This window comes from Triturus cristatus, chromosome 2_2 (assembly GCF_964204655.1).
Source record: "Triturus cristatus chromosome 2_2, aTriCri1.1, whole genome shotgun sequence".
Classification (NCBI taxonomy): Eukaryota; Metazoa; Chordata; class Amphibia; order Caudata; family Salamandridae; genus Triturus; species Triturus cristatus.
The window spans coordinates 537,059,780-537,348,137 of NC_140582.1; the positions used below are offsets into that span (position 1 = coordinate 537,059,780).

Below are 288,358 nucleotides of genomic sequence, written 5' to 3' on the forward strand. Positions count from 1 at the left end.
TTTCCCTTGCCTGAGCCTATCATATACCTTGGTTAAGGTATATCTAAAATATGAGTGATAAAATAGAGAGAGGGAATTTTTGATGCCCCGGAGTTTATGGTACAGATTAGTAAAGCATAATTTAAGCACTTGTGTCACCAGCACTTTGAGAAAGAGGGACTCTCCTTGTTAGACACAATGTCACTTTTATGCAGTACTCTGGTCTGTCTCCAAGAGTAGGTTTGCAGTCATGCTTGTCTCACATTATTATTATTCACCATTAGTATTTATTAACTCGTTTTAGATTTAACCATTTATATCGAATTGTTACTTTTCCACGCTGTAATGACGGGTCGAGAGGGTGGGAAAATTGCCTGTGCGATAAAAGCTCTAAGCACTTTGCACTTTTTTGTGTGTGTGGCATTTAGGAAGCATAAAGAGTACTTTTTATTAAACCTCTTTTTAAAAGTAATAATTTTAGGCATTGTGTAAAATGCCACGGATTTTTCTTCAACAACTACAATCTGTCGAAGTGTCCTTTAATGTAGCAACTTACATTCTGCATGCTATACGCATTACAAAGGTTTTTGGGGATTCATTTTGAACTACAAATTTATTTTTGTTAAATTATAATTGATATCGTTCTCTGATATTTTAGAAATCGCCCTTTATTGAGTATGCTTACAAACCATGATATGTAATGATTAAGAAATTAATTTATGTGTTTTGTACTTTTAGGATTGTATTGCACAAATCGAATAAAGTTAATGAACTAAACTGACTGGCTCTCTCCCTGGCCGAAGCCATGACCCTTAGTTTGATGTTTTGCTCCTGAATGATAAGTTGTAAGGCCACCCTCATTCCAATCCCTCCCAAAAGAGATCCAAAATGTCTCCATCATTCCCCTTTGACTCGTTCCCCCATAACAAACACCCCCAAAATCCTCCCTGATCTAACCCTAGATTCCCTTACCCCCAGTCCTACAAGGAAGAATCCCAACCCAATCTTCTAAAAATTGTGTCCTCGAGTTTTTTACGGACCCTTCTTCCTCTTAGTGTGATTGGGTCCCTTGTCTGACCCTTGGGAATGACGCCAGACCTGCTGTCTACGACGTTGGGCTTCACCTGTCACCTCATTCATTTTTGACTGGAATCCTAATATCACTCAACGCAGGCTCCGCTCCTTCCAATTCTTCCATCGGCCTCAGTACATCATACTTCCTATGTCTCTTTTTCCTGGGGGGCACTCCCTCATTTTCTCCAACTCGCGGTCTGCGACTGTCACCGGATTCCTTGTCCAGTTCACATGGCCCATTTCAGTGGTGCCAGATCCTTCCATCGGAGCCACCCTCCGCTCAGGCAGACTTGGGCCTCTCGATAGGGCACTGGGGGAGATGTGCACCCATACTCATACCCGCTCCATTTCCTGGCTGGCCACGCCCCCCTCTGAGATGCCTATCTTTAAAGAACACTCCATCTTTTTAAGTTCTTTTCTTCACCAGTCTTTGTCAATAAGGGTTGTTTATCACTATATGGTTTCAGGAGTCTAAGTCATGGGTGTAATGTAGTTCAAGGAAAACCTGAAGTAACTTATGGTAGTTTTTGTAGCTACAAAAAGAAGAGATTTGTGTGTGGATCGAATCAAAGGAAGTGGACAGGAAGATGGCCTGGCAGTCAGTCCAGTTTCTTGTGTTTGTAGTCAGTTGTTCTGGAACTCTTCAGGTAATAATTGCACAAAGCATTCACACAATAGCAGTGGATGCAAGTGGAGTGTTGCACCCACACCCTTGCGACAAACAAGCAAATCATGTTTACTTTCCCCCAAAATGCACTTTTACTGTCTAGACCAGAGAGTGACACCACAAGCATGGGGGTGGGAAGTAGGGGGTTGCTTCTAATGCAATTGCATTTCCTCAATAAAGCTGTGAATGTTTCTGGAAGCAGAAATATTTTTGACTTGTAGGATGCCTATTATTTTGAGAGAGAGGAAGAGAGCGTTGGGTTTTCTGGAAGAGGACATCCTGTTTGGAGACATGGAGGAGGACGCCACGTCAAGCTTGACACTTAGGATGCCTCAACTGGGCTCACTAATAAAAACATATGCTCAGAATCTGCCTGCTTCTTGGTAAGGGGAATAGGCAGGCCAGATCCTCCCAATCTAAAAACAACCTATCCTAGACACTTATGACCTCACCAACTACTGGCCCATCTCTCACCTACTCTTCAAAGGCAAGAACATCGAAGAAGCAGTCTAACTCCAAGATCACATCAATGCTAACCATCTGCTGCATGACTACCAATCTGGCTTCAGATTACGCTGCAGGATGGGAACTGCTAACGTACTCATTATAGATGACGTGCTTCTGACCACAGATGAAGATGACCTCCACCTGCTCACATTTTTCTGGACCTCCCATCTGCCTATGACACAGTCGACACAGTTGACCATCCTACCCTCATCCATGCACTGGAGTCTCAAATGTGATTCACCTGTGCTGCCCCTCATTGGTTCTCCTACCATTCCAATCTGCACCAGTTCCCTTCACATGGGCAACTGCAGTGGCATCTCCATCCCCAGGGTTCCATACTATCCTCTGTAATCTTCAGCCTCTACATGGAGCTCCTTGGTGCCCTACTCACAGACAACAGCTTCATTACTCACCAATATGCCAATGATACACAACTCTACTTGAAAGTCCTTTTTGCTTCTGACAGCCAACTCCTCAAACACTGCCTGAACATCATCCAAACCTGGATGTCCAGTACCTACCTAAAGCTCAACCCAACCAAGACAGAAATCCTATTATTTGCCAAGAACAAGAAATAAGAAACTGTATAGACTGGGCTCAATTACATAATCCTGGAAGGCTTCGAACTCCAACTGCCAAATCGCTCGAATATAACTGGGGAAACCAACCTCATCTTCAAGGAGAACACTGCCAAAAAAGACCGCTTGGTACCAGCTCTCTCTGATAAACAAAATGAAACAGTATCTTCCAGAAAATGACTTCAGAACAGCTGTTTTACTCTCCTTTCTGGATGGTGGCAATGCCCTGCTCCATGGCTTCTCAGACTCTACATTGGTCCATCTTCTGGGCATCTTACATGCCACAACATATCCCCTATGATCACATCCCCTGCATCATGATGGAACTTGATTGGCTACCCTTGCTAACCCATGCCAGCTTCAAAACCAGCCACATCATTAAAAAAGCCATAACAACCAGAAACCTGGGTTGCAGAAAGCTCGCTACCTCTACCGGCTCTTAGCACACCTGCAGCCTGGACACCAATCAGACTAAACTGTAAAAGTCAGAAAAAACGGCAACCTGCCTTCATTTTCTATGCACACAGGATCTGAAACAACATCCTCATAACCATCAGAACCTTTCCAATGCTGCTCCAATTTAGGAAAGAGCACCTTTTTAAGGAACACTACATCTCAAGGCAGTAACGGTACACTTTTGCTCCCAGAATCCAGCTGCCGCTCCTATCACTGCATTTGCTTGCATCTGACCATGTAAGGCACTCTACTGCCTTTTGGCTAGGTTAGCACTGTACAAATATCACATATATACATACATACAGTACATGCATACATACAAAGCCAAAATGCAGATGTTAAATCTGAAAATGTGGTGTGTATGTGGAATTGTAAAGCAATAAACATTCACTCAAACACTTGGTTTAAAAATGTCCTCTCAGACTGTCTGAGGAGCTGGTCAGTTCTGACAAAGGCGGTGCCTTTTGAATATTTAGCTAGCTGCCTCAATCAGCAAAAATGTGTCATTCATTTGCAAGATACAGTACGACAAGTTCATCTCTGAGCCAGTATAGCATATTAAGACCACTGAGCTTGGTACACTGAATGCCTTGTCAATGGATCAGTGCATTGAGGCATGTCCTTTTGAACACATCCTTTTCTGGTCTAGGCAATGTGTGATGGAGAGCTGGTAGCCTTAATTTGGAGAGAATGCTTTTGGTAGTCTTGTGTGTTGAAAAGTGGGTTCCTCCCATGAAATCCGTCTCAGTTTTTTTATTGTGACTAACTGATGTTTGGACTTTTACTGTGACTGAGTCTCACTACCTGAGTCTCACTCACCGTAAATGTTTTGTAAAGAGACTGAAAGTGCTTATCACCTGTGCCTGCCTTTTAAGATAGGGCCACAGCTGAGCAGCCAGGGTTAGAGGCTCTGGACTGGTTACATCTGAATATGTAAGCACACGTGTGCACACTTGCAGGCTCCGCGTATGAGACTACTGTCTTGTGCAGCCCAGCATCGGTGCACAGGTAGCCTATCACAGAAGAGATTCTTCCAGGATTGATACTGACCTGAGGTAGGCCTTATAATGTGAGTGGGAATTCATAGTGTAGGTCTGTAGTGCTTACTGAAGTATGTGGTGATTACACTGTATTACATATTGTAGGAGCAATCTGCCCTGAAGTATGCTTTCGCCCCACTTAACCCCTTGTGTGCCCATGACGAGCTGGACTCGTCATGGAGCGAAGTCGCGCTGTGCCCATGACGAGTCCAGCTCGTCATGAGGCATTCCCTGGGGAATCCCTCGGGCACCAGAGGGATTCCCTTTTAGTGAAAATAGCCTCGGGAGATGGGGAAGAGCTTCCCCAGCTCCCGAGGCCCCCCCCCCCTTCACTGTAATGACGATCGGCGCGCACGTCGCGCCGACGTCATTACAGTGAAAGTGAAACTAAAATGAGCCAAGAGGCTCATTTCAGTTTCACTTTCTACGTGCTAAGGGGGCTATCTCAGCCCCCTGAGCACGTAGAAAGACGGGAGAGGTATCCCCAAGCAGGGATCCACCCACTAGACAACAGGGAGGGGGGAGCGGCCCCTTGGGCAAGGGCCTTTGCTCCCCCCAACTGACGTTGGCACCATTTAGTCTTTTTGCCCCCCCTGGGGGGCATATGGGGGCATTAGCCCCCAATCTGTCCCCCCGGCGGGGCATAAAGCCCATTAGACAACAGGGAATACAAAAATTAAAAAAAATAGAGGTGGGGGCTGCCCAAAACGGGCAGGCCCATGCCCCCACCCCACCCCCCAATTACTACAGCCTTTCTGCCCCCCTGGGACATTGGCCCCTATGATGGGACATTGGCCCCTAATCTGCCCCTTCGGGGGGGGGCAGAAAGCCCACTAAATACCAGGGATTCATTTTTAGTTTTTTTTTAGGGTGGAGGCTGCCCGCAATGGGCTCGCCAATGCCCCCACCCACCCGCCACCATTACAGCCTTTCTGCCCCCCCTGGGGGGCAGAGGCCCCCAATCTGCCCCCCGGGGGGGGCAAAAAGCCCACTAGACACCAGGGAATAAAAAAAAATAAAAAAATAGAGATGGGAGCTGCCCAAAACGGGCAGGCCCATTCCCCCACCCCACCCCCCAATTACTACAGCCTTTCTGCCCCCCTGGGACATTGGCCCCTATGATGGGGCATTGGCCCCTAATCTGCCCCTTCGGGGGGGGCGGAAAGCCCACTTGTCGCCAGGGATTTTTTTAGCGCAATTTTCTTTAGGGTGATGGATTGTATTTAGGGTGGAGGCTGCCCGAAACGGTCATGCCAATGCCCCCTCCCCCGCCACCATTACAGCCTTTCTGCCCCTCCCTGGGGGGCAGATGGGGCAGTAGCCCCCTATCTGCCCCCCCAGAGGCGCAGAAAGCCCACTATCCACCAGGTATTTTTTTTGCGCAATTGTTTTTAGGTTGTGGGCTGCCCGAAACGGGCACGCCAATGCCCCCACCCTCCCCCCCCCAAAAATGACAGTCTTTCTACCCCCCAGGAGGCAGATGGGAGGTGTAGCCCCCAATCTGGCCCCCCCTGGGGGGCGCAGAAAGCCCACTAGAAACCATGGTTTTTTTTGGTTTATTAGTGTAGGGGTAGGAGCTCCCCAAAATGGGCATGACAATACCCCCACCCCACCCTCAGAGAAACTCCTGTCTTTCCGCCCCACTGGGAGGGTAGTTGGTGGCAGCGGCCCCTGATCTGCCCCCTGGGGGGGCAGAAAGCCCACTAGGCGCCAGCGAGCACGCAGGCTTTTTTTATGCGTGGGGGTGGGGGCTGCCCAAAATGGTAATACCAATGCCCCCACCCCCACAAAAAATAGGGTACTTGGGCCTCCCACACGAGTGAGGCACCGTTTTTATCGGGAGACCTGGAGGAATGCTGGGTGGTAGGAAATTTGTGTCAGCCCGGTGATGCCACAACTTTCCCACACAAAAATGTGTCAAAAAGGTGATTTTTTCAGCTAAATTTGAGGTTTGCAGGGCATTCTGGGTAAGGAAACGTTGGGGGATCCACGCAAGCCATACCTCCCTGGAATCCCCCAGGTGTCTAGTTTTCAGAAATGTGCGGGTTTGGTAGGTTTCCCTAGGTGGCCGCCCAGCACCGGGCCAAAAATCCAAGTGACCCCCCTTGCAAAACCAGGTCGTTTTGAGATAGGCAATTTTAATGTCGCCTCACTACGTTGTGGGCCCTTGCCTATCGCGGGTACTTGGGCCTCCCACACGAGTGAGGCACTGTTTTTATCGGGAGACCTGGGGGAACGCTGGGTGGTAGGAAATTTGTGTCAGCCCACAACTTTCCCACACAAAAATGTGTGAAAAAGGTGATTTTTTTCACCTAAATTTGAGGTTTGCAGAGCATTCTGGGTAAGGAAACGTTGCGGGATCCACGCAAGCCCTACCTCCCTGGATTCCCCTGTGTGTCTAGTTTTCAAACATGTATAGGTTTGATAGGTTTCCCTAGGTGCCGGCAGAGCTATGGTTCAAAAACTACAGCTAGGCACTTTGCCAAAAAAGGGTCATTTTTCGCTACGAAATTGAGGTGTGTCCACGTTACGTTTTGCGCCGTTTCCTGTCGCGGGCACTAGGCTGACCCCCACAAGTGAGGTACCATTTTTCTCGGAAGACTTTGGGGAACGCGGGGTGGGTGGAAATTTGTGGATCCATGCAGATTCCAGAACTTTCCACCAGAGAAATGTAGGGAAAATGCGTTATTTTGGCAATTGTTTAGGTTTGCAAGGGATTCTGGGTAACAGAACCTGGTGGGAGGCAGTCAAGTCACCCCATCCTGGATTCCCCTGGGTGTCTAGTTTTCAAAAATGTATAGGTTTGCTAGGTTTCCCTAGGTGCCGGCAGAGCTATGGTTCAAAAACTACAGCTAGGCACTTTGCCAAAAAAGGGTCATTTTTCGCTGTGAAATTGAGGTGTGTCCACGTTACGTTTTGCGACGTTTCCTGTCGCGGGCACTAGGCCGACCCACAGAAGTGAGGTACCATTTTTCTCGGAAGACTTTGGGGAATGCGGGGTGGGTGGAAATTTGTGGATTCATGCAGATTCCAGAACTTTCCACCACAGAAATATGGGGAAAATGTGTGTTTTTTGGCAATTTTTGAGGTTTGCAAGGGATTCTGGGTAACAGAACCTGGTGGGAGGCAGTCAAGTCACTCCATCCTGGATTCCCCTGGGTGTCTAGTTTTCAAAAATGTATAGGTTTGCTAGGTTTCCCTAGGTGGCGTCTGAGCTATGGTTCAAAAACTACAGCTAGGCACTTTGCCAAAAAAGGGTCATTTTTCACAGCGAAATTGAGGTGTGTCCACGTTGCGTTTTGCGCCGTTTCCTGTCGCGGGCACTAGGCCGACCCACACAAGTGAGGTACCATTTTTCTCGGAAGACTTTGGGGAATACTGGGTGGGTGGAAATTTGTGGATCCACGCAGATTCCAGAACTTTCCACCAGATAAATGTGGGGAAAAAGTGTTTTTTTGGCAATTGTTTAGGTTTGCAAGGGATTCTGGGTAAGAGAACCTGGTGGGAGGCAGTCAAGTCATCTCATCTTAGATTCCCCTGGGTGTCTAGTTTTCAAAAAAGTATAGGTTTGCTAGGTTTCCCTAGGTGCCGGCAGAGCTAGGGTTAAAAAACTACAGCTAGGCACTTTGCTAAAAAAGGGTAATTTTGCATTGTGAAAATGTGGTGTGTTCACGTTGGGTTTTGAGCCATTTCCTGTCGTGGGCACTATGCCTACCCCTACAAGTGAGGTACCATTTTTATCGGGAGACTTAAGGTAATTCAGATTTGTAGAGGAACTGTTATTACCTATTGACTTTCGATGCATTTCTGCCTTCCAAATGAAAGACATTGTGTAAAAAAGAAGTCATTCTAAAAAATGACTGATAATTCTCATGCTAGTATGAGTATTCCCAATTTTGGAAATGTGCAAATATCTACTGTTTCTAAAATCTATATTTTGTTCCCATTTCAGAAATACATAGGTGTCTTTCATACCGATTTTTCCATGTACACATTTTTACAGAATAATTACTATATACCCGGTACATAATAAAAAACCATTGCAAGTTGCTGCTCAGTTTTTGGATCTGGGTTCGTCGGGTTCTTGGTGAACCTACAAGTCCTATATATGCCCACAACCAGTAATGTCCAGCGGATGTAACGGTATATTGCTTTCAAAGAGCTGTCATATTTAGAAGAAGTTAGAGGTGAAAACGTTGACACAAAAGTCTTTTTTATTCAACAAATTTTCAATTTATCCTATATTTAACTCTTTAGTTTCTATAAAATAACCTTGATGGATCTACACAAATGACCCCTTGCTGAATTCAGAATTTTGTCTACTTCTCTAAAATGTATAGCTTTCCAGGATCCATTATTGCTTTTGTACCCATTTCTACCATTAACTGGAAGGAGGTTGAAAGCACAAAAAATAGCAAAAATAGGCTATGTCCCAGAAAAATGACAAAACTGTGTAAAAGATTTTGGGTTTCTGACATAAGTCTGGTATTCTCTAAAAGCTGGGAAAATGGTGATTTCAGCCCCACAAACCCTTTTTTGATAACACTTGCAGGGGACAACTCAGAAGCTTTCATTTGCAGCCCGTTTTTCCCATTTTCCCACAAAAAAAACAAATTTTGCTGTATTTTGGCTCATTTCTGGGACCCCTCCAGGGGAATCCACAAACCCTGAGTACCTTCAGAATCCCCATGATGTTGGAAGAAAAGGACGCAAATTTGGCGTGGATACCTTATGTGGTCAAAAAGTTACAGGGGCCTCAGCGCGCACTACCCCAAATAGCCAAAAAAGGGCGTGGCACAGGAGGGGAAAAGGCCTGGCAGCGAAGGGGTTAAGCCTACAGGGACCAGTGAGGTATCAATCTTGAGGTAAACAGGCACCCAGAGTGTAGATGTACAGTCCTTACCTAAATACATGCACTCCTTTTGGCTCTGTAAGACTTGTCATATTTTACTGTTTTATCTCATAATCAGATTCCTGCCTTTGCCCCACCCCTACTGGACCAAGTTAATTACTCTGCTCCCCAGTAGAAGGATCAAAGGCCTCCCCATTCAATAGAGTCATTAACAGTGCTTGATGCAGTTCCAATAGCAGTTGTGTCAGCTAGGGGTAGAGGTGAGGTTCTCAAGGGCGTTCTTTCCATAAAAAACTTAAAGTCGCCATATTGAATGCTGTGCATGATGTTTGGGACAGGGGTGGAGCGATGATGTGTTACCCTAGGATTGGCCAGGGGGGCCTGGCTTCTAGAACATTTCATTCCCAATTAAAAACCTAAGGGAGACACACACACACACATACACCCCCCGGAGTGATAATGGCTAAAGTTTGCCCAGTTGGAAGGAGAGGCCGTGCAAGAATGGCATTTGGGACTTTGACTCCAGCTGGCCCCAAAATTCGGATGGGTCTCTACAGGGCCAGTTGTGCTGACCCCTCTATGCCCCCGAGGAACAATTGGGGCAGTGGACCTGCTGGGGGAACCTGGAGCGTTTCCACAGGACTTCTGTAGACCAGCCCTTGCCACCACTGACAAACAGATGCCCTTCAAGTATCTTCAAGAAGCCATGAGGCTCTGGGAACTGGGGAGTGTGGTAAGGAGAGTGTTCTGCTAGCTGTCTGAGGCTGTGGAAGATGCCCCCCTGTAATACTGAGTTCCCGCTAGCTGGGAACTCCAAGATGGCCCCCAACGTGCGCCCACTAACGGAAGAGGTCGGTGAACTAGACGCATCTGCATCGATGACGTCAGACGTGGAACCTCGGGAGGCAGAAAAGGCAGTGCCAGGAGAGGGAAGGGAGGAAGCGAGAGACCGGAGAGGGATGCGAGTGAGAGGCAAGGAGAAGGAGATGGTGACGGCAGTGCGGAGCAATGGCGAGGAGTGAGAAGACCAGGGACGAGGCGCGACTGACCCAAACGAATGTGCTGAAGTATCCGGACGTCCCACAGGAACACAGGATGCCGTGATATCCCTTGCTATGGTCCCGGGGAACTGTAGCTCCAGGCAAGTGGCTTGGATACAATATTTTAAAAGGTTGGCAGGAAGGAGGGATAGGGGATGCACAGTGTGACTGGGGAGAGCAAAATTCATCACTCCTTTTCTCCTCACACATGGTGTCGCCTGTGGCATGTTGGCGGTTAGCTCCCAGAAAGGCAAAGCGTAAAACTGACCCTGTTTTGTTCTATCTTTCTTTTTCCCCTTTTCTGGGATGGATGGAGAACCCCTATAACTTGGGAAGAATATCAGGAGGAAAGAATCCCTGATGTGAAGGTCCCTTGCCTGGAACCCCAGAGACTTTTCCTAGGAAGCCCTGTCCCAGGGACTGTTTAATTTACTTTATTTCTGACTTTGTGACTTCAGAACGGTTTTTTCTACCGTCTTTCACTCCAATAAACCAGATAGGCTTGGGTAAGCCTCACCCACCTGACCTTTTGACTGCCTGGTGTCTTCCTTTAGCAACCTATACAGCCCCTCCCTCAACTCCTCCTGAGGCTGGCTGGTTTCACACCCCCGAAACAGGAGAGAGCACCAGGGCCCTAGGCAGAGTAGAGACCTGGGCCTGTGAGCATTAGCAATCCAGCTCCCTACTAAAAGTTCCCCTTTGGAAGGCCTGATGAAATCTCTCCTGGTGGCTAGGCCTGGCTACTAGGAGCAAAACGAGCCCAAGAGCATGAAAATTGGCTCCAAGTGGCCAGAGAAAATGGCCTGTGAAGTCTGGCCCCCTGGAGAAGAATTTAAAAATAAAGCATGTAGCTTTGCTGTTTCTTCCTCAGTATACCTCTGTGGTGGGACAGTACCTGGGGTTTAGTACCACCTTTTTATTTAATACTTCGTGAGGATGAGGGTGTGCATGGGGTTCCCTCCCTGAGCACAGTTTTGCCCCGGGGGCCACATCACCCCACGGGCCCCGGGGCAAAATACACAGGCCAAAGAATTGGAATCCAAGGGCCAACTGGCTGACCTTTTGTGTGGCTACATGGACACAAAAAGCTGCAAGAGGCCTTTCTCCTACAATACCTAGCTGGCCAGTGACAACTAGAACTTGGATTGGACTTTGCTGGTGGCCTCTGCATGGCAACCTGTGAGTCTCTTGTTGCCAACCTGAGTTCCTGGGGTGGTTAGAAGTGTTGTTGCTTGAGCACCAGGAAAAACTTTGGAAAATATTGAAAACGTTTGCTCCAGAGCCAAAGGGACCTACAGCGAAAAGTACATCACTGGCAATTCCGTGGCATAGGGTTGAACTTCAGATGCACCCTCCTGAAAGACTCCAGCATCTTTGAACGAATGGCAGTCCCTTTTTGTTTTGGGACTTATAAACTTTTTCAAACAAAAATCTTAAAAGCTCAGAGGCTTAGCGGGACCAACATGTGGTGGGTAACAGACCAGCAGTTCTACAATGGCAGCTGCAAGTTTAGATTTGTCCCGTGAGAAGATAACCTTTTCTTTAAAAATTAAAAAGTTCCTTTTTGAATTAGGACATTGAAGTCTTTTCAAAATTTTTTACTTCCAGACTTTCACTAGGACCAATCAACTTGTTGTATCCAGCCAGGACTACATTGTCGTCCGCCTCAAATTGAGCCTCCGTCCTGGTCTACCATGTCTATAGATTAGCATTGGCGTTTTGTGCTTTTTTGCTCTATTTTCACTTAAATCTTCAAAAAAATCATATCGCCAGTTCCTAATATGGGATTTTTGTTGTTTTGGTTTTTGGTTTTTATTGTATTCACTGCTCCGGCAAGGAGCGCCCCATATGACCTAGGGCATTTATATATTTTGTTTTCTTGTTTTCTTGGTGGTGGTGCCCCTAAAAGGGAAAGGGGCACCACCAAGCATTTTTGTAATGTTGCAAAAAACTGCAGGGTGTGCAGCAGCCTCCCAGCAACATTAAGAAAAGCACAGTAAGTCTCCTGGCTCATTAAAGCTATGACTTCATGAGAGCGTACCATATTTCTTAAAGCACTCAGAGCTGGATCTGTATGTTCTTCAGCTGGAGTGCAGAAATCTGTTGTGGTTGGTTCTATGTCTGCATTTTGCACCCAAACAAATGTTAAAAATAAGACTCAAAAACATGTTAATATTTTGTTTTAAATGACTTTATTGAAAATATTTTTGGACAATCACTTTTATTAAACATTGCAATGTGTGAATGTATTTAATATACATTTGATTACAGTGATTGGTGACTTTTTGAATCACAACACTTATAGTAGCATGGAAACTACTCACTTTGTATGGAATGTATGGTCAAGGACTATAGGTAAACTTACGAAAGATATTTATTACACAGTTTACACTTCTTTCAAGGTCCTTACTTATTTTCAGCTTATTTTCAACCTTTTCACATCTGATTCCCACAACAATCCTCCCCGAATTAAAATCATTTATCAGCAAATTCATATATCATTTGACAACATTTATACATAGTTTTTTGAGTCACTTTCAGAGTACGGTGGTATCTATTTCACCATCTGTAGAGCCTGTGATTCTAATTCTTCATACGACTCCTCAACTCTTAGTCATATCCAGTAATCTACTATGAGGGCATAGTTTCAGCTGGCTATTTCCCTCACCTTCATCAGGGTGACAGACATTTTGACTGACAATTCTTCAAACAACAATGTGGTACAGATGTGTCTAAAAAACATCAAAACTACATTAGTCACCATGATTCGATATGGGTTCTCACCATCTGTTCTTGTTAATCTCAGGCATATCACAACCTATGCATTTTATAGGAGGAGGTATATTCATAATTATTATTCTTTTACTTCCCTATTGTCTTCTCTATAATTTACATTGCAACGTTCATTGAATCTTTTTCATCAAAAAAAGCTCATTCTAATTCATCCTAGACATCATAAATTCACAGGTCAATCTGCACATACTACACAAATCTTCCCTCTGATTGTTATATAAATTTGAGGACATTTCAACTTCTTTCATTTTCAACAAGTCATGAAATGACATAATTCAGTAATATGGTTCATAATTCATTAATGTGGAGCCCATACCAAAAAGTCAAGAAAGGAGAATAACAAAATAGGTATTCTTTTACTTCTCACCTAGACTGGGCCGTGTCTAACAAACAGAGTGGGGTCCTGGAAACTCCAACGGAATTTTGTGTAATCTTCACAGAACCCCCCTTTTGGACAGTATGTTTTTCTGTGGGGGAATAAAACTTCATCTGTTATCTCTTTCCACTTAGATTTCTAGTCTATATTTATATCCCCTCATCCCACTCCAATGTCTCTCACCTAAAAAACACGCGGATCCCAAAATCATGCTGACCCCTTCCAACCCTCCTTACTCCAAATTCTCTCTTACCCACTATTCTGGAGTGTCCCCTGTATCTGATACTCCTTTCATAGAGTATCTCAAAAATCCAGTTACCTGTACCAGCATTGTAAGCCCCCTGTTTTTAGAGACCCCTGCAACAACAAAAGCCCCCGGTCTAATATTCGGCAGTACTCACCTCTTTCTGATCATATGTATCCCTCCTTTTGCACGATCCACCTTCTGTCATGGACCCTATTTCTCTAATGCTTTATGATAGGTGTCCCGAAGTCATTATGCTCTCAGCCACCAAATTTGAATCACCCGTTTTGTCCAAATGTTTTTGACGCGACTTGCTGGAAGGCAATACTCTCCCGACTCCTAGATCTCCTCTCGATGACTAGAACATCAAACCCTGTTTTATGCTAGCCCAGCTTATTATTACTTTCCGATTCTCATCTTTATTACCTAGAGAAGTAAAGTGTCTACTCCCTTATGGCATCAACAAGCAGCCCCTTGATGACTACCAAAAACACCAATTGGAGATATGGTTGCTTTTCAGTGGTATTCATTCATTCATTCATCCATCTACTCAACAGTAATCCCTCATTAGATAAGGCAGTACATCCATCCTTCCAACCACTGAAGTGTCCATGCGGCACTCGTGTAATGGTACTCTGTCTATCAACTTCAGAAGAACTAAAGACTTAGTTGGCCATGCAGGGGTTCAAATTTATGATTTCCAGTTCAAAGCAGGAGTCAGTTTTTCACACACCCAGGCGCTTGCCAACTCTGACACCGGTGTACTATTTAACTGTAATTAAGCTGTATGAGAATAGCCAAAGAAAATGTGACTTTCTCCCACTAAGATTGAACGTAAGTGAAGAAATTCTGGGCAATAATAAAGTTTTGGTGCTATCAGAGTGCCATACTGGGGAGAGATTCATGCAACAGAGTGTCATAAAAAAAAACACAATTGCTCAGTGAAATGAATTGATTTAGTTTATATATAACTGTGTTCATACTGCCACTCTGTGCTGAGAATACATTAAGGAATAAATATATGCAAGCAGACTCAATGCATAAAACAAACAACAATATAAGGAATAACTTTGCATACATGTGTGCATTTGCATACCTTAAGACATGTTCATAGCGGAAGGCGAGCTAGCTTTTCCTTTAGCAGAATTTGAAATAGGGTCTTGTTTGTTGGATGTTGGTTGCTGCTTTATTGGAAGGTCAAGGTTTGACTTTGTTCCTCAGCAAGGAAAGGAGCTACTTAGGAAGTAATTTCTATAATTGGGTGAAACAGGTGCTTTCAACAGGCTCATGACCCATATTATTTTGTAGGTTAATCAATCTTTCCTTAGAGGATAAAAGCACTCCAGCTGGCTTCAAGAGCTTTAGGTAGTTGGCTAGATAGATGGGCGATTTACCAGTGACCGCTTTGAATGCCCATCAGAGCAATTTGAATTGGGCTCTAGGCTTTATTGGGAGTTACTTTAGATTTTTCATTGCAGCACTTATGTGGTCTTTGCGCCAGAAGCCTAACATACCTTTGGTGCAAGAGTGGTCATGAAAAGCAATTAATTTTTTAGGGATTTGTTATGGAGACTGACTATAGACCAGGATAATAGTCTAGACCAGATGTTACACATGTAAAGTCTACTCAGATTTTCTGGAGTACTTGGGGAATGAGAATAGACCATCTTCCACACTAACCCAGCCATTATAGACCCCCTGCAGAACTCTAGGAGGTGATATTAAATAGGGGGCTCCAGTATAATACTAACAGAGGGTTGATAGAAGTGTAACCAGAATGGCAGAAGTTAAGGAGGTGGGAGCTTAAGTCTGGGGGTAACTAAGTGAAATATTTGCCTACTGAGATTGGCAGATAAAAGAACAAAGGTTCCTACTAGTGTAAACAATTTGCCACTACAATATAAGTAAGGTAACAGATGAGGTATCACATCAATAAATTAACATATATACTTAGAACCTGGTAGACTTGGAATCCTCCCCCACACTCATGGGCCACGCATGAAACCTCTGCATTATCCTGCACTTCTCACTCTCAATGAACTGCCAAAATCAATGCCTTTTCGTCCTCCTGCTGCCACACGCTATGCCTCCTTTGTAATATTTTCAAGCGGATCCTCACTGAGTCCAGGAAAACGGTCACCCAGGCGCTCATCAGCAGCAGACTCGACTACAGCATTCACTCTACACCAGCGCCACCCAGAAACAAAAAAAAAACCTGAAGACCATCTAGAACGCCGCCGCCAGACTCATCCTGAACATCGAACGCTGCAACCACTTCACCGGCCACCTGAGAGACTTTCACTGGCTACCTCTGAACAAAAGAATCACATTCAAACTTCCCACACACGTCTAAAAATCCCTCCACAACACAGGACCTGCATACCTCAAACATTGCCTCTCCTTGTGCACACCCACCAGACAGCTTCACACTGCCCAACTGGCCCTGGCCACCATCCCACGGATCCGCAAGACTACGGTTAAGGAAGATCCTTCTCCTACCTCACTGCGAAGACCTGGAACTCCCTGCCTCTGCACCTCAGGCAATCCTCATTGCTGCTGCAATTCAGGCAGAACCTCAAGACCTGGCTCTTCGACTGAACCGCAGAACCACCCCCTACTCAGCACCTTGAGACCCCCAAGGGTGAGTAGCCGAGCTTTATAAGATTACTGATTGATTTATTGACTTGCATATCATTTTATATTCAATTTTATCAGCAATACATCAGTTATGTATAGCATAAAACATGCTCTGTGCTTGAGTGATAACACAGTGAGTTGCAGTGCAATGGTGTGTATAATACAAGAAAGCAGTAGAACAATAGTAGACTTTTCAAAATAAGTCCAATTAAAGTGACTCGAATATTCAGGCACCCACACAAGTCATATGGTTTTGTGTTCACAGTGCAGTGAATGTCAACCTTATGGGATTAGGGGGTCATCATCAGGACTATATAAATGTGGAGCTAGAGCTATTCACCTGCAATTCAGAGAACAGAGGCCAAGTATTGGTGCTGCTATGATGGCCGACAGGTGAGGAGCTCTGGCTGGGAGCTCCCAGGCTAGGGATTATCTTTTTGGCTCTAACCCCTGGAATCAGCCCCCCCTCGGACCTTCTACACCCCTTGGAATTTATGGACTGCGGTCCTTTGATTCTCCAATTCCCTCGATCGAATTTGGAGCCGGTTCAGCAACATCTGATGAACCTTGAAAATCTACAGACAGCGGAGCCCTTGCAACATGGCCGATGCCCGGTGGAACTGCTTAGGTAGCTGTAGAGAAGTTGGGCTGTGGATCACCCCCTCGGCCATCACCTACCCTCCGGACATGGTCACAGTTTCTCATCTCCCTGCGACGTCTCCTTCTTACCTCGCCTTCCGAAGAACACCGAAAATCTACCGATAGCGGACCGATGCCCGGTGGAGATGCCTTGGTAGCTGAGAGGAGATGGGCTGGGGATCACACCTCCGGCCGTCACCTGCCTTCTGGGCTTGACCACGTTTGCTTGGCATCCCTCTACGCCATCCGGGACCGCAGCTGGGACGCACAAGTCTTGTTCCCCCAACAAAGCAGGAACGAGAGTGCCGCGATGCTGCTGCCCTGTGCCCCCGAGCTTGTTTTCCCTTTCAATTCTGAGTGAGCGCGCCCTCCTGACCCCACAGCTGCCTCCTTCCAGGGCAGCTGCCTGGGCAACCGAGCTGACTGCCTTTTTGTGATGAAGGTATTGGAGTCCGAGACCTGGGTCCATCTTGGCGGCTTTGACCGGTGCGTGCCGCTGGTCTGAGTCTAAGTCGACCCCCCCCTTGGAACGCCTACACCCCTCTCATCGTTAATGGTCACTGCGAGGCACCCTTTTCGCCCCCTCCTTCGGACTCGCTCAATATCCAAGGTGATCTGACGCAGTGAGTGAGTCCGGCACTGGATGTTTTGATTACTTGACCCCATCCAGTTTGTTGACTCGTTAACACTGACTTCTTTGGTGACCCTGAAATACTATCTTCCATTGCCGGTCTGCCAGACGTGATCTGCTGTACAGCCCCTTGACTCTCCCCCACTACCTTCTATGCTCCATGGGACTTGTTTCTGTGTTATGCTATGCTCCAGTAACTGATGTAATTGGGCAACACTGTTTTTTTCCAACACTAATCCTCATGTAAAGCGCTCTGATACCTCCGGGTCTAGCCAGCGCTATACAAAACTCTTCAAATAAAATAAAATAAATAAGTATTAGAACCGGAAACTAAACCGTGTCAAGGAATGAATGTTGTGAGAAACTGAGTTACTCTTTGAGGGGGCGAAACCCTACTCAAGCAGCAACCACAATCCTTGTCAGGGTGAGCCACAAACAAACCCCAAATGAATCCAAGCTTAGCCCTCTGGCAGCTTGGCACAGAGCTGCACTGTCGGTTCTAGGGTGGTGTGTGACCAGTGACACCACACTGTGCGCTGACTTCAGGAGGGGGCACTGTGTTTGCAAGTATATTATGGTTTTAAAAGCACCTGCTGCCCATTCTTGGCCTCCAGCAATTTTCAGGCAAAACTAAAAATTTCACGATAACTCCGGTGATTAATGTTTTTACTGGAGAGAGATCAGAGTTTTGTCTAGTGGAAGTTTTGACTTGTCCTACGGTAGTGCAGAGGGTGAATAATAACTGCTGCAAAGACCGTGTCCCATGCAGATCACACAGTGCTTATAATGTAAATAGGTCAGCGGGTTAATACTTTTGTCAGATGGTTCCTTTTGTTACTTGCAATTTATAAGTTAAAATACTTATAGAAAACAGTGAGGTATTAGCTGTCATCAAAGAACTGCATGCAAACTGTAACATATAGATTAGAGCGGTATGATTTTTCCCCCCAGTCTTTCATTTTCCCAATGTTGCAAAAAGGGTTAATTTGGGTAGAAATCAATTTTTATTGCTAAAGTGAGCCCCAACCATGTTGATATGTTTTAAATTCTGAGTTTGTGCTTCTCCAGACCAAGCACTCTTAAACTATACTGCCTACCAGTATGGATGACATGTGCCTCCTACATTTTGTAGTCCTCTGTCTTATGTAACATTTCCTATACACTGATTTACACATGTATGATTGATTGTTTCTGTGTAATGTGTGTGTAATGTAAAGTGCTCTGACACCATAAACTGGTATGAATGGCAATATAAACCTATTTAAATTCATCTGAGAGAGAGTGGCTATGGAGACTTCATGGGCACTGCTAAAGGGTGGTAGTGAGGGAATTCGTGGTGGAGGTGGTCATTGGGGGGGTGCCTACAAACTTTGTCGCACTGGGCTCTACCAGCGCTAAAACCTTCCCTGCACAGCATCAGGTTTAACTTAGAGGCAATGTGTAAAGTATTTGTGCAGCACTTCAAACAGTAATAAAGTGAAAACACAACACAAGAAAACCCCCACACCAATTTAGAAAAATAGAGCAAAATGTGCTAAATAAACCAAAACCAAAATGACAAAAATCAAATCAGTAGTACGGGAGATTTACAATTTTAAAGATTTTAGTGAAAAATAGCGCCAAAAAAACCAATGCACCACTCATGACTATCTGGTCACGTGAGACTGGGAGAAAGTCATTAGTTCAGGCCAAATGCAGTTGAGCTCGGGAGGAATACAGGGACCAGGTTAAGCCTGCTGAAAAGTTACCTTATCAGCTCAGCGCAGAGTCCTGTTCGTGGAGGAGGGGACTGTGAGAAGCAGGGAAGCATCGGGGACTATCACCGATGTAGCTCGAAGAGCAGGCCTGACGTCGCAGATGGTTGTCACCTTAGTGCAAAGATCCTGCTGTCGTATCGTATCGTATAAAAAACGTTATTTCTGCTGCAAAAGCAGCGATAAAAGCACAATACAAAAATACATCAGATGTTATCACAACATTACATACTTACATAAAACATAACAAAACAAAAAAAATATTACATTTAATAGATAACATACACACAATAAATGTGACTCATTTGTCAAATGACCAGGGTTGACGTTCTGTAAGGGATAAATTCTGAAATTTTGGCAAACCGGTCTGGAGATCTAGTTGAGAATGGGCATCTAATAAATTGCTCTGTACCGCTAAAAAAAATTGTGGCTAAAATAACATCAATTTTCTTTTGGCAATAGCACATTTTAAAAAAGAGCAAATGTAAAGAGAGTGGGAGAGTTTAGGTGTTGCAAATAAGCCAGAGCATCGCCACATCTTCTTATTCAACTCTTTCCTATTATAGAAATTAAAAACCTCTTGCTATAAACAATATAAAACTGGCAGGAGAGAGTAAAATGGAGCAGACTCTGGGGGGAGAACTCATCACATGTGCAAATTAACAAAGTGCTTCAATCAAATTGGCCAATGGGAAAACCCAAATGCCACCTCACAAAGCCGAGTCTAAATCTAGTTAAAAGGATTCTATCCCAAGTACTGTCAACCCATGCAGAATGTGGCTTCATTATAAGTGGAGTTTGAAGCTTCGCATAATTCCTAACAGTGGTCTTTGAAATTTCATTTACCTCTCTATGCCGATATTTCAAAGCTTTAAACGACTTCACGACCCACACTAGCTCAAACTTAGACATGGCAGAGGGGTTAGAGAAAAGATCTGGCCTCCCTAAATTAATGCTAGGGACTTGCAAGTAAATTAAATATGCCAACTGGGTATGAGCCAATTCTACCATGTTTTAAGGAGAGAGCACAAGCACTTAAGCACTCATTAGCAGTCGTAAAATCTGCAGAGTCTTAAAGCAAGAAAAACCAAAGTCAACAAAACAGTAGGTTTGAAGGCAAATAGGGATGAAACCCCGGCAAAGTTGCCAGGTCTAACAAATGTAAATTAATTTACTTCATTATTCACTGCGAAGGATCCGTAGAGGTAAGTCTGCAAAAATACAAATATACAGAGAGATCAGAAACATAAAAGAAAAATGTTCGGGGTAGTTGCAATCTGTGCTTTAGTGCTTCACAGGTAAAGAAAAACAGTGAATCATCACCTCTAAAAGAGTAAACTTACTCTGAAATATAGCTGAGTTGCTTGATTCCCTGGTATTGACAGTATGAGATGCACAAAATTTAAGCTGGGTGCCAAAACTAAATCATGAACATCTGGATAGCGTCTGGATAAAGAAATAAATACAGGTTCAAATATAAATGGAAACAGGCCAGGTCACCTTTACCATGTATGAACATGCGGAGAAAATGTCCATAACGTATTCACTTAATAAGCTGTGAGAAAATCTGCATTAACAAGCATTTGCAATGCAATAGGTCTCACATTTACGAGAGTTTGAGGTATTGGCATTGTAAATGACAATGCCTTTTATTTATGTGTTGTTTATAAAAAAGATAAATAAAAGGCATTGTCATTTACAATGTCAATAGCTTAAACTCTGGCAAATGCAAGACCTATTGCATTGCAAATGCCAGCTCTTGAGCTATAAAAATAAAAAAAGGTTAGGAGAGAGTATGGTAGGACAAAGCTATTTGATAAAATAGTGCTTGGAGGCTGTAATTAAAGCCTACCGAGTAACAACACACGTAACAGGGGGTGTTGCCAAGGGAGGTTACAAAATGAGACAAGGCGGTACGAAGGAGGGACTACTAAGCCTTTTGATCAATGAACAGCCACAGTTTACAGTGGACAGTCACACAAGCCAGTGAAAAATATGGGCGGAGAGTGGGCGTAGCTTCAAGTCCCTACCTGAATACAGCATGTCTCGCAGGGCAGCGCATGTGCTGCACAGGCTCGACATAAAAAGGGTATGTCTGCATTGGTAGGCATCCGTAGATCCCACTGAAAAGATCAGGATGCAAGAGTGGGCCATCAAGAGTGTCACGGTATCTCCCGTCTACAAGATAATAATAGAAATGGAAGACTGGTTCCAATATACAAGGTGTGCTTTGGCCGTGGATTGAGAGAACGATTTATAAAAGTCAAATCAGGACATGAAATACGGGATTAAGAAAATATATTAGTTTTCTAAATACCCGTTCAATGACTAGCAGCGTCAAAAAAATATAATTGGAAAAAAATGGAGAATACAAACAAATTCTCTTCTGTTACAAAACTCCCTTAATGTCAATAACCAATATGTAGGAATGAAATTGGCAGGCAGCTCTTCACATTAGCAATACAATTTATTTTCCCCCTGAATTCCTGGAAAAGTTCTTAATCATCCCAAATAGCAATACAATTAGTGGTAGTGGAATCTTTGCTGCATGTAATTTTTTTATAGTATATGCCAGCAGATGCTCGCTCATGTGCATGTATTAGTGTTACCCCACTACGTAAGTAAAACAAACTCTGCATGTCTATTTGCATGGTGGTCTATGTATGTAACATACACAGTTGAGCATTGATGAACTATACCGTCGTTAAAGAGGTGGGGTCTCATATGACAGCCATCAGCTACCAAAAGATCAATGGAGATGGTGTGGCGTAATGGCCAGAGCTCCGACTACGGAGCTGGGGATCCAGGTTCAAATTTCGTCGTTGGCTCAGCATCCTATGATTCTGGGAAATTCACTTAATCGCCCCGTGACTATGGACAGCCCCTAGAGACTCTCACGGGTGATTAGCCACGCTATACAAATCCTAGTATTATTATGTCAGTGTGCAAAACCCATGACAGGCCCTGGGTCACACTTACCGCTTGGTTTACAGACCCCACAGCCACATGATTATTGGCTACATTACAGGTCTGTGCTATAAATCACACTGTAATTATGACACAGGGCTATTGTATGGTGCAAACAGGACCTGAGGCGCAACCAAGAAACAAATTAAGTAACACAATCCAGGAGAGGCACTGGATAGAGCAACAGAGAGGGACATTTTGCTGCAGGCTACATATGGTGTTGTATGCCCACCCTCATATAATGTTGGTCCTGGTATAATGGTGGTCATTTCTGCATTTTGTTGGCATCCATGGCATCATGATGCCCACTCTTTGTCTACTGCTGGCCTTGGCACTATGGTGCAAATTCATAGCATATTGTGGGCATGGTTGGCCTGATGATGTCCATTCCTGATATAAAACTGCCCCTGGCCTAATGGTGGTAATGGTTGGCATAATGTGGGCATCTATCACATTCTAATGGCCATTACCGGTATAATGCTGGCACTGGCTTTATATTTGGCATATTTCAGGCATCCATGTTTTGCTGATGCTCACCCCTGCTAAAATGCTGGCCCTAGCATAAAAGTGACAATTCCTGACTTATTGTATGGATCCATGGCATAGTGGAGCCCACCTCATGTATAATAATGGTCCTAGCATTACTGTGGTACTTCCTGACAAGTGGTGGGCATCCCGCATATGTCATGTTAATTTATTATTTATGCATTTTTATATAGCGTGAACTTTACCCGAAGGTGTCAGGGCTCTTTACAATAGAACCAGTTACATTATATAAGGACTTCAGAGTACATTAATAAAATAACAGATTCAAACAGATAAACTCTTACCTCACATAAGAATGGTAGTAAGTACATATGCCTACTACAGATACTAGTGGTTAGACTTACATATAAACAAGTAGAAAATTCACTCAAGATTACATTTTAAGAAGAGTTGAAGCAATTAGGGTTGGACAATTATATATTACATATTTACAGAGCATGATTTTCGCGCCATTGCTGGGATTCTTGCAGTGCTCGTTCAGCCAGGACTTCTAGGTGCTGTTGCACTCACAGGCGGTGATCTAGGGCTTGGAGGGATCCCCAAGCTAGTGATGGCCGTGTGGGTAGAAGGCAGGGCGGTGGTGGATGGAGCCCGCATGCTGGATCCCGGGGCTGTTCTTGAGCTCGTGCTGGGCTCCAGTTGTGGGAAGGAGGAAGCTTGGTGCTGAAGGGCATGATGGCTCCTTAGCCAGTGTAGGGAAGTTCGTGAATGGAGAAAAGGCAGTACTGAGAATGCACCTATCCATCTCTGGCAATGGTTCACACAAGTATTTGATAAAAATACCAAACCTATATTTGGGCACCAAGCGTGTATTTTTCTCAAATTGAAAACTTGATACTGCAAGGTAATGTTTTTTCGTGAAAGTGATAATCTTTTCTTTGGAAAACCGAGTTGCTTTTCCCAAAATAAAGACTTGTTTTTGATAGTAAAATGTACAGATTTTCATGAGGTGACAAGCTGATGTTTGGGAACAAATTGTTTTATTTCCTGATATATATTTCAGTATCATATTTGAGTGATAATCATTGCTGCTTTCTGATATCATAGCCTCAGTTATTGATGTAACCTGTTATCTAGTTGAACCCTTAAGTTCTCCTTGTTACCTGAATGATAGCACTGCTGTATGAGGCTCTCACATTTGTCCAGCACTGCTGTTTTTGGCGTGCGATTATGAGATTTGTGTATATTTTAATTTTGCAATCATTCCACCACTAAGGAGATTTTTTTTTTACTGAAAAGCAAAATTTACAGATGGGAAAAGAAGTCATTAATGCATGAAGTGTGACCAATAGCAAGCATACAAGTACATCAGTGGACAATAAGTAATGTTGCAGGCATTCCAATAATAAACACAGACTCACATCACCATTATCGACCTGTAAGTATATATGTCTAAACCCCCAACTAAGGAGATGCTTAGTCACAACATATGACTACAAATGTATTTGAAAGGGAGAGGATGAAAAAATTAAAAGAAGTAAAATGTTGAAATAAAGAAATATGCTTTGTAAAACGCTCAGTTGAGTGACATTATATTTTGGGCCCAGAGGGGTGCAGCACAGACCACAGACTAGCTTGTTGGTGTGTAAAAGGCCGCTTTATTGAAAATAGGTGCACTTCACATCAAGTATTCCTTGGCCTGCGCCGTACAAAACAGTAACTGCAAACCGTTATACCCACCATTACCCAGGGAAAAAACGCCCTCAAAAAACCTTCTGCGCAACACCAGCACCTGCTTCCAGCGACAACCAATTTACATACCCCCCCCCCCCCCCCCCCAGTGCACCTGTTCCCAACAAAACTACCCCCGGGAAGAAAAAACCTAAAAAAAAACACGCCTAACCCAAGAAACCCTCCGGAAAGTCAATAACCGAAAGAAAAAACCATTGTACCCACCATTACCCAGGAAAAAACCGCCACTCAGAAAAGTCTGGGTATAGGCTTTTCTGACCCCCCCTTAGGACTCCTGACGTTTCGGGTATCTGCATATGCCTAAAGCCCTGTCCAAAACCTCCTTCACCTGCACTATGCATAACTCCATACCAGCTCTGGGTGCTCCATCCTACCAAAACCCTCCTTGCTGCAAAAACTTCTCATATCTCTGTTAATTTTCCTCCGTGCCCTATCTATGGCTGCTGGACACTCCGCCCCCCTCCAATACCTTCTGGGAATAAACTCGGACCACACTACATGGTAACCCTCCCACTGCTGCCGAATTTCCAACAGGTCCCTCTTCATTTGCTTCAGCAAAGCTAGACCCTTACATGTCACCAGGTCGTTAACCCCCAAGTAAATAACCAAAACATCCGGGCAAATCCCGCCCCTAATCGACCTGTTCACTTCCGGCAACAACTCATGCCATCTCATGCCCCCTTTTCCCTGCCAATGACACCGAAACAAACTAGGATTCAACTCCAAATTCAAACTGTGATTCTTGTCCCATTCACAACGCTCCGCTCTTTTCACAAACGAATGCCCGATGATGAGAATGGACCAAGCCTCCGATGCCGGCCCCGCTACCGCACCTGAAAAGACACATATGTGAAAACGAGGAAGGAACATCAAGCCTGTCCCCCCCGGCGCCCCGCATCCTGATGTATGTCCTATAACAGTCAGATTTCCATCGCCCCAGGCGCATCAACTCTTCCCTCCCCCACCCCTGTTTTGCTGCGTCCGTTGCCGCACCTATGCGGAACTAATGGGTCCCAAACTGCCTGGGGTCCTTGCCGAGCCCTTGCAGGGCGCGCCTCAAGACCCAGATGAGTTGAGCTGCCGTCACCTTGCCCCCCCCCCCCTGCGAAAAACCTCCCCGGCCAGCTGGCCCCCTTCGGCTGCCAAAATCCTACCCCAGGCTGCAGGGCATACCTCCCGTTCCCCTACCGGCCCTATCACCACCCACATCCCTGCTCCCCGTTGATCCGTCTTTGAGCGTCCCAGGCGAACTGCCACCTCTCTGGACTGCAACTCCACCTCCGCCCACTGAAGCCCTTGCGCCCCCGTGCACCCAAAAGTTCCGAAACCCGGAAAGCCCCGAAATACATCCACAACATCAACGTGGAAAAGAGCACCATTTCCTCATGGTTGCGGCATACCTGGGGCAGGAGCCGTGTACAGCGGATGAGCAAGCCCAAACTGACGGGCCTCCGCAGCCAGGATCCGCCACCCCTTTCCTGTGCCCAGCCTTCCATTGAACGCGCGCCCAGCTCGCCGGCGGACGGTGCGCACTCCCACCACAATTTTCCCATGAAGGCTATGGCCGACAGCTTGCCTGCCATCGTCACTTTGGAAAGGCCCCTGTCCATCATTGCCAGAAGGAATTGTACCACCTGTTCCCCCTTCCCCAGGGGCTGGCCTGCCGCGTCGCACCACTCGCCAAGAACTCCCTCCACGCCTGCTCGTACACCCTCCATGTTGACGCGGCCACCGACGATCTTACCAGTTGCACGACCCTTTCTCTCCTACCGACCACATCCCTGCTGGCACCGGTGTCTTGTATTCGTCCGCCTCCGTGGCTAGACCATGGAACCTCTGCCACTGTGAACGAGACAAAGCGTCTGCAATTTCATTGTCCACCCCCGGCACTTGTCTAGCTTGAAACAGGATATCATGCTCCAAACAGCGCAGCACAAACACCCGCAACAACTTGAGAACCTGTGTGTCCCTGGCTGACTGCCTGTTCACGACCTGCACCACCGACAAATTGTCCAACTTGAAAATCACCCTCTTGTGGGCCAATGCCCGCGCCCACACCACCACTGCCACCACCAACGGGAAAAGTTCCAGAAATGCTATGCTCCTCCCCCCGTTCTTCAAGTGTGACGGCCATTCCTCGGCGCACCACTTCCCTTGCCAGTACAGCCCAAAACCGCCCCCCCGCCGCATCTGAAGAGATGGTAACGTCCCAGTCCCAGTCCTCCACGGGGGCCATCGGAATACCATTAAAGTGTTCCACAAATGTTCTCCACATGCGCAAATCCGCCTTCGTGCCTGCCGATAAGCGCATATGGTGATGCGGCAGAGACAACCCCGACAATGACATGCCGAGCCGCCTGCAGAAAGTCCGCCCTGCCCGCACCACCCTGCACGCGAAATTCAAGTGCCCCAGTAGGACCTGTATCTCACGTAGAGTCACCTTCCTTTTCGCCAGCAATGCGTCGATCAACAGCAGCATACGCCCTTTTTTGTCTGCAGGCAAACGGGCTTCCATGGCCACCGAATCTAATTCGATACCCAGAAATGACAGCACCGTGCTGGGTCCCTGCGTTTTCGCGGCAGGGGCACACCCAGGTAGCCCATGAGCTCTGTAAAACTGTCCAGCTGCTGCTGGCAGTCCGCTGAACCGGGCAGTCCCACCAAGAAAAAGTCATCCAGGTAGTGCGTCACCATCTCTTTGCCTGTATGCCACGAAAAAATCCACTACAGGAAGGTACTGAAACGCTCAAACAGGGCACAGGATATGGAACACCCCATGGGCAATTCTTTGTCCACGAAAATGTACCCATCAAACTGTATCCCCAACAAGGGATAATCCTCCGGGTGTACCGGGAGCAAACGAAAAGCTGGCTTGATGTCGCTTTTTGCCATGAGGGCAGCCATCCCCACCGTCGCAACCAGCCGCCGCGCAACATCCACGGAAGAGTAAGACACGGAGGAAAGCTCGGTTGCAATGAAATCATTCACTGACGCTCCCTCTGGCCAGGACAAATGCTGTATCAGCCGGTATTGGCCGGGCTCCTTCTTCGGAACCACCCCGACGGGAGAGATGATCAGGTCCCGCATAGGTATGCCCTGAAATGGGCCCGCAATGCGCCCTTCCCGTACCTCTTTGTCCAGTTTTTCCCGCTCGACTGTTCCATGGGTCTGGGCGGATTTCAAATTCTCGGCCCACCTGGCAGCCCGCGGACCCCCGTACCCCAGGCGGAAACCCTCCCGAAAACCCCACTGCAGCAGTCCCGCATCCTCCGTCAGAGGGTAAACTGCCAACAGCGTGTCGAGCTGATCCAGCCTAATTGGAGTAAGAGCCTTTGCCCAAATGTCCCTGTCACCCCCTGCCCCCTCTACCCCCTGGCAGCTGTCCCGCCTGTGCAGACTGCTGTCCATGCCCGCCGCTTCCAGCCCCCCCCCCCCCCAGCATTGCATCACGGGATGGTGCCCTGCGCATTTGGAGCATTCGTGCCGGAACTTGCAATATTGGCGGGCGCAGGTACCTTTGTTAAAATCCCAGCACGCGCCCACTGACCCCCCTGCCTGCCCCACCCCCCCACGGGTTGGGCGGTAGGGAAAGGGGCGTGGTGCTAGCGGAAGGCTGCTCACCGTGTAAATCGTCTACCCGAATTTGGCCCCCCCATGGTCTGCTGGTAGAGGTCCGCGTCAATCTCCCCCCACTTCACCTTCGGATCCCAGGCCAGCCGCGCACTGAACTCCTCATCGTAATGGGACCAGGCGTAACCCCCGTATGTCACCTGCGCCCGCCTGATCACATCCATGTACTTGAACAATGCGACGGACCTGTCCGGATATTTTTCGCAGTACACACTAGCGAAAATCAAAAACCCCGCGGACCAGTTCTTGTTATTCATCGGCACCCTCGGCCTCTTGGCCAGCTCCAGTATCTCCTCCTTGGAGCCCTCCTTCGCTGTCAGCTCCCTATGAAGGAGCTTTAGAATATCCACATACTCGCCCTTCCAGATCTTTTCCTTAGTCGCCAGCATCAAATGGGCCCCCAATGGTTTCGTGGTGCCCATATATGGCAACTTCTTTACGGGGATGTCATGGCTCTCCTTGCCTTGTTTGGGCGTCACCCCTTCCTCCTTCCAAACCCCCCCGACCGCCCCGCGGACCCTGCCCCCGGCGTCGCCCGACTAGTGTCGCCCATACTTCCCGTCTCCGGCCCCACCCCGTGTCCTTCACGTATGCCCCTTTACGCAGCCGCACTCCCCCCTCCTCTCCCCACCCCCTTGCATCAGTGCCCACCGAGACCCTGGCCTGCGGGACACCACCCCCCTTCACCTCTGTGTGCGCCTTACCTGGCGTCAAGGTCGACGTCCGCACCGGATCCCGCAGCCTAACCAGGCTTGTAGGTGGGGCCATCACACTGTCTCCTTTTTCCAACTGAACCACATCGCTCTGGAAAACACTGGGTACATTGTTAGTCGCAGCCCCCCCAGCCTGCCCTTGCTCTACAATTTCCCCCTCTTCCACGCTCTCTTCATCATAGTCCAGCAGTAGCGGGCCGTCCTCCTCGGACTCCAGCCCTGATACCCCTGCATGTCCCCTCTCTAACCGGCTTGGCCATGGGCCGCCCTCCGCGGGCTCCAGCCTGCCCGATCCCTACATGTGCACAGCAAGACCCCCAAATCTACACTATCTCTCGGCTGCCCTGCGCACTGCTCCCCCTTGTCCTGTGCCTTGTAGTCAGACCCGAGGCCCCGTCCCCCAGCGGCCGCATCGAGCCATCGGGGTGAAGCCACCGGGACCCAGTCTCCTCTCTTCCTGGATGCCGCTACCGACAGGTCCACCGTGGGAGCGCGGCCGCCCGCATAAGGCAGAGCCGGCCCATCCTCTTGGTGGGTTGGAGCTGCATGTAAGGCTCCCGAGCGCCTCGCCACACTGTCCTGCCAAAACAAAGTGGAGTCCGACATGCAGGGGTTAATCCTACGCCCCGCACCGCCACTCCCCGATCCCCCCCCCCGTGGACACCCCCACCCCCGGCCCGTCCCCGACGCACTGGATGAATGCCCACCCTCTGCGATGGCGTGGCCTGCCCGCTCCTGGCCCCCCGCCCCGCGCGCCCCACACACCCCTTTCCCCCTCCCCATCGCTCCACTCCAAAGACTCCAGTACCCGCCGCACCAGACCGCCGGCCCGTGCCCCTCCCCTGGCCCCCCACGGCTGCCTCCAACCCACGCCGTCTGACCGCTGAGCGCGTAGGCCCTCCGGCGCCCTGTCTAGCCGTCCCCCCACCTCTAGTAGATGCTTCGGCCCCCCCACGCGCCCCCTCTGTGACCGCTCTCTCTGCCCCCCTCCCCTCCCAACCCCCCTTGGATCGTCCAGGAGAGCCCCTCGCCCTGCGCTGTCCCCCTTGTCTCTCACCCCCACCTCAGCCCCCCACTCCCACTCACAGCCCCCCTTGCGGCCTGTGCGAGGGACCCCACGCCCCCCACCTTCCTCCCTTGCAGCTCTGGCCTGCCGTTAGAGACCCCGCCTCCTCCTCTTCCTGGTCACTCTCTATCAATACTGGGGAGGCCCACCCGCTGTCAACCCTCACGGTGGTGGGCCCCCCGCTGCCCAGTGCTCTACCCTCTGCCTCACCAGTTTTGGCCCTGGGGTGGCCTGACCGCCTGCAGGCACCTTCAGCGCCCCCCGCCCCCTCCCGGAACCTCAGAGCCGGCTGCGACGCCAGGCCCCGCCCCGAACACGCTTCCCCAGCGCATGAGCATTGCGGCCACGCCCCCTGCCTCTGCACTTACCTGTTTTCGCGCGCGGCGGCTCACAAACCAGAACCGCCACCGCGACTCCGCTCGACGCCCTCCTCGGGGGCCGCACTTTGACGGCGGGCCGCAGCATGTCCATGCGGCCCGCGTCCTCCAACAACCGCTGTGCCTCCACTACCCGGGGATCTTATACACCTGCCATTACAGCCCGCAATCTACCGCGACGACCACTGTGCGCTCTGCACCACAACCGCACTGCGCTCAACTTCGAATTTGCCGAATTCAAATTCACCCGCTATGCCCCCAGGCCGGCTGTCGTGTCACTACCACTAAAATGGTGGCCGGTGACACGACATGGCCGGTTATATAGCCTCCAGCCCAAAAGTAGCCCAACAGCCCAAAAATAGCCCAGGGCAGCCCAACAAGCCCAACTGGGCCTCCGGCAGCCACCCCCCCCCCCCCCCCGGGCCTAAAACCTCCTGGGAGGTGCAGGCCTCCCGGTGATCGGCCGCCCACCCAAAGCCCTTTTATGAACTACATGTGGTTTGTCAGACGCTGATAAAGGCGGTTCTGCTGACCCTAGCAACACTGTGGAGCATGAAAGTTTCTTGGCCAGTCATGAAAGTACGGAATATTTGAATCGTACACCTTCTGAACCTGCGGCTTTTATATGTGTGAAAACTGTGCTATAAAAGGCCGTATTTATCACATTATTAAAAAATATCAGGGAAGAACCTTCCTAAAAGGAAATTACTTTGCTCACTTCACTCAGTTGCAAGGTGTAATTTAGTGCAAGTATTTATGTCCTCATCACCACTTTGGAAATAACCAGCTGCCACTTTCTATTTGCTATTGCACTGCAGTTGTGCATTTTGATGGTTACTTGGTGCACAACAGGGCTCGAATTTCTAAAAGTGCGCATTATCCCTTTTGTGCCGAGGTCAAACAGGGAAAATGTGCCCTATTGTAATGAAAGCGCTGCCCTTAGGGCAGCTACGAAAAATAGCACTGCTCTCAGGGCAGCGCATTCAACTGAAATATGGAGCAGCAGTTTCAAAGCTGCTTGCTGCTCGCTGCTTCACAGTGTAAGCGGCAACCTGCCTGCACTTTAAAGAGGGATTAGAGATCCCTTTCAAGGCAGGTAGAGTGAGTGACTACACCTGCATGCAGGAGGTCCATAAGACCCCATTTAATCCGTCAAGAGGGATACCCACAGGGGATGCACTGATAGGGTGCCACCTTTTTGTGGTGCATTTTCAATGCGCATCCTAAGGGCAGCTTTGCCTCTGCGCTTGCATCGGTAATACGGCACAGGTGCAGAGTCAAAGTGATGCTCTCATTTGCATGGCACCACACCCCCATGCAAATGAGGGAAAGCCCTCCTACAATAGCGCTGGCGCTGCATGTGTGCCAGGTTTATCAGTATTACAGAAAGGGGCGCACAAGCATCTGCAGCCCCTTCTGTAATACCAAAGCACCTAGAGGGCGCTACTGCAGGTCAACTCTGCTTGTCAGGCTGTAGGGACTGCCAGTCGGGACCCAGGCCAGAGGTCCCGCTGTTTTTCAGACAAGCAGGGAGGCGACCAGTAAGGGGAGCCTCCCTCCTTCAACCTTCGTGAGCGCCACTGTGCAGCGTAGCCTGGGTGGTCTGCCCCTTACCACCGCATGGCCCTTGGGTCCTCGCCGCAGGCAGCAGGCTTTTGGGTCTCCCAGGCCACCCGCTACAGCCAATTAGTCCCCGGGCATGCTGCTCTTCCGATGGGGCAGTTTATGGCAGCAGTGCTCGGATTGTGACAGATTTAGACGGCATAAGTCGCCGACAGCTACAGAGCTGTCTTGGAGTACGGCCATCTTAGTTGGTGGTTAGCCACGCTCCCGGGCTTCCACAAAACCCTAGATTTTCATGTTGAAATCTCCTGTCACTATTAACAACGAGCTTGGGTGAGACACCCTACTGTAAAGATGTTTTCTATCAGTTTTTTTATGTCTATATTGCGATCTTTGCATGTAGATGGTGCATAAATGTTCATTAGCATCACCGCCAGTTCCTTCTCACTAATTTCCATTGTCAAATGCGATATTAAGAGATTGTCAGAGTCTGGTGTTAGCTCCTTGCTCTTAACTTTAATAGCTGTCAGCAGGTATATTGCCAGGCCTCCTCGGCTTTGGCCAAAATTAGCTTCTTTGGTGGCCGGGACCGCATAATAGGCGAAACCTGAGATTAAGATTGCCTTTCGGCCCAAGCTTCCTGCAAGCCAATAACTGCGAAGGTATGGGGGTACCTTAATAGTTCTGGTATTTCAAGCTCGTCCATCAGGCCATGTATGTTCCATGAGCAGAGTCTGAAATTGGATGTTGTTTGGTCAGATTTTCCTGCTTTGATGTCGGTTCATTTTGAGGGCGGCTGTCGGTTGATAAGCGTTGCGATCCACCTCCATTCATTCTTGAAGTCTTCTCTTTGCGTTGAGTCAGTGAGTAGATAATTGGGCCCGGACCTGTGGCTATGTTCGCTTTTGATGACCATACACCTTTAGCATCCCTAAGAACTGAGTAGGGCATTAGTGATAGTTTTGTGTTCTCCATCTGAGCATCTTTGGACCTCCTCAGATGTTGCGGATACCCTTGTTCATGAAAGGTTTCCAGTAATATTCCCCAGTCCATAAATTGCTTGCTCTCATTTTGGACATTATGGGATGTATCGGATAATCTCCAGGTGACCTTGGTTGAATTGCATTAGTGCCCAGGTGCCGGACTGATGAATTGGGCGGACTCAATTTCAGCGGAGGTGACTCCTGCAAGTTTGGGAATCTGATTTAACAGTCTAATGATGTTTCCTCTGTTTAAGATATCTTCATTTCCAATTGAGAGGTATATCGGATGGAACAGGGTTACGCTTGATGACCCTTTTTGGGGGTTCACTGATGTACTGTCTGCCATCATCGAATTGGCTGAAGCTCTGTGGGCCTGGTGCCTATGGGGGTTCAGTAGACCTTGTGTGGTTTTATTTAGGGGTATTCTTTTTGGGAGTGGGAACCTGTGGATGATGTGTATTAAGAGGTTCTGTGTTGCCTGCCCGACTCTCTGGGTCCTCGCCGATTCTTTTCTCATGCTGTGGGCTGTTTGAAGCCCCTTGATCATGAGGCATTTCAGAGAGCCCATGCCCTGCCGTACAGTTTAGAAGCATCCTTTTTAAAGCGAGAGTGCTTTCTGAATTTGTTGTTTTGAGGGTCGAGGGTTAGTGGGGAGGAAATCCCTGGACCCTATTCAGGAATACTAGGCTTCCTGAGCAGTTCACCATTTTGATCAGGTTGGCGTATGACAATTTCGAGCTGGCCGACTGCTGGATTGATTCTTTGCTTTTTTGCCCTTGTGAACTTACCTCCCCCTCCTGAAGACTAATATCATGGGTCGGGTTCATGGAGCTGCTTTTGTTGCTTAGCCCCTCAGTGCAGCATAGCGGATTGGTCACAGATTGTGAGGGTTTTCAGGTTAAGTTTTTCAGTGTCTGTGTGTCTGCTTGGTCCTGGTTTCTTCCCCTCTAGAAACAGCTAGGCTGTTTTGGCTGTTTTTGCTCCAGCTTGGCGTCCTCTTTTTAGGTCTCGCGTGGCGTTGCAGCGCAAAGCGCTGTCACGCCTCGGCAAGATTTATTGTGAAGAAGGATTTTCAGAAAAGGGCTTTAAGCCCTGCCCCTCATCTCCATTGGCTGGCGTCACCGTTTATGCTAAACGGTGGCCTGCCATTGGAAATTAGCTTTTTGGGTTGCCTCCCTTTGGCCTTTTGGTCCGTTCCATCTGGACTGGATCGCGTGCTTCACGGCTGTCGTAAAGCAATTTCTTATCTTTATGAGGCTGTTAGCTAAACAAGCCGTGAGATCCACTCCTGATGGGCCGTCCCAAAAGGAGACAGGGTACCGCGTGTTTATTTTTGCATCGCGCTTTCACTTTAAAGTGAAAGCGCAATGCAAAAATAAACAGTGGGAATGGCGAGCGCTTGGTTTTCTTGTGTTGAGGGTAGCCAAGGAAGGAGGACGTGTATGGGGATTCCTTTAGGAAAGAAGCTTCAAGCGTGAAATAACTGGGGTTTGAAGCGACACCCTGGGACATTGAACCTAGGGGCATATTATTAAGAAACGACGATAAAATTATCGCCACTTTAGCGGCAGAAAACTGCCGCTAAAGCGGCGATAATGGGCTTGATAATATGCCCGTGGGAATTCCAATAGAAGCCGAGGTTCTGGTGTCAACATGGGCTTCTATTGGAATTCTCACGGGCATATTATCAAGCCCATTATCGCCGCTTTAGCAGCAATTTTCTGCCGCTAAAGCGGCGATAATTTTAACGCCGTGCTTGATATTATGCCCCTTAGTTCTTATATAACCATACAAAGAGTGCCCAATTCCACGCTGCACGAATAATATACACTGACGTCATTATCAAAGAGATAAAATCCACTTCAGAAATTATAATGGGAAAGCACAATTTTCAACACACCACAGAAAGAATAAAGTACTTCTTCAGTGTTATCGCACAGATAGGGTACTTCATATTATTACAGTGCGGGCGGAGCACTTACACCCAGACTGCGGTTTCCGCATTTTTACGGTGAGATTTTTTTCACGGCCCGAAAAAAGCACACTAACTGTGTATTACGGCAAAGTGAATACACATTTCCATGTTGTGGCGGTGTGAGCACACACTTGACGTATTGTCACATTATCGCACGCTGCGTGCACAGTTCATGGAGTCAGATGGAAAGCGCACACCATCCACACCAGGGTAGCGCACACAGCTACCATTATACACGGACATGCAATCTGAGGAGAGCGATGCGAGAGGACAGCCCCCTCCCCCCGCAAGCACCATGTGTGACGTGCACAGACCGAGAGATTAGTCTGGGCTGAGGGAACAGAACAGTTATTACTTGCCCTTATTGCATTCCGGCTGCAGAGCTTTAGCTACCAGGGAAATAGCTGCAGACAATTGAATCGCAACGCTTTCCCTCAGAGCGGCCGAGGGGCAGGGACGGGGATGTGGCGAGGGTGCTGACTGACGTTCGTGTGTCCGTCGAGGGGTGAGAGGAAGGAGGGGTTGGGGGGAGAGAAGGACGGCGGTGTGCGCATGTCCCTGCCTCTCCAAATATCTGGAGCGGTATTGCCCTAATGGCAGAGAATACGGTGCTAATGATTCAACCCGAGAAGGTAGCTCAATGGGTTAAGCGCACGCTGCAGAGATCTGTGTGGCTTGCAGATCAGAGCTTCGCGTCGCTCGTGGCCATTGTGGCTTTTTGTTCTTCTGAGGTCGCTCCAGCAGGAGCTCGCGATACGGAGCCTGGGTCACCCAATGCAGGTGAGGCCTGCACTATCGTCGGTGGGAGCCCGACAATAAAATAGAATATTCATTTTTCAGCGACTGGAAGCCACGGCACAGAGCCCAAGACCAAGCCAGTCAGAGACATGCTGAGGTAAAGGTGGCAGTGAAGTAATAAGGTCATATAATTAGTGCTTGAATCCTGGTAACGTGGTGGGAGTGGGGTTGCATAGTCGCGGGGATGCGCCAGGCTTCCACAGCCCGTGCTCCACAGGCCCTAAGCAGTAAGGCACTATGACGGGCCCTCAGCAGTAAGGCGCTATGACAGGCTGGCGAATGTTCTGTGAAATACACTCCCGAGTGAGTGAGTTTTTCAAGAACACGTCCGATATAATTCAATACATTGCACGCTGGTGCGGGGTCGCTTTCTGTAATATCCGCGCTGTGACTGACAGCTGCGCCTCTTTCCTAATAAATTCACGCAGCCTGTCAGCCTCTGGACCTCCACCGCAAGAAGGCAGCAGCGAGTGCTGGCGGCGATCCCTGGTCACACTGCAAGGAATGCAGCTCGGCCCGCGAATCACTGCAACGACCTGACTGGAGAAAGAGGCAAGCCCAGGGCAATCTCCAAACAGCAGAGTTAACGCCAAAAGGGTAGAACGCTGCACAAGACACTAATTGTCCACAAAAAGTGTAAGCAAACACGTAGAGCTAGTTATTCTGTCCAGTAGACAACCCTAACCTTGTACAGAAACACAGTCCCGGCATGAAACAAGCCAACCGTGGACAGAAAACCACTACAGGCCTGACCAAGAAAGCACATCAGCTCCACGCCAGAAACCAACCCAACCCCGTCCAAAGAACGACTCAACTAGAAGACAAAATACATCGGACAGCTACAGAGGGAACCACAAAAACCAAGTGCAGAAAGCCACTTTATTCAAATGCAAGAAACCACTCTATCTATGGAGAAGAAATCAGACTAGCTGTGCAGAAGTAACCCCCACTATGAGTGCTTAAGAAACCCCGCCAAACCCTCCACGAGAAGCCACAGTAACCCTGAACAAGTAACATTCCTAACCCTGGATAAGCCACACTAACTCACCATAAGAAACCACACTAGCCCGGAACAAACACTTCAATCCTGCATGAGAAACTAAACTATAACTGCAAAAAAGCATTTGCAATGCAATAGGTCTCGCATTTACACGAGTTTGAGCTATTGGCATTGTAAATGACAATGCCTTTTATTTATGTTTTGTTTTTTAAAACATAAATAAAAGGTATTGTCATTTACAAACCAATAGCTCAAACTCGCGTAAATGCGAGACCTATGCAAATGCTTGTTTGTTTGTACTAGCGGGGCTTTGGGAGTTCCCCCTCAGTGCTTCGGCTGTGCCGTCTGGAATTCTCAGTTGTTGACTAGGATTGTAGTTAGGCACATTGATGGAAAGATAGCGTGAGAGGACAGGCATTGTTTCTGAATCACAGGGTGGGGTCCGGTTTACTTTTAGACCTTTCTCCTGTATGAGGATAGTTTGTGTGAGAGGGACGGGCAACCCCACAACAGATGTAATAGTCAAATAGATAGCAGCACCAGTGTCTTTAAAGAGTTGGAACTTGGTGGTAATTTTTAGTTGATCGTCGAGAGGGCTCCGGTCTCACAAATGTATACAAGTGGTGTCGAGCTGTTGGCAATGGGTTTCTTCCTTTGCTCTCGTGCGGTGGTGAGTTTCTTACTCTCCTGGATCTCAATGTTGTTGGTGGCTGTTGTTGTTAGTGATGGCACCGTGATCCTGAGCTGTGTGGACAGGACTGGTTTGGCTCACCCTATTCTGTGGGATCCCGATCTGCTTCACCAGAGTCCTACTCCGCTCTGTAGCAAACTTTATGGACCAGGCCCTAAAGTTCACTTGATATTCGCCTTAGTGTCCACTCAGATCAGGGATTTTTTGGGGGGGGTTCTAATGATGTTAGGTCGTTTATTCTTCTGATGGCTCTGGTTAGTCAATCTGGAACCCCTTCTCCCCACTGGAAGTGAGACTGGGACGGGGTGTACGTGCGCGCATTGTGCACGAACTATGTTTGCCAATCTTCTCCGGCCACCTGCCACTCAGCGACTCACCCACTCACCTGCTCCTTCCTCCTCCCACACAGCGTCTCAGCGACCAACTCAGCATTTCCTCTCATCCGTACAGTAGCAGTACATCGTCACCATGGAAGCAAGACCCTGCTGAGACCAGGAGCCTAGCACTGCCAGTCCAACCTACAGTAAACTACCCCTGGAGCTGGCCTGCTGCCATGCTAACCCTGAACTTCAACATCCCAAATGTGGCCCTACAACAGGAGAACATTGTCATCACAGGAGCAGGTCCAGACCAGCCTACATCCAGAATACAGAAGTGCTATTTCCTCTCACAGTAAACTACATCAAGAAATAGCCCTCAGTGAAAGGTCAGTCTAACATTGCAGCTGCATTTCTAGCTCCATGGGGCAAGGGCACTTTTGCCACTTGTTTACTCTGCTCCTTCAACACAAACTGCAGACTAATCATTGGCCTCACCCCTCCTACGGCCATGACAATAAAAGAAGAGGCAATAGTGACGTCCATCTCGGTATGCTCCAGCTGGCCGGCCTGTAATGGTGGCACAAATAGCACACCCTTGGCCAAGGCTCGCTCTTAAAACTGGTGACATTTCCAGAGAACGCAAAATGTGGTAGCAGCTTTTGTGAAGGAGGAATCATTCTACATTGGACAGACATTTCCCATTTACAAGTCTGAGAAAGGACATGCTCCCTCAGTGCACAGTACTGGCCTAGTAAAACCCCTGTGTGAACAGGGATTAATGTTGGTTCCTTTTCATGAGCCTAGGTCTGGATCTGCTGAGGGAGTCTGATTCACACAGTGAAGATGTCTGAGCAGCAGAAGTCCCACAGGTGTGTTCTAAGTGTTCTAAGTGTGCATGTGGCCCAGAGAGGATTACCTCAGATTTGCACCGTCTGCTTGGCCCACAGCTGGTCTGGCTACTTGTAACACTGAGGGACTAGGAAGAGGATACTGGTTTGTTATCTACTGTAACATCAGATGCCCCAGACTCCTGTACTCCAGCTTGTTCTCTAGCTGCTACACATTCAACAAAGGACACACATGCTTTGGGCATTTATGACCAGAGGAAGGGGGAAAAAGGCTCAACAATTGAAGACCTCTTTCAACTAGAGACTACCAAGAAACAGGACCCTGGCCCAGCTCATATGGGAACCACTAAATCAGACCCTTGAGGGCCACCACCTTTCGCCTCTTCTGATGAAGGGAATGTGACAAAGTGCTTTATTTGGAGATTCTTTCAGGAGCTCAAAGAATAAATGATGTCTGTAAAAGTTGACCTGAAAAAGATCCTGCGGGATGCCACAGACCTGGGAGACAATAAAGCATCAAGGTAATAGATGCAGGGTGTTCTAATCAGCAGCTACTCTGAGCTCCAATATTGCTTCTACAAGAGAAGACTGTTCTTCTGCTGTTAGAATTCAGTCTCTCTACTTCTCGGAAAAGCTGTGCACATCCTCATTGCAGCCTAGAAATCACCTCTAGAACTCATCCACAAATTGTGGTAGGATGTATACCTTTATGATTTTTCTGTCTTGGACACCTTGGAAAAACTACCCTTGTTTCAATGCACTGCTACATCTTATCAACAACTGTGCAGTGCTTTCAATCATATCAGTCCTGCTATTCCTCAGCACTGGTTTCTCTCTTCCAGGACTTTGTGAGAGAATGGGATTACACGCACACACCTATGGCTAGTCTTGTACAACTAAAGCATGTGACTCCACCCATGGCTTGATGTTGTCTGGAACGGCTTACAAGTAGGCCTTGCCTGAACCACCATGATTATGCATTGCTTGCTGACCCTCTGTGTATTGGAACCCTTGTTGGCTGTTTGCTGCCCACTGTGGGCCATGCTTCAGCCTTTATCCTTTTCCAGTACAGTTAGCATTCTGCGTACCTCTGTTTTCTGTTTTTAGTATGCAGACAGCTACATCTGCTGAGCTGCTCCCACTCTAATTTGCTTTCTATTTTGTTCTTTCTGTTCCTGCTGCCATTTCCCTGTGCTTAAATCCCTGTTTCTGATCCATTTGTGCTGCATCTACTACCCAGTCTCCTTGACTTTGCTCCTTGGTTTATCTCCCTATTGTTGGTGTTTTCCCTCTTACGGGCTCTAGTTTAACCTGCAGTCCATGTCTCTTGTTTTTAAGATTTCTAGATTCCTTGTACTTGTCCTGATATAGTACGTCTCCAGCCTTGCCTTGTCTTGGTTGTTACTTTTTCTGGGTTTTCCATGCTGTGTGCGCTCTGTTCATTCTCTAGTTTTTTTTGCTACCTTTCTCCTGTATGCTTGCTGCTGTTCTTAGGTTTCTTGGACTTGCCTTACTCCATTTAGTCTATGGTTTTGTCCTTTTGTCATGCTAGTCCCATCCTTGGATTTCAGTTTCTTCTGCCTTATTTGTGATTGATCACTGAAAGTATTGTTCTCTCTGCTGCTCGCGTTGTGCTCCTCTTGAGCCTTTAGGTCTACTATTTTGTCCTCAGCTGGGTTCATCTGTATTCCTTTTGAACGTGGATTGGCTCTTGGTTTTCAGAACTCAATCTCTGCCATATTCCTTATCTTGTGATGTGTGTAGTTTTAAGTGTTTTAATGATGACAGTGTGGTAGTGATATTTTCTTAGGAATCTCCATTGCGTTTCCAGTGTCTTCTCTTCAGGTCCCAATGACATTGCGTTTGCATCCAGGGATTTCCTGTGAGCACTGAAGGAAAAGATGTCAAAACCTACGTTCAGGGACTCCTTGGTTTGAAAAGGCAGGTGATCCTAACAAATCTGATGGGCTCACAGGGTTGCTCTTTTGGGCCCACTGAGGCATATCTCTCCCAGGGCCGGATTCACAAAAGTAAACTTACACGTTTGAGTAAGTTTATTCTTTTTTGGTATTTACAAAACTGCATTTTAATAGTAGGTTTAAAACTGCAGAGACTCCGCAGTCGGGGCTGAGAACTCGACAGGCCTATCATTTTATGTGCGGAGTTCACCGTGGTGAGCTTACTATTAAAATGTAGTTTTGTGTCGCCCCGGAACCGCGGAGATGTCTACTCAATGTGTGGGAGCCAACAGACCTCAATCACGCGGAGCAGAGCTGGGCGACCATGGGTACAGCGCTAGCAAAACGGAACATTGCTCAACACTGGGGGGCACAGACGGTCCCCTCACATCCACAGTGGTGCCGTGACCTAGACAGCGCAATGGTAGTGGAGAAAATGGTGTTCATTCATAGAGGATGTCCACGAAAATGGACAAGAGTGTGGGGCAAATGGAACAAATATTGAGGAAACGTGAGCGCCCCCTCTCCAGAGGAATCAGACCTGGAACTGAGCGAATAACAAATGCAATGGGGGCACTACTGGGGACGATTTTAAGTTTAAGTACTGTACAGTTCATGGGCCGGGGCAGTATGGAGGAACGACTTTGTACATTTGTAGCGCTCTGTGTGGCGCTGGCGTGGATAACGTTAGATCTTATTAGACGCAAGATAGATGTGATTGCATTCGGCTGTGATTTCATGCAAATGTTAATTAAAAAAAATTCAAAAAAATAATAATTTTGTTTTGTGATTACCAAAAAAGAGTAAACTGACACAACCATGTAAATTTACATTTGTGAATCAGGCCCCTGTATCTAGACCAGGGTGCACTCCTTCAAACAAAAAGAGAGATTAATGGAAAGTCCAAGGTCTGCCTGAGAATATGCCCTACATTGGGTGAAGATCTCCCTCTGACAGGATTTGTCTTCGAATACCTCCAGAAACAAATGACTTTTTTCAGATGGTGACAAACATTTTGAGAGGAAAAGGCATTGCATGCAGATGATGCCGGGACCGTTTATGGCTCATCTTCAAAGGGCATGACACTGAACTGACTCCTAAATCATTAGAGGATGTGCGTGGCATTTTAGGTGAGCCCAAGTGTGCACAATGTTTGCCTCACCTCCTTTTCAGTGCCTTTTCAAAATCCCCTGTAGAGGTGCGATTTGCTGGATCGCATAAAAACAGATACACAGTTGCATAATCAACCTCAACAAAATAAAGGGCATAATAACAAGGGGATATTGCCACCAGAACGTCACTTTTAGTGACGCTCTGGTGGCAATATCCCCCTCTCCTTATTTACAAAGCGTCGTTAAGCTGATTAACGGCAGCTACGCTTCACTTAGTGTGAAAGGGGCATGCAATGGGTGTTGTAATGGGCGTTCCGTCTCAACACCCATTACTTTTTGACGCTGCCCATATTTACAAGGATGGGGCAACACAAAAAACAAAGGCCAGGGAATACCTGGTCTTAGACTGGTGATACGAGAAGACATTGTTCATTTCTCCTCGTATTTTGCTCTTTCTATGTGCTCTGTGCAACACACATAGAAACAGCATATCGCCTTTAAATATTGTTTATGTGCAGGAAGGTGTCCCTTTCTGCACATAAACAATCATGGCGCAAGGGTGCCTGCGCAGGCGCTAGGCAGCTTTTTTAGCTCTAGGAAGACATTGGGGTGCGCCAAATATTTGTACACACAGCGCATCCCTGCTTTTAAAAAATGTCGGAGCCCAGCATTACTCATTTTGAAGCAACACCGCACTCTGACATTTTATTGTAAATATCCCCCAAGTCACTTATTTTAACTCATGCATCGTTTATATACCTTTACAGGACTGATCCCATAAATTAGGATAGTGGTGCCAGACAAGTCACTTCTTCGTCACGCTAGCCGTCACGGGGCACTCTACAAGCACCAAGGGGTTGGTAGATTCTCAAAGCCACTGCCACTGGTTTGTCAACCATTTTTGCAGCAGCCTGGCTCAAAGTTCTCCATGTTTTTCAGATCTGCCCTCCTCTGTTTTAAAGGTACAGCAGGGCGCCTCAATCGAACACCATGCACATTGAAGTTGTCTCTTATTATGTCCGGTTCATAAAAGTGTTTACTGCGCAGAATTTCTATATTTAAATATAGGGCAAGACAAAAGCCCGAATTCCCAGAAGCCAGGATTTACCAGCAGGAATGTGCTGCTTGTTTCTACTCTGATGCCCATAAATATGCTTCTTCTTGTTCAGAGCATCTTTTGCGGATCAAGGATAAGGGCACAGTTATCATTTTGTAATACAGGCACGTGGTTACATCTTCATATCATATGCTAATGTATTCATCAGACTATAAAATCAGCTTTTGGAGGTCGCTGCGAGCCCACAAGCCAATCGCCGCTTACTAGCAAACAACTGCAAAATGGGCATTGGAAAAGCCATCTTTCACTGGAGGGACTCCTTTCCCTGGCTCGGCACAAAGGATGTGTTTGTTGAAGAGGAAAGGTGAAAAGAGAAGACATGCATGCCTGTTACTGAACAAAGCCTGTTTGTGCGGCCCGCACTGGAGCAGCAATCCGTCTGTGTGAAAAGATGGCTCTTGAAAGACTGCCAAGGTCAGAGAGACTGGAGTGCTGTATTACTCAAGTGCTGGGTGGGAGGGGCTGATGGACAAGATAGCACAAGGGCCTACTTCACAGGAAACAGCCTCATAATTCTCACTCTCCCAAGCAGGACCAATTCAGAGGCTCTGTGTTTAGGTCTGGCTAAAGGCTGTATTAGCTGTTTCTATACCTCTTGTCTTTTTCACCAAACACATGCACATGTAGGGGCTCTGGGTTTCGCCTGGTGGTCTCTGTGAACTGCGCTGAACACCAAGGTTCTCCTGTAGTCAGGCTGTGAGTTTTATTTACAAACATTAATGCTTGATTTTAAACAAATGCATTAATTGAATGGCTTTGAGATGCATGGATTTAACTCAATTTCTTGAAAAAAATAATTGTATAGTCATTTTTAAATGAAAATTGATTGACAAGGCAATATTGTTTTATTTCCACAATATCAAAACATGTATTCTTTGGGCACAGAGTTGGTTATGCAAGGCATGTTGTGTGTGTTTCAAGTTCTTGCAGTGAAGGCTCTGATTGAGTGGGGTTAATGAGCTCTAACTGATTTTTCAAATCAGACAAACTTTTTTTTATTTAACATCTTTTATTTTATTTTATGCATGTTAGATTCACCAGACATATACAAACTGAGAATACAGAACAGCTGCAGCCCTATTGAGTGAGCCAACTATTCATCCATGTAAGGTCGCAAAGGGACATAAACCCCCCCTACTCCCAGATCCACCCAGCACCTGACAATGCCCCCGTCAACTGTCGGCTCCCATACCCCCACAACCCCAGCTCAAACCATATGCGCCTAAGTCTGCATCTCAGTGCTCATGGACAGACAAGGATTTTCGACTCTCTGGGGGACAATACCGCGATATTTACACCATGTAGTGCATATTTTATAATGTGTTGGAGGGCAACCCCTGGCTTTGTAGATGGAAATTTCCAAGCTCATGCAGAGGTCCAGCCGAGCCTTTCACCGCTCCAAGGCTGCAGTTCTTCCAGGCACTCGCAATTTCCCTTTTCTATACCACTAGACCCAACCATAATAACGCGCTGCAATACCTGTTTGATTCTATAACCTCCGTGGTAATGGAGGATGACCAGCTTGAGATCCTGGGCAACTCCCACCCAGCACTTGGTCCAGGCACAACAATACCCCCTCCCAGAAAGGTGTCACCCTTTCACATCTCCAGATTGTGTGGAATAAGTCTCCCTGCTGCATCAAACAACGCAGGCAGGCTGGTGATGCCACGTCCCTCATCTTCCACAACCTCTCCTCAGCTTAGTAGACCCTGGGTAGGTATTTACACTGTATGAGATGGAACTGTGAGGCAATCGAGGCTTCACGGGGAGATGCACAAGCAAACATCCATTCATCGTCAGTGAGGGGTCCCAGGTCTCCCTCACACACCTCCTTAATCGATCAAAGGAATCAGGAATGTTGACCACCAACGAATGGCATACCTGTGAAATTTTGTGGGTAGTCAGGTCACCCAGGAGTATTTTGGCCTTCAAAGGAAAATGAACTGGCAGGTCTGCGAGTCCCTTAGCATATTGGGTGAGAGGGTGCCAGAGCTGCAGTTACCAGAAGAATTGTGAATGATGTAAGTCATATTCTGCCTGCAGTTCGAAAAGGATTTCAGTGTGACTCTCGACACAAGGTCCCCCAGTGTTGAAATACCCATGTTGTCCCACGACTTGTCCAGTGCTCCAGTGCTGTGACCTGTGCCAACTGGGTTCCGTGCTACCGTGGGGTTTCTTTCGGCAAGCATCCCACCCACCTAGAGCCCTATTTGTGTCCGTCCAGATCTGAAGAGTTACTGTCGTAGCCGATGGAAGATCATTCGTATTGATCCCCCATACAGTAAATGCAGGAGGGTGTCTCCTGCATTGCTTATCCTTCGGTGGCATATGCAGGGTCAGGTACATTGCTAAACCAACATTTGTTTATAACAATGAGGTTTGAGGCCGTATAGTACGACACTATGTCGGGTGTTGCAAAGCCACCATTGTAGGATTACTTATAGCATTTGGTGAGGGCAATCAGTTGGATGTAATGTCTCCATAAAAAGTCCAACAATAAAGAGTCCAGCTTCTTGAAGAAAGAAGATGGGAGCAGGAATGGATAATTTTGCAGCTGATATAACAGGCGGAGCAGGACGACCATCTTGACCAGACAGCCGAGCGTCTGTTTCTTTCAGAAAGCAGGCAGCCTGGAGAGAAGCTTGTTTCTTTTGGCACTGTCTGCTTTGCATTTAGCTTCACAGTGTAAGGCATCTCATACTTCCCTTTCAGCCATTAGCACCCCAAGGCTGTTTTTTTGACAGAATATAGGGTAAGTGTTTTTGTAAAATTTGAAAAGTTTGTGAGCACTGGATGAATCAACACATTAAATGTGTCTTTGATCGGCTCTTTCCAATATCATTCAATGTCCTTTATCCTCCTCTCGCAATCCCTTCCCTGGTAAGCAAAGAGCTGTGGGCTGGAGAAATGATGGCAAGACTGTTCTGCTCAATGATCTAAATTTGTTGTTTGTTCTAACTGTATTCCATAAGAACCTGGATATTTCCCTTGTGGGGTGAATAATACAACACGGTACTACATTTCATTACATTTACCCTGTTGTCCTAATCAAACATGTATGATGTCACTTTCCTGCAAAGCCAGAGTAGCTGTTTATTAGTTTTGGGGGAGTCTGAGGGGAGTCCCTGGAGCCGTGTTTCACAGGGTAGCTCGCCTATGGGTTCCCCTGAGGGCCATAGGGTCAGTCGGAGATGGAGAGCATCAGGCGCCTTCTTCGCGGACTAAGCCAGTTTGTGACAGTAGCATCAAATGACATAAAATTAGGAAACTTTGGTCTGTTATCAGCAAGTTCGTCATCAAAGGCTCTGAAGAAATGAGTTCTGAAACAGAAGTGATTATATAGTGTAAATAGGAATCTTTATATAGTAGACAAATCATATCATCTAATCCACATACACCTTCCTCCCCAAAAAACTTTGAAATAGAATATTATGATTTCTCCTAAGACTAGCTCAAGTAAATGGAAAGAAGAAAGTTTAAACACAATGTTGTGAAACCCAATGTGGACATTGTAAAATAAATAAATAGTGGTGCTGCTGAATGCCGGGTCAAAGTTGAATGATAAAACATAAGTCCCTGTCTACAAAAATGAGTGGTGGTGCCCACCACCTTCAGCCACTAGCACACCATAAGCACTTGTGAAGCCCACGATATGGATATCAACAGCACCAAAGGGTGTGTGAAGTGACAAATAATCCTTTGAAAAGCAGTAGTAATGTGGTTCCTTCTATAAGTGTAATGTCCACTAATTTGCTCTGGAATATTCTCTGTTAGAGGCAGAGTCAGACAGGCTTATAGGGAAATTAGACAGTGCCTGATGGGCTGGTCTAACAGGTCAGTATGCGATCTGTTTTTTTGGCTGTTTGTGGGCCTGTTTTATGGTCTGCTAAGTTGTTTTTAGGTTTGGGCTGCACAGCACTTGCACTGTGCTTGTGAATTCTCTTATATTTAACATCTCTTAAAAGGGGGTTCTTATCAGTTCCCAAATTACTTTGTTCATTCGCTTTTATGTGGAACTTTTTTTGTTAACTTCCCCTGGCTGCACGCATTTACGATACTTGTACTAAAGTTGTTCACACTGTTTAAGCCCCATTCTCTGTCTTGATACAATTTCTTCCCACGGGAAAAGCAGACAGCTTCTAACAGTATGCTGGAATGCTTGCTTTCTATTATGTAGTTGTGTAAAGCAGATGCTTTAGCCTTAGAACGTTTTTGGCATTTCCTATTTATGCAGTAGTACTTTTCTTTGCACTTTGTAGGTATTATTGGATTGATTTCTTTCAACTTAATCTATTTGGTCATTATAAACAAACTCTAAATGTTGTAATAAACATTGCATGTTAAAAATAATGTTAATATACAAAAACTATACTATAATTTACTACTAAACAGGCATCCAGAATTGAAGTTACCTTTCAGACAACAGGGTTATGATTTGAATGGTGCAGCAGGTGCAATGCCACCGGGCCCAAAATTTGTCAGAACTCCTTTGAACAAATAATATTGCCATATTTGACTACTTAACAGGCAGTCAGAATTACAGTTACCTTGCAAAAAGGGACTTGATTTGAATGGTGCAGCAGGTGCAGTAGCACTGGGGTCAAAAGCTCTAAGGACCCCACTAAATCCAGATTATTGCTAAAATTTAAAACTAAACAGGCAGTCACAAGTGCAGTTAACTTGCAGACAACAGGGTCATGATTTGAATGGTGCAGCAGGTGCAGTAGCACCAGGCCAAAATGTTGTCAGAACTCCTCTAAACACATAATATTGCTATTACATCAATTAAATCTATAATGTCCCTCTTTCATTCTTCTAAATTTTGATATTACGTACCCACACTATACCACTAATAACCACACAATATGTTGCCTTTTTGTACATAAGTCATAACACTTTAACAGACTTTCTGTAACGTATACTGTACAATTACTGAGCAAGCTACAACTTCCAACAAAAAACAGCTTATTATTAATCACATAGGTGAAACCTAAAGTATTTGCCAATGCTGGTTAATCTGTTGGTTTCCCTGCTATTTTTTTTATAAACGTTTTATTGTGCATCAAACAAGATCTGCAATCACATCTCTTATATATGGAATAATACCTTGACAAAGTCTCATCAGGTAACATCATACATAGCGATACAGTATTATACCTCATCATCAGAGTCTTGATCTAAAACAGAAGGGGGTACATATATGGCCTCTATAGGCATTCCATTTGCCCCACACTCTCCCCCATTTCTTGGGGCACCCTCTGTGAACATACGTAGCCTTCTCAGCCACCATTATCATGTCCATATCTCTGCACCACTCTGTACAGGTTGGGGCTTCGGCTGCCCCCCATTTCTGGGCTATATTCCGCTTAGCGATCATCATCCCCGTTGTTGCCCACTGTCGATCCACATGGCTGAGGTCCGTCGGCTCCCAAATGTTCAACAGGCAACACTTGGGATCAAGCGGGACTGATTTCTCGCTAACCTCTGTGACAGTATCCATCACCGCCTTCCACTATAGTGTAATCAGCGGACACTCCCACAAAGTGTGGTAAAATGTTCCTAATTCGTCACATTGGCGCATACAGTACGGGTCGGTGGCTCTGCCTATCTTATTCATCGTCATCCTCGTGTAGTAGGTCCTATGCAGTATTTTTTAGCTGCACCAGACGCAGCCTCGAGGAGATTGCTATCTCCCTAGGCGATGCAATTGCGTCCTGCCAGTCGGTATCATCTAGGTCCCCAACCTCCGACCACCAGACTGTCTGGAGTCGTATCAGGGGGTCTGTTTGATTATTGACAATTTTTCGATAAGTAAGAGAAATCGCTTTCTTGTCTAAGTGGTCTGTTAACAGACGGTCCTCTAAGGGGGACGATTCAGGGAGTACCTCCGCTGGCTGGAATAGCTGCGTCAATTGCATATTTAATCTGCATATATCGGAACTTTTCACCGGGAGCCATTTCGTAGTGTTCCTGCAGGTGAGCAAAGGTGACGACCTTTCCTTCTTTCCAGAGATCCCCCAGCCGGGAGATCCCTATCAAGTCCCACTTTTGAAACCCCTTGCTCTTTCTCAGGGTACCCAACCTGCCGGTGTCCCATAGTGGGGTATATTGTGTAAGTTTGTGAGCCCAACCCACGTGCCGTGTCACTGTGTGCCAGACATGGACAGTGTGCGCTGTCGGTCCTAGGAGGCCCAGCTTTTTGTGTTTGTTGTAGAGTACCCTATTGACTCCCCCCGCTCCAAGAGCCACTCTGTCTAAGCGCTATGCAGGGTCAGTGTCGGGTGCATGAATCCACTGATTGATTACTGTCAATTGTGAGGCCCAGTAGTATATCGGGACATCAGGTAGGGTAATGCCCCCGGCATACCATCTCCTAGTCAGTTTACACGTGGCCACTCTTGCTGGCTTGCTATATCCCAAAGGAGGTTAGTAACTGCTGAATTTATTGCTCTAAAATCTGAGTCAGGGACCGGCAGGGTGTGTTGTGTAGGGCATATAGAAATCTAGGTAATGCCATCATTTTAGGGTGAGTGGCAACGCTTTCCAGTGTTTAATATCCCTCCTAAGCCTCTGTAATGGTGCCTGAAGACTGAGTGCCTGAAATTCGTCTGGGTCGGACGTTACATGTATCCCGAGGTATTTAAAGCTATCTTTTACTACCTTGATCATACACCCCCCAGGCAGTCTGGGAGGTGGTCCATGCAGAATATACAGTACGGACTTCTCCCAATTAATCGTGTATCCTGACACCAACCCAAACACCTCACAGATGTTTAACAATAAATGAAGGGACTGCGTGGGGGAAACTATATACACAAAGATGTCATCGGCATAGAGGGAGATACGATCCTCCCATCCCTCCCTCCACTTTAGACCCCGGATTAGTGGGTCCCATCTAATCCATGCAGCTAACGGCTCCAAAACCAGTGCGAACAGAAGGGGCAACAGCGGACAACCTTGCCGCGTCCCGCGTCCCAAAGCAAATTCCCGCGATATGTGTCCATTAGCCATCACATGTGCGATAGGGTTAGCGTATAGTATGCGTACCCTGGAACAGAATTTCAACCCAAACCCCACGTGCTGGAGGACAGTGAACAAAAACGCCTCTTCCACAGAGTCAAAGGACATTTTCGCGTCAAGAGAAAAGACTGCTGCGTCTTCCCATATTGTATGCTTCCGTCCCATGACGCTATGGAGGTGTGGAAGGTTCAGAGCGGTATTCCTGCCAGGCATGAATCCTGATCGGTCCCGGTGGACCAACTTGGTGAGATAGGGGGTCAGTCTGAGCGCCAATGTTTTGGCCAAAATCTTGGCCTCTGCATTAATCAACGATATTGGCCGGTATGATGCGCACTCTTATACAGGTTTGCCAGGTTAATGGATTCCCACTATGGTAGCTATACGCTGATCTCTAGGAAGCTCACCTTCGGCCCGGCTTGCTTCAAACATTTTCAACAGATATGGGGCCACTCTATCAGCCGTACGATTATATAGTTCGATTGGGATGCCGTTGGGGCCACTGGCCTTACCCGACTCTAGATTGTGGATGGCCACCTTAAGTTCATCCACTGTGATATCGACATCAAGCCCTTCGGCCTTGTGAGAAGTTGGCCTCGCATATGCTGGTCACTAGTTATATTGGCCACCTTGCACCAGTCCAATTCGACTCTTACGGTAGATGGGTTTAAGACAACTTTTTAAAGAAAGCTATCCTAGTGGTAGCTGTGTAGAGCAGCCTTCAGGCTAAGTCTCAGAGGAATGTAAAGCAGCTTGTTTTACCTTATAATCTCTTGAATTACCAAATGAAAGGACACCACACAGGTATATATCAAATAGATATGTATTTATTACTAGACACACTCTACTAATCTCTTTATGAGATTAGAAGTCAGGAACATATGCAAATATCAACGTTTCACAATAAGTTAAGCACAAATATGGCTGGGGCCCTAGGGGCGTACCAGACCATATACTAAAAAAGAGGTTTCGGAATGTCGACTTGCAAGGGGACAAGGCCTAGGGCCTGTAGAATCGCTGGGGCCTCACTAATCCACCCAAGGCAAGTAAGTAAAGGACCCACGGGAGACGCGTGCAGTGTGAGAACACAGCCGCGGGTTCCCTATTGATTTCAATGGAGCAAGTCGCGGTTGGAATTTTAAAGTTTTAGGGTACTTCCAGAGAGTCTACAAGCAAGCCACTTACAAGGGAAGTAGTTTGAGGGCCAACACCCACAGGAGCACCGGAGTGCACGAGTTACCTCACCCAGGGAAGCCGGGTGCATAGGTGTCTTTTGGTGTCGGGTCGCGTCGTCGATTTCAATGGAAGCCAAAGAAGTTTTGCTGCTTGTGAAGACTGGAGAAGTGTCCGGTGGAATCCAAGGCTGGATTCAAGATGAAGAAGACCTGAAAGCAGAAGGGACAGTGTTCACAGTCACTTGCCAGTGACCCGGGGTAAGGAAGATGGATGCCCACGGAAGTCGGGTGATTTCAGGTGATCAAGGGTGTTTTGACCCTTCAACCACGAGGTCCAGGAGGCGTTGATGATGACCAGGAGCTGGATTCGGAGTGTCCCATGAAGTCTGCAGCTTACTGAGGTGTCGGCAACTGGATTGGAGCCAACAAGCCCTGGCAACAGCAAGTCTTGTGTAAATTGAAGAAAGTCAGCGATGCAGACCAGCAAGGTCTGGGGGACTCACCACAGGCCTAGAGCAACCAGAGGAGCCCTTTGGTTTGATGAGAAAGTCTTCAGGGGACCCACAAGCCAGCCGGCAAGGGATCGCAAAGACGCCTCATGAGGATTCACTTCACAGGAGCCCACGGTCACTCGGGACAAGGTAGGCCTCTGATTTTTGAAGGAAATCCTGCTGGAGGCTTGGACCACACGTGGTCCAATGCACAAGTTTGTTGAATGTCGTGAAGGGGTTGCACTCGACAATAGTGCACAGTACCCGGGTATTGCTGTTCCTCGTCACTCGTGGGGACCACTCGCCTCAGCTTCACTGGGGACTCACAATGGCCGTCGAGAAGTCAGGAAATCCACTTCTGGGGCTGCAGGGACTTCGGACTCTGACGGGAGCGGGAAAAGATTGCGACCGTTGGTTCAAAGTTTTGGTGCCTGCCAAGCAGGGGAGTCAATCCTTGACTCCAAGGGAGATTCTTCAGTCTTTCAAAGGTAGTGGAACGTCGCAGGTCCAGGATTCTTCTTGTAGAGCGTCGTCCAGGGATATCTGATTTGCAATGGCAAGGTTTCCCTATCTTATACTAAAGGAAAGGTAGGGACTAGCTCTATCACCACTCCTAGGGGAGGGTCAGGGGAGTGGGTGGTTACACCCACTTCCCTTTGTCCAGTTTTGCGTCAGAGCAGGGGCAGGTAGCCCCTGAACCGGTGTGAGCTGGCATATGCACAGAGGAGCCTACTGCTCCCCCAGTGCAGGACTTCAAAGCACTCTAAGAGTGCACCCACCCAGCCCCAATACACTAAATCCTGTCTGGAAGGTGGTGACACCTCTCTGTGACAGGATGCCTATTGTTGGGCCTCCTCCACTGCGAGTTTCAGTCAGCAGCAGGTGGGCAGGCCAGTGTCTGTGCTGGTGGCATCCATTTTGTGATGCCAGGGCTCTTTCAGATTTCTACCGTGTTTCCACGGTAGGTACATGTCGTCCCCTCTAGAAGGGTGGGATCAAACTCCCACACCAGTTACTGGTGTGGGGGTATGATTCCAAGTTGTTTGACACCAAACACAACATGTTTTGATGCAGTCATTCCAAAGTTGACATTTACCGCTAGGTTATAATGCACTTAAGAGTATATGGTTTAACCGCATCCACAAACAGCCACAGAGAATAGACTCTGCCAGCTGCAGAGGGGCCCTGCTCATGCAGAGGCACCCCTCACATTGTAAACCAAGCACCCTGCCCTCAAGATTGATAGGGCCTGCCTTAGGGGTGACTGATAGGTGTATATATGTGTGTAAGGTGAGATATAGGAACCTATACCTCAGTGAGGAGTGCTAACACTACCTCACCCAGGCTGCAGTAGCAGGCCTGTGGTGTCAGATTTAGTCTGCTTCCCAGGGGTGGCATAATACATGCTTCAGCCCCTGGTAGGCCTGTGAAGTACCTATGCCCTTGGTACCTAAGGTACCATATACTAGGGGCTCATAAGGTACCACAGTATCCAATCACTAGTGCATCTAATATGCACTCCAAGTTGTTTAGAGAGAACAGAGAGACTGGGGCCCTGATTAGCAGGGACCCAGCCAGACTCTAGCCAGAAACAGTGTTAACATCAGAAAAAAAGTGGGGGCAACATAAGTGCAGATCCTACTCTCCTCCCCAACGCAGGGACACTAAACTAACCTTGACCAGTTGAGTCTCGTGTTCTAAGTGGAAATACCTTGAGAGTCCATCTGCATTGGCATGTTGGGTCCCAGGTCTATGTTCCACTGTATAGTCCATCCCCTGTAGGGAAATGGACCACCTTAGCAGTTTAGGGTTTTCACCTTTCATCTGTTTAAGCCATAGGAGGGGCTTGTGGTCAGTCTGAACTATGAAGTGAGTGCCAAACAAGTATTGCCTCAGCTTCTTCAGGGCGAACACCACAGCAAAGGCCTCCCTCTCTATAGCTGACCAACGTTTCCCTCTAGGGGTCAGTCTTCTGCTGATAAAAGCTACTGGCTGGTCTTGGCCTTCATCATTCAGTTGAGACAGTACAGCTCCCACACCCAGCTCAGGAGCATCTGTTTGGACAATGAACTTTTTTGTATAGTCTGGACTCTGTAAGATGGGGGCAGTGCACATGGCCTGCTTTAGGTAATCAAATGCCTTTTGACAGCTAGCTGTCCACTGAACCTTTTTTGGCATTTTCTTTGAGGGAAGATCATTTAAGGGGGTCACTATAGATCCATATCCCTTAACAAACCTCCTATAGTACCCAGCCAGGCCTAAAAAGGCTCTCACCTGTGTCTGGGTGGTCGGAGCTATCCATTCCATTATGGTCTGGATTTTGCTCTGCAATGGTTGAACCTGGCCTCCACCTACAAGGTGGCCCAGGTACACAACCTGACTCTGCCCTATCTGGCACTTAGTGGCCTTGATAGTGAGGCCTGCTTTTTGCAGGGCCTCCAAAACATTTCTGAGGTGGACCAGGTGATCCTGCCAGGTGAAACTAAAGACAGCAATATCATCTAGATAAGCTGAGCAATAAGTCTCCATACCTGTCAGAACTTTGTTCACCATCCTATGAAAAGTGGCAGGTGCATTTTTCAAACCAAAGGGCATCACCACGAAGTGGTAGTGCCCACCAGGGGTTGTAAATGCTTTTTTGGCCTTGGCATCATCAGCTAACTTGATTTGCCAGTAGCCAGCTGTTAGGTCAAATGTACTCAGATATTTGGCTGAGGACAAAGTATCAATGAGCTCATCTGCCCTGGGAATTGGATAGGCATCAGTCCTGGTGACTGCATTGAGGCCTCTGTAGTCTACACAAAACCTCATTTCTTTCTTATCACTCTGGGTATGAGGTTTAGGCACAAGGACTACTGGACTAGCCCAAGGGCTATCTGAAGGCTCAATTACACCTAGTTCCAACATTTTCTGGACTTCAGTCCTGATACAGTCCCTGACATGGTCAGGTTGCCTGTAGATTTTACTCTTGACAGGCAGACTGTCTCCAGTGTCCACCTAATGGGTGCACCAGGAAGTCTGACTAGGGGTCAGGCTAAACATATGTCTGAACTGCTGCAGAACTTGTCTGCATTCAGTTTGCTGATGGTCAGTGAGGCTGCTTGCCAAAGCAACACCATCTACTGACCCATCATCAGGGTTCTGTGAGAGCAGGTCAGGGAGAGGGTCACTCTCCTCCTCCTGTTCGTCATCAGTTGCCATGAGCAAGCCCATGTCAGCCCTGTCAACATATGGTTTCAATCTGTTGACATGGAGCACCCTAAGGGGGCTCCTGGGAGTTCCAAGATTCACCAAGTAGGTGACTTATCCCTTTTGCTCAACAATTGTATGGGGGCCACTCCACTTGTCTTGGAGAGCTGCTGGGCCACAGGCTCCAACACCCACACTTTCTGCCCTGGCTGGTATACAGTCAGCACAGCCTTTTGGTCATGCCAAGTTTTTTGAAGTTCTTGGCTTGCCTCCAGGTTTTTGGTTGCCTTCTTCAAGTATTCAGCCATCCGGGAGCGAAGACCAAGTACATAGTCCATCACATCCTGTTTGGGAGGTTTGAGAGGTAACTCCCAGCCCTCCTTCACCAAACATAATGGACCTCTTACAGGGTGCCCAAACAGAAGTTCAAAAGGGCTGTAGCCAACCCCCTTCTGTGGAACCTCCCTGTATGCAAACAGAAAGCAGGGAAGTAAAAGGTCCCATTTTTGCCTAAGCTTTTCTGGGAGGCCTTTAATCATTCCCTTTAGGGTTTTGTTGAACCTTTCAACTAACCCATTGCATTGTGGGTGATAGGGAGTAGTGAACTTGTAGTTTACACCATACTCCTTCCACATTGCTTTTAGATACCCTGACATGAAGTTGGTACCTCTGTCAGATATCACCTACTTAGGGAAACCCACTCTCGAGAAAACTCCAATGAGGGCTCTTGCCACCACAGGGGCTGTGGTGGTCCTGAGGGGAATTGCTTCTGGGTACCTGGTGGCATGATCCACTACCACCAGGATAAACCTGTGCCCAGATGCTGTTGGAGGGTCAAGGGGACCAACAATGTCAATCCCTACCCTTTCAAAGGGTACCCCCACCACAGGTAGTGGTATCAGGGGGGCCTTTGTTGTGCCACCTGACTTGCCACTGGCTTGGCAAGTGACACAGGAGCGACAAAACTCCTTGGTGTCCTCTGACATGTGTGGCCAATGGAAATGTGGAACAAGCCTGTCCCTGGTCTTGTTTTGGCCCAAGTGTCCTGCTAAAGGGATGTCATGTGCTAGGGTCAAGAGGAACCCCTTAAACTTCTGAGGTATTACCAACCTCCTGGTGGCTCCAGGGGTAGGATCTCTAGCCTCAGAATATAGGAGTCCCTCATACCAATAAACTTTATGGGACCCACTAGCACTGCCAGCAGCCTCAGCAGCAGCCTGCTGACTGAGGGGTTCAAGAGAGGGGCAGCACTGTTGCTCCTTTCTCAGATCTTCCCTGGAAGGTCCCCCGGCCCCCAAGAACTCAACCTGATCAGGCTCAAGGCCCTCTGGGTCAGTTCCTCCTTCAGGATCTGCTTCTCCTCCCTCAGGAGGGGAATCTGAGGTCTGAGACAGAGGGGAAGGCAATGCCTTAACCCTACTGCTCCTCCTCTTGGGTAGCACCTGGTCCATACTTTCAGGATCCAGAGCTGGTTCAGTTTGATGCATTTTGGCTTGTGCCCTGGTCACAGCAAATACATCTGCAGGTATGCCCAACATCTCTGCATGAGTCCATAACTCTACTTCAGACCAGGCTGAAGCCTCTAGATCATTGCCCAATAGACATTCGACAGGGAGGTCTGCACTGACTACTACCTTCTTGAGGCCAGTTACCCCTCCCCAGGAGAAATTCACAAAGGCCAGACTATGGTTGGTCTTGACATTGCTTGCATTGGTAATCTGGTACATTTCACCCAGGATGATCTGCCCAGGGTCCACAAGATCCTCTGCTACCCAGGTGACACTAGCACCTGTGTCCCTGAATGCCAAAGCCTGTTTGGCATTTATTACAGGCTGCTGTTTGTATTTGCCCAGATTACTGGGGCTCACTAGGAAGGACATATCAATATCTCCATAACCAACCAGCAATGCCTGAGTGGGTACTCTGACTAGGCCAGAGTCCACTTCAGAACCCAGGGTCAACCCTACTACACCCTTATTCTGAGTACCACCTCCACCAGTATCTGAACTAGGGGGAACAGATGCCTTAGGGGCAGGAGTGGTGGTGGTTTGGTCTTTGGACTTGTTACAATCAGAAGTCCAGTGCCCTTTCGGTTTACAGAATTTGCACCAGGGCTTCTTTTGGCCTTTTTGCCTTTGTATACTGTGAATCCCCACCAGATGCAGATTTTTGGGGCCCTTGTGAAGACTTCTGGTCTTTTGACTTATCCCCACCTTTCTCAGAGCCTTTAGGATCCTGCTTCTTAGTGTCACCCCCTTGGTTCTAGGTTTTCTGCCTCACCCTGGTTCTGACCAATTTGTCTGCCTTCTTTCCCAATTCTTGGGGAGAGGTCAGATCAGAGTCCACCAGGTATTGATGCAACAACTGGTTTTGGCAATTATTAAGGATCTGTTCTCTTATCATAAGATTATACAATCCCTTAAAATCAGTAACTCTACTACCAACCAGCCAACCCTCCAGAGCCTTGGTTGCACATTCTACAAAGTCTGTCGAGTCCTGATTCTGTGCTTTCTGGGTATCTCTGAACTTCAACCTGTACTGCTCAGTGGTTAAGCCAAACCCATCTATTATTGCACTTTTCAGGACTTCATAGTCATCAGCATCCTCTTCTCTAACAGTGAGGAGCTTGTCTCTACCTTTATCTGAAAAGGAGAGTCACAAGATTGCTGCCCACTGTTTCTGGGGGACCTGTTGTACTCTACAGGCCCTCTCCATAGCAGTTATCCATTTGTGGATATCATCCCCACTCTGGTAGGGAGGAACAACCTTGGACAGGTTCCTATGGTCTGGAATGTAATCTCTGACTCTAGGGACACTGTTGCTGCCACCAGGGGGTTCTAACCCCTCTTTTCTAGAAGCTCTCTGGAGCTCAAAGGCTTCTTTATCTAATGCCAACTGCTTGGCCTTAAGGGCAAACCTTGCTTCCTCATACTGCAGCAGTTTGTACATTCTTTCAGTGGAGGTCTCTCTTCTATTAAAGTATGAGCCCCCTCTGATGGACAGATTCTCTGCCAGAGTAATATGAGTGGTCAGAGTCCCTAGAAAGCGACCTAGGCCTCTCCTCCACTCTGTCAGTTCTCTTAGGGAGAATTCCTCTGCCCTGTTCAGACCCTTGTGGGTCTGGCCCTTCAACCACAGAGTCCTGGTTATCTTGATTTTCATCATCTGACCCAGACACTGTAATCGACCCATTCCTTGATTCAGATCTGTTAGCTCCTAGAGCCAACCTCAGATCATCTGTTGTCAGCAGATCTATCAGGCCTAGTGTGGAGGGACTCTGTCCTAGCTTCAGGTGTCTTGCACATGGCTTTCAGGTCAAAGAAAGTCATGTCCTTATACTGAGGCTGGGTGGACCCACTGGCTCCATCCCTTGAGGACATTCTAGTGTTGTGCACTGTTGTACTACCTACACTAGTTTGTGGCCTACTGATCCTAGCTTGAGCTGTAGCAAGGGTGTGCTATCCCTTCACTCACAGCTCTAAGTTCAGTAGAACGTATTGATACTAAGCTTGACTTTTATATGTACCTTGAGTACCTTTAGTGGTTTTCAGTTAGTAATTCAAATAAAGATTTTCTGGTAAAACAATGGCAAGCTGGAATCCCACACACTGCCCACCAATGTGAGAAGTTGGCCTGGCATATGCTGGTCACTAGTTATAGTGGCCACCTTGCACCAGTCCAATTTGACTCTTATGGTAGATAGGTTTAAGACAACCTTTTAAAGAAAGCTATCCTAGTGGTAGCTGTGGAGAGCAGCCTTCAGGCTAAGTCTCAGAGGAATGTAAAGCAGCTTATTTTACCTTATAATCTCTTGAATTACCAAATGAAAGGACACCACACAGGTATATATATCAAATAAATATGTATTTGTTACTAGACACACTCTACTAATCTCTTTATGAGATTAGAAGTCAGGAACATATGCAAATATCAACGTTTCACAATAAGTTAAGCACAAATATGGCTGGAGCTCTAGGGGCGTACTAGACCATATACTAAAAAAGAGGTTTAGGAATGTCGACTTGTAAGGGGACAAGGCCTAGGGCCTGTAGAATCGCTGGGGCCTCACTAATCTACCCTAGGCAGGTAAGTAAAGGACCCACGGGAGACGCGTGCAGTGTGAGAATACAGCCGCGGGTTCCCTATTGATTTCAATGGAGCAAGTCGCGGTTGAATTTTTTAAGTTTTAGGGTACTTCTAGAGAGTCTACAAGCAAGCCACTTACAAGGTAAGTAGTTCGAGGGCCAACACCCACAGGAGCACCGGAGTGCACGAGTTACCTCACCCAGGGAAGCCGGGTGCATAGGTGTCTTTTGGTGTCGGGTCGCGTCGTCGTTTTCAATGGAAGCCGAAGAAGTTTTGCTGCTTGTGAAGACTGGAGAAGTGTCCGGTGGAATCCAAGGCTGGATTCAAGATGAAAAAGACCTGAAAGCAGAAGAGACAGTGTTCACAGTCACTTGCCAGTGACCCGGGGCCAGGAAGATGGATGCCCACGGAAGTCGGGTGATTTCAGGTGATCAAGGGTGTTTTGACTCTTCAGCCACGAGGTCCAGGAGGCATCGACGACAACCAGGAGATGGATTCGGAGTGTCCCAGGAAGTCTGCAGCTTACTGAGGTATTGGCAACTAGATTGGAGCCAACAAGCCTTGGCAACAGCAAGTCTCATGGAAATTGAAGAAAGTCAGCGGTGCAGACCAGCAAGGTCTGGGGGACTCACCCAGCAAGGATAAGTCAGGGCAGGCCTGGAGCAACCAGAGGAGCCCTTTGGTTTGATGTGAAAGTCTTCAGGGGACCCACAAGCCAGTCAGCAAGGGATCGCGAAGACGCCTCGTGAGGGTTCGCTTCACAGGAGCCCATGGTCATTCGAGATGAGGTAGGCCTCTGATTTTCTAAGGAAATCCTGCTGGAGGCTTGGACCACACGTGGTCCAATGCACAAGTTCGTTGAATGTCGTGAAGGGGTTGCAATTGACAATAGTGCACAGTACCCAGGTATTGCTGTTCGTCGTCAGTCGTGGGGTCCACTCGCCTCAGCTTCGCTGGGGACTCACAATGGCCGTCGAGAAGTCAGGAAATCTACTTCCTGGGCTGCAGGGACTTCGGACTCCGGCGGGAGCGGAAAAAGTTTGCGACCATTGGTTCAAAGTTTTGGTGCCTGCCAAGCAGGGGAGTCACTCCTTGACTCCAAGGGAGATTCTTCAGTCTTCCAAAGGTAGTGGAATGTCGAAGGTCCAGGATTCTACTTGTAGAGCGTCGTCCAGCGATATCTGATTTTTAATGGCAAGGTATCCCTATCTTATACTAAAGGAAAGGGGTATGATTCCAAGTTGTTTGACACCAAACACAACATGTTTTGATGCAGTCATTCCAAAGTTAGCATTTACCGCTTGGTTATAATGCACTTAAGAGTATATGGTTTGACCGCATCCACAAACAGCCACAGAGAATAGACTCTGCCAGCTGCAGAGGGGCCCTGCTCATGCAGAGGCACCCCTCACATTGTAAACCAAGCACCCTGCCCTCAAGATTGATAGGGCCTTCCTTAGGGGTGACTGATAGGTGTATATGTGTGTGTAAGGTGAGATATAGGAACCTATACCTCAGTGAGGAGTGCTAACACTACCTCACCCAGGATGCAGTAGCAGGCCTGTGGTGTCAGATTTAGTCTGCTTCCCAGGGGTGGCATAATACATTCTTCAGCCCCTGGTAGGCCTGTGAAGTACCTATGCCCTTGGTACCTAAGGTACCATATACTAGAGGCTCATAAGGTACCACAGTATCCAATCACTAGTGCATCTAATATGCACTCGAAGTTGTTTAGAGAGAACAGAGAGACTGGGGCCCTGATTAGCAGGGACCCAGCCAGACTCTAGCCAGAAACAGTGTTAACATCAGAAAAAAAGTGGGGGCAACATAACTGCAGATCCTACTCTCCTACACAACCCCCCCCCCCCCAATGCAGGGACACTAAACTAACCTTGACCAGTTGAGTCTTCGTGTTCTAAGTGTAAATACCTTGAGAGTCCATCTGCATTGGCATGTTGGGTCCCAGGTCTATGTTCCACTGTATAGTCCATCCCCTGTAGGGAAATGGACCACCTTAGCAGTTTAGGGTTTTCACCTTTCATCTGTTTAAGCCATAGGAGGGGCTTGTGGTCAGTCTGAACTATGAAGTGAGTGCCAAACAAGTATTGCCTCAGCTTCTTCAGGGCCAACACCACAGCAAAGGCCTCCCTCTCTATAGCTGACCAACGTTTCTCTCTAGGGGTCAGTCTTCTGCTGATAAAAGCTACTGGCTGGTCTTGGCCTTCATCATTCAGTTGAGACAGTACAGCTCCCACACCTAAGAGAACAGAGAGACTGGGGCCCTGATTAGCAAGGACCCAGCCAGACTATAGCCAGAAACCAGTGTTAACATCAGAAAAAAGTGGGGGCAACATAAGTGCAGGTCTTACTCTCTTACAGGCCTCCTCTGACGTGAGCCCCGACATGCGTATATCTTGAAGGAAGTCAAGTGCTTCCTGGACTGTGGTCGTGTTCGTGTATGTGTACACCCGCTGAAAGTGTGTGGCCAGCGCAGTCACTATCTCTTGCGGGTCTGATGTTAATTCCCCGTCCTCCGACCTGAGTTCCGCCACCTATCTAGTCGCCCGCTCCCTCTTATCTAACCAAGCCAGAAGTTTGCCGGCTTTGTCCCCTGATTCGTAGACCGTATGTTGAACTGCCGTTATGGCAGTGGCCCAGAGGTAATATTTATATTCCTGTTGTTTCGCTCGCAGCCTATGTGCATTAGTATCTGAGGGATCCCCGGCATGCTGGGTCTCTAGATGGTGTACTTCCTGTTCTAAGGCTTCTATCTCTTTTATCTTGTCTTTTTTATGGCCTTCAATGAGCAAAATAACGTGCCCCCGAAGGACTGGTTTGTACGCCTCCCACAAGATTAGCAGAGAGTAGACCGAGGCTTCATTTTCTTTGAAGTAAAGCGTTGTTGTATTTACCAAACCTTTCCTGACCTTTGGTTTATGTAGGAATCCCGGATATATGGGGTACGTACGACGCTGGATGGGGGCATGTAATCTAAAGTCTGCCATCACCGGGGAGTGGTCGGAGATTCCCCTGGGCAGATGTGAGACCTCCCCAAACCTTCCCAGATTGTCCGTTACAGTGAAAATGTAGTCTATTCAGGAGAGGCTATTGTGCGCTTCTGAGTAAAAGGTATATTGTCTCATGTGTGGATTTTGAAAACTCCAAATGTCGAGCAAGCCATGATCCTCTAGGAAATCAGCCAGGTGTGATCGAAGACGGTGTTGAGGTCGGGCGGGTGTACGATCCATTGCATCATATACCATCATGTTAAAGTCGCCCCCCAATATCAAGTCCCCCTCTGGCAGCGTAAACAAGAACGCGCCCAAGGCCTTAAAGGCCATCGAGTGCAAGGCGGGTGGGGTATACACAGTCACTAGGTTAATAAGACAGCCTTCCTATTGGACTGAGGTCGCAGCAAACCGACCTTGATCATCTTTGAAAGTGCGGTGAACAATAAGAGGGAATTGCTTCTTAACCAGGATTCCCACCCCTCGGGACCCTGAGGTAAATTCCGAATGTACTATAAGCTTAAACCCCCATCGATCCAGCTCTTTACACATAGACCCACTGTTTCCTGTAGCAGTGCGACTGCTGGGGCCTTGCGTTTTACATATTGCAGCACCAACCCCCTCTTTACCTTGTCTCTCAGACCATTAACATTCCAAGAAACAAACAACAGCGTTGGTGTTATGGTGTGTTGTGTCATTCAGTGAGGTGAGGTCTGATATGGCGTGAGTCCCTATCCCAGAGCGGATATTTGAGGTTACGCGTACATATGTGCTCATGGAGACTGTGTCTTAGTGCTTGCAGATCTTCAACCATTACAACAAAACCAGCAAAAGAAGGTACATTCCTACAACGTTTAGTATCCCTTAGAAATTGTCTCACCCCCCTCCCTGCCTCCCTGCATGACGGACTTAGAACTACCCGCCTCCCCAACTTTGCAGAGCGTTTATGTCCCATACCCAGTTACCTTAGTGGGGTTAGGTCACTGCTACCAACCCCGTCATCGTCTCATCATAGAGTAATGATTGATTTAGTCCTGAATTCAACACCACCAATCAAATGAGCGTGTGGCAATAGCAGTGTTCAAGGAAATGTCTATGGTATGGCTTCATCCCCTTCTCCTGGATAGTAGCAGGTGGACGTCTCAAGCCTTTAGGTGGAGAAACCTCAATACTGTTTCAGTCATAGTACAATCAGAGGTATAGTTCCTCTCTGTTCAGCGCCGCTCAGGTGAGCTGTCTTGTGGTATTGAAGTAGCATTAGATTCAGACCGTGCATTTATTACTGACGTTTGATGCAATTTATCATGTTGTTTCCCTGTTGTTGTCGCTGGGCACCACCCTACCAGCCAGTCCCAGGCCTCCTCAGGCGCTTGGAAGAACCACACTTTGCCTTCCGCCTCCACTCGCAAATGCGCCGGGAAGAGCATGGAGTATTTCAGCTCCCTCTTTCTGAGTTCTCTCTTAACCTCCAGGAACGTGCGACGTTGTTTGGTAACTGCTGCCGTGAAGTCTGGAAAGAAAGTAATAGTTTTGTCCTCAAAGCAGACTGACAGAGCAATCCATGCAGTTTGTAAAATTATGTCCCGGTCCCTAAAATTAAACATTTGTGCCAGGATCGGTCTGGAGGGTGTCCCTGGTTTCAGTCTACCTCCAGGAACTCGGTGTGCTCTCTCCACCGAGAAAAAGTTCGAGAGTCCTTCGGGTTGCAGGCGTTGTTGGATGAGTTCCTCTACGAATAGGTCAGCTGCCCGTCCCTTCGCACCCTCCGGTACCCCTATAATGCGGACGTTATTTCGCCAAGACCGGCCTTCGTAATCATCGAGTTTGTCGGTAAGTACTTTGGTTTCTGTCTCTAAAAGGTGCACTTTTCGTTGGAGCTCTTTGGTCTCGGTACATAAGTTCTCTGTGGTTGTCTCTACCTCCTTGACTCTGGCGTGCATGTTCTTGAAATCAGCTCTGAGCAGGGTGAGTTTGGATGATACTGCACCGATTTTTCCGTCAAGATCTGTATGTACTTTGTTCAGAGTGGTTAGTATGTCCTGCAGCGTGACCTCTGATCCGCCTCCCGCAGGCGCATTCTCTTCATGTCCCGTCTGATGTTCTACCAAGTCTTGCTGATCTTTAGTGTAGGCATACTTCTCTAATTTGGATTGCTGGGTATTGCTTTGTCCGCGGCCCCCCATCTTCACTCCTGGCGCTGTGTTGCAATGTTAGGGCACAATCGGGTGGTAGTACTCACCACTGCCAGCCAAGGAGTCTTTGCGTCCCCTGCGGCCTTTCGGGTTTCCTGCCCCTATCGGAGAATTTACAACCGTCCCTGTTGTCGCAGCGCCAGGCTCTGCCCCGCAGTGTTGCTTATGCAGGTTGATTATTGCCAGTGGGACCCACTGCAAGCATCCCAGGGACCAGCACTCACACACCCCCTTGTTGCAAAGACTCCTCTCCACGGATCAGGTCCCTGTACTTTGTCCAGTGCGTCAACCGGTGCCACCTCACCCTCTGGGTGCCCACTGCACCAGTGGTCCTCCGCCGCAGTGGGCAGCGATCGATATTGTGAAAGGGTGGGGGTGGGTGGGGGGGCGAAGGCTCTGGCCACCCACAACTGTTCTTTGTACCTTTCGGCACTGATCGCGTGCCAGCATTCGTTGTGTGCGGCTCCACTTCGCTGTCTCATTCCCACCGTGGACCGCAGCAGTGTTTCCAACCGTCGGAGGGGTTTGAGGGAGGCCAAATAAAGAAGGTCCACGGAGGTCCGGTCGGGCGGAAACCGAAGTTCAGGGTTCCACTGACCCAGCCAGTGCCTCCGATGTCCCCGGAATGTCAAAGCCAGCCAAAGAGAGCCACTCGCGGATCCTCACCAAGCCCGGGGCACACGTCACGGGGACTCCATGCACTCGAGGCCCCGGTTTCTCCCCCTCGCGTAGGCCGCAGCTCGTCTACACGGCGCTGTGTCGGCTCAATTCACTTTCGCCCCAGTTTGGGACCGTCGTTGTATGCCGTGTGCAGTCCGATGCTTGTTCCACCACTCATTGACCGTCAGGAGATGCAGATTATTGCCTGGATTTTCAGAGACGTCGGAAGGGGTCTCGGAGCTCCGCTAGGCAGCGGCCATTTTGTTTGGCTGCTAGCCACGCCCCCCAGTTTCCCTGCTATTAAAATAAATATTGCCTGCAGCAACCCCAAATCCAAGTAGCCTTCCGTACCTTGCAAAGCACTTATAGAGTGGATTTTTACAAGTTCAAAAATACTCCAATTTGCAAACATAAGTCACTTTTTTAGCTTTCTAATTCACCAGTTGTGGGCACTTTTATTTTGGTGCCTGAGCTTATTTTTCTTTGCCAGTCCAACCTTGGTTAGAGTAATTACTAGTGTTATGCTTTGGCACTAGCCATGCCCCATTGCCCCTCTTCTGCAGATCCATGTTGTTAAAATACCACCAAAAGAATTAGTAGAATAAAGTGAATCGCTTCTGGATGCTGATGACAGGCGATAGTGGCGCTTGTTTTTAGGAACCTAGATTGGAAATGGGTTGTATGACCCTACTAGTATTTACATACAGCCTCACAAAAGATGTAGCTAACATGTACAATGTTATTTTATAAAGCAAATATGTATACTTTATTTGAAGAATGCCACATTGGAAAACCTTTGTTACTTTGCATTGTATTACATTTAGAGGGATAGAGCCAGGAGCAACCACACTCTCGCCTCCACAATGAGGAATGCTTGCTCCACATCTGTGCCACCAGAGGCATACTTTTAGGGGGGTGGTGGTGTTTGGAGTGTGACACCCATAAATAAATGCATTCTTGGCTTGGCAGTGGGATCTTGTGGCCCTGAGTCAGGTCTGCTATGTCTGTGTCAGTTTGTATCATCGTGTGCCAAGAATAAAAGACAAAACAGTGACCTTTGATGTAAAACAGCAGTGAGAAAGAGAGAGAGAGATATACATCTGGTGGCTGAATTTCAAAACGTGAAACCAGAAAACCTGGAATCAATACCGGGTTCCCTGCTTGTCCCAATTGTATGATCCATTGGAAACATTTTATTTCTCCGACCTTCCTTTTTCTTTATTATCTCATATGCGGGCATATTTAAATATTTCATTTCAGGATGTCACCTGCGGCTGGTGCAGGTAAGTGCAGTGGGGCAGGGCGCTGTGCTGTGGGGGAGGGGGGGTCGCCAGATAACAGAATAGTAGTTATTTATTTATTTAATTTGCCCTGTTCCTTTGTCTGTTGACATCCCCCTCGCCCTGCCCCGCCCCATTGCGCTTACCTACACCGGCCGCTGCTGCAGGATGTGTATTGTGCAAGCACCTCTTAGTGTTAACTTAATAGACAATAATGTTGTTCTATCCATAATTAGAATCTAGGCCACGTTTAGGGTTTACGTGACTACTGACTTGCCTCTTAGTTCTCAAATGGCATTGTCACTGGGGGGGGGGGCGAGACATTATTGTTTTTAAGTTCATGTTTAAAAGCTATCCCTTTTGATACATGTCTGTCTGTGCAGTAATATAATCTGATGTACTAAAGTGAGGTGCTTCTCTATGTTAATGAAATACACTTTTATGAATTTTGAAGAAACTGTATCATATTTTTACATTATCTTTGCTGCACTTTATATATGCCAAACATTCTCCTGGCTTGGCTTGTGCAAGGACACTTAGAGCTAATTCAGACCCTTAGCTCGGCGCTGGCTTTGATTTACCTAGACACTCCCACCTCTGTTTGTGACTTCAGCTTTGTTAATGGGGCCATCAGTAACTTGATAAAATGATTTATAAAAGGCGAGGACTGGAAACATGGAACCTGGTGCATGCACTGATTTGACAACTCGACATCAGGGCTTCTCGGAGCAGGGTCGAAGAAGATTTTATGCTTGAAAATACATTTAAAATGCGTGATCCCAGGGCCTGGAGTTCCAGGCGGCTGTTGTGTACTGACTGTATTCTTGAGTTCCCAGGGAGAACTACCAGGCCCAGGCCAGTCTCACTGATGAAACTACGCACCTGGTGCCCACTTTGCGGTGAATGTGTGTTGCAGCTAGCCTCACATGGCCATTGCACAAACATTTACAGACAGTTTGTGTATATAATATGGCGCATGCTCCCATACCAGGCACAGGAGGGGCCCAGAGCTCTTTCAGGCAACTGCAGTTTGCAGCCTGGCAAATGGAAGTAGCAAATGAAATGAGAGCGTGCTGCAGGGGCCATCATATACGGAAGCTGTGCTCCATAATGGTGTGTGGGGTGTGTGGAGGGATGAGCAATAAACGTCCATAAGTGGTTTTAATGCAATCAGTCTGTTAGGAATAGAAAGTCCCTTTAAAGCGGTCAGACAGGAAGAGTGGATTTGTCAGAACCCCGACCGCATGAAAGGCAGTTTTGTTTGCTGACAAGCGTGGGAAACCGACACATTCCCCAAGCGCCGTCACCCACTCCCCCTGCAGCAAGGGAGGGGCGGCCGGCGCTGCACCTTTTGCATGTTTGATTTGGGGGAGTGGTTCCGAAGGGCCTCTCAGTATGACCCACCCACACAGGCTCCGCCCCAGAGGATAAACAAATATGAAAAAAAACGAAAAAACATCCCTCTCCGCCCCCCGCGTTTTACACCCCTTCAGTCTACTTTGAGAGTGATGTGTGTGAGAAAGTCTGTGGAACGCACTCACTTTTGTCTCCGTGAAGACCTGTAGCTGCGGTCTGTTCTTCGCTAATATTCCTAATTTCCTTTACAGAGTGATGCGTTGAGTTTTTTTCTTCTGAAATCCGTCTCTTTATTCAGTCAGGGGAAACGGTTGTATGATCAAAAAATTGAGCGCCTGCCTTACATTAACGTAACATTGTAATTTATAACAGAAAGACTTCTTATGTCCGCTTAATTAAACAGATAATACCTGTATTTATTAAAAACAGTGTACTGGTTTAGATCCTAGGTTGTACTTTGGTGTTACATGTTGGAGTCAGTGCTTGAAATGGAAATATAGAAGTGCAGGCACTCCCTCTTTGGAGCACGCATTTGCTTCTGAGAAGTGTCGGCATTTTCCCATTAATGCATTGCGTTAGTGCTTAAAAGGGACAACACGTTCCCTTTCAAAATGAAGAAGTGTTGGTACTAGAGCACGCATTTGCTTCTAAGAAGTGTCGGCCCTTTCCCATTAATGTTTTGCGGCAGTGCTTAGAAGGGCCGACACTCTCCCTTTCAAATCGAAGAAGTGTATGTACTTAGTACCGGACAGTACCTGCCCATTTAAAGCACTGGGTGGAGTGGCTGTGTTGCAGAATGGGACTTACTTTCGAGCCTGGCTTCCCCACTAGACTAAACTGTGTGTTCCTAGGCATTTCCTTTACCTCACTGTGCCTCCTTCTCTGAATGATCCCATTAAGAGCACCATGAAGTAATTTAGGTCAGGATGTGGGCTGTACAAAACCTCTTCTCTATGTGGTTTACTACCATTCTATAACAATAATAATAACAACAATATAGCCATCTATAGGGGACACATGACAAATGACTTGTCTCTTGATCCACTAATGGCTTCGAAGGCAGGACGATGGGTGGAGAGTCATGAATATTTTTTATTAGAAACTATCAGTGTCACTCAATGCAGTGATATGATCAAATGTACTAAAGTGAAAAGCTGAAATAACTTGGGGGCATATTAACAAGCCAGGCGATAAAGTTATCGCCGCTTTAGCGGCAGAAAACTGCCGCTAAAACGGCGATAATGGGCTTGATAATATGCTCTATGGAATTCCAATTGAAGCCCATGTTAGACGTCCTTCACATTTAACATGGGCTTCAATTGGAATTCCATAGAGCATATTATCAAGCCCATTATCGCCGTTTTAGCGGCAGTTTTCTGCCGCTAAAGCGGCGATAATGTTATTGCCTGGCTTGTTAATATGCCCCATACTTCTTAAAACTCTAAAAGGAATTGTAATATTTTGCGCCAGTTTGTTGCACGATTACACGCCACATGTTTCGACTGCCCTGGTTGCGCTCTCTCTCTATGGATTTGCTGGGTTACTTACTCTAATTACACGCAAAACATATTGACACAAAGAATCAAAGCCTGACAGCTAGTGGACACATTATATATGAACAGGAGCTGCTCTAATGAAGAGCACACACAGTGCAGCTTTAGGCTAAAATGGGTACCAGAGCAGGTCCGTCCTTCAAGGGGCGGCAGCGACAGAATTCCACTGACTACTTCAATGGTTCACATTAGGGTTCATTGTGAAAATGTTGACGCTCTGGCATGTGTCCGGTCACAGCGGCCCCTTTGGAGCCCCCAACCGAGGGCTCAATTTAGCCCAAAAATAACCCATCTTTTAAAAAACACCTCGCGATGGTGGTTAGGAGTTTTTGGTTTTGTTAATAGTAATCATCCTAGTTTATTGTATTTCGCACCGCGACAGGCAGTCTCGCTTTAGGGTATTTGCGGGTGTGGCGTAGAGATAGGTACAGCTGTCTCACCATTATCGTGATTTCTAAAACAGCCATCATAAAAACACTCATGCATACATCAAAAGACATGTATATGTAGATACTGGGGCTTTTGGTCAGCCCTCTTCATCCATTGGCTGTTCGAGTGTCATTCACATTTTGCTTCTGGTGGAGGGGGGTTTTCTGTATCTCAGTCTTCGAGTGTAGCCATCAGATCGCCCCCGCCAATCCATCAATCGATATCTGATTGTAAAGAAGAACAAAATGATCGTCCAGATCACAGTCAAAATACTAATAATACAATAAGCTTGTTTCATAACGGAAACACCCTATTCTAAATAAAATTTGGATTAAGAGCGAAAAAGGTTCAGAAACACATTGAAGAGTTTTGACAAGAGAGAGAGATCAATGCCCAAGCATAAAGCCTTTGCTTTATACTCGAAATCAGAAGACATATAGCATTCAGGTTAAATAACCTCTCATGTAGGGAAACCTAGAAACTCAGAGATGAGGCTCTGGCCGGCGAGGATATCGGGGAAGGAATCCGCCCTACTCTAGGAACACGCACAAACTCTGCTACAATATGATTTTCTTTCGTCTTCTTCATCTTCCAATAGAATATCAGCAGATTCACAAATTCACTCCCCATCCTCTCACCAGTGCAGAACAGACTTTCAGATATTAGTCCTTGGAAAGATGCAACATTGTTTTGTTGTGGTCCAAAAACGTCTTCCCATGAATCATTCTTTGAGTCATTTCGTTAGGTACTCAAAAGACAGCTGGATAATTGCTTCCGAAGGAGTAGAAACTGAAAGAAATTGAGTTTTCAAATCCAGAGTATCGCTTGTAAAGTCATTGTTAGTCAGCGTCGGACTGGGCTATAGGGCAATCAGGCAGGGCCCTAAGGATTGGTCTGCCGGTCAGTGTGTGGGTTGGTTCTCCGCCTGTTTAAGGAATGCATTTATGTTCTGCTGGACTGTTTTTTACGGTTGATTTCCCTAATATTAAAACAAACATTGCCTGCAGCAAGCTTAAATCCATGCCATCATCCATTTCTTGCAAACACCTATGTTGTGTGTATTTACAAGTTGGAAACTGCCCCAAATTGCAACATGGGTCTCCTTTTCAGCTCATTAATTCACTGATAGGGGTCACTTTTAGGGGTAGATTTTCAAAAAATACATGCAACACAGTGCAGCACCCAAAGAGGCTGCACTGCGTTGCCTGATAGGAATCGAGCAGCAGAGCATCAGCTAAATGGCTTTCTCCTGCGCTCTCCCTAGCGCCGGTGCTGATTTCAGCTGCCGAGCACCACACACACCTTAGCGCCATAGCGCTGGGTGTGTGCATGAGTCTAGAATAACAAAATACCATGCCAAGACAAGTTTAAAAGCTTTTCCCACTTTGTATGTGTGCTGCACAGTGCAGCACGCAAGCAAAGTTGGAAAAGAAAGGAGAATTTTTTTTTCTCTTGTTAGCGCCTCCTTTAAAGTGGCGTTAACTTTTGGTGCTAAAACCTGTCTACAATTGTTTGCAGATAGGGTTTTGTGTCAAAAGGCATGGGTGGTTGCATGGAAACATCCATGTATCACCCATGTAATGCCCCCTTGGTGCTAAGTAACACAAAGCAGTGCTCAATGCTGCTTTGTGCTACTTTTAGGGTACTTTCCAGCGCCAAACAAGTTTTACGCTGGAAACATTGTGACATTAACCCAGTTCTAAATGTTTGAAAATCTACCCCTTAGTTTGGTGCCCAGGCCTGTTTTCTGGTCCAGTCCGACCTTGCTGTTCGACTAAACAGGAACTATAGCAGTACTAACCCATAGAGGAGAAAAGCGGAGTAAGCGGATTGATTACAAAGAATACCATAAGAATACCCTGCAAGTGTCAACTGAAGTGCATTCTTTTGTTGATTGCCCTGAGTTGCCACAACACACAGACCCCTTTTCACAAACTAACAAGGATACAATAGATGGATCTGTTTTGTAACTTCCTGTGCAGACAGCCTAAATTGGAAAGAACACTGTGTTGTTTAATTGAATCAAGTGTTCCTAATTTGGAGAAGTTTGCTCAGATATGGGTCCCAGCTCACACTGCTACAAGGGATTAAGTTTCTCTTCACTAATTCAGAGTCCTGAGACTCAATGTGTCAGCATGCTTGTGTTGCCTTTCAGGAGAGACATCACCTAGTGTTTTCAACTGGACAGCTTCTTAGGTTCTCCTGTGCAATCTAAAATATGTTACGGAATGTTACCAAGGAAAATTCCCAGAAGTTAAGATTTAATCCCATATTTCTATTGATCAATTGTATACTGTTCAAATGATTATCACTAATTTGGGGAAGTATTGCCCACATGTGAGGCTGGAGCTTACTGTGCCAATGGGACTGGAAGCCCTGCTGGGTCCCCTTCTTAATTGCTCCAGGAAAGGGAAACTCCTCCTATTAGCAACAGTGCTATGCTGAACTGAACAGCACATGTGAAAGCGTCAATTGTCTCCTTGAGAGGGTCCCAAATGGGAGGGAAAAACAAAAAGTGATAAAAGACCTCCTTGGCAATCATATAGCTCTTGATTGAAGATGAAGATTAATACTGAAGATATTAGCAAGACACCAAAATACCCCAGACGTCGTGGAACAGGAAAGTACCAAGCACTAGCATCCAGAAGTAGAGCCCATATAAGTATCAACTGCAAGGCACAAAACAATCGGGGACAAAAACAGTAGCAACAGGGTGAAGAATGGGATGACAAATAAGGGAACAAGTGTGTTGTGACAGATCCTTCACTTGAAATTACCTTATTTCATATGATTCAATAAGGTACTGACATCACATGAAAATACTCTACTTCATCTTGGGTTGCGACCCTCAGTTAGCTTTCTGTGGAAAGACCACCATCTTGGAAAGGCAGATTGTAAGGTTTGTCCACACTCCTTTCCTGAAACTCAAGCTATCTGGCACAGGAAGAAGAACCCCGAGTTTGACATCCTTTGCCCCGCACGGTATTCTGGGGTCCTGCCACATCCGTTTATGCCTTGTGCTCAACGTAGCTCGTGGAACACTCCGACAATATGTGCTGATTCCAGTTACATGCTGTCTTAGAGCATGAGGAACAGTCTTTCTAGCGGGCACATGGAAACTCTGGTAAGCTCTCAGAAGAGCTCTTGGCACTGCCATGGTACTTAGAAGAGATGTAACATAGTGACACAGACAAGCTAGTAGTACTTGATGTGATGGAATACAATCCAAGGGAATTCAGTGGTTAAGAATAAATCAAACATTGCCATAATCAATTATGAGCTTTCAAAATTCACATATCAAAGCCAACCATTTGAACTAAACTATATTTTTGATTAGACAAAGTGTATCCTATTGTAATTATTAGAGTTGCTGGTGCATTTAAATAAAGTGTTTTGCATTTCCAGATTAATCTGGAGACGTTCCTTTGCCCCCCTCATCGTCCTTCCCGGGGGTCTGCATTCCAGACAATTAGGTCTTGTATTGGAATAAGGAGGGAGGAGCTACTAGCCTCCTCTCTGCTTCTGCTACCACAGCGTTCGAATTAAGGGGGAATTAAATGCATGGTCACTGTCCAACATTCTACCATTGTGTTTCATTATTGGAAGGATGTCATGGCTGTTCAAAAACATTGGAACAGAGACACTTTTCTTTTCTTCATACGATGCAGTTCTTATGCTACTTGCTTGAATACTAATTCCTGTCATGTCTTTGCAATTGTTAAAGTCAATGCAACTCCTCCTCACTATTCCACCATTTTTTATATTTATTGTTTATATCAAGAAAAAAGGTAACAGGGATGTACATGTAGTGGCTTGTGCCAATGTAATATGGTCCACATTTACATATTCACCTTTTAGACACAGAAGACCACATACACATAACACATATCAAATAATCTGTGTAAAGAACTTATAAATGTGACAGGTTTTCACACAATAGAATGCGTCAGGATGTATGGAATGTGTGTGCCTCTGCAACCTGGCTCCACTGCTGCAGATCCCCTGAACACATGCGACATGGCAAACCAATGGAGCCACCAGGTTCTCACAAGACTTGCAAATGGTGGAAGCCATCTTGAAAACTTGGGGGCAGATTTACAATAACTGGCGCATCCCTGCATATCAGCATGGATGCGCCATTTATTTTGCGCCACGGCCGACACCTCTTGCGCCGCATTTACAAGGCGGTGCACCATGGGGCAAGAATAGACAGATGCATTACGCATCTGCTGCCGTAAAGGTGACGCATTGCTGGAGTCACAGCTCCAGCAAGGATCGGGGTGCCCTAAGCCTAACATGCTGCGTCAATCCTTACGCCTGCTTCAAGCAGGCGCAGGGATTTGACGCAGCATGGCCGTAAAAGAGACTGAGTGAAAATCTTGTAGATTTCACTCAGCCACTTTTAGGAGGCGTTCCTGCGCCGGAACACCCCCCCTGTGCCGGAACGCCCACATGTGGCGCAGGGCTTTCAATGTGACGCATCTCTCTAGATGCATCATGTTGTAAATACCCCGCAGCATGGTGCTGGCTTTGCTCCACCGCTGCGTCACAAAAGCGACGCAACAGCGGCACAAATGTGGCATACGGGGCTTGTAAATCTGCCCCTCAGAGTATACGTTCCTCATCATTCATGGCATCCTTACTTGGTAATCATGAATCATAGTTGCTGCAGTCGGGACTTGTTAAGAAGTTTGGAATGCTTGCAGTCTGTTAATCTTGGGAATACTTTAACACAAGACTTGTGTAAAAGGAAATAGACAAGAACATTTTTTTAGGATTTCATCATTAAGGGTTGTCAACTATTTTGTACTTCAATTAGGCAATGGGTGTTGTTAATAATGTGCGGGAGCAAGGCCAGTGAACATGTCATTTGAGTGGTCCTACAGGGGTGTTGCTTTTTGAGAGTCTCCAGTCAGTTTCTGAATTGGAGCAGCAGCCTCCTCTTTCTGGCATGGCTGCCGACCTCCTTTCATCCTTTCTGCACCTGCACATGCTGTCCAGGAAGTCTAACAGAGTACATTTCCCAGGTGTGATCATGTAAACAAAGTGCAGCTTTTCTGGTCATGGAGCTGGCTACCAGGACGTGTGATGAGCAAAAAACACCAGCAGTTCTTGTGGCTACCCACTTCTCCGTGGGCCAGCAGCCGCAGAGTCTATGCCAGCCCTGGTAATGCCGAAGTGAGCAGTAAGAGCTCTGCTCTGGTGCCACTAATGGAGTCTTCGGAGCCGGAATACCGCAGAACATACACTGTTATTGAGGCGGTTCTACCTCAAGTAGGGCAACAGACCTGGTAATTTATCATGACTAGGAGTTGCTGCAATAGAAAAAAACCCAGAACAACGTTTTTAAATCGTCAGGATTCCACAATTCATTTACTCAGACCTACTAGGACTGTTTGAATATTGACAAGTATTCTGAGAATCAGATAGTTTTGAGGAAGTATAGTTTTACCTTTTTGAACATTTTGACTTTCAGTATTGGCAAAGACTTTAGGAATTGTTGCATTTAAACCTGGTGTTTTTGATCCTCTGATGGAACCGGAAGAATGATCATGTCAAGATAATTTTACACATATTTGTAGATGAGTATGCATAACGGACTAAGATATATTTACTGCTAACAATAGCGACACAAAATAATGCCTGTTAATTACATTTTCAGTGGCACAAGAGATGAGTATAAACTAAGGTAATCTTCATCAGAGAGTGCGTAGTTACGAAGCTTGAGGTAGTTTCTTTACCTATTGAAATCAAGGGTGGGGGGAGGTAGAAGGAGTTATGATCCATTCAGCATCCTTGTAATCAGTCAAAATCAATGGAGAATGGATCACTTGTACCTGCAACCAGGGTCCGGGAGTTCTAACCGTCAATACTTAAAAACCCTCTTTCAAGTAGACAGGCCGTTGGGCGGTTTATCTTGATTCTTCGCCTTTATCAGATATGTGACAGCATCATCATTGGGTTTCTTTTTTCATGCTTCCTCCACCTGGAGGGAACCACTGGTTATTACAGTAGTGATCAGTGATAAAGAAAAAGTGAAAGTGCTCGAGTGGAGTGAGTTTATTAAAAAAGTGATCCTCATACTACCTAAATTGCAACTTTATTCAGTTCGGAGCATGGGGAGAGTTAAAAAACAGTGTTCCAATGTTGAGAATCAGAAAATTGTGTATCTGAATATAAGGTCAATAGTTCTACTTTGCCAGGTCCATCACTGTGCACCCTCAGTGCATTAAGACTGCTTCCTCCTCCCTCAATCATCAAAGCAAAGGGTTTGCCTGCATCACCCTATGGGACCTGGCTAAGATACAACAAAGAAGTAAGATGGCCTGAGTGTGGGAACAAATCTAAATCAATCCAACCTGTGCTTAATTTGAGCTGCTGGTTTCCGGAGAGTGCATGCCTTACACGATTGGATACCTCAGGCATTAGTAGATACATTTCAATTCTGCCGTGATGAGATGTGGCATGTCTGGGGGTATATAGAAGAGTTTCACTTCTGTGTACATGCATTTTAGGTAAAAGATTTCCTTTGAAGATCTTCAAACCACCCTGTTTCAGGGGTTCCTTGGCGTTTGGTGTGCTATGTAAGTTCATAATATTTGGGGTAGTTGCACGTGTTGGTCCACACTCAGATCACTCATCATTTGTTGGTGACTTGGAAACTTTGCAATGGCTTTGTAGTTTCGATAAATGCCCTTTAAGCAGTTCCACTCTTGGTGGAGGTGCTCCTTTGGTGTTTCCATGCATGCAGGTGGGTTGTAGGTATACATGTACAACATTATCTACTTGACAATCACAAGATGACCCACTCGAGCCTGACAATTCAAAATTAGATATAAATAAAAGCAGGAGCAAGAAATTGAAAGAAATTATTTGTGGAACTGTTCCTTTATAGATTCACGTGTTAATAAACGGACTACCTCCTGGTGGATTAAGGGGTGGAACAATTTATATGCGGAAAGTCATACACTGAGGGCCATATTCACAAGGAGCTATTGCCGAATTTACGGCACTTCATCGCAGCCAAAGCCGTGATAAATTTACTTCCCATTCACAGGCTGGTGCTAACAGCCCACAGTACCAGTTTACCTGTGATAGCAGCCGCAAAAAACAACTCCACAGAGGCTCCCCGCACCTATCGCTAATGAGATTCAGAGTGGGCGTTACCGTTCCAAAAGGCGTGACATCACACCTCAACATTCTCAACGACCAGACAGAACTGCGATAAAAACACAAAACAGGCGATAAGGCGCGTTAGCACTAGGAAATCTACACCTGCTCTGACCTGGTGTAAAGTCAGACGGCAGCCTGCACAACAAAAGGGAGCACAGCCCAGGGCCACATCGGAAGAGCAATAGATGCCATGGAGCCACCCATCATGCAGCCCGGACACCCAGGAGGGCCACAACAGCCACCAACACCACCCCTAGGACCACCCCTCCCTGGCACCCCCGACCAAAGACTTGCCACATCAGCTACACCTAAACATGTACAAAATAATCTGCCTGACCTCGCACAGAGAGCGAAGGAGAGAGAGAGAGGAAGAGAGGGAGAGAGAGAGAGAAGGAGAGAGGGTGGAGAGAGAGAGAGAGAAGAAGAGAGGGGGAGAGAGAGAGAGAAGAAAAGAGGGGGAGAGAGAGAAGAAGAGAGGGAGAGAGAGAGAGAAGAAGAGAGGGAGAGAGAGAGTGCTGCCCCTGCGCACCCAGGCCACACTGCTCACCTGCTGCCACCGGTGTGTCTTCAACCAAGTGCCGGTATGTATTGCAGTTCACCAGGTCACACCTCTGAGTCAGAGCCGTCAGCTGAAACAGAGTCCAGATACATGACTGGCACAGTACACACACCTGCACAAGACAACTTCGCCTGCCCACCCATGCACACCCATGCCTCACTGCTCACCTTCCGCCACCGGCGCGTAGACAGGAGGTCCCACCATGTGCCGCTGCAAGCCTCAAGCCTGGGGACATGGCACCCTCTACACCATACAGCCACGCTCCGCAGGCTAACAGGTCTCACGTTTGGTGCTGGGTCTTAAATACTCCATGGCAGAGGACATACCAGTGCACCTGGCACCATCGCAGGCTGCACACCCGCTCAGCAGCTTAAGGTACCACTGACTCAGTGCACCCAAAGTCACCGTCCCATGGCGGGATGCCTGTGCCATCCGCAAGGTCGCGGATGCCACCAACCCTGTGTGCAACAACTCATGTGCCCTTTATGAATGAGACGGTACAAAAGGGGGTGGTGATGGACAGAGCATCAGAACCAATCAAACACTCACACCCAGTCAACAGATCTGGGTTTGATCCATCACCGTTCTTTAGCCCACTCTGCCACCCCAGTTCAGACATGGCTATATGCAAATCAGTCTGACCCTGTGCCTCATGGGAACAGTCCAGCCCGAACTGCCAAGCCTTGCCTTCCCTGGACCGGAAACAAGCTTCCTAGGACCGGTTTCTGGCATTTCAGCCGTCTTCAGCCAGGCTTGCTTGAATCCAGTGGCAAAGTGAGCAAGGGACTCACGTCTGAGCATACCCTGCTAACTTATGGCGAACAAAGCGGTACAAAAGGGGGTGGTGATGGACGGAGCATCAGAACCAATCAAACACTCACACCCAGTGAACAGATCTGGTTTGATCCATCACCGTTCTTTAGCCCACTCTGCCACCCCAGTTCAGACATGGCCATATGCAAATCAGTCTGACCCTGTGCCTCATGGGAACAGTCCAGCCCGAACTGCCAAGCCATGCCTTCCCTGGACCGGAAACAAGCTTCCTAGGACCGGTTTCTGGCATTTCAGCCGTCTTCAGACAGGCTTGCTTGAATCCAGTGGCAAAGTGAGCAAGGGACTCACGTCTGAGCATACCCTGCCAACTTATGGCGAACAAAGCGGTACAAAAGGGGGTGGTGATGGATGGAGCATCTTTGATGGCAGCAAGCAAGCAAGTTTGCTGTACAGAAAATTTACACAACAGTGAGGAAAATTAAAACGTGGAGGATAAACTTATGAAGAGAGAGGAGAGAAAGGCTCCCACATATATCTTTAGAATATAGGCCTCTGAATACTCTGTTTTTACCGCGTACGGGTCTCTGAGAATAAATACGGTAAATTGTGCACTACCAAGAGAAATTGCTCTGGATTAAGCGTCGGCATTTCTCTAAAGTAGTAGGAAGGTGCTTCAACCACGAAGTGGAACATATGGATATTGGCCATTAGTCTTGAGTTTACATGATTTTCTTCTGGTTGCTGTGAAATATGTATGGGTATCTGGAAAGGTCCTGATGAAGGTGGTCTAACTACTCTTCATATACAGCTGAAACGCGTGTCGACCCTATGTTCAGCTCTGTGTTTTGAGCACAAAATTCAACCTGGTCGTGGAGGCTCTTGTGTCACTCATAACCTCTCCCTTGTTCAGATGCTGTTTGTATGAAGTCTGTATGAGATTGAATGTGTTTGAATGGTTGCAATATGGATGTATTTATATGAGTTAATCCAGGGGTTGTTGTTGCCTTTTTCTCTTTAAGTAAATCTATATATATGTATTATGTGTATTTGATGTTATTATAGGAATGATTTTCGTTTTTGTGATGGACATATTTTGATATTTAGTCTTTAGCTATATAAAAAAATACAGAGTGAAAAAAGAAAGTAAAAATGAAATAATCAAAGAAATGAGAATTGAAATGTTAAGTGTCACTGTTGTGATTCAATGTATTATGTAGCCCAGGAGAGATTGAGTCTCTTACATATTGGATAGATAGGCCACGAGGGAGTATGTTTAGTGTCTCATCCTGCTGGGCATGTCATCCATGATTCTCAGGGTCACAGACATACCACCACATCCATGACTGGTCTCCTGTATGCATGCAGTTGGTGAAGTTACTGTAGGGATGAAAGCTCCTTTGTCTGTACTATCAGGCGGTAGCACATCTGCAGCTCCAAGGAGGAACTTGCATGTGCACAGCACCCCTTGACAGGTACAATAGCATTTGCTTGCGACTCCCAAACTACGCACTGCCCGGCGTGAGACCAACGTGCACACATCCCACACGCAGTTGTCCATGGTCATAGTTTGCATGCGTGACATGGCCTTCACACGTACTCCCATCCCACCCAAGGCCTGCACCCATTGCACACAGACACTGCTCAGTGCAGCGAGCTGTGCCATTTCATCCACAGGACTGTGTCAGGGCAGGCCAGTGCCGCTTCAAGCAGAGCCACTGACGCAATGGTAGACCTTCCCGGACACATGGTCTACTCCAGTCACGTGGAGCTGTACCGTGCATGTCTGCTGCATGTACTGGGGGCACTGCCGTTGGCAGTGCTGCGGATCAGTTACCGGCTGAGCTTCCGCCTTGCGCACGTCACCTCCATGCAGCCTGTGTTGCATTGTCGCTCGTGCATATACAAGTGGTTCATGGATGTATGCCTCTCCAACATAGCGGTAGGTGACATGGATTTCAACGTGTGTGTGCGCCCTCTGTTGGCCCACGACCAGGAGTGTCACCAGGATGCCCGCTTATGGCATGCACGGATGTTTGGCATTCAGGCTGAAAACTGGACCTGGGAGATTGCACGAGTCGTCGTGTGCAGTGAGCACATTGAGCCACTACCCGCTTTGGCTTTGCTGCACATTGGGTCCAGTGGTTGGAGTCAGCACATCTGTCCGGGTCAGCTGATGGATTACGTCGACAAACTGTCAGTTGTGGTGGACGACGATCGCTCATTGGAGATGTTGGCCTACGCAGCTGCACTAGCATTCATGGACGAGTGACAAGGTACCTGCAGCCACGACTGGATGTGACCCATTGCACATGTCCCGATGCCTGGTTGCATGTTGGGAATCTGGTCACATGTCCCAAAACGACAGCAAAAATGGCTGCATTGGCCTGGACTCATGATCCAGAGGCGGACAACCAACGCTGGTTGGCACTGACTTGTGTTGGTGATGGACTCCCCCGAGGTAGACATAGGCGCTTTCCTACGTTCCTCATTCAGACATGCTGCTGCATTGACCTACATATCGTGGCACTTCTCTTGGGCGTACTAACTCACACTTGTTGATAAAGATTCCTCACTTTCACTTGTCTCCAACTGTGTTGTGTCTTGAATTGTTTACCATTGTGTGTGTCGCAGACTCTCTGGCTCCCTGCCATCCGTGCATTGCTAACCTGTCAGGCCTGTGTGTTTGTACTTGTGCATTATCATATCTCTGTTTTGTGCTTTGCCAGATGCGTATGGCCGTTTACCGGCCACAGGCAGGTGCACTTTTGTCCTGTGTTTGGTTGTGCACAGGTTGGTGTTTGTACCACATTGTTTTGAATTTTGGTGTGCTCTGCTTCCTATGTGTGTGTGCTGCATTGTGTGTGAGATGTCCCTTCAGCTCTGATTTGGCTCATCCTTCTCCCTTTCATGCGGTGTTGTGTTTACATCTGTGCTTGTTCAGTGGTGTAACATTGCCGGGTTGTGTGACCTGTGCTCCTGGTTGGTGTTGTTACTCTTGGGCTTGGTTTGTCTGCATTTGTGCTGTGCTTAGTTGTGCATGTGTGCCATTGTGTCCATCTCCCCCCGTCCCCCCTGTCCCTGCTGGTTCCTCTTCCTGTTGCTGTTGTATCTGTTGTTTGGTGCAGTTTCTGGTCCCCGAGTCCTGCCACCATCTCCAAACTGTTGTGGTGGAAACCATTTCCTCAATGTCATCCAGCTCCTGGTGTGGCACTGGGCTCCCACCTCCGGTGTGCATTTCTGCCTTCTTGTTGTTGGCGTGTTTCTGCTTGTTTGTGCCTTCCGCATCATTGCTGGTGTTCTGGTTTTCTGGCATTGTCCTCCTCCGCTCTCAGGCTGCATTCATCTTGTCCAAGTTGGCCTGCCATGTACAATATTTTGTTGCCAATGGGTTTGGTGGGGTTGTCTGCTGGCTCGGCTTGCCTCCATTGTGGTTGGCTGTTGTTTTCTGTTTGGTCTGTCTTACTTTTTCCGGCTTTTGTTGTGCTTCTTCCCGCCTGCCGTGTGTTTCGTGGTCCTGGCGGGGCATATCCCTGCTTTCCTCATCGCGGATGGGCTCATCGCAGGTTTTCTGGTGTTGTGGTTTGTGTTTTTATCTCCGTCGGGGTGGATGTATCGCAGACATTGTCCGCGGTGTTGGCAGACTATCGCATGGTACCGCCTTGTTGTGAATTCCACGTTGACACAGGGTTATTTTCCCGCGATGACCTGCGATATTGAAAGTTGCGTTACATTACTCTTGCGGTAGTTATCACACGTTCTTGTGAATATACCCCTAAGTCTGAGGGGAACAGGGGTAAGGAGGGAGACAGCAAGAGAGGCATAGACACACACACACACTCCTGCATGCTGGCGTTTGGAAAACTCAGAGTGGATTCCTGGAGCATAGTGTCTCAAGGCCAAATAATGAACATCGCAGTCACCACTTTATGTATGAGAGAACATGAGTACTAAAAGGTTTACATGAGAAAATAAACATTAGACTTAAAGATAGCAAGAATCAGGATTTACCCGGTGCAGCAGTGGTGATGGTTTTACTATGCCTCTTGGGAGCAAAAGATAAGATGCAGCTGGAGAAAGGAGGCCTGGACAAAGAGATAAACTTATAAGAGGGTAATAAAGCATGTTACCACTAACTGCAGGTAAGGTTTGAGGACTGAAGGGAATTGAACAGGGGAGAAAAAAACAAAGGTGAAGGGACAGAGTAAACCAAGTGTGAACTGTAGAGTGTAGTGACGAGCCTTAACAACCACTATTGCCAGACAAGAGAACTCCATACAGGCAGGCTTTAAATGCCTGGTTTGTTACTATTGGCCCAGAAGTGTACCTGATTGTGCAGGTCCTTTACTGGCTGGAGCTGTGCATGTGAGTCTGAAAAATGTAGTACAAAGGGGCATTTTACACTTTTCCGTGTGTTTTCACTTCCAAGTTCCCAGTCTTTTTTATCCCAACATGCCTTGAGACGTGACAGTACCACCCTGGATAGAATTACTTTTGTAATCTGAAACCAGTCGCATGGCATGGACAAATGAAGCTGGTTCCCATGAATTACCAGACACCTCATACCTTGTTCAAGCTACCAAATATTGCGGGCAACCTCTGCACCATCGAGAGTCCAAAATGGCCACTACTTCTTATTCAGGGGAATTCTGTCAACCAAACTGGGAAGATGAGTTGCAGTAGTAGCTGATGGAGCTTTCTTGACATGAGTCCCATGAAAAACTGGGTGACACTTCCAGCGACCAGGAAGGCATAACCTGACTTCTGCAGTCCCAATTAGCTAAAAGAGAACAAAGAGGACAACAAATCTGGGACCAAACTTAGAATGAATCCCTGGAATGGATAAGTAATCCATGGAAAGTCAGAAATGTTCCCCAACTGTGTAGCAAGGACAAGGTATTTGAAGTTGGTCAGCAACGTTTTTATATCATGATTTAGTCATTCTTGCATGTTGGAAAGCAGCCATTTGTACCGTGGCTATCTCCTGTGGAGAGTCTGTTATGTACTGTTAGAACTGAAGAAGGGAAAAACCTTAATGGCCAAATGTGAGAATGAAACCCAGAGAAATTAAAAAAAGAAATGGAGAATACCCTAACAATGCATGCAGTGTGGTATCCACTGTGTCCATTATCCAGCATGATTCATTAGGAAGCCCCTCAAAAGTTCCTACGGGGTTGGATTCAAACTCTCAGTTTGCCCATCAGTCTGAAGATGATAGCTTGTTGACAAATAATGTATCACTCCCAAATTTTGGGGTAAGGCCTTCCAGAATTTGCCAATAAACTTGGACCTCATGTTGATTATGATAACAGAAGGTACTCCATGCAACTATATTATTTAACCCAGAAAAATGATGGCTAAAGCAGGGACAGTAAGCATCTTGTCAAGGGGAATGAAATGGGCACTCTTTTAAAAAAGTCAGTTATATTTTGGAAGCACAGTTCCCTCTCCTAGTGGGGTAATATGTGATAAAAATCAAAGAAATTTGAAACCAAGCATAGCAGTCTATGCCCTTTCTTCAAGAGCACCACCAACAGTGTCAGGTAATCAAGTTCCAAGTTTTTCTTATCCCTGGATGTACTGCTACAGGGGAATCCTGGCCTTTCTTTAAGAACAATTTTTGGAGATCTCTATCAGGGATGGATACTCTTTGATTGTGCCATGAGAGATCATTTTGTTCCTTTGTTTTGTGGGAATTTTGTGAAACAATCTGGAAATCTATGCTTCCTCCTTTACTTTTGCGGCAATTCTGTTATAGAAAGATCCTAAAACTGATTAAATTCACCCAGTGGCATATCTTTCCAGAACTTTAAAATCTGTTGAAATCAACCACACCATTGTCTTCCAGCCATTTTCTGAAAATTGTAAAAAAGTTGTTGAAACTTTGTAAAAGTTAGACAAGTCCTTGGTCTGTTTTAGATGAATTGTTCTGAATGGCAAAAATAGCTGGAGAGCTGCTAATAGGTTGAAGTTCATCCCCTTGTCTGGATAAAGCATCTGCTTTCCCTTGGTTAATTCCTAGTCTGTAACTGACCCTGTTTCCATGATGAAGGGCAAATTACAGTCCAGATGTGTGAGAATGGGTACATTTGTAAAAAGGGTTTCAAAGTTAGTCTCTAGTTCTTTGCCAAAGTGAAAAGGAACCTCTTTTTGAGTAAGCCTTGAAATGGGACATACAATCTCGGTAAAGTCTTGAATTAAATGCCGACAGAAATTGAAGAACCTGAAGAACCTCTGAACTGTAATGATTCATGGTGAAGGACCAATTACATACCTCCTTAACCCTCTCTAAATCCATATATATTCCTTCCTGTGAGATATGGAACCCCAGAAATACCACTTTGGGCATTTCAAACGGACAGTTTCTCAGCTTTGTAATGAGCAAATGTTATCTCAATCCTCTAAGCACTTCCTTGACTTGTATAACATTTTCCTCTAGATTTGGTGAAAAGATCACATTATCATCAAGATATATAATGATGTATGTGTCCGATAGATCTTGGAAAATGTAATTTACAAAATGCTGGAAAGCAGCAGCCCCAAGGGGCATCACTAAATACTCACAGTATCCGAATATGGTGTTGAAATTCTTAATTTTTTATCCCCTGCGTTGAATGCTGTCATGGTTCTGGCTACCGATCCTTACCTAAGAGTTAGGAGAATCCCGAAGCACAGGAAGTTTGAATGTGGTGACAGAGTATGCCCTCTTGGGTCACGTGTGCTGAAGTGCTTCTAGAACTACTACGACTAGAGGTTAGCGTTCTAGCATTTCCTTGTATGAATCACTTGACGAAGCCTCAGCGCGGATTGAACTTCCAAATAATGCTGCATTTAAACCCATGCTGCTTTGTATACAGTTCCTGAAGCTTGCCATATCCTAAAATTAGTTACATAGCATTCTGTTCTGTGTTTACTGGTTGCGGTGTGGGGTGTTTCCACACCATGTCATTTCTGGAGGCTCCGTCCTGGTCCCCGTGAGTACTGCCTAGATACATGCTGCCATGCACAGTGGGAGCGCTACTAGCAACACTACTCACGAGCTGGAGCGCTTTTCTGTATTATTTATGCTATTCATTTTGATGCACATTGAGAGCATTTCTTGGTGAACTCTGGATTGTGGCTATGTACAGTGGGAGTGCTAATAATCAACCATAGTTACACGTGCTGGAGCACCTACTTATTCAATCATTTGAATTGCGTTTGCACATTGGGAGTGCTAAGAGCAACTGTTTCTGCATGCGCTGGAGCGCTTTTCATGTTTTGTTATCTTGGATTGTTCCTTTTTTGCCCTGGGAGTGTCATAACCACACTTCCTACGCGCACTGGAGCACCTTCAGGTCCCTGTGAATCTTTGAGATAGGGTTTCTTCATACTGGAAACAACGATACTATCCTGTGTTACCACACTTGCTGTGCCTGCATTTGAACCTGGTTGTCTTCGCGCATGGAGCACTTTCTTCACACATAATTTACATGTTGGGTGCGCAAGATTTATATCCTTAGTACTGCGCATAGGAGTGCTTATCTTGACTAACCTTACTCAGTAATTTCTCAACTGAGTATCTCGTTGATGAAACCTTGGGTATTGACTTCTCATTCCAAGGTGACTATAGATAGTAACACGTTTTTCTTCCTTTGTGTGTGTGTGTGTGTGTGTGTCTGTCTGTACAAGAAGCAATAATAAACAGGTCTTCTGATATTACGTTTTACCCTAGATGGTTTCCTGGTCTCTTCCTATATTCTCATCCTTTGGGTTCCTATATGTACTGTCAGGGGTGGAAAGGGGTGAACATTCCTGCCACACTAGATTTGTTCTGACCTCTATCCTTCTTGTTATAAGGTTGAATTACAGAAGAACGTATTATCATACCGAATTACAGAAGAAGACACCGCCACACCATCTAGGATTTCCTCTCCCGGCCCCAACCTTCAACCTGGTCTTTGTTACTACACATATACAGGAGGGAGGTAAGGGATGGAGGAAGTTGTTCATATCACCTCTGCAGGATCACTCTGCGAGCATAAGATAAGGCTTACTAAAAAAATAGACTTCACAAAGGCCAATCTTAAAAGAAATCTTTGCTGGCTTTACCTGATCTAATAGTACAGACATCAATGGTACAAGGTACCTATTTCTGACTGTGATGGCATTAAGTTCTCTGTAGTCTATGCATGGTCTGAACTCATTCCCTGGTTTAGAAATTATAAAAATTGGGGCTTTCAATGACAAATGAACCCCTTGTGTAGGTTTTAAGTTAAATATTCTTGAATGATCGTATCTTCTTATACGTTTGGCGAATGTATTCACCCTTGAGAAATCTTTGCTTCTGGGATCAAATCAATTGGATAGTCATAAGTGTGATGGAGGGGCAGTTGATTCATTCCTCTTTTACTAACAGCATGGTGAACATCCTTATAAGACTCTGGTATTTGGGCTTATTCCTTCTCCTTTTGTGCCATGCAACAGCTTAAAGGAAGTACACTTTCTAATCCTTTCTGAGTAAAGCAGCTCTTAAGGCAATCCTGGTATAGACAATTGATGATCTGCTGCTGCCAATAATTAGAGGAGTTGTGTTTTGAAAGCAAAGTGTGCCTAAAACAATGTCAAAAGCTGGAGCATCAATGAGGTCGAATTGAATGATATCAAAATGTCTATAGTGTAAAAGTATCTCTAAGTAAGGAGTTTTCAAGCAGACTTTCCCAGAAATCAGTGATTTCCCTGCTATTCCCACAGTAGGTTCCGGAGTCTTCTTCCACTGTTTCCGGTCCATAAAGCACCCGAAGCACTACAGACAATGAGAGCCAGTGTGGGAAGTAGACCTTGGCTGGCGCGAGTCTGCACCACGAGTTGAAAATGCTGTCTGCGAAATTCTTTACTGCTGCATCCAAACCTCATAATTTTGCAAGGAGTCGACTGGGGTTCGCACTTCACAGTCAAGACCTGGAGTTTCCCATCAGACTTGGACCTTCTTCAATAAAATGCCCTCACTTCCCACAATAGAATCACTGACAGAATATTGGAAATAAAAATATCGTGTGGACAGAATATCGTGTAAAAAATATCAAAGGCCAAAATATCAAGAAGGTAAATGCAAATAGGTAAATATAGATTTACTATTCTTAACTTCACATCTACGTACCTTGAAAATATATATATTGTCTAAGCACATATATGAGTAGTTATATATAGTAAAACTTACCCATAGAAACTTACCTTTACAATATTTTTGTCCTTGATGTTCTTGACACGATATTTTGACCACTATATTTTTGTTTCTGATACTTTGTCTAAACACGCCACAGCACATAAAAGGCCTTCCTCTTTTGTCTGATCCTTCTCTTCTGTAGATAGTGTTCTACAAATATTCCCCATTTGCATGGCTTTGTCATTGGAACTTATGTCTACTTTTGCAGCTTCTGCAGAGACAGGAAGAGATATATTTGCTGGAATCTAATGTCAGTTTTGGCTTCTCTCAGTTCGTTTGGCATCAAATTGTAATGTGAGATCAATAAGTGCAGTAGTGGCTGTTTGTCTATTAAACCCTTAAGAAAAAGCCTCCATTAGACCTTTACAAAGGTCTTGGTTGAAGACCACTAGTACAGACGCATCTGACCAGGCTGCCTCTGCAACTAACTGCTAGAAATGGTTGATATAGGGCACTAGATCCCCAGATTCTCCTTGGCTTTTCAAAAGAAGAGAAACGCAGCATGTATGGTCACCTTTATTTGTTATTTTACCAAAAATAGCTTAAACTGGCTGTAAAAATGCTCGATAGCTCAACAACAGAGACCTTTGATTCAAAATTAAGGGAGTCAGCCAAGCTAAAGTGTCTTTGCTCAAGTAAGGTAACATAAAATTGACCTAGCCTAAATAATTGCAAATTGTTGAGGGTTTGCCACAAAGTGCAAAATGCATTGAGCCATAAATGCTTGGAAGTGATATGGATATCCAGTGAACCTCTCAGGTGGCATTAGAACTGAGGATACATAAGGCGCCACTCCCGCTTCACGGTTACTAGATTACTCCCTCCTGTATCTGGGCTGGTATTGCTACAAGGGGATGCAGTGGGATTCAGTCTTCTTCTCCTGGATGTGCAGGGACGGTTGATTGCCTGGTTTCATTTTTCTAGGAACAATGTGTGCTCTCGATGAGCAACTTCAAGATCATCTTGTATCTTAATCATTGTGTGTGCCATTGCCCACAGGGAACAGGCCTCACACTCGATGTTATGGGGTCTGGCAATGCGTTATGTACACAGTGATTCGAGAGTGTGGATGTTGAGGCCAATCCCTCTGTCTGCCCCAAGAGGTCGACTCTACCCCTTGTACTGGGTCAAATATGTTGAGGAAGACCCAGACTAAGGAGAAAATGCGGTAAGAGGGAAAGTGAGAGTCACACGCCCGCAGACTAGTGTTCTGCAAACCCAGAATGAATTCCTGGGGCACAGCCTACCAAGGCCAAACTGGGAACATTGAGGATTCCACCGATGGGTGAGGGAACACAACTTACTAAAGGGTTAACACACTAGCATAGAAATTAGACTTAAAGGAAACAAATGCAAGCAGAGTCGACGCTGTAACCGTAACCCCACTCAGGAGTTGAAGATGATATGGCAATGCGGCATTGGGTGAGAGAAGATCTGGACAAGGAGACAAATGAACATGAGGGTAATAAAGCAGGTAAGCACTAAAGAAGGCAGGGGAACTAGAATATCATATGGAACTGAACAGGGGAGAAAACAACAACGGTAGAGTGACGGAACTAGCTGAACGCAAACTGAGGTGAATAGTGAAGAGCTGCAACAACCACTTTTGCAGAATGAGGGAAATCTCTACAGATGGGTTAAATACCTGGTTTACCACTACTGATCCAGAAGTGTGCCTGATTGTGCTGGTCCTCTTGTGGCTGGGGCTGCACATGTGGGTCAGGGAAATGCAGATTTATGGGTACAAGTGTGTATTTTTCACTGCCCAATGTGCTATCTCTTCCAATTTCCCAGTCTTCTGTGTCCTAATGTGTCTTGAGACCTCACATCTCATTAAACCTAATGGCAGATATAGAAGTTTTCAATGAGCTAAATTTCATAAATAAAGAAATATTAATATCAATAAATTATCCATTCATACCTATGTGAAATATATGAAAATGCTAGGTTGCAAAAACAGAACCTAAGAACACTGCCAAGAAATGTATGAGCAAAAGCCCGAAGTCTCCAATCAAATGATGCAAAATGTTTGAAATAAAACAACCCTAAATAAAAAGCAAGTTAAAAAGTAAATATTAATCTGTGATTGCTACAATGTACGAAAATGTGATTATGTATTTGTAATGACCAACAAGTTGCAAATAAAAAGAATTGATAAAAAAAAAGTAAATATTACAGCATATAAAATGTGCCAAAACTTTGGAAGTTATTATTTAAAAATATTTATTTTAAAACAGTATCATGTGCATGTTTTAAGGTTCTTAGAGCTATTGCATTGTATTGTTTGCCACATCATTTGTATGCGATAATGAAACATTTACTGAACGATAACTGTCATAAAACACATATTCTTTTGCTCACAGCTGTATTTCACCACCTACTTTATGCATCGGAATGAAGGTGTTTGCAACAAATAATAGTTCACGTTACAGAAACAGCGACTGTGCTATAACGACAGTCATCTAAAACCCCAAATTAACATTTTTAGTGACCAGATATTAAGTTTCAGACATGTCAAATATAACCACTAAAATAACTGTACGTTGTTACAACAAATTTTAAATGGATTGTTGCTATTTTATTTGGAAAACAAATGACAAAGCTGGATATTTCCCCAAATAAATTAAAATGTCATTACGTATACAGATATTGAGAAAATATCCAAATTAGTCAGTGTATACTTATGTGCAATTAAATAACAATACCATATTACATTTAGCATTTTACTCTATGGAAAGATAAAAAATCTGGTGGGTCTGACAGTTTAGCACGTGTTTTTCATCATCATTTTTGCAACAGGTATGTGATCCGTGATAAAATTGTTTTATCACTTAACAAGCATGCGTGCCTCAGTGCTCTCTGTGCAATTATAGTGTTGAAAATAACACACGGTAAATCAAAACCCGAAGCACAAAGTATATTTTAAAAGTTACTGTACAAAGTCAGACCTTTACCTCCATTTTAATGTTTTATGCACGTGTATAACTCAGTCTCTTGCCATATTATGCTCTGTCAACAGTTTTTTGCCATGTTGCTACTAACTTATTTTATATAGTGCTTTAGAACGGATTGCCATTGCTAAGCACTGTACTTAACAGAAACTACTATTGTCTTAATTATTGCTGTGTATTCTGCCTGTCAATATATTTCAGATCTTCATATGTATGCACATCCATTGCATAAAACTGAAGTACAATTGAGAATCGAAATATAATCGTCCATAATCTTAAAAGATTATTAGTAAATGCTCATGGGATCAAATTGAACCTATTAGCTAAGGCTTATTCTAACAAACTTTCTTTAGCTTCCCAAGAGTCGAGTCAAATTCATACTACACTGCATGCTACAGTTGGTTACCAATGGACAATAATCAGATGAAATGGGAGTGACTGGACACTATGCATTGTAATTTTTATTCAAGTATTTGTAACCGTTTCAGAATTTTAGTGGGGTCACAAAATGATTCCCCATAATAAACATGACAATGTATGCAGAAGGTAGATTTCCTTGTGCAAGATAGCTCAGTGAGTTAAACGCTTATTGCTGACATCTTGTGTGGTGAGTTTGAACCCAGCAGTAGCCACTTCTCCTTCCACCTTGCTATGGTAAATATATTAGGTTCATTCAATTCAGTAAGACTACTTATTTACGGGGCTTTGACATGCCAAAACTGTAGCACATTTAATGCAAGAAACAGGAAATAGGTACTCTTCCAGCCTCCTTTGACTAGTCTGCTGTTAGGGCAATCCACAAAACGTATTATTGAGTTCATGAGCATTAATCCCTTCCTCTGCACTTCCTGAAAGTGTATGAATATTTTGAGTTATTGGCGCTCAACTTCAACACTTATTACAGTCTTGAAACTATTGTAATACAAGCCTCATATTAAACATGACGAGCAAACGTAGCGAGAGATGCTGTCTTTGGAGGAGGGTTTGAGACTGCAGCCAAGAAATAGTCTAAAAATAGGAACAGCAATTCATTTGGCAGCACATTTTCAAAAGCCAGGAGTATTCGTCTGCTGGTCCATTGAGGTTGCTTCTCAATTTGGTTGTCCTCCCAGTCCATCAACCATTTGAAAGTGACAACTTACTCACTGATCCCCAGCTTTCCAGGTGTTTTGTATGCGTCCGGTGTGGCTGTCATATGGCTGTGTCGGCTGTCTTAGGGTGCATTATGCATTAGCTTGTGACTCCTTTGGTAGTGGTCTGTTTTGCTCAAGTCTGTTTTTTCTGTATATTTGTTCACAATAAACATGGACGCAGCATTATCCTTGGGGTTCCATCACAGTCTAGTATTTGTTCAGTACAGCCAGGTGCCCACAGTGCAAGGATTGAAGGACTGCAGTGACGAAGTCTGGGTGACTGTTTTAGATCACCCATTTTTCGAGTCTGATCTCTATACATTCCACTTTCCGCCCATCCAGGGGCGTTGCTTGAGGGGGGTGGGGGGCGGTGTTTGAGGTGTTACAGCCCCTAAAAATGTATTTTGCTGTAAACACATGGGTACAAGTGCTTTCAGTTGCGTATAGTGAAATGTCTTTTGATTTTCACCAGAGATTTTTACATGCCCACTTTTACAAAAACACACACACACACTCACTCTCTCGTCTCTGTTTTGAAGGCTTTAAAAAATGTTGATTCGTTTGAAAATTGTTGTGTTTTAAGTGCCCCTAACAATATGCCTTCCCTTTCTACTTCCCCTTAAGACATGTCGTGCTTCCCATATGTTGTGGTTTAACAAAATATCTCAGCATGATTGTTGGGAAGTCTGAATCCCTTCCCCCAATCCCCCAATCTTATTGACCAAGCTACACCCCTGCACCCCTCATTCTGCGTTTGGCACTACATGGCTTTATGCTCGATCACGTAACTCATACTCTGTCTCTTTTGCACTGGATTAAACATATTTGTTTAATTTTATATGAAGCTACCACAATGTATGGACTGTGGCGAGGCAGATCAGAATTTGTGTAATCCTTTTTATAAGATGTTATAAATTGAAATTGAATAAATCATCCTTTCTCCAGGGGCTATGGTAACGGATCAGAACAAAGGCTGTTTACAAACCCTCAGAGTCTAAGCACCGATTGTACTGTGAGTCTGCCTTTGGGGATTTTCTGTTCAGAACATTCACATCATTATCATGTCCTTTATGGATGTAGACATCTCAAGAAGCAGAATGTGCTTTGCCAGTGCTATGCCACACATGCATCATTTCAAAAAGGGAATTTTTTTAAAAGAGGTTTTTTTTTCTATTTTCTTGGAATAGAAGTGCTGGTGGGAATGCCATTTGTCGCGACTGTCTAGATGCAAGTTCGAAACACTATCGTACCGTCACTCCATGCTTCCTGTATGTGCCAGGTCTGTCTCTGTAGGCCCAGCCCAAGAGCGATTATTAACAATAAAGCATGAAACGGTAACAGTAAAAGAAGAAGGAAGCAAAATCGGAGTGATAGAAATGGAAGAAAGTAGGGGTAAAGGTGAAAAATGTACAGCAAAAATAAATAAGAGGTAACGTCAATCGTGAATTGTCCCTTTGCAGGTAAGGGGCGCTTTTGCTGACATAAACACCACCTTACAATCAGATAACTAATTGTATGGGATTCACACAACAGCGGGCGCTGGAAGGCTTCGCCTGATGATGGACACGTCATCTCCGTGAACCGGGAAGTGCTGTGGTTCTACGTTGATTCCTTTTCATGTCATCGCAGAAGTCATACAGAGCCACACCATGCATGTGTTTGGATGGCGGCGCATGGTTTCTGGCTGCTTTGTCTGCAGGAAATCCTGGGCTCCCTTCTGTCTAGTTTCTGGCCAAACACTCATTACCATCTCACCTCAGGATTCCTCGCAACTGTAAAAAAAATGTCAAATCATAAACAGTATTCTAATGAGAAGTCCTCTGTCGATACAATTTAGCAGTACTGTTATCTTATTTTCCCCAAACTGTTTTTTTCTTTTTACATTCGTGAAATCACTACTAAGTTATTTTTTCGGGGAAAGGTGAGTACCTGTCCCAGAAACGAGGTGACATTGTAGCTGTAAAAACAAACACTTTACTCCCTAATGTGACTGTTGCTGCACATATGTTCAGACTTCAACAACTTGTAGTGCATATCTATGTCAGCACCTTTGTCAGGGAGCAGCAATTCTACATTCACAGAAATGTGACTCATTTATGCTATGCAGCGCGGCAGCAGCGATAATTGCGACACAAGGATGTCATGACAGCGTATGACCTAACTCTGACGTGCATGGCACATCTGATGTACTTTTGTACCTTCCAGGAGTGAGTGTACGTGCACAGAATTACATACATTTAACATTGCTAGTCTATCCTCCCTATGTCCATAATCAAAGGGGAGTGAGCGCTACTGGTCTGTAGGGGTCTAGGTATTCTCAGTGTTTACCCAAAACCCTCCACCAATCTCTGCCATTGGTGGTGTAGGTAATCACCACTGTGGTGTGTCGTTGGGATAGGTAACACATCCTGAAAACATCCCCACTTCATTTTTAACCTTACCCCTGTATACTCCACCCTTATTAAAGCTACTTTTCGGGATATACAAGGTCATTTTATACACCATTAGACGGATTCCACCAGTACTTTTCCTCGAAATGAGGCGGTACTCACCTAGGTAGGCAGGGACCTACGTGCGAAACCCAATGGTGACGCCGCCCACACCACAGTGATGATTACCTGCACCACCAATGGTAGAGATTGCTTGAGGGTTTCGGGTCAACACTGAGAATACCTAGACCCCTGAAGACCAGTAGCACTCACTCCCCTTCGATTATGGACATTCTAAATGTGGAAGTAGAGTGAACCCTACGAAAACTTATACCTCTCCCCCCCCCCCCCCCCCCCCGATTGGTACATATCCTCCCTATGGACACGCCCAGTGGCTAAATGACCACTATAGTACTGCCACATTGAATCAATCACAAATAGTTTCTGCTGTCCTTGCATTTTTCTGTTTGTGGCAATTAAGATAGAATTTCTGCACCAAAACCTAAAAGTTGTTCCCAAATCTGGGAAGGAGGATCATCTCTTCATATGAAAAGGGATACAGCTTTGAACACCTGCAATACTGTCTTCAGAGCACCAGACCAGTTACTGAGAATCTTTAACAGGGGTTGGGCAGAGGGAGGGCTTTAGTCGGTTAAGACATCCTTTACTATGGTTGCCATACTTGTTAGTAGGGGTGAGAGCTCAGAGAAGCATTTTCTGAGGACTCCCCCCTCATCAGAGGAGTGGATGTCAATGGTGTAACAGTGGTACTAGATCCAAAGGCTTCAAGGGCCCACTTAACTCTGATTATTGCTGTATTTTACTAGTTAACTAGCATGCAATAGGACTATTTTCCCCATTTGCACCAGGGCACATGGCACCACTGCTACACCACAGATCCTCATTTTGAGCTCACTGTTTCATCTGTTCTCCCCACTCTGCCAGTGGTGCAGAGAATGACCAGAAGACTGCACAATTTCCACCCACCGACAGATTACACTTAACCTAATTGTGCACTCCAAGTCTGAGAGCATTATTTTCCTGGTGTCTAGCTTTATGGAAGAAGTAAAAGCATTGTTCCATGCATAGTTTCACCTTGGCTCTATGGGCTTTCAGTGAAGTGAAAATGTTTAGGCCAGCTGGTGAAGGATGCCACAAAAAGAGAAGCTTTAAAGTAAGTTTAATCACATATATATATATGTATATATATATATTCACTTAAAAAACCATAGGTTTCACACATGTTATAGTTAGCTAGACATTTCACTCATAAGAAACCATTGAAATTCCCCCGTTATAGTTAGTTCAGATAACTATAACTCGCGCGCCCGCAATCCACTGCTCATGACGTCACATATTACATCACTCATGACATGGTCAGTGGCATCACTCATGACATCACTGATGACATCATCCTTGTGATAGAGTGGCTGTCGCGCGAGTTATAGTTATCTGAACTAACTATAAGGGGGGAATTTCAATGGTTTTTTTAAGAGTGAAATGTCCAGCTAACTATAACATGTGTGAAACCTATAGTTTTTTAAGTGAATTTGCAAGGTTTTTTAAATGCTAATTCCTAACTATAACGTGTGTGAAACCTATGGTTTTTTAAGTGAATTTGTAAGGTTTTTTAAATGCTAAGTTATGTATGTATTATTATATTTTTTATATATTTATTTTACAATAAACTACCTATGTATATAGTTATAGATTGACTGTATCCTGTAATATGGAATGGCTCGTTTAAAAAATATATATATTTTTTTAAGGTTTTTCACCGTGCGCGCACGGTGCGCGCACGGTGCGCGCACCCCGCGATTTTTTTTAAAAAAAATAAAATGTTTTTTTCATCCTTCGGGGTCCTTCAGAGACCCCCTGACAAAGGCTAGGGGGTCAGGAACTCTCTACCCTGCCCCCTTTTCACGTTCTCCACCTTTCTTTTTCACTGTCACACACAAAACACAGAAAATGGCGGCCGACACTTCCTGATTTCGACCGATTCGAACGTTGACTGACATGTAACCACCAATCAGAATTACGCTCGAGCACGTAAGGGTGCGCGCTTATAGATATTTATGTACTATAATAATAATATTTTATATATGTATATATCTACAATCCAGAAAAAAAACTATATATATAAAGGGAGAGGGGGAAATAAAAGCACTAGGGACACAGTTTTGGGTTACAGAAAGAATCTGATCCTGACTTATTGGCCAATATGGGTATTGAGTTCCTCTTCCCTGTTCAATCCATAGGGGGCCCTGGTATTTAAGTCAATTATGTATCTTGATTCCAAGATACGTAGCTGTTTCTCTCTGTCACCTCCACGTATATGTTTCAGTACTCTGTCTATTCCACAGAACCTCAGTAGTGTATTATTACTGTTGTGTGCGCGTTGGAAATGTCTGGCTATAGGGTAATTGAAATCTAGATTGGTTATGGCCCTTAGATGTTCAAGGATGCGTTTTTTTAGTTGGAGTTTAGTGCTACCAATGTAGCGCATATTGCACGGACATTCCAGGAGATATACCACGTGATCCGTGGTGCAAGTGATACATTTCCTAATAGGTTTATCCTTGCCATCCTGTGTCTTGTAACTCCTGCAGCTAACAGAGTTCTTACAAGCTTTGCAGGAGTTACACTTGTGAAAACCATCCCTGGCATGTAGCCAAGTCTGATTAGATTCCATTTGTTGGTAACTTCTTACCAGTTTATCTCTGAGAGATGGGGGTCGTCTGTAAGTCATTAATGGAGCTTCTCCCACTTTATCTCCAATTACTGGATCAGCCTTAATGAGACCCCAATGTTGAGCCATAAGGGATTTGAGTTTTCCAGATTTGACACTGTATGTAGTTATCATGCGAGGATCACCCATGGTCTCCTCCTTGTTTTGATAGGTTTGCTTTTCACGAAAGAGAACCTCACTGTGTTTCACTGTTCCCAATTTGTCAGTGGCTTGTTTCAGGATTTTGTCATTATATCCACGTTGTTTAAATCTCATAATCATAGTGTTTTTCTCCCTGTTGAACCCTTCATCAGTGTTGCAGTTTCTACGGGCTCTTAAGATCTCTCCGTAAGGGATACTACTGATTAACGAGGGGGGATGATGACTGCGAGCATGTAGTAATGCATTTCCCGATGTTTCCTTTCTGAAAAGAGCAGTAGTCAGTCTGTTGTTAATATTGTCAATAGTGATTCTTACATCTAAGAAATCACATGAAGTTTTACTAATAGAGTGGGTGAAACTCAAATTTAAATCATTTGCAGATAGTGCATCAATGAACTCCCTGGCCAGGTCTACGCCCCCATCCCAGATGATAAAAAGGTCATCTATATAGCTCAGCCATAGGGGCACATGATCGGTGAATTTCTCAAATGCCTCGCTCCAGACCACCTGCTCCTCCCACCAGCCTAGGAAGAGATTCGCCAGGCTTGGGGCGAAGCAGGTGCCCATGGCCGTACCAGTTCTTTGTCTATATATTGTGGTGTCAAATACAAAAATATTTTCCTGTAAACAGAAAAGCATCATCTCTTTAAGCATCAGTGAATGATTCAGCATTTCTAAGGGTTGACGTTGTAAATAGTACATGCACGCTTGAGCCCCCTTCAGTTGATCAATGCAGGTATATAAAGAGCATATATCAAGGGAGATCATAACAAAACCCTCTTCCCATCTCACATCATGGATACGTTTTAAGAAGGCAGTAGTGTCTTTACAGTAGGATCTGAGTTCTCTAACATATGCAGCTAAAAAGTAATCCAAAAATATAGATGTGTTTTCAAGTAGGCCATCATTAGAGGACACAATGGGCCTACCAGGAGGTTTCTTAAGGTTTTCATGTACCTTCGGCAATAGATATAGGCATGGTACCTTTGGATTGTCATTTTTGAGAAATTTGTATTCGTCGTCATCAAGGAGGTCCTGTTGCCACCAGATCATGAGAAGATTATGGTATCTTGTTACTGTTTCTTCATAGTACTTCCAACTGATGACTTCATAGCAAGCTTTGCCATTCAACTGGCGCAGAGCCTCATTTTTATAATCCTCGATGTTCATTAAGACAACCTTTCCACCTTTATCCGAAGGTTTGATGGTTATAGTGGGATCTTGCAGCAAATTCTTTAATGCTAATCTTTGTCCTTTTGTAAGATTATCCCGAATGCGATAATCTTGGTTATCCCTCATTTTCACGAGTTCGTGCATCAGTACTGAATGGAATGATTCAATGTTATCATGTGCTGTATTTGGATTGAATTTGGATTTCACTCTAAATCCACTTCTACGTTTAGTGTCTATCGAGAATCCCAAAGATTGCAATTGGACTCCATCGGATTCATTATTAGGAAATGAATTATTTGTCTCCAAAGCATGAAGTTCTAAGATGTCGCCAATATCATTCATGGTGAAATTTGCAGATGACGCCTGTGTATCAGTCATGTTAGTTGTACGTTGCTTATTCCGTTTGGCCAAGAGATGTAATTTCATAAGTTTCAATTTGCGTATGTACAGGAAGAGATCAATTCTGGTATCTACATAATTCCAATCACTTGTGGGACAGAAAGAAAGACCCAGTTTGAGAAGTGTTTCCTCATCAGATGTCAGGATGCGTGTCGATAAATTAATAATGGTTTTCTCACATGTATCAGTATAAGCTGTGTTTCTATACCAGAATGTATATGTGTATATATATATATATATATAAATATATATATATATATATATATATATATCAAAACCAACAGAGTTCCCTCTTATGGAAGAGCCGTCATCAGGTAGGTTAATTTTAATCTTTATTGTGCACAAAGGCTGCACTCACGGGACAAAAGGTGTCATCCAGAATTCATACGCCCAAGCCAGACGCGTTTCAAGTCAAAAGACCCTTCTTCAATCGGCACCAAAGTATCACGGCACTAGTTCCTGTGCAGCCAAAATATATATTTATACACACAAAATTAATACCCAAAGGTTACAGGGACGTTATAGTTAGTCTGACATTTCACTCATACAAAACCAGAGCAATTCAGCCGTTATAGTTACCTCAGTTAACTATAACTTGCACCCCTGCAATGTACTGCTTATGACCTCACGTATTACATCACTCATGACACTCATGGTCAGTGACAGCAGGAGCCCTCCCACTCACGTTGTAATGTAGCCCCGTGGAGGTGGCGGTCCATGAGGCAGTGGGTGGCCCCCAGCATTTCAATACACTAGCCTCGGGGAGGTGGCGGTCCCTGGGGCTGTGGGGGCCCGCCCTGCCCCTGCATTATTACTTCAGGTTGTCCCTGGGACATGACCCACCCGGGGGCCTATTAAAACAAAGCTTTGGAGGCCGCGCATAGTTTTTTAAAACATTTCGGCAAAATTCATGGATCCACCGCGATTCAACTTGAAAAATAATAATGCTTTTTTTGGCCCTGGGGGTCCCTGTGGGACCCACTGAACAGGCTCAGGGGGTGAGTGTGTTTCTACCCTGCCCCCTTTTCTTGTTTTTTCATGTTTTTTGAACCGAGTCACAAGATGGCTGCCAACACTTCCTGGTTTGAAGTGTTGACTGCCAATCAGATCGGGAGGGTTCATGGATGCGGCCACAGTTGTCTATCTGAGAAATCTTTCAATTTCTCAGGAACTAATGAATGGATTTACACCATTTAACAAAAAGAGTGCTTTCTGGACCAAGAGCTACATTTTTGCCAAAGTTGGTGTAATTCCATTCAGCAATTCAGGCTGTAGCAGTGTCTAAAGTTTCCTATGGAAATTAACATGGTGAAAAAGCGTTTTGCCCCCCCCCCCATTTTTCTCGACCCCCGCTTGACAAATCACCTCCAAATTTTCAACACAGCAGCTGAAGTGAGTGGACCATTAATTTGGAAAATTTGGCAAAGATTCATCAAACTGCAACAAAGTTATTGGCAAATCAAAAAACGCTTTTCCTATGGAAACTGGGTCCTAACTATAAATACCTACTGATGACCGCCAGTAGGTAATATAAAAGCAACACAAACATAATGGGCTTGATTCACAAAACATTTTTCATGTGAAGGTGTGTTTTCTCCTGAAAATGTAAGAGTAAGACAGGGGAAAGACACATCAACTTAGATAAAAATCCTTTTGAATCAGATAGAACACTATAAAATAGCATATAATACAAGTGCAGTGTGAGAGGAGATTGTTACAAATGGTTACAAACAACAGGTAAAGTTGTTAGAGGTGATGAGAGAGCCAAGGTACATTACAAACTGCAAAAAGCATGAGTGGGCACCTAGAATCAATTTAGTCCGGTGGAATTACTTGCCTGGGTTTGCTTCAAAGTAGACACTGTACACCCATTTTCCATCAATAAAGATTAGGTGGATTTACAGTTAGGTTTTTTATTTGGAGTCTGATAATTCTTTCCTGGGAACAAGAATTTGAGCATTTTAGTTGGAGGGCACCAGCAGGGTGAATGATAGGTGCTTGATGGAGATACAAGAGAGTGGGTGGTAGTTCGCATTGGGGTTGAGTGCCTGGGTGGGAGTGAATTACCGGGCAAGGAAGGGCAACCAGGGCTGCTAGGAAATGTAAAGATTATATTTAAAAATATGTAGAGGGATATGTGTCAGCTGAAAGCCAGCCAGCTCAGTTCTGGAAGAGAGCTGTAAAGTGTTGGAGGTGAGTAAGGGATGTGTGACATATTTCAGAGCTTTCTGGGACGATTGTTGTACAACGGGCCTAGAATTGAACTGTTCACATAGTCCAGCTTGGTAAAGCCCAGAATAGGCTATCTGGAAGGAGACGTGAGGGTATATTCTGTCAATGAACACAGTCGCAGCTGCTGTTGGAGCAAAATGGCAGGGTGGGGGGGCAGGACAAAGCAAAAAACAAATTAAAAATAAAATGTACCTTTATCCTACTGCATCGTCGCTCTTCTGACTCCACTGTAGGCAAGCACAGGCTCCCAGACTGCCCTGCGGCCAATCCTGAGGCTGCTGTCATAGCATGAGAGCAGCATCAGGATTGGCCTGAGCGCCCTCTATTCGCCCTCCCAGGGAGACTGGAAGCCTCTGCCTGCTGTCTCCAACCCAGCAACGCAGCTTGGGTCGGAGACAGCTTCAGTGCACATGACGGTTTAGCCAGCCTGGGAAGGCTGGCCAAACCGTCATGCACATTAATAACAGTGTCCACCACTGCCCCTCAGTGCCTGTCATCCTCTGGCCCTGCCCCTAAGACTCCACGGTGGGAGAAAAATAAAACAATAAGAAACATGGTTTATTGTCATTTTATTTTTCAAGTTTTGCAACTGCTGCTGCTGGCAGGGGGCAACGAGGAGGCGCCCTGAATGAATAGCAGTTGATGATGGCCAGAATAAAGTTAAAAAGTCCCATATTGTGGCCAAAGTGGTTATCAAAGATGCAGGTGAGTGCAGTGCTAGGAATTAATGGTGTCAGGGGAAAGGGAGTGGGGAAATTATTGTGATGGTGTAGTTAATGATGGGAAGTGGCTGATGCCCGGTGGAGTTGCTAGACAACTAATGAGGAGATTGGCCCTGGTTTCCCCCTGACCGTCACCTACCCAGCCGGACATTGGACACAGTTCTCCCTCGTCTCCCTGCTATGGCTCCTTCTTCCCCTCCTTTCCTACAAATTCTCTCAACCTCGTTGTTTATGTACTGTACCTTACTACGCTATTGTAACTGATGTAATTTGTAACGCAATGCTCCTCTGTTATAGCGCTCTGATACCTCCGGGTCTAGCCAGCGCCATATAATCCCTTTGATGTACCCTGTAATGCAACAATCCTCTGGTTAAGCGCTCTGATACCTCCGGGTCTAGACAGCGCTATATAACCTTCGCAAATCAAATAAACTAAAAACTGGTTTTCCTGAACGCTGAGACCTGAGCAACATGGCTGATGACCGGTGGAGCTGCTAGACTGCTAATGAGGAGATTGGCCCTGGTTTCCCCCTTGACCGTCACCTACCCAGCCGGACATTAGACACAGTTCCTCCTCGTCTCCCCGCTATTATTCCTTCCTCCCCTCCTTTCTACGAATTCTTGAAACATTGTTTATGTGTACTGTATCTTACTATTCTCTTGTATCCGATGTAACTTTTAACGCAACGATCCTAAATGTAAAGCACTCTGATACCCTCTTGGGTCAAGTTCGCCTATATAAAACTTTATAAATAAAATAAATAAATAAAAGTAGGGGATTCCATTTGTGAGCTGGTTAAGCTGAGACAGTGGATGCTATCAACTAACAGTTTTACGAGAGGCACTGGTTATGAAAGTTTGGAGTTCATAGGTGTAGAAAGGTATGAATTCAAATGGGTTTACAGAAATGGCAAATGAGGAAATTGATGTACGGACCATCACTGGCGGGTCTTGTGACTTGTAAGTGAGTGTGATTTGATGCATGAGAGCACCATGGCATGTAGAAGCAGGGGCCAGCAAGTAAGAAGAGATCCTCGCTGGATCCTCATTGGGGCAGAGACTCTGAAACCTAGGGTGGTTGGAGAACTGAGAAATAGCTTCTGGTCAACAATGTCAGAGGCAGCAGTTGTGGGTGGACAGGTCGGAAAACACATATTCTGCTGAACATTGCACTATTCGTTGATGATGCTGAATTCAAACATGTTAAGTGATTGTGAAACGTACAATTAATTTTCTTAAAGGTCGTTTTTCGACTGTTCCCCTTATTTTTGTTTTTAATTTAGGGTCCTTTGCAAAGAGATATGTGCAGCATGATATCTGGCTTACACAAAAATCCATAGGTTAAAAAGATACATTTGCTCTCCTCCTTAAGATTGCTTTGAACCTTAGCAAACATAGTTTATGCTTGGATTTTATTTAATTTTTTTTACAAAATTGAATAACTTGTTATTTTCAGGCTTGCCATAAAGTGTCTTCTGAAGTGCATAACGTTATCACATTCTGCATTATGAAGTTCTGGCTTAAACTTTGGTTTCGTGATCTGTGTTTGCTCTTTCTTGTTAATGTGACTGTAGCGTATAACACCACTGTTAATGGGGTGTGCTACCAAAATACTGCGGGGCATATTTGCAAGAAAGTGATGCAGCACGTCACCGGGAGCCATTTGGCTGCGCCGTGCTGCGTCACTTTCAAAGCACAGGGATGCGTCATATTTACAACAATATGTTGCATCCCTATGTTTTCCCCTGCACTGGTGCACAATTGGCTGCCATGCGCCAAAGCAGGCATAATTGTGCCATGGTGTAAGGGTGTCTGTGTTTTAGGGGAGATTGTTACAAAAACAATCCCATGAGTTTTTTTCTTCTTTCTATGCATGCTGCAGAATGCAGCACTTATAGAAAGAGAAAAAAACAAGGAGAAATAAAAGTATTTCTCCTCATTGCACCTCCTTACGCCCCCCCTGGGGAGGCGTAGGATTCTGACGCATTCCCAAGTTTACGAAATTTTATAAATCTGGGAATACGGCAGAATCCATGGGTGTTGCGTGGGAACCCCTACAGCCGTATTTTCAAGCCCACGAAAAGCCACGCAGTGTGACTTTATGTGGCCTTGTAAATATGGAGCACCACACTGCCCTGCCAGTGCATTAAAAAAAAATGACGCACCGGCGGATAAGGGGCTTGTATATTTTCCCCCGAGTTGTTAATATCGACATTCACTTACATCAGTTCCCCAATATTGAATACCAAACTATTGGAGAATTTAGTTTCCCCGGATTTGCGAATAAGAAATCTATACTTTTCTACATAACCTTATCTTGACAATATGTTGGTAGTAGATATTCTGTTGATGTATGTGCAGGTCAATATTACTGATCACAGTATTTTGACGTATAACCAGTCATGGGTGTGACATTCTTTTCAGAGATGGGGAGGACTTCTGAAGGACGTCTATACGAATGTGGTGATTTTTTCTGTGACTGTGTCTTGCACATATGTTCTTTGATCGACGGTCTAGTGCTGCAGTATACATGTATGCACATCACTGATAATATGCCTCCAAATGTTTGGAAAGCCAGTTCAAAACTTTGATAAAAATACAGGACTTGCACTGTATTTTTTCAGTAGTGCATTTCTTCTGCGCACTAGAGAGAAGGCAACGCAACGTCAACCTTAAGGCTCAAAGCCCAGATGAATGTAGCACAACCACGGCTACTTGAAGTTAAAAACCATGTTTAGAATCTGGGAGCGGGGCCGAGCTCAGATTTGTTTTAGGATGGACTGTGTTTATATACAATCTGTGGCAGGCTGGCTTTGCTCGTTTCTGTTATGTTTTATCTTCTAAAAAATGCCTTCTCTTCTTTGACTTAGTTGATTTTCTTATCTAACATATGACACCCTTCAATTCACTTAAAAATAATCATAAAAGTTCATAAAAAAGACAAACAAATCCACACGCTCATAATATATAGCATATTAATCAGGTGGTCATGCCAGACATCCATAAAACACGAGTTAAAAACAGGCAACAGACAAGAATACAAAGTTAAACATTAATATCTTCTGTAAGCGGATGAATGCTAAAAAACAGAGGAGACCCGGCTAAGTACAATCCGGAGATTGGAGCATTTGAAGAAAGGTTAGCGCAGGTTTACAGCTTCTAAAGCCAACTTCTTTAAAATGGTTTAATAAAAAAAAGCCCTAGGCGTTCATCGAATTTACAAAACAACATAAAAAGTAGCAAAGATTGCTGTGGCATTGCATAAAACACCCATATGGTCTCGGGGGTTATTTCAAGGATCGCAGAAAGCATTTTTTACATTTTCAGTCGATCGTTTGTTCTACTGCTAATACTCCTACATACAACCGTCATTGTTTTAGGACCCAATTATTTAAAAGATATATGCTATTGAGCCTTTTTATTTTATAACACAACAGAGAACAATACTGAACTTGATTTCCAGCTGCATGCAGCCAAAGTCCATGAAACAACGCAGCACTGAGCATGGCACAACAAGCAACAGTTCCAGTTCCTGGAGTAGGTACGGGCCACGTTCATGTTTGCAGGACACACCCGCTGAATAAAAGTCACATCCTGACCCAGCCTGACTGCCCACTCGCCACGCTGACCTGCCACACACGTCCGTGAATTCAAACATCGACATGGTCACACTGTGGACTGATCAGAAGTCTGCCATTTGTCGACTTGCTGGAAAGAGGCCAGTCAAAAGTGGAGACGGAAAGTGACTGCCCTGGTGAAATGGATGGAACTCAATTGTGAGAAAAATGCTGTCCTGTTTTGCAAGTGGTAAACACAATATAAGTAGGCAGAGAATGGCTGAATAGTTTTGGCATCCTTCTTTGAGCCGCGCTTTACGTTTGGAGATGCTATGCATGGCTCCATTCAGAATGCTGCACGCAGAATGTTGTCCCAGAAGGTACTCCAGACTCAGCTGGAGCAGCAGCTGCTTCAACATCAGAGACAGAAAAGCCATGCTATAATTGCCGTCTTCTTTTCGGCAGCAAGATAGATGTTCTCTTTTGTCCACTTGTGAAAAAGGTACATTTCTTTTGGGGATGGAGTTATCTGGCTTGAAGGTGGCCACTTCTTGCTAAACCTTTTGGCAATACCTCTAGGTAGACAAATGCATGTTTTATAACTGTTAGTAACCAGAAAACATTGGGCATGGGAGGAATTGCAGGTGTGGAGTGGCCTGCACTGTAACTGGGCCACGTGACACACAATTCTATAGGGTGGAAAAGTTGTGGGAGTGTGGCATACATAACAAGGCTGTTGTAGGCTCTGGTGTGAGCTGAGACGGCCTCCCACACTCACCGAGTACCTGTGGCTGCAGCTTTGATGTGGTAGTAGCATTAAAACCCAATAGACAAGACAGTAGTGGAATAAAACACGACAAGTACCTTCGCCCCAGGCAGCAATAGTTTCATTCATTCCACTTACCCATACATCTGGGTTCTGTAGGCAAAGGGGCCCATAAGTGACAAAAGAGGAAACCTGGAGAGTGCTCCATTCTTGAGGCCCTCTGTAACTAGTCCATGACTGGTGGTTATGTATATCTCGGAGCTGTTTGTTTGTGCTCCTACCCAGAGTCTACTTAGCCTTTATTTATTTATTGGGAGTCTTGTTAAATGGTGAGACATTTCCTTTTAATAAATTATGAATGAAATACATATTGCATCCTTGTGAATCATTAATGTATATTTCATTGTAGACCCTGACTGGAAAGTAAAACTCTCTCCGAGACTGTAGACTTGTATTTTGTTGTTGCCATGAAGAAGGTGACGTTTCATCTCCATGGGTCCACTGAAACGTGTATCGACATCCTGGTTATGCGATATTCAAGATTAAAGTTTGAAGTATGCAAGAGTGATGGTTAGGATCTACAAAAGGCTCAGGAATGTTTTAATAGGTTTGAGTGTCAGCATGTGTGCTCTATGAGAGCTGTTCCAGGGTATGTTTTAAACGAGTAGACTATAAGACATATTTTATATGAATATATGTAATAATTCTCCCATATAATATCAAATATGGGAGTATAATAGAATACTATGCTTTTGTTGGATATTCAATAAAATCTTCAATATTTATTATTAAGTGTGTCACAAATATTGCATCTGTATTCATCTGATAATAATTTGAACACGTTGTGGGAGTTTTGGTTTGTGTATTCCTGGAGCAGCCCATGAAAGCAGTGTGCAGAAGAGATTCACAACGTACAGACGCTTTTTGGTGGGCTATCCTCAATGCACTTTTTGCCAAAACAAATAATTCTGAGGCAGTTGAAGCTTCAATGGAGGGGAAGTTGTACTTGGTAACCACAGTTTACGAGACAGAACCCTTGCCGTCAAAAAATGAATGTCTGAAAAATATGATCAGGGGTGTAGGAAACAAGCACTGTACAAAAGATAAATATAGTGTTGCTGTAAGTTCAATTTCCCACAAATAGAGATACAAATAATAGTATGAGGAGGACACAACTAAACAATGGGCTCCATGGCCGGACTGGCCCTACTGGACATTGGGTGTTCCCCTGGTCTGAGAAAATTGCCAGGGCTGCTTTGGGTTTCCAGTCCAGTCCTGATGTGCTCCAAGAGAAATAAAAGGTTTATTACCAGGGCCTTGTAGCAGGGAGGATGAATGAATGAATGAATGAATACAAATTTATATCGCGCAACTAAGCCCGAAGGCATCAAGGCGCCTAGCAAAAGTATCAAACAGACCAGAACTACTCCTGCGGATAGGCCTTGGCAAAGAGCCACGTCTTTAATGCCTTTCGGAACATAGGGAGATTCTGCTGGGATTTGATTTCAATAGGGCAGGAGTTCCATAGTTTAGGAGCTAGTGACGAAAAGGCTCTCCCTCCCCATTTATCTTTTTGAAAGCGGGGAACTGAGAGTAGATTCCTTCCCTGGGAATGCAAATTCCTGCTAGGGACATAGGGAGCTAACAGATCCTTCACTCCTTCTGCCCCGCTGCCAGTCAGGGCCACAAAGGTCATGCAAAGGATCTTAAAAGCAACCCTATCTTGGATAGGTAGCCAATGAAGGCTCTTTCTAGCAGCTGTGGCTGACGCAGTCCTGGGAGCGTCCAACACAAATTTTGCTGCCGCATTTTGGGCTATTTGTAAACGCCGCACAAGGCTCTTATTGATGCCAGAGTAGAGGGCGTTGCAGTAGTCCAGCCGTGAGGCGACCAGTGCAACCACGATCTGCTTGCGGGCCTGCGGCGCCAAATAGTGTCTAATCTTCTTAAGAGTTCTGATAATGCCCCAGCAGGTGGAAACCGTCCTGTTAACCTGCTGAGAAATAGCACAGGATCAATCATCACCCCTAGATTACGGGCCAGGACAGTGGGTGTGGGACAGACTCCCAAGGAGGGGGGCCACCACTCCGAAGACCAGATATCCCTATTCCTGCCGAAGATGAGGACCTCGGTTTTTTCCCTGTTAAGTTTTAGTGAATTATGAATCATCCACTGACAAACTGCCTCAATGCAGTTCCTGAACCTAGGAGCAGGGGAGGTGACCGAGTGGGAAAGGGACACCATGATCTGGGTATCATCTGCATATGACACCACTTCCAGCCAAAATGATCTTATTAACCTGGCAAGTGGGGTCACATAGATGTTAAAAAGGGTAGGGCTTAAAGCCGACCCCTGCGGGACCCCACATAGATAGGAATTCCCCCAATTTGACCCTCTGTACCCTCTGATTTAAAAAGGAGGCCAAGAGGTTCAAGGCCGGTCCTTCCACCCCAATCTCCCTAAGGCGAGATATCAAAACCGAGGGAGATAGGGTGTCGAAGGCAGCTGTCAGATCCAACAGGACCAGAAGAGTGGTATGGCCAGAATCAACCACCGTGCGGATGTTGTTAAGCACTACGGTAAGGGCCCATTCCGTGCTATGATGTCTCCGGAAGCCATGTTGGGACTGATCAAGACAGCCCGAACTGTCTAAGAAAGCCGTAAGATGTTCATTAAGATGTGTTTCAAGCATCTTCACCGGAGCGGGAAGCAAGGAGATAGGACGAAAATTCTTGAGGGTTTCCGGATCTAAAGAGGGCTTCTTAAGAAGGGGCTTCACAACAGCACTTTTCCACAGAGCAGGAAAAATACCCTCCTGTATTGCTTTATTCATAATGGTCAAAAGCGGAGGCAGAAGCGTATGCCGACATTCCTTAAAGATTTTAAGAGGGCATGGATCCAGAGGGGAACCTGACCTGGTCTTACTCAACAGCCCATCAAGCTGTTGCAGAGAGAGCGGAGGGAAATGGAATAAGTGCGCAGACGGAGCTCTGCCACCTTCTCCCCCGGCAGGAGCAGCCGACGGGGGCGGGCTCAGCACTGCTCTCTGCAAGGCAAGGGCCGAGTAGATATCGGCTATTTTGGCATGAAAGAATTGTGCTATATTGTCACAGAGGGCCTGAGAGCTAGGAATAGGATCAGGCATTTGTAGGGTGCAAAGAGAGTCTGCAATTTTAAAAAGATCTCTGGGGGAGGTGAGAGCAGAGGTCAGTTTGGAAAAATACTCCTGTTTTTCTTTAATCACCCGAGCCTTATATCCCTTAAGGAGGAGTCTATGTTTTTCCCTCTCTTTGAAGTCACCGCTTGCCCTCCACAATCTTTCCTGCCTCGTACAACCCTGCCTTAGCACTCTCAAAGACTGTGAAAACCACGGGGCTGAGGGTGTCTTTCTTGCAGAGTAGCGGAGAGAAACCGGAGCCAATCGATCCACCGCCATAGCTATCGAGTCAGTGAGCTCACACGCCGCCAGGCTAACATCCTTTACTGTGGCAGCGGATATATTAGGAATGAAAGGAACCAACGTATCGTCAGTGATATTCCTAAAGTTACGCTTTGGTTCCCTCTTACCAGGACCTCCCAGTTTAGAATATGGGGGAGAGGTCTGAAGCCTCAAGGGGACCGCTAGGTGATCGGACCAGACCAGCGGTATAGGAATCTCTGTCTTCAGCCTCACATCATTGGAGAACACCCCATCAAGAATGTGACCTGCCCGATGGGTAGGGTTAGTAACTACTTGCTGAAGACCAAATGCAGACAGAGATTCCACAAGTGAGGACGTCTCTCTTGAGTCCACATTGTCAAGATGGAAGTTTATGTCTCCCAGAACCGTAAGCTGGGCACAGCCAAAGTAGGGTTCTAGGAGATTGAGCAGGGTATTCCCAAAGTCCGCTCTCGGGCCTGGAGGTCTGTAAATCAATATACCAGAAAAGGGAGCAGCGGAAGGAGAGGTTATCGTGAAGTATAGAGCCTGGAAAGGGTCTGCGGGGGCGGATAAAGTAGAGATCCGGCAGGAGTGGGAACTCTTATATAGAATCCCCAGACCTCCTCCCCTACGACCCACCCGGTCCAACCTGACTAGCGCATAGCCCTCAGGGATAGCATCCACCAGGTCGGGCCCAGAGAAGTCAGTTACCCAGGTTTCCGTGATGAGAACCCAAGACGGGTTTCTCATGGCCACAAATTCATGAAAGGCTATGTTGTTCTTTACGAGTGATCTGGCATTAATAAGAAAGCCAGTCTCACTCGATGATAAGGAGGAGGAAGCCAGATCATTGGGCGGGTTGATGTTAACGACTGACTCTGTCAACGGAAAAGGATGCTTGGGCAGACAACAGCAAGCAGATGTATCATAAAGGTCCTCCGGAGGGCAAGTGAAATGACATGGTACCCAAGGAGGTCGATAAGCTATCATCTCCCGATAGGCATACACAAACCTACCCCTTCTGCAGCCACCTTCCCCCATACCGGTCAGGTCCGGCCAGGTCCCTAGCCCGTCCTTAGCGCGGACGGGCGCACACTGGCTGGACTCTGGCGTGACTCCGGTACGATTACGGTGCTTCCGCTTCCGGATGTATTTAAGAAGAGATGCAATTGTGGATGAAATTCCTTAGAGGGTCCATCCTTGTGTTGAATCAAGTCTGGAGGGTACATACCAGTGTGTGGCAGAGGTATAGCAGCCTGAGACAAGTTACCATGGCGCTGGATCCCTCCTGCAGGGTGACGTGTTCTTAAGTGGTTCTTATGTAGGAAGGTATGGTAGTCTAGCAACGGTGAGGTGGTGGAGTGCCTTTATGTCCTCTGCAGGATTCCACATGTTCATGGTTGGAGCTCCTTAATTTTGTAGCAATTTATTTTCGCTGTTCAAGTTTCATATGTTCTTGTAATTTAGCTCCTTTAAATCATCGCCGTTCCTGCCTCAAGATACTTGTTGTTGGCGCAGACTATTGTGTCTCAAGCGACCATCAAATTACAAAGGTACCGAACTGCTTCTGGTGCCATGCTAAAGTGGTTAAGAGCTTTAAATGTGTCCTATTGAAGGTCCCTGCAGAATTGTTTGTTGTGGACTGATATATTTTCACATCCTCTTGGCCAGAGCTGCTGGGACACTACAGTTACCAAAAGAGATCCACATTCAGGGGCTCTTGGTGCTAATTAGCTTCAAGTAATTTAAACCAGAAGTAGGTTAATGTTAATTAACTGTGAGCCTATTATGCATTTCCCTCTCCCATTTTCGAGCGATGCAACCGGTAGCTAGAATTTGCAACTCTGAAAGCTGCCACTGGGTGGCAGCAAAGGAGAGCACTGCTGGTTTGTTGATTTCTATTCTCTTTATTTCAGTGCTCTGGGGAGCAGCCCACTGGCACAATAGAGAACAAGTGTAGATGTCAGTATGCTGTGACAGCCAGCTGAACCTACCTGCAGGCAATAAGATCATCTTCTGTTAGAGAAGGTGGTCTGGCGGTTGCCCGTGGACACGGGGCACGTCACGAGGCAGAGGCACACCTGTGCGATCCCCATGACGCGTCTCACACCCATAGCCTCACGTACAGTGCTGCTATTACTGCTGCTATTACTGCTAGAAAATTATACCTGCGCAGCTTTCCAAGAAGAACCTGCACTGAAGCGCACCTCAGTGCATTTCTCTTTTCTTTTAAAATCTCTCCTTTTCCTTCGCTGCTGAAATCATAACCTGGTTTTCAGTAGATAGAAAGCCTTTTCAGGTACCTGAGACTTCACACAAGCCCAGTTATGAACAATTCTCAGCTGCTGCCGACAGGGCTATATACTTTATTGGCGACATCCTAGAACATGTATACATAAAACGGGAGAGTTAGAGAATATAGGCTGGGGCCGCCCTCCAAGGCCAGACTTATGTAGAAAAGCAAAGTGACCAAACTTACTTGTGCGGGGAGTTATTGCTCCTTCACTTGTGGAAAAACATAAAGTTTTCCATAAAACCCTCACCAACCAGGGTTACCCCTTGGTGGCATGCTTCATCATACGGTCCTTCCTGTTCCTCTGCGGAACGGGGCATGCTGCGACCTGACGAACGACGCGGGAGCACTGAGTTTTCTCGACTATGAATGGCAGGTGATTCTGCAAGGGAGGAGTGAGGTAAAGGAAGGTGTTCGTTAAAAATACCTGGCTAGAAGGCAATGCTGCTGTATTCTGACCCCTAGTCGGTATGATTAAAAAACATTGGAAACAATTAGGATTCGAGGGATTAATGTTCCCAAAGCCTAATGGTCGACATGCTCCTAGCCTACCCCTCTCGGCTGTTCTTCAGGACCTAGTGTATTATGTGTGAGATACCTAGTTCCACTCCTACAGTTGTTGTACTAATCACAACTTACATAAAGTGCATCAATCGCACATGCTTACACAAGTGCATAAAAATATTTAATACCACCTGATACTGCTATTTTTCAAAATATCTGAAAGATAAAAGCGAAAGCACAATAATTATACTTTTCCCATGTTTGCTTAACCATTTTGAATGAGCATAGTCATTGTGCCCTTCATCCATGTGAGCACCTCCTGGGTGAAGAGACAAACCAATAGTGAATTGTCCTTACGTTCGTTCGTGGTTACCCGTGGCATATCTAGTGAAGTAGCCACCAACGAAAAGTTGCTTGTCAATACTAGGACATACAACACATATAATGCACAACACAAATCCATAGTTGCCGGCGTCTCATACTGTGATTGAAGATTCTCACCAAAGATCTGAAGTATTATTCGCAATGTACAACACACAACATATACCACATACTACACGTACATCTTTGTACTGAAGCCAACGCTTCAGGGTTTTTACCGGCGGGAAGTTCAGCTTGTAGTCACACACTGTTTTGGAAAATCATAATGAAAGTTCAGTGGACTATTCATCACTTAAGATCCCAAACTGTTCTATACGTCTAATTTACTTCCGCCGCTACAGCAGCTAAGGCATGATGTGGAGTACTGGAAGACTCTTCCTCTATCGCTACTAGACAGAGCAACACTCTTTAAGATGATGCCGTTGCCTTGCTTCCTGTATGTTCTCCATAATTCACCTAACTCAGTCCGTGCATCCTACTTTGCGGCGATGGAAGGTGCACAATGAATGTTGCTCCGGGGAAGCAGCCCACCAAGAGTATCATTTTCAAAACTTGTAAGAGGTTGGTATGATGGGGCAATTGGGCTCCCGAATAACGAATATTAAAAAATACTACTGGGCAGCACAATTAGCTGCCATCAATCACTGCATATGCCGACCCCAGAATGATCCAGAATATGCGATGGATAGGTGGCTCTTACCTGGGGGCAATTACACCCGTGTGCTTTATACACGGCCTGCGAAATTGCAACTAACAGGTCCCACAAAACACTCGATTCAGGTGTGGCATGCGGCGCCTAGATGTCTGGGATAGGCAAAGAAAATAACACTGGCTATCCCGCTGTGAGATGCGGAAAAACTGGGCTCACTCTGGAAGACAAGGGGTTTCGATAAATGGAATACCAATGGGATATCGAGGGTGGGTGACCTCTGGAAAAGGGGGGAGGTAGTGCCCTTCTCGACTCTACAGCAAGAATAAGAATTGGCGGAAACTGAGAAATTCCGGTATCTACAGGTACGACACGCCCTGCAGACAGAGGTTCCAAGGGGAGAGACTCCTCCTAAGGCATCACCACTAGAGGATAGGCTTCTCAATGGGTTCCTGCCGAAAAAGCCAATTTCCCTGACTTACTCTAAACTGATTAACAATTCACTGGATCCTATTCTGCAGCTCCACGAAAAATGGAAAAGTGACTTGTCAGAGCTGGAGGATGAGGACTGGCTGGATGCACTAGCTTTGCCAAAGGAAGTAGCAATTTTCTCCAATCTAAAATTGGTGCAGCTGAAAATGTTGTATAGAATATATGTCACAGGACCAGCTCTGGTCAAGATGGGATATAGGGAAGACCCTAGTTGCAGAAGACAGTGCCGCCGGGAGGGTACGTTCTTGCATATCATATGGGAGTGCTCACACATTAGTAAGTTCTGTGCATGGGGGATGTGCTGGGAGAGAGACTGGCAATCAAGGCCAAAAGATGTATGCTAAACATATGGGAACCAACATGGGTGTCGCTGGGTCAGATGGTTGCTAAGCTAAACATAGCGAGGAAATGGGGGGCACAAGAATCTCCGACAGTGATGGACTGGAAAAAAGATATGGACTGGTGCATGTTTATGGAGAAAACAGTATATGTATCCAGGGGATGCCCGAAGAAATTGATGCAAATATGGGGCAAATGGAACGAATACAGGGGGGACATGTGTACCGCCAGTTTACCATCGCAACTGTCAGCTGATGAACCAGAGTCAGGAGTAATCTAATCAAGGGATGTATTGATTATTGAGAGTAACCTACATGTTCCACCATAGTTATGAATGTGAATCAAAATGTGCTGAGTGATATCTGTACCGTTGTTTGTTGTAATCAATAAAAAGATTTAAAAAAAAAAGTTAGAGACTCACCTCGTCAAAGCAAGAACTTCGTTATCAAACCTATTTTCTTGCCGCTCGAAACCGCATCTTGCCTGGTCCCACTGCGGTACCTGATTAAAAAGCAACCGTGAGCACATACGCATGCTCACGTGTCGCGTTTGAAGAAAGGCTGGTGCGATAACCTGCCAACAAACATGGCTGCCATGATCTGGGCTATCCCGGTCCACCCGGAAGAAAGAACGTATACTAGTCTTGCCTGTGTTATTCTGTTGTGCTTCAATAGAAATGCCCCTAAATTGTGTAGGAGTTAAGCGGGTTGCTGGTACTCCCATTTAGAAAAAAGGGGGCAGAGGGGGAGGGGGAAGGTTATATTCGTATTTCACAGCGAATAAAGATTTTACATAAAAGCCCTGATATTGTAGCAAGGTAAGATTAATTAACCGGAGCTGCATATAATTAAAAGGGTCATGTGTGGGTCATATTTTCTGCAGCCAGGGTTGTACGTATTTTTTTATTTATTTACTTGAGTTTTATATAGTGCTGGCTAGACCCGGAGGTATCAGGGCGCTTTACATGAGGAGAGTTACATAGTTAACAAATTACACATTGTTACACAAGGTACAACAGTTACAAGTTACATCCGTTGGTTCTTGGCGTGCAGAGGGGTAAGGGGGTAATGTAAAAGGGTGAGGGGAGGGAGATTAAGTGGAGTATAAGGCATAAGGATAAACAAAGCAGGCAGGTGGAGAGGAATTCAGGGGAGAGAGGAAAGGAAAAAGGGAGGTGGCTAATTAATGAAGGAGGGATATTACATACGTAATGTTAGTGATATGTACATAGTGATGTTTCCAGGAACACACGCGTTATGGCACGTTGTAACACTCAGGTGGGGAGACCCTGGAGGTATAGGGATGCCTTATGCCCAGGCTCTCCCATTGCTATATGCAATTAAAATTTTAAAGGGAACCATTATAGGCAACCCCTAAATTTTATACCTAGACAATACCTGTCACCATGGGTGTGCATATATAACATGTCAGGTATGTTGTTGTACAGGATCTAATTCTGGTGTTACCGGTACATGATGTTCCTAGGCATGAGATTTATCTTGGAAAACTACCCCATGGTATTTTGTCATTCAAACCCACTATGCGTGTTTTCAATTTGAAAACCCAACGTTGCTCCTTCTCGAAAAGTTTGGCTTCTACTATTTCGTGATGTTCCATTGATTCCAGTACAACCCATTTAAAATTCTGAACTGCGTGTCTCTTCTCAATGTAATGGGCTGACATCTTGGTAGTTGTCCTCTCGCAACGCACATTGCTCCTGTGTTCGCAGATACGAGTCTTCACTTTCCTAGTGGTCATTCCAACATAGTTGAGGCTGCATGAGCACGTGATCATGTACACTACCCTCTCTGTGGTACAATTCGTGAATTTTCTGAGTTGCCATGTGATATTGTTGTTTAGTGTGAGAGTTTTTGTAGGTTTGGTTAGGTGTCAGCCACTGCAATTGCAACATGGGTAGTGTCCCACTAAAGGGGCTAGGGTCCCTTGAGTGGCCATCCTTGTGTTTAGATGTTTTCTAGGACGTCTGTGTACTAGGATGTCCTTTAAACTTCTGCCTTTTCTGTGCAAGAACATTCGGCGTGGTATTGTCATGGCACTACTGTTCAAAATTCGCCAGTGTTTATTAATGATCTTGGTGACGACATTAGCTGCTATGCTGTAGGTCGTGATACAACTTCCTTCTCTTTTATGACAGGTGGCTCCAAAAGGGACTCTCTTCGTTGTTTCGGGCCCTCTTATTAGCTTGTGAAACCATCCTCCTGGTATGTTTCCACATGATTAATTTCTCAGTCAAGTGGTTAGCCTGTTCATTGTAGTCCCGCAGCTCTGAACAGTTCCTCCTGAGCCTCATGAATTGTCCAAAGGGAAGATTCTCCCTCAAGTAGCGTGGGTGGAAGCTGTCGTAAAGTACAAGGCAATTTTTTGCAGTTGCTATTTTGTGTGTGGTTGTCCTTAATTTTCTGTCCCCATCAACTATGATATTCAGGTCCAAGAAAACCACTTCTTTCCTACTTATGGTACATGTGAACTTAAGGAACTCATTCTGTGTGTTGAGCCAAAGTAGAAAGTCCAGTGCTTTGTTCTTGTCTCCTTCCTGGACCACCAAGAGATTGTCGCTGTACCTCTTCCATAACTTTATATGGTTTCTGAAAGGGTTGGTAAGTGCGAGTATCATGTGGGTCTCCAGATGATGGACATAGAGGCCGGCTATGCTCGGGGCAAAGGTGCTGCCCGTACTCGTCCCGTGTTGCTAGAGGTACACCGTGACTTCAAAACGGAAAAAGCTTTGGGTAAGTGCACACTTACAATTTTCCATGACCAGGTTCCCACGTGTCTGGTAGGCCCACTCCACCTCAAAAAGGATCTCCTCTATGGTGTTAAGAGTCCCAGCATGAGGGAGACTAGTGTAAAGGCTTTTCACATCCAAGCCCATGAGGAGGTGTGTTTCCGGGTTGAAATGAAGATCCTTCAGTAGATTTAACACTGCCTTTGTGTCCTTCAGGTATGTTGCTGTCTTCTGTACTATGGGTCTGAGGAAAGCATCTGAAAATTTTGAAAGGGGTTTCAGGATAGAACTGATCCCTGACACAATGGGGCATCTGGGTGGTTTCTCCAAAGCTTTATGGATCTTGGGTATTGTCTAGAATGTTTCAGTGCTCCGTCCATCATCTCCTTGTGTTTACTTCACTAGATGTGGCACGGGTAACCACGAATGAACATGAGGACAAGTCACTATTGATTTGTCTCTTCACCCAGGAGGTGCTCACATGGATGAAGGGCACAATGACTATGCCCATTCAAAATGGCTAAGCAAACGTGGGAAAAGTATAATTATTGTTCTTTCCCTTTTATCTTTAAGATATTTTGAAAAATATGAGTACCAGGTGGTATTAATTATTTATGCACCTATGTAAGCATGTGGGATTGATGCACTTTATGTAAGTTGTGATTAGTAGAACAACTGTAGGAGTAGAACTAGGTATCTCACACATAATACACTAGGTCCTGAAGAATAGCTGAGAGGGGTAGGCTAGAAACATGTCGACCATTAGGCTTTGGGAACATAAATACCTTGAATCCTAATTTTTTTCCTTGTTTTTTAATCATACCCGCTAGGGGTCCGAATAAAGCAGCATTACCCACTAGCCAGGTATTTTTAAGATTGTCATTTTCTGACTACAAACTATTACCTTCCTTTCACAGTCCTTACGTCTGAGTTTATCTCCATTTATACAGAACCTAATTACCAAACTTGACTTTTCCATCCCAATTAAAGGTGGCCCCCTTCCAAACGAGCATAAATACTTCACATCTTGGGAAGGACTTTCTGGTTTCTTTTTCCTGCAGTAGATTACCTTATTGACTACATATATGTGTTTAAAAAAAATTGTTTATCCAGACGTGCTATAGTGGTTTTATTATTGTTTTTTTTGTGCGGGACATACAAAATCACTGGACGTGTCTGTGGCTTGCTTGGCAGCCTGTGACGGCCTCGGGGATGTTTGTGTGGTAATTTTCATTTTTGTTTATAACTTATTCCCCTGGTCCTGCTTTACACGGCAGGTGCGTGGCGTCTCTGCCATTGTATTATTAGGCCCTGTGCTGTGTTACTAATACAATTTATGCGGCATCGGCAGTTGCGTGGTGACTGCTTGGTTTCAATTTGGTACCTCCACTCTATCTGGGCTGCATGTCCTTGATCTTCTGCCTGTCCTATGCCATGCTGTTGCAGGCATGCAGGGAGCCCGCTCGTGGTCAGCGTTACCATGCTGGATTGCCAGTCGCTTGCTCTTTGGGGTTACAGTCACTGTGGCCTAGAGGTAGAGGTTTTAGTCTTAGAGTTTCCTTCCTGATGTTTTATTGATTGCATGTGCTCAGTTACAAGTATGTGAGAAAGTATTTCTTTGAGGATGGGGGTACTTCCCTCATTTCTGGTTGGTATGTGTGATGCTGTGTACACTCCTGCTGTGCGGGGCCATCCACTGGGGAGGCTGTGGCCCCATCTCTCCGGGCTGGTATTACTACTGCTGTTCAGGATGCATTTTATGATTGCGAGGGGGTGCCTCCTGCAGAGGTCCCTTGGATGGTTCCCTTCGTAGGAGGCGGGAGTGATATAGTCCTTGTGGGCTGTTAGTGCAGGGCACAGATGTGTCAGAGTTTAAGTTTTATATTGTTTACCTTGTTGGTTGGAGCTGTCTGCTCTTGCTGCTGCTTGTTTAAACCATTTGTTGGATTTCCTCATATGCTGCCCCTCCTCTGGCTGGTTAGGGACCGGCTCTGATGGAAGGTAGCTCGCTGTTGTGTCGCTCCCAGTTCTCGTGTTCCCGCTCCTCTGCTGAGCTCGGGAGCAGAGATTTTGGACCGCATTGCCTCTGTTGGGGGACGTCACTTTGGTTCTTCTGTGTGTGAGATCTAGTTGCTGCTGAATTCTTGTCCTTCCTGCTTTGCAGTTCGACAATGGTGGGGAGAATCTCTTCTCTGTTCCTGGGTATCATGGTGTGCCGAGCCTTCCTGGTTCTTTATGTGCGTGTTTTCCTTTCTCTTTTGTACTGACTGGGAGGGGATGCCTGCTTCTCTGTGATGCCATACTGTGGTCTCCTAGGGTGTGGAGGGTCTTTACCCCACTGTGCCTTGGGGAGGGGATGGGGCTTCTCACATGTTCTGGAGCTGCTGGATATGTTTGCCAAAGCAATGGATTCTGCTTTACATCTGGTGTTGGAGCTCCAGCTCCCATAGTTCCTCTGGCTTCATGTTCTGCTGTTTTTTGATTCCCGTCAGTGGATGTGGTATTCAGGGGCAGATACTTTCAAGGCTTGTATTTGAATTTTCTCCTGGCCCACGTTTCGGTCACTTGGTTTTTCCAGCTTTTGATTCCTGGGCTGTGGACAGTGGTGAGAGCCTGAATCTCTGCCTGTACATATAGCCTTGGTGGTCTCTTGATTGGTCTGGTTCAATGGTATGCACAGGTTGATTTTGCAGGAGACTTTTCTTCTGTGTTGGGAGTTGCCTCGTTGATGGTGGGTCATGCTTCTGGTGCTTCCTTTTGGCTTTCCATGGTTCTTTTCCAGGTCCATTGGGCGTTGAGTGCATTCCACCCTGTTCTGGCCCTCAGGAGGTCCTTCAGTATTCCCTCTTGTGTTATTTTGGTTGGGATCGCCAGCTGTTCTGCCTCTCTTATGGAATGTTGGTATCCTACCCTACATGGCTCCCCTGTCTGGGGTTGATGTCCTCTAGATTGACCCTTATCGCTTGGCGGGGGGATGCATATGTCTTCCCTTGTTCACCATCTATTCCCGCTTCATTTCCTGTTGTCTCTGGAGTGCAAGACTCTGAACCGGTGTCTCTTCCTTCTTGCAGGGCTCTCCTGTGGGGGTCGAGCTCGCTCATTTCTCCAGTTTTTTTTCTTTGGTTCCTCTTCCTGTGTTGGTTCTCACAACCATCACCAGTGGGATGGGTTGGGGTGCCACACTAGGAGAGTCCGCTGCTCTGGTAAACATGGCAGTGTATGTCTGCTGGTCGACCTGCTTTTTGGCTCCTTCAGAGGGGTAGTTTGTGCACCTCTGTGCTTCTGCTTTTCTCAGAAGTTTTGCCTCTGGATCCATTCCCCTCTCCTGTCTCCCAGCAATCTGTCTTCCGGGGAGGGTGTATGGGCATCCGTTGCCCTGTGTTGATGGTTTCCTCAGTGACAGTGTGTCTGGCTCTGATGGTCTTTCCGTCCTTTCTTCGTTTCTGTCTCCCTTGACAGGATTGGCATTCCACCGAGGTGACTGCCCTTCTTCCCCTCTTTTGTTGTCTGGTTCTGTCCTCAAGTGCTTCAGCTGTGGATCCTCTGAGTGTTCCCTGGCCCAGGGGCCTCCTTTATTGTTTTCCATCCTTCCCTCCTCTCCCTTGGGTGGTTCTGTAGGGGGTTCAGGACCAAGCAGTGATTCTGTTGATTGCCCCGGTTTGGTGGAGGTACCCTTGGTTCCCTTGTCTTCTCGATCTGTCAGCCGGGCCCCATTGGGGTTTGCCATTCCATCCATTGCCACAGTGGCTGCCACTTCTTCCACTGGGCATGCTTCTCAGGTTGAGGCTTGCGGTTTGTCTCTTAAGAGGCAATCCCTCTTAGGATGTGGATATTCTTTGAATGTTGCTGCGCTGCTTCAGCAGTCAAGGTGGATGTCTACCCTTAAGGTTTCTGGCCGTCAATGGCATATATTTTCATCTGGTGTTGGGATAAGGGGTTAACCTCTTCCTCTTGTGATTCTAAGGCTTTGTTGGCATTCCTTCAGGGCGGTTTTCAACTGGGTTTGACTGTCTCTGCCCTCTGTAGTTGGTGGGCAGTGATTCAAGCTTTTCATGGGGCTGGTGTTTTGTCTGTTGCTTCTCTGTCAACTCACTTACTGTGGAGTTGTTTTCTTTGGCGTCCTGTTATTCCTTCCCGAGTGCCACCTTGGGACTTGTCTCTGGTTCTGCTGGCATTGCAGGATAATTTGTTTGTGCCTTTGGTATCTGCTGACTTCGGGTTTCTTTCGGCCAAGGTTGTTTTTTGGTGGCCTTCTCTTCTGGGACGCAGGGTGGGGAAGTTGGGGCATTGATTGTCCTCCTCTCCATTCCTCTGTTTTTTTCTGGGCGTTGTGGTGATTTGTCCTGAAGGTGGTGTCCTCTTTTTATTTGGATTCTGATGTTGTTTTGTCTACCTTTTGTCTGTCTCCTGTGTCTGCTCCTGGAGGTGCATTGTGCTCTTTCTGTGTCTTTGAAACGTGCTGCTATGTTTAGCAAGTTGCAGGCCTTGTTTGTCTCCTTAGGTCTGGCGAAGGGGGGGTTCCAGACCTTTTTTCTCTGCTTTGTCCCATTGGTTGCATTGGCCATTTCTCTTTCCTATTCCTTGGCTGGCCGACCTGTCCCGGAGTGTTTCCCTGGGTGGTCTCCTAGGGGTGTTTCTGCCTTCTGGGAGCATTTGACGGGGCTTCCATTCGGCACGTTTTGCTTTGATACCGCTTGGGCTCTGCCCCACACATTCGTGTCCCATTATCTTTTAATTCTGGGTGAGGATGTATCCTCTGATTTTGGGGCGGCTGTTTTGAGTTCTGTGGGTCCTCCTGCAGTGCCATATTGCTTGGGTCATTTCATTAATGTCCCTTGTTTTGCTTTATTTGTGGTGTATTTGGTCAAAATCAGTTTTTGCCTTGTGTACGTACTCATACATAAGGACAGTGAGAGGAAGATGGACGAGGAGGTAATGCCCATTTACTTACCAGTAATTTTCATTACTCTGAGTTTATGTCTTCCTCGTCACAGTCCTGAGTTCCCACCGGCCTCTCCCTATTGTTCAATTGATTTCTTTCTCAACTTTGTTATTTCAGGAAGTTCTTCCCAGGAAGTGAGGTATTTATACTCCTTTGGAAGGGGAGCCATCTTGGATTGGGAAGGAAAAGTCAAGTTTGGTAATTAGGTTCTGCATGAATGGAGATAAGCTCATATGTAAGGGCTGTGACGAGGAAGACATGGCCTCGGAGTAATGAAAATTACTGGTAAGTAACCGGGCATCACCTCCTCTCACAAGGGATGCATCTAACTAGCACTGCGCAGTTGTAGAGAGGAGAACACATGCAGTATAAGTTTCACTCACCACTAAGCGCCAGAATTCGGGGTGTTTTATAATGGGGATCCTCTCAGTGGGCCTGATTCATTAAGGTAAACTTACACTTGTGTGTAAGGTTACGATTGTTTGTTATTCACAAAGGTTTTTTATCAGTAGTATATTTACAACTGCAGAGTCAAAATATAGGGCTTACACATGCAGACTTGCAGGGGAGTGCACAAGCCTTATATCCCAGTTAGCATGTATAACACATCTAATTATCAGCAACAAATATCCTCACACTGCTAACTACTAAATGCACAACACACTGACAGACTTTGGTTTCCAATGTAAACCTCAAAACTTGGGAGAGAAGGTGCTGAACCGAATGGGGTTGCAGGATCTTTCAGTGGCAGAATGTGCACCAAATGCACTTAACAGCATAACAGATGGGCTGTTTTAAACATTGGTGGGTGGCTCATCCTCTGTTAAGGTGACAGGGGACACTATGTCAGACACCCTGATGTACTAACACTAGCTATAAGTAGAAATCCTCACTGGCCCAGCAGTGATATCTGTGCCTTCAGAGGAACTGCCATCCAGGCGATTCCTCTGAAGGCACTGTGGGGCAGAAATACAAGCCCCTTGCGACAACTTTACACCGCCTTTGCGTCACTTCTGTGACGCAGTGGCGTCGTACACAATTCACCACATTGCGACATATTTACAACGTGACGCATCTAAGGAGATGCGTCACGTTGTAAAGCCCTGCGCTACATTATACATGTGTCAGGTATAATGTATGCAGGGTGGGCGTTCCGACGTAAGAAAGCCTCGTAAAAGTGACAAGATTTCCCTGAGTCACTTTCACGATGCCACTGCGTCAAAACCTTATGCCTGCTTGAAGCAGGTGAAAGGAGTGACGCAGCATAATAGAATTAGGCATTCCGAAGCATTGCTGGAGTTGCGTCATGCTTGCGAAATGACTCCAGCAATGCGTTGCCTTTACGCCAATAGATGCTTCACGCATCTATCAATTCTTGTGCCACGGTGCGTCGCATTGTAAATACGACGCATCCATGGTGGCACAAGGGTTTTTTACGTGAAGCAAATTCACTGACGCATCTCTGCTAATATGCAGAGATGCGCCAGTTCTTGTAAATCTGCCCCTGTAAGTTTAGTGCACACCAAACTTCTTTGATTTGCAAAACAAAACTCCCAAAGCAGGAGTTTATTAAAGAAAAACAAAAAACTAGAGAAGTTTTCTCCCATTTTCTTTTCTATTCAAGACCACCAGAGTTTTCCTGGCAGTGATGGAGAGAAAAAAATACATCAGACTGTCTGCCGTAAATATAATAGGTTGGGTGGTCTGATTTTTTTACTTTGAGGGCCCATAATCTGGCGGGCCATGTGGAGTAAGCTTTCAGATGGCAGATCCAAGATGACGGTGTGCTTGATTCATAAGAGCAAGTGGACCACAGTTTGAGGGACAGGTCACTCAGCCATGTTTGTGACAGAATACCCTGTCTGCCAATCTCTAAATTGGAACCATAATATATTGTTTGAGACATATTATGGAGGATGGGGTTTACATACTATGGATGAGCGTCACCCCACTGCTTTAAAGCAGTGAAAAGGAAAAATAAAATGCCAATAACGGAATGTTATCATGTTATTTTGAGTATTGCAGTTGCACTGCAGCCAGGTTGGTGAGGCGGGGGGGGGGACAGACTCTCTGATGTCGATGGAGGAGGAGTGGTGACTGCACCTTAAGTGCGCCTGACGGTTTGGCCGGCCGTCTCGGGCCGGCCAAACCGTCATGCACACCTTGCATGTTCTCCACAGGCTGTATTGTACAGCCTGGGTGCAGAGCATGCACAACCTCCCAGTCCCTCTCTTGGCACCGAACCACGATGCTCAGACCAATCACAACGCTGCTGTAAGGCAGCATTGTGATTGGTCAGGGTATTCTGGGAGGCTGGGTGCTTCCTGGTTCCTGCTTCCTGCTGGAGGAGAGGTGGATGCTAGCCACGGCAATCACCAGGTAAGTTTTTTTTTCCTAAAGTACTCACCTTCCCCTGCTCCCTGCCACGGTTCCCTAACAGCTGCCACTGCTTTACGCAGGAGGGCAAGACGTTGTTGCCTCAGATCCAGTTTCACACACTTGTTTGGGCGTGAAAGCTTGTTTGAATGCAGACTAGTGTGCAGCTGTTACTTAAATGTAAGCAGGCAGTCAGTAGGTCTAATGGGTGATGAATTGTGCTCTCCAGAGTAGGAGCAGGAACTCTAAGGGATCTGTCGCCACGCTGAGTTTTCTTTCCATTAGTATGTTGTTTGTGCATTTAATTGTAGGTCGACATTTGTGGAGTAAAATTAGCTCTCTGCCCTGAAAAGCATATTTTCTTCTTGCGCTCAGTTGTGGGCAATGCATACACATCTGAAGTATTATGTTGGTGCTTGTATAGTACTTTCCTTATGCTTGCATGACCCAAAATACTTTCTTTAAGGCGCTAGACTGGGAAAGAAATGTTCAAGCCAGTCCTGCTCACTTTCTCCATCCATCCATCCATTCATCCATCCACCCTTCTCTGTCCTATCTCTTCTCCCCTTAGCCTTCTCTCCTCTCTCTTCTCCCTTTCTCTCTGGTCTCACCCCATTCTCTTTTTTTCTCATCTCTTTTTATCTTTACTTATACTTCTCATTGGGCCAGCAGTAGCCCTGCAACTTAAAACAAAGGCCTCTAAAGGCTTCAGCTCCTCATGGAAATGCTCAGTGAGCTAAATGACCAGTCTGGCCCTGGCTCCAAGTTCCCAGGATTGAACGCAGTATTTGAACAAGAGTTGCTGCAGTTCATGCACTTTTTAAGAAGTGATATAGCCAATGACAGTGTTTTTAAATGAGCAGGTACTGCATAACTGCATTTATCTAAATTGAAAATGCAATACCAGCTCTTCTCAGCAGAAGGTCTAGTAAGTACTGGCACTTTTATATTTCCATCTCAAACACTGCCACCCAGGGCTTAATTTGTGCCAGTAGTTTCCGGTGCTCAGCACCGGCCCTTATTTCACTGGGCAGGCGCTAAATTTTTCTCCCGTGGGAGGTTGACCCGATTCATTATTAAATGTACATGTTGTTATGACCCTATATGTGCAGCGCTATTTTGGAAGGCACAGATCCCATATAGCGAAGCGCTGAGTACATGCCCTCACCACGTCCCCCGATGACTGAGAGTCACTCACCTCTGCCAAGGCTTGTAAATGGTTAACCTACATGTACCAGAAGACTTTCCATGTTATGGTGGGCTTCTCGCAAATTGGGCTATATAAAGCCATGAATAGCAAGTATCTGCGCTTGCTATTCTGTTTCTTTGTTGATGTGTAGGTGTTGCCCTTCCTTTAAGGGGCTCGTCCTTTGCCCTGGATCCTTTTCGCTACCCGCGCCGCGTGTTGCAATCTGGCTGCTGCACGTTCATCGGGAGCTGCGCCTGCAGGGCCTCTTACGGCTTTAGTAGTGCTGGTGTCTCGGACCTGCCTGCCGTTCTTCGCAGACCCCCGGAGCCAGCCGCTTTTGAGTGCAGTCGGCACTCCCTGTCAGAGCGGAAGAGGTGCAGACTGCCTCTGGCAAATCATCCAAGTGTACTGGCAGAGTGCCTCCCACAAACGATGTGTCTTTGAGATCTATGACTTTTTGTTTTCCAGAAACTCGTGGTCATTGTTCACAATGCGGATTCTGCCTGTCACCCCTGCACTAATCTCATGCCCCATGAATTAAGGTCAAACTGTTAACCTAGCATGTCAGAAAGAGAAACACATCTGAGCATTATGGGTGGCTGGAATCGTTTCATCATAGGCGAATACTTTATTTCACCAAGTGAGCACCCTTTTTTGTTCATTTTCACACATGAGAGCACCTCTAAATGCACAAGTTTAGATTGTGCGCTTCTCAAACCCCCCCCTTGTCTTTGACTTATTAGCCTATAATGTTGCTCCATCAATAATTAATTAGGCCGCAATATAGGGTGAATATAACTGGATCCGATGGTGGCAGTGGGTGGAGCCAGTGGCAATGGGTGGTGGCCTCTTAAGAACATTTTTTGAGCACCTGCACTTATTATTTTACAAATTAAGCACTGCTGACAACTGGTCATGCCAGGGAGTTCTGTGGAACTTGTTGGGGTGAAGGTTAACCACCTAGACCATACGTAAAGCACAAAAAGTCAAAACAGAACAGGACAGGTAGAGGTCTTGGTTAGACTTGAGCCAAGGAATATAGGGAATGATAGTAACATGATGTATGATGGTTAGATGCGGAAGTTGCTCTAAAAGCACTAACACTTGTTTTCAAGCACTACTTTTTCCCCATTATAACTTCTCATTTGTTTGGTGAATGTGGAAGAGTTAGCACACTCTTCATTATGATAAAAGATTTCTGCCAGAAACATCAGATTGTCTTTGAGGGCCAAGAGGACCACACAACTAATGTACCAAGTGAACAGCAGTAACAACAATGCCTTTTAAAATAATTTCCAATTCCATGGAGGTAGTACTCAGGAAATCTATCAGCCAAACAAAACCAGTAGAACAAATCCTTGCATATCCCGAACAACCTGCCTTTTGAACAGCTTTGCAACCTTAATTGTAATTGAGCAAAGGGAGCATATGGAATATATGTTATGGTGTGCTTCATACTATTGTAAAGCATATGACTGCTACAAAAGACCTTCCTGGCACTGGGTGTGCCAGTTAACTGTACTTTAATTATAACCTGAGGCTGTGTGTGATAGGCAGTTGGAGGAGGCAGGGACAGGAGCCAAGAGAGTAAAGAGTTGGCCTATTATGGCTTTTAGGGTCCTTAAGTAGTCTCATTCAGGGGAAGGTTCTAGCTGTGAGGAAGTTCAACAGACTTCCTGCTTGAGTCCACCAAAGGCACAACGGGCCAAGCTTGCCAATCTGACTTTTCAGACTTGAGAAAGCAATGCAAAAGCTGGCATCAGCTGTTGTGGAGGGTGTTATTAAGAAACGTGCGGATCAGAAATGGGAAACCGTGTATATAGATGCTATGGTGGGTTATGCGCAGAGTTTGGAGGAAAGTCAGTGAAGAGACTATAAAATGGTGGTAATGAGTTCATATGTGGATGTCGAAGTGACAAGATGAACGCTGTCTTTTTGAATTGTATTGGATTGTAATAAAGTTAGACAGTTCCACCACACTTGCAGAACTTAAGAGCGAGGCAACAGTGTTAGGATTTGACTCAGAGTTAAAATCATTATTACCACCTCTGACACCTGAGGACCAGTGAGAGGTAATCATTGACGTCAATATCTTGGTACTTGACGGAGCAGAAAAGTAAGGGAGAGAAGTTCAAAAACAATCACCAGTAGATACAATTTCATCCTGTGGGATTGTCTCTAACCATAAAAGTTCCTTAACTGTGTGGGTTAAAATGTATCATGATGTTGCTCTGCCATTAGGTTACACCTTCATCATCTTCAGAAGACCAGAGGTTGACTGGTATTGAACGAACCACTAAATAGAACTGTAAAAGCAGTCCGTAGTTTCTAATTCCATGTAGAAGATTTGTGACCAATACTTTTCAAAGACCTCGTAATACCACCTTTCTTTTGCTATTATTACTCTGCATCAGGCTCTGCTGCACCCACTTTTTGGTAAATCCCTAACAACTTATTAATTGTTCGTGTACAGGGCTGCGCTATCAAAGGGAGTGACAGCACAAGCACCATCCCTGCTGGCTAGCATTGGCCAGGAGCGCACTAAAGGTCCAATTCAAAGGTAGGGAACTTATTCACATAGGGTTATTCTTACGTTTGGAGCACATTTCTAACTTTCTTTCACTAAGATTTAGAAACTACCCTTCGGAAGTTACAACTGTTGTAGCTTACCAGGAACACTCATGTGTGAACATTTATGCTTTTGAATGAAAATGCAGCGGGTGTATATAACCAAGTGCAGCTGCACTTGCTAACATTTGTCTTCATGGAGAAAACATGTTTTCTAGTAGAGAAGCTACTTCTTATGCACCAAGCCAATTCTTCTCAGTATAATCTCTGTCAATTTCCATGGTGCATAACCACCTGCAAATGTTTTCTAAAAACCCATAAACGTGAGAGTTTGGTGGTTTTCTCCATTTTTTGCCTGTCCCCCCTTGGAACCTCCACAAACCTCCACAAACCCACTGATGAGGAGGTTCACTCACATGTACAATGATACCACACTAATGTAATTTTAAGCATGAGTAATCCAGTCTGAGTGAAAATTCATATTTTGTGAATAACCAAGTTACATTTACACTCATACATACTGTCATTTGTGCATCAATGTGTCAATTAGGAAGTGTATTTGTGCAGAGACCAACCGTAGTGGGCAGTGACGTTTAAAAAAAATCTTTGTGAAACAGCTTCTCTGCAAGTATCCACTGTCCACCCTCCCTCCTCGGTGCCAATGGCGTAATGCAAAATTATGAGGCCCCCAGCAGAATGTAATCAGGGGCCACTAGGCTTCCATATCTCACTGATATTCACTGGCTTTGGGCTCAATGGGGACCCCATGGAGGGTTGGGTGCCCTTGTGGAGTTGCGCCCCCTTGCGCCACCAGGGGATGCAGGAGATTGTGTTCGTTGCATATCACTATCAACATACAGACAAGGAAAATCTAAAAACCTGCTGTAGCTGAGCTTCGCTCTAGTCTTGAGTGTTAGGTCATTTTCAGTAAACACAGCCACTTGGGGCCTGATTACGAGTTTGGCAGTGCGACACTGGGTCGGCCTCGCCGCCACACCGCCAAACCCGTGGTCGGGCCGCCTGTCAAATTGTAAGCCTGATTCACAGAACTAACTTAAGACAAAATCCTAAACTTACTACCATTTTGGTATTCACAGAAGACAGTTACTCATTTTGGTATTCACAGAAGGCACTTACTCACTGATGAGTTAGTGCCTCCTGTGGATACCAAAATGAGTAAGTGCACTTACTCATTTTGGTATTCACAAAAGGCACTTACTCATCAATGAGTAAGTGCCTTCTGTGAATACCAGAATGACTAAGTGCCTTCTGTGAATACTAAAATGAGTAAATGGTAGTAAATTTGGGATTTTTTCTTAAGATAGTTCTGTGAATTAGGCCCTGAGAGTATTTTTTGTGTCTGGCTGTCTTTTTTTTATGTTCCCATGGCGGTGCCCAGAAAATGGGCAGCGCAGTGGGAATGCCAAAAACTGTTCCTGTACGGCATGGACTGTGAAGTCCATGCTGTGCAGGGACTGGGGTGCATGCACACAGGTGGCACATGTTGTGCCCCCTGCATGCACCCCATGGTGAACAGGCATGGTTTTCTCTCTGCCACGGTTTTAATGGATGAGGAACTGCCATGAAAACCGCTGTGGAGCGGAAACTCGTAATATGCTTGGATGGGACTGCCACAACACCGCCAGAGAACTGCGGTTCCCTGGTGGCTGCGGTGGATCAATGGCGGTCCGACCACCCTAATTGTAATAGGGCGGTCGGAAGACCGCCACTGCTGCGCCCCCACAAACTCGTAATTAGCCCCTACTTGGCAAACAGTAGAGGAAGCTGCCTGCCTACCTTGTGATCACCGGTGGTGCCTTTCCGTCTTCTTTGCTGGGTGGATGTGCAGATTCTGCTATAAAGGATACACAAAAGTGAGACTGTGAATAGCATGTATTATTCTCCACAAAATAAATGCTTCCTATTGGTTTCTCACTGCAAAGAAATATATTTGGCAAATTAATACTCTTAATGCCTGTTTAAGTACAGCATAATTTACCCTAATTTAAGATGTCATTTAAGCCCGGAGTCATCAAGTCATCCATTACTAAAGTCCAGTCAGGTTTTCAGGATGTCCACAATTAACATTTATGAGCCCAAATTACATATAATCAATTACATGTTTGTTGGTAAATCAGAAAAGCCTAGTATTTCTCAAGTCAAAACAACCTTTGTATCTGCCTTTACTAATGCCATTTTTTCCCGAAGTTGTATTTTTTTTTTTATCAAAGGATCGCATTTATACATTCTTCCTTCATTTTCCTAACTTCCTTTCCCCTGTACCTCTGGTGCTTTTGTTTTGGTTTGTTATGCCTTTCATCTGTCCCTTTAACCCATTTCTATTCCTTCCTTCTTATGATTACAATAGAAATGGACAAACATAATGCAACCCTAAACAATATTTTACCCTGAGAATTTCCATACTCCATGTTCTTTTTTAATACATTCTGCACAAACTTTCAATTCCTATTTTTTTTCAAAATTATTGGAAGTGAGTGTACCATTGTTTTGCAAAAAATCCAGTGGCAGCTGGTGAGGCTAAGACTAAATCATGAATTTGCAGGTGTGAGTGTAGCGAGCAAGCACAACTGTCCCAAGAGGGCACAGAGGGTTTTACTACAGGGAATTTTGTTTACAAAATGTCCAAAAGATTCATCTATATCACACCATAGCTTAGATGTTATTATAAAGCACTGCAGCAGATCTCTTAAGTCTTCCTAAAATACATTTCTGTGAATTTTGTCTCACCGAAACAGTTGAAAAAGCCTCTCACCTCTAAAATCTAGGATATCGATTCAAGCTTCAGAGAGGACGAGAGAAACCAATATGTTTTTCCATTCGATTTCCCACCAGCACATATGCATTTTTGGGGGTGGTGGGTTAAATGAATTTTTGCTTAGAGAAGCGAAAGAGGTAACTGGTGAAGGGGGAGTGTTCACTAAGTTTTACTGTTATGTCATAATCAGACAAAAGTCTGTGGAATGTAATTTCGTTTGTCATCATCATGAAAATGAGTGGTTCAAAACTTGCAAATGTTTGATCATAGAAAGAAAAATTGGCAAGTAGGCTGAGAAAGTACGTAACTCATATGATACCATGCATCCCATGCCTTTAAAATTAAACTTACTTGTACAAACACATTGCCTCCTGTTACAGCTGTACAACTTCCACTGAAGCAGTCAGTCAGTTAACTCATTAAAGCACAGTGAAGCATCCATTGACTTATCCCCAAAAACTGGTTGTCTCCTGCACTGGGCAGGACTCTCCAGTCCTTCCTGCCCATGCTGGCTATGTTCAGAGTGGCAGTGCTTTCATCTCAAATATATGTTTTACAAAATGTTTATATAAAACATGTAACTCTCGTAACTAGTTTTACAAATATTAAGCATTTTATATATATTTCATAAAGCTGAAAATTAAGGAGAAGCAATCAAGCTTTCACATTATGCATACATGTGAGCAGTCCTTTCATATCTCTGCATAAATGGATCCGTTCCCAACACTGCTAAATGTGAGTGACATGCGCACGTTATGCCAACAAGGGCAGTAATACTTAGGCAAACACAAAAGACAGACCTCTCAAAAAACCTCAGCAAATCACAAGCGGCATCTCCAAGCCTCCACCGCACCTACACGCACAGAGAGCCTCTGGCTTGCCTTACATTTTACCTCCCAATGGCTTATTTGATCCAGAGAGGCCAATGCCAGCACTCCCCTGCAACCTCCTGCACAGTCATTCAGTGGCATGTAGGTGACCCGCTGGTTGGTTTAGAATAGACCTGGCCACATTTAGAAACCTTTCCAAAATAAATAGGAACTGTCCAGTTGTATTTACATTAAGTTCTGGTATGTTGTTATTTTATTATAAATGTTAGATTCCAAATATCAGAATGAAATGGAAAATCGACATAGGACAAGCTACTTAAACCAAACATGGTACAACTCAGGGTAAATCCACGACTGAAATATATGGCATATTATAACACGCACTGATATTTACACATTGCTTCATCAATAGCTCATATGGGGAGCACATTACATTGCAATGGCATAGAGATAGAAGCTATGTCTGAGAAAGGGTCATAAAATAGGTTCGTTTTGTTGCTGGCAGAGGGCAGTGCCGGCCTGCAGCAACTTACTATTTAAGCCCTGGCGCTCATTTTTTTTTTTTAAATACAAATTAAATAGTGGTCTGTGGTTTAAGACAGGAGCTACCGATCGTCCATCTCAAGAAGATATTTTTGAAGCTCATTTACCTACACTGCATTGTCTTAATGAATGTGCAAGTAAGGCCTTCAGTTGTTTGCACACACCCTAACCTCAACATCCTGACGCGTACATGTATTGTTTGCCACTTTTCTTGTTTGGGTCAGTACTCTGCACATTATATTGATTGATGTTAGCTGTGGTGCCACTTCAGGTGTAAGTAGTCTAACCCCAAATAAAAAAGGCATCTTACCCTACGTTTTGTTTACATGCCATTGGTGGATATGAACTGGAATTCTCCCAAGACAACTCCTAGCTGTTTATTCTGACTGCCCTCAGACTCCCATCACCACGCCCTCCTCTTTCTGTTCCCCAATGGTCGGCAGCCCGGGCTTCCCTGGAGTCAGCCCCATGTTGTATCTACCCTATTGACACCCAGCACTAAATTTAAAATTGAACAAATAAGCACTAAGCTTCATGATTCTGCTGTCAGATAGGATTTTCTGGGATTTAAGCACAACACTATGTCACATTAACAGCCAAGCAGATGCAGCATCCTGTCACCATATGTAGCCAACAGCTGTGCACTAGTCCTTCCTCGTGTGAAAATGAGTGCTGAAAAGCAAATCGAGGTGCATCTGCTGGCCTGTGACTCATTGTTTTTTGCATAATTAATCACTGTTTAAGTAGCGCTTGCTCCTACGCTAACTGTGCTTCATAGCAGTGTAGATAAATCAGTGTGCTATTAAGCAGTGTAGAGAAATCTTTGAATCATTATGACATTCAGGTGACTGGGCTCAGATGGGTGGAAGGCTACGGCGTTTACAGGCTGATTTCATGCTTTCCACTTGTAACTCGCACAGTGTGCTCTGGAGCAGTTGCTTTAAACCTTGGCTTCTGACCACATATTAACTACTAACAACATGCGCCTTTCAATGAAGGATTTCACATGTGTTGTCAATTTGGCTGCTGTTAGGAAACGAAATGCTACAGTTTACAGAGCTATCACACACTTTGGGATTCCAGCCACAAACTACAAACTAATATCTGACAGGAGGGCACGAACACAGTTAAACACTGCTAAGCGCTTGTATGGCTTGCTGAGGGGTGAAAAAGGGGAATGCATTCTGAGCACTTTATTCTGGAAATATGTAGGTTTTAATTTCACTTACCGGGAGGTGTGAGGAAGCATGGCGCAGCTTCTTTCTTTTAACTTTGTCCCGCCCTTGTTTGGTTGGTCACAGGGCAGGGTAGGGTGGGGTTAACAGCGAGGCTTGCTGACCTGTGATTGATGTGTAGCCCTGGCCTCTGCAGAGCTGAAGCGCACAGTGCCCGGTGCTAACTTTATTGGCGGGAGTCCGGCGAGGTCCTTCAGCAAGGAATACATTGGCTTTGCCGAGCTGCTGATGTCACGAGCCACAGGGCTGGAGCTGGTAATGTCAGGAGCCACAGGGCTGTGAGCTCGTCAGCCCGGCAAATCTAGGATTGCTGGCGCATGCTCAGAGTGCATGATTTGTGCCTGCCATAAACCTGACTTGTGAACGCTGCCTGAAGTCAATGTCTGCATAGCAGACAGCCGGAGGCAGTTTATTGGCAGAAAGAATATCTGACCCTCAATTGTAGAAGAAAAAGGACAACTAGGAGGCAGAAAAAGGAGGAGGGTGTGACCCCCTCCGCCCACATTAATGAACCTCCACTGCATAAATCGTCTTCTAAAAGAGATGGCACGTGATATTGAGGCTCAAAGTAATTGTAGGCTCTTATTTCAAGAATGTTCATATTCATGTTCATATTCTTTCAATTTGTTTTTTTTAAATGTTAAAGTTTCAAGGAATTGGTTTATCAAAATAAGTTTTCCCCTATTTATATTTTTCATATTGCAGTTTGCTATCGCCTTCTGTAGTACTATCAGCCACACTTAGCATAGGCACACCATTTTGTTTATAATCGCACAATTTCTGAAAGAACTCCACATTCTGAATTATGCAGTTTAATGTCATTTCGGCTCATGAGAGACTGGTTACGGCAGAAATTGTCTCACCAATAGCTTGCAAGACTTTTTTTTATGCAAGGTGTGCTCCTGCTTGAACATTTCATGTTATATAACGGAAAACCACAGTTCGAGCGTTTTGCATAATTTCAAGAACTTGACACACCCATAATGACAACTTATGAACTTTGACTAGAGACAAATGGCTTGATGTTCACATTCTGATCATTGTTGAAGGATGCAGAATTCCAGCAGTCCGCCCAATACCCGCTGCACCCATCTGGCTTGTGATTTCAACAATGAAAACACACATACGACAGTGCAAATGTCCAGATAAGTATCTGTGCCTGTATTTTACCTGATTCGATGCAACTTCAAGGTTGACAGCCGTGACATCAGAGTTAAAGTGATTTGCCCAGAATGGATCCTTGGGTGGGATCTGGTCTTAGTTTTTGGCCATGTGCTTGGCAAGTCTTGTGCAGGCCAGGTTAGTACTGGGATGGCTATACTTGGCTCTACGCTAAACTGATCTTGAAAGTTATTGGGCCGGACTCCAGGCCCAGTTACACTCTTTACCAGACGAGCAGGATTGGCTGCTGGGCTACAGTGCACTCTCTACTAGACAAATGTTTGTGGTGGGCAGTGGACTGAACGGGATTGGACTGGCCATTGGTTTGGCCTGCAATGGGAATCAGGGAGGGTTTATGCCTGTTGGCAAGGCCAGACTGTGGACAAAGCAATGCAGTTTCATGTTTCATGTGACAGCCAACCCACGCTCAATGGTGCGTGTGCTCTTAAAATCTTATTAGCAACCAAATAACCAGTAAGATAGCTCAGTGGGCTGAGGACTCTCCACAAAGGCACGCAGGTCAAAGATTTCAACCTTTTAGGGCCAACATATCCTTGTTATTATTAATACAGAAAATATAATAGTAAGAATGCTCATCTGCCAAGTCAACATGTTGGAGTTCTTTGTTTGTACTAGGTTGCACTAATTGCTTGTAACAATAATGCTCAACAGCAGGCCTCGTCTTCATCTTCTAGGTGTACACATCCAATGTTGGCTTTGACAGACATGGAGTCTGTGAACCATTTAAGGTGCCATCTGGAGTGTTACAGAGAGCGTTGGAGTGCCTGCCCAGTGTTTGTGCTGCATAAACTGAGCCAGCACTTTACAACTAAGACTGTCTGGAAAGGGTCTGCCTTTCTCTAAATCCAGGTAGTTCTCATCTCTTCAAAGAGGCGTCACAGCATCACAGGGGCACATGCCTGTACTGGTGTTCCTATAGTACTCTCCGCGTGTGCGAGACATAAGGCATCACTGCTAGCATCACATTGCAAGAGGAATACTTTACACAAAGATGATCAGTAGTCAAGCATGTATTTCACTCTTAAGGGTTAGCTGCATGCAAACCGCACTGATGTGTGGCCTACTAAATAAACCTGGAGTCTAGGATTATGCGGGGATCACGTGATTTGCAAAGTTAAGTGGCTGCGTCCGTGTGGATCTCACTAACAGGGACAGTCCAAACCTGTAGTGCCTATTTTTCTGTGGAAAAAATTTGTTTACCCCTGCAGATATTTTAGTTTTCAGCAAAAATTGGGCAATTTTATAAATTTTGGCTAATTGTATTAATTCCCTACATAGTTTTGTTACCTCCACCTGAACCTCCAAAGTATAAAATATTAGAAAGGAAGGAGCACTGATTGGTTCCAAGGAGACATAGCCATCGTGGCAGCTATTTCCATAGCCAGCAACATTGCAGGTACTGACAGAAAGACTGATCATTTTTAGTGGCAGCCCTGCTGAGTTGCAAGCTTGGCTGAGCAGTGGGCACCTGCAGCAGCATAGCTAGGGTTCCCTGGCCCCCAATGAAATAAAGGAAAATACCACATTGTGCCTGCCTGGAGAGCAAAATTAGGGTCCGGTGGATTCTTTTCGCTGGTGGAACTGCAGTGGCTGCACTGATGATAGTTCCACCATTAGGCCCCTGCATTGTAAGTGTTTTCAGAGTAGATGCCCGACCAGTTCGCTTAGGGCCTAATTTTGGTGGACGGGTTACTCCGCCACCAATGTGACGGGTATCCCATCCTCCATATCACAAGTTCCAGAGGATATAATGGAATTGTGATATGGCAGACGGGATATCCATCACGCTTGTGAAGGAGCAACCCTGCCTGCCAACTTCCAAATCAAGCCCAATTCACCCAATTACACCAACTGAAAGCAGCTAAACATGCAAAGAGGAGCCAGAGGAAACATGTGCCCAGTCATCAGGACACCCAAACGTTGAGGAAAGATGTGTAGTGGGCACATGTGAGAAGGAGTGAGAGACCTTGACTTCGGTATCACAAACTGTAGCTGAAGAAAGATATGAGTTTTGGGTGGAGGTGGCTCCTCCGTTAAGGCGGAGGAGCGTCGCCCCATTAACCAAATTGCCCCTAGAAATTGAAAAATAAAATGGTGATAAAGGCCATTTATTAACATTTTATTTTTCAAAACCCCGTGCCGAGCAGAGCATCAGAACAGGGAGGGCAGGGCTTTCTGCTGCTGCCAGGCAGGCAGTATGAGAAAACAGTGATAGACAGGGCACTTCAGGTTTAAAGTGCGCATGGCTTTTTGACCGGCCATCTTGCCACGGCCAGCCAGACATGCGCAGTTTAAACTTCTCTAACCTAGTTGTCTAAGACAGCTGGGTTAGAGACAGCATAGGGCTCCAGTGACCTCCGGAGCGCAAGAGAGGCTGCTCCCTCCAATCCTGGCGCTGCTTTCATGCTGCATGAAAGCACTGCCAGGATTGGGTACTGCAGTTTCCTGGTCCTGTATTGGAGCCTGCCTTCCTGGACCCGAGCAAGGGGGACGTAATGCCAGGATTGAAGGTGCGTGTATTTTCTTTTATTATTTATTAATAAATCTCCTTACATGCCAGCAGCCACTGGTTTTGGGAGTAGAATGCATTCATGTTTCAATAAACTTGTTTTCGAAATATTCAGGAATGTTGAAAATAAATTCAGTGAGTGCAGCCTGCAGTACCCTGCGCCTTTTTTCTTTACACTGTTCTAAGTAATATTGATTTTCTTCCCACTTGTTCCACTGATTTCACATCTGGTTCTAGCACGGATTTGAAATATTTTCCATATATTTTCACATTTTGTGCGAAGACGTTTTGTTAGAAGACTCATAAATCAATTGCAGTAAAGAACTATCTGAAGTACGTTTCCCCCAGGGGAAGAACATGTTTCCACAGGTGCACACTGAATAGTAAAAGCTGACAGGAAAGAAAAGTGAATAGAAGATTTTACTTCACTTAAAGCCAGCAGTCTTCCACAGGCTGTACTCTGACAGGGCTGGTTCTACTACTTTTGAAACTGAAACCACTGCTGCCGGCTCTGAGACTAGCAACTGGAATATTCGTAGATAAATTAAAGCAATAGAAAGAATCCTATCTACTATTGATAAAACTGGCTGTGATGTGCTAGAGAAAATACTCTTTGGCTTGTGTGATTAGGGCACAAATGGGCCCAATTAAAATGTCTTTACTACAGTACACACTTTGTCTGTTTCAACGGAACAGAATAATGCAGTCAAGTCATGAGAATTGATGACCAAGAGGGCAGAACTCGAAAGAATAATATTTTCATTCTTGGTCAGTAAAGAATTATTCTAGTCCAACCCTATGTTGAAAAGTTGGCAAAGTTCCTTAACACCAAGATTTCAGACGTGTTTCTATTGGGGAGAGCTCAGCAGTGCCTGGGTATAACACCAGGTATTCTGAGACTCAATTGATGGCCACTAGAGAGCAGATGAATATTAAGCCAATGGGATCAAGTACATGTGTGACCTATCTTTAACCTCCAAATCAAGACCTTGGACATGTTTAAGTAAAGACACTCTTGATGAACTGACTTCTCAAAGTAACTAAAGGCCAACACTATTCTTCAGAACATTATGATAGGTGAGGGGCTGTGGGGGAGGTTTGACTGGAGACTTTCATTTATACATCATACCAGGTGGAGTCATGTTTGGGTGTAACCACAAGGAAAAATTCAATATAGGAAACAGATTTGAGATGTAACCTCATAGAGTCCGGTGAGAAAGAATTTGTTTATGTTACTGAATGTCAGACGTTAACTGATACTACATAGGTTCTTCACCAGGAGTTATATTACACAGTCCAAAGTGACCTAACTGACTGCGTTTGGCGTTTTTTTGTATCTAGTACTATGGAGATGCTCAGTTCCACTGCACTTTTGAGAAATGTTTGCCAATTACATCAACCCTGTTCTAGGGAGCAATCTGACCCTTGATCATAAAGCTGTGTTCCTGACACAACTACCAAAGCCTTCACGATCCTGCCATAGTTGTGAATTTAACACTAGTGCTGGCCAAGAGGTGTGTAGAGTAAAGGACGATGAGGTGCAATATACCTAATAAAGCATGGTTCAATTATAAGGCAATATGTATAGATAATGTAAATATTTCCTATGAACATATGAACTTCATGTCTTGTTAAGAAGCAGCACTGATGAGCGCCAATGACCATCATTATGTTGGAAGTCGGCTATAGGCGTCCATTATGTAGTATATGATTGACTTGGAATATTCGTCATGAATTTGTGGCCTGTCTATGTATTGATTATTTCCAGGGCATGAACCTTTGTCCTCATCTGACCACTACATTTCGGGAACCAATATAGTTGTTTTCTGCTTACAGCCATAATAGGAATGAAGCCTATAAAAATAGAACAAAAAATATGAGAGGATGAATGAGAGAGTGAGTCAGTAAGTGAGGAGGCATAACTACAGCACAATGTGGTATCTTGATGCTGCAGAGCTTTCATTCCACCATATGTGTCTAAATAGGAAGTGTGACCCGACTATATGTGGAAGTGATACACAGTTTGTACTGTATGTCAGCGCCCGCTTCTTATTAAAGTCACCAGAGGACTCAAAGTGTGCAACTTCAGTCCTAAGTGAATCAACAACTGGTGTGGACCAGGCATTGCTTCACTTAGAGACCTCTGGAGGTAGTAAGTGAAACATGCTTGTTATATTTCATTCTTTCAATAGGATGGTACGTGTTCCTAATGGTTCTTTTTGCTTCATTCTTCTAATCCTCCTAAGGAATGGATATGAGGCAGCCAATATTCCTCAGGCTAATCTTTTCTCATGGGGTTTCCTATCATGAGACCCTTAGACTTGCCTGTCTGCTCACGGTACTCCTGATAAGGAAAAATGCCCGGATCTGGACACTGTAGTAAGGCGTAGCGATCCCCTTTCCATTGTACATCCTGAAACTTAGGGAGTATTCTTACTTCTGGTTGAATGTACATATGGATTTTTCTTGTGAATTGTTGGTTTCTTTCCTGAGGCTTCTTGTGCCCCAGGGTACAGCAACTTTGCTTTCCTTGAATTGCTAGTTCTCTCATTGGTCATACCAGAGTGTTCATTCTTTCTCCACAGTGTTTTCATTTACACTTTGCTGAATGTGCTAATGGTTCCTGCTATGGCTTCCACACTTGAGCCCTGATCTTATTAATCAGACTCGGAAGTCATGTTTATGAGGGAATGGCATTTTCCCAGAAGGAGAATCCTAGCCAGCATCTAGCAACAGTTACCACCATGCATGTAAGAATGAAGCACCCCTCTGTGATTTATATACTTATTTATGTAAGCATGTAACCACTTTTGACTGAAATTGGTTACACTTTTCAATCAATAAGTTATGCTCACTGTGGGAAATCGTCCCTGAATAGAGGGACTGCCTGTTTGCCTCATCTAATTGCTTTTGAATGGATGGAAGGCATATTAACAGAACTTTACATATACCATTGGGGGGAGGGGAAGCATCTAAGCTCTGCCCAAGACAAGGACTAGGCAGACCTTTCCTGAAAATGTCCTGTGCACCATGGGTATAGTACAAAGTGCTGCATTACCTGGTAGGTGCCACCAACCATTTTTCTATAGTGCTTTTTCCCACACCAACTGACTACAGCATTGCAGGGTACTTAGGATCTAGAAACATCACACTAGAAAACTCAGTGAAGTTGGACCATGCATGTCCTCTCTCCATCCCCCAGTGCAGTTAAACCACTGTTTACACCCATCTTCTCCTCTTGCTCGCCTCCTTCCCTTTCCCATCTTCTGCATCCTCAGAATCCATCTTCACACTGCCCAGTCTACTTGGATATCCTTTTCTGTATAGCACTCCCCTGCTCTGCAAGGCTCATGCTGCATAGATAGACATACATACATGATGTCACCGAATCTTAATAGGTAAGGATAGGTAAAAGCACATTACAAACCAATATTTGCAGTTCCAAGAAAGTCAATGTTGGTAAAAAGTTAACTTTACTATAAAATTGTGTGTCATAATGTAATTCTTGAGAACATTTTTCATCTGACCATTTTTAGGTCTCGCCTTGCTATCGCGTAAGCGATTGCAAAGTGAGACTATAGAATACGGGTTTCAAAAGTGCTCCCAAAAAGCGGATTGCATGGCTAGCACGCGCACAATCACGCGCATCTTGCCGCCATACAATCCGCCTTTTGGGAGCACTTCAAAGGGTCCGCTCCCCCGCCCCCAAGCGCGTGCGCGCGCCACGCTCCGCCAGGCTTGTTTTTCTTTTTTTTTAAACTTCAAGCGCGAGGCGCGCGTGCGGCCAATGCTTGTTTAGAATGACTTCATTAAATATTCCTCACTTTTCCTCCTCACATCTCACAAGTGTTCCATTTGCCTGCACTTGACCCATTAGTTGATGTACTTATAACTGCCTACATGCTTAATAAACAAAAACATAACGTGCACCAGAAAAAGTCCAGCGCACTTAATTAGGGCATCGATTGCAGGTGTGAGCAGGAACTAGGGGGGAGAGCATTTCAACTTAAAATGACGACGCAATAGGTAAGCAGATCATTTTTCCTTCCAATTGAACTTTTGTGGTGAAAACTTTGAAGGGAATCCGAAAACTAAATTAATTGCAAATTTAGGTCCCACTCAGGGGTCTGTATGCACTCAAGCCTCGGCACCGGTGAGAGGCTTGTTTCCGGGCTGGGCACCCCCCTCGCATCGTCCGGCTGCAGGCGCCACGCAGGCGCCACGCCACGCGAGCACGGTGCTGAGGGGGCGGCGCGGGCCCGGACACGTCAACACAAGAGGCGTGAACCGAGCTCGCACCGGGGCCTCGCAGATGAGGGAGAGCCGGGGGGTGGGGGACACTCATAGGCCCGTGGTGAACATGCCGACCGTGAAGATGATGCAGAGGCCCGAGAGCACCGCCATGAAGTCCGGCATCTTCGCGATAGGAGCGGGCACGGTCCTCGAGACTCCACCGCTGCTCCGGCGACAGGAAGCTCGAGAGCCGAGGAGGAGAGCTGCCGCCCTCCCCGCCCCGCCTCCTGGGCCTCGACGTGCCGCTCCCGAGACGGTCTTGACCTGGAGACAGTGTAAGATACAGGGAACAAGCCAAAACTACAACAAGCATTTGCAATGCAATAGGTCTCACATTTATACGAGTTTGAGCTATTGGCATTGTAAATGACAATACTTTTTATTTAAGTTTGGTTTTTTTAAAACATAAATAAAAGGCACTGTCATTTACAATGCCAATAGCTCAAACTCGTATAAATGCGAGACCTATTGCATTGCAAATGCTTGTTTTCTTTGTAACCCCAAACTCTGTGCTTATTGAATGATGTACCTATCAATGGGGTTTTGCAGGTGCCCCTGTTGTTCTTTTCCCTCATTCTTTTCGATGTCAACCATGGGGTGGTGGAGTTCCACCCTGTCCTGTTTCTGTTAAATATCGTATAGCGTGAGAGAATTCCTCTCATTGAAATTTCAAATTAGAAGATCCATTCACTCTTGCTGTTTTGAAGAATGAGAGATCTCAGATCATCCTTAGATCTATACTTTTGGCGTTTATCACAGATCCTTTTTTGTTAACGGTGTCCACCAATTTCTAATGTGCTAGACTTGAATGGATTGTAGCACACTATTCTGGCCATCGGTCATGGGATGCCATCAATCAAGGGTTTCACTTGCAAATTCCAGTCACACTTTTCAAGCCTTTCAATCAGGGGTTCCAAGTTCATTGGATTCAGTGATCGTCCAAAGTGAACTCAGGAGGAAAAGAGGTAACTCGAGTATCAAACGAAGAACTGGCTAACATTATCAGAGACCTGAGAGTAGGCAAAATACCAACACTGATTTCTCAACACCACATCACCGAACATCACAAAGAGAAACTGAGCCTTGAAGCATATCACTTACAAATATGTAGTAACGTTCAAAGTAGCACCTTGTATTGCTTTTGGGAGATAGGTTGACATAATATCTACCCCTCGATTGCATTACCCCCTGACCGAAAGGATTTTTTCCATGGCAGGGTGCGGATCACCCCTGAACATTCATACAGTAACATATCTCACAATCCCTTTTAGCTTCTCTAGGATAGCTACCTGAGTCTTCCCTTTTCCCTGGTGTTTCCTCTTTCTAATATTTTGCTTTTAGGCCTTTGAAAACTTTTTGTTATGATAAAATCTAAGTTTACTAGTTGGTGGATCGGGGAGGATGGTGGGGTATTAAGTTGTATCAGATTAGCGTTGTTCTTATAACTCACCGCATGCCATCTGTGAATGAGACTATGACTAGGGCTACCAACAGTACATGCTGTAATAGCAGAAAGTGCTTTGACCCTCTTGCATGTCACAACAGACTCCCAACTGGACTATGCTAATGCTGAATGTGCCTTTCTGTTTTAAATGACAAACCTTCAATAAAAGGATTTGAATACAAAAAGCACCTTGGTGCAAATTAGGACAAACAAAAAACATACTATCCAGGGCAGCTGGTAATTTTGCACATGTTTTTCCGAAGGATACACTGGAGCAATGGAAATAAAGCCTCATGCGTGCTTTGATCTTTGGGTATTTTTGCATTTTCTAACCAGAGTTTCTCGATGAGAAACCAGTAAGGTGATTTTATGCATTATTAAGACAGGTTGAAAATCCACATTTCCAGCCTTCAGTTTGGACAGACTTTCTCTGTACTACCTAATATTGTGTTACATCCTTCTCTTGGCAACATTGTATTCCTTGATCAGCCACTTCTTTCTCTAGCCGTTCCTCCATGAAAGATGTTCTGAAGAGGCAGAGAAGAGACCAGAGCTATCTCTTCTTGTGGGGTACTGACCGTAGATCCATGTGGGACCAATATATGTCATGATAACCGGTGACCCAAAAAACAGATTAATTAAAAGTTCATTGTATATAAATGTACTGTTGGTCGCTATATAGGAAATCTGGCATGGATCTAGCTCTCCTGGACCTACGTTCTAGACCCCTGCTCTTTACATATATGAAAAAAATGCAATAATTGAAGATGCAGACATGCTAGCACATACCATTCTTGCTTAGACTGTTCATCCATTCATCAAGCTCCTCCATTTCTATCTCCATGACGGATGGCAGGTCATCTTCGAAGATAGGGCTGCAGGAAGAAAGGAAATCAGAATGAAGCAGATTGGATCTCACTGATCCTTTGCATCCTAAGATGCAGTATATCCAGGCCTACGCGGATTAATCTAGGCCATCCCATTTAAGTTTGACAGATCCGAACTCAGGCTTACTTGAGGTTTGAGTCTCAGAGAGGCTGCACTGAAGGTAGAAATGGCATGAGCTGTTTATTAGTGACTACACCATTAAACGTGTCCATTGTGTACTTTGAAAGTGCATCAAACACAATAATAAAAGGAAGAATTAGTTGGCACCTTCCTGTCTCTCCTCCACCTCCAGAGGTGGGAAAGAAGGAAAACAACATCATTTGTGAAGTCTGGCTATAATTTACAAGTACACTTTTTGATTTAAAATGTATCCACCTTAAAGAAGTTAGATATTTTCAATTTACAAAGTACAGCAGCATAGAATTATAATCATATATGACATGGCTTTCAGATGTGTCACCAGTTTTTCCCTTGCTTTAAAAACCTCTCCACTCTATGTACCTTCAACGTTTTTGTCTTTATCTCATCTTCAGACACATCTTTTAGTTTCGTTTTTCCTATTGCTTTTAGTTTCTTTTTTTCACGTTATAAGCACCGGAATTCAAAGAGTGATAAGGTGTGAATGGTCATGATTACGATGTGGGCCGGAGTTGCCTCTGACTGACATCGCTGCGGATAGGGAACCGCCCGACCTCAGGTCGGTGGTTCTGAAACCGCAATTAGGATGCGACCGCACATGGTGCGGTCGCAAACTTCCATTTTTCAATGGGAGCTTGTGCATTGGGCCGAAACAACCCGCAGTACAAGCCCCTATCGCCACCACAATGTCACCTATATTGACGTTGTGGTGGCGATAGGGCTGCTCCTTATGTACAAGGCAGCGTTAAGCCACTTAACGTGGCCTAACGCTGCCTTGTACATAAGGCACCCTTTCATGCTATGCTTAGCGTGAAAGGGGTGGGCAGTGGGTGTTGCGCTGGGCGTTTCACAGCAACACCCATTCATTTTGACGCTGTCTCCTATGTACAAGGGTGGCGTACATAGGATGCAGTGCCAAAATTAAGAACCTGTAAATCCTGGCCGTAAATTGGTGAAACGTGGAGAAATGCATTATTTCTCCTTGTTTTTGCTTTTTCCATGTGTGCTGCCTTGTACAGCACACATGGAAAAAGCAAAATGCCATGGTTTGTTTATGTGTAGGAAGGTGTCCCTTCCTGTACAAAACAAACCTTTTTAAAAAAAATGCAATTTTGTCACGTTCATGTGTGCTGCATGAAGCCGCACACATGAAAGTGACAGATTGGCATTTTAGGATTGTTTATGTGCAGGAAGAGACACCTTCCTACACATAAACAATCCTCCCTTGCATGCAGGCACCCTTGCACTATGGTGCAAGGCACGTTGGTGCTAACTTGCCAAACTTACCGCCATCGCAGGGGAAAACGCAAGGCTGCACCACTTTCTTGTGAATATGGTGCAGCCTTGCATTTCGGAAGTGGCGGAGAGAGGCGTTAAGCCATGAAGGCTAACGCCTTTCTCCACCACTTCATTGTACATATGGCCCTAAGTTTTTAAACATCCCTGCACCGTGTGGCAAGCACCTCATGGTGCCTGCCACACAGTGCAGGGATATTAAGAGGGGCACCATAGGTGCTCCCCAGGGCCACATGCAGAAAGGCCAGAATGGAAAGGCTGTCGGACACCCACATCATAATCCCAGCAGATGAAACGCCCTCTTTAGGAGATTATGAGGAGATTCCGACTGACAGCTGGGCTCCATGAGCCCATTGGATTGTGTTGGTCGGTCCCTCCAACTGCTGCCTCCAACCCCACTCATCCCAATGTGTCGGTTGGACTGCAGCAGTAGATGTAGTTCAGACGGCAACCGACAAACTGTCAGTTGCAGTCCAAACCACATCGTAATCAGGCCCAATGAGTTATCAATGCCTAGAATGGGTCAGTATGGTGGGTAGGGGTGAGGCGGGATTATACACTGGGGAGGAGCAGTAGGCTGACGGATGGAGGAGTGCGTGCACGGAAGCATCTGTGCAGAAGAGGAGGATGAGGAGTGCAGCAAGCACAGACGTGGGATTCTGTGAATGTGAACCTCTTTTGTTAGAAGGGAGTGGAACAGCACCAGATACATGAGGAATTCTAGGCATCGGAAGCTTTGTGCTTTGGAAAAAGAGGGATGGAGTCAAAGATGTGAATGATTCTGGGCTGGGCGCCTCTTTGCTGATGATGAGAAGAGATGACAGCAGAGACATAGGATCCTCTTTTCCGAGGAAGCAGAGATATCAGGAGCTCTAAGCATTCAGGCCTCTGTACTCAAGAGGTGTAGGGACATTACAGCAGGCACAGACATGAGGGATTAGGAGCAAAGGAGCTTCTTACCTGATCAGTAAAAGTAAAAAAACAATGACATTTGTCCCAGTGGCAAAGCCAGTGTGTAATCGGCCATAGCCACTGTTTGAACTGTGAGATACAGCAAGAATCAGGGTCCAGTGGGCCCGTCAGACCTCTGGGCCGGATGCAACTGCACCTGCTGCACCAATGTTTTGTTCTTTTGCGCATGCAAGACAATGAGTATTTTCCATGTATGGAGCCAGCATTAATAAGCACTTGGAAAATCCATAGTAAGTTAGGGGTCACACCTGCGAGCATGTGGTGGTGCAAGCATGTCATTGGCCCTGACATACTGAATGTAATTCTCAATCAATCAATCAGGGTTTGTAAAGCATGGCTACTCCTCCGTGAGGGTCTCAAGGCACTGTGGGGAGAGAGGGCAGCAGATCAGACTAAGTGCTGATCTCATCCGAAGTGCCAGGTCTTGAGGTCCTTCCTGAATTGCGTCAGTGAGGGTAATTTCCTGAGGTGGATGGGCAGAGTGTTCCATGCCTATGAGGCGAGGTAGGAGAAGGACATTCCTCCGGTTCTGGTCTTGCAGATTCATGGGATGGTCGCCAGGGAAAGCTGGGCGGAACGGAGGTGTCTATTGGGTATGTAGAATGTGAGGCAGTGATTCAGGTATGCAGGTTCGGCCTTGTGAAGGGCCTTGTATGAGTGGATGAGGAGTTTGAAGGTTATCCTTATGTTGGCTGGGAGCCAGTGGAGGTTGAGGAGGTGTTGAGTGATGTGGCTGCGCCAGAGCATGTTGAGGAATAGTCTTGCTGTGGCATTCTGCTGTTCTGGACATTCTGGAGTCTTCGGAGGAGTTTCTGAGTGACGCTGGCATAGAGTGCATTGCCGTAGTCGAGTCTGCTACTGATGACGGCATGGGTGACTGTCCTCTGGGATTCGGTGTGGATTCATCTGAAGGTCTTTCAAAGCAGGCAGAATGCGTTGAAGCAGGCCGAGGATACAGTGTTTATATGGCGGTCCATTATGAGCAAGGAGTCCAGTATGATGCTGAGGTTTCGTGCGTGGTTTGTGGCGGCAGGGAGACTTCCTAAGAGAAGAGGGCCACCAGGAGTCATTCCAAGTGGAGGGGTAGGCTCCCAGGATGAGGACTTCTGTCTTGTCCGAGTTGAGCTTCAGGAAGCTGTCCTTCATCTAGGTGGTGACGGCTTTTATTCCTTTGTGGAAGTTGTTTCTGACAACAGTGGGTTTTCTGGTGAGGGAGAGGATCAGCTGGGTGTCGTCGGTGTAGTTGATGTTGAGCCCGTGGTTCCCGACGATGGCTGCGAGGGGGGCCATATAGACGTTGAAGAGGGTGGGACTGAGGGAGGAACCCTGGGGTCTTTTAGAGACTCCTGTGGCAAAATACTGGCACAGGTGAGGCCATTCATAGCATGACAGCGACCTGGTACAAAATACTTGCACTGACACACTAGAGATCATTTTTGTCATAATGGGCACCCATGCTAAAATACTGGTACTGGCATACTAGCTGTAATTCTTGGCATACAGGGCAACCATGGAAAATGTTGCCATACTTCAGGAAAAGTCTTGGCATAGGGGACCCGTGGCAAAATGCTGGTACAAGCACACTGAAGGTAAGACCTGGATAAAGGACAACCTGACATATGGGAGGGTAGCAACCATAACAAAATACTGGCCCTCACGTACTCAGGTAATTTTTGACTAAAGGGTCACCCATGGTATAAGCACAGTATAAATGGCAATATTCTGGCACTGGCATATTTTAAGTGATTCTGCATGTAAGGGGAACCCATGACACCATGCTGGCCATGGCACAATGGAAGTATTTTTCGACATAGGGGAGAGGACTTGGCCTAAGGGCTAGGGCGATCAACATCGAATCTGGGGAACTGGGTTCTAGTCTCAGCAATGACGCTGAACATCCTGTGATTCTGAGCAAATCACTTAATCTCCCCGTGCCTAACAAAAATGAATGTGTCCTCATGTAATGCAACTGGTGGTATGTAAAGCGCTCTCATACCTGATTCGTGTGAAGTTTGCGCTATATAAAACTCCGTAAAAAATAAAGAAATAAATACATTTAAAAAAAAATATGGGGGTACTCACAGCACATTTTGGAAAAAATGAGTTCAACTCCTGGGGAGTGTCAGGTTTCGTTGGCTTGGTACACCATAAAAGTTTTTGAACATTTGATGAGTATCTTTTCAAAGCCAATTACTTTTCATCAAATTTGTGTCAAAATTGTACTTTAAAATGCACTATTTGACCACATTCTTTAAAATAAATTCTAGTGGGGGGAAGAAGTCCCTTATAGAATAAGTGTGGCTTGCAAACTTTGCTCACTTGCCATGTTTCAGGTCAAGTATAACGCTCCAAAACGTTCAAAGATCAAGTCAGCATCCTGATATAGGTGGTATATAAAAAAGACATTTGTCAGCATTGTGTTGCTATATTTAATATGCAGTTATTATGGAACTTTAGCATTGTCAATGATCGTGATGTCACCATGGTAAAGCCATGTGACACGACATCTGGAAAATTACGTTTCAAGTGCCATAGGCTGTCACTTTCTGTGATGTAATTAAGGTTAAAGGGTATGTAATGTCACATCCGCTACCCCTGGCATTTTGGGGAATCAATGCCTATGGGATAATCTAGCACTTCCAATACATTTCCCACCCCTTAGCCCCATCCTTTAATTGCCCCTTACCTCACCTTTTATCCCTAAGCCCAGGTTCTTCGCTCAGTTTGCTGACGTTTGTTGAGTGCCTCCACTTCTTTTTCCCCAATGAATACACTTCTTTCAACAGAAATGTGTTTTGTTCATCTAGGTGGGTGACCCCCTGTGCCCCCACAGCCGGTCGCTCCTCACCCCTGCTGCCTGCCGCTCCTGGACGCCTCCTGTTGCCGCCGCTGCCTACCGCCTCCTGCCTGCCTCCTGACGCCTAACGCTCGCTGCCTGCTGCCCACCTCCTGACGCCTTACGCTCGCTGCCTGCTGCCTACCTCCTGACGCCTTACGCTCGCAGCCTGCTGCCTACCTCCTGACGCCTAACGCTTGCTGCCCTCACCTTCCGCTTCACCTCCGCTGCCCTCGCTCCTGGTAGGTGCCGCCGCCGCCACCACCTCCTTTTCGCGCCATTTTCCGCCGCTGCCCCTGGTCCGCTCCTCCTTCCCGCCGATGCTGACCCCAGGCCCGCCTCCCCCTGCAGCCCATTGGTCCCCCCGCCTCCCGCCTCCCGGCTGACCCTCCCTCCCGGCTCCTTACTTATGACGCCCCCTCAGCGACCGCGCAGCGGACACGCGCAGCAGGCGCGCCGACTGAGCGCCGAAGGTCCGCCAAAGGTAAGCCCGTCTGCGCCCGTCCGCGCCTGGCCCGCGCCCAGCGCCAGACCCCCTGGCCCCCGCGTCCGCCACCCCCCCACAGAACCTACGCTGCTGCAACACTCATCGCACTCAACGCCGGCCGAACCCCCGGATGCTATCAAGCATCACCGCGACGCACCCATGGACCCTTCGTCTGCCGAGCCTGCAACTTCTCCTGCCTACGAACCCGCACCGCACCCTTCAGAACGGACATCAGCAACCACCTCAAGTGCATCCTGATCAACACCCGCTCCGTCCACCGACACGCCGTGGAACTCTGGAACCTCATCAACACCGCTGCTCCTGACGTCGCCTTTCTAACGGAAACCTGGATGAATGCCTCCTCAGCCCCCGACATCGCCATAGCCATCCCGGACGGCTACAAGATCATCAGGAGGGATCGCGTCAACCAGACCGGAGGAGGGATCGCCATCGTACACAAAGACACCATTCGCATCTCGACTGACTCCATCGACGCATTCAACGCCGCCGAGTACCTGCACTTCCAGATCCACACCGACCCAAAGACCACCCTCAGAGGCACCCTCATCTACAGACCCTCGGGACCGCGCACACAGTTCTGCGATGACATCACGGACTTCATCAGCCCACACGCCCTCCCCTCCACCGACTACATCCTCCTCGGGGACCTCAACTTCCACCTGGAGAACAACAACGACCGCAACACCACCGCCCTGCTGGACAACCTCGCTAACCTCGGACTGAAGCAACTGGTCAACACCCCCACGCACTACGCCGGCCACACGCTCGACCCGATCTTCTCGTCCAGCACACACATCTCCTTCAGCCACTCCACCGGACTTCACTGGACCGACCACAGCTGTGTCCACTTCAGCTTCAGGAAGAACACGACCCACCACCACCCGAAGCAGGTCCCCCACAGAAACTGGAGCAAGATCACGGCCGACCAGCTTACCTCCTCCCTCAGCCAGAACCCACCTGTCAGCACAACGGACCCCAACACAGCAGCCCGCAACTTCTCGCAGTGGCTGACCACCTGTGCCGACGACCTCGCCCCACTGAAGAACCCACCCACCAAGCCCAGAAGCAAGAAGGCCACCTGGTTCACCGACGACCTCAGGGTCTCCAAGAAGGCCTGCCGCACACTCGAGAAGGCCTGGCTCCGCGACAAGACCGCCAACAACATGACCGCCCTCAAAATCGCAACTCGCAGACATCACCAGCTCATCCGCATCACCAAGAAGAAATCCCTGAAGGAACGACTGGACAACAACGCCCATGACAGCAAGGAGCTCTTCAGCATCGTCAAGGAGTTCTCCAACCCCAGCACCGGAAGGAACGACATCGCCCCTTCACAGGACCTCTGCGACTCCCTCGCCTCGTACTTCCACCGCAAGATTGCTGATATCCACGAGAGTTTCGGGACTCCGCCCCCGCACCCATCGGTAGAACCTCCGCACACCACCGTCACTCTCCAGACTTGGACCAAGGTGACTCCCGAGGACACTGCCCGCATGATGAACACCATCCACTCCGGCTCTCCAACGGACCCGTGCCCCCACCAGGTCTTCAACAAAGCAGCCTCCACCATCGCACCCCACCTCAGAGACATCATCAACATCTCCTTCGACACAGGCACCTTCCCGGAGAGCTGGAAGCACGCCGAGCTCAGCGCACTGCTGAAGAAACCAACAGCGGACGCAACCGACCTCAAGAATTTCCGCCCTATCTCGCTCCTTCCTTTCCCTGCCAAAGTCGCCGAGAAGATCGTCAACAAGCAACTGTCCACCTTCCTCGAGACGAACGGATCCCTCGACCCATCGCAATCCGGCTTCAGAGCCAACCACAGCACTGAGACCGCCCTCATCGCAGCCACCGACGACATCCGGGCTCTACTCGACAACGGGGAAACTACGGCCCTCATCCTCCTGGACCTCTCCGCAGCATTTGACACTGTCTGCCACCGCACCCTAGTCCAACGCCTCAACAACACAGGTATCCAAGGGAAGGCCCTGGAATGGATCACCTCGTACCTCGCCGGCAGAACACAGAGAGTACGCCTCCCTCCGTTCCGATCTGAGGCCACCGAAGTCATCTGCGACGTCCCGCAAGGATCGTCACTCAGCCCCACCCTCTTCAACGTCTACATGAAACCCCTCGCGGCCATCGCACGCCAACACAACCTCAACATCATCTCCTACGCCGATGACACCCAGCTGATCCTCTCACTCACCAGAGACTCTGACAACGTCAGGACTAACCTGCACGAAGGGATGAAAGACGTCGCCGAGTGGATGAACCTGAGCCGCCTGAAACTGAACACGGACAAGACAGAAGTCCTCATCCTTGGACCATCACCCTCCGCATGGGACGACTCCTGGTGTCCCCCAGCCCTAGGCACCGCACCAAAGCCAACGGACCACGCACGCAACCTGGGCTTCATCCTGGACTCTTCCCTATCGATGACCAGACAAGTCAACGCCGTCTCCTCATCCTGCTTCCACACCCTCCGCATGCTCCGCAAGATCTTCCGATGGATCCCGACCGAGACCAGGAAGACGGTCACCCAGGCCCTCGTCACCAGCAGACTAGACTACGGAAACACCCTCTACGCCGGAACAACAGCCAAGCTTCAGAACAGACTTCAGCGCATCCAGAACGCCTCCGCCCGACTCATCCTAGACGTCCCCCGACGCAGCCACATCTCGAGCCACCTGAGAGACCTCCACTGGCTCCCTGTCAACAAGAGGATCACGTTCAGACTCCTCACCCACGCACACAAATCTCTCCACGACCTGGGCCCAAGATACCTCAACAACCGCCTCGCCTTCTACGCGCCCACTCGCCAGCTACGATCCGCACGCCTCGCCCTCGCCGCCGTCCCTCGCATCCAGAGAGCCACCTCCGGAGGAAGATCCTTCTCCTACCTGGCGGCTAAGACATGGAACTCTCTGCCCATCCACCTTCGGCTGACCCAGGACCACCTCGCCTTCAGGAAACAGCTCAAGACTTGGCTGTTCGAGCAGTAGCAGACCCCCTTCCCCTAGCGCCTTGAGACCCTTCCGGGTGAGTAGTGCGCAATATAAATGCCTTGATTGATTGATTGATTGATCTATGGTTTAAAATGACTGAACATGATTATTTTTTTCTTGCTAGTAAGTGGCAGTGGATACAATGCTTTTCCCTTTGTCACACTTGGCTTAATTCATATGATTTGTTTATTTTCTGTTTTCATGTATTCCTGATTTTGTTTTCAGTATTATGCTTTTTACAATATTAATTACATCTTTAGTTATTTATTTATCAATATTATATTTATGAAATTAGTGTATTTATGCTATTACAGTTAAAAATTCAGACCTACACCCTTTGCTTCCTGCCTCTCTTCCTGTTAACCTTCTACTTTTTCACAGATCTCTCCATTTTTGTTACCCCATATCGAACATTTGGTACCACAGTTCATGTTATCTAGAAAAGCACCCATCTATCTTCTAACACAGGGTTTCTACAAAAAACTGTCTTATCTTTTTATGTATGGAGACTCCATATGCGTAAAGATACTACTCATAAAATACCTTTGTGAATAGCAGACAATCTTAAATTTACACAAAAGAGTAAGTTTACCGTTGTGAATGGCCATGCAAGTTTCACCTCAGTACTCTGTTGATTGTCCCATCACAGAGGCAAAGTTAAACGACGGCATTCCAGGGTTTCCTTGGCTTTCTTGCTTACGTATGGCACGATCTCTCCATGAGGCATGAACACTTGAATTTATTTGATGGGGCCACAGAAACATGATGCACACAGACAACCCAGAGGCATGCATAATTTATATATAAAGCTTTATGACTGCATGGGCGATGCTTTATTGATATTTTAAGTCTACATTGGCGTTGCACACTTTATACCCAAGACTTATTGCAAGAGGCTCTATTGGTGTCAGGAGTCCTCAAAGTCTTTCAATTAGAACTCAATAAATATGGATTAATATCAATTATAACTGATAAAACACCGCCCAAGTGAATATTTGTTTTTCAGTCCAACACTGAAAAACACTTAATTTTACTGCCACTGTTATTGGTTGGGCACCCTGTGGTGTCACACAGTATAAATGCAGCCCCCAGCACTTTTCAGTGATGAATGCTCCCACTATGACACACTTGGGCCATGATAAGCCACTTTAAATGCCAATGTGCACATTTTCAAGGTCCCTGTACCCCATAGGACCTATTTCCACTACTGTTGTGGGAGCATAGCTTACATTATATGGCTTCAGCTCACTGTTCACTGTATGTTGCTGCATAGTGGCCAGCATATTCACAAAGCAGCAATGACCTCTATAATTACATCCTCTTTCATCAGTAGTGGGTCAGAGTTTTACTTTCTGTAAGCTCAGGTAAGAGGACAGAGGCAACAACGACCACTGAACATATAGATGCCTCCAGAATCAAAGTCTTCCCTAGGACACTACACTCAATGCTACTGTTCTTGGATTTGCATTGTGATTGTCTAAAAGTCATGCCCTTAGGAGTTCATGCCTTCACATAGAAGGATCAGGGCCCCTTTTATAAAGAGGTTCACTGATCACGCACCATGGAAAGAATCCTGTGAGCTGGTTTTGGTTAAACGCCAGATTCTCCCACTACTGCCGAGTGCCACTAGACCCTTAGTAGTGAGGAGTATAATCTTAAGCAAACTGGACTACTGCTACTCTCTATATTCGGGAGCACCACAATCAGTGCTACTGAAGCTGCAGAGGATCCAGTCCACAGCAGCTAAACTGGTGTTAAATAGGCAGCGCAGGTCATCAATGACGGCAGCATTAAAGGACCTCCTTTAGCTGCCCATCAAGGAGAGAATTCAATTCAAATCTCTCTGCATTGTGTTCAAAGCAGTGCATGGTCTGGGTCCAATGTCCATGCAGGAGACATTCACCTGGTACAACCCTGGGAGAAACCTCCGCTCTTCCAGTGCAAGTCTGGTAACCACTGCCAGATTTAAGAAGACCAGGCTGGGCGGCAGAGCATTTGGGATAGCAGCCTCACAAAGTTGGAACACTCTAACCCTGCACATCAGGCAGACTAAATCACTGATCCCATTCAGAAAGAGCTTAAAGACATGGCTCTTCCCTAGGGATGAGTAATATGAGCTGCCCAAATCAGCGTTTGGTATATCTGTTCTGCCTAGTGACAACTTGGCAAATCGCAGCGCCAGGATACCCGCAGGGTGACAGTTTTAGCGCTATACAAATTCACAATACAATACAATACAATAGAATACAATTCCACACTCCCTCCCCACTTTCATGGTTTGCAGTTGGTTCAGTTATAGGTGGAGGTAACAGGAGAAATGGGTTAGTGCAAGCTGCCTCCTGACGTGAGCCCCGTCCCTTATTTTTATTTTTTTTTACAAATTAACCACTGGATTCAGGTATGACAATGAAGGGCGACCTTGCTCACATAGCATAATCATATTGAGCTCTGATTACTCAACTACAAGTAGTGATTGCTTTGGAGGCTATGATAATTTCCACACCTGTGTAGTTTATATACATTGTCATTATGACCCACAAAATGCATAAAGTATTACTATCAAAAAATGATTTTGTTTTATATATTTTACCTTTTAAAATCTTCAGTTTCAGAATTTTCTGAAATACAAATATAGAAGAAATTATTACACAGGTATATTAAAACATAGAAACATGTATGCATAGTATATGGGTTGTGTGCAATAACAATATACCATTTGTTATATGATTCGGCTGGCAATCAGTGGTACTTAATAATTTCCTTCTGGTTTTGGTGTATTGTTATGTACACTTATGTGCATAATGACTCTCATTATAATGCAAATGTTTGAAGCAATACATATTATGATTGTTTATGTTTATTTAGCTTATAATGTGCACACTGCATAATGAAATCACTTCTATGCACAGAGGTATATCAGATGGTATGTTTTGCGACATTCAATAAATACATTGCAACTGGAATATTAAGCAAACAAAGAGAGGCATAGAAACTGGAGTGAGGGACAAAATATGCATGGATGAATGGGAAGCTGTCATGTGTTGATCATGGAGGAAGACTGAGGTTGTCTACATCAAGGTCTGAAGTGACATCATAGATCAGAGTGAAGCTCAAATGGACCATGACATAAATTGAAACTCTAACTTTTGCTTCTAAGTCTCACTCAAACAGGTGTTTAAGAGTTTATACATTGTGAGGAATACAGAAGAAAAAAGGGTAGAAGAGAGCATGGGGGAAGTACATATACAGATGGCACATTTTCACCCATTTACAACACCTGCAGTCAAACGACTAATACATTTTGGCTCTGTCCCACACCATCTCCCAGCACCTCCAAGATGTAATACTTGATCCAGCTTATAACATTTGCATTTATGTGTTTTTCTGCTGTCATGTAGATATCAATCCCTATCTTCATTCCTGGAGCATTGGACAGCCACTCACCCCCCACTATCGGGCTACATCCCTCTTTGCCACTACCAGTCTGAGGCCACAGAATAATAGTTTAGGCCTGGGAAGGTCCACATCATTAGGGATTCCCAACAGAAGGAACTTTGGATCAAGTTGACCCGTTCTTCAAGGATGAAACTGAGTTTCCCGATGATCCCCGCCTAGTAATCCTGGATTAATGAGCATCCCCAGATCTCACCTCACCCTGCATCGCAAGCAGTTCGGAGACTCCGCCCTTCCCATACTGTGTAATCTCCATCTATAGAAGAGGAGAATGTTTGATTTACTCTTTGTTGTTTAATTAGGCCCAAATGCTGTTGGTAGTTAACATGCTGATATGCTCTGCTGTTAAACTCAGTTTATCTTACCATTCCCCATCAGATGACTTCACTTAATGCCTTAACTCCTCAGGGCTGCCGGTGGGAGTACATTTCCGACCTAAGTCATCTCCCATTTGTTACAAAATCCAAAATTATGCTGGCTAAATTTTACTGAAGATTAATAGATACAATCACATCTTGCCCGGCCTACAACCAGTGTAGTCTTTACCAGTCTGTACGTTTCTTAGGTTCCAGTTCTCTCTGTATCGTTCACAAATATCTGGATGATTTTGGGTCTCAATTTATCTAAATGAAATTTGAGAAACTCCAGCCTCGTTGCACATTAAGATCAGAGTTGCAGTACCTTCTCATGAGTCATACATTTCATTGCTCCAGGTTTGGAAGTCAAGCCTTTACCATACATGCAATACCTCTGGAATTTGGTGCTGACTCCACTCCCAATTAAGGCAAACCTCCTAAAAGAATGTTCTGATGACCTTGTTGTGCAATAATTTTTGGAAGTTCATGGCCTTTCCCGTGCTTTCTTTATTCCTTGCTCTCATGCCAAGAGACACATTTGAGGGGTAAATACACTCTCCAAAAATCCCAAACAGCTTAACATAAAACCATGCCACACAACCAATATTATGTATAAATATGAAGAATCTATTAATTCTAAAATGTACATACCAAGAATGTACTAATTCTAAGATGTACTGATTCCTAAATTTTGTTTCAACCAAATCTCATTGTCCATTAAAGGTGCTACTAATATTACACATTAAACTATTAGGAAATTATCTAATATTTAGCTATAATCAGTATTATTATTACTACTTGGACATCCTTGCGTGGTAATAGCGTCATTACCTCGGAAATCTCCAGGTATGGGTTGTGTGAACTCAGGGGCATATCAGCAAGGGCCGGCGATAATTATCGCTAAGTGCACTTAGCATGAGGATAATTATCACCGGCCAACTCTGAATTTTATCGCGGAGATAGTGTGCTATCAGCAACGCTTATCTCCAAAGTGCTAAAATTCAGAGCGCAAGCTGCCAACTGTGCGATTATCGCTGGAAATCCAGCGTTCATCGCACAACTTTTGGCGATAGCTTGCTGCTAGGGCTACACATACTTAGCCATGATATCCACCTTCCATAGGATATCATGGCTAAGTCAGTTTCAAAGCAGGCGTAAGGAAAGTAGCGATAACAGAGGGTATCACTACTTTTCTTGTCGCTATGCTGCTTTGCGTGAGGCCTGATAATTGGAGAAATGTCGCTTAGCGACATTTCTCCCGTTATTCTGGGGAGGAACGCCCACTTTGCATCTCATTAGAGATGCAAAGCTGGGCGTTAAGAGAAAGTGCGAAGAAGCATGGATTTACGCGTTAGCGTGTCCTTGCTAATAGGGCGTTAAAATTATCGCTGCATTTCGTCCGAAAACACACCCAAAAATGGCGATAATTTTTTATCGCCTCGTTGATAATATGCCCCTCAGTCTCTACGATCTCAGCTTCTGGGCATCAATCAGAGACATTATAGGCAGGGTTACAGTTCTCCCTTACAATCCTGGGGTAAGAACATAGAAGCTCTTCTCTATAAACAGCTCTTACAGGCTTCTTAGGTGTCTGTCTCCTTAATCCATTATGACACAGCTACAATGTGCTCCAATCATCAGAGAGACAGAATACAGCAGTTGACTAGGAATTCCACTTGTTCTGGGTTTCAGAGAACTAGCTGATTCAGACATGGCAAAGGGGCTTTAATCCTGCAGGAAATCAGGACAGTTGAGAATAGATTGCCTTGTGTTCTGAACAGGGAAGTTAAAAAGTAGTCTTTCTCCAAGGGCTGTACAAAGATAAGTAGGCCCACCTTGTAATACATAAAGATTTACTTTAACTCCATTGGCACAAATTTATTTTGAAGTGTAGCAAGTTTAAGATTTCCCCAAGCTGCTCCACATACATGTTTTGTATGCTAAAGAGGAAGCCTCTTGTGAGCAAGAAGCAGAACGTGGGGACCACATGCTAGGGTTGGAGCTAGTGGCCTTCCTTGGTCCTTGTGAGAAAATATTTAGCATTATAGATGGGTAACACAAAATAACAGGAATATTTTTCACAAAGCAGCTTTGAGTAACATTGAGGGGCTGATTCCGATCCGGGTCGGAAGGGCACTGAACGCGATCCGGCCGGAAAAAAACTACGAGCCGTACGCGTGTTTTCCGCTCGACTCGTACAGCTGTACGAGCGAGCAAGTACGATGCGAGCTACGTGAAATTCACCGACCGAGTCATTTCCGGTTCCGAACTGCTACGTACGTCTCGGTCGTAAGCTAACTGTGGCGTGCAATGAATGCGATTTACGACCGAGCCAGTACGATGCACGCGTCGGACAGCCTGTGCGAGCCAGAGTGTCTGGCTCGCAAAAAGTCCGGGTGGTTGCCTTTGGGGGTCCGCGTTGGACCCCCTGTCACCCGCAGCCCTATGACTCGGACACAGGGGAAGACCCAAGGGTCCCCCAACACAGGCATGTACGGTGCGGATGGCACCAACGCGTACCCACTGTAGGGGTGCCCTTGCGCAAGATGTACCCATTCTGCCAATGGGAGCCCATGCACGCGTGGTACACCCGGCTCCCATTGACTTGGGAGTCCGACCGAACCAAGTCCGGCAGCATACGGCCGCATCGTACTTGCTCGGTCGGACTGCAGGACTCCGACTCGGTCGGAAAACACTTGGAGTGCTTTCCGACCCGGATCGGAATCGGCCCCAGAATAGACAACAGGTGGGAAGCTTGAGTTCTCAAGGATGTCACTCAGAATCCCAAGGAGGAAAACATCCACATTATTAACTTTTTTACTCATATAACTTTATGTATGGCCGCAAAATAATCTTCTTCTGCACGTGGCAGATGAGCAATGAGAGAGCCATAGATAACATGGCTTCTTACCCCTATCGCAAATTAAAAAACAACATTTGGCTTCCTGCCAGCCACCTGTGGCATCCCCTGTACCTTCCCTGCCCCTTCCTTCTCGTTCCAAAGCCGTACTCTCTGTTGTTCAGATGTGCACTGCAGGCTCACTAAGAACCCTGTTATAGCAGGCTGGAATTCCTTTATGATGTAGTAATAGTGGGACACTTCTGTTTATCACTGTTGCTACATCACAGCAGTGAATAACCAGATTTGGAATCTGGTATTTACACTAGTGGTGTTCCGAGAAAGCCATATATGACACGTGCACTATTACTTGGCTTATTAACAAAGTTAACAGCCATTCTAAGGGTATGCCGAGACACAGAATTCAACTGAGGCTTTTTTCAGGAAGGTCATTCCCCAAAAGCTACCTCAAATAAAGTTAAAGCTATAAATAGGGCTCCTTGTTTTTATGGTATTTTTTTTAACATTCTCGTCTGTATTTATCTATTATTATTTTTCTCATCTTATTGGTATTTATCCATTTTTATTTTGCATTTGAGAAAAAATTGAGTCATGAAATAGTATATTTCCACATTTATTTAACTGATAAACATACATTTCGTGTTTTAGCAAATTAAGCAGCCAAATAAAACACAACACTACACCCACCAGTAAATATTAGCATGATACTACAAATATATGTTCACCTATGGCTGTATTTAAGGTAATTTCATCTTTTGTTAACTCCCCATACTGTCTATCTGCTCAGCTGTTGGCATGGAATTTATTAAAGACAGCTTAGAGAGTCTCTCACAAGAGGCGCAATTTTCTGTATTTTTCTTCTTTTAAAAATAAATACAGAGAGGAAACACATTTTTTCTGTCTGTATTTATCTGTAAACATCAGTAAAAATGGAATACTGGGATTCTGTATAAAGACAAGCCTTATAAGTGAGACCAGTAGGACAGTGTTATATTTTTCAGCATGAGGTTTGCACATTATGTGGAACATTGGTACTGGACAAAAATCCGAAGAATCATCAACAATGTCAATTATGTAATTGAGGAGTGTAATATATGGAACATTTTCTGTTTATACGCCCTGCATTTAAAACATTTCTAAGAACTCTATTCCTAACAACTAAACTTTGGATGCCATGCGATGTTTTTATAATTACAATTCCATAAATTGCGTCTTTCAAGGTGCATACATTATTAAAATTATTTAAATATGAAGTATGACATTTGGCTTTTGTGAAATCTATATTTTAATACTAATGAAATAAAATTGAAAAAATAATGTTGATTCACTCATTGACCTATTTGAAATAAGGCTCATTGGCATCATGTTTAATACGTATACAGTCAACAGGAGAAAGTTCAACATTGTCTGTCTATGTGATTTAAAAGCAATTCATGATGACTGGATTATGTGTACACAATGGTCACAAATAGTTTATCCCTAGTGGGGCAAACTTTAAAACCATAGTGCACAAATTGTAGGATTTGCATATGCATATATAAGCTCTCATTTCCAACAGTGACAAGAATTCTGAGAATTTGGGCCTGATTACAATGTCGGTCAGAAAGCCACCGGCCGCCATATTATGATGACGACGGTCGGAGTTTAAACTGGCTGCGGAATCCGACGCAGTTCGACCGGGCTCACGGAGCCCATTGGCCAGTCGAAAAGATCTCATAATCCCTTGAGGATGGCGTTTCCGCCAAGTAGATTACGATGTTGGTTTCCGACAGTCAAGCTATGTCGGCCTTTCCGACAATCCATGTCAGCCTTTCCCACATTGATTGGCTGTCGGAAACTGACTTGGGGGCCTCTAGCAGGGAGCCCTTTTCCCCTGGACCTCTGCATTTGGCCCTGGGGGCACTCAACATCCCTGCAGCGTGTGGCAAGCACCGTAATGTACAGGGATGTTTAGAAACTTCCATTTTTAAATAGGAGCTTGTGCTGCGTGCGGTTTCAGCCTGATGCACATGCTCTCATTGACAAATGTATGTTTCCGACCGCACCATGTGCTGTTGGATCCAAATAATGCGGTTGTAACCGACATTTTAATGAAGGACTTAGTTTCAGGCATGACAAATCTCACCATCTAGTTCCCTTAATTTTCCTTATGTTCCATTTTTACAAAGGCCTTTTCTTGAGTGCAAGTGTCATGTGTGGGCAGAGCACAAGAGGCTGAAATACCATTTGCCACCCAAGTTCATGTAATAGCAGCTCTGTGCTGGCAGAAGTTGCAAATACACAAATGGCAGAAAAAATACATTTAAAAGGATTTTATTAACTGATATCTTCATTTGAATATAAGTAAGCCTGAATTGTAGTTAGACAAACTCATTTTACCTGTCTACTCCATCAGTCAAAGTCTGCATTCAATTGAGAGACATGTGCAACTATTCGGATAGCCTATCGAGGCAAAAATAATGAGTTTCAGAAATATCGAATTTTTTATTTTGTGACAGAAATATCATGTGCAAAAATATTGTTGACAAAAATATTGATTTTGTAAGGTAAGAAATATTGTTTTTTAAATTTCTTCTGTGTTTTAATAATATTTTATTTGTGTATGTTTTATATTGTTTGTGTAATTGTTGCTAATGTTTTTAAATATACTTTGCAATTTTAAGTTATTTAATTTTTAATTTTATTATTTATCGTGTCATAGCAGGTTGTGAGGTATATAGGGGTGCAGGGTGGGTAGTTAATTAAGCAAAGTTAATTACATTTTTATTTTAATTTATTAAGTATAATTCATTTATAATTTTATTTTAAATAATAAATATTTATTTGATATGTAAATTAGGTAAATAATATTCTGTAAGTTATATTTTAGGTACAGGTTGGGTTTGTAGGAGTATAGAGTGGGAAGTTAATTAAATAATAATTGATTAATTATGAATGTGTTATTAAAATAATTGTTAAATAATTATGTATATTGTGTAATTATTATATGTTTCTAATGTATATATATGGTAAATGTGCTTTGCTAGGTATGTGGGACTAAAGTGTGGGAATTTAATTAAATAAATATTAAATAACATTATTTTCTTATTTTAAGTTATTGAAAAAATATTTAAATCGTTTAATTGTTTTTTTTAAAGTATATATTCTATTTTAAGTTAATAGTTTTATAATTTTATGAAAGTACTACTTGTATTAAAATAAGGTATGTGTTTGAAGTGAAGTACCCTCCCTACTGTTGTACATACTGAAGTGGGAATAGTAAATGTAACCTCTCCAGTGTCCAACGTTCTCCTTACTATTGCAGCGACTGGAGTGGGAATAGTAAATTTTACCCCTCCTGAGTTCAGTGCTTTCTCTACTGTTGCACTGACTGGCGTGGGAATAGTAAATTTTACCCCTCCTGAGTCCAATGCTTTCCATACTGTTGCACCAATAGGAGTGGGAATAATAAATGTTACCCCTCCTGAGTCTCATACTTTCCCTACTGTTCCACAGACTGGAGTGGGAATAGTATATTTTACCCATCCTAAGACCAACGCTTTCCCTACTATTACACTGCGTGGAGTGGTAATAGTACATTTTACTCCTCTGAAGTCCAACACTTTCCCTACTGTTGCACAGACTGGAATGAGAATTGTTAATTCAATCCCACTGAAGTTCAACACCTTCCCTATAAATAGTGTAGGTATTATTCCTAGACTTTTAAATATTTGTTTAAAATTATGTTATTATTATGTTTGTTTATTCAAAAATTGCATTTTTTAAATTAGTAATGTTTTTTTTTTGCTGAATTTTATATAGCGCGAACTTGACCTGAATCGGGTATCAGAGCGCTTTACATAGCACCAGTTACGTTACATGAGGACACACATTCATTTTTGTTAGGTACGAGGAGATTATGTGATTTGCCCAGAATCACAGGATGTTTAGCGTCATTACCGAGGCTCGAACCCAGTTCCTCAGATTCAAGGTCGACCGCCCTAGCCGTTAGGCCAACTCCTCTCCCCAATGTTTGTAATATATACTAAATGTTGGTCAAATGTATTCTTTTATATTGTTTACTTTTTAATGCGTAATTAAATTGTTTAAAAAAAATCCAGTTTATATGTTCCGATTTTTGATTGATATACACACACACACACACACACACACACACATATACTTGTTATATTTTAAATAAAAAAACGAATTTGTAAAATAAACTATAAATTAAAATTATTATTTTAATAAGTTTTAATTTTTTATGTGTAAATAAACATACACACATATATATATGTGTGTGTTTATTTAAATAAGTATATATATATATATAATTTTTTATATTGTTAAAAGTAATTAAATGTATATTGTATTACTGTTACATGTTAATTGATTTAATGTTTACTATGTTTAATTATATATATTTAAAAAAACAAAATTTCTGCATATCTTTTTCAATATTAGTATCCAACTACTTTTTTTAAATATTTTTGACATTTACATTAAAAGTATATTAAACCTATATTTTTGTGCTGGATAAGATGTTTTTTACCACGATATTTAGAGTTTTGATATTTTGTCAGTGAAGCAGATGAGCAAAGTGCTGGAGCAAAATGATAATTAAAGAGCTAGATGTTTGGAGCCTTTCTGCAGTCGCAAATGACTTGATTTGCAGAATCGGGCTCTTTGTGAACGCAAAAAGGCTTTTTCCAATGTATCAAACCCAACTTGCAATTTGGTGAAACATTACTGAATCACAATTTGGGTTTACAACCAAGTAAGGATTCGGGTATTTGGAAGTGGCATGTTTAGGGCATCCCTTCCAAATACTAAAATGTAGCTCTATATACTAATGTCTTATGACTGAAACGCAAAACATTTGTAATTTACAACGATGTCAAAGTTGGTGATAATCCATTCGCAAATGTGAAGGGGTCCCAAGGGGACTCCTTCACCTTTTGAGAATGTTTATTGAATATTTTTTATTTTTCAACACATTCCATTTTCTTGAAAGGAAACAGCCTGCATGAAAAAAATTATTGCTTTATTTAAAAGCAATCACAGACATGGTGATCTGCTGGCCCCAGCAGGTCACCATCCCAGTGATGGCAGTGAATCCTAGTGGGACACAAATTGCAACCTACCTCATCAAGTGATAAAAATACTATTGTTTTGTAACTTGTCATAGTCTTGTGGTGGCGTCTTACCAGTCCTTACCAAAGGCCCAGACCCAACATGAAGGACAGGTTCTCTATCACGTGTAATCCGTACCATATGTAGAAACTAGTGAATTACATTGCTGTACATAACCTTGGCCTGCAAAATTCTTGTAAATTGACAGAGATTTCTTGTTTCTCGGATGTTAACCTGAACGTTCTATCTACCCTAATGGACAACTTTGTGCTGTACTCTCATATACTTTAATGTCTAATTTATCCATTGCACTGATGGGTAACCAAAGGGGGGGATAAGGGATTTCATGGAGGGCTACTACAAGGTGTGCGATCTATTCAAGCTTTGCAACTTCACAGGTATTAAAGCTCTAATGCAGCAGTTCTTAACCTTTGGTCTGGCGACCTCTGGAGTCCGCTACACTTACTCAGGGGGTTCACAACTCAGTAGCGGCCCGTGTTTGGGATGAGTGGCAGGGTGGGTGTGTGGGCAGGGGCTGCAAAGGAGTCACGGAGGGGTCAAAATAAAAATATAATAAAAAGAAAAAAACGTACGTTCAGCCAGCCACGACCCGCATCGCGCTCCTCTGCTCTGCCGGTCCCAGACCACCCTACCTGCCAATCCTGAAAATGCTCTCTGCTATAATCTATTGTAGTTGTTTGTACATCTTCCTCATTGCTGTCCTGTTCCTTGCTGCTCAGCCATGAGTGATGTCACTTGGAATGTTGAGTGTGGGGGACTGGAGGAGTTGGCAGTTGGAGGAGATGGGCTGAGCAGCAGGGAGGCTGCTCCTGGTGGGGCTTTACAGGGGCCTAGCTGAGGCCTTACAAGAGATCTACATGGACTTTGTGACTAACCAATAAACCTATAACTTGTTCTAAGCCACCTGTCTACGAGACATCCTTAATTATTACACTGGCGACGATTTGGAAGGACTTACGCGTGTGCTACTTCAAAGGATAATGGTTTCTGGAGTCTAAAGGAAGGAATTACAAGGAAAAAGGATTTTCAAGGTAAAGAGAAATTAAAGCTGCGTTTTTTGAGGAAGCTGACAATCAAGCCCCACCAGTGACCACTCCATCGGTCGCCCTGTAAGTGCCAGTTTCTTTCTTCTGTACCCTGTTGCATGGAAACAAGAGATTCTCACACGTTAGAGTGAACTTACATGTTGAGGAGAGATGGTTGTGAATACCCTATTATTAGTCAGCTAACAGTTACTGTGGAAATTGCCGGTGGAGAGAGACTGCTGAGGTGTATGCAGACAAGAGGAAAGAGAGCGATACGAGGAAATCGGCACGCAAAGAAATTAGCAGCTGCGACGTGTGCTGTGGGATTGGCAAATTTACGTTTGTTTCTTTTGCTGAAGTGCATCGTTTGTCCTGTGAAAAAAGCTGTAATGATTTTACACTGGCAGTGTGTAACCTTTAACACACAAGAGGAGTTTCCCTGAGGACCAACAAGAATGTGTCACTCGCAAGTTTTCCCAGAGCCTCAGAGGGGAAATGCTGTCAAGTTTCCCCAGTGACTTTAAGAAATAATATTATAAGATATTTAGACTGACATTTGGGATTAGCGCCGCAGTCTTTGTTGGAGGAGCCTTTCGTTTCTTTGGGAGGAACATCGCGTGAGGAGTTTACAAGCGTGTCATGGATACCGGCACCTTTGGACTGAGTTGTAGAGTGCAAGGGGAAGTGTTGAAGCAACAACTTATGGCTCGCTTGGTCATGGTCTAACGCCTGGGATGTGTCTTGCGTGTACTGGCGTTTGGAGAGTTGAGCAGTCCCTGATTGTTTTTTTTTTTTTCTCTTCTTCCCTGTTTGTGTACCGGCACAGTACACGTGTGGTGAGGCATTTTGTCAATGTAATCCGAGTTTTTGTGGTTTTTTTTGCCACACGTTTCTGTAGGCAGTTCAACCGTCACGCTGAACATTTGAAGTTTTGCACGAGCGCGAGTTTGCGCGAGTAGTGCACTCACCTGATGAGAAGCTTCGTGGCCATTCTGACGTGATGCAGAGTTTTGCTGCTTCTACAGTGCTCACAGCATCAACGTGCCGTGAGCCACCCGGTGCAGCGTGCGCTGCGTGCCGCCATTTTAGGGCTGGCGTTTTAGACCTATTTAGTTACTGCTATCTCAGCACACGTTGCCAGCCACGTTAATACACGTTTGCCAAAATGGAAATGTTTGCTGCCAGCATATGCTCAACAGTTCGTCGCAGGCCTGGTTTTGTTAACAGCGCTGGTAAACTCTTCGGAGGGCCTGTGAGGTTTGGGCAGACATTATTTTAATTCGGAGCTGCATATAACATTGGCAAATTTTGGGACGCTAACCTGGCTGTGTTTACTGCTTTGGATGTTATCAGCTGAGTGGACCCTTTGGTGAGAATCTCGGGTGAGAGATCGCTCACCGGAGTATGAGATTTCTTATTTCTTTATTTTCATTACTGCAATATTGTTTTGTGGGGGTGTGAGTGAGTGCCTTTATCCTGTGGGGTTGGTGTGTGTCTCCATTCTTGTTCAAGGGTGTTGTGTCATGTTAGTGGCTGGTGAGTACCCATTGTTTTGGTAGGGTTGTGGAGCTGTGTGGAGCGATGTGTTAAAATTTGAGGTGTTTTGGGGGCTAATTGCCCGGTTTTGGATCATAGGGGGTTGTTCCCCTATTTCTCAGTTTTAGGGAGGTGTTTTTCCCCTATTACAAGATTTGATATCTTGGAGTATCATAGGGAAAGTTTTTCCCTATTACAGTGTTCGCAGAGTCTAAGGGAGGTGTTTTCCCCTATAGGGAGGTGTTTTCCCCTATTACAGTATTTGGAGTTTCATAGGGAGGTGCGTTTCCCTATTTCTATGTTCTATGTGTCTAAGGGAGGTGTTTTCCCCTATAGGGAGGTGTTTTCCCCTATTACAGTATTTGGAGTTTCATAGGGAGGTGCGTTTCCCTATTTCTATGTTCTATGTGTCTAAGGGAGGTGTTTTCCCCTATAGGGAGGTGTTTTCCCCTATTACAGTATTTGGAGTTTCATAGGGAGGTGCGTTTCCCTATTTCAATGTTCTATGTGTCTAAGGGAGGTGTTTTCCCCTATAGGGAGGTGTTTTCCCCTATTACAGTATTTGGAGTTTCATAGGGAGGTGCGTTTCCCTATTTCTATGTTCTATGTGTCTTAGGGAGGTGTTCTTTTTGGTAGTGTGTACCCATCTAATTAGTTTCCCTAGGGAGGGGGATGGGGTTCATTATTCTTTTGTTATAGTTATTTTCTTGCGACTATTTGCTGATTTGATGTATAATTATTTGCATAATGTACTTTCTTTTTATTTCTACTTTATTTAAGCAAAGGTATTTTGTGCTATCTTGATTCAATGCATTTATATCTTTTGCTTAGTTTTTCTAAGGAAGGGAGATGTGCTATAATCTATTGTAGTTGTTTGTACATCTTCCTCATTGCTGTCCTGTTCCTTGCTGCTCAGCCATGAGTGATGTCACTTGGAATGTTGAGTGTGGGGGACTGGAGGAGTTGGCAGTTGGAGGAGATGGGCTCAGCAGCAGGGAGGCTGCTCCTGGTGGGGCTTTACAGGGGCCTAGCTGAGGCCTTACAAGAGATCTACATGGACTTTGTGACTAACCAATAAACCTATAACTTGTTCTAAGCCACCTGTCTACGAGACATCCTTAATTATTACACTCTCATATGAGAGCAGCTTAAGGATTGGCCTAAGAGCCCTCGATTGGCGCTCCAAGACAGACTGGGAGTCTGTGCCTGCTCTCTCCAACCCCAGCAATGTAGCTGGGGTCGGAGAGAGGTTCACTGCGCATGATGGTTTGGCCGGCCTGAGACGGCCGGCCAAAACATCATGCGCAGTGAAGGGAGTGCACCACAACTCCCCTCAGTGGAGTCAATCCCGAGGTCCCACCAGCAAGACTCTACAGGAAAAGAGAAATAAAACGAGTTTCGTTTTTTTCCCTTTCCTGCTGAAAGGGAGGAGCCGCCGCTGCCACAACTGCTTATAAAATTAGATAATATTAAAAGATTATTAAAGTGTGTATAAAAAAAGCAAATTTTTTATTTTAAAATGTTACAATGTGCTGTAATTGTGAAGGAATTTGAAATTGGAGGCTAAAAATGGAGTTGATGTCCTTAGATTGATTTCTGGGAGCAGTGCAAATGCATCAAACAGAATACAGTTCGGACGATGGGTTGCGTCCGTTGAATTTAGAAAAGCCCCAACCTTCCCACTGAAAGAAACTTTTTGATTTTTATATATGATCAGGAATTAAATAAAGTCAGAGTCCTTGTCTTCCAGTAATGACTCTATGGGGATGCCAAGATCCCAATAATGATTCAGTCGGGGGTCTCTGGTTTCCAGTCATGATTAAATGGGGCCCACAAAAGTCAAGAGGTTAAGAACCGCTGCTCTAAGGTATTTAGGGCCCGATTAGGATGGCGGGCGGACTTATGTCTGCCTGCCACCCTATCAGGGATTGGGACCGCCCGAGGCTGTAGGCGGTCACGCAGTAGGCATTTTAATGCGACCGCCACCACGGCGGTTGCAATGCCTATATTTTACATTGCGACGGGTGCTGCTGGTTGCAGCACCCACTGCAATGCAAAAAGGGACACTTTAGATATCCCTGCACCACGTGGCAGGCACCATATGGTGCAGGGATATGTAGGGGGGCATCATAGGTGTCCCCCAGGTCCTGTGACTGAGGGCCAGAGGCTAAGGGGGGTCTGCTAGAGGCCATCAATGTCCCTTTCCGCCAGCCTTTTCATGGCGTGTTAATCGCCATGAAAGGGCCGACTGAAAAGAACATCATAATGCCTACGGTGGTGCCTGGTAGGCACTGCCATCATCATTGTTGGCATTACAGACAATCCGACGGTCCGATGGGCTCCTTGAGCCCGTCGGATTTGTGTCATATGGTCTTTCCGCCCCCGACTGTCCACCCACCATCTTAATGTGGCGGGCAGTATTCTGTACTGCGATGGCGGTGCGACCGCCACCCACAGGCTGTTGGTGGCGGTCCCACAGCCATTGTAATCATCCCTGAGTCATAGTTTTGGTTATAAATGCAGTGCTTAGCACAATCTTTTCAGAATACGCCTATGGAGATCACCTCTTCTCACCACTCCTAAATTCAAGAATCACTTGCTCTGTTTGCATAGCATGGTTTGCTTTTGGTTGCTATTTTAAGAGATTAATAACCTGTATGATCTTTGCAATCTAAGGGATGATACAAATACAAAAGTAAGAAAAGCAGTATGCTTTAATGAATACATTCGAAAAGCTAATTTGGAATAAAAAAATTAATAAGTTATGCAAAACAAAAAAGAAAATGAAAGATCCAAAATCGAAAGACCCCAAAATAAGGAATGAAAGTGAGGTCATTTTATCAGTTGTGTTGTAATATATGTGTTATCTATGAAGAAAGATGTCATAACCTGTGTCCCTTTATAATGCAACATGTTTTCCAATTTAGGAACAAGAAACACCTCTTGTCCTGGCTGATACATAACATTAGATACCTGAGGCCTGCAAAAGTTAAACCTCCATTTAAGAGGCTATAAAATAAATGTGTAAATTGATATTATAAGGGAAATCCCAAGTAACACCCGAGCCCACCAAGGTACGGTCCTAGAATATCAGAGGCAGAATACTACCTGATATAAACATTGTCCACAAAATTTCGCCCACTGGAGTTAATAATAGAGAATTCAAACCCAATCTCACAGAGTTATACTGTATTGGATTATGCAATTTAAAACATATTTACAGGCCAAAAACACTTGAAATAAATCTGACTAACTCAAGGATGAATGAAGAATGTTTTCTTGTGGACTTTCTTGGGAGCTTAATGTTCTTCCAGAACTAGTCTAGAATTGGTCCATGCTGCTTCCAAGCAGATCAAACCAGAACAATATTTATCTGCATAGTCAAGTCAGTTCAAAAGAAAGCAAAGAATCCTAAAGCGGATCTGTCCAGCAGCTTGGTGGCTAGTGCTTAGCAGCTAGTGCTAACATTGTAAAAGACAGGTTAGCATTAGAGTTCTTTAAAGCAATTCTCTAATAATGTGATGTCAACGTTGGATACATCGTGCAGAACTCGGCAGTGCAAGGAAGGTATAGTCATCTAGCATGTTACATAGTCAAGTCCCGTTTTGAAAAGAAACATTCTATTTTCAGCCAACATGGTCTTCACTTCATGTTTAAAGTAACCAACATTCTACATATAAGCCTCTATCTACAATATATGGAAGAAAACAATTAGATTGGGAATTAGAGCATCACATAGATTGCAATGTACTCACCAAAAACAGAATTCAATTTTCTCTGCTTGAAGAAAGAAAGTATTACTTGCCTGATGTAAATTTCTTTCGTTTGCGGCAAATCACCAAGGCAATGACCACCACAATCAATAGAAGCAGTACTAATGCAGGAATGCCAAACGTTAATATGGTATAAATGTCTGTATCCGTGTTTTCTGAACTTCCATTTTGTGTTGTGTTCACATCAAAACTAGGTGTAGTCTGTTCAAATCCAGATCCAAATTCTTCTCCATCTATTTTAGCGTAGGACGTCAAATCAGCACTTTTCGTTGGTATTGTATCTACAGCAGGTACCAAAGTGGCTGTTGGATAGGACATGTACTCACTTTCTGAAGACTCTCCATTTTCAGATGTAGACACACTATCTGAAAACAAATATAATATAGAGCGCAGTTATTGTATCATAGTGCTGTAGTTTCAAAAATATACATTGACTGTATGAGTAAGCGTGGCTATGACTTGTTATTGTGTAACATTTCTCCTCTTTAGAATGCTTGAGGTTTGGCCAAATACAAAGAAACTAGATGGCATTTTGATATGAGGAGAAAGACCTTGCTTACTATAGATGCCAGCATGAAAGGGCTTGGTGCATCCTTTCACAAGTAGTTGAAGGTGAGGAGAGGGTTATGGTGTTCGCCTCAAAAGAGCTGAGGAGTGTTATTCTGTTGAGGAATGGGAGGCACTTGCCTGTGTGTGGGCCATGAATCATTTTAAGGTGTATCTGCACGGTTTGCCTTTTGTTGTGAGGATTGATCCTAGGCCTCTTGTCCAAATGTTTGCTTGCAGAAATGCTGAAAATACCACTGCCCTGATAAAGAGATGGGTTGAGAGTCTTATGGAATTCAACCTCCAGGTGGAGTATTTGCAGGTAAAAGAAATGTTCCTGCCGACTGCATGTTCAGGTTACCTATAGAAGAGTGTGACAAACCAGAGACAGAAATTCCTGTATTGTGGGTCAAGGAATCAGCCTTGAACAAGTCAGAGTGGGGATTGGAGGCTGACAAGAATCCAGTTCCTAAGCTGATGTCTGAATGTCATTGGCGGTTGGCCAATTTAAGTGGAGTTCCAGATAATGCTAGGGCATTTTGGAGTATTTAAGAGGAACTGAGCATAGTGAGTGGTGAGCTCTACCTAGTAGATAGACTGATTCCCGCAGCCGGGTTGTGCGAGAAGTTCGTCAATCTGGCCCATGAAGGGCAGTTGAGCAGAAATCTTACTAAAGCTAGAGTAAGAGTAACAGAGTGTCATTAGTGACCAGGCCTTTATAGGCTAGTGGAGGGTTTTGTGAAGGGTTGTTTACAACGCACGGGGAATGATAAAATCTAAAGTAGTTAGAAAGGTTCCTCTATCCCCAGTTCAAGTTCCTGATGAACCTTGGTGTAAATTAGGCATGGATCTAGGGGGACCTTTTGATTTGCTGTCGCTCAATTAGTGGTTTTTCCTTGATTTAGTAGATTACGCTTCAAAGTGAGTCATGGCTTGTTGGGTAAATTCAGTCACCGCCAGGAATGTATTAGATTTCTGAGGGATGTACTTGTGTGTGAGGTTGATCCCAAGACCGTTGTGACAGACAATGGGGTTCAGTTTACCTCTTATGAAATGAAAGATTTCCAGAATGATCTATCTATTGTTCATTTTTGCACTGCTCTCTATACTCCTCAAGCAAATGGTCTGGTAGAAAGAAATGAATCTACTGGTGAGGGCTAGAGTACAGACTGTTTAGGAGAATAAGTTACCGCTCAAGGTTATCCTATGTAAAGAAATGTGGGCACATAGTAATGCGCCAAATGCATAACAGGGATTTCTCCTTTCTAATCCTTGAAGGGGAGAGTGGCTGGATCTAAACTAAATCCTTTATGGTTGGGAGGGTGGTGAAGCTGCTGTGACCTAAAAAGTAATAGCCAATCAGGACAGGTGCAAAAAAAGTTTTGATGACAAACATTGTACTTGTAAGCGTGAATGCGGGATTGGCAAGTTGTTTTTTGTCGAGAGACCCACATGGTGTCCAAAGGGCGAGTCCAAATTTATGGGACCCAAGAAGATTGTAGAAGTAAAAAAGAATGTGGTGGTATTAGATGCGAGTGAATTGCAGAGTATGTCATGTTTGGCAAGGTCTTTCTGGGAGGACCCTGATATGTGATGATGAGGTTGGAGAATAGGAGAGGGGCAGTGGTCCCAGGAGAAGTGGACTGGATAGAAGTCAACCAGCTAGTTTCAGGGCTTATGACCTAACTGATTAGTTCCAATTTAGTCACTATGCCTGGCAGGTGCCGTGCAAGTTTTGTCCAGGGTTTCATTATCCTCCATCATCCAATACCCAGCTAATGAGTTAATTTTATATGTGAGTCCATGTATCATTTGTCTTTATTCCTTGCTCATTTTATCTTTAATCTTTGTAACTAGCCATGCAAATCCTTGCTCCCTTAGTTAGTCTTTTACATGCTACTCATTTCTCCTTTCCTGTCTTATATTTTTATTCATGTGTTTAATATAATCTAAAGATGTGTTCTCATTATTGAGGGGGAAGATGTGTTGTAACCTAGCATACCTAGCATGCTATCTCTTTAACTACTTAGGTGCCGATTCCGATCCGGGTCGGAAAGCACTCCGACCGAGCTGGATCCGGAGTGTTTTCCGACCGAGCCGGAGTCCTGCAGTCCGACCGAGCAAGTACGATGAGGCCGTATGCTGTCGGACTCTGTTCAGTCGGACTCCCATGAAAGTCAATGGGAGCCGGTCGTACGATGCGTACATGGGTCCCATTGACTGAATGGGTACATCGCGGACAGGTGCACCCCCTACAGTGAGTACGCATCGGTACCATCCGCACCGTACATGCCTGTTTTGGGGGGACCCTTGGGTCTCCCCCTGTGTCTGAGTCGTAGGGCTGCGGGTGACAGGGGGTGCAACGTGGACCCCCAAAGGCAACCACTCGGACGATTTGCGAGCCGGACACTCCGGCTCGCACAAGCTGTCCGACACGTGCATCGTACTGGCTCAGTCGTGAATCGCATCCATTGCACGCCACCGTTAGCTTACGACCGAGATGTATGGAGCGGTTCGGACCCGGAAATGACTCGGTCGGTGAATTTCATGTAGCTCGCATTGTACTTGCTCCCTCGTACAGCTGTACGAGTCGGGTGGAAAACACGCGTACGGCTCGTAGTTTTTCCGTCCGGATCGCGTTCGGTGCCCTTCCGACCCGGATCGAAATCGGCCCCAAAGTGTCATCAGGTGGAATCTTGAGTAGCAGAGATTCCTGATAGAGCAGTTGAAGAAAAGGATTTGGTCTATAGGCTGTGTACAGGGTTGACTGGAGGTGGATGCAATAAAGGACTTAAACTAAATGTGTGTTTGAGCACGTCTTGACAGATTGTCTTGTGACAAAGCCAATAATCCTGAATCCACTAATGCCCCTTTCCAGAGCAGTCTGCAATGGCTGGCCCTTACTTAGAGTCCTTAGCCATAATTGACATACAGTTTACATTCCAATATAGCAATGACACTTAGCCATGTTACAGTATTGTCATCAATTGTGACATTGTACCTACACCTCCCACTAGGTATGACATTTGCAATTTCCATTCCCATGGCTCTTGGCTTGGAGCTCTAAGGAAATCTTTGGGACATGATTTAGCTGCATTAGCATTCAGTCAGATCTCTCCTGGCAATAGGACACATCCTGCAAGCATTCATTCATGCATGGCATGGTACATTGCCACCCACTGGCATTTGCACCATTCTCTTGACCAGGATCAGCATCATAGCCACCAATCAGTGAGTGTCAGTCGGGATATATCTAATGTATCCCAGAGTCACTACAATTGGCATTCTTGGTACAGAGTTATATATCACTTCATCTATGCAGACAAAAACTGAAGCCATGAAGTCTGATCCTTAACACACCCCTGGCTAGGTGCATGAAATTGACATCTACATAGCTGCACGCATGCAACGTGCTTCGGCCAAAAGACCCATCTGATACAGTCCAATGGGTAAATGGGTGTGCTGTAAATTCGTCGGGGGAACTTGACATGGATGAGCCACAGTCTATAACTTAAAAAAAAAAAGTTTTTATTAGTGAAATACATTGTACCTATCAGTTGCCTAGATAAAGCAAAACCATATATATTCATATACATAGTCAATCATCACACCATAATTCAGCATAGTAATAGCGAAGATATGTAACATCTTGTATTCCCGGCATGCATCTAACACACCGCTCTATGACGTGGTTTCATGTAACATTGGTATTATGCACACACTTTTATTTCTCGTGTATATTGTCGACTTTGGATAACAACAGTCGTACATGTCCTGCAGATCTCCTAGGTCTACTGTTCTGTATGCTCCCAGAAGGCTTTGTCTATTCCTACCTGGTATGCGTTAGGTCTCTTACAGTGTCCCTATATCTCTCCTTTGGGTTTCCCCATTTCCTTTTTCACTAAATATGTTTGGTATGATCCCCAAATATCTGTGGGGAAGTTCTGAGGTGGAAGTAATTTGATGTATGCATCTGACTGGGTGCTGCAATATACCATATCTGTGTGCCAATATTCTGCCAGGGTGAGGACCGGTCCTCTTGCTCACCTCATCACCACTTGGCGTTTGGCCAGCAGTAGACCTATAGCTACTAATTTTCTGTCTTCTTTATCTATTCTTTTGTCAAACCCCAAGAAGGCCAATAGTGGGTCCATATTCATAGTGGAGTCTGTAATAGCCTCTAGCTCCCGAATGACTGCCTTCCAGAACTCGTAAATATTTAGGCAATGCCGTGCAACATGTATAAATCCAGTCTCCTGCTCCTAGCATCGCTGACATTCCGCTGTGTCTCTTAACCCATATTTGAATAGCTTCTCTGTTGTGTAATATAATCGGTTGACGTATTTAAAATGTATGAGCCTGTGCCGCCCATTCCTCCTCAATCACAGAGCACCAGTATTCCAACAGTCATCATCAATAGTTCTGCCTATATCTCTTTGCCATTCCAATCGTACTTTTGTCATGCCAGGTCTGCGGGTCTCCTGCACATAGGCGTAAAGTCTTGTTACTAATTTGGTGGGGTTATCTGATTGTATCAGGGAGGAAAGTGCAGGCAAGGCCGGAGGCTCTTGCGTGTTCTCACCCAGGCGGTCTCATAATGTGTGTTGCACTCTAAAATATAGAAAACGGGTTAGTACTGTCATTGGGTCTGCCCTTTCTCAAAATGCCTCCCAGTCCTTCACAACCCCTCTGTGAAATAAGGCCCTCATTTTAATAATCCCTAATTTACGTAATGCCATTGCCACACTCCCCTCTTGCCCTATCTGAAACCAGGAACACCACTCCACTGGTACGTGGGGGAGTACAGGAGGGAGCCAGGCTGTCTCTCCAGCAGGTTCCACCAGACAGACATCGTGGTGTTGAAAGGAACCAAACACATCATGGGTGCGAAATAATTGTCTGAGGAAGCATATGAGGGTCCGCTGCATCTCTATGTATATATGTGGTAAGCCATGTGGGCCATGGAGCCAATAGTATGCAGAGGTACTCTGTGCCACTTTCTAATAAAGCTCAAAGTCGGGTGCATATATGGTGAAGGCCATATCATTTGGCATGATGAGAATCTCCCATTTCTTGCACGGTTGTTTCCCAGTCCAATCGCCTTGGTCATCTGGGATCGCAGTGTGACAAATACCAATCACAGAGGTAGTATTGGAATGCTTTGAAACAGGAATAAAAATCTGGGGAGGATAACCATCTTCAAGATAGCAATTCTACCAATTAGCGACAGTGGCAGTTTAATTCAGTGGTTGACATCATCTTCTAATTTGTTCAGTGCTTTTCCATAATTGTCTAACAAGACCGTAGAGGGGTTGGTGTGAATCTGTATGCCCAGATACTTGACAGACTCCATCGTTCAGCGCAGTGGGAATTCTAATGCTACTGGTATCATGGTCAGGGTGAGTGGGAAATGATAGATTTTCCTAATTGATGTTGAGGCCCGAGAGGCCACCACCTCCTTGAGGTTAGGGGCAAGGTTCCATCAAGGTGTCATCTACTTATGCTGAGATGATAATATTGTAACTTGGGAATCACAGCCCCCTGTGTCCATGATATTCACGTAGAGTACACACCAACGGTTCCACCACCAGTGCGTACAGTAGCGGCGATAATGGGCACCCCTGCCGGTTACCTCTAGAGATATCGAATACTGATGAGACAATAAGGCCCACCTGAACTCAAGCCACTGGCGCTGTGCACAAAACCTTGACTAGGCACAGGAACAGCTCACCCACTCCTATTCTGCAGAGGACAACTTGCATGAATAACCATTCGACCAAGTGGAACGCTTTTTCATTGTCTAAGAAAATGGCAGCAGTCCTTACCTCCGGGTCTATTTGTTGTATAGTTCCAAAGAGTGTACGAAGGTTATAGGTAATGCTACGGCCGGGTACAAATCCAGCTTGTTCTGGATGTATCACTCCCGGCATCGAGAGCGCTAACCTGTTTGCCAATACTTTAGCATAAAACTTGGTGTCAACATTTAAGAGTGAGAAGGGCCTGTCTGAAGAGCACTCATTGGGTTCTTTGCTTGGCTTTAGGAGAGTAACAATTAGGGCCCCTCACAATGAGGGTGGCATTATGCCAGTTTGTACCATTTCTTCATACAATGTGACCAAGTGTGGTATATATAAGTCTTGATAAGTCTTGTAAAAAGGCTACTGTGCACCCATCCCTGCCTGGCGCCTTCCCAGATTGTATGGTTACGAGTGCAGCGTTTATCTCAGTGGAGCATAATAGTGCTATCAAATATTCTCTATGTTGCATAGTTAGCCATGGCATGACTTGGTGCTCCAGATAGTCAACAGAAGCCTCCTCATCTGGCTTAACACGTGTGTGATACAGTTCCACATAGTATCTGCGAAATCTATCCACTATGTGTTCTGTGTCATGTATTGGTCGCCCTTCTTGTAGGTCCACAATCCCCCTGCCTCCCGCTTGGGGTGCATTGGGCTGCTATAGTGGCCCCAGGGCGTTACCCCTCTCCATATATCCTGGCTGTTGCGTATTAGCTTATGTGTATCACCTCGCTATTGGCTGTCAGGATTAGGGCTCCCTGTTTTATGGTATTTATTTTTTTAACATTTTCGTCTGTGTTTATCCATATTTATTTTTTGGCCATCTTATCGGTAAGTATCCATATTTAATTTGCGTTTCAAGAATAAATGTACCTGTAAAATGGTATATTTCTGTGTTTATATAACTCTTCGATGTGCACTCAAATGTGGATGCCTGTCAAGTTTTAGCAAGCTTAGCAGCCACATATAACAAAAGACTACACTAACAGGTACATATTAGCATCATGCTACAGATATATGTTCACATATGCCTGTATTTAAAGAAATCTCATCCTGTAATATATCCTTCCATGTTGTCTGCCTGCTCAGCTGTTGCCTAGAATTCTTGAAAGACAGCATTGAGAGTTTCTCACAAGAAGCACTATTTTCAGTATTTTCTGCTTTTAAAAATAAATACAGAAAGGAAACACATTGTTTTCTGTCTGTATTTTTCTGTACAAATCAGTAAATATGGAAAACCGGGAGCCATAAGTCATGATGTTCCCCTATTTTAGCCTTAATCTCTCCTAGTATGGTGTTATCACCTTAGCCCTGATGTCTCCAGATCAGTTATTTCTCCCTCCCGGCGTGTCAATCTGTCCCTCAAGGATTTTAACACTCCTGCATGCTTTGATATTATAATGCCTCTGATGTAAGCTTTAAATGCCTCCCAAATGGTGGAAAAGACGTCTACAGAACCCACATTAGTTGCGAAAAAAACTTCCATTGACTGCGCTAGCTCTGCCTTAAATATTGGGTCCAGCAGAGAGTAGGGGAGGGAACCGCCAAGTGAATGTGGTGCCACAGTACACCAACTCCAAAACCACGGGTGAATGATCAGAATATGTGCGTGGAAGAGGCTCACAATTCCTGGCCTGAGGCACCAGACTCTTGGACACCAAACAGTAGTCTATGCGAGTGTGTGTGTCGTGTTCAGGGGAGTAGTGTGTGAACCCAGCACCTGTGGGATTACGATACCACCATATATCTATTAATCTAACCCATTCTGCTATCTCCAGGAGGTGCCCGGGCAACTGCTGCGGGACATCGGGTGGACCTCTTGAGCAATCTAGCATAGGGTTTAATATACAATTGACCCCCCCCACATTTGCGATAGATCCCCCAAATTGGTGCAGTCAAGCGCTGAGGGTGTGGTAGAATTGTGGGTCTTCGTGGTTGGGACCATATATTCCTACCAATAATATTTCCAGACTATCTTTGTGGCAGAGAGCCACCACATATCTGCCTCCCGGGTCCACATACACGTCTTTCAGTTGAATTCCAGATATGGAGTCTACCCACTCTAGGACCCCACAGGCAAGCAAGGAATTCCACCTGCTCAAAAACGGGCTGCACTCATTGCGAGGTTAGAGCACCGCTCCTTTGAGTCAAGTGGGTCAGTGTGCCATTTAAAGGTTGCTACTACCTTCCGGATCTTTCTGTGGTCATTAAGATTTATAATGTATCAGGTTGGTCTACCGCCATTCACCCTGGGTTTCTCTGCTTGTGTCTATGGTCTGCAAATATTGGCCATGGTCAGTCAAATAATGCATTTCACTTTTTTCAATGGTATCCAACAGAAAACAACCTCTCTCAACTTCTCTCCCACGCTATATGCATCCAAACCTTCCATAGCATAACTTCGTCCCTCCCCCACCCCACTGGTAATCCCTTAAACATAAACAAAAACTATAGTATGCCTTTGGTGGTGAACACATGGGGGTGGATGCCACCGGCCATAAGAATCCGTTCCGGCCTCTTTCATCATGACACCAATTAATATAAATAGTATAACTAACAAAACACTGTTTGCAAAGATATAAGGGCCATGACCCTAGGTATCTAGCCATTCAGATCTCCCAGCTTCTTATTAAACATCAGGCCCAAATTAGCATCGTACACAATGCTTTTCTCACATTAAGTGCCATATTTCACCACACCTACATATTGCAGGTCTGCATTAGGGCCGTTACAGAAATAGCATCAGTGTGCATTCAAGGTCCTCATAACAAAGTAACTTTCCAACCCTCTTGTGAGAGGGTCTCACCATATAATCAGGGTGTACGTACCCCGACCGACACCGGCCCAACCACCTCCTCCTGGTACAGGGGAATCTGGAAACAAATCAATGACGTCCGGCAAAATGGGAGGATAACCCCACCCCGTATCGTGTATCCACACAGGGAGAAAGGCACTGGTCTGACGCAGCGGAAGAAGGCAGAGCTGACCCCGGAAGGATTGATGAATGGCAAGTGAGAAGGGACTGCATCAGCGAGAACGAGAGAGCGAGTTGGACAGACAGCGGAGACGTGGGAGAAGAAGAGCGACTTGCGGCAGAGCTGGTGAGTGATGACGGGAAGGGTGAACAGGGAGGAGGGACGGAGGGAGAAGGAAGGGAAAACGGGCACTTGATATAACGTGTGCATGAGATACTACCACACGCTGAGCACCTTTCTGACTCTAGGACACAATATAGAGATCCTGAACTCAGGGATATACTTGCCCACTAACTTTCTTTATAGAAAAGGAGACCGTCTGATTAAGTAAAGCCGGGTTTCTATACCTCACACTAGGCAACCTGTGAAGAAGCATTCCAGGTCCTATCTTCTTGGTTTTTTCGTTATTCTAGTTTATCGTTTATCTTGGCACCCCCCTCGTCTTCCCAATTCCTTTCTTTTGGATTATCAGCACCCACCAGGTGTGGTGATGGGTGCACGTCTTCTTGAGCCTCACCACTTACAGTTACTGATTGCTCCCTCTTTTTCCTCTCTCAACTTGAGCCTCTGTGAGAGACCACCGAAGACGGGAAGAGAAGGAAGAGACAGAGAACACCACATCAGAAGAATCTGAAGTAGACCCCTTGAGGAATACAGAAGCCACAACAACCTTTTGTCTGAATTTTCCCAATCACTAAAAATAAAAAGAAACCGTCAAAATTAAGAGATATATACAGCCTCCGCGTTTGTTTATCCGGCCTGCGCTTCCACACCTCTTGATAAATCCAATGTTATGGAAATCTTCCAGAATGGTGTGTTACTAAGATGTAAGAGGTGTGTTAGCCACCTATGGTAAACATTTCCAGCAATAGACACTTCTCACTGCAGTTCCACGTGTCTAAAGTTGATTCATAGCATCAGGTGGCTTCTTATTGTGCCTCTGCATCCTACATGTAATTTTCCTCATTTGATGCACGGCGGGGTGATCGTTGCTTTCCTCCACTTCCTTCCTTTTGTTTGAAAAAATGGAACACCAGCTTAGGGTCTGTTAAATAATGTGCCTTTCCTTCCAACATTACCAGCATCTTAGCGGGGTACAACATACTATATTGCAAGTGGAGTTTGCGGAACTTCCTCTCAACTGGAACAAACAACCTTCATGCCTCTTGGACTTGTGAGAAGTCTGGGTATAGGGATAATTCAGGGCCTTCATGGTTCAAGGATTTTTAGCTCACGTGATTAGCGCAGTGTGGTATGTCAGCCTCTTTAATTTAGGAGTTTAGGAGATTATGGGATGGGGAGTAGCCCCTGGGACCGGCCTAGGCACAAGTGAGCTGTGGGCTCACTCCTCTACAAATATCTTTGAAAAAGTGACTCTCCCAAACAGAGTGGTGAGGAGATTCTCCATGTATTGGTCCAAGTTTCCTATGTTGGTTGCCTGTGACACTTCCACTACATATATGTTATTCCTCCTGGATCTTGCTTCTAAATCTTTTGTTTTTGCCTGTAGGGTGTGAAGGTGCTTGCCCACCCTCTTATTCACGTGGCTAGCATATCTTCTGCATCTGACACTCTCTTCTCCACTGTGTCTAGCCTCTCAGTGTGCTTATCTAGTTGCTCCGTCATCCTGTCCATTCTAAACATGAGTGCATCGATCTTGTCATTGATTTTTGTTTCAGCTCCGGGTCCCCCACAGAGTCAGCAGTTTCCAGGCTGGATTCTGTGGTATTCATATCTGCCTCTTTCGATCTAGGGGTCTTACGAGACTCAAATTAAAGTTTATGTTGGGATTTATCATCCTTGCCCATATTGCGTTTTGACTGCTTGTCAGCAGCTGGTGTATCACGGACAGCCCTTGATTTGAGAATTATTGGTGGGGCTCTGTGTAATACACTCCCGTAGGTTCTCATGCGTTGGGTGGGGGGGGATCTCACCCAGGCCAAGCAGAAGGTGCTGCATGCACAGGGGGTAACCGCCAAGTGCCCCAACCACAAAGATACAAGGCTTGTCGCAGGTCAAAGATCCTGAGCACAGAGAGCCCCCGTGATCAGTGCTTGGTCCTTCGCTTTGTTAAAAGGCCATAGGACTTTGCCCACGGGCTGCTGTTATGACTTTCCTTAAAATGCTTTGAGTTAGGGGGCTGAGGGCTCCAGCATGTCAAGGGTGCCTGGTACTGCTTTTCACTTGTGGAGCTGCGTGATTATGGTATCCCCACAGTCCCCGCCGGATTTGCTCCTGCCGTCGGAGCAGCGCGAAGTGTGGAGTCCCACCACTGGCGGTCTAGGTCTTGTCTCTCGAGGCCTCAGCTAACCACTGGGACACAGCTCCTGTCACCGTTCCCCGCTGCACTTGGCTCCTGGTTGTATTTTTCTTTGTTTATTTTCCCCTTTTCCAGCTGGGGCTCTGTGCCGCTTGTAAGGTCTCAGCGCCCCGTTGCCCCTCACAGGGAATCGCCCCACCACAGCCACAGTCCTGAATGGTGTCGTTCAGAGCCCCCTTCCCAGGCCTTCTGTTCGCGATGTGACTCATCGCATTGGGCGTTTCATGATTGTTCTGACATCAACAGACCCCCGATGCACCAGCGCTGTTGTGATTGGGCCTCTGCCCCTTCACTTCACGCTGGGTCAGTCGCTCCCTGGTTAAGCGACTCGCTGCGTGAGCAGTGCTTGGCCAGTGTCGCAACTCGTAGCCTGTTGCACATTGTCGGTCTAGCTGCAGCTCCACTACCTTACATAGAGCCTCGCTTTCTGGATGGCTGGTCGGTTTGTTGTTGCTGCAGGTATGCGGCAGGCTGCTGGCGTCTATGTGGTGCTTTAGGTGCCAGGATGATGTCGGATTGTCGGCTGGGTTATCAGAGCTTCACTGTTCTGCGGCCATCTTAGAGCTAGGCAAGCTCCGCCCCCACCACAGTTTACAATTGAGCAAGAGCATGCCAGTATGGGAGCAAGAATGCCGCCAGCTCTACTCTGTCAGGTTATCTCCAAGGATCAGTGTGCCATCTCTCCAATGCCCTAGGTTTAACCACATGGTCCTTGTCCTGCCTAGTGAGGTAAAATGTAGTGATCAGTCTCCTAAGGGAGAGGGAACGAAGAACACAGCCTAGGGTATGCAAGCTCATAGGCTCATGGGGGACGGAGACATGTAGTGCCCTAAATGCACTTAAAATTCAATAATAATGAAAGATATCAAGCGTCAGACAACTTCTGCAGGCATGTAATTATTGTATAGTAAGAAACATACCTGCTGGATACAAGTCACCTATTGTCTCTAAGTCCATGCTGCCCTGTTGTACTTGCACTACCCTTGTACGAGGTAGCATGGGGTTATTAGCAATGTTCAGGTCAGCGAAGTTGAGATAGTCCAATCGGGCCCTGCGACTAAGGCAATTCCAGGTCCATACTGTACATTGGACTGTGTCAATCATGTCTCTAGAGGGCATGGCGGCTCAGCGCAAATAATTATAATCAAGGGGCATGGGTGTGGGTTGTCCGCTTCTATTGCAGTGTTAAACACATACTGCGAGGGATTGACCTAGTGGGGTACATATTGGGGGGTGCAAAATATTAGTACAATACTATATCAGAGGCACTCAATCCTCCCTGCTCAAAGGGGTAGGTCAGTACCTCCCATGTCATTCTTGGCTGCCAATCAGCAGTTGTGGCTCCTGCAGGTAGGCATGGTAGGGCGGGGGAAGTGGCGGGGCAGGCTGCGAGGGGGGGAGTCAACAGACGGCAGAATAGGGAAAATAAAATAAATAAATCCATTCCATTCCATCGTCTGTAAACTTCCCACCCCGCTTCGCCTCACCGCGCTTACCTGCAGGAGCCGCGACTGCCAACCAGCCCACACTAATCTGTTCAAAAGAGATTGAATGCAAATGAAGTTCAGCCTGTAGAATGGGGATATTTGCAAATAAATAAAGAAGCTTGGGCAGTATTACCATTTCTAGGTCTCGCTAGAGCCAGCGCATGCACTGGTCTAGCGAGACATTTAGTAAGCAGGTTTTTCAAGTGCTACCAAAGGCTTTTGCCAGCCACCAGCTTGCTTTTAATGCGCAGTCATGACGTATATAGGTGGTGTGAGAGACACGGATAGGAAATTGTGCTGTTTCTATGAAGAAAATGCTTTTACGCCAGGCAGCCATGTTATCAGGCAATTCAATAACTATATACATTTTTTCAACCTACAATAATTGATTGCCAATTTATCTTATGTGTCTGTGCTGAATGTTTGGCATGGTTTCAGCCTTCATGGGCCAACGCTGGACACCACTTAACTAGAGATGGGCTGAGAAGAAGCCTTGTGATTTGATCTTCTGCGTTCTGCCCCCCACTAGCCTGAACCTGCATTTAGTTATTTTGTGGCAGAGAAATTGCACTTTTAATCAGACCAACTGTATTTCCAGTTGGGATTTTTTATTTTAAAAAAGCATTTAAAAACAGAACTGTGGTGCTTTGGAATGTAATACATTAATTCAGCCAGCGGTTTTTGTAATAATGGCTTGGAGAGCATCTTTAGCTGCCAGGCCTCTTCTAAAGTAATCATCTTTCTTTGTCCACATGGGTGGGGAGGAGAGACCCCTCCAGTGTTGTGAGGGAGGGTCATGCTTTGAAAGATAGGTCATGCACAACAACTTCCACAGGCTCTGGTAAACAGCTTTGCAGAATGATTAGAAACTACTCATTGGAGATTGGGTTACTGGTTCAGGGGGGAGGGGAGTGAGATCCTACTCAAACAAGCATTTGCATAGCCAATAGGTCTCGCTTTTGGGACCTTATAAGTATTTAGTTATGCAGCACAATATCCTTTGTGCAACAACATTAACTGTTGCATGGCTAAACACTTATAAGGTCCCAAAGGCTAGACCTATTGGCTATGCCAATGCTTGTTGTAATGGCTATTCTCCCTGCAAGGGACAGTGGCAACCGGCCCATTCAGGGATTCTTTCCTCCAGCCACACCACGACCCGGCCATAGTTCTCATGCCAGATTTGGGACATGTCTCTGGTAATCCAGATCCTAAGATACCTGACAGACTTGACCACCCACTGAAGAGGGTACTCCATAGGGATCTTTGCTGTGTTTACAGTTAAAAGGAAGATCACAGACCTCGACCAATTGGTGGCAATCCCAGTAAATACACCAAATTGAGTGAATTCACGCAACATGGGTGCAAGATTCTGGGGAGGATCTTTTACATAGATGGTCACACCATCTGCATAGATTTAGACAACAAGCCTCTGTACCGGAAAATGTAGGCCTTGGTCTGCATAGTGTTGCTTGAGGTGTGCTGCAAGACGTTCCATGGTTATAATAGGATTGAGGAGAGCGGGCACCCTTGTTGAGTGCCTCTGTCAATCACGATAGGGTCAAACACCACTCCATTAATCATGAACCTGGCAGTGGGCAGCATGTGCAGGAGCCTGATCCACTCGAGGAACAGGGGGCTAAAGCCAATACATTGCAATAATTTAAAGAAATACAGACACTCCAAAGAATCGCTGAGTTTCCTAGCTTCAAGAAAAAAGGCTCTAGCCAAAAGCTGTGGATTTAGAGTGCGAAGCAGTGCACAGAGTATACGGAGATAGCAAGTGGTGGGGCGTCCCCCGACAAAGACAACTGATCCCTTCGCACAATATGGGGGAGGAGGGGAAGCATTCTGGCCGCAAACATTTTTGCCAGAATCTTATTAACAATGGTTATCATGGATAAACATTGATCAACTGTTTTGAGTTGCATAAATTGGACTGCTTATCATGTTTCAGAATAGAGACTATTTGGGCTTCCCGAACTGAGAGGGGAAAAAGACCATCACCAACTGCCTCCTCGTACATTGCCATCAGGTGTGGAGCTACTTTCTCCGCATATTGCTTGTAGAATTTGGCAGTCAGGCCATCCAGTCCCGGGCCTTGTTGCCCGGCATGCTATGGATTGCTTGAATAATGTCATCTGTAGTAAAAGCCAGAGCAACTTTATAGAGTCATACTAATCGGTAAGCCTGTCGGGGGCCCTCCACCAGTAGAGTTGTAGAGGGTTGCATAGAATCCAAGAATGATCTGGTTGATATCTTCCGAGGCGTAGCATGTTTCCCTAGCAGGATTCAGTAGCTCTGTCTTGTATTAGCTACTCCATTCCTTTTTGAGCAGGGCTACAAGAGTCCTGCCCGCTCTGTTTCCCGCACCGAAATGATAAGCAGTGGCCTCCCTATGCAGGAAGCATACATCAGTTTCAGCGCTGTCTTCATATTCAGACAGTTTGTTGTAGAACTGTGCAAAATATTGTGTGTCTATCGTATTGAAATAGTGAAGCTAAAGCTTCTAGAGCTCGCACTCTAGCACTTGCTGGTGTGCGCATAAGTATCAGAGGACGCTGGACTGCATAGAGGTACATATACCTCTTATATTGGCCTTGAGGGCCACCCAGAGCACACCAGGGGAGTCCACCATGCCAACATTGTGCACAAAGACCTCAACAATGGCGCTCTGTATCTCAGCATTGAAAAGGGCGGCTCTGAGTATGTTTGTGGGAAGTCTCCAGGTGAAACACGGTCAGGCAGGCTGACTGACAACAATGTTAAGATAACCAGCGCATGATCCAAGAGTGTTCAAGCTAGATGCTCAACACTTGTGTGTGCAGACATCCCTCGTTGTATAATTGACATACAGTTAACACCATATGAAATTGCTTCTGATCACCTGCAGATAATAAAAAACAGAAGTGGGGAAAGGGTTGATATCTGAAAATGCCCTGCACATTCTCACATCTTGTTATATCTTGGCATGCAGGACCATGCTTATGATAAAGCTTTGCCAGTTACTCTCATCGGGTGTTTCAAACAACCAGTTGATGCCACATGTTCAACCATGCTTCAAATAAGTCAAAATGAATAAAGGCTGCCCAAGCCCTTGGGCCTTCAATTACAAAAGTTAATAATTGAGAACTAATACTGAGGATTCCACTTTTTATGTCTGTTTTGTCCTTATTTTTTTTCATTGTGAGTTTTATTAAACTCTGCATGTATCCTTGTTAATTTTGAGTTCTTTAAGAGTTGACAATATACAGTAAACTGAAGAACAGGAGGATAAGGAGGTTGAGATTTTAGTGGATGGGCATCCCGCAAAGCCTATAGTCTTCAGCTGTCTGAGTGCTATCTGTGAGTGCTCTCGTGACTCAGACAGAATAATTTCCAATTTTAAAGAGAATCTTGACACCATTGTTTCTTGTGGGGTATATTAAGGATTTACTAAGGGACACACTGTTTGTGTAACCTGCACTAAGGGCCCGGTTACGAGCATGGCGCTTCGAGGACCGCCAGACTCCTGGTGGTGTGGTGGTGGCGGTCTTGCAACTGCTGCATTACAACCCTTGTGGTTGTGCCGGTCTGGAACTGCCAACTCCACCAGGGAAGCTCCGTCCCTGGCGGTTGTGCGGGGATTAAGAGGCATCTATCTATATCCTTGTCGGTACCGCCACGGTCCTGCCAAGCATATTATGACTTTCATCTCTCCACCACTGGTTTCATGAAGGTCTTTCCTCCATGATATTAATGGTAAAGAGGTAAAGATGAAAGAAAGGGGGCCCTGCAGGTGCCCCTTCTGGCTCATGCCTTGTGGGTGCACACAGTGGGGCACACATGAGCCCTCTCTGTGCATGCACAGAAGTTTCAGCACAGCATAGACTTTCGAGTCCATGCTGGTCTGGAACTTCCTTTGACATTCCCATTATGGTGCCTTTTTTTATAGGCACCACCATAGAAATGGCAAAGGAAATGCCAGCCAATGATTTAAAAATTCATTATTGGGTAGGCGGTCTTCACGAGTCTCTGGCGCCAAAGTTGTAATGGGGGCCTAAGAGTAACTGGACTAAAACGAATCTACATTAGGTTGCAGACCTGGGTCTGCAATAATTATCTACACTGTTCAGTTGTTGCATAACTGTGACTAGGCATGACTGTCAGAATACTTTACTTTCCTGTTTTGCCTCATATTCATTGATTGGCCCTTGCAGCATTCATTTTGATTGTCCTGCACCTTCCACGTGATGTAACTGTGAGACTGTGAATGAAGTCCTCCTCTACACAGAATATGCTACACTGATTAAGAGGAGCCATGTTCATTCCAGAAATTCATGAGTATTGTGTTCCATATCTGGGTCCTTAGCAGTCATGTTTGAGTGCAAGTGTGAGTTTGCAAGGTTAGACAAGGACCTGTTGGTCGTGGCATCTGCATATTCTTTGTCGCAGATGGACCACTGAGAAATTGTGAGAATCCTTATTTGTTGAAGCACGGAAGCCTTACGGTAGCCCTCACTCAGCATTGAAGGCTATTGGCAAGGCTCACTGTGAATTGACCCCTTCATTGTTGCTAAGGCCTACAAGTAAGTGATCACAAGCACATCGCATGACCTGGAAATATAACAAATTTGCTGTGTCGCCACAAAAAAGGACATTTCAATTGTCTAGACAAGCAATTGTAACAGAATAATATCTGTGCCTCTATTTCAGATCAAGGAGCAACTGCAACTATTTTAGCCACAACTTGGTAAAAGTCCTAGAACCATTCTTCGCTTTTACATGATTCATGTTCTCTGAACTGCTTGGGCCTCTTCCTGTGTAATGATCTCTGAAATCCACATTGGGCAACTACTTCTCCACCACAGCACCACTTTAGCATATCTACTTTTGCTAAGAGTTAAACTTAGGAAATCAGGGAAATGGCCTAATACACCAAAATGGGTAATGAAAACACCTATGAGATCTGAAATAAAGAAGCAAACAACCGGATAAGCAAGCAAGTAATTAAATTAATACAATTTAAATAAGTCAGCGGCAAAGACGGAGACGTTGAAAAGCATGTGCTGCTTGGCACGAGGCCAGCTAGAAAAATAAAATACTCCCACTTTGAACCATAAGGCACAAAATGTGCGTGCTAAGTAAGCAATCCGATCCCTTACTCAGAAGGTTCATAGGAAATGTTACCCTGAGAGAGTTTAAAAAAATATGGTGACAAATGATGCATTTTACTGCACCATTTTCAAAGAATTTGGCCTATAAAGTTACCCATTAACCAGACAGTTCTTAAAAGGCAGCCATAAAACAATCCAAAACAATGACGGAGGGGATAAGGAAGGTATTGTTCGTGATGGGTCTTGGGAAGTCACGATTATCTCTCCCCCAAGAAAATGTTGATTTTGAAACTCAATGTTTAAATACATTGACAAGAAATGCCATAGGCTATACAGTCCACTCTGAAGAGGCATTTATGAAATATTCCATAAGGTTTCAAAATGAAGCATTACTGAATATTGATAATGAAAATATAAACATATCAAAGACAATGGGGCTCATTACGATGCCGGTTGGACGATCAGTGGGAGTGGAACCGCCCGACTAGTAGGCGGCGGTTCCACCCCCTTGTTTATAATGCGACTGCCAGCACGGCTGGCAGAAATATGCCATTCAATTCCAGCTTGTGCTACGGACGGAAGAGGGCCGAAGCACAAGCTTCAATTGAAAAAGGCATATTTTTAAACATCCATGGTGCATGGATGTTTGGGGTCACCACATGTGCCCCCCAAGCCTAATAGCTGAGGCCCAGTGGCGAGCTGAGGTCCCACTAGGTTCCCCCAAACTCCCTTTCCGTCTGCTTGTACATGGCGGCCGGACTGCCATGTACAGGCCGAGGGAAACGGACATCGTAATCCCTACGGTGGTTCCTGAGCAGGCACAACCCCTAGTGTAGGGATTACCGTCCCACTGCTCCTCCGACTGGCTCCTTGAGACTGTCGGAAAAGCCGCGGTCGATCCCTCTGCCAAAAGCCTCAGACTGCTGGATCATACTCTGGCAGTCGGACCGCTTCTGTAGATGTCGGTGGGCCCACACTGATGGCCTGTTGGTGGCTGGCGCACCGACATCGGAAGAAAGCTCAAAATATCTAAACCCCAAATACTGGCAACCCTATATTTACTATTAAAATTACCAAAATATCGAATTGAAAATATTGTTAAACAAAATTATCCAAAGTTTCAAACTATTAAAACCCAAAACAGAAATAACAATACTATGAACATTTTTACATAACATTGACAATAACCATAATATTGAAACCCAAATTATAGACTTAAAAAGACTAAACATTTTTAACATACTAAATATATTGAATTATAAGTAATTTTACATATCACAAACCTACACATGTATTTATAAAATATACCATTAAAAAATGTAAAAAATGTATATTGTAAATTTCCTACAACAATATTTCAAGCATTATCTAGTCAAAACACCCTTGAATCCTAAAACCATAAACATCGCTCAGTAGTTAAACCGCCTTGCTACCACTATCCTAGACCCGTCCCTGAGCTCTAAAAACTACTTGCTACCCCTATTCTGTACAATACATGAGCCCTGAAAAGTCCTTACTACCACTATTCAATATCCATCCCTGCACCCTAAAAAGTCATCAGTAAACCAGTGAATACTCATCCTAGCACAATAAAAACTAATTACGAACCCTATACAATACCGACACCAGCGCCCCAAAAACAAATCATTAGCCTGATACAAAACCCATCCCCACGCCCTAATAACTAATTAATAACCCGCTGCAAGATCCATCCCTGCGTACAAAAAACAAATCAGTAACCCAGTGCAACACCCATCCCTGCGTCTGAAAAACGAATCAGTAACCCATTGCAACACACATCTCCATGTCCTATAAACTAATCAGTAACCAGTTGCAATAGCCATCCCTACTTCCTAAAAATGAATTAGTAAACAAGTGCAATACCCACACAAACGCCCCAAAACTAATCAGTAATCCGGTGCCATACACATCCTTGCACCCTAAAAACAAATCAGTAAACCAGTTACAATACCCGTCCCTGCATTCTAAAAATAAAATAGCAACCTGGTGCAATACTTACACGGGCCCCCTAAAAACTAATCAATAACCCAGTGCAAAACCCGTCCCTGTGCCTTAAATGTATTGTAACAAAGTCCAATTGCAGTCCCTGCACCCTACAAATAAATCACTAACCTGTGCAATGCCCATCCCTGTGCCATAAAAACTAAGTAGCAGCCTGCAACACTCACACCAACAATCAGTAACCTTTTGCAAATCCCATCCTTGCACCCTAAAAACGAATAAGTAACCCAGTGCAACACTCATCCATGCATACTAAAAACGAAATAGAAACAGTGTGTAATACCCATCTCTCCACTCTAAAAATGATTAATTAAAACAATGCAACACCAATCAACTGCCTATAAAACTTAAATAAGGAACAGAAAATAGCATTTATTTCTCAAATTATATATACATATATATATATATGTGAGAAGCAGGAGACCTCTGAGCCCAGAGATCAGGAGTACACGCACTCACTCGGAATCCAAGGTTAAATTTTCAGTTCGTTTTTTATTCCAAAAAGAAAAGTTCTTCAGCACAGCACTGCCAGTCAACAACAACACTGGCCCAACGCGTTTCGGTTCTCACTCGAACCTTGATCACGGGTTACCAAACACAGTGGTCAGACATTATTTATGTCAGTTAATGTTACTACTTCCTGTTTAAGCACTTGCAAGGCATGCTGGTCATTGTAGTGCGTGTGTTTGCGAATTGTGCTGGTAAATACACAAAAACAAAATTTGTCAAAATTAAACTCCGGTAACTGGCGGAGAGAAAGCTAATTTAAAGGTTAAGCATAATAACAATCCATGAGTGGAACGCTATAAGCAACGCAGTAGATAGTCAAATAATACTTCAAATGAACAGATAAACATAAGTCATAGTGTTCAATGCAAATGTTTGTGTGACAAGTAAACAAGAAGAAAATTATTTTTATATATGTGTATATCATATTAACCCTCTAGTGGTGTTAATAGCACTATGTACGCGAGGCACAAGTCTCATATGAAACTAAAAGTCACAAAAAGAAATTCTACCCCTCTGGTGGGGAGGCACATGTTGACACCAAATTCAACTAATGCAAGTAAATAAACAAAAGGCCAAAATCCGCCTTCTAGTAGGTGTTTGGCTTATATTCAGGTTAATGTGCCTAATTAGTCCGATAAAACTCTTGCATTGAAATAAACAAAGAGAAAGTTTTTTTACAATTGGTCTGTATTAATGTTTGACTGCAAAGCTGGGGTATGTTGTATAATTATACCCGCAGAGTTCACAAATGTACAAAGAGTTCCTCATCCTGGTTAAGGCCGTGAGGGGTCAGAGTTCTGAATGACACAATATGCTTGGATTCTTTTTGGCGGAGGAGTTTTTCTCTGTTTCCTCCACGATCCAAAGGTGGCACATGTTCAATGGCATAGTAGCGTAGCAGTTCCCATTTACTGTCATGTGAGCTTTCCATATGCTTGGCAATGGCATTTGAACGATCAATGTTGACCGTAGCTCTGATGTGCTCTAGGATGCGTTTCTTGATTTCACAAATAGTGCTTCCAATATATTTTAACTTGCAGGGGCATTCGACAACATACACCACATATTTGGTTTTACAAGAAATGTGTTGCTGAATTTTCCACTTTCCTCCACTTCTGCCTTCCACCACTTTTTTAGGTATGCCAATTTTGCAAGCTTTGCAGTTTTTACATGGCCAAAAGCCCTCAATGTTGGTCCATGGTTTCTGTTGCTTAATTTTAAAATGGCTACGTGTGAGTCTGTCACCTAGATTTGGTGCTCTCCTGTAGGTGACATCCGGATGATCTCCAATCAGGTCGGCAATGGTGGTGTCTAGTTTTAGGATGCCCCAATGTTTTTTTAAAATATTGATTAGATCACTAGTTTCAGTTGAGAAAGTTGTAATGAGGCGTATTTTTGTGAAATCATTCTGAGTCACCATGGGTTTGCTTTTCAAAATTTCCGTGCGATTTCTTTCTTTTGCTTTTTTGAGACTTTTTTGAATTATCTTGTCTGGATATTTTCTTTTTTGGAATCTTGTTGCCATTGCTTTGCTCTGATGTTCAAAATCAATGTTGGCGGAGCAGTTTCTACGTAAGCGTAAGAATTCCCCATAGGGTATGTTCCATTTTTGATTGGTTGGGTGGAAACTGTCCGCATGTAGTACAGAGTTGGTTGCTGTTTGTTTTCTGAACAGGGTTGTTTGTATTGTATTGTTTTGTACATAGATTTTGATGTCAAGAAATGAGATTTTGGTAGAACTGATTTCATAAGTGAATTGTAGTTTGGTTTCATTATTGTTCAAGATTTGGTAATATGTAGAAAATTCTTCCGTAGTGCCATCCCATATAATGAATAGATCATCGATGAAGCGCCACCATGCTATGATTTTTTGCACATGATGGTCGTTGTCACTGTTCCATGCAATTTTCTGTTCGAACCAACCCATTACTAGATTCGCAAAATTCGGTGAGAATGAAAAGCCCATGGCTGTACCTTTCATTTGTTGGTAATGTTTCCTGTTAAAAGTAAAGATGTTATTCTGCAAGCATAGAGTGATCATTTGAAGCAACATGGAATTGTGTTGTTTAAATTGAATGTTGCGTTTACCCAGAAAGAAGCTGCAGGCTTTTAGGCCTATTTCATGTTCTATGTTTGTGTACAAAGACACTACGTCCATTGACACAAGTTTATATCGATGATTCCAGGGTATCCCCTCAAGTTTCTGTAACAGGTCTGTTGTATCTCTGAGATAGCTGGTTAAGTCCTTTACAATTGGCGCTAGAAAATGATCAATATAATTGGAAATGGGTTCCATGATTGAACCGTTGGCGGAGACGATGGGTCTGCCTGGAGGTTTATGTAATCGCTTGTGTACTTTAGGTAGAAAGTACATGGTGGCTTCAATGGGTTTTGTCACTGTAAGATATTTTTTCTCTTCTTCGTCAATGAGACCCTCCTTAAGCCAGTCATTAAGATGTTGATTGATGACTACTTCAATTTCTTTGATTGGATTAGTGCTAAGTTCTTTATAGCACGTTGTGTCCTGCAGCTGATGGTTAGCTTCCCATATGTAATCTGTTTTATTGAGAATTACGACGTTTCCGCCTTTGTCAGCAGGCTTGATCTCGATTGTAGAATCCTGCTGTAAATTTTTTAGCGCTGATCTTTCCGAGGGTGAAAGGTTGTCATTTAGTTTACGTTGATTAAGATGGTATAAATCATGTGTAATGGCTTCATGAAACAAGTCAATTTTGTTGCCCGGTGGTAGAATCGGATAGAAATGGGATTTGGGTTTTTTTCCACTTATTCCAGCTCCCAAGGGTGGAAGTATTTCACCCAGATTGTCGCAGGGATCCATTGTTTCCATATTCCCCATTGTTATGAGGGTGATAAGAGCTTGTTCGTCTTCTGCTAATAATTCACTGGTGTGAGTCATGGCAGTTTTCTCCGTTGTGGGTGTCTGTTTTTCCGCAAAGATTTTAACTAGTTTGAGTTTGCGGATGTATTTGTAGAGGTCAATCCGTGTTTGAGCAAGGTCCAAATGAATTTTTGGGCAGAAGTTGAGGCCTTTCTTTAACAATTGTTCTTCCGATTGAGTTAATTGGCGAGATGATAAATTGATGACATTTAATTCTTGAGAAATGGCACTTTGCTCTATTTCCTCTTGCTGTATGGATGTTTTTAGGTCCGTTTCGGTCTGGCTCGGGTTTCCATGGAGGGATCGTTGCCTCCCCTGCCCTCTTTTGCCTCTCCTTGTCTTCCTCTTCCTCCTCTGCCTTGGCCCCTGCCCCTTCCTCTTCCTCTCCCACGGCCTGGTGGTCTTGTTTTCTCCCAGTTTTGTTGTTGCAGGGCCAGGCGCATTTCGGTTAAAAAAGGAACCTTTGCTGTGGTTGTCTGGGGGGCATTGCTGCTTTCATTTTCGCTCACATCAGTACTAGGCAGCGATTCGAAGCTAGATGATTGCGCACTTGCTGCCTCAAGCTGTTCCTTGCTTCTTTGTTGCTCATATTTTCTGGAGAAGGTAAAAATGCGTCCTTCTTCAAAATCCAGCCTGTCCCTCTGGAACTTAAGTTGTTTGCGTAATTTTACGCGATCTTCATGTTTTTCAAGGTTTTTGATCATTTCCTCCTTGAGTTTTTGATGTTCTTCCGAGAGAGTGAGTTTGTCAAGCGACTCTTCCAATGCACTTAATTCTGTCTGTATGTCCGTTAGTGCTTTTTCCGTGTGTTTAATAAGGATCGTTATGAGGCCCATTGAGGAGCCCAACAAATGCTCACCCCATTCCTGCAAGAGGTCACCACTGATGTCCTGGTGGCTGGGCATTAAAGTGAGGCGTAAGCCTCGAGGTATTCGTTTAACTTCCACATATTTTTTCAGGGTGATAACTTCCCACCATTTGTTAATCTCTTTTCTGGATAACCTTTCCCAGTATCTGAGAATCTCTTTGTTATCATTTGTGGCATCTATGTTGAATTTCCCTTTTGATTGATAAGACATTGGGATGCTGTCAAAGACTTGTGCTACATCAGCGTTGCGTTTAGCTTCTCTGCCTTCCATAATTGTTGTCGTGTTTGGCAAGTAGTGTGCTGATTCTTTAAATAATTGATAACAAGAAACCGAGTCCTCTCTCACACTTCGAAACAAAAGGCAATTTCAAATTACTGGCATGAAATGCGTACGTGCATTAGTCGAGCAATTGCTGTGAATACTGTTCGATAATTCCGATGCTGCAGGCTTTTGTAACGCTAGCGTGAGACAATTGTTTTAAGAGATTTGTAGATTACGCTTGTTATCCCGCGTGAATCTAACACGGCTACTGCTTCCGTTGCTTAAAACAATTAATGACTTAATGAGAGCCCCAGTTAAACCCGCAAGGAGTGCAAACAAGTATTACGGTGAATATTCATGCCGCGTCTTACCTCAAAGCAAAGGCTTCACTGTATCCTGCGTCCCTCCGGCTGCAAGGTAAAGTTTACACCGTCTGCTTTTTAAACGTGCGCGTGCATCCAAAGATTTTGTTAGACTCTTCGTTCAAAATTGCACTCTGGTCGCGGTGGCTGCCGTTACTCCGGTAAACTGAAAGCATGTGGTGTCCTGGGTTGAGGAACGGCGCTCTTCGGTCTGGGGGGTGCGTGGAACAGCCGGTAGGACAGCCGGTGTACATAAGAAGCAGGAGACCTCTGAGCCCAGAGGTCAGGAGTACACGCACTCACTCAGAATCCAAGGTTAAATTTTCAGTTCGTTTTTTATTCCAAAAAGAAAAGTTCTTCAGCACAGCACTGCCAGTCAACAACAACACTGGCCCAACGCGTTTCGGTTCTCACTCGAACCTTGATCACGGGTTACCAAACACAGTGGTCAGACATTATTTATGTCAGTTAATGTTACTACTTCCTGTTTAAGCACTTGCAAGGCATGCTGGTCATTGTAGTGCGTGTGTTTGCGAATTGTGCTGGTAAATACACAAAAACAAAATTTGTCAAAATTAAACTCCGGTAACTGGCGGAGAGAAAGCTAATTTAAAGGTTAAGCATAATAGCAACATTCAATTTAAACAACACAATTCCATGTTGCTTCAAATGATCACTCTATGCTTGCAGAATAACATCTTTACTTTTAACAGGAAACATTACCAACAAATGAAAGGTACAGCCATGGGCTTTTCATTCTCACCGAATTTTGCGAATCTAGTAATGGGTTGGTTCGAACAGAAAATTGCATGGAACAGTGACAACGACCATCATGTGCAAAAAATCATAGCATGGTGGCGCTTCATCGATGATCTATTCATTATATGGGATGGCACTACGGAAGAATTTGCTACATATTACCAAATCTTGAACAATAATGAAACCAAACTACAATTCACTTATGAAATCAGTTCTACCAAAATCTCATTTCTTGACATCGAAATCTATGTACAAAACAATACAATACAAACAACCCTGTTCAGAAAACAAACAGCAACCAACTCTGTACTACATGCGGACAGTTTCCACCCAACCAATCAAAAATGGAACATACCCTATGGGGAATTCTTACGCTTACGTAGAAACTGCTCCGCCAACATTGATTTTGAACATCAGAGCAAAGCAATGGCAACAAGATTCCAAAAAAGAAAATATCCAGACAAGATAATTCAAAAAAGTCTCAAAAAAGCAAAAGAAAGAAATCGCACGGAAATTTTGAAAAGCAAACCCATGGTGACTCAGAATGATTTCACAAAAATACGCCTCATTACAACTTTCTCAACTGAAACTAGTGATCTAATCAATATTTTAAAAAAACATTGGGGCATCCTAAAACTAGACACCACCATTGCCGACCTGATTGGAGATCATCCGGATGTCACCTACAGGAGAGCACCAAATCTAGGTGACAGACTCACACGTAGCCATTTTAAAATTAAGCAACAGAAACCATGGACCAACATTGAGGGCTTTTGGCCATGTAAAAACTGCAAAGCTTGCAAAATTGGCATACCTAAAAAAGTGGTGGAAGGCAGAAGTGGAGGAAAGTGGAAAATTCAGCAACACATTTCTTGTAAAACCAAATATGTGGTGTATGTTGTCGAATGCCCCTGCAAGTTAAAATATATTGGAAGCACTATTTGTGAAATCAAGAAACGCATCCTAGAGCACATCAGAGCTACGGTCAACATTGATCGTTCAAATGCCATTGCCAAGCATATGGAAAGCTCACATGACAGCAAATGGGAACTGCTACGCTACTATGCCATTGAACATGTGCCACCTTTGGATCGTGGAGGAAACAGAGAAAAACTCCTCCGCCAAAAAGAATCCAAGCATATTGTGTCATTCAGAACTCTGACCCCTCACGGCCTTAACCAGGATGAGGAACTCTTTGTACATTTGTGAACTCTGCGGGTATAATTATACAACATACCCCAGCTTTGCAGTCAAACATTAATACAGACCAATTGTAAAAAAACTTTCTCTTTGTTTATTTCAATGCAAGAGTTTTATCGGACTAATTAGGCACATTAACCTGAATATAAGCCAAACACCTACTAGAAGGCGGATTTTGGCCTTTTGTTTATTTACTTGCATTAGTTGAATTTGGTGTCAACATGTGCCTCCCCACCAGAGGGGTAGAATTTCTTTTTGTGACTTTTAGTTTCATATGAGACTTGTGCCTCGCGTACATAGTGCTATTAACACCACTAGAGGGTTAATATGATATACACATATATAAAAATAATTTTCTTCTTGTTTACTTGTCACACAAACATTTGCATTGAACACTATGACTTATGTTTATCTGTTCATTTGAAGTATTATTTGACTATCTACTGCGTTGCTTATAGCGTTCCACTCATGGATTGTTATTATGCTTAACCTTTAAATTAGCTTTCTCTCCGCCAGTTACCGGAGTTTAATTTTGACAAATTTTGTTTTTGTGTATTTACCAGCACAATTCGCAAACACACGCACTACAATGACCAGCATGCCTTGCAAGTGCTTAAACAGGAAGTAGTAACATTAACTGACATAAATAATGTCTGACCACTGTGTTTGGTAACCCGTGATCAAGGTTCGAGTGAGAACCGAAACGCGTTGGGCCAGTGTTGTTGTTGACTGGCAGTGCTGTGCTGAAGAACTTTTCTTTTTGGAATAAAAAACGAACTGAAAATTTAACCTTGGATTCCGAGTGAGTGCGTGTACTCCTGACCTCTGGGCTCAGAGGTCTCCTGCTTCTTATGTACACCGGCTGTCCTACCGGCTGTTCCACGCACCCCCCAGACCGAAGAGCGCCGTTCCTCAACCCAGGACACCACATGCTTTCATATATATATATGTGTATATATATATATCCACTGAAAAAACCATAGGTTTCAGGGGTGTTATAGTTAGCTGGACTTTTCACTTGTACAAAACCATTGAAATTCCCCCGTTATAGTTAGTTCAGCTAACTATAACTCGCGCGCCCGCAATGCACTGCTGATGATGTCACATATTACATCACTCATGACATGGTCAGTGACATCACTCATGACATCACTGATGACATCTCAAATGACATCACTGATGACATCACTGATGATATCATCCAGTGAATGTGTGTTTTTCTGAAAATTAAATATGTTTTATATATGTATATCCCAAGGTCGATGGAAGAATAAATGGGTATATAAGTGTCTAAATGGATGATTTGTTTTTGAAAAATTGATTGTGTAACTGACTGATTAAGTGTATCATAGTGAATACATGGCTTAGTGAGTAATGTTTAAATATGTAAATATCTGTATCAGTCTCTCACTTTGTGTATAAGTGGCTGCATGGGTTGGTGAGTAGCTACATGGGTGTCTATATAGGTTATTAGTTGGTTTTTTGAGTATCAGTCTGAGTGTCTGCATGGTTCGGTGGGGGTATTACGTAGTGCATAGGTGCATGAATGAGTGACTCACTGTTTGTATGTGTTGAAGACAGCATGTGTGCAGGACTGTATGGGTGGATGAGTGTGTGTATGGGTGTGTTAGTGAGTGAATGACTGTCTCAATAGTGTCTTTATGAGTAACTACATGTGTTTTAAACTAGTATATGTGACTATTGGTGTATATAAGTGAGTATATGTGAGAGTGAGAGATTGAAAGAGTTCCTGTATGAATAAGTATGTGTTTCTATAAGTGATTGTTTAAAAGACTAAGTATGTGTAAGTTTCCGTAGAAGTAAGTGTGGTGGTGTGTGTATAACTGTATATGCAAGTAAATGTATGTTTGATTCTTTATTAGCATGAGTGACTATGTGTGTGAGTAACTCTATGGATGAGTGGCATTGTGTAACAGGATGTATAGGTGTATGAGTACATATGATGAGTGAGTACATGTATGAGTGACTGTATAGGACTGTTGGTGAATGAGTGGATGTGTATGTGGATCTTAGAATTACTGAAGAGGTTGTTGTAACTGGTATTGGTATGTCCATTGTTTTGAAAATTTTTGTCTCTATTTTTGAATGTGTGTATCAAAGGTTATATTAGGGTGAGAGGAGGTCTGCCACTCTATCACAAGGAATATGTCATCAGTGATGTCATCAGTGATGTCATTTGAGACGTCATCAGTGATGTCATGAGTGATGTCACTGACCATGTCATGAGTGATGTAATATGTGACGTCATCAGCAGTGCATTGCGGGCGCGCGAGTTATAGTTAGCTGAACTAACTATAACGGGGGAATTTCAATGGTTTTGTACAAGTGAAAAGTCCAGCTAACTATAACACCCCTGAAACCTATGGTTTTTTCAGTGAATTTGTGAGGTTTTTTAAATGCTAATTCCTAACTATAACGTGCCTGAAACCTATGGTTTTTTCTGTGAATTTCAAAGGTTTTTTAAATGCTAATTTCTAACTATGCCTACAGAGATAGGACATGTGAAGAAAGAAGAAAAAACGCACAGAAGAAAATAAAGAAATGCAGAAAGAAGCAACAGAAGTCCTCAAAGACGAAGAAAAGTGCAGGAAGAAGGATAATGTGCAGAAAGAACAAACAGAAGAGCAGAAAGAAGCCTTGTTGCAAAATTATCCTGTACCCTCAACTTTTTCAGACGGATACTGGTGGTAACTGAGTCTGACTAACCAGTCCTAGAGCCCGTGCTATGTTAAAAGACACTTAGAATACAGTGAAAACACCTACATACACTAGGGAACATTATGCGTTGGGGTCCCCCTGTGATTAGCATGACCTCCTCTGTAAGCCCCTAGTATATAATAGGGCAGGGGGATTAAAACTACCTCTTAAAACAGGCCACAGGGCATTTTTGCACACGTTAACTCAGGCCCCGTCCCCTCCCTTCACCACTGTGTAAACACACCCTGTGTCCGTTTTTAGTTGGGAGATTAAGTTCATTTGAATCCTGAGGGTCCCTAGGGTCCAACTAGCCCACTAGGTACCTCCAGTAAGTGCCACAGAGCTGCGTTGCAGAGAGGTGTAAAAAGTGGCACGGCCTGGACCACCTCTCTGCAATGCAGCTCAGTGGCGCTTACTGGAAGCACTTGGTGGGCTAGTTAGCCCCCAGGGGCCCTCAGTATTGAAGGGAAATTATATCCCCAATTTAAAACGTGCCATAGTGCGTGTTTGCACACGTCACCTCAGGCCCCGTCCCCTCCCTTCACCACTGTGTAAACGCACCCTGTGGCTGTTCTAAGTTGTGAGATTAAGTCCCCTCGAATCCTAAGGGTCCCTAGGGTCAAACTAGACCACTAGGTACCTCCAGTAAGCGCCACAGAGCTGCGTTGCAGAGAGGTGTAAAAATGGGCTTGGCCTCAGAACACCTGTCTGCAGCGCAGCTCCCTGGCGCATACTGGAGATGCCTGTTGGGCTAGTTGGCCCTCAGGGACCCTCAGTATTGAAGAGGAATTAATTCCCCAACTTACAATTCGCCAGGGGGTGCGTTTGCAGAGTGCTGCAAGGAGGGGGCGTGGCCTCCCTCACGATGCCAGTCTTTTATTTATTTGAATTTTTTAAGAAGGGGGCTGTGTGGTTCCCCTTCTTATTCTAATTTATTGGCCCTGATGACCCCATCCCCCAGGACCTGTCTCCTAATTATATTTTTTTGACCCCAATCCCCAAGGCCGGCCACTGTTTTTTGTTATTTTTTAAAAATATATATTTATAGACACACCTAGGACATGCTGGACAAACCGTACGTACCTATCACCATGACGATTTGCATGATATTCATTAAAAGGCGACTATGCATACAATGAATCCACGTGGAATGTATTTACACCACTAGTGAAGCTCTGACATGTCTGATGCCCTACCGTGCCTAATCCCGGTAGACACCCTTGTCGTTTATTTATACAAACATGGGTAGCTATTGACGGGCACATTTAATACACATGCACACCAAGCCATTCAAAGGGGATTCGACAAAAATTCGACCAAAACTATGCCAGAAACCCCCCTCACGGTTAATAAAACACACATCCACTGCCGGATGTGTAATACTTTTTATTTTACTCTCTGGAAAGGGGACGAACATCACTTGAGAGTCACAGCGTGCTCCTGGCAGAGCCCAATGCTGTGTTACACCCACCATTGCCTGCTGAGTGCCACACACCTCTGTGTTGTATTCCACTAGCTAGTGCATATGCTATGACACCTCTCTAGCCCATGTGCACTGTAACACCACCCCGTGAATATGTCATGCCACACTTGTCTTCGCACGGGTTATATTGCCCCATCTAACGTGCCTTCCTCGATGCCTATGTTATAACGCACAGTGCTATGCCATACATATTACAATCTGGGATCCATATCTTTGTCACAGTGCATATGCAACGTTACACTCCCCAGCACATATTTTATATTACAACTTTAGAGACTAGTTAGGTTACACAACACTGCCCTGTGCATATTACACTCCAAGGCGCATATCGCATAGCACGCGCTAGTGCCTGTGCTATCTCGCGCTCTCCAATGAATCTGTAATTGCGCACAATGTATTGCATATTATATTTCACGCCCGGTTCATCTTATATCACACTTTTTGGTGCATAGTTTATACCATACACTATATCTAGTTTTCATTTTCAATCGTGCTCTCAGGACTATGTTCTATATAACACTGTGTTCACCTACCCTTTTCACGGGCATTACATTTTGCGATAGGGGGTGGAGGGCCAGGGGGTGTTTCTGCCAAGTGAGCCCGGAGTCACAGTCACAAACGTCCTCTTCTTCCTGAATAAAAGTGAGATTATGCTGCATACTTGTTCATATTTTAAGTAGTTCGCACAGACACACGTTTTAAAAACAATAAAGTTCCTAATACCCGCCTTCTCTGAACAGTTAGCTTGCTACCCTATCCCCCTCCTCCCTATTCTCTGTTGTGTGAATCCATGGACTAGCCTCCTCCCTCCTGCCATGCATGGTCTGATGTGCTGCCACTGCCCTCAATTTTGTATGATGAACCAGTCCACTCCTCCTGCCCTCCATTGCCCAATTCTATGCCCCATCATTGACCTCCTGCTTAAACTCTGTGCTTAGCTTGCTGCCCCTATTCTCCTTCCCCCTGCCCTCCGATGTCTTTGTGCATGCCCCTGCTCCATCCTTTTTGCCCACCATGTTCCATGGACCTGCCACTCCTATCTACTCTGATTGTTCTGTTGAGCTGCCACTCCCCTCCCACCTGCCTAGCATTGTCAGATGACTGTAACCTGTCCCTGCCACCTCCACCCTGCCTGTCCACATACCATGCCCCTATCCTCTTCCTCCTGTCCTACATGGTCCATTGTACTGCCACACCCTTCTGCCCTCCCTGGTCTGTTGTGCTGCAACTGCTCCTCCTGCCTGCCCCGTGCGGTCTGTTGTGAGGCCCCTTCCCCTGAACTTTCTTGTCTGTGCACAGGTCCTGACCCTCCCTTCTATCCTCCATCGTCCTTTGTGCATGCCCCTGCACCCTCCTTCTTGCCCATCATAGCCATTGTGCTGCCACTAACCCTCCCACTTGCCATGCATGGTCTTCTGTGCTGCCATGGCCCCTCCCACCTTCCCTGTGTGGTCAGTTAGCTGCCCCTGACCCCCTCCCACCTTCCCTCCATGGTCTGTGTGTATGCCATCACAGTCTCAGTGTTGCTCTTCATGGTGTGTCTTGCTTCTAGTGCCCATCCTGCCTGACCTCCATGGCTATCTTGCTGCTCCTGCCCTGCCCCCTTGCCCCCAGCCCTCTGTTTACATGTGCAGACCCCTACTCCCTCCCTCCTGGCTTGTCTGTTCCATTGTAATGCCCCTGATCCGTCCCTCCTGCCCTTTATGGTCTGTTATGCTGCAGCTTTCTCTCCTGTCTGTCCATTATGGTCAGCTAGCTACCATTGCCTCTTGCCCCTCTGTTCTCTGTTGTCCATGTGCATGGTCCTGTCCCCTCCCTCTTGCTTTCTATGGATTGTTGTGCTGCACTCCCGTCCCACATGCCCTGTGTGGTTTATTGTGCTGCTGCAAACCCTGATGCCTGCCCTGCAGGTTCAGTTTGGTGCACCTCTCCATGTCCCTCCTGTCCTCTGTTATCCAAGTCCATGTCCCTACCCCATTTCCTTCCATGATCCAATGTACCATACTTGCGAACATTTTGAACTTGGTAAGAGGGAGATTTTGAAAAAAAACTGGGGTATTGATTTTCCCCTTTGAGTTACATTGAAAAAGAGGAGATTGTAGACAGGAGACAAATCAAATAAAGCCCATTTGAGCTTAAAAACATTGGACGTTTCCTGGCTGAATCGGGTCTGTTGGCATGTATGGTTGTACTACCATTGCCTCTTCCTTCTGCCCACAATGGTCTATTACATTGCCACAGCCTCTCTTGCAAGTCCTGTATTGTTGGACTGTTGCCCCTGCCCCCCTTTCCACTGCCCTCCATAGTCTGTTGTGCTGCCACGGCCCTTCCTGCCTGCTCAGTGTGGTTAAATTGTTGCCTTTGCACCCTCCTACCTGCCTTCAATTTTCAGAGTCCGTGCCCCTGGCCTCTGCCTCTCAACAGTATCCTAATGAACAACTAGATTGCTAACATTCTATATTTATTACAAAAGTGTGGAACGCCTGACGTCATCTTGATGTGATCAAAACTGTAATACCTAGAGCATTTCCTTTAGAAATTCCATGTATGAGAGGGTCTTATTGGCATCAAAATTATGGTTAGTGCTCTAAAAGACTAAAATAAGGACATATTTTCTGAGTTTTCAAATAGCGACAAAGCACTTTTAAATTATTTGTTATCTTTATGTTTTTTTATCCAGTTGACCACTTGATTAAATGTTGCACTTAGGGGAGAGGATGTGGTGTTACTTCCAGAACTGCAGACTTTGCAACTGCGGAACCAGGTTGGAGTTTCTGCTTCAGCTCGACATTCTGTGATTCTGGTCAAATCACTTAGTCTCCCCATGTCTACAACCAAAATGAATTTGTTCTTGTGTGATGTAACCAATGCTCATGTAAAGCACTCCAATACCTGACAAGTCTGCACTATATAACACTGCAAAAACACAAAATAATAAGTGTTTTGCACACTTCTGTCATTGGGCTATATTTGGGCTACATCTGGGTGATTTTGGGCTACATTTGGGCTCTTTTGTCTCCGGTGGCCATCTTGGGAGATTTATTTGTTATGAAGTTTCCAAATTTCCTCATGTACTGCAGTCTCCTCAGTAGGAAATGCTTTCAGTTTTTTACTTTGATTCCATCATGAAGGTATTCAGATATGTCACACATTTGCCATAAATTCTGAATGTTAGCACTCTAGTTGCTCATTAGATCACTGTAGTAAAACTACTGTTCACCACGGAAGTCTGCTGCTGGTATTAAAAGTGCATGTTTCAGTCTGCATGTCAGAATTTTTTTATGAAATAGAAGAGGATTTGAGAAGTCACTCGAAATGTGCCCTCATTTTCTTTCTTCAGCATTAATCATAATTTCTATGGCAAAATTAACCCCCTCATTGTGTTCCTTTTTAAATTAAATGTTTTAAGTGTTACCAGTTTATTCCAATCAAGATGGCTTCAGGTGTGCCATACTTTTGTCATAATGAAGACAGTAAGCGCTCTAGTTGTTTTTAAGAACACTCTGGGACATTCTGTCATTGGGCTATACTTGGGCTACATCTGGGTGATATTTGGGCTACATTTGGGCTCTTTTGTCTCTGGTGGCCATCTTGGGAGACTTATTTGTTATGAAGTTTCCTAATTTCCTCATTTACTGCAGTCTCCTCAGTAGGAAATACTTTCAGTTTTTTACTTTGATTCCATCAAGAAGGCATTCAGATGTGTCACACATTTGCCATAAATTCAGAATGTTAGCACTCTTTTTGCTCATTAGATCACTGTAGTAAAGCTACTGCTCACCAGGGAAAACTGCTGCTGGTATTGAAAGTGCATGTTTCAGTCTGCATGTCAGAATGTTTTAATGAAATAGAAGATGATTTGAGAAGTCACTCAAAATGTGCCCTAATTTTTCTTTCTGCAGCACTAATCATACTTTTTATGGAAAAAAGAACCCCCTCATTTTGTTCCTTTTTAAATTAAATGTTTTAAGAGTTACCACTTTAATCCAAGCAAGATGGCTTCAGGTGTGCCATATGTTTATCATAAGTAGGACTGTTAGCGCTCTAGTTGTTCTTTGGAACACTCTGGGAAGCTGCAGTAGAACACAAAGGAATCAACTGACAGTCTCTGCCCTTTTTGGATGTACATGTTTTACTGAGAATGTCAGACTTCATTCTCACATGACTGAGAAAGATAATGTGAATTTACAGAAAATAAACTCTCAGTTTAGCTTATAGATCACCTTCCAAACCTCTGTGGGAAAAACATGAGAAAATATTTATCTCTCAATCATGATATCCTAGCAGAAGGCTTTTTCACATGGTGAAATCACCTTAGAACATACCACAATTCCTAAAATGAGTATGGTACCATCAACATATGATTTATAATGTAACTAAAGTCTTAAAACCTTCTATTAACTGGAATGCTTTTTAATGAGGTGCTATCATGTATATTGGTCCCAAGATGGCTGCCAACACTTCTTGGATGAAGTGCTGACAGCCAATCAGATCTCAGGGTGAGATGTGTGGTTAGGCTCCGCCCACATATATATATGATTTTACTTTTGATTTTCTCAGGAACTACTGAACAGATTGACACCAGACCTGCAAAAGGCACTTCCCTGACCTGAGGACTACCTCTCTGCCAAATTTCAAGTAATTCTGTTCAGCCGTTCGGGCTGTACCTTGGACTAAAGGTCCCTATGGAAAATTGCATGGGGAAAACGTGTTTTGGGACCCCCTTTATTCTCAGCCCCCGCTTGACGAATCCCCCCGAGACTTTCAGGGTAGGAGCGGAGCGCCCCACCTATTTTGAAAATTTCGGGAGGATTCGTCAACCGGCGCCAAAGTTATTCCAAATAGAATGTTGCGGAATTCCTATGGAAACACGGTCCTAACTATAACTATCTACTGGCGACCGCCAGTAGATAATATATATATATATATATATATATATATTACCTACTGGCGGTCGCCAGTAGGTAGTTATAGTTAGGACCGTGTTTCCATAGGAAATCTCAAAATTCTATTTTGAATAACTTTGGCACCGGTTGACGAATCTTCGCGAAATTTTCAAAACTAATGGGGCGCTCCGCTCAGCTCCTACCCTGAAAGTTTCGGGGTTATTCGTCAAGCGAGGGCCGAGAAAAAAGGGGGGTCCCAAAACGCGTGTTCCCCATGCATTTTTCCATAGGGACTTTAGTCGCAGCTACAGCCCGAACGGCTGAACAGAATTATGTGAAATTTGGCAGAGTGGTAGCCATAAGGTCCATGAAGTGCCTTTTGCAGGTTTGGTGTAAATCTGTTCAGTATTTCCTGAGAAATTAGCATTTAAATCAATATATATATCTGTAAGCGCGCACCGTGCGCGCACTGAGCAAGTCCTGTGCGCGCACCTTGCCGCGCGCGAGCGCACTTCTGATTCGTTGTTAGATGTCAGTAAACATTCGAATCGGTGGAAATCAGGAAGCGGCGGCCGCCATTTTGTCTCTCGCATAAAGAGGGGGTGATAAATAAAGGCGGAGAACGTGAAAAGGGGGCAGAGTGGGGAGATATTGACCCACTAGGCATTGTAAGGGGGTCACAGTAGGACCTTGTAGGGCAAAAAAAAAGATTTATATTTTGAAAAAAAATATCGCCGAGTGCGCGCACCCAGCGCGCACCCGAAAATTTTTTAAAAACAAAAAAATAATAAAAATTTGCAATTAAGTGAAAAGATATAAGGTGGCTCTAAAAATAGCCCTTGTGTTCATTGAGTGTTTTTCGGTACCTACAAGTAAGTACCGATGCAGAGTCTAAAGTTCAAGAGGAAGACTCTGTTGCCTTCATCAGTGAAGTGTACACCATCTCCTCTATAAATGTCTTGCATGTTGTAACGCAAGTTGTTGTGGTATATAGAACCCATACCATAGTCTCTGAGGAAAGCAGAAATAGATTTGTTGACGTGCTTCCTTGCTTTGTCAATCTGCGGACAAAATTGGTTGGACCAGTTCCACTTTTGCCTTTGGCATATGTTAGAATATACAAAGGCAGTTTGTGGAAAAAGCGACATCAATTGCACAAAGGTGTCCTTAATAAGCATTTCCAGACCTACCCCAGTTAAAGTGCCTAGGTCATTACCACCACAGTGCACAATAATAAGGTTAGGCTGTGGGAGAAGTAGAAAGGTTTTCACCAAAGGCATTAATTGGTGCCACTTTAATCCTCTCTGACCATTCCATTTAATGTCTACATTTGGCAAAGCAAGGTCTCTCACCATACCTCTTTTTTATGCAAATTTTTCACTCCAGAAGACATAGCTGTGACCTACAATCCACACTGTGAACATCTTCCAAGGAGATCTGGATGCACTCAGGAGGTGTCTTTCAGTAGAAAGGCAATATGAAATGAAAGACAGTTGTAAAATGGAGGCACACATACTTTTTTTATAAAAAGAACTCATTGGCAGATTCAAACCATTTTACAGTTAAAACTAGGCTGTATGTTTAAATTTTTAAAAGCATGTTTTGTATTGGTTCAGAAAAATGTGTTACCACAGAACATTACTTTGGATTTGCTGTTAGGTTTGAAAAGTCAAGCACTCTTGCTCTTTGGATATGAAACATTGTATGCTGAACTTCTGACCTCCCTCCTCACAGCAGTGTTCCATGAGCTGTTGCTATGGTAGCAGGCAGGAGACAAGAAGGGGGAAGGGTACATTTGGAAAGGGGTTCAAGTTTTCAACCAATAGAAATGTGTGATTTCATTTGAAAAAAAGGGGGAAGCACTGAGATTTGAAATTAACATGTATATGTGTGAAAAAAGAGATGGAAACATTGCCATTTACTGGTTCTGCAGAGAGGAGAGAGGTGTAGAGCTCTGATATTCTGACTCTGATAGTCTGCTGTTTGAGTGGCACATTTCTTTCTCAACTGACTAATTTTAAAGGGGAGTTATGAGTTTGAGAGGGGATGTATGTGGTGAATTTTGATATAAATAATAGAAATGTGATTCTTCTTTTAAAGTTGTGTTTACTTATACTATAATACTATAATAATAATAATAAATATAGTACTTGTAATATATATGTAATATTTCTAACAAGGTATATTTTAGTGAGGAAAGTTTTATGGCTTTTTTTAAACAATCTTTCAGATTGTTTTTTTTTTGCCCGCTGTTAAATGATGAATACAATTGTTTTCACTATTTTAAGTGAAAAATAAAAAATTCTGAAAACAGCAAAAAAAGGGCAAAAAATTGCTTTGTAAAATATGTAAAAACATGTAATGCTTTTTGTAATGTATGATTGAATATTAATACTTTTTTTCTTTTTTTGCAGAACTGGAAAGAAAAAAGAAAAAAAAAATTCTGTTCCCTTGCAAAATACTTTAAAAAATGTTTTTTCAAAAAAAGTTCTTTTTTAAAAAAAATAAGTGAAAAATATTAGTATTAATCAATCCTCCCTTTTCATGCTTCCATTTCTTCACCTCTTTTTGTACATTAAATTTAAAAAAAAAAAAAAAAAAAAAAATTTAAAAAAACCTTGGGTGCGCGCAGGTTGCGCGCACCCCCCCAAAAAATAAATAAATAAATAAATCCCCCCCAAAAATTTTTGGGGTTTAGTTTTTAAGTGCCCTTGAGTTAATGGAGGGAAACAGGAAGAGAAAAACGAAAAAAAAGAAAAAACATCTATGGCCTACTGCACAGATGCGCATCAAATTTTCTCTGAATGAGATCAAGACTGGTCTCACACACAGAAATAAGTTGACCGCAATCAGTGCAGCGTGTGGACAACCTCGCAAAACAAGGTGGTCCAAAACGAGGTGTGGAAGAAGGCAAAGGCACCACTGCAGAAGAAGTGCTCGCCTGAGCTGCCGAAGATGTGCTCGGCTGAGCTGCTGCAGATGTCGTCGGTTGAGCAGGTGGAGGGTTTGCTCCAGAAGCTCGACGAAAAGTCACTGGATGCATTTTGTCAACATGCCTCAACATAGTGTGAATGCTAAAAGAATACTTCTTGTTAGGATTCCCACGTGACAAGACTTTTTGACAAAGTACACATGTAACTTTAGGTGCATTTACCTTTTTTTGTCCCTCTGGAAAAGTGAAAAACTGCCATATGAAGCTGTCTTTCTGCTTCCTGCTCCTCTGCCTCTCAAGAGTGTCCTGGTCACTGTCTGAAGATGGTTGCTGTTCAGCCATTGTCTCTCAACAACAGAATAGCTCCTTCTCCAAAGGAATCAGAACTAATAATGAGGGGAGTAGGTGTGGTTTGGGAAGAATCTGGAACTGAAAGTACTTCAAACCAATCAAAAGTGATGATTCTTGATCACATGACTTGCCATGAGGGGATTAGGTGTGGTATTGAAACAATCAGAAACTGAAAGTAATGATAACCAATAAGAAGTGTTGTTTTATTAAGCATATAACCTGAGGTGCGCGCACTGCGCAAGCTCCGAGCGCGCACCTCGTGATTACGCATGCGCAAACACGTAGGAGCGCATGTGCATACGTCATATGCGCGTATGTAGTGCGCATACGTTGAACACGCGTATACGCGAACGTTGTTGCGCGTAATTTAAGCTTATGCGGAAGTAAACCGCGTGGAGCGCGTAGGACGCACGCACGCATGCGTATGTACGTACGCATACGTACTGGGTGCGCGCGTGCGCAATTTTTGCACGTGTTTATACACAATTTTCTTTCATTCTTTTTCATTATTCATCTCACGAACACGATACACTGTTTAAATTTATTAGTTCGCATGAAATAGGACACACATTTAGGAGGGGTCATTTTATTAACAGATTTACTGGTTATATATGGCACTTGCCAATAAGACTCTGCCAAGCGCCACTGTTTCGCTTGATTAACTTGTACAACAGTGACACGTGACACCTGTCACCAGCACAACAGGCTGTTTTCACAGCCTCTCTTTAGACACATGAGACTACGCGCGATTTCTAAGCGTAATTACATGAAGGATTATCCTAGGATGAAACAACTTGTTTCGTACAGATCAGTACAGTTACTCGTATTGCATTGACACATATTGTATACATACATTTATTGACGGCAACAAAACTTTATTTAGAAGTGACAGTAAACATTGCCACCAACAGTTGATTGCAGGTCCATTTCTATGTCTATTTGCATTTGTGCCAAGTAATTCTAGGTCACTGTGAAATCCTCAATTATAACATACCAGCTATTTATCGTTTATACGAGATGCATTTTGAAGGAACGTGTAACGTCTCAACATTTATGCGAATTTAACATTAAGTGTGGCGCACATTAAGAACTTGTGAGAAACAGTATTATGTATACACATTTTTTCTACGATGTCCTCTTTCTGTGTTCATTGTTTTAAAAGCGGACACTTTCAGTGTTTTCTCTAACACGTGACCAAGCCAGACGGCGAAACGCGTTGTGTTGGAATAAACAGCAGTTTCTACAGTTATCAGTATTGGTTCTTCTGATTCCTGAGAGCGTACGTACTGCAACAGATTAATTACGAGTATTGAACAGCCGGTTCATCTCCGCCGGCGTGTACGCCACTCCCCTTGGGTCCACTCGAGTACGGAAGGAGGTATTCGGTTACATGATATATATATATATATATATATATATATATATATATATATATATATATATATATATATATATATATATATATATATATATATATATATATATCTGAGACAAGCAAATCGTCCTTGCGGGGGGAGCACTAAATAGCTGGTGTCGGCGGTGAGGTAAGGACAAACCTCACAAGTATTTAACAAAACAAGATTTGAAAATCAAACGCCGCACTCCTCCTAGATTTGGTAAATGCAAATTTTAATGACCTCCTCTCCACCAAAGAGGAGGGGAGGTCATTAAAATTTGCATTTACCAAATCCAGGAGGAGTGCGGCGTTTGATTTTCAAATCTTGTTTTGTTATATATATATATATATATATATATATATTTAAACTCCTCGTACCGCTGTTTTCTTTTGAAAAAAGACGAGTGTGGACCCAAATCCGTGCTGCAAATGGTTTGTTGGTTACACACCACCAGTTAGTCCGCCATGACGCGTTTCGGCCGTCCCTCGGCCTTGATCACATGATCATATATATATATATATATATATATATATATATATATTAAATAGTTACTTTAGTGCACTTGTCAAAACCCCTCTAAACCCCACCAACCCAACAGATAATTAACACAAATAACTATAAAAAGATAATAAAAACACAAATTAAATTCAAATTATAAAAACTAAATTTTAAAATTGTAATCATGATTAAAACGGTTATACTCTACTCATCAAAACCCCTATAAAACTCAAAAACCTAATGAAAAATAATATAAATGACCTGTAAACAATTAATATAAATATGAATTAAATTAAAATCACAAAACTAAAACGTAATATATTAGTTACAATTTAAATTTAATACATTACCTAATTCAGATCCTCATAAATCCCCAAAGCGCAGCATAAAAATAACATAAACAACATATAAAAAACACAAACCTAAATTAAATTAAAATCTACAAGAATTACAAATGTAAAAATATGATCCCAATTAAAAATCCAAAGTACTACCCATCCAAATACCTATAAAATGCCAAAACTGGACTTATAAATAATAAAATCACATTTGTGAATTATAAAATTCCTAATAATATTTATAACATTTTAAAAATATAAATTAATAAATTACACACCCAAAATAATCAACTACAAACCTAACAGTATTTAATTCAAAATAATGAATTGAACTACAAAAATAGAAATTTCAACAAAATAATATATATAACAAAAATACGATTTAATACCACCCAAACACCCTACCAATAAATTATATAATTACATTTTTATATTTTCAAAAGAATTCAAACACAAAATATAACATTGTGTAAATGTATTTAAATAAACTACGTATCAGAATAATTTCAATAGAACTAAAGAAATCAAACATTTTTAAAGTTTTTATATATTTCTTTTCTAAATATATAAACTGTAAATATATTTAATATACTGCTCACCATAACACCCAGAAAGAAAAAATAACATAAATAATGTATATAAAGACAATAAATATATATGGGGCGGAAGAAGCATCGCAGAGGAAACATATATATTATATATATATATATATATATATATATATATATATATATATGTATGTATATCTCTCATATCTCTCTAAACCAATGTATATGGAAATGTACATATATATGTGTCTGTGTATACATACATATTTATATTTAAACTCTAACATGCATATTCAAAAAAGATATAAACACATCTAATTTAACATTAAAAATATATAAAAATGTACATATAAATACATTAAAACACTTAAAACAATATTAATATACAGCAATATTTAAGTTTTAGATACCTAAAACTTTTATATTATTGTGTAAAATAGAAAACTGATAAATTTCCCAGTGATGATATTTACCTCGTTATAATTATTTTATCGATATTCTGTCTTCGATCTACTATTTACTACTTTGACATTAAGGGTGCACGCCTATAAAACTTAATTTTTCAATTTTTGATTTGCATTGCCTTTTGTAACCTCATCATGCTTCTTCCAAGTACTTTTGCAGTGTCATATTATGGCTAAAAATCTACCTGGAGAATCAGATCTCACCCAGACCTGCAACTTTGGGTTGAAGCACTGTCTGCAACACGCCGCCCCCCCGGTGCTACACATTTCCATGAGGAGGTATTCGGCACATGGGGAGAGAGGAGGCAATATTCCATTGCCTGATAAGGGGAGACCGGAATGGACTGGAAACCACTACGGACAACTGCAGCAAGTGGGAAGTCAGCTGCCAATCTGATTGGGACATCACATGTTGTATGAGAAGCCCCGTAACTGTATGGGCTCCCACAGAGGACTTCGTCACCCAGAATGCAGTTGCCTGGGAGGAGAATGCGAGGTGGCTAGTAGTCCGTATGGCGGAGGAGGGGCAAGAAACCATCTGACAGGAAGTGGTCACAGTGGAGACCTATAATTGAAGTGACCCCCAGGAAAGAGATTAGCCAGAGAAACGGGCACTGATGAAGCTATTTTTAAAAGCAGAAACGCGTCTGCCGAGCGTTTCTTTGGACTCTGCACACTGAGCTTTAAAATCAATAAAGCCTGTTTCAAATTTTTCCCCGGAGCGGTCTCGCACTCTGTTCCTACCTGAAGAGAGCCTGGTTGTTGTTGTGTGGCCAGTCAGCAGGTACTGGCAAGCGGGACGCCCTCTCGATCTGGTGCTACGTGGGACACCTGCAACTTTGGGTTGAAGCACTGTCTGCAACACGTCGCCCCCCCGGTGCTACACATTTCCATGAGGAGGTATTCGGCACATGGGGAGAGAGGAGGCAATATTCCATTGCCTGATAAGGGGAGACCGGAATGGACTGGAAACCGCTACGGACAACAGCAGCAAGTGGGAAGTCAGCTGCCAATCTGATTGGGACATCACATGTTGTATGAGAAGCCCCGTAACTGTATGGGCTCCCACAGAGGACTTCGTCACCCAGAATGCAGTTGCCTGGGAGGAGAATGCGAGGTGGCTAGTAGTCCGTATGGCGGAGGAGGGGCAAGAAACCATCTGACAGGAAGTGGTCACGGTGGAGACCTATAATTGAAGTGACCCCCAGGAAAGAGATTAGCCAGAGAAACGGGCACTGATGAAGCTATTTTTAAAAGCAGAAACGCGTCTGCCGAGTGTTTCTTTGGACTCTGCACACTGAGCTTTAAAATCAATAAAGCCTGTTTCAAATTTTTCCCCGGAGCGGTCTCGCACTCTGTTCCTACCTGAAGAGAGCCTGGTTGTTGATATATATATATATATATATATATATATATATATATATATATGTATATCTCTCATATCTCTCTAAACCAATGTATATGGAAATGTACATATATATGTGTCTGTGTATACATACACATTTATATTTAAACTCTAACATGCATATTCAAAAAAGATATAAACACATCTAATTTAACATTAAAAATATATAAAAATGTACATATAAATACATTAAAACACTTAAAACAATATTAATATACAGCAATATTTAAGTTTTAGATACCTAACACTTTTATATTATTGTGTAAAATAGAAAACTGATAAATTTCCCAGTGATGATATTTACCTCGTTATAATTATTTTATCGATATTCTGTCTTCGATCTACTATTTACTACTTTGACATTAACCCCTTCAGCGCTGTGCGGATTCCTCCGCGGTGCTGAAGGGTTCGAGCGCGGGCGGGGCCATGACGGAACGGTTCCGTCATGAGCACAGCTCAACCGATGCTCATGACGGAACCGTTCCGTCATGAGCATGGAAGGGGTTAAGGGTGCACGCCTATAAAACTTAATTTTTCACTTTTTGATTTGCATTGCCTTTTGTACCTCATCATGCTTCTTCCAAGTACATTTGCAGTGTCATATTATGGCTAAAAATCTACCTGGAGAATCAGATCTCACCCGGATAGACTACCTGTGGTCCACAGTGGGACTGATGGTGGCAAAACAGAACAGAACCAGGCTTTGGGGGACTGATACAGCACCGTAATTCAGTGAATGGAAGAAGGACATGAACTGGTGTATGCAAATGTAGATGAAAGTAGGGGTTGTCCACACGAATGGACCAATGTATGGGGGAAATGGAATGCCTATCGAGGGAACCTGTGTACTCCTGTTGTATGTGCCTTTCGAAATGCTTGGAACTGGTTCAGGATGGATATTTTTGGTATTTAAAGAGTTGCAGAGGATGGGATGGTGGATGGGGATCCATCAGAAATTGACTGGGAACTCACCACTATGTGCCAATTTACTTTTTTCCTTCATGCTTGTACCACATGTCACCTGCTTACTTTTTGGTTTACGTGCTAATAAAACAAATTTAAAAAAAGAAAATCTACCTGGAGGAGACAGGGTGGAAAATGAAAAGGGCCGAATTATGAATCTGGGGGTATGAGGACTGCCAGACTTGCAGGCGTGTGGTGGTTAACGGTCCAGCCTCCGCCGCACAGACACCAGGAAACCGCCATTCCCTGGCGGTGGTGCAACGGTCAAGGTCTCAGTAATATGCTGATGTTGCCACTGCAGCACCGCCATGCATATTACGAGTTTCAGGACCGTCAGCAGCGTCATGGAGGTCCTTCCTCTATGAAAAGACTGTTGGTCCTGAAACAAAGGAGGCCCTACAGAGCCTCCTGTGTCCCATGGAGATGTGTGCAGGGGGGCACAAAATGTGTCCCCCGTGTGCATGCACTCCAGTTCATGCACGGCATGGACTTTACAGTCCATGCCAGGCAGGAACTTTTTTGCCTTTCCCATTGCGGTGCCCGTTTTCAGGGGCACTGCTGTGTGACTGCCAAAAAAGGCCTGCCAAACACAAGGAAACTTGTAATGTGGCGGGCGGTCCACACATGGGTTTGGCATTGCTGGACCGGGCTGTCGGCGCAGGAGTCCGCTCCTGCACTGCCAAACTTGTAATCAGGCCCTTAGTCAGCAGGAAACCAGGTCATTCCATAGGTTAACAGACCTCATTGACTCATACTCAAGAGCTACCACATAGGTTAACATAGCAGACATATCTTTAGGGTTATATTAGAATCTCTGAATTTAACCTCAGTAGTACTTATGCTGATATAATAAAAGGCTTTATTAATATATAAATGATAAGATGGCTATCCATGAAATAACAGCAGGCAAGTGCCCTTTTAGACCAGTGACAAAGCATTAACAATAGGTGTTCCCAGCATGGCACGATATATTCTTTATATATCTGCATCAAATAGGAATCAGGAAATGCAGAACCTTTATCCCAAATGCTAGTTTGATATTTCCTGAAAGAATACACATTGGGGCATATTCACAAGGAACTATCGCCCAGTTAACGGCACTTTATCGCAGCCAAAGTTGCGATGATAAATGTATCGCCCCATTCACAAGCTGGCGTTAACAGCCCACAGCACCAGTTTACCCGTGAAAGCAGCCATAAAAAACATCGCCACAGATGACCCCCGCAACTATCGCTAATGAGATGCAGAGTAGGCGTTCCCGTGCCAAAAGCCATGACAACACAACTCCACAACATTCACAACGAACAGCCAGAACTGCGATAAGAAGACAAAACAGGCGATAAGACGCGCTAGCAGCAGGAAAATTACACCTGCTCTGACTTGGTGCTAAGTTGGACCGCACCCTGCACCACAAAAGGGAGCACAGCCCACAGCCACATCGGAAGGGCAGCAGATGCCATGGAGCCATTGGTCATGTGGCCCAGACACCTCAGAGGGCCACAACACCCACTGCCACCACCCTAGGACCCCATACAGCACCTGGAACACCCCCCGGACCACCACCCAGGCAGTGCTGACCCCCAGGAAACACACCGGCCTCACAGACCCAACACCTGACAATGTCATTGCCCAATACAGGTTCAAAAGGACAACCATCGCACGCATCATGACCAACAACGCCCAACAGGCCGACGGCACCTACACAGCAGACAACCAACCTCCCAACCAACACAAAGCTGCTGGCTGTGCTGCACCTGTTGGCCCGCGGTACCCCCAAACCAACACCCGCCACAGTCAGAGGAGTCACACAGCCAGCCACATCCAAGTCCCTCACACCTGTCCTGGACAGCACCACAGCGTGGTACCCCAGTCCCCATACGGCAAACATAATGCGCAGGATCCGCTGGAGACCAAGCAAGGACCATATGCCATAGCTGGATGCACGCACGTGTTGTGGGCAATCCACAGCACACATGTCATACCTGTACCCCCTGCCGACACAGCACACAATTGCCGCAACAGAAAGCACATGTCTCGCATCAATGTGCAGGCAACAACTGAACACCGTGGAACCTCCACCAATCTCACCTCCAAATACCTAGCCACTGTGCACGATTCCTCCATCCTCCGACAGTCCATCAGCAACCAGCGTCCACAGAATGGCACCAAGGGAAATGCACAGCCCCTCGGCAAATACCAAATGAACAAAAAACTCTCCTCATTCCACAACCATGCAACCCACAACTCTGGCAATGCACATGTCACAAAAGCAAAACCAACATGCAAAACAACATGCCCACCCACCAGATACGACAGGACATCTCACAATGGTAACCTGGGCAAGCCGTGAACATGAGCCATCAACGGCATGGCACCTCAGCCACACACAGCCAAATGTGGGGAGAGGTGGCAACCAGGCATGTGTGAAGGATGCTGGCGAACCATGATTGGGAAACTACACAATGTCTATAATGGCGGAGATGTGCTGGACAGACCGCAGTATGCAGAACACACCCATATCCATGGCGACATACACCTCTGGTGTATGGAATGTAGTGGACAGTGGACGCAATCATGTCACCCCGGCCAGTGGGGGATTTTGCGGAAATGTTGCCTATTACGCCCCCCGTGGGATGGCCCAGCGTACGCCAGGCCAGAGTAGGGGTGTGAATAAAAAGCACATAGACCTGGGCGTGGTCCTCTTCCGGAAAGCCCAACGTCTCTGCCAAGGTGGTGCCGCTCACCACGCCACAAGGCTGACACCGTCTTTGGGAGCGGAGTTGCCTGCGATCCTGTGTGCATGCCGTACACTGGACCGCTGGACCCCGAGCCCATCAGGCCTGCCCCTGCGCAGCCAGGCCACACTAATCACCTGCTGACACCGGCATGTGTCACCGAGGGCCCACCACGTGCAGGCGCAAGCTCCAAGCCCGAGGCCTGCAAACTTTCCAGCCTCCTCAGACCATCACCGGCTCCACGGCAGAGACCCGCTTTAGTCCTTTCTCGTTGACGTACTCTACTGCCGCCTACGGCCTACACCACGGTCAAGTAGGTCACACATTTGGAACTGAGTCATGATTACACCATGGCAGTGAACATTATTTAAGGCAGAGTTCGTGTCACTATACTCCCTTCGATGTGGTGCCACCATGTCTGTGCATAGCATTACAACCACGTGTCTGTGGGCCTATGCGGATTACTGCCCTCGTCCTACGCTGCGCACGAGTAGGTCACAGAATTGGAACTGAACATCAATTATTCAAAGGCAGAATACATCTCCTCGCACGCAAGGAGAGGTGTATGAGGATGACGCGTTGCAGTCTGGAGGGAACAGGATCATCGTTACGGAGGTGATCGAACACTACCGACAACTACCCTGGCGTCACTAACTCTGTGCATCGCGAGCCAATGACAAGTGGGTGTGGTTCACTGCTGACTGCTGCCTCCGGCCTACACTGTGGTCCAGTAGGTCATAGAGTCTTGATTTAGTGATGGCGGAGTTCATATCAGTTACCGACATCATCGCAGACTGCATCACCTCTCAGCACCGGTGCCACTAAGTCACCCGACATTCATGGACACTGTCTGGTCGTACATTGGTGGCGTCTGAGTCTATGGACTAGGGGCTAGTGTTCATCTTCATGTAGCTGATCCCGAATTGGTGGTGAAAACGAGGCTGGCACTTTCCACTCCTCCATTTGCTGCTGACTGATAACATCAGACCTTCTGCATCATGCCCTGGAGTACATCCTCCTCAGTCCCCCACAAGCCTACACCACATTCACCTTGGACATCGATGAGGACCCACTCACTGCGCGTGGTCCTACCTCAGTGCACCGCAAGTCACTGTCCCATGGCAGGGTGCCTGTGCCGGCTGCTGTGCATACGGGGCCACTAACTCTGTGCTGGTCAGGTACGGGACCCCTTCTTCTGAGATATTGGATGGCCTCTGAGGCGACGGCCACAGGGTCATCAACGCCATGTGTCTGTGGCCCTGCGCTGTCCGCTGCCTCCGGCCTCAACTGCGGTCCACCAGGGCTCACACATCAAATCGAGGCCTGACCGACCTGGACGTCGCATCACCGCAGGAGGCACACACCACCACCGCCAGGACCACCTCCAACCACCATCTGCCAGAGTCAAAACGTGGTCCTGACGGACTTACGGAGTTGCTCACACCTGTCGTGGATGCCATCATCAGTCGGATACCCTGCTCAGCACTCCAGGTGCCACTGACTCAGTGCACCGCAGACCATCGTCCATTACTGATTGAGTTTTGTGTTGTGGAGAGGTTGTGCAGCAATGTCACATCAAGCAGTGTGGGAGACCTGGGACGCTGATGAGGAAGATGATGCAGGTCTAACACACCCCACTGCATCTGCATCAGGAATGGCTCGAAGGGACACAATCCGAGACTTTTTCTTCACATGAGCGCGCTCAGCTGTAGTGCCCCTACCTCAGTGCACTGCAACTCACGGACACTTCTGTTTGCATGTTGTGTTACCTCTGGACTTTCTCCGGCTCCCTACATATTGCTCTGCAGTTGACTCTGTCATGCAGGTGTTTTCAGTTTCCGTTGCACTGGTGTCCACTGTTCAAGTGGTTGCCTGCACCAAATACTGCGTGCGGGCTAGCTTGCATTCACCACACACACATCCAGCACAGGCGTCACTGCACATGTGGCCCTGCCAATAAAGGGGCCGGGCACACGTGCCCGTAGTCAGTACAACATTATGTCTACGTGTGTCCCTATGGTCTTGTTGTATGCATGAGGGCCCTGTGCCCTACGACATTACATTGTGCTTGTACATCGGATGCAGACATGTCACCGTAGGCAGCGAGTTGGATCTTGGACATGTAGCTTTGTCATCACCCACTCAATTCATAAGGGGAGTAGCCAGGGCCGTCGTACGCAGGGCCAATGTGGGTGTGTGACTGCTATTTGCGCGCCCCTGGGCGTGGTTTTGTACTGTGAATGTACATCTGCATATGTCTCTATGGCAGTGTGGGTCTCCTTTGTGGGGTGTAGATGGTCACTGAGAGTGATAGACGCCAAAGTATGTGTTCTAGTTTGCCTTCCATGGTTTCGGCACCCGCCCACGCCTGTTGGGCCACCTCCTTTTGGCGTGCTGACACCTGGCTTTGGGGTGCCAAGTGTGAGTGGGTGAAGTGTCGTGAGCTAGCTGTGCTTGTGGGTGCTTCCTGTTGTGTGGTCTGTTGCAGGCTCTGTGTTCTCCTCTGGGTAGCTTGTCTGCCCTGGTGGTGGGTTGCGTGGGATATCCATGGGCTGTTGTAGGGCGTCGGTGTCGACGATGTGCTGGTCCTATCCGGCATCACAGATGTGTTGTCTTCTGTGCTCTGCTGGAGGTGTTGTGTGCCCCTCTGCAATGTGAAGGGGAGATGCATGTTGACATATGTGTTGGCACATTGTTCTGGTTTACATGCAGACTATATGGCAATGTACATTGTGACTGTGAGGTGCTGGATTCTTCTGCAGGACAGTGTACATTTGGACTACATGACGGATGTGAGGTCGTATGCGTACATTTCCATTTCACAGTTTGCTGCTCTCTCAGATGTAGTAGGCATGTTTCTGTGCATGTGCGGAGTCAGTTGTGTCCTCTGTTCTGCAGTGTCGGCTATGCGCATTGTACCACCTTGTCATCAATGTGGGTGTGCTGTTCTTGCTATGTGTGTGTGTGCTGCAGTGTGCCAAGGGGATGAGGGACATGTTCCTGGGTAATTGTGGGTGTGCAGTGTGCTACACCTCATTGTGCCAGTGTGCCATTGGGCCTATCTACCCCTGTCCCCCCAGTCCCTGTTCGTTACTCGCCCTGTTGATGTTGTCAGGTCCTCTCCAGCTGTGTCCGTACTCGCTACTCCTTGCACCGTCTCCACACTGATGACTGTGGCCTCGGTTTCCTCCAGCTCCTCCTGTGTTGCTGGACTGCCACCTCCTGTCGCTGTTGCTGCCTTCCTTTTGGCAGCGGGTTTGAGCCTGGTTTCGGTTGTCACATCATGCCGGCGCCTCTTGGCCTCCTGGATTGGCCTCCTCGGCACTCCAACTACATTCCAGGTGGTCTGCTTGTGGGTCAGTTGCTGTTAGTGTTCTGTCACCTCTGTGACGCTTGTCTTGTTTTCCTTCTGTCTGCACCCTGTCTTCCTCACCCTCTTCTCCTTGGCCTTCCCCGAGCCCGTTGTTCCTTGCTGGTGGTCTGTGGGGGTTGTGGGGTTCGCGTTGGCCTCTGCACTGGGTCAGTTTGCATTCATGTTGCTGCGTGCTTTGGCTTGTTTCTAGTGTGTTGTATCTGTCTTTTTTGTGGTGCATTTGCCCGCCAGACGCATGGTATTTGCAGGCCTGTGGCTGGATTTCGCTGCTTTTTGTACTGCGTTTGCCTAGTCGCATGTTTTTTTGCGTTTGCGTTTTGCATTTTTGTGGCATGGCGTTGGAGTTTGCGCTGCCAGTTGACGCGTTATCTGGTGACTATCGCATGTACCGCAGCGTTGTGAATACTTGTTTGGCATTGCGTCATTTTCCCCGCGTTGGGCTGCGATGTTGGAAGTTGCTTTAGGCTACTCTTGCGTTAGTTATCACACGGTCTTGTGAATATACCCCATTGTGTTCCCAAATGCCTTATTTTCTCAGAAAAGCAGATTGTTTTTTAATCTAGATACTAGCGTGGAACTTTCGTCTAGTACTCAGATTTCTTATTGCCCACAAGAAAATATGCTGGTTTACATGCCTGTGTCGAAGATGCCCATGGTGTTAGATGTAGATATGAAATGCCAAGGACGCCCACTCCATGCCTGGATGCATAAAAGACATCATGGTTGCCAGCCGCATGCTTGGGATAACAACAATAATGGCAAGGAGTCTGCAAATATGCAACTGCTGTGGCTGCCATTTTGCCAGGAACTGCCTACATGATGCCTAGGATTACCACAAAAGTTACGCTCGGGCTGCCACAATGCCTAAAATGCCCACAGTATGCCATTACCGTCATACTTCATGCCTTATGTCAGGCCTGCATAATGCCTAGAATGCTCACCCTCTGCCAAGGAGGGCCACTTTATATCAGTGCTAACCATAATTCCTAGAATATCCAGAATATTACAAGATGGGGCATCCTTACGTCATGGCCGCCTTAATGCCTAGATGTTCACACTATACTAAGAAGGCCCATCATAATGCATACAAAATGCCATTAGAATCATCTTGTTCTTATGGCCAACATAATGTCTCTGACATCTGTCACAATCTCTACTATTGTTATTACCGCAATTAATGAGTTGATTTCTCCTCTCCACTTCTCTTTCACTGGATCACCTCTGAGTTTCTGTTACCTTCATTCTGCAAGTTTCTTTCTTGCTTGTATATCTGCCTACCTCTTTCATATCTCTTTCTCTCTCTCTTTATATTCTTCGATTTATTCTCCTCAAGGAACCTTCCTTTTTAGGTCTCGCCTAGCGTTGCAGCGCGAATGCGCTGCCATTGCTATGCGAGGTATGCAGTATACACTATAGCGTGGAAGCTTCGTGGAAGCTCCGGCCACTCCCCGGCCCATCTTCTTCATTGGCTTAGTTTATAAACGCTGCCTTCTTAAGCTTCTTAGTACCTCCCCATGACAGCCATGTCAGTCATTTTTATCCTTCCATGGCTACTGGCCCCTTTCCTCCAAGCACTATTTTCATCCTGTGCCTCCCCCCTCCCGCAGTCCGTGCCTTCTCGGCTCCCCGCCCCTACGTCACGTCTCGACTCTTTTGTATGTCTTGACTCGCTGGGCGCTTGAACACTCTGTTGCCCTTGACTCCACCCCTTTCCTCGCTCCCGTCTCCTGTCCGAGGAGATGTCATTCCACCAGGTACAATTCCCATCATGATGGGAGAGCATTATCTGAGGGGAGACATGCCACCCATATGAAAAGAAACTTGTGAACAGCTCTGTAGCACCAAATGATGGGGTCCTTCCGAAAGCACCCGGGGCAGGATGTGCGGCAGCTGATGGACGAAGCAGCCTTCCTGCCCACGCTGCCCCGTGCAATGCAGCTGATCAACAGAGCAGCGGCACCCATGGTAGGCACACTGCCTGCCCGCATCGCAGCGCATGAACAGGGCTACAGCACTCGACATTTCGCAAACGCTAAAATGATCCTGGGAACGGACTGCGAAACCTGATGCGCGCGGCAACAGCTTTGGCACAGAGGCCAGAACTGCTGAGGACTCATCATGCATGTCAGATTGAGAACACAGCAGTAGCACCCCACCTAAACACCGGCTCACTGCTTCCTGCGACAACTGTCCCTGGCCTGGGTTTTCCAGACAATTCGGGTTTTCTCGTGTCCTATACCGGATTTATGTTCTTTCGATAGGTGTCCTGTAGATGGCCATAAGGCGGGGGACTATCACGGGATCCCCCTTCACCCCTATAAGAGACCAGCCGTGTAAAGGTGCATCTCGTCCCAGACTGGACATGTGACCATGGAAGCGAGCAGAAGCGGGCATCTCCGAGGCAGAGGCGCAAAAGGCGATGTCAGGATCACAAGTTGAGGGAGAGGAAGCGATGGATGAGCCAGGAGTCCACAACACAGAGCAGAAGGCCGTGACCCTTTACCCCGAGAATTAACCTGCGGGAAACATCCCTCTTCTCACTGGTAAATAGCTGTTTCTCGTACTCTATCACTTTCCCAGTGTTTCTCTTACTTTCTCATTTGCATTACTCCTAAAAGATGATATTTCCTCTGCTATTTCCTTTACTTTCCCCTTGTGCGTGTTAGTGGTTCTCCTCTTGCGGTTTCGCTTCTCTCCGCCTACCGTTTCCCATACTATTGTTTTTTTTCCCTTACGCCCATATTTGGTTCGCTCTCCGTGCTTCCGCGCTCTATCTCTTTGGTGCTCACCGACTTGTGTTGTTACTATGTCCTCTTGTTTCTCTCTCCTTTCCGTAGCATTTACCCATCCCTCCTTTCATTCCCTATGATCTCATTATGCCTTTGGCACCCCTTTCACCCTATCCTTGCCTTTTTTTAACTCTTCTCTTATGTTTCTTCCCCCACTGTTCTGCCTTTATCTCCGTCTTCTGTGTCAGCTCTTGCTTGCTCTTTCCTACCACTCCCCGTGTTTCTCTTCACCTGCAGCTTCTCCCTCTCACATTGCGTCCCTTTCACTGCTGATTTATCTCATCCTATACTGTTGCTCTCCTCCGCTATTACCTCACTGCATCAGTCACTCTCTTGTTTTTCTCTCTGCACTTTCCACTGCTCTCCTCCAGCTGTTTCTGCCCCTCCCCATTTGCCTCTCCTTTTGCTCCCCCCACTGCTGTTTCTATGTCTTTCCCTCTAGTCCGCTCCGTATTTTTTTTGCCGTTTTTATATAGCGCAAAATTAACCCGAAGGTATTGGAGTGCTTTACATGAGCACCAGTTAAATTACACAAGGACACGTTCATTTTTGGTAGGCACGAGAATATTAAGTGATTTGCCCAGAATCACAGGAAGTTGAGCCAACGCCAAGACTCGAATCTGGTGGTTCCTCAGTTCCAAAAGCAGCAGCTCTGCCATTACGCCACATCTTCGCTTAACTTCTCTCTTCTTTTTCTTCCCAACTATCCGTCTGCTATTTCCCTATCCTCTGAAAATTCTGTTACCTCATCTTCTCTGCTGTACCTATATCTTTCCTGTTACTGTAGTTTCCCTTCCATCCCTCCGCACCGTCTAGCTCTGCTGTTTCTTGCACCCTCCTTTTGTTGCTTCTTGACCCATCCTCTCTGTTAATTCGCCCCCTGTCCTGCTGTTGCTCTTCCTTTGGCGCCTATCATCTGCCCTCGGCCTCCTCTGCTGGTACCCTTTATCGTTCAACATATCTGTCACTCGTCCTCCATCTGCTCCCCCCCACTTTTCTCCGTCCCTTCTGTTTATCTTTCTCTGCCCTAATGACTCGCCCTATTATTTATCGCTCCAATTATTGTTTCCGTCTCTTTCCTCACGCAGGAGTTCTCAGACTGTTTTTGCCTTCAATTGTTGTTGTTTCTCATGCTCCCTCCTTAGTTTCTCTTTTCCATGCTGCTGTTAGGTTCGCCGGGATGCCGGGATGCCCATTATCTTTTTTGTTGTCATTCCTCCTTATACCCGGCAGCTATTTCACCCTCTGCCGCTTATTTGTCTCTTTAACAGTATTTTCTGTTTTTGCGTGCTGCTCACAATCCACCTTTTCACCCGAGCTACAGTTCTCTGCCTTTCATCTAGGGTTATTGGGGGCTGGGGGGTGGGGAGGGGAGGGTAGGGGGTTTGTTCTCAAACCTTTCTTTCAGTGGCCTTCCTCACTCCTCTTTACATACTAATTGCTGCTGTCTCTTGGCCCTAGCCTGCCTCTGGCCCACTCTCTTTGCTTATCTCCCCCTGGTCCCGGATGTCAATCCCTCTATCCATGACTAGCGGTTTATCTCACCTTTAATCTTGAAAGCCACATCAACTCTACTGCCCCCCCAAACCCTCTCTACTGTTCACCTACCTGCCCTGTCAACCCATCACACTCTACGTTTCCCCAACCTCTGCTCGGTATACCCACCTCTCTATTCCTATTTTCCACCCGTCCCTCTGTACAGCTAGCCCACCCATTGCTAAAGTCCATCTACCTCTCCCTACTGTCCAAGCATCCCTCTTTGCTTTCCCCAGATTTCACTTCTATCTACCCGTCTCTCTATGCTGTCCACCTATTCTTCTCTGTTGTCCACCTACCCCCTGTACAGTCAGCTCATCCTTTCCTACTGTTCACCTATTCTACCCTATAGTCCATTCACCTCTCTCTGCTGTCCATCCTTTCCTCTCTGCTGTCTTCAAACCTCTCTACTTTCCACCCATATCTTTAAAACATCCACCAGTTCCTCTCTGGCATCCACCCATTCCACTCTACTGCCCTAAACCTCTCTTCAAGCCTACCCATCTCTCTATGCTGATCACCTATTCCTCTCTGGAGGCCACCCATACCACTTTGCTGCCCCAACCCTCTCTGCTGTTTGGAGGTTGAACTAGGACACAGAGGGACAGGCTCCAAATAATGGTTTATGGAGAGATACAAAAACATGCATACGAAAGCGTCGAATGCAAATAACGATAACTTGAAAACGCACTGTGCTGACCGTTTGGTTAGCTTTTGGGTACTTCATTTATTTTCTTTTATTGCTGGTGGATATAGACCTTCTCAGCAACATAATGTATTCGATCATCGTGATTCTAAAAAAATAATAAAGTGCCATATTTTGCCTCGGAAAATAGTTTAGTTTCCCAGTACTTGTAGCAAACTTCAGCAAATGAGGAGTGCTCAGCCGACAGTGCAAATAGCAAGGACCCCTTGCAATTGTTTAGATTCCTATGGCTCTTGATATGAGTCTTTGATTGACCTTGACCACGTGACTGCCTAGGGATTTACCCTTAAATGTGCTCAGCCAACAGTACACTAATGGGTGATTTAGCAGATGGGTTTAGTATGTAGTGGAAAAAACAGATGTCTTAATGGCAAAGCAGAGTAATATACAAGAATGCATCTCCAACTCTCTTGAATTGGAGGCTGAATGGGGAAGCTGTGTGGTGGTAGGCTATTGCAGAGTTTGAGCACACACCATAGACTTATTTGTGAATGTTTATCGTGCATAACTTCTATTAATGTCTATTAATAGTTTCCACTGCCCAGCACTGACAGGGGCTTGAAATACATATTTGCTTCCTTTAATATAAAGATTTACGTTGGACTCTCCTCTGGATTTGATGGACTTTCTGCAAAACCCACCAAATAAATGTGTGTGTTTTGTAGTGTTCACATTTAAAAAATGTTTTTCACCTGTCTATTGAATGGATGTAATATTATTTGGACTTATGAATGATGAGGAACATTTTATGTATTTTGATTACCAATCTTTTCAATATGCTGATTATAGACCACGGGGTATGTCAAAATCAATTAAAAAATAAACTCGAAACTTCATTTCGAATGACCGCTGCCCGGTCACTTCCCCTCCGTTTTTTCCGCCGTTTTTCCTGTCGCCGCTGTCCCGGTCTCCTGCTTCCTGCTCCCGCCTCCGCCTGCAGTCCCGCCTCCCCTCCCTGCCCATTAGCCACCCCGCTCCCGCCTCCCAGCTGACCCTCCCTCCCGGCTCCTGATTTATGACGCCCCCTGAGCGACCGCTCCGATTGAGCGCCGAAGGTGCGCCAAAGGTAAGCCCGTCTGCGCCCGTCCGTGCCTGGACCGCGCCCAGCGCCAGACCCCCTGGCCCCCCCGCCCGCCAGCCCCCCCGCAGGACCTACGACTTCGCCACGCTCATCGCACTCAAACCCGCCCGAGCCCCCGGATGCTACAGAGCGTCCCCGCGATGCACCCATGGACCCTTCGTCTGCCGATCCTGCAACTTCTCCTGCCTCCGAACAGGCACCACGCCCACCAAGACGGACAACAGCAACCACCTCAAGTGCATCCTGATCAACACCCGCTCCGTCCACAGACACGCCGTGGAACTCTGGAACCTCCTCGACACCACATCTCCAGACGTCGCCTTCCTCACGGAAACCTGGATGAACGCCTCCTCAGCCCCCGACATCGCCACATCCATCCCGGACAGCTACAAGATCATCAGGAAAGATCGCGTCAACCAGACCGGAGGAGGCATCGCCATCGTTCACAAAAGCACCATTCGCATCTCGACTGACTCCATCGACGCTTTCAACGCCGCCGAATACCTGCACTTCCAGATCCACACCGACCCCAAGACTACCCTCAGAGGCACCCTCATATACAGACCCCCGGGACCACGCGCACAGTTCTGCGAAGACATCACGGACTTCATCAGCCCCCACGCCCTCCCCTCCGCCGACTACATCCTCCTCGGGGACCTCAACTTCCACCTGGAGAACAACAAGGACCGCAACACCACCACCCTGCTGGACAACCTGGCCACCCTCGGACTCAAGCAACTGGTCAACACCCCCACACACTACGCCGGCCACACGCTCGACCCCGTCTTCTCATCCAGCAAGCACGTCACCTTCAGCCACTCCACCGGACTTCACTGGACTGACCACAGCTGCGTCCACTTCAGCTTCGAAAAGAACACGGTCCACCACCACCCGAAGCAGGTTCCCCGCAGGAACTGGAGCAAGATCACCGTCGACCAGCTCGCCACCTCCCTCAGCCAGAACCCACCTGTCAGGACAACGGACCCTAACACAGCAGCCCTCGACCTCACGCAGTGGCTGACCTCCTGTGCCGACGACCTCGCCCCACTGAAGAACCCACTCACCAGGCCCAGAAGCAAGAAGGCCCCCTGGTTCACCGACGAACTCAAGAACTCCAAGAAGGCCTGCCGCACCCTCGAGAAGGCCTGGCTCCTCGACAAGACCACCGACAACATGACCGCCCTCAAACTCGCCACCCGCAGACATCACCAGCTCATTCGCACCACCAAGAAGAAATCTCTGAAGGAACGACTGGACAAGAACGCCCATGACAGCAAGGAGCTCTTCAACATCGTTAAGGAGTTCTCCAACCCCAGCACCGGCAACAACGACATCACTCCCTCACAGGACCTCTGCGACTCCCTCGCCTCGTACTTCCACTGCAAGATCGCCAACATCCACAACAGCTTCGGCGTTTCACCCCCGCTCCCTTCGGTCGAACCTACGCACCCCGCCGCCATCCTCCAGACATGGACCGAGGTGACCCCCGAAGACACAACACGCATGATGAACACCATCCACTCCGGATCGCCGACAGACCCGTGCCCCCACCATGTCTTCAACAAGGCCACCTCTACCATCGCACCCCACATCCGACACATCATCAACACCTCCTTCGACACAGCCACCTTCCCGGAGAGCTGGAAGCACGCCGAGCTCAGCGCACTGCTGAAGAAACCAACAGCGGACCCGACCGACCTCAAGAACTTCCGCCCCATCTCGCTCCTTCCCTTCCCTGCCAAAGTCATCGAGAAGATCGTCAACAAGCAACTGACCGCCTTCCTCGAGACGAACGGATCCCTCGACCCATCACAGTCCGGATTCAGAGCCAACCACAGCACCGAGACCGCCCTCATCGCAGCCACTGACGACATCCGAGCCCTGCTCGACAACGGTGAAACAGCGGCACTCATCCTCCTAGACCTCTCCGCAGCATTTGACACTGTCTGCCACCGCACCCTAGTCCAACGCCTCAACGAGACTGGCATCCAAGGGAAGGCCCTGGGATGGATCATCTCATACCTCTCCGGCAGAACACAGAGAGTACGCCTCCCTCCATTCCTCTCTGAAGCCACCGGAGTCATCTGCAGCGTCCTGCAAGGATCATCGCTCAGCCCCACTCTCTTCAACATCTACATGAAACCCCTCGCTGCCATCGCACGACAACACAACCTCAACATCATCTCCTACGCCGATGACACCCAGCTGATTCTCTCCCTCACCAGAGAGCCCGACACCGCCAAAACCAGCCTACACGAAGGGATGACAGACGTCGCCAAATGGATGGACATCAGCCGCCTGAAACTGAACACGGACAAGACAGAAGTCCTCATCCTGGGACCGTCGCCCTCCGCATGGGACGACTCCTGGTGGCCCCCAGCCCTAGGCACCGCACCCAAGCCTACGGACCACGCACGCAACTTGGGCGTCATCCTTGACTCCTCCCTATCGATGACCAGACAAGTCAACGCCGTCTCCTCAACTTGCTTCCTCAACCTCCGCATGCTCCGTAAGATCTTCCGATGGATCCCGACCGAGACCAGGAAGACGGTCACCCAGGCCCTCGTCACCAGCAGACTAGACTACGGAAACACCCTCTACGCCGGTACCACAGCCAAGCTTCAGAAAAGACTTCAGCGTATCCAGAACGCCTCCGCCCGACTCATCCTGGACGTACCCCGACGCAGCCACATCTCAAGCCACCTGAGAGACCTGCACTGGCTCCCTGTCAACAAGAGGATCACCTTCAGACTCCTCACCCACGCACACAAATCCCTCCACGACCTGGGCCCAAGGTACCTCAACGACCGCCTGACCTTCTACACGCCCACCCGCCAGCTACGATCCGCGAACCTCGCCCACGCCGTCATCCCTCGCATCAAGAGAGCCACCGCCGGGGGAAGATCCTTCTCCTACCTGGCGGCTAAGACATGGAACTCCCTGCCCGTCCACCTACGGCTGACCCAGAACCACCTCGCCTTCAGGAAACAGCTCAAGACCTGGCTGTTCGAGCAGTAGCAGACCCCCTCCCCCCAAGCGCCTTGAGACCCTTACGGGTGAGTAGTGCGCAATATAAATTCCTTGATTGATTGATTGATTGATTGTGACAAGCAGAGGAAACCTGAGATGGATTAGTGCGAGTGGATGACCTCTGCTAGTTGAAAGTTTCCTTATGTGAAAAAAAGGGCACTACAGGGACAGGGATGCTGGTCTTGGGTGAGCTGGAGGAACAAGAAGAGAGCAGCAAGTGGGAGCTTTGTGGGTCCTCCTAAGTGTGCAATTTGATTGGTGGGAAAAGGCTTGCGGGACGTATCAGTGGGCGTATTGTGTTTTTTTTACGTTGGTGGTCGCGTTTAGTTGAGGAGTGGCAAGGGAAGTGCTACTGGCTGTGTATGTACTCGGGCTAGGAGTTGGGCTACTGTGTTGCTTGTTTGTGTGATGCTCTGTGTAAGGCTCAACCTAGTCCGTGTATGGCCAGGGGGTGGAGAAAGTTTTGGAACTCCTTGCAGATCACGCAGTTTGGTGCTTCCTTCCATGTTAAAGAACAGTAGATGTTTTAGCACACAGGCGAATGTGCTGCATAGCTAAATACATATAAGGTCCCAAAGGCGAGACTGATTGCATTGCAAATGCTTGTTTATTTTTCTTCCTATTATCCTTCCCACTGGTGTTCTCCTTCTTTCACACTCTCCATTCCACTCTTGTCCTGATGCCCCACTTTCATCTTTTTTTTAACCTTTGTTTAGATTACATTCTCCTCCTTTCCTATCATCCCTTTTTACGCCTTCCTTTATTTCACATTTTTACTCATTTTGTCTCATACTTTATTTTCTATTGTTACTGCTTCTCATTTCTTTTCCTTATTTATTCTTTCTCTTTTTTCTGCTCTTTGTCTTTTCTTTTTTTTCCCTTTATTTCCATTTTACAACTATATTTTCCATCTTTTGTTCATTCCATTCTTCAGTCTATCCTGTTTTCTGTCCTTCCGTATTTCTTTCCTTTTTGCTTTGTACTTTCATTCCTTTCTTTCGCACTCATCCTCCCCATTTGACCCCCACTGTTATTTTGTTTCTTAACTATAAGAACAATAACATCTTTTGATCTCTATGTCACTGTGTTGGGTCCTTTGGCACACATTTCCCCCTCCTAATAGTCTAGTGATAATTTATTCTATAATTTCCTCAATCTTTCTATTTTTTCTACCATCAATCTTTCTGTCTACTGTTTCCTTCCTACTTTCCATTATTTATTCTTATCTTTTTGTTCGAGCTTTGCTACTTTATATCATTCTCTTCTCCCTTATTTCCTTCATTCATTCTTGCCTTCTTCTTTCCATCTTTCTTTTGCCTTCTTTCCTTCCTCCACTATTTTTCTCCTTCTTTCAACCATTCTTTGTTTCTTAGGCTGTAATCATATTTATTTTCTTATTCTTTTTCTATATTTTTTTGTTCCTAATCATTCTTTTCTTGAATTTTCCTAAAGTTCGTTTCCCATCTATCCTTTTCATAATTCTATCTTCTTTCCATTCTTCTTTCTTGATATTCTTCTCTCCTTCCTTTGTTCCTTTCTTTTTCTATTTCTCTCTCTTTCTAATTTTACTTCCCTCATTATATTATTTAGTGTTCATTCCATCCTATCCATTCTGCTTCATTTCCATCAATGTTTCTTTTGTCCTTTGCATTCTTATTCCATTCCTTCTTTCCTTTATTCCAGACTCTCTCCACATCTGTCCTCTCCTTTACTTTTTCTTACCTTTGGCCCACCTTGGCCCCCACCCTCCAGCCCTCTGATCGTATCGTCTTTCTTGCAGTGTTACTTCACAGCTTCTGCTTCTGTCTCAAGACCTGGGAGTCCGAGATCTTAGATACAAAGGCCCATGAAGCAATGTAATTCGCCCACTCAAACCACACCCTGCCCTGCGGAAAGTGTGCATACATAACATGCTTTGCAAATGTGCTGTTCGATGAATGCACACTAACAAAGGAAAACGGATGAGGTGGTAATTTAGAGTAATACGAGGTTGCAAAATGGGCGAGCCCAGAGAGTGGCCAAGGACTAGTGGTGCGACGAGTGGAACATCCACGAAGAAAGCCCATTGAACAATTGCAAATGTGAAGGAAGTGATTAGCCCCACTTTCTATGAGATTTCGGGGGGGGGAGTAAGAAAACATTTCGGGGGGTGGGGGATGGGGTAATTTGTCCAGCAATAGGTAGAGTGTAGATGCAGGGGCTCTAAGAAGGGGGGGAAAACAACAAAGCCTCATTAACAAGCAAATGGTATTTTAAAGACCTGTGAAGTACTTGGGTGCGGCTGTGTGTGTGCCCAGGAAGCTGTTTCAGCCCGGGCTGCCACACACGATGGGGAAGGGGTGGGCTGAAGCCCTTTGAGCCCAATGGGCGTTGCATGCCTAGTGGGAGCCGAGGTGCACTATCACTGCATCGTGATGTAGTGCTCAGCCATTGCACACAAGAGGAATGGCAAAGAACACTGATGAGCATGAACATGACCATGGAAATATTTGTCAATAATAATTAAGATCAGTATGGATACTGCCGTCTCTTCTCTGTCGTCTCTCTTCAGCTTCTCTTCCTGACGAGTCCCGTGAGCAGGAATCACACAGTCACCGCTAAGCCAATCACAACACTACATGACAGCAGCATCGTGATTGGTCTGAGTGCTGTGGTTCGGCGCTCAGACAGGGACTGGGAGGCTGGCCAATCCATCCTGCGCACTTAAGAGAGTATTCACCACTCCTCCCTCTCCAGGCTGTGCTGCTGTGGCTACAGCCAAGCCCCACCCGCCCCAAAACTGGCACCAGCACGGAGAAATAAAATGATAATAACATAATTTTATTTTTCCTTTTTTTCCCTGCTTAAAACAGGGAGGGTGGTGAGAAGGGGGGGAGGGTGCTGGTGGGAAATACTGCTGCTACTGCTTTTGTTACAAGGGGCTGATATTGTAGCACTGCTGCAAAACCAGCCCCCACCGGTCCAAACTGGCCCCCACCCTTCCGGCCCACGAGGAAAACACCCAGTGCCCGCCAGTCCCGCCCTGGCTAAAAAGCAGTGGGCGATGCTCCTGTGCATTAGTGGAGGAGTCGCAGCTGCAATACAGATATTAAATAATAAATGTTTCAAGAAAAAAAATAGGCCTAATTGAAGTGGGTCATTCTGTAACCATGATAAAATTGCTCATGGGCACCATGCCATTGAGCTAGTGCTCGCAGGTAGGATGCCACCGAACAAGATGTTCGTGGAGAAGGAGCAATGTTTTAATCAGGTGCATTTCTTTTGGATAAGATAAACTGCACCAGCTGCAGATTGAAATTGCATGCATGATGGCAGAAGAGGATGTGATGGAAGAGCTGGCTCTTGACAACACAAATGGTGTTGCTGAGTACTTCAAACAATGTATGTGATGCAGAGAAGTCCCATCAAGTGACCACCTCCACATTGTGGGCACCATCACACCTGATTCTCCAGTATCCTGAACTGTTCTCAGATGGGTCTTCTTTTTCACACCTGCATATGGTTGCGCTACCATTATATTTTCTCCTGCAAGTTCTAAGAAGGAAGAATGACGTGTTTAGTGACACATGAGCTTTGTAAGAGAGACACTGCCTGATATAGGTAAACTGTTGTTGAAGAAGAGCTCTGTAGTGATGATACCCTAGTACACTGCCTAGGGGTAGAAGCTGACTGTAAACTATCACATAAATATCTGATCACCTTCTTGACCTGGTTTGTTTTCTGTTGAGGAGACCCGAAGAACGACTGAACCAAAGTCCAGGAGTCCTGTCAATATTATAGCTGCTCCATGCACTACAGAACATTGTTTGAAAAAATATATATATTTGGAGGGCAGTTTCAAAGTTTAACATACATTTATCCCCCTGCTCCAATTTAGGCAGATTTGCAGAGCACAGATGGTTGTCCACAGTGGCAGCTCCTCCACGGAGGTGGAGGAGCATTGCCCGACTAAGCAGGTCGAAAGAGGAAAAAATAAAATGATAATAAATCATTGTTATTACCATTTTATTTCTCCCCTTGCTCAGCTGGGTTGGGGCGGGCTGCTCTGGTCTGGTTTGCCCACTTTTAGTGCGCAGGACGCTTTGGCCAGTCTTTCAGGGCTGGTCAAACCGTCATGCGCACTTTGCATGTTCTCCATGCAAACTGCATTACAGCCTGCATGGAGAACATGCCCAGCCTCCCATTCCATGGCTGAGCACCGAACCACAGCGCTCAGACCAATCACAACGCTGCATTGCAGAGTTGTGATTGGCGATTGGGAGGCTGAGAGCCGGGTGCTTACTGCTTCCTGCTTTCTGCCCTGGAAGCGAGTGAAGAGGAACAAGAGGAGACAGCGGCGGCAGCAAACAAGTAAGTGTTTAGTTTACTTTTTCCCCCACCCGCGACCCGGCCCCCACCATTAAATGGCAACCACCACTGGTGTTATTAACAATCCAGAGACGTTCCTCTCCATGCTAAGCCAACAATGTCATGCCATGAGGGACACAGACAACCAGAACACATCAGATAAAAAAGCCAGGTCTTTAGCTTATTGTGGAATTCAAGAAGAGAGGGGAAGGAACTGATATGGAGACAGAGGTCATGCCATGCTTTAGGAGCGATGTAAGAGAGCGCTCGTCCTCCTGATCTGGTTCTGTGTATGCACGGGATGTTTATGAGTAGGATTCCTGCAGAGCGGAGGCGTCTGGATGGTAGGTGTAAGGAGATGCGACGGTTCAGGTAGGAGGGGCCCAAGTTGTGGAGGGCCTTGAATGTGTGTGAGGAGTATGGATTGAGCGCATGTTTTTCTTGATTCTAAAGAATTTCCTAGAACAATGAGGAAACAAAATGTGGAAACATAACAGATGCTAATACTTACACAATTGAAATGTACCATTCTTTAAAAAACAAGGATAGAGGCATGAGATCAGTTGGCCCTAGGAAAAAGTGAGCCACTCTTGCCTGGATCAAATATATTTTAAAAATCTAAAGGAATTTTGAGACAGTGCTAAGGGGAGATGGGCATCTCAAAGCATCACAAACCCACTAATTAAATCACAGTTAAAAGTAAAAGAAACTACCTTTTGCAAATAAATTACAGGCAAAAGCACATAGCCAACAGTATTGCATATTTGGGGGAAAAAGATTTTAGGGTCAGACAAAATTATAAAATATCTTGAAGAGGCCTGTTGGGATGGAGAGTCTCTCATATGGTGATGGACATGTACCCATGTCCGGAGTTCCTCAGCTACAGATAGCTGGATCATCGGTCATGAGCAAACGACCTAGGCTTTGCTCATGGACTGCTGTCTGCTTAGGCCTGGAGGGGTGCTCAAATGTATGTGTGCCTGAGAAGAGGTACAGTGCATTGAAGGCTGTGCATGTCTGAATGGGTCTGTGCGCAGGGGTATACACCATACACAGAAGACACTGGGTTCCATTTTGGGAGAACCACAGCTGACTGAAGGAGCAAAAAGAGGTGGATGTTTCCCTCAGACAGATATGTGGATTGCTTCTTTTTTGATAGCTGGATGAGACACAAGTTGGAGGAAGGAAAAGCCAGGTTCTTCAGTGCACTTCAATAGGAGCTCTTAGATTCTGAAAGGAGGTCACTGGGAGAAAAACGACCTGGGCACATCAGTGGAAGAAGATGGGATGGGGCTAATAAGAGAATCAAAAAGAGTAGGTGACTGCCATGCATGTCTTGCGAAGCCCGTACCACTGCGGTGACCCTGTATGCCTAAGAGGGCCACCGGTAAAGTTGCTACTGTTAGAAATGCTGAGACTCATAATCATCTTGGAGGAGGAACAAGAGCCTGTGGACCTATTATCCCATACAGTGGAAACCACTTATATCAGGAGGGGCTGCTGGTACCAAAGTTGCTGAAGGATTTGGGCCGCAACCTGAAGGAGAGACTGAGGCTACATTTGGTGGGTTGGACCCACACTGCAAGGAAACTGCCCCTGACTGACCACTGAGGACTGCCGAGGATGACAAGAACGACATTGGAACCTTTCTGGCTCTAGTTGGGAGCTGAAGACTGGTTCTCCCTAACCCCCGCTGCTAAAGCCACCTTACCTTGTCTTTGCAAGCTGGGAACGTCTCTGACAAGTGAGACATCTTTGGTAGCTCTGCTCAGAAGAGAGAGCTGTCACCGCTAGCTGCTGTCGCATGGGCTGCCGGAAGTCTGACTTTTCTGAGCAAAGCTGGCCTTGCGGGTGCTCACACAGAGGCCACCCTTTACACCACTGAACCCTTCTATTCTGCGAGAGCGGGTAAGATGTGATCTGGGCCAGTTGGGCTCCGGGGGACTCACTACTAACAGTGCTGCAGAACCACAGACACTTTTGACTGAAACCTGAAAAGTCAAAGTGGCACTCTTGAGTACGGTTAAGTAGAGAACATTTTCTGGATGTGGCCACCAGTGAAAGGGGAATCTCCCCAAACACTTTACTGTGGGATAGAGATTTGCCTGACAACTACTAGAGCCCCAACCTCAAAAGGATTGTGTTATTGCTTCTGACTGTCGGATTCTTTGCATTTGTAGAATAAAAAATAAAATACTACTTTTTCTTATAAAAGCAAGTATTGGGCTAGACATTGATTTGCTGTTTATACTGTTTGCACTTTGAGTTATGAGTTATGTTCATTGACCTGTATCAACATCTCCTTCCTCCCGAGGGAGCCTTCACTGCTAAACCACAGCTACCACTGAGAGTCAAGTGCAGAAGGGATACTTGGCCCACTTGCTCAGGATCCTTAGTAGGTCAGGCCCTGGAACATCAGGTGTAAAAGGCCTCAGCCATCACGGTTAGGCCTAGTAGCCCATGCATGCCCGGTGACCCTCTGAAAGGAGTTCTGACACACTGCGTTCAGCACTCAGCTGCCACCAAGACCTTGAAAATTGTGTGAAGAACCAAAAAAAACGCCCTGCTCAACAAAACTTTGAACTAACCATGCTCCCCATTACTGGTGTAAACCTTTGACTATCGACCTTTTTCAATTGTATCCATTTCTTATCAAGGAGAACCCAATAACAAAGGGCCATAATCACTTTGCAGTGCATAATCTACTGCAGGGGCATTGTGAACCCCTCGTTTTAGCAGCAACAGTGGGGGTGGGGTTCTTTATGGCCCTCATTTATCTGCAACTTGGCAAATAAAAACTAATAATTAAAGAAAAAATGGAAAGGAGGATGGATGAGTGGATTAATCAGTGGGTGAAAATATGGATGAATGAGTAGGTGAAAGAATGAATCGATGAGTGGTTAAAAGGATGGGTGGATGGAAGGATGGATGAGTGGGTAAATGCATGGCTGGGTGAAAGGTTGGATGGATGAATGAATGGACAAATGGATAGATGGATGGATGGGTGGGTGTGTGAAAGGATGGAGGGTGGGCTAAAGGATGGGCGTGCAAAATGATGGAGATTGGGTGAAAGAATGTGTGGGTAAAAGGATGGATGGTTGGATGGATGGGTTGGTGAAAGGATGAGTGGGTAAAATGATGAGTAGATGAGTGGGTAAAATGATGGGTGGATGAGTGGGTGAGAGGATGGGTGGGTAAAAGGATTGGTGGATGAGTGGGTGAGACAATGGGTAGATGAGTGGATGATAGGAGAACAGAGTAAATGGAAATTTAGAACGATGGATGGATTGTTGTATTGTTGATGGATGGATGGATGGATGCATGCATGCATGAGAGGATGGATAGATGAGTGAATGAAAATCTGGGAGGGTGGATGGATGGATGAGTGGATGGATGAATGGGTAGGTTGGTAAAAGCATGGATTGATGGGTGTATAAAAGGATGGATGAATGTGTGGGTGAAAGGATGGATGGATGATGGGTTGGTGAAAGGATAGGTGGGTAAAAGGATTGGTGGATGAGTGGGTGAGACAATGGGTAGATGGGTGGATGATAGGGTTACAGAGTTAATGGAAATCTGGAAGGATGGATGGATGAGTGGGTGGGTAGGTATAAGGATGGGTGAATGAGAGGATAAATGGATAAATGGATAGGTGGATGAATGGGTGAGTGAAAATATGAGTACATGGGTGGGTGAGAGGATGGGTGGATGAAAGGGTGGCAGAGTAAATGGGAATCTGACAGAATGGATGGATGGAAGGCTGAGTGGATGGATGGATGGATGGATGGATGGATGGATGGATGGATGGACGGACGGACGGACGGACGGACGGACGGATGGATGGATGGATGGATGGATGGATGGATGAATTGATGGATGAATGGATGGACTGATAAAAATAAATCTAAGATGATGAATGAATGGGTGGGTTAGACGAAGGCACAGTAAATGGAAAGCAGAAAGGATGGCTTGTATGGTGATAGGATAGCAGAGTAAATAGAAATCTGAGAGGATGGATAGGTGGTTGAGTGAAAGGACGGCAGAGTAAATGGAAATCTTAGAGGATAAGTGGATGGATGGCATAGTAAATTGAAATCTAAGAATATTGATGGATGGCAAAATTAAAGGCAATCTGAGAGGATGAATGGATGGAAGAAAGGATGAATTGATGGCTGAACAGCTTTAAGTGATGGATGTGTAAATCAAATGACGGATGATGGGGGTGGCTGTATATTTCAATAGATGCATAGATGATGGATGAAATGGCCAATGGATGGATGGCCAATGGATGGATGGAATAGTGAAAGATTGAATGGTGGATGAAAGAATGAATGGTTGCAGAATGTAAAGGTGAGATAGTGGATATCAAAAGGCAGATGGGAGGCTGAAAGGATGACTGGATAGATGATTGGATGGAATAGAAAAGTAAGCTGTTCTAGGGAGAGTCACGCTCACTTGGTTCGCTTCCCTGGTGCCATCAGAGCTTTGGTTCCAAGTGGGGGGTATTTTAATTTTCTGGCTATTACCTTGATCCACTGCAAAACTCTGCATAGAAAACTCCCTAAGTAAGTACATAACAAGACATGTAACAGGTATCGCTGAGATTCATTCACTACACGCCCCCTAATTCCACTCACTGTCCTGCTACAGTACAAGCATGCCAGTGAAGCCTTACTTTACTGCTCCCTGGTACACAGTTGATGTTTGTTCGAACTCCACCCTATGCATTTCGTTACAGCGTCCTTTGATGATGCGCTACATTACACACCGTGTGCATTTTTCTACAAAGCGCAGATTTGTTTAACAATAAGCACACGTCAGTCAACAATCCAATACAATAAGTGCACGGTGAGCTCTCAGTGGTCGAATTCGGAACAGGCAGCAACACACATTTGAAATGTGTTTTGATGGGACCTGGGTGGAACGAGTGCCTTCAGAGAGAAGGGCTTGGTTCCCAGGGAGGTGCCCTGCCGCCGAGATCTACAGCCCCAGGCGGGATTCCGGTCTGCGGAGTTTAACCTAAAAGAAGCCCCGTTCCGTATCGCTTACCTGGCGAGGACAATGCCGCAGTGATCAGGAGCACAAAGGATGCCGCGAGCCCCGGTCCCTGCATGCTACCTTCCCTCTTCTTAGTCCGAGTCGACATTGACATGCACGACTCCTCTGCAAAGAGGAACGAGAGCATTTCCTGTTTCCTGCACGGCTATCAAAGCACATTCTCGCAGAATGATTACTTGACACTGTGTTTTTTTTTATCATTAGGAAGTGATGCAATGCAGTTCAGGCTTGTTGTACTGGCGATGACTTGAAGCACTTTTTGAGCATTTGCTCAGAGTGAATCACCTGCAGCAGCACCGGCCCGCAGTCCTGCACAGACATGTCAGGCATGGAGCTGGTTTCAGTCTTCACACTCCTTTTTTGTGTTACGATAGTCACAGGAAGTTCTCTGTCTTTGAAAACTAAAGAAACTTTGCTTCAAAAATGTGTCTTTTACCTGTTCTACTTTCCTGCGACGTGTAAGATGTTTCATATAAAAAGAAATGCAAAGAAGATGGAAGTATTAAAAGTTCAAAAATGGGACCTAAAAAAAGTGAATGTGAAACTACAGCTCAACAAGTATTCGACACTGCTAAAGTCACTAATGACAAAACAGTGGATTGACATTACAAGCAATATAAATGGCATCAAGTGATAAAAAAAATAATCAGGTGAAAAATGCAACAGATCCACCACGGTACACAGAGTGATAGCAGTGGACTACTGTAAGATCAAAGCATATGAAGGAACATGTATAAATTGAAACTTGGACGGTGGGTGATGGCTGTATCAACTATTAAAAGAATACATATGAATTATAAAAGAATAAACTATTGAAAAATTGTATGAAACAACTGTGCAAATTAAATCACCCTGAGGTGCTTAGGCCTAGGAGGAGTCGTTTGACAGATAATTCAAAAGAGGTGTACTTATAGGAAGAAAGACAGCCTTGGGTTTAGGGCAGATCGCAAGTAGATAACAGCCTCAATTTCCGAGTGCTGGCTAATGGAGAGTAAGCCTTGGCAGAGTTCATTAATGGTCCACAAAGTGCAAAAAAAACCTCCGCCACACTACGCGGAGCTCCGCAAGCAGCGGAGTGAGCGAAAAAATGCCATTAGCTGTAATTTTCAGCGCCAGGTGTTTGTCCGTGCTGTAAAATTATCGCGAGCAGCACCATGCACAGCGCATATGGGTGCTGCTTCCTTTCTGCCACTCAAGTAGATTTTCTACTCGCTCTGCAGCTTTCTCAACGCAAACGGACGGTTTCTCAATGGGAGCGGTCACAAGCATACGCGGCCACTCGCATTGAGAAATCTGACCACCCGCATTGACAAATCTCAATCTTGACGTTGACGAGATCAAATGAGGAAACATTTGGTGGGAGGTGGATTTTCCTCACTTGCACTCGCCAACTTGATGTTGACGAGCGCGAGCCAGGAAAACATTTCCACTCCAACTACGCAAGCACTGCATAATGCAGAGTGCGGAAAACTCCACAAACTCTGTGAGCGGAGCAGAGTTCACCACCAAGGCTCAGTGGAGAGGAGCATGACTGTTGCATGTTTCGTGCAGCTGCAGAAGTTGTTAGGTTTTTATATAATGCACAGATTGAGAGGCTCCTGAATCCAGGCACAAGAGGGAGGAGGAGATGAACTGTAGCACTACAGGCACATTAGACACATTTGGCAGTGCCAAAGAACAGGTGGTGGTGCCAGCTTTTATAAGTGCATGTGACCCTAGCAGTGCTGTCTTCATGGCTATTTAAAACACTTCACGAATCGCAATTTGCGAAAAATACTAGAGCGCAAAATGTGATTCCAAAATGACGATCCACTAACTTAACCTGTAGTGCGATCACAAATTGTCATGATTCGATTCGGTAAAAGTTGCAAATTGCGAATGTCGCACCTGCAGTCACTGATGTCATCATCAAACCAGGAAGTGAGCCAGGTGGAGTGTGTGTGAGACAGGAGAGGAGAAGATGCCCTGAGCTCTTTGCAGCACTATCCAAAGAAGAGGAAATAGCAAGTCAGGAGACATCTGAAGGAAGGGCAAGTTCAGCCAGATAAGCTCGAAATCCTAGTGAAGGAGTTTGCCGCAAAGAGGCAGGTCCTCTCTGAATGTTCTAAAGGCCACCAAAAAAACTGATATGGGAATGTATAAATGCTGTGGGAGTGACCAACAAGACCCAGACGAAATTTGAAATCGTTGCTTCGACTTAACACCATGTACCGTGGAGAGAGTGGCAGTGTGGAGATCGCAGGCTACTGTCACTGGGGGTCCTAGCACTAAATCCCTCCCCACACCAGTGGAAGAAAGGAATGCCACAACATTTCACCAAAAGGCAATTACAGGTGTCAGTACCACCAATGGCCATCAAAACTGGTAAGCGATCATTGCAGCAAGTCAAGGAGGTAAATGTGAATGTACTGGAAACCACACTCACTCATCCAAACACACAAATACCTCGCTTTGCTTCTCAAAGTTTTGACAAATGCAACATAAATTCCACATAAGGCGTCACGATTCCCAAACATAATGCATTATAGAACTTGTACTACAACTATGCTTTGCCATAAGAAAAAAATAACCATGACAAGGTAAAGCTTAACAAGCAATAATGGAACTCAAGCACATATAACTTTTGATTCTCCCTCATCTGTAGATTCTACCCTGATTTGATGGTAATTTAATGAGAAATTATCATTATGCCTTCTATGATAAATAAAGGCATTATAATCACTTTGTCAAAATAAATACAAGCGCCCTGACTACCCTGTCTGCCCAGAACCATCTACACAAAATGTCAGCGGTGGGTCCTAGGAGAAGAGGTAAAGGACAGTGCACAGTCCATAACTCCAATACAAGTACAGCAGACTCAGACAGCCACACAAGCATGGCAAGGAGACACAGGCACTGGGTGGAGTAACTGAGACAACAGGAACAAGAGGCATCACAGTACCAACAACTCTCCATGTTGCAGCCAGTACCAGCCACTGCGAGGCCAAGCAAGACAGTAGCAGCCAAGAAGCAGCAGCTTTGGCACAACATTTCTGGAAGCTTGAAAGTGCCATGTTGGAAGTACAGAAGCTAGCATGAGGTCATTTTGATCTAACCTTCAGGGTGGGGGATTACAAAAGCCTGTCAAATGACTTTAATGCCACGACACAGACAGAGTATGATACACATATCAGATGCAGTGGAAACAATGTGTAGAGGTATAGTAGAAGACGAGAAAGCACAAAGGGGACAACAACACCACTCACACAGTCTACTTCAGGCATTTGGTTGCTGTATAGAGTGTTTAACAGCGACCACTTCAGTCGCGTCTAGGCGCATATGAAGCCTACCTGCGAGTTAAGGTGGTAAATTAGGACCTGACAAGAAGCCTGGTCCAGGTCATAAGTGTTCTGGAGGAGTTCAACGCCTCTATTGCAGGAACTAGGTCTTTACTGTCGTTTCCAGAAGGAAAGGAAAGGTCAAGTGTAAGAAGCGTGTCATTGCAGGAGCCTGCACTGGTACATGGATCAGGAATGGTGATGTACAAGTGAGAATAAACCTGGTGGAGCTGAATAGGTCACTTTGTGTCAGAAGTAACAAAAATAGGTAAAAGATGAGACAAATAAATCCATTCATACTGTACGCCATCTTTATTTTGTCAAATGGAAGTCTACAATGTATTTTGCTGGTATATGGCATCTGTTATTTTGAAACATGTTGCTATGTTTCAGTGGTGAAAAAACTGTGAAGAAACAGGAAATGTTATGTGCAAGTACATCACTGGTCCAGATCCAGGTCAATATTGCGTCCAGGAACCTTCTAAATATCCTTGACAGGCACCCTGTCATGTGCCTCCTGCTGCTGCAATAGTCCCTTGATATCTCCCTGACGCCAGGAGACGCAGGGAGCACAACACCTTAACATGTACAGGGATAGCGCGGCTGCACCGAGTCTGTCTTGTTAGCATAGGTTTCAAATCATCAGTTAGTCAAGTATGACTGTTTTGCTCAGCCTCTATCTTGCATGCACCTCCTCTCTTGCCAGGTCAAACAGGATGAACCTAAACATTTGCTCCTGTGTTCCCTCAGTGCACTCCTCCTCCTCATCACCATCACCACTGCCACATCGATTGTGGATGTTTGTGCCACATTTTAGGAGTGATTTTATACCTGCACCGGGACACCACCTGCTTCCACTTGAAGGTATTTTTCACATGCAATTTGACAAATTTAAGAATATTCTCAATTTATGACTTACATAGAGTTTGCGAATGACTATAATCGATTCACATTTAGGGGAGGGCAAAATCGTGTTGCGTTTTGCGATTCGTTATTTTTATGCTATGCTGACCAATTTTACCCAATCAACCTTTTAAGCTCCTTAGTACAACACAAGGGCCTCGTTTTATATTCACAAATAGGTTTCATACATAACGGCCATAGAAACTTAACACAGGATATGAATATGAGGGGCGTGGCTTGGACGCCGAAGCAGCATGGCGGTCCAAACGTGAGCTCCACTCGGACGCGGAGCTTATCTTCCTCACAAGTTCCTCTCGTCGTGGAATTTCGCAGCTCCAAGTGTGGTCCCGCTAGTATGATGTAGCTGTGGTAAATATTTCGTTACCGGTACTATTTTTTATGCGGTAAAATCTATCAAGAATAACTCAGTAAATATAAGAGGCAGAATCCGTGGTATTAGAGGTTTTAAAAGGCTTTATTCCTATACAAAGGAAGACAATTCGAATTGTGGGCCTTCTGTTCCATCACCACTAAAGTTCAGGAAGGAAGGGCGCATATATTATTGACAGTTAAGCAGTTTTATAGAAAATACGTTACAGTGAAAACAGATGCAAGAGGCGTAACAGCTGATAAAAGGTACATACGTAGCTAATAGAGGGCGTAATTCAAGAAACGTCACTAAACATGATGTCACTAGTGGGTGGATCCATAAAAGAATCCTGCAATGTCAGCAGAAATGTTTGGCAAAGATGCGCACGCAGCCGCATGACGTGTGATTGACGTGCAACTAGAGGGTGAAGGGGACTTGACATTTAGCTCTACATGTGGAGACAGAAGTCTGGGGTTATGTCAACCTAATTCCAAATCATATCTAATATCCTATGTTTAAAGAACTGTGTTATCCAAAAGGAAAGGTCTCTTAGGATAGAATCTTATTCTATACTGACTATACTGACTGTTAGTGCGTGTACAAGCGTCTAAGTGTCTACACTAGATGCGAGGGGGTAGGAATATTCCATGGTAACGGGGCTATGAATTACTTGCATGAGGACAGCGAGGCCTGGCCCTTTGCACGGTAGCTGGAGGAATGTTTACCTAAACTGCTAGACAGGAATGTATCGGATGAGGAGCGAAGGAGATAATCTCGAAGGTGAAATACAGTTTTTGGCAGGCGACAGGCTGGATCAGGCATCGTTAGCCGCGCAAGGAGTAAAACAAAGTTCATGGTCACAGATGCAGGCTCAGACTGGAGCTTTCAGAGGCAGAAGGCAGGAAAAGGCTTGATGACAGAATTCGGGCCTACTCGCCTGAATCTGTGAAATGTGGAAAGTGAACCACATAAAGTCGGTGGCCTTTCATGCTTAGGAATGGAATATCTGACCCATTCATGGCGGATCTGAAAGAGGGCATGTTGACGGTGGACGCACATATATTTGCGTCTTCAGAACTGGAGCAGGAGGGAACATACATGTACTTATAGCATGCACATGGAGCCGTTGGGGTCTACGATAGGGGACATAACTGATCACAAAATTCACATTTCCTCATTCCCTCCTTGTCCCCTTCGGACCCTCAGGAGATATCGATCTTCATCAATCCATCGATCTGTTCATATAGCATCATTTGTTCTTCTTTCTTCTTCCGGGATCTCGAATGAAAACTTGGATGTGGGATACACGAGGTGGCACACAGACCACAAATCGCTGGCCCACATTGTAGACATAAGCAGCAACTGAATAGTATGAGAAAGCCAATACCTAGGAAGGATAATATTCTCCATCCCCAGGCTGACAACACGCCCCAGAACCAACCGGACCAAGTCCAGGTGCCTGGACTCTGGTGTATCTGGCTTATAATCTTATGAAGGCGGGTTATGGCTTTATATACAGACGGTGAATTTTCTGGTATGAAAATGCAACAACTTGATCCGATGACCCTACAAGCTCCGCCCCTATCGGCCAGGATGACGTCAAGGACAAGACGATTTTGGAGCACAACAATCCGCATAGCAGACTGCTCTTCTGTTAAATTGCCTAAGGCGGAAATAGTTTCGTTCACTACGGCTTCAAGGGTTCTGGTTAATCTACGTATCAGCTTACTATTAGTGACTGTACCTATATAGGGAAAGAAACCTTTATTGAAATCTGTGTATTTTTCCCATGCCGTTTCAGTGTAATCGACAATTGGGAGATCTCTCTGCTGTCTATTGTGTACTAAATGAGTATTTCTATGATAATCAGGAGGAGCTAGGAAAACAGGTGGCAGAAGGAATGCTATGTAACAGGTACCATCCCAATCTAAAGGTAGACATATATATGCGGTCTGGCCACATATGAAGTAGGAATGATGGGAAGCTCTAAATGTAGACTTGCCTTGATCACTGAATTTTATTACAGTGGTGCATTTACTGTGGCCCATGTGTATGGAACCATTCTTTTGTATACATAATTCCCCTTTTACTGGGAATACTGACATGGCGGGCAAGATTGGTGTAGCTTCAGATTCAACGTTCAGGATCATGAGGTTAAGTGTAAAATTACCTAATCCATATACTTCATTTTCTAGATCAGTTCCTGTTCTTTTGGGAAGTCCCTCCTTGTTAGGGTAGCAGACTTTAAGCAAAACTAGGTTCAGGTTTCCCCATACCCAATTGTCTTGATAAACTGCGGAATTTGAATCTAGGGTATTAATCAAACTAAACCATGCTCCACAGGAGCCATTGTGTGTGAACGGATAGGGAAAGAGGGGCAAAACTCCCTTATAGTTCTGATAGGGAGGGAGTTGGCCACATATCCAACAATTTGTGGCATTGCTGGTTTGATGGGAATGATGTAACATACTAATGAAAGTGTTATTGCGCAGCGCAAATCTATAAGACAATTCATGTGGAGGTAATTCACTAAAAGAATGTTCTGCAGTTATATTATAAGCATGCTTAGGAATAGGGTAATACATGTGCAATAGGATGCTGACAATGATGATCAAAAGACTTAGAAAAAACAAAATTAATAATGTTACTGTACAGTGACTACGAAGTGATTTACAATACGCATGCTTCTTGAGCAGCATTTGATTATTTCTTTCTCTATTCCGGTCCAGAGGATACATGTCAGAGACAAATTCAACCGATTCACCTTGGAGAGGACTTAAACAATCAAATTGTCTGACTTACTGGACCTCAATTTTAGTTTATATAGTTCTGAGTTCGATTGCTCAACCAAAGGGAGCTTTGAGTCTGTCTTTGAGGAAATACAGGGTTGTGTATCTACACTGGGTGGTAGTCCATAAAACTTCTTGATATGACTCGAGTGCAACCACCCTTTCCTTCCTTCGATTTTCACGGCTGTCCTTGTGGTGAGTAGAACTAACTTCGGTGACTTCCACCTAGGATCCAGTTGGGTCTTCCGGTCAAAGTTCCTGACCAGCACCAGATCCCCAGGAACCACGTCATGGGGCTTCACCTCAGTATTATCGGGAAAAGCTGCGGATACCTGTGAACGACAAGATTGTAGTGCAGACATCAAGGAAGCCAGGTAATCTGTCAGCATATTACAGTCAACGTCAGTGATTTTACGAGGTATAGGCGTCCCCCACATATTTGGTGGTCTACCGAAGATCACCTCATACGGGGATAGCCCTGTTCGAGAATGTGCTACCATTCTCATGTAAAAGAGCGCAACTGGTAAGGCTACTATCCAATCGACTCCTTTTTCTCTACATATTTTGGACAATCTAATTTTCAAAGTTTGATTATGGCGTTCTACGAGACCTGCTGCCTCGGGATGTCGGACACAGTGAAATTTCCATTGATAGCCTAATAGAAGGGAAACGTGTTTCATTAGTTCGGATGAGAACGGCTGGCCGTTATCTGAGTAGACAACACGTGGTAAACCGTACCGTGGGAAGAATTCTCGAACTAACTGTTTGGCAGTAGTCGGGGCAGTGTAATCTGAAACCGGGTATGCTTCTGTCCAACGGGAAAGAGCACAGACAACTACGAGAACATATTTGAATCCTCGACATCGTTCCATCTGGATATAATCCATCTGGAGGACTTCAAAAGCATGATTAGGAGGTTGAAATCCACCCTGCTCTACGGGGATGCTTTTACCTGGATTAAACTGACAACATATCATACAGGTACGAACCTTTTGTTTAGCTGCGGCTCGCAAGTGTTTGTTAAACCAAATGTGTTGAATGCTGTCTAGCATTGCCTTCTCTCCTAGGTGTGCTGGACTATGTATTGTGTTAATAATAACTTGGACCATTGAGTCGGGAAGAAACCATATAGATTTTTCCTTCGTCATCCATCCCTGATCTGTTTGGATCCCTCCTAATTCAGTCCATTTCTTTATTTCTTCTGGTGTAGCATGTGTCTGTATGTCAATTACATCAAGGGCGGGATCCTTAACTGTCATGCAATGTGTTAGTGTCGGGACTATTGTCTTTGTCGCGTCAATTGTGAGAGTCTGATTCTGAGCAGTCTGTTTAGCTGTTCTGTCAGCTAGGTCATTACCCTGAGAAATGATATCGGTAACTTTTGTGTGGGCTTTGCATTTCATAATCGATATTTCAATAGGTAGATGAATCGCATCTAATAGGGCTTGAATGAGGGGTCCGTGCTGGATGTGGGCACCGTGAGAAGTTAAATAACCTCTCTCTCGCCACAGTACGCCGAAGTCATGGACGACTCCGAATGCATAACGTGAATCTGTGTATATGTTGACTTTCTTATTTTTGGCTTGAATACAGGCTTGTGTCAGAGCGATGAGCTCTGCTGCTTGAGCTGACAAAGTGTTAATACGATTTGTTTCAATGACTTCAGTGTCTGTTGTGACTGCGTAAGCGGCCACTAACTCTCCTGTACTTGTTCTCATACATGACCCATCTACATACAATGTCAAGTCTGGATCTGACAAAGGTATATCTGTCAAGTCTTGTCTGGGTTTCGTCGTGATAGTGATAACTTCAACACAATCATGTGCCAATGGATCTGTTCCGCTCACTGGTAACAGTGTGGCAGGATTTAACGTATTACAACGTCTGATTTCTATATGTGGCTGAAACAATGTCAGTTCGTAACCGGTGAGTCTCGCTATAGTCAAGTGTTGTGTTTGTGTGCGGTTCAAGAGAACCTCTACTGCGTGTGGTACTTGTACTGTCAATTGATGTCCTAACACTATGGCATCGCTTTGTCTGATTGCTAAAGCTGTTGCTGCTACTGATTTCAGGCACGCAGGAAGAGCCTGAGCTACTGGATCTAATGTACTAGAGAAATAAGCACATGGTTTGTGTGATCCTGCTTGTTCCTGAGTGAGTACTGACAAGGCAGTACCTTCGCGTTCTGTAACAAAGAGTGTAAACTGTTTGCTGTAACATGGTGTTGCTAGGACAGGTGCTTGGCATAAAGCTTTCTTTAAGCTTTCAAAGGCGTGTGTATGTTCTTGAGTCCAAGGGAGGACAGTCGATGTGGCTGCCTCCTGTGTTGTCAACTGGATGAGTGGTTTTGCTAGAAATGCATATTGAGGGATCCACTGCCTACAGTATGAAGTGAGGCCTATAAAAGCCCGTACCTCCTTTTGTGTCTTGGGTGGTGGCATGTTAGCGATTAACTGGATGCGGTCGGATGTAAGCTGCCTTCCCTCCTTGGACAGCGAGTGCCCAAGGTAAACAACTCGCTGGACACAGAATTGCAGCTTAGAAGGGGACACCTTGTGCCCCTTGTCAGCCAAAAATTTTAAAACCGTCAGTGACGCTTTTTCACATTCAGGTTCGCTTCGGGCGGTGATCAGCAGATCATCGACATATTGAAGCAAGGCAGTGTTAACTGGCATGTGGATACTGTCAAGTTCTCGTTTCAGTGCTTGGCTATAGATGCTGGGGCTTTCTGTAAATCCTTGAGGTGCGCGTGTGAATTTAAAACTTCGTCCATTTAAACTAAATCCGAATAAATATTGACTTTCCGGATCAATTGGGACACTAAAGAAAGCATTCTTGAGATCAATTACAGTGAAGAACGTTGCTTCTGAATCAATAGCTGTGAGTAATGAAGAGATATCTGGGACCACGGGGTATTGTGGCACAATACATTTATTTAATTCGCGCAGATCAATAACTAATCGATATACTGGTGGAGCTTTTGGATCCGTTCTTTTAAGAATCGGAATTATCGGAGAATTACATACATTGGAGTCGGTTTCGACAACCACTCCTTGTGCAATGAGCTCGTCAATGATTTGCAGCAAAGCCACAACAGCATCGGGTGGTAACTTGTATTGTCGTATTCGTGGTAGTACTATTCCTGATTTCAGTGTAACTCGATATGGTGTAATGTTCATGCAACCAACATCAGTGGGGCCTTGTGCCCATAAATGTGTAGGTAAATTCTGCAGTCGGTGATCCATGTCTCTGGATACGTAGTGACCTTTAAAGTCACGTAAAAATAGTCGTACTCCTTCCGGAGAACAACATATTATAGCTCCTAGAGCTTTCAATGTTTTTATGCCTAACAAGTTTTCTGGACATGATTTAGTAAGCAATAAATCTGTAGTACGTGTCAATGGACCAATCGTAAGTGGAAGAGGTTGTGTTACGTCATTAATTATAGGTTTTCCTGAGAATCCAAGGGAAATATTCTGTGAGCCTGAGAGGGGTGCCCCTGGAACTTCACTACGTCTTATAGTTGTTCTGCTTGCCCCTGTATCAAGTAAAAACTTTCTGTCTTCCCCTAATAGTTCGCTATGTACATAAGGTCCCTCTTGGTCTACAGGAACCTCAATAAGGGGTAAGCCAACTTCCCACTCTAGGCTATTTCATGTATATCGCTGATAATCGGGATAATCTGCTTGTGCATACTGATACATCTGTTGTGTCGTTGCTTGTGTTGCAGCAATAGGCTGCGCTTGTGGTGGTGCTACAATTTGTTGTGGAGCTGCCTGTTGCGGAGCTAGCTGTTGCGGAGCTAGCTGTTGCGGAGCTAACCTAGGTTGTGCATGCTGAGGTATTTGTTGTTGATTCTGATCCTGTCTAGGTGGACGTGGTCTCTCATGTGTTCTACCTGTAGCAATATTATGTTTCAGGACTGGACAATCGTGTATATAATGACCTGGTTGTTTACAATAGTTGCATGTCCCTTTCGCAGGGCCTGCGGAATCACCCTTTTGATGACTATCGGCTGGAACTGACTGTGCAACAAGCATTTTCATTTTTGTATCTTTCATACTTCTTTGTTCGTGTTCTTGTTCTTCTCTAATTCTATTGTGATGATATTGTAACATCTGTAACATCTGTGATGGGGTATTACCTTGCCAGGTACTTTCGAATTTCAATACTCTATTCTTAACTTGTATCAGAGAATTTTCAACTAATTTTGTCACAAACAGATGTGGGTATGACTCACTACTTGCTTTTATGCCACTATTTATACCAAAACATTTTTCAAATCGGGAATAGAAATCACTAGTATCTTCGTCTGGCTTTTGTTTACAGGCTGAGATTGCACCCCAGTCTTCCTTTTTCGTAGTTAATAAACGTGGCAGGACCTGTATTAGTAATCCTGCTAGTGCTGTAGTCTTTTCCCCAAGCCCTGCTCCTGCAGCTTGGGCCTTCTCTTCGTTTTCTAATGCTGTCCAATCTATCTTTTGGTCTCCCACCTCCCATTCTTTTTCTTTGAGTTTTTCATAAACACCTGCGGGTAATAGGACTTTTAATATTTTCATAATGTCGGGGTAGGTATACTCTCCCATGAGTAACATGTCTTTTATCTCACGGTGGAAACCTGCTGGGTCCTTGTCATGGCTGGGTACTACTTTCTTCATTTCTAATAATTCTAGTTTAGTTATAGGCGTGTACACAAACACGCGTGTAAAATTATCACCGGCACCTCTAATTGGGTGTACTTCGCGTAACGGGTTCTGTCTATCTATGTGATACATTTTTCTTCCCATAATGGGAACTGGAACGTGTTCTGGGCATACGAAATTTAAATATTGGTTTCGGGATTCTAGTATTTCTTTAATCAAATCAGTACCTGACCCTTTCCATATGTTCGTGAGTAGTTCTGTCAATATGTCAGGTAAGGGTCCTGGATCGGAGTGTTGGCTTTTATATAATATAAGGAGGTGTTGGATCATGTATATACTAGCTAAACGCTGTTCGTACGGGTCAAGATTCAGAAACGTGTGTGCAAGTACATCATCATTGTATTCGCCGGGACTGTCAGCCCATTGTACTGCTGATCTGGCTAATTCTTGTTCGTCCATGGAATCGAGCATATGGTACCCCCTTCGATCTCGGAGTAATTTATCAGCGGCTTGGAATAAGTGTTCGGGGGATTTTGTATTTAACATAGGGTTTGGAAAATGTCTATTATATTCTGGACGTATTGGACGTACCGGATCATTAAAACCTCTGGTATTATTATGGGGTCTTCCTCTACCTACATAAGCTATCGTTTCTACTTGCTCTGACTCTTGCTCCTCCTCTTCTCTGTTTAGGTCAGCGGCGTCTACCTCTAATCTTTCTTCGTGTATTCGTTCTACTTCTTTGCGGATCTTTCGGTACATAGCTACTATACATAACTGTTTATCATGTCTCCCTTCTGATATATTCCGACCCCAAGTGACAAGTTTTTGCATTTCTTCCGGATTTACCCCAGGCCGGTCTTGATTTCTGATTACACAGTTTATGAGGAAACGTAACAATTGTCCCTGTACCTCCGCTTTCTGGTACTCCATGGCTCTGCTAATACTTTCAGGACTTCGCCCTGACTGGACAAAGTGATACATACTTTCTAAATGTGTAGTCATTCCTGGTAGCTTCGTTAAATATATTGCAGCTCGTCGAATACGTAATGATGACAGCAGCATTTCGTCCCGTTTACCGGGCACAGGATCATATCTACAATCTACTAGAAGTTCCTTAAGCATGTCGGGAGTTGCTAGTTTGGGCGTACGTTGGAGGGCTAAATCTCTAAGAGTCTGTTTATTTCGCGGCGGAGTGGCAAACATGTCTGTCGTACCTCCTGTAGCACCGTCTGAGGTGCTAGGCACGAAAGGATTCGTTGGGTGTAGGATAGAGATTGTAGATGCGGGAAAAACTGTAGAAACGGACGGGTCTGTTGGAACTTGTGTAGGAGTTTGTAATTGCGGGGATACAGACGGATGCTCTTGGTGTTGAACACCATCGGCAAGCAGTCTATGTGGTGCGGTATTAGCATACTCGGGAGCTGCGTCGTCTAAATAGCGGGACAGAAAAACATCTTCTGCGGTTCTGGGATGTCCCTTGGGGTGTGCTTTTATCGGAAACAACGGAGGTGGCAAGTCTTTTGGTATTTCCTGAGTAGCCTTAGGTAACCCTTCGGCCAGAAGTGGATACATACCATTCATAAGGGCGTTTCTTTGTCTATCTACTTGTTCTGAGTTTACTCGAGTACCTTCCTCAAGTAATAGATTTTCTCGAGTTTTATTTGAATTCTCTCTACCTTTCTCTTCCTGTCTGTGTGCTTTTTCTGTACGTCTGTATGATTCTTTACGCCATAATTCAATGGCATCTTTCTGTGACTGTCTGGCTTTCTTTTTCCATAATTCTTCTTCTACTCGCATGATGCAATCTTCATCCCAGGTCCCCGCTGCGGGCCATCTCTGACTCTCTGGTAATTCTTTGGTGTAATCTACCCATAAATCAAGAAATAATACGGCATCTAAGCCATGTTTATGATACATGAAGTATCCTGGAGTATCCCTAGGTGGAATGGGAACGGCTTCTTCGAGTACACCTTTTCTAGTTTTGATCTGTCTTAGTTTCGAAAAGAGCGGCATCTTTAGATCTTGTTCCTAGAACACACTTTATACACGAAAACACAATAATGAACAGTCATTCACACCACAATATATAGAACGTATGAAAACATTTAACGCTTAACAGTTTTAACGAACAATGATAACTAATAGAAAACTAGTTATTGACATTATACTGACACTAGATAATACTTATTTATATGCAAGACATACTATATTACTATATATACTGCTAAACAGTACAGATACACTGCTAAAACAGTGCAGACCGGATTTGTGTACCCAAACCCGTCTTGACCGGCACAGACTATGTGCACGTAAAATGCCTCCCCGATAATGGTACTCACCGGGTAGCTCGGAACGGAAGGCCTCGGAACGGAACTGAAACTGGACCGGACTGGACTGGACTCGACTCGACTCGGAACTTCGGAACCTGGTGGGACTCTGTATACCTCGGATCTTGCTCTCTCAGCTAGGCTCTGGTCGGGATACTTCGCACTTCTCACCGCCTCGTCTGGGTGTTGATCGCAGCCTCAGTCGTCCCCGCTTGGCCGGAGGGAGATACAGGAAATCCTGCGGGTACGCGTTTTTGTCCGTTCAGCTGTGGCAGGAGACCGGGCCTGCAACGCACCGCCGGCGCGTGAGATGAGAAAGTGTCCCTGTTCGGGCGCCAATTTATGTGGTAAATATTTCGTTACCGGTACTATTTTTTATGCGGTAAAATCTATCAAGAATAACTCAGTAAATATAAGAGGCAGAATCCGTGGTATTAGAGGTTTTAAAAGGCTTTATTCCTATACAAAGGAAGACAATTCGAATTGTGGGCCTTCTGTTCCATCACCACGAAAGTTCAGGAAGGAAGGGCGCATATATTATTGACAGTTAAGCAGTTTTATAGAAAATACGTTACAGTGAAAACAGATGCAAGAGGCGTAACAGCTGATAAAAGGTACATACGTAGCTAATAGAGGGCGTAATTCAAGAAACGTCACTAAACATGATGTCACTAGTGGGTGGATCCATAAAAGAATCCTGCAATGTCAGCAGAAATGTTTGGCAAAGATGCGCACGCAGCCGCATGACGTGTGATTGACGTGCAACTAGAGGGTGAAGGGGACTTGACATTTAGCTCTACATGTGGAGACAGAAGTCTGGGGTTATGTCAACCTAATTCCAAATCATATCTAATATCCTATGTTTAAAGAACTGTGTTATCCAAAAGGAAAGGTCTCTTAGGATAGAATCTTATTCTATACTGACTATACTGACTGTTAGTGCGTGTACAAGCGTCTAAGTGTCTACACTAGATGCGAGGGGGTAGGAATATTCCATGGTAACGGGGCTATGAATTACTTGCATGAGGACAGCGAGGCCTGGCCCTTTGCACGGTAGCTGGAGGAATGTTTACCTAAACTGCTAGACAGGAATGCATCGGATGAGGAGCGAAGGAGATAATCTCGAAGGTGAAATACAGTTTTTGGCAGGCGACAGGCTGGATCAGGCATCGTTAGCCGCGCAAGGAGTAAAACAAAGTTCATGGTCACAGATGCAGGCTCAGACTGGAGCTTTCAGAGGCAGAAGGCAGGAAAAGGCTTGATGACAGAATTCGGGCCTACTCGCCTGAATCTGTGAAATGTGGAAAGTGAACCACATAAAGTCGGTGGCCTTTCATGCTTAGGAATGGAATATCTGACCCATTCATGGCGGATCTGAAAGAGGGCATGTTGACGGTGGACGCACATATATTTGCGTCTTCAGAACTGGAGCAGGAGGGAACATACATGTACTTATAGCATGCACATGGAGCCGTTGGGGTCTACGATAGGGGACATAACTGATCACAAAATTCACATTTCCTCATAGCGGTGAGTTTTGATACCGCGTATGGCTAACCCAACATAATTTTGGTGCTCGGGAGCCACGGGGGTAATTATCTCTTCATGAAACCCGGGCGCCCGCCATTTTGAATCGCGGCGCTCGCGCTCCGATTTTTATTTTTTTTCCTCAAAGTTGAATTGCCTGAATAGCCTAAATGTCATACCACTTCTTTCTGACTTCAGAAATTTACGTCTTCAGTGGCCTTTAATTCAATCTACATTTTATGATATGTGGGGCTGGAAAATGTTCTGGTGACTAAATCTCAGGATATCACTCACTCTGGTTACCTGAACTACCCTGGACTATCTATATTATTGAGTGCTCCCACCTCCTTATTGTGCATTGAATAGCTCTTCTTTTTTTTGGCTTGGATGGTGACATTTTTCATGTTTTTGCTGGTACTGGTCACTTTCTGAGGTGACGCTCCTTTTCTACATTGGGGTAAATATTGTCAGTCACCTTCTAGGGGCTAATATACCTTACCTCTACCCCTCTGCTTTTTTGTCATAGCTCCTGCCTTCTTCTTCGTTAGTGTGTGGGCCGGATTCGCCCTATTCTACTACTTTTCTTCGCCCTAGCCAGCAACCTAAGATGGCCAGCGATCCTCACACCACACCTAAACAATCCTCGTCAGGTACAAAACCAAAAAGACACAAAAATGATCTACCTTCTCCTATTCTCTCCTCACAAAATCCGGTTCTAGACTCTATTTTAGATGAGGTACGTGTTCTTCAACCGTTTATGTCCACTACCAACGAAAAATTAAAGCAAATAGAAGAACGACGGATTGTCATGGAGGGAAAGGTGTTGGAACTTGAACAGCGGGTGGGAGATCTTCATGATATTTCTACAAAAATTCCTTTATTAGAGCAAGAGATCCACAAGCTGAAACTCCACACTGAAGACCTTGAAAATTGTAATCGGAGGAAAAACCTTCCCCTTTATGGTCTTCCGGGAAAATATTGAGGGCCCAGACATGTTATCCTTTTTGCAGAAGTTCCTTCCAGATCTCTTAGATCTTCAATCCTCTTCACCTCTCAATATACAGCGTGCACATCGTGTGGGTCGTCTCCATTCTAATTCAAACAAGCCACGTGGTATCATAATTCTCTTCCTGGAATTTACTGAATTTATGCATGTTCTGAAGGCAGTCAAACTCAAACGACGGCTCACTTGGTCGGGACATAATATCTTCATCTCTCAAGATGTTTCCAATGCAACGAATGCTCGTCGTAAAGAATTTCTGGCACTTCGTCCTCAGATGAGACATTTGAACATGGCATTCTTCATCCTTGCCTTTGCAAAATTACTCATGAAGGAAACTCACGTTCTTTTGATGATCCTGAGAAACTCAAACTCTTTCTCAACAGCATCTCCTCTCGTAATATGGATACTAATGTTTTATTTTCTCTTAAATAAAGGAATGCTACTGTTTGTTCTAAAAGTTTATCTATCTTGAGTTCTTTACTATTTGCTACTCTTCTCTACTTTTCTAGTGCTTTTTCATTCCTTACTCTTTTTATCTCTCATATTTTTTAAATTACTTTTATTCTATTGCTCTCCTTTCTCATTATTTATTTTCTATTCTTTGTTATTTCTTTCTTTTTTTTGTAGGAAGCTTTTCCTTACCTATTCAATCCTACCGCCGTCTCGGCGTCACCGTACTCCTCTTATTCTGGTTATTTCTTTCTTTTCAGATCTGGATTCTATTCCTTGCACTGTTCACTCTATCTGTTTCTCCACCTCTTTCCTGTTCACTCTCCCTCTCTCTATGCTCCCTGGCTTTTTTCCCTCACGGTTTTTTCTCATTATTATCTTTTTATCCCTTTGAGTGTCTTTCTTTTATCATTTGATAAATGTTGTTTCTTTTTCTTTTTCGTTGGTCTTGCAGCTTATTGTTCCTGTCTCCATATGTTTCCCCTCATCAATCATCATGTTTAACGTTGTCTTGTGGAATGTGCGTGGTCTAGGTCATCCTGTCAAACGTCAAAAGGTATTGTCTCACTTATCCAAACTTAATACTCACGTTGTCTTTTTACAGGAAACGCATTGTGATGATGTGGAATCTCTTATGCTTAAATGTCAATGGGTCAATCAAATTGTTTTCTCTCCTGCTCTTGATCGTCATGGTGGTGTTGCTATTTTATTTCATAAATCAATTAATGTGCAAATAATATCAATAGAATGTGATTCCAAAGGACGATGGGTTTTGGTTGACGCTATTATTTTTAAAACACAAGTCACTTTTCTTTAATATTTATGGTCCTGTCAAACCTGACTCACAATTTTGGCATTGTATTAAATTGAACCTATCCTCTATCTCTAACCCCAATATAATTGTTGGTGGCGAATTTAATAATTGGCTGGATCCCTTCTCTGATAGAAATTCTAAATGCAAATTTAAGCCTGATAAGACTCACAAATCATTTCAGTCTGCCATCACCTCTCGTCCTTTTGTATGATGTATGGAAAACATGTAATCCAGATACTTCCGAATTTACTTTCTTTTCACCTGTCCACCATACTATGTCCCGTATTGATTATATTCTGGCCTCTAAATCATTACTCCCTTGTATCCATTCCTCTGAAATTGGTTCTATTTTTATTTCTGACAATGCTCCCATGTCTGCTTCTTTTGATTTGTCCCTTAATAATTGCAAACAAGGCCGTTGGCGTTTTAACAATCACCTACTTACTGACCAAACCTTCATAACAGAAGCGACCTCATTTATTAATGAGTTTTTTCAATTCAACAAACCCTCAGACATCTCAGTTCATAACAACTGGGATGCTTTTAAAGCATAATTTAGAGCCTTTACTATTGCTTACTCTACAAAGAAGAAGAAATTACTGAATGCTAAATATCAGGAAACTCTCCAACAAATCAAAATCTTGGAGTATAATTATTTTTCCTATAATCTTCCTCCACTTTGCAAGCATTGGTTGCAGCTAAATCTACCTTAAATAAAATTGCCACTTTAGATGCCTGTAACATTCTTCTTAAAATTAAATCTAAATTTCATGGTGGCCAGAATAAAGCGGGAAAAATGTTAGCAAATTATTTAAAAATCAAATCCGAACGTAAAAATATTGGACCTTTCCACTCAGAAACAAACAATAAACTTCTTTCCTCTGATTCAGACATTGTATATACATTTCAGTCCTATTATGAACTTTTATACACAGAGGATGCAAATCCTTCTGAAGGGGATTTTGAAACTTTTTAACAAGGTATCCCAAAACCCCATTCTCTCCCTGATACTTTTTTACCTCTTGAAAATGATATTTCCCTTCAAGAGATAATCAATGCTTTTAAATCTCTAAAAAAGGCCAAAGCACCGGGACCGGATGGTTTCTCAGTTGAACTATGTTTAGCTTTTTCCTCAATTTTTGCACCAAAATTATTAGATCTTTTCAATTAATTCCTTTCCAATTCTAAAGCCTGCGGTTCTTTCTTAGAAGCCCTTATTATTGTCATCTCCAAACCAGACAAGGGTGCTTCTTTTGTAAAAACTTTCGACCCATCTCCCTAATTAATTATGATTGTAACATTTTTGCAAAGATTTTGGCTTCCCGCTTAGAAAAGATTATCCCTCTTCTCATCAAACCAGAGCAGGCTGGCTTTGTTAAAGACCGACTTGCCTATGACAATGCAAGAATGTTATCAAATATTCTCGCCTTTGGAAGGAAATGCTCTTCCCCTTTGCCCTATCACTTGATGCCGAAAAAGCTTCTGACCAAATAAATTGGCAATATATGCTTCACACTCTTCAATGGTTTGGTTTTGGTCAGAAGTTTATTTCATATATCAAACTACTATATACTACCCCATGTGCTTGTGTATTTGTCAATGGCCTCTTTTCCTCATATTTTCAATTGCAAAGAGGTACCTTTCAAGGTTGCCCCCTTTCTCCATTACTTTTCCTCCTCTGTTTAGAACCCTTTCTTGAACGAATTAGACTTAACCCTAATATTAATGGTTTTAAACTTAACTCCCATCAAATTCAACTTTCTGCCTATGCAGATGATATCCTTATTTACATGTCCAATCCTTGCAACTCCCTTCCTCCTTTTTTTTACAAGAGATTGCTTTGTTTTCCACTGTCTCTGGTTACACACTTAATTTTTCTAAAACTGAGATTTTACCTTTAAATTCTTCATATTATTGCTACATGTTTGAACCAATTTTACTTGGTGCCCCCAAAAGATGAAATACTTAGGAACATGGTTTTCCTCAAATATTCCCTCACTTTATCCCATAATTTTTCTGCCTTAAAACTCAAACTCACTAATTTGATGTCTTCCTGGTCCCCACTATTTATATCCTGGTGGGGCAGACTGGATACGATTAAAATGATGATTGTTCCACAGGTGCTTTTCACACTCTCAATGTTACATTTTAAAATTCCTAATTATTATTTTTCACAGATTAATTCTTTATGTACCAAATGTTTATGGAACAATAAACGTGCTTGTATTGCCCTTTCTAAATTAACTCGCCCAAAATCAGAGGGTGGTGTTCGATTTCCTAATTTCAAATGATACCACAATGCTTTTTTGATTCGTCAATTTTATGCCATGTCTAAAGATTATCAAGATTTACCTATGCCAACATAGGTTGTTGTTGAACGTTCACTGCTACATGACTTTTCTTTTCAGGATGTTATATTTATGACCGATTGTACTTTCATTTCCAAATATCCTATTTTAAAATATTCTCATCATCTAGTACACACACTTTTTTCCAAATGTTTTGACTCTTACCAATCTTTTCTATCCTCTTCAATATTGTTTAATAAACACATCAAATTCCGCCACAAATCCTTCTACTACAAGCACTGGAAGGAAAAGGGCATTTTCTATGTACATCAGTTGTTACTTAACAATTCGATTTTGCCCTTTCCCCGAATACAAGAGAAATTTAAAATCCCTGACTCTTACATCCAGCAACAGAACACACTGTCTCCTATTCTCCAAACCTTTTTACAACATTTTAACTCCAATCCCACTCCTATTTCGTTTACACCTGTTACACCCCTATTTCAAATTCCTTATGACCCAATCCCCAGTGCCTCTTTTATATATAAAACTTTATCCTTACCTAATAACACTCGGAGTAAATCTCCTATCGAATTAGTTTGGGAACAAGATTTATCTCAATCACTTTCTGTTACTCAATGGGATCGATTGTGACAAAAGATTTTCAAAACTTTCAAAGCTGCCAACATTACACAATCCTTATATTTTATTTATAACAGAGTTGTAATTACTCTCTCTTTTTACACATTATTGACCATTCTATTTCCCCATTATGTTGGTCCTGTCTTTCTTCTGAAGGATCATTGAGACATTTACTTTATTATTGTCCCAAGGTTTATGACTTTTGGAAAGCTATATGGTCGAAATGTATATTGATCTTTTCTTGTGATGTCCCATTTTCTATTCATAATATCTTTTTAGGTACTATATCTCCTGATTTTGACCAACTCCCTTTGAAAACTATTTTATTTGACCTCTTTATTGCTGTTGCCTTTAAAGTTATATTAACATGTTGGAAAGCCAATTCTAAACTATCCTTTCTGCTTTGGTGGAATTTAATTTGTGATGAACATAGAATTGCTTCTGTCTCCCACTCTTCTCTTTATCTAAACATTAAATTGGATTTATTATGGCTACCTTTTACTTCATTTCTGTCCTCACACTCATCTTTCTTATAATACCCATTCTTAATCTATTAATTTCTCCTCCTTTTCTCTTTCTCTCTGCTCCCCTTCTTTTTACTCTTTTCTTTCATTTTTCTCTTTTCTATAACAAAACATACAAATAACATACTCTTCTTTTTCTTTCGGAACACATTATTTTATTAAGATGTTATGACTTTTTATCCTCATTGCTCTTCTCCTCTTATATTATTTTGTTTCATTATAATATTTGCAAATGTGATTATTTATTCCTCTTGTTTCAAATAGATTTTATTAGCCTTATTGTATCTCTTGTTATATATCCTCTCAGTTATGTAATGTTTTAACTCTGTGTTTTCTCAATAAATAATATTTAACAAAAAAAAGGATATGAATATGAATTAATGATAGTTAAACAATACTTTTTGTGGGTGGACTTTGGCTGCTCAGTGCCAGGGGGGTGGTGGGAATTATGCCAGGAGTGGAAGGAGTGACTGGCTGACCCCCACTATGCAGGACACCCACTTTGTGCCGACGTTCCATGTAGCACTGTGGCCGACCAATGTTGAGCCATAGTAGGTGGGCAGGCACTCAAAAGATATTTAAAGGGACTTCAAATATTTTGCTTTATCTCAGAACTGTGGTATACTATATGAGAGTTTATGAGAATATATTATGTAGATGTTGTTATCAATAACCCACTAAAGAAATGTGCAAAAAAAAGAAAGGATATTTTGAGGCCAATTCACAAAAGCATGTATGGGTACACAAAGAAGAGAAGGCGTGTTGCTGATGAATGGGGTCCCTGCATGGTCGTGGAAGAAGACGGGCAAGGTTCGAGCAGACAAAGTCAAAAATCTGTGCCCAGGAAGACTTTGATGCCAATGAGTTGTGGCTAGGTGTCAGTGCCAAGGACGCTCTGTCTATGTTTGGACTTAAATGCTTTTTTGGAAGTCAAATTTCCTTCGCTAGGGCAAACCAGATTGAGGCTTTCAAAATAAGTGTTTCAAAACTATAAGTCCTAGCTTCTTAGTGTAATTATTGAGTGTGTTGTTCAAGAGACGAAAGAATTGTTTGTATTACCACCCTGTCCCTAAACCTGTTTGTTGGGACTGATGATAGTAACCTGAAAACACTGCCTGCACAAAGTTAGCTTGGCAGACTAATAAAGGGAATGTGGTCCATTAGGACTTACTTACTCAGCGCCGGTGCACTCTACTGAGTCTTTTCACCGGTGGGTTAATGGTCATATACCTGCAGTTCTGGAGAAATTCCACGAATCGCTAGTTAACAACAATATTGGGATTGTTAAAAGAATCATATATTTCTGTGTATGGTGTCTGAATATTGAGTCTTTAATATTGTGCACCCATAATGGCATCCTTGACCAAAATAAGAGCTATATTTAAAAAATATCGAGATTTTAAGATGGTGCTACCATAATACCACAGCAAAAATATCAACAACTAAACTATTGACTAGTTTAGTATATGTAGATAAGTACTGGTTTACTAAACCCCTCATCTACATACCATGACAATATATATTATATTATTTTCACCAAAAAAAACAAAGGTAAAATTGCTGCTATAGTTAGGTGAAAATTTCAGAGCCAATGTATCATTTTGAACAACAAAAAAAACGATAATTCCCCAGTTATAGCAATTTCTAGTAACTATAACTGATGCCCTAAGATAACTATAACTAGCAACACTGCCATTCACAGTGTTGCTTTCAATCAAGTAATTCCAGATATTGCATTGATGTTATTAACCGGTTGCATGCCTTGGATACAACGGTTACGTCCAAGGCTGTGGCGCTCCAGTGCCAAGGGCGTATCCATTACGTCCAAGGCACACTATTTAGAAATCCCTCTGCTGTAAACAGCAGAGGGATTTCCTTTTTTTTCAGCCTCGGGAGCTGGGTAAAGTATTCCCCAGCTGCCTGAGCCATTTTGTTTTTCACTGTTGTGAGGATCCGCACGCATGGCGTGCCAACTTCATTACACTGAAAGTCAAATCAGCTGTTTGGCTCATTTGACTTTCACTGCCTACGTGCTCCTGGGGCTATCTTAGCCCCTGAGCACGTAAGCAGACAGGAGAGGTATCGTTGGAAAGGGGAAAATCCACCCATTAAAGACCAGGGGAGAGTAACGGCCTCTTGGGCAAGGGCATTTGCTCCCCCATATAAATTTGGTCTTACTGCCCCGTGGGGGCAGATGGGGACAATAGCCCCTAATATGCCTCCGGGGGGAGGCAAATGCCCACTAGTCACCAGAGATCCTTTGGCAAGGGTTGCTCTCCTTTTTTTGTGAGCACATTTTGGCTGTCTCTCCCCCCCCCCCCCCTCCCTTGGGGGCAGATCATCAATTTTTTTAGGCTCACAGGATCCTCTGTCCCCAAGAAGGCAGAAAGTCACTAGACACTAACGAAAGCCTTTTTTGGCAAAGACGGTAGAATCTCATGTAAATACCATTCTCACTGAGTTTATCGAGAGAAATGAAATCCTCGATTCCTCGCAAAACGGTTTCACATCTTGCCACAGCACCGAATCAGCTTTATTGGCAGAGACGGAAGAAATCCGGGGTAGCCTTGATGCCGGAAATTCTGCGGCCTTGGTTCTTCTGGATTTAAGTGCCGCCTTCGACGTTGTCACCCATGGGATATTGTTAAATCGTCTTCAGGAGATAGGAATTAGTGGGTCTGCCCTGGCTCCGTTCCTTTTTGGAGGGTAGATCTTTCCAGGTCCTGGTGCCACCTTTCTACTCTCGGGAGTACGCCCTGCAACAGGGGGTCCCACAAGGCTCAATATTGAGCCCTTTACTTTTTGACATTTATGTTCAACCCCTAGCGGCGGTGGCTAAAAGTAGAGGGTTGTCGTTGGTGTCGTATGCTGACGACACACAATTGGTTATTGCCTTCTCTAAGAAATGTAACTACAACCTCGTGAAATTTAAGGAGGATTTGTTAGTTATCGCAGACTGGATGGCTTCAAACTACCTGCAGCTGAATGCCAGTAAGTCAGAAATTCTGCTGTGCGAGAGAGACCGTGATATGTGGTCTGAGCAATATTGGCCAGATCGACTAAAACCAGCACCCCGCCTAAAGAGGCAGTTAAGAATCTCGGTGTCTGGATCGACAGTGGCCTCTCCTTTGATATGCGATCTAAATAAGAAGCAGGGACCTGTTTTGGGCTCCTGCGAGGATTAAAGCCTCTACTAGGCTTTTTTGATTCGAAAATCCGACAGACCATTGTTCAGGCTACGATTTTATCTAGATTAGACTATGGCAACTCTCTCTATTTAGGCGCCAATAATTCCAGTACCCGGCGTCTGCAGAGAATTCAGAACGCAGAAGCCAGCATTCTCCTGGCGCTTCCGAAATCTTGTTCAGTGTCCAAATTTCTACCTAAGCTACACTGGCTGCCAGTTGAAAAAAGAATTCAGTTTAAAACACTATGTGTGGCTCAGGGGCTGGCGGATCTGCTAGCCTTTTATGTTCCTCGGCGCACTTTACGCTCAGCTGATCAAGGACTGGCTTGTATTCCCTGAGTCCAAAGAGCCAGAGCAGGTGGCCGCTCCTTTAGAACTCTCGTGGCCAAATTATGGAACTCGCTCCCAGCCCACATCAGAGGGATCTAGAATCATCTTGCCTTTCGCAAAGCCATAAAGACCTGGCTCTTCCCGGCGTAATTCCCCTCCAACCTTTACAGTCTCAAGTCTTTTGCTGCGCTGGAACGCCTCGATGCTGGGGCAGCCATGCGCATTACAAATCTGACAATAAATAAATAGGATCCTCTGTCCCCAAGAAGGCAGAAAGCCACTAGACACTAACGAAAGTTTCTGTGTGTGTGTGAATGGGAGTTCGGCTGATGTTCTGTGTGTACTGGCGTTTGGCTGGCTGTGTGTGTACCTGCATTTTACTTGCGGTGTGTGCAGACTTGCACTTAGCTGGCAGTGTGAGTGAACTAGCGCTTGGCTGACAGTGTGCATGGACTGTCACTAGGCTAGGGGTCTGTGTGGATGGCACATGTCTGGCGGTGTGTGTGGACTGTCGCTCAGCTGGCGGTGTGCGTGGACTGTTGCTTGGCTTGCAATGTGCGTCAATGGCGTTTGTCTGGTGGTGTGCATGGATTGCGCTTGGCTGGTTGTGTGGCTTGCATCGATCCTCCAGCATTTTATTACCCAGAATTCCCTGCAAACCTTAAATTTAGCTGAAAAGCCACACTTTTCTCACATTTCTGTATGGTAAAGTTGTAGGATCACCGTGCCAAAACTGGGTGGTGGGAAATTTGTGTTGGTAAGGGGATCGCACAACCTTACCATATCGAAATGTGGGAAAAATTTGACTTTTTAGCCTAATTTGAGGTTTGCAAGGGTTTCTGGATACGAAAAAGTTGGGAGATCCATGCAATCTCCCTTGTGTGGGTGGGCCAAGTACCTTCTACAGGGAAGGGCTCAAAACGTATTTTGGAGGCATCAAAATTATTTATTAAAAAAACAACCTGGTTTTGCATTTGGGCACTGCATCTTTGGTCCCGGGCTCAGTGGCCATGCAGGGAAACCTACTATACCCAGCTATTTCTGAAAACTAGATACCAAGGGGAGTTAAAAAAATACGGCTTGCATGGATGCCCTAACATTTTCTTACCCAGAATCCCCTGCAAACCTCACATTTTGCAAGACAATCACATTTTCCTGACATTTCTTTGTGGGAAAGCTGTGGGATCATTAGGCAGACACAACTTTCCTACCACCCAGCCTTCCGCCAGGTCTCCTGAGTAAAACCACAAGTGAGTTACCATTTTTATCGGGAGACATGGGGAAATGCTGGGTGAGTGGAGGTTTGTGGCTCCTCGCAGATTCCAGAACTTTCCATCACAGAAATGTGTGGAAAATGTTTTATTTTTTATTTTGAGGTTTGCAAAGAATCCTGGGTAACATAACCTGATGAGACCCTCACAAGTCATCACATCCTGGATTCCACTAGTTTTGAAAAATGTACAGGTTTGCTAGGTTTCCCTAGTTGCCAGCAGAGCCAAGGTTCAAAATCCACAGCTAGGCACATTGCAAAAAGATTCTGTGGAAAAAATTGATGGGTCCATGTTGCGTTTTGGAACATTTCCTGTCAAAGGTGCTAGGCCTACCCACACAAGTGATGTACAGTTTTTATCGGGAGACCTAGGGGAACAAAGAATAGTAGAACAAGTGTTACTATTTCTATGCATTTCAACCTTCCAAATGTAAGACAATGTGTAAAAAAAAGATATTTTGAAAAATACCCTCTAATTCACATACTAGTATGGTTACCTACAAATTTAGTGATGTGCAAATAACCACTGCTTCTAAACTCCATATCTTGCTCCTATTTTGGAAATACATAGGTTTCATTGGTGCCTATTTTTCACTTGTTATATTTTACCAAATGAATTGCTGCATACCCGGTAGACAATGAAAAACCATTGCAAGGTGCAGCTCAGTTATTGGCTTTGGGTACCTCTGGGTCTTGGTGAACCTACAAGCCCTGTATATACCTGCAACCATAAGGGTCTCACAGATGTAACGGTATATTGCTTTAAAAAATCTGACATAGTAAGAAGAAATTAAAGGTGAAAATGTAGGCACAAATGGCAGTTTTTTTCAACTCAATTTCAAAATTTCTATCATTTCACGCGTTAGTTTCTATAGAAAAACCCTGAAAAATATACACAAATGATCCCTTGCTGAATTCAGAATTATATTTACTTTTCAGAAATGTATAGCTTTCCAGGATCCATTATTGGTTTCACACACATTTCTACCACTAACTGGAAGAAGGTTGAAAGCACAAAAAATAGGAGAAATGGGCTATGTCCAAGTAAAAAAGCCACAAACTGTGTTGACAAGTTTGATTTTCTAACAAAAGTCTGCCTGTTCCTGAAAGCTGGAAAGATGGTGTATTTTAGCACCACAAACCCTTCTACGATACCATTTACAGGGAAAACCCCAGATGCTTTCTTCTGCAAGACTTTTTTCACACTTTCCCCTCAAAAACCCAAATTTAGCTGTATTTTGCCTATTTCTCGGTCCCCTCCAGGGAAATTCACAAACCCTGGGTAACCTTAGGGCTATATTCACAAGGATCTATCGCCGACTTAATGGCACTTTATCGTAGCCAAAGTTGTGATAAACTTATCGCCCCAATCACAAGCTGGTGTAAACATCCCACAGCACCAGTTTACCCGCGATAGCAGCCGCAAAACACATCACAACAGATAACCCCCGCAACTATCTCTAATGAGATGCAGAGTAGGCGTTCCCGTGCCAAAAGCCGCGACAACACCACTTCACAACATTCACAACAAACAGCCAGAACTGCGATAAGAACACAAAACAGTCGATAAGGCGCGTTAGCACCAGGAAAATAACACCTGCTCCGACCTGGTGCTAAGTCGGACCACAGCCTGCACCACAAAAGGGAGACTAGCCCAGAGCCACACCTGAAGAACAACAGATGCCCCCAGGACCCCCCCTCCCCGGCACCCCGACCAAAGACATGCCACATCAGCTACACCCAAACACATATAAATTAATCCACCTGATGTCGCAGAATCACAACTGGTGACATGCATGTGTCGTCACAAAAATGAGCATAACACATTCATTTCTGAAGCAAAAAATAAAACTTTATTAAAATGAACACTGAAATTAAATGAATACACATGGCGGCTCCCCCCGGGACAATCCGTAGGTCACAGCCTGCAAGACAAAAATCATGATGTGAAGGTGTGTCCTGCACACATCAAAGGACAGAGAGAGAGCGAAGGGGAGAGAGAGGAAGAGAGGGAGAGAGAGAGAGAGAGAGACGAAGAGAGGGGGAGAGAGAGAGAGAGAAGAAGAGAAGGAGAGAGAGATAAGAAGAGGGGGAGAGAGAGAGAGAGAAGAAGAGAGGGGTAGAGAGAGAGAGAGAGAGAGAGAGAGATAAGAAGAGAGGGGGAGAGAGAGAGATAAGAAGAGAGGGGGAGAGAGAGAGAGAGAGATAGAGAGGGCGAGAGAGAGAGAGAGAGTGCTGCCCCTGCGCACCCAGGCCACACTGCTCACCTGATGCCACCGGTGTGTCTCCAACCACTTGCCGGTATGTAGTGCAGTTCATTAGGTCACACATCTGAGACTGACCCGTCATCTGAAACAGAGTCCAGATACATGACTGGCACAGTACACACCATTGCACAAGACAACATCGCCTGCCCGCCCATGCACACCCAGACAGAGGCACCCCAGCCCCTCCCGCCGTCCATCGGAGCATGCCCGCCCATGCACACCCAGACAGAGGCACCCCAGCCCCTCCTGCCGCCTATCGGAGCATGCCAGCCCATGCACATCCAGGCCGCACTGCTCACCTTACGCCACCGGCGTGCAGACAGGAGGTCCCACCACGTGCCGCTGCAAGCCACAAGCCAAGGGGCCCGCGGACATGGCACACTCCACACCATGCAGCCCCTCTCCGCAGGCCACCAGGTCTCGCGTTTGGTGCTGGGTCTTGATTACTCCATGGCAGAGAACATACCAGTGCACAGGGCATCATCGCAGGCTGCACACCCGCTCAGCCCAATAGGTACCACTAACTCTGTGAGCCGTGAGGCCACGCCACGTGGCAGTAGGCTCGCGCTGCCCGCTGGCTCTGGCCTACACTGCGGTCCAGCAGGGCACACAAAACCTGAGCTGTCCAGACCGCTGGGACGGGGCATCTTGCAGGCTGCACACCCGCTCAGCAGCTCAAGGTGCCCCTAACTCAGTGCACCCAAAGTCACTGTCCCATGGTGGGGTGCCTGTGCCAGATGCAATGCTCCAGGTGCCACTAACCCTGTGCAACCCCAGTCAGCGCCACATGGTGGTAGGCCCATGACGGCCGCAAGGTCTCGGGTGCCACTAACCCTGTGCGCAACAACTCATGGGCCCTTTATGATTGAGAACCGTGGAGCGTCCGTCATCCAGTCACCACCGGCAGAGGGGAATGGGATGTCTTCTGCCCTTATGTTGGTGGAGTCACATGGCCTGTGACGCCTGTGCCGGATGGGTGTGGTGTGCGTGCAAGCCTGCCCTCAGGGAGTGGCTGTGACATGCTGACAACTAGACCAGTGACCTGCACACCACCAGCGAGTACGCCTGCAACAGGTAGCAATGAGGACCCCCCTCGGAGCGCAAGCGGAGTGGTCTGGCCTGCCATATGCCGGACCAGCACAGGGCTTGCAACAATGACTCGTAGGATCTGGACGTGGTTCAGTCCATGTCCGGACATGGAAGTGACTGATGCGTGTGTCCCTGTTGTAGTGTCCACGACACCCGGTACACAATATGCAATGTAGCCCCCTCTGACTGGCATCTCACAGGATGAGCATCATTGACGCAAAGGAAATCAATGTCCCTACACTCATCCACACATTCATATATGAATGATGAAAGACATTACACAGTAGTGCGTCACTGGATGTTTAGTGTACATCCAGTGCAGTTCTGCAGCTGGAGCGGTACAGGGCAATGCTGAGCACACTACACAATATGGGCCCATGGAGGGCCAGCCAGAGTCTATCCGGGGATGACAAGTACTGCGGAAGATGAAGGGGACAGTCCGCAGTCAGGTCGCCGTGTCATTGGTCATTAAACAGGATATGGCAGTCCACGTCGCTGTCCAAGGTGAGTGCATTGGAGTGTATCGGGGGTCAGTCGAAGGTCATGGGGCCATCTGCTGCACCAAGCAGGAACAGGCCTGGTGGTGGAAATGAGAGCTAGTGCCTCCTGATCACAAACCCATCCACGTCCTCATCCCCGAATGTGTGCTCTGCCCCACCTGTGGGTGTTGCAGTACCGGCTGGGGCACTGTGTGCCACTGACACATCAGGGTCCGGAGGAGGGTTGTCGGCCGCACTGTGTGGCAGTGACACATCATGTGCCAGAGTGGATACGCCTTCCGCACTGTGGGCACTGACACACCAGGGGGTGGAGATGTGGATGGTGTGGGGTCAGCAGCATTCATCTGCGCCACGCCTTGTGGCAGCAATGCCATGATGATGATCTGCAGGGCATGGTAGATCCCAGCTACATTTCGCTGAAGTACAGTGGTGGCTGCCATCCTTTCCACCTCCATCCGCACCATGTCCTCCATTAGCCTCCATGTGTGCCAGCTCACGGCTGGTATCGCTGGAGCCACTCTGAGCGGACAGGTATTCTTCTGTCCACATCAGGACTCCAGCGATGTCAGTCAGGGCTCGATGGAGGCCATGGAGAGGGTCTAGACACCCATGGATGGTGTCCAGTTTGGTAGCCATGAGGTCGAACCCCACCCGCACCTGCTCAGGCGTCTCCCTCTTGGCCTCCAGCACACGGCGTTGGAAGGCCATGTGTTGTTCCTGGAGGTCTTGGGAGACTGGCGGGGCCATGGGTGCCTCCTGCTGGGTGGTTTGGGTGGTGGGTGGGGTCTCCTCGATGCAGCCGGTCATCCCTGATCCTGGAGGTGAGTCTCGGATGTCTAGGAGGGATTGAGTGTCGAGTCTGGGGTTGTCCTCCTCGTCATCAGGGTCGGTCTATGGCTCAGGAAGGGGGTCTGATGCCCCCTCCCTGAAAGTCAACTGGTCCTGGAGTATGGAGTCCCAATTGTGGCCCATATCTTTCTTGATGTGGGTGCAGCCAATCATATCTTATTTAGAGATCTGTTGGCTCCGGGTATCATCTGCTGCATGAGATATACATACATTTGAAACCTTAATTTCTCAAAAACTAGTGAAACAATTTACAACAATTTTTAAAAAAAGACACTTTCTGGACCAAAATGTAGCTTTATGCTAAATTTGGTGGTAATTCAGTTCAGTAATTCTGGCTGCAGTTGTGTTCAATTTTCCTATGGAAAAATAAATGGGGTAACATTGTTTTGGCCCTTCAGGCCTCTGGGGCCCTGTGCAACAGTAACTGCTGCACCAATACAAGCTGTGCCCCTACATATAAAGGAACTTCCTGTTTCAGGCTAATAAATAGCTTTAGTTTGGCCCTGCAGTGACCTCAGCTCTTACTTTCAACTTCTTTATCAATTATAGTGTTTCCTCCAAATCCCTCTCACAGCGGCATGCATGTTAGGGTTGCCTTGTATCCGCTTCCTCTTTTCTATAGAACTGGAAGCGTAACAAGCCAATAAACCAAATTGTTGTGTAAGTTATGACTTTGGTAGATTATTGCAGCCCCGCAAAACATTATTCAATGAGTAATTGACATGGAAGGGCCAAAAACAATCCCCTATTTATAATAACGCCCTCCGATGGGCTTCTTGGCAAATACAGTGCATGTTGGGAAAGGTAGTCCAAATCAAACCCCAATGGGCTCACCAGAGACACATGAATGCACAGATCTCATATTTTTGCCCATACTGTCCGCATCAAGCTGTCCACACGTTTCCGCCCCCTTGTCGTTCCATCTGTGGTTGTGAGAATAAGCAGGCCACTGGACCCGCTTTCAATCCTGCGGTGGTGCTACTCTTGGTCAGACCGACCGGATTAAATTTGTTTTAACAAATTTGTCCACGCTTTGAGGTGTACTCTCGACAAGGTTTAATGGCAAATAAACAACTGTGGTGGAAGACAGTGAACGGCTGAACATATTGACGATGTGTTTCGGGCCTCATGCCCTTCTTCTTAGGCTGCATACGTGAAAATGGTGAATGGGGCTCACTATTACATCTCCCTATTTATAATCACGCCCTCTGATGGGCTTCTTGGCAAATACAGTGCATTTTGGGAAATGTAGTCCAAATCAAACCCCAATGGGTTCACCAGAAACAGTCATATTTCTGCCCATACTGTCTGCATCAAGCTGTCCACAAGTTACCGCCCTCTTGTCGTTCCACCTGTGGTTGTGAGATTTTTAAAAATCACGGGATGCGCATCCCGCTGCCGGAAAAAAAAATGAAGCGTGGTCTCCCGCGCTTCGTTTTTATTTAGCACCCGGGGGGGCCAAGTCCCGGGGGCAATATGTAAATGATAATGGGGGGCCCAGAGGGGCCCCCCAGCCCCGGGGACCGCCACCCCCCAGGGCTTAGTTATACATGAGTGGGGGGGCTCAAAGGCCCCCCACACGACCCGGGGACCGCCACCTCCCCGGGGCACTAAATATTTAAAATAGGGGGTCCGTTATGGACCTCCAAGCCCCAGGGACCACCACCCCCCGGGGCTTTAAATTAAGTGGGAGGGGGGCCGCGCGCCCACCCCCTGGAGCCAATGATGGCCCTGGGGACCGCCACCCCCCAGGGCCGGCTCCGGCAGCATCCCGGGTTCCCACCCCCGGGACACTGCTGTTTGCAATGACATTGCAAACTGCTTTGCTTCATTGAAGCAAAGTAGATTGCTTTTCCACATGGGGAGCAGCATGTTAGCTGCTCCCCATGTGGAAAAGCAATGCCAGCACCCGCAGGAAGCGGGAGCCGGCTGGGACCGTGGGGGGATTGGGACCCCCTCCTAAAAATTAAAAAAAGTATTTTTTTTTAAAACGGCCCCAGGGGATGGGGTCCCCGGGGCCAAAAGGGGCCACAGGAGGCGGGCAAGGCAGCCCCCCTCAAAAGTACAAAAATAAAAAAAAAGGGCCATGACCCGGGGGATGGGGTCCCCAGGGCAAATAATGGCCTCGGGAGGGGGGCCACGCGGCCCCCTTCCCAATTTTATTTTATTTTTTTATAAAAAAAAAAATTGGTGGCATACCCTGGGCGATGGGGTCCCCAGGGCTAATAAATTAGAAAAAGAAGGGGGGCTACACAGCCCACCTTCTATAAAAAAAAAGAAAAAAACAAAAAGACCGGGATCGGGCAGACCCACGCCCCCTCCTTACACCACTCTGCAAACGCGCCCCCTGGCGCGTTTGCAGAGGTTGGAACTAATTCCCCTTGAATACTGGGGGTCCCTGCGGGCCAACTAGCCCACCAGGAACCTCCAGTATGCGCCAGAGGGCTGCGTTGCAGAGAGGTGTAATGAGGCCATGCCCCTTTTTACACCTCTCTGCAACGCAGCACTGTGGCGCTTACTGGAGGTACCTGGTGACCTAGTTGGCCGCTAGGGGACCTCAGGATTCAATGGGACTTAATCCCCCAACTTAAAACGCGCCAAGGGGCGCGTTTGCACAGTGGTGAAGGTAGGGGGCAGGCCTGAGGTGATACTGTGCAAACACGCCTTGTGGCACGTTTTAAGTTGGGGAATTCATTCCTCTTCAATCGAGAGGTCCCCTAAGGGCCAACTAGCCCACCAGGTACCTCCAGTAAGTGCCACGGAGCTGCGTTGCAGTGTTTTTAAAAAGGGGGGTGGCCTCTGAGCACCTCTCTGCAACGCAGCTCCCTGGCGCATACTGGAGGTACCTGGTGGGCAAGTTGGCCGCCAGGGGACCTCAGGATTCAAGGGGACTTAATTCCCCAACTTAAAACATGCCACAGGGCGCGTTTGCACAGTGGTGAAGGTAGGGGGCGGGCCTGAGGTGATATGTGTGCAAACACGCCCTCTGGCCCGTTTTAAGTTGGGAAATTAATTCCTCTTCAATCCAGAGGTCCCCTAGGGTCCAACTAGCCCACCAGGTACCTCCAGGAAGCGCCACGGAGCTGCATTGCAGAGTGTTGTGAAAAGGGGCATGGCCTCTGAATACCGCTCTGCAACACAGCTCCCTGACTGGTGGGCTAGTTGGCCCCCAGGGGACCGCAGGATTGAAGAGGAATTAATTTACCAACTTAAAACGCACCACAGGGCGTGTTTGCACAAGTCACCTCAGGCCCCGCCCCCTTCCTTTACCATTGTACAAATATTCCTCTAAAATCAGCCTAACTACGAACTCCAATTTACTCCCCTTGATATCAGGAGACAACCCAGGGCTCCATCTTTTAGACCAGCACTAACCCTGAAAAGTAATTCTAAGCATACTTACCAGTAACTTGTATTTCCTTCCATAGGAATCCATTGTGTGGTTTTCAGAAGAAAAGTTTTTAAGTGTCCATTTTTGAAACGTACAAATATTCCTCTAAAATCAGTCGAACTACAAATTCCGATTTACTCACCTGTTATCAGGAGAGAACCCAGTGCTGTATCTTTTAGACCAGCACTGACCCTGAAAAGTAATTCTAAGCGTACTTACTAGTAACTTGTATTTCCTTCCATAGGAATCCATTGTGTGGTTTTCAGCAGAAAAGTTTCTAAGTGTCCATTTTTGAAATGTACAAATATTCCTTTAAAATCAGCCGAACTACGAATTCCAATTTACTCACCTGTTATCAGGAGAGAGCCCAGGGCTGCATCTTTTAGCCCAGCACTGACCCTGAAAAGTAATTCTAAGCGTACTTACTAGTAACTTTTATTTCCTTCCATAGGAATCCATTGTGTGGTTTTCAACAGAAAAGTTTCTAAATTTCCATTTTTGAAATGTACAAATAATCCTCTAAAATCAGCCGAACTACGAATTACGATTTACTCACCTGTTATCAGGAGAGAACCCAGGGCTGCGTCTTTTAGTCCAGCACTGACCCTGAAAAATAATTCTAAGCGTACTTACCAGTAACTTGTATTTCCTTCCATAGAAATCCATTGTGTGGTTTTCAGCAGAAAAGTTTCTAAGTGTCTATTTTTGAAACGTACAAATGTTCCTCTAAAATCACCCGAACTACGAATTCCGATTTACTTACCTGTTCTCAGAAGAGAACCCAGTGCTGCATCTTTTAGACCAGCACTGACCCTGAAAAGTAATTCTAAGCGTACTTACCAGTAACTTGTATTTCTTTCCATAGGAATCCATTGTGTGGTTTTCAGCAGAAAAGTTTCCAAGTGACCATTTTTGAAACGTACAAATATTCCTCTAAAATCAGCCGAACTACGAATTACGATTTACTCACCTGTTATCAGGAGAGAACCCAGGGCTGCCTCTTTTAGACCAGCACTGATCCTGAAAAATAATTCTAAGCGTACTTACCAGCAACTTGTATTTCCTTCCATAGGAATCCATTGTGTGGTTTTCAGCAGAAAAGTTTCAGTGTCCATTTTTGAAACTTACAAATATTCCTCTAAAATCAGCCGAACTACGAATTCTGATTTACTCACCTGTTATCAGGAAAGAACCCAGTGCTGCATCTTTTAGACCAGCACTGACCCTGAAAAGTTATTCTAAGCGTCCTTACCAGTAACTTGTATTTCTTTCCATAGGAATCCATTGTGTGGTTTTCAGCAGAAAAGTTTCTAAGTGTCTATTTTCACAAACTAAAAATATTCCTAAAAAATCATCTGTATGACTTAAACACATTCTTTCAACTGTTTACAGGAGAGTCACCTGTGCTGGATCCATGATCCACCACTGAGTAAGAAAAAGTAACGATAACACTACTTACCTGCTACGTGAATTTTCTGCCATAGGATAACATTGGTGATTCTATGTGAACATTTTTGTAAGTGTCAACTTTTAAAATACAATAATAATCCTTAAAAATCACTACTGTAACCAAAACGCTTTTACTCAACTGTTTACAGGAGATGTCCAAGGACTGAATCTAGCATCCAGTCCTGTGGTTAGAAAAGTAATTCATAAAGTAACTAATTGCATTTGACTAGAAATTCACATTGAGCTCAATGTTGCTTTGTGTTTGAAATTGTGTTGCCCATTGCAACAACTGTAACTACTGTACTTAAAAGTCTATTGCCTATTTGCAAAGTATTTAAACTAAAGTAATTAATTCTGAGAAAGTGTATTTTGTATTGTAATGTATAATGTAATTAAAAAACATAAAATATCTAAAAATAAACAGTTTAAACAATGTAGTAAATCAGTATAAAAAAATTCAGTATAACAATTAATACATTAAAAATTTTCATTTACAAAACCTTTGAAATTCACTGAAAAAACCATAGGTTACAGGCCTGATATAGTTAAAGAATTAGCATTTAAAAAGCCATTGAAATTCACTGAAAAAACCATAAGTTTCAGGCCTGATATGGTTAGGAATTAGCATTTAAAAAACCTTAGAAATTCACTTAAAAAACAATAGGTTTTAGGGGTGTTATAGTTAGCTGGACATTTCACTCAAACAAAACCATTGAAATTCCTCCGATATAGTTAGTTGTACTAACTACATCTCGCGCGCCCGCGTCCACTGCTGATGATGTCACATATTACATCATACATGACATGGTCAGTGACATCACTGAGGATATCACTGATGACATCTCAAATGACTTCACTGATGACATCACTGATGACATCATCCACTGAATGTGGTTTAGTTTGAAATTTAAATATGTATTATATATATACCAATCTGTGTTGAAGATTGAGTGGATATATAACTGTCAGGATGGAGGATTTAGTAGCTGTCTGACTGTCTTTTTAAGTGAGTAATTAAAAGTGTCTCACTTAATACATGGATTAGTAACTAAACTATGTGAATGTGTGCAACACTGTCTCTGTTGTTGTATAACATGCTGCATCAGTTGGTCACTAACTACATGAGTGTGTATATTAGTTATTGATTAGTTGGGTGAGTATTTGTATGGGACACTGAGTTTGTGTGTGGTTGGATGGGGTGTGTGTAACTCTATGCATAGATGTGTGAATGGTTGATTGACTAAGTGTATGGGTTTAAGAGTGCATGTGAAAACAGTTGTTTGAGTGACTGAGTGTATTTATTTGTGTGTTGGTGAGCGAATATATGTTTTAGTTGTACATCTTCAACAAAGTAAAAAAATAAAAGGCATTGTATGTGAGAGTTGGTGTATATAAATAAGTATGTGTAAGAGTCAGTGATTGTGAGAGTAACTATATGAATGAGTGTATAATTGTAATGGTGCTTTTTTAACATATTAACGATGAGTTACTATTTGTTTGAAAAAATGAGTTTGTTGTTGGATAATTGTGTAAGTGAGTAAATTTAAGTGCGATACATTTTTTTCATGAGTGAGTAGGATGACTGCATAACCGACTAAGATGACTGCTGATGTGTCAATGTCTATATATGTGTATAAGTGCATTTGATAGTGTTCTATTAATTAATGACTGCATGTATAGATGATTCTGTTGTTGAATGGGTAGTTGTGTATGTAGACTTAGGAATCAGTGAGTGGGTATGTAGTAACTGGTATTGGTGTGTCAATGGTTTCAAATATGGTACTCTGTATTTTACAGTGAGTGATGAAAGGTTATACTAGTGTATGATGAGGTGTATCAGATTGTCAAGTGGATGATGTCATCAGTGATGTCATTTGAGATGTCATCAGTGATGTCACTGACCATGTCATGAATGATGCAATATGTGATATCATCAGCAGTGCATTGCGGGCGCGTGAGTTATAGTTAGCAGAACTAACTATAACAGAGGAATTTCTATGGTTTTTTATGAGTGAAATGGGCAGCTAACTATAACACCCCTGAAACCTATGTTTTTTTCTGTGAATTTCTAAGGTTTTTTAAATGCTAATTTCTAATTATAACGTCTCTGAAACCTATGTTTTTTTTCAGTGAATTTCAAAGGTTTTTTAAATGCTAACTTTTAAGTGTGATATTAGTTATATCTATTTTTTGTACTGATTTTCTACCGTTTGTTAACTGTTTATTTATAAATATTTTATTCATTAGATAACATTATATATTTTTCTGAAAATTGCAAAAAAAAATGTTTTTAAATTAAAACTGAAATATTGATTAATTTTCTTGTTTTCATTTTTTATTTTAATATATTTATATTATTTTCTTGGAAAAAAAAGGCCAATTTTTTTCGGAGTCGCACACTCAAAGTGTACACATCACGGTGGGTGCACGCATTCTAGCCACTATTTTAGAAAAGTCATGATGGATCCGCGTATGGTGTGCGACGGCTGCGTGTTTTTCAGTGACATCATATACATTTAATATCACGTGATATGCGCGATTGGTATGCGACCAGTCTGCGGCTCCTGCTCCCACGCATTCGCGACACATGCGCATTACGGTACGAGATGTTTGCGCGGTTGCGGGTCCCGCATGACATCATATACATGCTGGGGCACGCTGGGTGTGCGACTCCCGCAAAAATAAATTATGTTCCAAAATGATATGTATGTGTCTTTAATATGCATATTAAGGCAAGAGATTATGTAAGATATTCATCAAAATAATATATTTGTACTTATAATAAACATATTATTTTTAAATATATTTTCGCGAAGTCGGGTGCGTGCATCGTGAGTGCAGAAAACCAGGTCAGTAGAGCTGCTCTAGAGCCAGAGACCCAGGTCAGCAGAGCTGCTCTAGAGGCCGAGAACCAGGTCAGCAGAGCTGCTGTAGAGCCAGAGAAACCAGGTCAGCAGAGCTGCTTTAGAGGGAGAGAACCAGGTCAGCAGAACTGCTTTAGAGCCAGAGAACCAGGTCAGCAGAGCTGCTTTAGAGGGAGAGAACCAGGTCAGCAGAACTGCTTTAGAGCCAGAGAACCAGGTCAGCAGAGCTGCTCTAGAGCCAGAGAACCAGATCAGCAGAGCTGCTTTAGAGCCATAGACCCAGGTCACCAGAGCTGCTCTAGAGGTAGAGAACCAGGTCAGCAGAACTGCTTTAGAGCCAGAGAACCAGGTCAGCAGTGCTCTTTAGAAGGAGAGAACCAGGTCAGCAGAGCTGCTTAGAGCCAGAGAACCAGGTCAGCAGAGCTGCTTTAGAGCCATGGAACCAGGTCAGCAGAGCTGCTTTAGAGCCAGAGAACCAGGTCAGCAGAGCTGCTCTAGAGGCAGAGAACCAGGTCAGCAGAGCTGCTTTAGAGGGAGAGAACCAGGTCAGCAGAGCTGCTTTAGAGGGAGAGAACCAAGTCATCAGAGCTGCTTTAGAGCCAGAGAACCAGATCAGCAGAGCTACTCTAGAGCTAGAGAACCAAATCAGCAGAGCTGCTTTAGAGCCATAGAACCAGGTCAGCAGAGCTGCTTTAGAGCCAGAGAACCAGGTCAGTAGAGCTGCTCTAGAGCCTAAGAACCAGGTCAACAGAGCTGCTCTAGAGCCAGAGAACCATGTCTGCAGAGCTGCTGCAGAGCCAGAGAAACCAGGTCAGTAGAGCTGCTTTAGAGGGAGAGAATCAGGTCAGCAGAGCTGCTCTAGAGCCAGAGAACCATGTCAGCAGAACTGCTTCAGAGCCATAGAACTGGGTCAGCGGAGTTGCTTTAGAGCCAGAGAACCAGGTCAGCAGAGCTGTTGTAGAGCCAGAGAACTAGATCAACAGAGCTGCTCTGTAGGATAAGAACTAGGTCGGCAGAGCTGCTCTAGAGCCAGAGAACCAGGTCAGCAGACCTGCAGTAGAGCCACAGAAACCAGGTCAGCAGAGCTGCTTTAGATAGAGAGAACCAGGTCAGCAGAGCTGCTTTAGAGCCAGAGAACCAGGTCAGCAGAGCTGCTCTAGCTGACACTGACTGACTGACACTGACTGACTGACACTGACTGATTGACACTGACTGACACAGATTGACTGACACTGACTGACACTGATTGACTGACACTGATTGACTGACACTGACTGACTGACACTGACTGACTGACTGACACTGACTGACACTGATTGACACTGACTGACACTGATTGACTGACACTGACTGACTGACACTGATTGACTGACACTGATTGACTGACACTGACTGACTGACACTGACTGACACTGACTGACTACTCTCTACTACTGACTCTCTACTACTCTCTACTACTCTCTCTCTACTACTCACTCTCTACTACTCTCTACTACTCACTCTCTACTACTCTACTACTCTCTACTACTCACTCTCTACTACTCACTCTCAACTACTCACTCTCTACTACTCTACTACTCACTCTCTACTACTCACTCGCTACTACTCTCTACTACTCACTCTTTACTACTCACTGTCTACTACTCATGCTCTACTACTCACTGTCTACTACTACTCTCTCTACTACTCACTCTCTACTACTCTCTACTATTCACTCTCTACTACTCACTCTCTACTACTCACTCTACTACTTTCTACTACTCTACTACTCACTCTCTACTACTCTCTACTACTCACTCGCTACTACTCTCTACTACTCACTCTCTACTACACTCTCTACTACTCTCTCTCTCTATTACTCTCTACTACTACTCTCTACTATTCACTCTCTACTACTCATTCTCTACTACTCTCTACTACTCACTCTACTACTCTCTGCTGCTCTCTACCACTCACTCTCTACTACTCTACTACTCTCTCTCTACTACTCACTCTCTACCACTCTCTCTCTACTACTCTCTACTACTCACTCTCTACTACTCACTCTACTACTCTCTACTACTCACTCTCTGCTACTCTCTCTCTACTACTCACTCTCTACTATTCACTCTCTACTACTCACTCTCTACTACTCGCTCTCTACTACTCACTCTCCACTACTCACTCTCTACTACTCGCTCTCTACTACTCTCTACTACTCACTCTCTACTACTCACTCTCTACTAGTCTCTACTACTCTCTGCTACTCACTCTCTACTACTCACTCTCTACTACTCTACTACTCTCTACTACTCGCTCTACTACTCACTCTCTACTATTCTCTACTACTCACTCTACTACTCTCTCCTACTCTCTACCACTCACTCTCTACTACTCTACTACTCACTCTCTACTACTCTCTCTCTACTACTCACTCTCTACTACTCACTCTACTACTCTCTACTACTCACTCTCTACTACTCTCTACTACTCACTCTGTACTATTCACTCTCTACTACTCACTCTCTACTACTCTCTACTGCTCACTCTCCACTACTCATTCTCTACTACTCGCTCTCAACTACTCTCTATTACTCACTCTACTACTCACTCTCTACTACTCTACTACTCTCTCTACTTCTCACTCTCTACTACTCTCTCTCTACTACTCACTCTCTACTACTCTCTACTACTCACTCTCTACTACACACTCTCTACTACTTGCTCTCTGCTACTCGCTCTCTACTACTCCACTACTCTCTACTACTCACTCTCTACTACTCACTCTCTACTACTCTACTACTCTCTACTACTCTCTCGCTACTACTCACTCTCTACTACTCACTCTCTACTACTCTCTACTACTCACTCTCTACTACTCACTCTCTACTACTCTCTACTACTCACTCTCTACTACTCTCTCTGCTACTCACTCTCTACTACTCTCTACTACTCACTCTATACTACTCTCTACTACTCACTCTCTACTACTCTCTACTACTCTCTACTACTCACTCTACTACTCACTCTCTACTACTCTCTACTACTCACTCTCTAATACTCACTCTCTACTACTCACTCTCTACTACTCACTCTACTACTCGCTACTACTCACTCTCTGATACTTTCTCTACTACTCTCTACTACTCACTCTCTACTCTCTATTACTCGCTCTCTACTCTCTACCTCTACCTCTCGCTACCTCTCTCTCTACTACTCTCTACCTCTCAACCTCTACCTCTCTACCTCTACACCTCTACCTATACACCTCTACCTCTCTACCTCTCTGTACATGCACACATATGCACATGTATATATGCATATGCATTTATATATATGTATGTGTATATATATATACATATATAAACATATAAATATAATCTGCATATCTATATAAATATAAATGCATGGAAACATATACATATACATATATGCATACATATGCATGGTATGTACATGAAAGTTTGAAAAACTCTAATACAAGCAAAGCTAAAAAGCCACCTAATTACAAACAGAATTGCTTTAACTTAAACGAGGGCGAGACCTATTGCATTTTCAGTGCTTGTTTACTTTGATTCCATCAAGAAGGCATTCAGATGTGTCACACATTTTCCATAAATTCTGAATGGTAGCACTCTAGTTGCTCATTAGATCATTGTAGTAAAGCTACTGCTCACCGGGGAAGTCTGTTGCTCTCAACTGACGCACGGCACGACTGAACCTCCGCCCCCCACCACCACCCTCCGCGCCTGGACCCCGATCAGCACCGAAGACACCATCCGCACGATGAACTCCATCCACTCCGGGTCTCCGACCGACCCCTGCCCTCACCACATCTTCAACAAGGCCGACGCTGTCATCGCACCCCACCTGCGGGACATCATCAACACCTCCTTCATCACCGCCACCTTCCCAGAGAGCTGGAAGCACGCCGAACTCAGCGCTCTACTAAAGAAGCCATCTGCCGACCCCACCGACCTCAAGAACTACCGCCCCATCTCACTGCTCCCGTTTCCTGCTAAAGTCATCGAGAAGACCGTCAACAAGCAGCTGGCCGCCTTCCTCAAGACGAACGGATCCCTCGACCTCTCGCAGTCTGGCTTCCGGGCCAACCACAGCACAGAGACCGCCATGATCGCAGCTACCGATGACATCCGAGCCCTACTCGACAACGGAGAAACAGTGGCCCTCATCCTCCTAGACCTCTCCGCGGCCTTCGACACTGTCTGCCACCGTACCCTAGTACAGCGCCTCAGCAACGTCGGAATCCAGGAGAAGGCACTGGAATGGATCACCTCGTTCCTCGCCGGAAGGACACAGAGAGTCCGCCTCCCCCCGTTCAGATCAGAAGCCACCGAAGTCATCTGCGGCGTTCCTCAAGGCTCCTCGCTCAGCCCAACCCTCTTCAACGTCTACATGAGCCCCCTCGGAGACATCGCATGCCAACACAACCTCAACATCATCTCCTACACCGACGACACCCAGCTGATCCTCTCCCTCACCAACGACCCCGCCACCGCCAGAACCAACCTACACGAAGGGATGACAGACGTAGCCAAGTGGATGATGAGCAGCCGCCTGAAACTGAACTCGGACAAGACGGAAGTCCTCATCCTGGGATCTTCACCCTCCGCCTGGGACGACTCCTGGTGGCCCCCCGCCCTGGGCAGCGCACCCAAACCAACAGACCACGCACGCAACCTAGGCTTCATCCTGGACTCCTCCCTCTCCATGACCAGACAAGTCAACGCCGTCTCCTCGTCGTGCTTCAACATCCTGCGCATGCTACGTAAGATCTTCCGGTGGATCCCCACCGAGACCAGGAAGACGGTCACCCAGGCCCTCGTCACCAGCCGTCTGGACTACGGCAACTCCCTCTACGCCGGAACCACCGCCAAACTCCAGAAGAGACTCCAGCAGATCCAGAACGCCTCAGCACGACTCATCCTGGACATCCCCCGTCGCAGCCACATCTCCGGACACCTGAGAGATCTGCACTGGCTCCCGGTCAACAAGAGAATCACCTTCCGTCTCCTCACCCACGCACACAAAGCCCTGCACAACCAAGGACCAGCATACCTTAACAGCCGCCTCAACTTCTACGCTCCCACACGCCATCTTCGATCGACCAGCCACGCCCTCGCCGCCGTCCCCCGGATCCGAAGAGCCACCACAGGAGGAAGGTCCTTCTCCTACCTGGCCGCCAAGACTTGGAACTCCCTCCCGACCCACCTCCGCTTGACCCAGGACCACCTCGCCTTCAGGAAGCAGCTCAAGACCTGGCTGTTCGAGCAGTAGCGGACCCCCCCCCCTCCCCTAGCACCTTGAGACCCTCCGGGTGAGTAGTGCGCTATATAAATGTTGTGATTGATTGATTGATTGAAGTTTCCTAATTTCCTCATTTACAACAGTTTCCTCAGTTGGAAATACTTTCAGGTTTTTTACTTTCATTCCATCAAGAAGGCATTCAGATGTGTCACACATTTGCCATAAATTCAGAATGTTAGCACTCTAGTTGGTTATTAGATCAATTGCTATGGCAAAATGAACCTCCTCATTGTGTTCCTTTTAAATTAAAATACTCACTCTCTACTACTCACTCGCTACTACTTTCTACTACTCACTCTCTACTACTCTCTACTACTCTCTACTACTACTCTCTACTACTCACTCTCTACTACTCACTCTCTACTACTCTCTACTTCTCACTCTACTGCTCTCTACTACTCTCTACCACTCACTCTCTACTACTCTACTACTCACTCTCTACTACTCTCTACTACTCTCTCTTTACTACTCCCTCTCTACTACTCACTCTACTACTCTCTACTACTCACTCTCTACTACTCACTCTCTACTACTCTACTACTTTCTACTACTCTCTACTACTCACTCTCTACTACTCACTCTCAACTACTCACTCTCTACTGCTCTCTATACTACTCACTCTCTACTACTCTCTGCTACTCTTTCTACTACTCTCTACTACGCTCTCTCTACTCTCTACTCTCTATTACTCATCCTCTCCTCTCTACCTCTCTACCTCACTCTACCTCTCTCTCTACTACTCTCTACCTCTCTACCTCTACCTCTCTACCTCTACGTCTCTACCTCTACATCTCTACCTCTCTACCTCTCTCTACCTCTCTCTACATGCACACATATGCACATATATGCATATGCATTTATATATATGTATGTGTATATATATATATACATACATATATAAACATATATATAATCTGCATATCTATATAAATACAAATATAATACAAATATAAATGCATGCATACATATACATATATGCATTTTATGTACATGAAATTTTGAAAAACACTAATAAAAGCAAAGCTAAAAAGCCACCTAATTACAAACAGAATTGCTTTAACTTAAACGAGGGCGAGACCTATTGCATTTTCAATGCTTGTTTACTTTGGTTCCATCAAGAAGGCATTCAGATGTGACACATTTGCCATAAATTCTGAATGGTAGCACTCTAGTTCCTCATTAGATCACTGTAGTAAAGCTACTGCTCACCAGGGAAGTCTGCTGCTGGTATTCAAAGTGCATGTTTCAGTCTGCATGTGAGAACTTTCTAATGAAATAGAAGAGGATTTGAGAAGTCAAAATGTGCCCTAATTTTTCTTTCTGCAGCACTAATCATAATTTCTATGGCAAAATGAACCCCCTCATTTTGTTCCTTTGCAAATTAAATGTTTTAAGTGTTACCACTTTATTCCAATCAAGATGGCTTCAGGTGTGCCATACTTTTGTCATAAGTAAGACTGTTAGCGCTCTAGTTGTTCTTTAAAACACTCTGGGATTTCTGTCATTGGGCTATACTTGGGCTACATCTCGGTGATATTTGTGCTACATTTGGGCTCTTTTGTCTCTGGTGGCCATCTTGGGAGACTTGTTATGAAGTTTCCTAATTTCCTCATTTACTACAGTCTCCTCAGTAGGCATACTGTCAGTTTTTTACTTTGATACAATGAAGAAGGAATTCAGATGTGTCACACATTTGTCATAAATTCAGAATGTTAGCACTCTAGTTGCTCATTAGATCACTGTAATAAAGCTACTGCTCACCAGGGAAGTCTGCTGCTGGTATTGAAAGTGCATGTTTCAGTCTGCATATCAGAATTCTTTAATGAAATAGAAGAGGATTTGAGAAGTCACTCAAAATGTGCCCTAATTTTTCTTTCTGCAGCACTAATCATACATTCTATGGCAAAATGAACCCTCTCATTTTGTTCCTTTTTAAATTAAATGTTTTAAGAGTTACCACTTTATTCCAATCAAGATAGCTTCAGGTGTGCCATACGTTTATCATAAGTAGGAGTGTTAGTGCCCAGGATACTCTCTGACCACAAGTCGTTAGTATTCTTTTCACGTGGGCGCACTCCGCTGGTCTTTAGCAAGTAGCCCCATAGGATTGTGGATGATAGAGTAGCAGCGGCGAGTACACCTATGCTACAAAGTGTAATAATAAATGCCATCCCTGGACACGTGTTTCGAGGTAGTTGCCTCTCGTCAGCAGGGAGCAGGACTGTGTGGGGGGTGCCGTAGACTGCCAAAAAGTATGAGGTTTAAGTACCTTTCGTGGCGGCGCGCGGGTGCAGACTCCAGGCTCGTCAGCCAATCGCTCAGGGAGCTTCAAACATTCTTTTCACGTGGGCGCACTCCGCTGGTCTTTAGCAAGTAGCCCCATAGGATTGTGGATGATAGAGTAGCAGCGGCGAGTACACCTATGCTACAAAGTGTAATAATAAATGCCATCCCTGGACACGAGTTTCGAGGTAGTTGCCTCTCGTCAGCAGGGAGCAGGACTGTGTGGGGGGTGCCGTAGACTGCCAAAAAGTATAAGGTTTAAGTACCTTTCGTGGCGGCGCGCGGGTGCAGACTCCAGGCTCGTCAGCCAATCGCTCAGGGAGCTTCAAACATTCTTTTCACGTGGGCGCACTCCGCTGGTCTTTAGCAAGTAGCCCCATAGGATTGTGGATGATAGAGTAGCAGCGGCGAGTACACCTATGCTACAAAGTGTAATAATAAATGCCATCCCTGGACACGTGTTTCGAGGTAGTTGCCTCTCGTCTACGGCACCCCCCACACAGTCCTGCTCCCTGCTGACGAGAGGCAACTACCTCGAAACACGTGTCCAGGGATGGCATTTATTATTACACTTTGTAGCATAGGTGTACTCGCCGCTGCTACTCTATCATCCACAATCCTATGGGGCTACTTGCTAAAGACCAGCGGAGTGCGCCCACGTGAAAAGAATGTTTGAAGCTCCCTGAGCGATTGGCTGACGAGCCTGGAGTCTGCACCCGCGCGCCGCCACGAAAGGTACTTAAACCTTATATTTTTTGGCAGTCTACGGCACCCCCCACACAGTCCTGCTCCCTGCTGACGAGAGGCAACTACCTCGAAACACGTGTCCAGGGATGGCATTTATTATTACACTTTGTAGCATAGGTGTACTCGCCGCTGCTACTCTATCATCCACAATCCTATGGGGCTACTTGCTAAAGACCAGCGGAGTGCGCCCACGTGAAAAGAATGTTTGAAGCTCCCTGAGCGATTGGCTGACGAGCCTGGAGTCTGCACCTGCGCGCCGCCACGAAAGGTACTTAAACCTTATATTTTTTGGCAGTCTACGGCACCCCCCACACAGTCCTGCTCCCTGCTGACGAGAGGCAACTACCTCGAAACACGTGTCCAGGGATGGCATTTATTATTACACTTTGTAGCATAGGTGTACTCGCCGCTGCTACTCTATCATCCACAATCCTATGGGGCTACTTGCTAAAGACCAGCGGAGTGCGCCCATGTGAAAAGAATGTTTGAAGCTCCCTGAGCGATTGGCTTGACGAGCCTGGAGTCTGCACCCGCGCGCCGCCACGAAAGGTACTTAAACCTTATATTTTTTGGCAGTCTACGGCACCCCCCACACAGTCCTGCTCCCTGCTGACGAGAGGCAACTACCTCGAAACACGTGTCCAGGGATGGCATTTATTATTACACTTTGTAGCATAGGTGTACTCGCCGCTGCTACTCTATCATCCACAATCCTATGGGGCTACTTGCTAAAGACCAGCGGAGTGCGCCCACGTGAAAAGAATGTTTGAAGCTCCCTGAGCGATTGGCTTGACGAGCCTGGAGTCTGCACCCGCGCGCCGCCACGAAAGGTACTTAAACCTTATATTTTTTGGCAGTCTACGGCACCCCCCACACAGTCCTGCTCCCTGCTGACGAGAGGCAACTACCTCGAAACACGTGTCCAGGGATGGCATTTATTATTACACTTTGTAGCATAGGTGTACTCGCCGCTGCTACTCTATCATCCACAATCCTATGGGGCTATTTGCTAAAGACCAGCGGAGTGCGCCCACGTGAAAAGAATGTTTGAAGCTCCCTGAGCGATTGGCTGACGAGCCTGGAGTCTGCACCCGCGCGCCGCCACGAAAGGTACTTAAACCTTATATTTTTTGGCAGTCTACGGCACCCCCCACACAGTCCTGCTCCCTGCTGACGAGAGGCAACTACCTCGAAACACGTGTCCAGGGATGGCATTTATTATTACACTTTGTAGCATAGGTGTACTCGCCGCTGCTACTCTATCATCCACAATCCTATGGGGCTACTTGCTAAAGACCAGCGGAGTGCGCCCACGTGAAAAGAATGTTTGAAGCTCCCTGAGCGATTGGCTGACGAGCCTGGAGTCTGCACCCGCGCGCCGCCACGAAAGGTACTTAAACCTTATATTTTTTGGCAGTCTACGGCACCCCCCACACAGTCCTGCTCCCTGCTGACGAGAGGCAACTACCTCGAAACACGTGTCCAGGGATGGCATTTATTATTACACTTTGTAGCATAGGTGTACTCGCCGCTGCTACTCTATCATCCACAATCCTATGGGGCTACTTGCTAAAGACCAGCGGAGTGCGCCCACGTGAAAAGAATGTTTGAAGCTCCCTGAGCGATTGGCTGACGAGCCTGGAGTCTGCACCCGCGCGCCGCCACGAAAGGTACTTAAACCTTATATTTTTTGGCAGTCTACGGCACCCCCCACACAGTCCTGCTCCCTGCTGACGAGAGGCAACTACCTCGAAACACGTGTCCAGGGATGGCATTTATTATTACACTTTGTAGCATAGGTGTACTCGCCGCTGCTACTCTATCATCCACAATCCTATGGGGCTACTTGCTAAAGACCAGCGGAGTGCGCCCACGTGAAAAGAATGTTTGAAGCTCCCTGAGCGATTGGCTGACGAGCCTGGAGTCTGCACCCGCGCGCCGCCATGAAAGGTACTTAAACCTTATAT

General features: G+C 45.1%; 1 protein-coding gene and 1 long non-coding RNA gene across 3 annotated transcripts; one reads left to right on the forward strand and one right to left on the reverse strand.

Moving 5' to 3' along the window:
- The first annotated feature begins 10,060 nt into the window (after nt 1–10,060).
- Nucleotides 10,061–179,543, forward strand: LOC146862472 (uncharacterized). The gene is made up of 3 exons (XR_014978131.1): nt 10,061–10,298; nt 178,807–178,961; nt 179,400–179,543. It is a non-coding gene; the product is annotated as an uncharacterized LOC146862472 (long non-coding RNA).
- Nucleotides 86,307–239,407, reverse strand: TMEM154 (transmembrane protein 154). Of its 2 annotated transcripts, none has more exons than XM_085641673.1 (6): nt 239,250–239,407; nt 169,549–169,881; nt 153,971–153,998; nt 142,521–142,606; nt 128,717–128,771; nt 86,307–92,623 (listed from the first exon to the last, which is right to left on the reverse strand). In XM_085641673.1, exons 1-6 carry the CDS (start codon nt 239,383–239,385, stop codon nt 92,608–92,610), a joined length of 654 nt encoding a protein of 217 aa, XP_085497799.1. In that variant the 5' UTR covers nt 239,386–239,407; the 3' UTR covers nt 86,307–92,607. The 2 variants fall into 2 exon arrangements, with proteins under 2 accessions (XP_085497799.1, XP_085497798.1); XM_085641672.1 differs by having other exon boundaries at nt 128,717–128,774.
- Between the last annotated feature and the right edge of the window lie 48,951 nt (nt 239,408–288,358).

What these genes read in the sequence shown, in the direction of transcription:
- TMEM154 (XM_085641672.1), bottom strand. Translation starts at nt 239,385, where the DNA reads ATGCTCTCGTTCCTCTTTGCAGAGGAGTCGTGCATGTCAATGTCGACT. An exon ending in TGCGGCATTGTCCTCGCCAG is followed by an intron (nt 169,882 to 239,249) that starts GTAAGCGATACG and finishes ATTTGTTTTCAG; the next exon opens with ATAGTGTGTCTACATCTGAA. An exon ending in GAAACTGAAGATTTTAAAAG is followed by an intron (nt 142,607 to 153,970) that starts GTAAAATATATA and finishes TTCTTCCTGCAG; the next exon opens with CCCTATCTTCGAAGATGACC.